Source organism: Takifugu flavidus, chromosome 3 (assembly GCF_003711565.1).
Source record: "Takifugu flavidus isolate HTHZ2018 chromosome 3, ASM371156v2, whole genome shotgun sequence".
Lineage (NCBI taxonomy): Eukaryota > Metazoa > Chordata > Actinopteri > Tetraodontiformes > Tetraodontidae > Takifugu > Takifugu flavidus.
This window is the reverse complement of record NC_079522.1, coordinates 12,829,065-13,110,041: the sequence shown is the minus strand read 5'-3', so window position 1 is coordinate 13,110,041 and position 280,977 is coordinate 12,829,065. Positions and strand designations below refer to the sequence as shown.

The window sequence follows — 280,977 nt, the reverse complement described above, 5'->3', positions numbered from 1 at the left end:
TGGCGTCAAACGTGCATCCCTGCCGGCCTTTACCATCACACAGCGACTCCCACTCTTCTCTCTCTTCTGTTCTCTTGGTCTAATTATTGGTAATTTTTATACCGGGCCGCCATTTCAACAAACTCCTCAACCTGGTTAACACTCTTGTCTCTCCGTTTCCCCACAAAATTAGTTTTTGCTTTTAAATGCTTCGGCAGCAGATACTTGAATCAATCTGCTAAAATCCTCTCTGTTCAGCCTGTGATTGCCTATTCAACTGAAACTAAGGTCGCGCGTGTGTGTTTGGAAATAGTAGTTTTTCTCTGCATGCTGGTCTGAAGGGCTTGTAGGCCTGCCAATGTACAGGCCCACCATCGCAGCCAAAATGTCCAAATATTTACTTTTATTTATTATGCACAACCACGTTTCCAAACAGTCAATACACGTTTCAATAAGGCTACGCTGCACGCCACGGCGTGGTCACAAACAATGGCTTCACCGCTACTGTGCTGATTAACCCACCTGACTCTATAGCAGCAGCCTGAACAGATACTGCCCCCTACTGGCACACATGTGCACAAAAACCACAGCTAGCGCTGGTGTTTGTAAGGACTAAAAGCCTCGGCACTGGAAATATGTCCAATATCTGAAAGACTGAGCACCCAAAATAATCAAATCTTGGATCTGTTGTTGAACTTTAAATATGGTTTGCTTTAACCTGCGGTAGTTTTCATATGTAAATCTATATTTTAATATTCCAGCCAGTCGTTTATGACCTCTGTGACTCCCATTGACTTTATAAATTGAAGTTTAAGGATGTTATAAATTAATAACTGCTGCACGCTTCATCCCGAACAGGCAGAGCTGGAAATGTCATTCTGACAAAGTGTTGCATCATGTAGCCGACCCAGGATAGAATAACACACCGCACACACTTTCACGGTCTTTAAAGCTCTCAGAGAGGAAACTGGAACCAAAGATGTGTGTGTGTGTGTGTGTGTGTGTGTGTGTGTGTGCGTGCAGGTACAAAGCACGTGCCTCTTGGACATAAATCTCAGCAAGTTTTTGGAGCAGAGAGCTTTATCTGTTGCAGTTCTGCTTAGAACAAAGAGCAATTGCACATCCCAGGGCCTTGGTTGTAACTCACTCTATGCTGTGGTGTATGTCCCTGAATCCTTTTTCCCTATTTTACATTATTGTGCCTCTGGCCTCTCTGTGACAATGGCTTTCACTTTTGGGCCCTTTCTTGGACTCTAGCTCCCGTGCACCATTGTCTCCTCCACCCTCTCTCAGCCTCTGCTGATCTGATGGAGTTTGTTTTTCCCTGTCTGACGTATGAGCCCCGTACGATTCTGTGCTCGGTGTCCATTCACTCACTGGTTGGCTTTATCGTGCAGATTCTTGCCTCATCTCTTTCTCTTCTCTTCGCTCTGTCTGAACTGGCTCTTTTGTGCCCCTTTTTGCCCACGGCTGCCTTAAGCATCGCTGTGCCTCCGTCTAATGAGGGCGGTCCATAGAGGAATGGAAACAAACCCAAAAGAAGCTGAATGCTCTGCAAAAAGGAAATGCTGATGGCACCAGTTGTAATTAAAGCCAGAGAGAAGTTGTCACAGCTAACGAGAGAAGAAGGGGGCGACTGATGTGTTGACCTTGAAGAAGAAATACTTCATTAATCCCACTTGGAGAAACTATTGGGCTTTTTTAACAGTCACATACAAGGAGCAAACAGGTTTTTATTATATGAACACAAATAAACAGAGAGGATTGGGAGGAGGTAGGCTGCCCCCAGACAGGTGCTCTGAGCATTTTGGAGGTTTCAGTGCCTCCTGGCATCTCTCCTGCTTCCAGAACACAAACCCACATCTGTAGTAACTGTGCAGGGTGAATATGCACTTAATAAAACAAAAGAAAGTTTTGGATGAAACATAATAGATCTAATCACTCTCCCTCCTCAGGTTAGGACTCCTTTTTCCTCATTAACCTTTTCCTCATATTGCTACCAAAGGTTTTCTTGCAGGTTTTGCTATATTTACTCCCACAGCCAGAATGACTCCACGGGCTTACAATGCTGTTTCCCTGAAAACTCCAATGCTCTGATGATGGGATGCTAAGATATAGAAGGACTCGATTCTAAATGTAGCGCTTCCAAATTAGAGTTCCTTAACACTCAGCTATTGGTGAAATAATGTGAAAATGCAGCATTTGTAAGCAAATAAAAGTTTTCCACACAGTCCTCAGTTCCACCTGGTACAGTACATGCGATACATGCGTTTTCCCTTCCTCACGACCTTTGCTGACCTTTGTTAAACTGTCCTTTAGTCCGTTGAACTGTCCTTTAGGCCTTTGATGGAAATCACCACCTCATAAGTGGATGTGTGCAGCTGAGACTGAGCTGTACTCACAGTCTAGGAGTGTGGCCTTTGGACGAAAAGACCTGTCCCAAATGACTTTACCCAGCACCCAGAGTGATTTGATGCTATTCTCAATGTCTTTGCCTATACCTCCGGCGCAGCTGCCTTGTTAAATTAACCATAATGACATTTAAAAGTCAACAGATGGAAAGGAAAATACATCTTAACCTCCTGTTTGCACTTTTCTTTCTTTGTAACAGACAGTGAAAAGACAAGAGCGCACGAGCTGTGAACATGGCAATGTTGTGTTTTATCATCATGTACTTCTCTGCTATATAGGCACACATAAAAATCACGATTCTTCCTTCATGGATACCTGTAGGTGTCTGAAACTCGTGTTCCCACTCATCCTTTCAAAAAACAAGTGCAAATCATTTTTTTTGCTTTGCGGAGCCAATTGATTTGTTTACTGTTATATGCCAGCAGAGCCACAAGGCAGTAGGAGGGTGCTGAACCACAAGCACCACGGGTAGGGGTTTGGTTTGTTTTTTTATGGATGGTGGGGGATATTTAAAATGTAAAGGAAGACGGAACTATAGTGCTACTGCAAATGCCCGCTCAGGTTCTGCCAGCTTCCCCCAGATGCTCATTTATGTTGTGAGCTAATGAGAGATTGATACGTTGTTTGTTTCACACAGGGCAAGGAATCGTCCAAATGAATGAAAGATGGATGGACAGGGCAAGAAGGTCACTGAGGAGGACAGGCGGGGGACCTGCGTCTGGAACTACAACAAATACAGACGAGACAGTTGAAATCAGTGAGCGAGTCTGGACAAGGTGGCAACCCGCTTTCCTCTGAAATGCCACGTTGGACCTGCAGATATTGATTTATGTTTCACCGCAACTTCACCGACTCCAGCAAAAACATGGCAAATTGCACAATATTTGACCCCAAACTAGTCAGGGAGGAGATTTCTGTCAACAAAACTCTTTTCAGACTTTTTTTCCCCTTTTGCATTTCACATTTAAACAAGTTACATTCTTTAGCTGTGGTTCAAATATATCTTTGGAGGCAAAAAGTGAAGATAGCGATCAATCATTTGCTTCCCCGAGCAGATTTCGAAACATTGCGTTCTCCTTTCTCCATGGCCGAGGCTGTCACGTCCTGGCAGATGACATTTGATATCACAGTTCTTTGCTAATTGAATTATTGCGACTGACATTGACAGTGTCAGAGGGAGGGAGAACATTTGAGAAGCCGGGCAGACATCTCTCCTCGGTGACCCACCGCAGAGCACTGCATGTCATTAAACTCTTACTGGCAGAAGCTAGCTTGTTAGAGGATAAAAATGTCAACAGCAGGCAAAGGACAATCAGTGTAAAAGTGTGACATACTTAGACGTGGAAGAGCGAGTTTACACATTCCTGGGTTGTCTGATATCTGCCTCTAATAGGCACAAATGCAAAGGTGAAGTCACCTTGCTATTCCTGCTGTGTACGTGTTGCTCCTCGCTGTTACTGTGTGTCTATCACAGGTCCTACAAGCAGGTTAGCAGACAGCTGTTCTATATGTGCTGGTACCATATGGCCAGAGTAGAATTTTGTTGTCTAGTTTTTTCCTCCTCTCCCCTCCCCTCCCCTCCCCTCCCCTCCCCTCCCCTCCTCTCCTCTCCTCTCCTCTCCTCTCCTCTCCTCTCCTCTCCTCTCCTCTCCTCTCCTCTCCTCTCCTCTCCTCTCCTCTCCTCTCCTCCTCCTCTCCTCTCCTCTCCTCTCCTCTCCTCTCCTCCCCTGACAAGCCAGCAATGTTTAGACAGATTTCACCAAGCACGCTCATTTATTAACTCTGTCTGTTGGAGATATGTGCACATATCTGACAGCATCACCACCTATACCCTCCCACACCTTCCTCCTCATCCGCAGGCTGAGCCAAGGAGAACATATGGAATGGGACTCCCTGCTTTCTATTAAATAGATGATTGTTCCTCATATCTGATTAATGATGGCGTGGCACAGAATAGAGAGGGAAATCAAAATGCTGCTTCGTAGCACGCATCCTTAGGGTTAGACTTTGGATTAGCAGACAGATATTTTCAAAGTAAATACAATCTATTGGGGCCAGCTTTGCCTTTCTTCTGCAAAGTTTTGTAGCGACAATCTAAGTTTGTGTTTGCAGCTAAGAGCTTTATGGTAATACAGAGACTGTGTATACTCATAGAATATGCAAGGCATCCATCCCTTCTTGAAAACTCTGAATTCCGACCTGTTTTACAGTATATTATCGATGCTTACTTTGTTGCCACACCGACTTCGCATCATTCAGTTTTAGTGAGACGTGGAGAAGCTTGTTTATAATATCTCTTGCTGTTTTTTCAATGCACTGAGCTGATAATTTTGTCAAGCGATTCAATGATGTTCAATCTGCTGTGATGCAACTAGAAACTATTAACGTACAGAGAAAATACTTCAAACTGTGTTTACACCCACAAGCCACATGTAGAAGCTGCATAATTTACTGCAGCCTTTAAATGAAGTGTAAACAAGCCAATCCAAGTCAAAGAGAGATAAATGTTGGAATCTCTTTAATGGCTCTCATTCAGTGAATGTTGCTTCACTCCAGCCAGCTGCAATCAGTGCCACAAATGCACGCACACACACATTTTCACCAAAGCACTCTTCTTTCTCATGCATTTAATCACCCGCCTGTTAGCAGCCAGCCTGGACCTTGTACTGCTGCTCATTGTGGCTCACTGATTTGAGTCTCATTTGATGTGAGGGGGCTTTAGCAAGGGATGACAATGCCAGTGATGGAAAGCAGCAGAGGATGTGTACAAAACAGTTTTGTAGTGTGCGCATGTGTTTAACACTGTAGAAAAATATGCTAATTCCCGTGCATGCCGTCCTGGGATTTTGCTAAAGGACAATGTTCTGTCCTTTAGCAAACTCTGAAGAGTGTGTGCGTGCGGGTGTGTGTGAGCAATGTGGTGATGCTGCGTGCAGAGCTGTTTTCATGTCACTCCACACTGATGCCTAACAAGATGCTCTTGGGAAAAAAAAATGCTGTAGGGAATACATTTGATTTGCAAATGTAGGGGGAAAAAGATGGAGTTCCATACATTTCCAGAGACCCACACGCCGGCAAACATGCATAAACACAGGTGTGCTTGTTCCCCTCAGGGACGATTTGCAGCAGACTAGATGCAGTGCACTGGTTGACTTCTAAGTTTTACAAAACGCTTCAAGGTAAAAACAAGCCCGTGTGCGCCAAGGTTGTCCCTTTTATCAATAGAGACCCTTGAAAATACTGGTAAAAATGCCTTTAGTACCATGAAATGGCTCTATTAAATTTCAGCCAAGCTGTTTGAACTAAGTAACCAGGCAGTGTTTACTGTTGAAGGTCTTCTACCTTGTGCAGGTATACACATTTTCTGTTTCCCTAAAGCTAAAAACTTATCAAATTGCTTGACTCTAGCAGCTGCTATGCGTGTGAACTGTACGTGTGTATTCTCCCCCTCTCCTGGGAACGAGCGCAGGTGTTTTCATTGATTCCTCTCTCGTTTCTCCTGACAAGGAAGTAACAGCCCTCCTGTCCAGAACAACGACGTCCAGCAGTCGCATCCAGGCCGATCCACCGGCAGATCCCACCATGGCCTTCTGTGTGGATACCACTTCCTGTGAGTATGTGGCTCTGTCGCCAGGCGGATCTGTCTTTCATGCAGCAACATTACAGCTAATCCCATCTGTTCTTTAAGATAATGATTTGACAGAAATGGGTTTGGAATACTAGATTGTTCATGGCCAGATAAGAGTGCCTCCATGGCAGGTTTTTAATGGGAAGTCAAAATCGGGTTCCCATTTGTGCGATAGCACTGAGGTGATGCTTCCAGTTTGTTTTCTAAGTGATCTAGATGGTAGAGATAAAGGTTATAGGGCAGGGTATACTTTTTAACTCCAGTCCAATAAACCCAGTAGTAATACTCTGACCTCTCTGGTGTATTGTATGTGCTTTAGGGCCTAATTGTATCGGAGCTTTTCTAAAGGTTGAAAGGAAATCATCTTTCTTAAGTGCAGCAGCAGCAAAAATGTTGCGTTAATTTGACCAGTCAAAGACAGATAATCCCGGAGCTGGTCGGTAATGCAGACTTAGAATTTGATTTGAAAGGAAAGCAAGGACAATCTATTGTGGCTTTTATGGCATTAAGCGTAACAGCATGTGTAGATAATGCACATGCTCACGGCACTATGCACGCACTGTGTATTTACAAGCTTTTGAAAGTCAAAATGGAAAATTATTAAAATCATTTAAGGGGGCAGAAGAAGCATTAAAGTGTCAAAAAATGAGGTTGCAAGCACACACACAGACAAACACTTCGTATGTGACTGTGTGCTGTCTCTTCTGTTACACATCTACATTTACCACTTCTTGCCAAACTGCTCTTGTTGCCCCAAGTGATCGACAGCCTCAGTCTTTGTTGACAAGCAAATGCTCCATAATCTACCGGGACACAGGACAGACACCACATTTGGGGGGGGGGCAGACGCTTTAACTGGATGCAAAGCTGTGGTCTAAATCTCCATGCTGCTGCTGTCTCCTTGTTTAATTGTTTCTTCTTATGTTCGATCAGAGTCACCACACACACATGCTTGTGAGGACAGCACAGGAACACTTTGGCTTTTATTCTGTAGAGCTTGTGTCTATATATTTTTTGCACGAGTTGGAGATTGTTTAAACTTCACAGATGCTCCCGCATTTTCCTTTAAAAGAGTTGATCCCACCAGTTGGATTTACCACAGGAAGCAGCTGGATTTTAGGATGACAGTGATGACTCTGTAATACCCTCTGAAAACTTTTGGGTTTCCACCCAAAAGTATCAGTGGCCTCCCCGGTATTATCAATGTGCGATTATTCTGCAACACAAGTGACTTTTAAGACCATTCCTATTTGCATAAATAGAAAATTGAAGTCGGGCCAAGATGTCTATTGATTGGAATCTGGCCAGGGGTGGCTCTGGGCGTGTCAACTCAATATCTGTACACAGTACAGGCTTGAGGGGTTCCTGAGGTCATTAACTTCCTGTTAAAGTTTGACCAGCCTTTACCTTGTCTTTTAAACACAGCTTATTTTATTGTGCTTTTTTGCTGTGAAAGAATGAGACTTGGAAACAGACACAGGCAAAACAACCTTACAAAAATGAAAATTATGACCATTTTTTCCCAGCGTTTACCTTGTTGTTCCTGCCAAAGCGCTTTTGGAAACCATGCACAGTATCGACTCTTGGCAAAAAAGATGCAAATTAAAGGCGTATGTATATTATCTATCTATCTATCTATCTATCTATCTATCTATCTATCTATCTATCTATCTATCTATCTATCTATCTATCTATCTATCTGTCTGTCTGTCTGTCTGTCTGTCTGTCTGTCTGTCTGTCTGTCTGTCGTCTGTCTGTCTGTCTGTCCGTCTGTCTGTCCGTCCGTCCCACCCTCTCTTCCTCCCTCTCATATATATATATATTTATATATATGTATGTATGTATGTATGTATGTATGTATGTATATGTATGTATGTATGTATGTATGTATGTATGTATGTATGTATGTATGTGTGTGTGTTTGTGTGTGTTCTAAAAATAAGCCACACTGTGTTATTGTGGATTTTCTCATTTTATTAAGTGCCTGATTATAAAACAGCATATCACCATTAGTGCAGGCGTGTGTGTGTCGAAAATTGCATTTGACCTCAGAATAGAAAGACCCTATCTTATTGACTGGAAATTAAACCGCATGGGAATGTATCCACATGGTTTTCTCACAGTGAAATATGCATTTGTATTGATCAGAACACCTCGTTCCAGAGCAGATGTTCTATCTAGACCGACTGATATAGAACCTGGGAATTGAGTTTGTATACTGGCAGTTTGCTTACACAAATTAAACTAATGGAATTCGGGGCTCTATTTACAGAAAGTTGCCGTGAGCTAAAACTCGTGGGACGTGGTCTCGGCTCCGAGTGTGTGTTCAGAACTTCATTGGGTATTCTAGAGGGGTATGTTTATTTTCCATGAGGAACAGGAAATCCATGTGCTCTTTCAGCGGGATTATCAGGTGAGAGCAGCTCCTCCACAAGTCTGATAACCACCTTTTTCTCTCGCCGATGCGCTGCCAGCTTTGCCTCGCGGGGTGGGCTGAACACCGAACACCAGGACGGTAAAACACACAAAGAATATGTTGAGCGCACAGATAAATTATTCCAGACTTTGTCAGGCCAGCTTCTCTCTTGTATTATCAAGTATGGAGGTAGGTTGAGAGTGAGTGGATGAAAAAGCCTCAGGCTGATCAGCCACAAACAGGTCACAGGTTTGAAAGAGGACCTTTGCTATTGCTTCAGGCCAACCAGCCTTCAAGAAGTAAGCACAATGAGGAAAGAAAGGAATAAATGCATCTAATAAAACACACGATCCCCCCAGGATGGGAGGCCGAGCTTTCAACACATTTTTCTGCTAAAACACTTACTGATAAGCATTGATCATTGAAGTAATTGAGCTCAGCATTCTGAGCATATGAAGCATTGTCAGCTGGGACTAATGGGTATATTAGTTTGACCCGGCCAAGTCAGTATTATTCCAATAATTTATTTTTATTGATTTTCTTTGGCATTTTCTGGAATAATGGTATTTATTTTCTGCTGAGAGGTTAATCTTTGGATCGATTGTAACTAACATGGAGTTATAATCAGCAGATTCTTTGTTTATCCCAGCATAGTGAAAGACCAAAGGTGATCTATTGGAACACTAGTGAGCTTCCTGGGAGTGAGACTCAACACCTTATGAATGATTCACTTAAGAATTCCCTAATTCAACATGAAGAGAATCTTCTTCCTTTTTTGTTTTTCCATCAAAAGGATCAATTTAATGCACATTTAAACACATTCAAAGATTCATTTACAGTTCTTTAGGATATTCCTGGATAATCTTTAGGGCTGGATCATTAAGCATTTGATGTTTAAAGTGCACCATAAATGAGGAGAGAATGTTGCTTTGCAAAATAGGTACTTTTCATGGTGAGTAAGTCTAATGTCTGGATGGGACTACACACATCCTAAATATCAGATCACTCGTCTTTGGGCTAAATTCATGTATTCTGACCCGGACGTAAGTGTGTACAAATCTGTATTTTTGTCACCTATGCGGGAGCCTTCACACTGGGCTATTGACTGGAGAACTTGCTGGTGTTTTCCAGCTCACACTGTGTCCCCGACGGCATCCATAAGACTGCCGTGACATAAGGTTAAGGGCATGTTGACTACCTCCAAACTAAAAAAAGACCACCCTCATCCACCTAGCCCCCCCCACCCCCACCCCCCAAGTCCATCCTATATTTTTTTTTAACCAAGGGGGACTTCTAAAATAAAATCAGCTGTCACTGGATGCCTGGGTCTCATTTAAGCTGCACTCTGCTGGAGCTGGTCTCCAGGCCACGCTGTCTGTCTCTGCCCCGGATTTGCTCATGTGAAGACCAGACACCAGATTAAATAGAATTCTCTCTGGATCCAAGGGACATTTTGCTTCTTTTGGATTATATTGTCACTTGTACAGCCTACACACTTACATAAGGTAAGTGATTTATGTGGACTATAGGCAGTTTAAGGCCGCATCTTGCATCAACATAAGCCTCAACGTCACCCCAGCGCTTCGAAAGTGTTTTTTTTGTGCTGAAGCGATAAGTGGAAGGAGCCAGATTAGGAACGGTAGATGGCAGTTTAGCCGGTAATGAATAGGGTTGATGTGCCTCGGCTGTGCATATATGACAGCCCTTTGAAGCAAAGCTGTAGTGTGCTGAAAGATCAGGTGCAAAAATAAAATGAGCCGTGACATTATAGTGCGTGTTTTGCCATTCCACTAGGATTTGTGCATTGTCATAAAACATGCATGAGCTCTTCCTGTTTCCTTTCAATTGACACAACCACCAGCAATCCGATCTAAAATAATCTCAAAGTATAGCAAATCAGGAGACAAAGCACTTAGCCTAGCATAACGAAGCGCCGGAGGGTAATCCAGTGTCAGTATAGCCTTACTTTGATAGATCTGACAGCTCAATTATCGTGGCCGTTTTGCTTTTGTCTGTCGGGAAGAAATTGCCCCGTATGGCTGACATTTCAATTAATGTAGCCCCATTTGGTGCCGCTGTCAAACCTTGCTAACCAAAAGCTTTGGTCGGTAAGTAATGAACAGAAAATTGGGTGTTAAAGGCTTGTGCTGAAAGAGGGTGTCACCTCTTTGATTATCAGATGGCCTTTGCCAGATACAGATTCTTGTGCATCCATTTAGCTTCGACCTGCAAAACTACACACTCACATTTGGAAATGACCCTTTCTGTTTTCATATTTGCCTGTGCGGTCTTTTGCCCCATCACCCTACTCCACCCCTCAGCCGCCATTTGCCAGATTTCTGATCATTTTGGGGCAGACAGCAGTGGGGAGGTGTCGATGGCCCTCGGCTTGGCTTCATATAGCCTCCGTGACAGGCACAGCAGCAGTAAAATGGCCTGCTCCCTTGACATCTTGCAGTTTCTTTTCTATCACCCCCCCAACCGGTTTCATCACGTGGTATTGAAGAGATATGGAGCTAAAAGGGAAAAAAAATATATCTCTAGGCGCTCCTGTTTGCACGCCATAAAGCTGAAAATAGGCTGTAATAATTATAATGTGGTATCAAACTATAGCACAGGCTCTGGCTTTGTTACGTTCTCACACAATGAAACCATTTCAACGTTATTGTTAATGCTGATTAAACATCTGCTGGTGTCACGATTTGATTACTGGCATCGTCTCAAATGGTCTCATTTAAAGTTATTCATTGATTCGCCTCTTCGTTTTTGTTTTGTCCTTCCCTTTATTTCTATCGCCCCGACTTCCAGTCCATAAATCTCCCTGACACGGGGGAACATGACTTGGCAGAGAGACCGAGCCGGTTTATAAAAAGGATGGCTTTATTTTTTCCTCCAGTCAGTCCGTGTTACCTCATCCGCGTGTCATGGCGGCGTTGCATATGACATGCCTCTCTCAGAAGTCAGAGATATCTAAAGTGTTGCCCTCATCACTCTCAGCCATTAAAGCCCCGACATGTCTGGCTCTGCAGAGCAGGACAACAGCATTTCTCTTGGGTGATATATGAGAGCATTATTGTGTTTCTGTCATCACAGTACACCGCAGCCTAAGGTATAGGATATCTGACCTGTATCGCTGGCCCATAATACAGTGGACAAAATTCAGTTTATTTTCAGATCCTGCTGTCTCCAGGACACTCTGCCTCTGCCTGAGGGGCTGGAGGTTAGTCTAACACGTCAGACATCGCACCGATCGAAAATTGGTGGGATTACAGACCACATCACACCAATGATTCAAATATAACTTCAAATTGTTAGAAAACAGACGGGTGTTTTGAGCCAGTGGAGCCATAGCTAAACTCTAAGTGGCCTCAGAAGTATGATGATGACGATGACCACCAATGCTTTTGCACCAAGGAAACGCTGACTGCACTTATATGTGTATTTACAAAGCAAATGCCATTATTTGAATCCACTCTAAAGTAGGAATTAAATTGACCCCCCAGCTCTATATCATACTAAATGTACATGACTCCGGGAAAAACACAACAATGAGTAGGATTTCAAAATGTCAAAAGGTCACAGTGTTAGCTCATAACAGCAGAAAATAATTTCTATTTAGGTTTCTCTTTCATCCCACGGTGTTGTTGCTCAGAGAGGGAAAACATGCCAGGAGCTGAAAGGTCCAGTGTGGGCGTGCGCTGAGCCTTAATGGATCCAGCTCTGTTTCTTAATCGTGCTTTGTAGTTCTGAAAAGTCAAATGCAAAATCAGTTTTCCCATTTAATTGGCTATCCGCGGGGATGTGCCGAGCAGCGAGAATCGCGAAATAGTGCCTGTTGATTGATGAGAGTGCAGCTTCGGTTTCATGTCGATACTCGTTACAGATCATTTGCTTCCAGCCATTCCTTAGCGATTGTGCCAACTGTGCACAGAACTATGCAGATATCTTTAATAAAGTCAGGCTGGGATTACAAGGACTTTGATCTGGGGGGAAAAAAATTAAACTGCAGCCTTCATATTTCAGACATGAAGGCACCATCTGGCATTTTCTGAATGAATATGGTGTCTGTTCATCATGATCATATTTCATTTAAGAAAACGTCAGAAAATCCATTTGGCTGAATCTGCCTAAAGCAGCTTGTTCGGGGGAGAAAACAACTTCCAAAAGCTAAAGGCTACGCGCTCACTAGCTATGATGCATCATAAGACCACTGACCCCTTAAAGGCTTATTTCTTATATTTGCAGCGGTCGGCAGCACAGGAAGATCAGGACGTCCCCAGGACTGGAGCGTTGACCACCAGCAGCCCGAGCCAGTGTCAGTGAGGGAGCGCTTGGCCATGTATCAGGCAGCAGTGAGCAAGAACGAGAGCAATAGTTCTACCTCTGCTACGGTGAGACGATGCTTCCACATGGTTTTGATGGGAGATGACATTTAAAGCGGGATGGTGGCCATTTGGGAAGTGCTTAGATTTAAAATATGGCATTAACAGTGTGGTGCTGCCAGTATTTATGATTTCATTTCTCCCTTCTAAACCTTTTCATTGTTTGGTTTTATCATCTCTCTATTTTGTTGTACAAGAAAACAGAAACAGTTCTATATCCCCGATGAGGCCATTTCCTCTGCACAACAAAAGCCAAAATCTGTTGGCTTCGATTCAGGTGGAAAAAAAGAAATATATCTGAATCCTTTTGATAGGTAACACTTGTAAAATAGTTTTAGCTTATTGCAACCATCGTCTGGGCAGAAGATTCATAATAGCATGTCCATGCCGTCACTATCAGAAGGTGTTATCATGAGAACATCCATGTATAAGTAGTCAGTGTATAAAAAGTGTCGACCTCCGAGCCCAAAGAAGTGGCACTACACAGACTATGGAAAGATGAGAGCTTGTGGGAATACGTAGATGAGTTGTTGCTTCAGAGCACGTCAGAGAGAGACAAGCACTTGACCAAAGGCCTTCACATTTACCTCTTTGAGCGACACACAACATCCACAGGCTTTTACACGGTATTCCACATTTTATTAAAAACAAAAATATGTGCACATAGATTTGTTAGCCAGACTCGGAGACCCAAGGCTTTAGTAGAATTTATGAGACCGAAGTTTATTTATCAACTCAGTAGTTCTACTCCAAAGCCCTGATTCTTTTCATGGAAATTATGCAGCTGCACCTATCAGCAAGTGAGTTTTATTCAGTTCTAAACCCTGATCTATGGTTGCATTGCATGATTAAAAACCTGAAGCCAGTTTAAGCCTAAAAATCTCAGCTTCATAGCTGTGGATGTGGGCAGTGACGAATAATAAATGTGGAACCCAAACGATACAGAAGAAATACAGACCTGATTAGAAATGCAAATATTCAGTAATGAATTAATAATATAATTACTAAAACAGATGAAAGTTTTTATTGTTGCAGCTGTTTCAGCTCAGTGCACTTTGGTAAAGCCTTGCCTTTGGCTCCTGGTTGCTTTACATAAATGGCTCAGTAACACATGCACACACACACACTTATGTCTGAAGTAACAACCACAGAACAAACCAGTCAGTCTTAGTGTTTTTATTAATAATTTTGTGGTGCAAAGTTGTCCCCTTGCTGCAGGAGCCAGACTACAAACATCCTTGGCCCTGGTGAGAGTGTGGATGCCTGGTCAAGCGGCTGACAGCTGAATGTTTCATAGGGAAAGGGAGGTTTCTGCAGTGGTAGCGGTCGTGTGGTGGTGATGGTGTGTGTGTGTGTGTGTGTGTGTGTGTGTGGGGGGGTGGCCAGAGGGAGTCAGCTTAGGAATCTTGTTTTTCCTCTGTGTATATTTGCAGCTGTCGTCTGTACGTCCATGCTGGAGTGAGAGTGCTTGGCGATAGCTGTAGTCTTGATGGCCATCGCTCGTCCCTCCTCCTTTCGTCCAGCCACATTCAGTTGAATTGCATATTTCCAAAAATCGGTGAATCTTAAATCAAGCATGTTTAGCTTTCAATGCAAACCCCAATGAGGTCCCTCCTGTCAAATGTAGTTGACAAATCAAATCAGCAGTGTGTAAACCTGAAGAGAAAAGAATCCCTCAGCTCTGTATTGATTGCAATTATTCTGCTGCCCATAGTCAAAGTACAAAGTACTATATGTTTGTATCCTTAAGCATTATTGAAAGACGTTGGTGTCATAGCGGGTGGATGTTGTAGGATGAATTATTACCTCATTAATAACATGACGGTCATCGACCTGAACTCCTCTGCAACACCTCACAAATTGTGCTGCATCAAAAATCATTTTTCAGTCTTGCAGACATACAGAATACTGTATAGGCTCCTGTATGTTTAACAAGGGAAGCAAGTAGAAATCCCAAAAGAAGATTACAGTATGAAATAGCATTAGTGGCTTTCATGGCAAGATCCCGCAGGATGAGTCCTGCATGCCTGAGGTGAATGCAGAAGGAATACTTCTGTTCTTATTTCTGCTTTTGTATTTCCCAGTTTTAAGCCATAAGTCCTGGTGCGGTTCAGCAAAATGCATCAGAAAGCTCTCTGTGGCAAATCTAAAGTGGCAAATCTGAAAGAATTCATTACCTATTGATGTTTTGCATTTTGTTCTTGGCCAACCGCAAAAAATAAATCTATCGGAACTGGGTGCCTGCCATGAAATGTCTTCCTGACATTCATACAAATAAGGTCCGTTGGTCTTTTTTCTCCTTAGATACATCGCGTTGACTTTTTAAAAAAAGCTATTATCTATTTATTACCTTCCCAATAACTAATACACCCAAAATACTTGATAAATAATTATGATGTAATCACAAATGTGCTTTTTTATGGAATTATGCTGTTTAAAGGATTTAAACATTAGCAATCAGTGTGAGCCAGACGATTAACTGAGGTCAGAGGTTTTGTGTTGGCAAATGTCATGTGATCTGTTCTCTGCTCGTAGATGATGGATGAGTCAGAGGCGTGTTCACTGCCTGGAGGCCTGGCTAGTGTGAAGAGACAGTTTGAAAACCAGGAGTTTGCCTCGTCCTCATCTCATTCCAGCGTCTCCCAGTTGCAATTCGAGCAGAGATCCTTCCAGGTGAGAACCACAGGGCCTCGCATCTGCTACAAAGTGATTTGAAAACGTCTTCCTCATCAGCAAATCTTTGACTTGAGGCATTCGCGTGGGTCAATCCAAAGAGGGCACGATGAATGTTGCACTGTCATCCAGAGCGTGAACAAAATGCCAGAATGAGTTAAGGGTCCAGGATGGGGCAGGGACTCAGCAACGGAAGGTCAGCGCTGGCCTGCCATGAATTCTTCGCCTCTGCTCATTCAGGCGGAGTGGATTCATTGGGTGCACAAGGGCCCTGCTGAATACTAAATTTTACATGGAGATTTGAGAGGGGAAGTTGATGTCACATCAGGTCCAGCAGTGCTGATTTTACATTAAAAAAGCTTATACATTATAAAATACGTTGCTCTGCTATAAAGACTGGACACTTACAGCCTGCTTCATATCTTTCATGATGGTGAGTATTGAAAAAGGCTCAGATATTACTGCATCCAATTTTGGGCTTTCTTTTTGGGCTGTTTTGTGTATAGCATTTTTGTCTTCAGCTCTGAAATTTTGGCTGGATCTCAGAATCAATATCGTAAACAGCAGCTCTGCCAGAAAGAGACATTTGTTTGGAAACATGTCAGGGTTTCATTTCACCCTTTGAGATAAGATTTTCTCACTGCCCACAATCATTTCTCTGTGTTCGACAGGAGAAGAGGAGCTCCTCTTCACAGGTGACGGTGAGAAGTTGTGCCAGAGATGCTGTCCCCACCACAGCGCTCTTTCACGACCAACAAGAGGTACCGGCTCTTCCAGTCACTGCGGGTCTTCATCAGTATGGTGTCATCTTGCTAATGAACGTCATCTCAAATCTCCAGTTTTCGTGCACATAATGTGCCCTATATAGGAAATTAGCCTCATGCTAGGTCTTAACTTTTGCACTGATTGAAAACAGTTGGAAACTGTACTGCAATTGCCAGTGAAATAATGGGTTTCTACTGTCTACTAACAGATGATCCAAGATGAACGAGTACATCATAACAATGTGGCCGCCACTTACGGGAACCATTGCAATGAAACAGGTGATTCTGCTCGTTCCTTTTATATTGTAATTTGCTCACTTTATCACAGTCCTCTTATGTTCTGTATATTAATGATTATTTTAACGACTGATGAATAAAGGATGAGCTATGGAAATGACTTCAGATGATTTCCTCTTCTATGCACAGTAACAGATCTAGTCAGGGAAATGTCAGGAAGGTAAAATCTCAGATAATGGAAAGTGGGCAATCACTGCTGCGTGGTTTGCGAAAATGAAAACTACTCAGATTTTTTTTTTTAATGAAATGATTTATTTCCCTCTGCAATCCCCCTGAGCTTCCTCACTGTGAATGACTTAATGAGGCAGCCTTGTTTTTGTGTCTAATTCAGTTATGCTCGTTGGAGGAGAGGACCTACCAAATGTCTCTGCTCAGGCTTTGAAGCAGCAATATGAGGAAGCTGCATCAGCCAAGGAAATCAAGGTAATAATGCTGTCTGGGAAACTAGATGCTAGTTTGGGTTTTTTAGATGGTGAGGACACATCATGATGTCATGATGCAAAATGCAAATGCAGCAGGTGGACCAAGAATAAACTGGTTTGGTTTTCCCAGGGTGAAAAAGAAAATGGCAGATTGAAACAGAACTCATATGTGCCAGACTGCTCTTAATGACAGCATCTGAGCTGGAATCTAACTTGTAATTAGAAAATCATCCTGGTTTGACAGAAAATGTGTTCATAATTATATAATTAACTTTGTTAATCCCCCCCATTTTATCAATGTGAAATTAACCTAAATTGCTTACAAACCTTAGGTTGATTTGGATTTCGACCAGTTTCAATGGGTTCCATTGAACACCTCAAAATCTTCAGTCACAAACTATGAAACTTCTGCTGCCTCAAAGACAACCATGGCCTCGTCATTTACTTCGGGATCAGCAGCGGCTCATGAAGAGGTAGAACATTTCCCACCCCCACCTGCACACGTATTGCAGGAGACTCTGCAATCCAGTGCTTCTAGGTCCCAGGAATCAGCCTCTCAGCACAGGCAAGCAATTAATAGGGAGCAGCACTTTAAAAGCAAGGGTAAGGCTGAACTAAAGCGCCTCTACAAACATATTCATCCAGAGGTCCGCAAGAATCTGGAAGCCGATTACCTGAGTGAGCTCGGCGAAGCAGAAATGGAATGCGAGGAAATGGGGGACGTTCAGCAGGCTTGTTACATGTTTGAAAACGATTGCAATAGTCCGTGTTCGAGTCCTGACAGAGACTCTGTGGAATGGGAGGAAATTCTCAAAGGTGAAGTTCAGTCTGTGCGCTGGATGTTTGAAAACAAGCCTCTGGATACAATCAAGGATGAAAGTCCAGATGAGAGCGAGGGGAAGAGCATTGCACATCAGGAAATCATCGCTGGTAAAGATGTGAAGTACACGGCTTGGATCTTTGAAACTCAGCCTATGGATGCCCTGGGGACGGACACGGCTGGCGAGGCCGAGGAGTCGCAAAAGTCAGCTGCTATGGCCAGAGGAGATGTGCGCACCGCAACGTGGCTTTTTGAGACACAGCCACTTGATTGTCTGAATAAGATCTATCATGAGGACGAGCAGGAAGCAGATGTTGTTGTCACCCGAGACATTGCCGGTGGAGATGTGAAGACCGCTAGATACCTCTTTGAAACCCAGCATCTGGATTCTTTAGGCAAAACTGAAACAATCAAGGAGAGCCACTTTCTGAACCTGAAGTCCGAGCTTGAGGAAATCAAGGGGGACGTGAAAACCACCACGCGCAAGTTTGAGACACAGCCAATGTGTGTGATCAGGGGTGACTCAGGAGAGATGTTGGAGGTCACCACTGTCCGCAGGGAAGAGACTGAGAAGGGAGACGTTAAGACATCGCGCTGGATGTTTGAAACACAGCCCCTTGATATGATAAACAAAGATCCTGCAAAGGTAAAACTTATATGTGGGATTTCAATGGAGGACAGCGTCGAATGTGGCGTAAACAGAGGTACGTGGCTTTTTGAGACAAAGACTCTTGACACGATCAATGATGAGGAGTGGGAGAGTTCCAGGAAACAGAAGGAAGAGATAATTGGTGCCGATGTGAAGAAGCACTGTCAGGTATTTGAGACGCAGCCTATGGATACTTTGAAGGACAATGCCAACGCGAGGCCTGTAACTACAGAGGAGATTGTAGGGGGCGATGTTCGATCAGCAAAACATTTGTTTGAATCTGCACCTGCGGAAAACCTGAAAGACCTTTTAGAAGTGGGAAAGCTCAAGAAAATGGTGACATCTGAAGAAGAAAAGGGTGATGTGAGGCATCAAAAATGGGTATTTGAAAGCCAGCCACTTGAGAATATACGGGAGGAGAAGAAAGAGATCATCAGGACTGTGAATGTCGAAGCTCTGGACAAAGGAGATGTGACCAATTATAAAGAAAGGTTTGAAAGTATGGATTTAAGCAAGTGCGAAGGAACACAAAGAATCCATGTTGAAGGTGTCACGAGTGGTTCTGTCAAATCCAACAGAGAGCTTTTTGAATCCACCCCGATGTACGCTATGCAAGACAGCTCTGGCCATTACCATGAGTTAAAGACAGTGAGGCGTGAGGAGATTGTGAAGGGAGATGTGCACAGTTGCAGATGGATGTTTGAAACTCGTCCCATTGATGAGTTTGATGAAAGCATCGATAAATTCCAAATCATAAAAGGAATATCTAAGCAGGAAGTCCAGTCGGGGGACGTCAAAACTGCAAAGTGGTTGTTTGAAACACAGCAGCTGGATGCTATTAAATATTTTAATAATTTTGAGGATGAAGAACATGAAATTAAGGAAGGCACTGAAATTGAGAAAGGGGATGTGAAGACTTGTAGGTGGCTATTTGAGACCCGCCCATTGGATGGGTTGTATGACAAGGTGGAAAAGAATGAGGCTGACATCGAGGAAGTGGCAAAAGGTGACGTCAAAACCTGCACCTGGCTCTTTGAGACGCAAACACTCGACAACATACGGGATCATACAGAGTCTGAGACCATCCTCAAAACCTGCACTGTAAAGGAGGAAGATATCCAAGGGAAAGATGTGAGACTGGCTCGCTTTCTGTTTGAGACAGAGAATCTTGAAAACATTACGGGCGAGGACAGCAGTTCCTTTAGGAAGGTTACGGAAATTAATATCCAGTCGGGCGACGTTTCTAGGATGAAGTACATCTTTGAGAATCGCTCCTCTGATATCATGAGCTCCACTTCTGAGGAAACGATGCAACGATTAAAGCTGCAGCAGGCGGAGGACATCCAGAGGGGAAACGTGGTCAACTGCACCTGGATGTTTGAGAATCAGCCAATGGATGAAATCCGGGAAGAGGCGAGGGATGTTCGCACCGTCACCGACGTACAGGGGGGCGACGTCGACAAAGGCCGCTTCATTTTTGAGACATATTCACTGGATCAGATTAAAGAGGAATCCTCTGATATGTCTAAACTCACCAGTATATTTAGGGATGAGAGAGAGAAAGGAGACGTGAAAAACTATACGATGATGTTTGAAAATCAGCCGCTGTATGCCATCAGGGACAAAGAAGGCCACTACCATGAAGTAACTACGGTTACCAAGGAGGAAATAATGAGAGGAGATGTGGTGGGGGCCCGGTGGCTGTTTGAGACCAAACCGCTGGATTCAATCAGAGATTCAGAGGAGGTTTATGTAATTAATTCTGTGACTGAGGAAGGCATAAATAAAGGAGACGTCAGCTCTGCAAGGTGGAAGTTTGAAACGCAACCACTCGACGAAATTACAGATGAAATCAAAGTCAGATCAAAAACGGTCGCAGACATCCAGGGTGGTGACGTGAAGTCCAGCAAAGAGCGTTTTGAGAGTGACGAAATGTCTCAAAAGTACATTAGAACTGTAAGTGTGAGCGAAATCCATAAAGGAGACGTAAGATCTGCCACTTGGATGTTTGAAACCCGCACAATTGACGAGATCCATGGCAAAGGAGTGGAGTATGATGGCATGGAGACAGTGACAAAAGAAGAGGTAATGAAAGGGGATGTCAAACAGTCTGTGTGGCTCTTTGAGAAGCAGCCCCTTGACAGTATCAAAGACAGTGATGGCACAGAAATCGTCGTCACAAAAGAGGAAATCCCACAGGCCGACGTCAAGACAACAACGTGGCTATTTGAAACTACTCCTTTCCACGATTTCAATGAGACCAAGGCGGAACAGAAAGAAATAATTGGCAAAAGCATCAAAGAGACACTTGAGGAGCTTTACTGTCAGAAAATGGTCGACTCACAGGGCATCCTAATTGAGGCCGATGAGATCGGCGATGTTCGCATGGCAAAGTATAAACTAATGAACCAGGAGGCTCCGCAAATCCAGAAAGAAGAGATTATTAGAGGAGATCTGAGCAACATAATGATGAACCTCCTGACCCGCAGGGAGATCTCTGAAAAGGGGATAACTATTGACAAGGAGGAGCGGGGGAACGTCAACAATACAGTGAAGCAACTTCTCAACCAGGAAAGGGGGATCAATATAGAGAAAGAGGAAATTATTGCCGGTGACATTCAAGAGGCCATAAGTAGTCTTCTCAGGAACGAGGGTTCCTCCAAGCATGGCATTTTAATTCAAGAGGATGAGAAAGGAGACGTTAAAATGACTGTCTATTCACTTTTAAATAAAGGAGAGACCACTTGCGTGGAAAAGGAGGATATCATTCACGGCAATGTCAGCAGAACACTGCACCGTCTGCTATCCAGCACAGCGGAAGATGAATGTAAAAAAATAAGGGTGGGAGACATGGAAAGGGGTAACGTCAGCTTTTATTCGACGTGCATTGAGTCTGGAGCTTTGGATTACTTGAAGCAGCTTCAGTGTGAACCCGATGAGTCCCAGGAAAAGGTGGAAAAGGAGTACATTATTGGCGGTGATATAGAAGGGACTAAAATATTGCTGCGGAAGAATCAGCAGGAGATTGGTCGCACCGTAGCAGAGGATGACATTGTTCCTGGTGATGTACACAACACTGTCAAAGTCTTTATAACTGAGCCTGCTGTTACCTACAAAAACTTAGAGAAACAGGATATTGTTAAAGGTGACCTATGTGCAGCCCTGGATTCACTGACCCAAGCTATCAACCAGAAAGTAGTAATAGAGAAAGAGCAGGTGGTGAAAGGAGACATACCGAGCACTTTGAAGTGTCTGGAAGAGGCTCAACATCAGGCCAAAGAAATGGAAAAGCCTGAAATTGTCAGGGGAGACATCAGAGGTGCTCTTCAGTCACTAGAGAAATCTGTGAGCAGCAGTGTGGAAGCTACTATTGAGGATTTAGTGGCAGGCGATGTCAAAGGGACACTGAAATCCCTTGAGGAGGCAAAGAAAGTTGTGAAAGAGGTTGAAAAAGAGGACATAGTCAAAGGTGATATCCTCACTGCCATGCAAAGTTTACATGAGCTATCTAGCGAGAAAAAGCTGTATCAACATCAAGTTAGCGAACAAGGGGATGTTAAAGGCACCATCCAGCTCCTGTTAGAACCAACCACAACAGACGGGGGGGAAACAACACAAGTGGAAAAAGAGGAAGTAGTTAAAGGCGATGTTCAAGGGGCCATAAAATGCCTAATGCAAAGAAAACAGCACTCAAATCCAAAACGCATGCATCCCCCAAAGAAAGCAAAAGTGCCTGTGAGAAATCCATCAACTGTAAAGCAAGTGGGGCATGAATACTTACATGAAGCAAAGAGTGAGAGTGTGGCAGGCAATCCAGCCCCCGCTGTGAAAAACCTTTCTCAGAGCAGTGAGTCACACGAGCACACGCAGAGGCACAACGAAAGGAAATCGGTGAAAACACAAGTAACAACCCAAGAGGATTGCGCTGTTACTATAGCCAAAGCACACAATACAACTGGGGTTTCACAAAAAAAGAGCATAAAAGAAGAGCAACTGAAAGCACCACCTCCACAGAAAATTCAAGTTGCTAAACGCATCGCGGGAAAAAATAAGCCAATTCCCATCCACGATCAAATGCAGTCTAAAAGCACTGATGGGAATTTGGTTCAAGAGGTTCAAAATACATCACAGATGAATATTTCAAACAAGCAAATATGCGAGACAAAGACAGTGAAGCAGGTGCAGACGACAGTGATTGAGAAAAGTGTCAGGCATAAGGAAAATGTCACAGTGTCAGAGCAAATGTCTCAAAAACACACAGAAAAGAAAGCTTTCACTGAAAAACAAAGTTTCAAAAATATGAAGAGCGAGTACCGTAATCTTGATATGATGAGGAAAGGTGTGATTACAAAGCCAAAGCCAGAGATTCATTTCCCCCCGCCTCCATCTTCACCACCTCCGCCCTCTGAGTCCGAGCTCTCCCTCCCTCCACCACCACCGCCCGTGCTCGAGAGCCCAACGTCCTCTCAGCCTTCTACTATGAGGCAGGACATCGACCTGCCCCCTCCGCCACCTCCTCTTCCCATGGAGGGTGAGGTAGAATTCTTCCCACCACCACCTCCTACACTGTCTGAAGATTTTCTCCCTCCGCCTCCCTCACAGCAAGAACTTAATGCAATGCCTCGACTCACTCCTACAAAGCCCGCCAGTAGGCCTTTATTCAAAGTGCCTCAACCACCGGAGACACAGAAGCAGCCTGTGCACTGCACACCCAAATGGCAGAGAAAGCAGCCAACTCCTGCACTGTCACAGCTCCGCTCTGATCAGGCATCTACCACATCAACAGTCTGCAAAAAGGAAACTAAAGTTGAAGAGAAAAAGGAGTCAGTACAGCAGATTGAAACCGTAAATCAAACCGAATCTGAGGTTGTGACGAAAAACACCCCAGTTGCAAAACCAGTGCAGGGGAAAAGCCCAAAACCTCCCAAAAAAGTATTTGTGCCTCCCATAAAACTTCCCCCAACTCCCGAACCGGTACCTGCATCAAAGCCGAGACCGTACGCGTGCAAATTTAAAACACCCCTCATGCTGGCAGAGGAAAGGTACCGCCAGCAGAAAATGGAGAAAGAAAAAACAGAAACAAGCACTGTCACAACTCCCATTTCCCCTCCAATTAATATACTTCCCTGCGCTGCAAGTGCTGATCTTTGTGCAGCACAGAACACAGAGAAAGATGTGGTCACTGAAGTGACAAAAGCTGCAATGGAAGAAACAAAAACAGTTTCCAGAGGGGCTATATCAGCTCAAGAAATGCTTACAAAGAAAGCTGCCTCCCAGATCCCTATGAGCAAGCCTTTAGCTCCACCGGCAAATAAGAAATCAGTCCCCGCATCTTCCAGTGTGTCTGTAGATAAAAAGCATATTTCAAGCGAGCAATCCTGTGAAAAAACGCTGACCTCAGCCGATGTTAAAAAGTGTCAGACTACACCAGAGAATCAGCCTGTGCTTTCCCCCCATTATGAGGTTTCAAACAACGATGTGCACTCCAGCTCAAGTGTTGTCACTTCCTCAGTCTCAGAACAGCAGCGGTTTATTAAGAAATCTAGCACCAAGTCCATCACTGCTGCACAGAGCACCGTCCTGGAAAATGGGCTGTTTCAGAGCCAGGCACAGAAATCTGAAGACACACAGAACACAAACCTGCCCCTCACACACCAGGGAAAAATCAGTTCCTCCCAGTTCCAACCCAGTAAAATTCCCAAAGTAACTCCAAGCTTTAAGGTCAAAACCTTCAAGGTGCCAACTGAAAAAAAGGAAGATAAATGTGGCATTTTGGGACAAAAGGAATCAATGAAGAGTTTAATACATTTACAGCAAGGGAAATGCAGTGTGACACAGAGAACTGACACAAAGGTGAATGTGGAGAACAGTCAGGCGACATCAGCGAGTGCCGAGTTGAAACCTGAAATGAAACTAAACAAGAAAAGTCAGATGACACTTCCCATAAAAGAAGCTGAGTTGGAACTTCACGTGAAAAAGGGAATGAAGGTGTCCAAGAATGAGACCAAGGCAAACCCGTCACCATCAGTTACCGCTTTAATGCCTAAGATGGCAAAGATAACAAATGCAGCAGCTCATCAAGGACACAGCCATGTATCTGTCTCTCACAGCCAGCAGAGCATGAAGACGGAACACAAGGAGGTGGCGGTGACTGAGAGAGTGGTGCAGCAGGAACATCAGCGGCAGGAAGCTGTGCAGATGCACACGCGGCAAATAACGCTACAAGCAGCAGAATCAAATAAAATGCAAATAAAGGCAGCAAAGTCCAAAGATGGGCCTAAGGAAATGTCTCTGAAAGGAAAGGGGAAAATTGTCCGTAAAGACAGGGTTAATTCAGAAGAAATCACAGATTTAGAGAAATATAACGTGATACAGAATCTGCTCAAACACATTGAAGAGCTCGAGGGCACGCCAGGCAAAGTAGACCCCAGCACTGTCATGATGATTATAACTCAAATCCCTGACTGGGTGATGGGCCTGGAGGAAAAAAAGAACTTAAGTGAAATTGCTAAAAAGCAAAGTAATAAAAAGCTGAAAGAAATGATGGGCTATGTGAAAAGAATCGTGCAGGCGAAGCTTCCAGTTTTAGCTGACAACCTGACGGCCATGGAAAATCAGGAAACGGAACAGGAAAAACCACTGCCACCCCCACCAGCTCCTCTAACCCTGGAAAAGAAAGTTCTCAGTGGAGCGACACTATCAAAGATCAGCATTGGATCCTCTAAAACTGAAATAAAGGTCTTGGAGGAGAAACAGTCCCTTCAGCAGTGCAGAGTGCACCAGCAGGCGGATCCAAGAGTGTCCTCCCCGTTAATGAGCATTCGCTCTCCGTCACCCACTTTTATCAGCATCGAGTCGAGGAAAGTGGACTCACCGGTCCGGGCGACTCCGCCACCCTACAAATCAGTTGGGACGCCTCCTCCTCGTAAATCATTCACGCCCACGCCCTCCTTCAGCAGAGCCACCCCTTCTCCCACCCTCAGCCGATCAGAGAAGCCGATGAAACCGAAAGATAGCGCTGCAAATGTTAGCCACGGTGTGACTCCTCCACCTCCCGTGGTGGTTCTGGAGCCTTTTGTAGCAGACACAGAGCAGTCAATGACATTCGGCCACAGGGAGACTCACGCAGAAGAAAATGAGCGAGAACGGACCGATGTTTCAGAAATGGTGGACTCCATGGCCACCGTGAAGGACAAAAAGTCTTTCTTTGAGGAGGCACACAAGGCTGAGGTCAACAAGGTGTACATCCGAAAGGACCCCATTGATATTCCCGAGCGTTTGGCGCCTGACATTGAGGAAGGAAATGTGCTGATAGACCTTCTAAAAGAGGACCTCCCCAGAGTTGACTTGTCTAAGCTAGTTAATCGATTTGAATCCCCACAGCCTCAAGTCTACACCAGAAAAGAGCCTATTGTGATTTCAGAGAGGCTGGGAAGTGACACAGAAGATGCAGAGACCAACCCGCAAACTCCCAGAACAGAAGACGTCCCGATGTTCACAGTTAAAGCAATAAAGGATGTGTTTGAGACGGGTGAGCACAGCTCCCAGGCAGCTAGAGACCTTAGAGAACAGATAGAGAGAAGAGAATCCGAGTCCGTATATTCCGAGCCGGCCGGTCACTCTGAAACAACAGCGGTCAACGAGCATTTCTGCAGCATCGACGATTTCGGAAACATCACGAGGGGGGCGAGGAATGCGGTGCATTCGGGGACCTCCCTGACCCACGTTAACCCTCCGTCCTATGCTGATGTGGTGAGGGGCAACGTGGAAGCCGTGCCTGCAGATGCCTCCACCGAGGAACTGTTGAGAAACTTCCAGCAGTCGTGGGCACAGAGCCAAGGAGTTTTCCAGAACCTAGGCTTCAGCGTGACGGAGCAGCGGACTTCACAGATCGTAACACATCAACAGGAGACTGTTGTGACGGGTAACCGAGCTGCACGGCATGAGGATACTAAACAGATGAGATGGTGTGTTTGACGTGCTTTGTGTATTTGAAGACACCAGCTGCCTCTTGTGGAAAGAAAAGCATTAACACTGTTTATTCATGTCCGGATACCTACAGTTGCACTAAACTGGCAATGATGTAACATGTTCATGGATTCTTGCTGTTTGTGTGATACTCATGCGGCGTGGCAAAAAGTTGAATGGCCCTGAATGTCAACAGACTGCTGACAGCTGTAGCTTAGCCAAAATGTTCTAATTTTTCTAGTGTCAGCCTGTAAATAATGTTGATGTTTTCGTTTGGTGTGTTGGTCTGTTGCTCCGCCCTCCACCAATCATCAAGTCAGTGGTGTCTCGGCATCCGGGTTGCCAGTTCACATGTGTTTGCAAACACAAATGAGATCACAAAGGACAAATGTCTGACGTTACGAGACCTAAAAGAGAAATTACCGGTAGTAGCAAATTGAGAAATAACAATGCTGACTTGTCGTTGCCATTTCAGATGTTTCCTTAAATCGCTGATACGATTGTTCCGAGTTTACACAGAAAGGTTTTTTCTATCACACACTGCATAACACGACTAATCTTTTGTGTTGTTAGTTGCGATTGGTCATCTTCTAATCAAGTTATCTGGAAGGAACCATGTGATTTTGAGTCTTAGACCAAATCTCAATTGTTCCAAGTAGCACTGTTCAGGGAATTTAGAAAGGATTTATTAGCCCGTTCCAGACCAGCAATGTAAATTGTGGCTTGCTATTTTTATCTTGCAGAAAATTCGAGTTCCAGAGTCCGAACTGTGCAGGGCATGTCGGAAGAGGGTCTACCCCATGGAGTCGCTGATTGCAGACAAACAAAGCTTCCATAAAAGCTGCTTCCGCTGCGAACACTGCAGAGGCAAGCTAAGGTGAAGCTTTACTGGTTTACAGAGCGTCAGCATTTTTTTTTCGCTTTTTCTTAGCACAAATTAAGCTTTTTTGTTTCCTTTTTTGAAACAGCCTTGGCAACTATGCCTCTCTCCATGGACGGATGTACTGCAAGCCACACTATAAGCAACTATTCAAGTCCAAAGGAAATTATGATGAAGCATTTGGACAGAAGCCACACAAAGAACAATGGGGTAATAAAAATTCATCTGAAAAGACACAAGTCAAATCATTTGAAAAGAAAGTCACAGATTCCAGTTATTCCAGTGTCGCTCGGAGTACATTACCATCTCCAGATAAGGACATAAACAAATGTGTGGATGACAACAGAAAGCCCTGTAGCAAGATTTCCATTGTGTGGCCTCCTCAGTCGGATTCCCCAAAGAAATCTTTCACTATCGAAGAGGAGCTGAAGGTGGTTAAGCCATCATGGCCCCCTAAAGAGGGCTTAGCCGACGAAAGCGAATCCCTAAACCAACCTGTGAAACCTCCAATAAAGGGTGCTGACATCCCTGTTGCACAAGCGCAAAACAGACTGCAGGAGGCTCATGAAGCACACCAGAATGCACGTTTAACAGAGACGGAGAGAAAACCTGAAGAGGTCAGCGGGGAGGCGGCAACTGTCACTCCGGAACCTGAGGAGTCACACAGCGGCGCTGAGGAGGGGACACAAGCTGGCCGTGAAATGGACTCTGACGTGCAGCCTGGAGTGAAAGAATGTACGAAAGATGAAGGAGAGGACAACGTAGGAAGGCTGGAAGAAGGAATAAATGGAGATGACAGGAAAATAGAGATTGCAGAAGATAAGAAGAGTCAAGAGAATGTTGATGAAGAAGGTAATGGTAGGGCAGACAAAGAGGAGGCGGTAAAGGTCACAATAAGAGACGATACAGAGCTGACAGAGAACCCAAATTCCAATAATAATAACAACAGTAATAATAAGGATGATGACAGTAATAATGGTTGGACCATGCATAGCAATCGAATCTGCTTAGGGTTTAGTAACGATGAGAGGAAGGAAAAGCAGCCCGTCGTCGTGACGCCCGCAGCAGCTCTCTCACCAGCTGCTCACAGTAACGAAACGAGAAGGATGCCAAGCGAAGTGCTGCCACTGACACAGAGTCATGATGCTTGCATGCCATCGGGTGCCAAATGTACAGAAGACACAGACTGCCGCTCAGACTGCCATTTCTTTCCAGCGATGGAAGAGGGAGCTTTCAGCTGTGAGGCAGGCGAGCCAAAGATCTGCACATCCAGCTTCCTCGAAGACGTTTTTGCAGGCTTGAGCACCAGCAGCTCCAGCCTGCTATCTGATCTGAAATCCGACATCTTCGGTCCATCTGCAGAGGAGACGCCTCGGGGGTCGGCGCTGGGTGACCTTTTCGATTTTGAGACAGTGGCGAGAGGAGGCAGCGTAAACGCTGGAGACGGAGCTTTTACGTGGGCAGATGACGAGGAGCTGACGGCAGAGGAGCAGATCAAGAGGAACAGATGCTACGATGATGACGACAGTGACCACAAATGAATTTATCCCATTTACATCATAATCAGCCAATACCTTCAGATCTATGTCCATGGAGAGACAAACTGCTCCGGTTGAACGTTTCTGCTATAATCAGTACGCATCGGTTTGATGTCTTTGAATGCACCTGGTGTGCAGAAATCTAGGAAATATTTTCAAACAACTCAGCTATGTGCTTTAACAGCCAATTTCTTTTCTTTCTTTGACTGAGCGGAAGCCAACTTTCTATTGTTTCCGGATAAAGAGGTTTCCCTCGTTCATTATCTCACTGCTGTGGTTGAAATAAAGCTTTTAAACATCACACAATATGACTTTTTAATCAGTAAGCAGGGTCTGTAATAGGACAGCCCAGCTGAGAGTTCTCGATCGCTGTATTGATCTCCTCTGAACGGCCGGTTGCAGGAGCAACATATTTTCTAATCAGAGTCTCTTTGTCACTTCTGACAAATTGTTTTTTTTTTCCCAGTTACAGTTCGACACTTACAATAATTGACTGCGAAGAGGCCATGCTGCCATGTTAATTACACCAGATACAACTAAGTGACGGGTCTTGCTGCATTTCGCTAATGCACCTTTTGTGGACAGCTCCGTCTTTCCTGGAGTGCCGTTGTGCATCTTTCTGTCACTGGCTTATTTTTCCTATGATGGTACATCTACATTGACAGTCCAAAGTGGTTGCAGTTTCTTTAATTTGTAATGGCTTTACCCACCAGTCACGCACTCAGACAGCTGCCGTTGAGGCTGCTTTTTGGCTCTCAAGACGTCCATAAAACATCACATCTACTACTGGCGTCCGTGACAGTTTTGTCAGGCTTCACTTCAACCAGCAGAACTGGGGAACTTCAGAACAAGTCAGTAGCTTCAGAAGACTATCGACTATTTGGACATGCTGCACACTAATAAGGAGTCTTTCAGGTAATTGTCTCCAAAATGGGTCAAAACAATGAAAAGCAGGTTTGCAAAATGAATACAGAATCTCTACAGTGACATTTGAAAGTCATTGAAAAATATTAAAATACTAAACTACACCACATTGTATATCCACACAATACTGTGTTTTACATTCTACTACTACTTGGAAAAAGATTATTTTTAGATGAATCCACTGATTAAATGATCTCCATAAAGATTAAAGAGCAATTAACTCAAATGTATTATCAAAGGAATTAACACAACTGTGAGAAAAACAAACAAATGTAAGTTTTTTCACCGGCGTCTCTCCCTATGGAAGCCCATTCCTGCCAGTAAACAAAAATAAACGTTTTTGAGATAAGTCATAATCATGAAATCATGAAATCATGACATTAAAAACTCACGATTAAGACATAAAAAAGTCATAATTATGAAACCAAACATTTTTTGATTATCAGTAAAGAAGCACAACAACTGGAGCACAGAAGCTCAAAACAGAGATGGATTGTAAATTTTCCACTTTATACATAACTTTACAAGCAATGAATAACTGGATCTGGTCATAAATTCCCATGCAATTATATTGAGCAAGAACTTCCTGGAAATGATTCTGAGAACAAAGAGGCTCAGCCGGAAAAATCAAACTGATTTGGCTGAAGCGGCAGCGTTCCTTGAACAGCAAAGTGAGATCTCTGCTCAGTACCGTGGTTCTAAGGTTTTAGGGTTTAAGGGTTTTAGGGTTCGAGTTAGGCGCGTTTACCACAGCTGTTGTTCAAATGAACCAAGGCCAGCCCATCAATGCACATGACTAGTTTAAACTTGACATTTGGCGTCACGATCAGTTGATGCAGTGCCATATTTTCCCAAAAAGAAGATTTTGCCTCAAGCTTGCAAAACAAGCAATGATCCAAAGATCTTGTTGGCTGTTTCATGGATGCTGTGAACACTGCCAGTGGGGCCCTGCCAGACTGAGACTTCATTTGGGAACAGAAAATGGCCATATGGCAGATGTCCGGCCTTATTTGCATTTGTCAGAGAATGAAACTGGATCAGAGACTGCAACCTTGGGTCCAAGGCCTGGAAACCATCACACCCAGAACTAGTGGACAGGACTAGGACGGGATTGTTACTTCTCACACAACTTTTTAGACAAGTCTTTAATCCTGTTTTTTTTTCTTCAGACAATACAGAGATGTTACACAAAAGCTGATTATTCCAGCGCAATAAGATTTTATTGCTGCTCACACACGTGCAGTGACATGTAAAACAGGACACTGTGAGTGTCCAGAACTACTGTTCCCTCATCAGTCTGAGCACATTCTATTTTCAGTTAAGTGATTACTCATCCAAACCCTCAGATGGGTGGATTTCATTCATCCCTGAGGCTGATGTTAACCTGCCGTCAGACTAGGTAATAAATTTGATCGTGTGGCAGGCACACATTCTAGATAAAGGTGAGTTATGCTAGTTTACCCATTGAACGGCAACATGAAAATATAGAAAAAGTGCACCAAAACATCAGTGACAGTAACTAAGGAGTAGCAAATGGTCATCAAGATGTTATTGTCAAATTAAATTAGAATGTTATGGTTTATGTAATCGCTCATCACATTCCACATTTTATACACTCTCACTAAAGTTCCTATTTGCCTCCTTGAAAGAACTTAATGAGGTCGCGCGAACAACCACAGAGTCCGTCACGTCCACAACTCAAGCTCATCTCACGGGCGACCCTCCATTTTGTACATAGTCTCATATCTGAAGGGAGGCAGAGGACCTTTGCGCCCTGTGGACCTGGACAAAGCTACCCTCTGTCTTGACGAATGTGTGTTCGTAGCCCGCCCATGTGAAAAAGACATGTTAGATATCTGTGCTGACTGAACGTAAAGGTTTAATCTGAATTTCCCAGATGACGTGCACGGTGTATAAACCTCTGTCTTAAACTAATAGAGCTGATGGCCACTGAGCTTTAAGAATACAGACTGGTGTTACCCTGCTGTGGCATTATTGCCTGACGCACCTCCTCCGGTGGCCATGAAATGCCTCGCTGCAGGATCGCCAGCTGGGCGCCACGATCCTAGACATTACCCCTTTAAATCCTTAATGTCCATGGTAGTCATTATATGATTAAACATGTTCTAAATAGTGTAAGTTAAGGGAAAATGTAAATACGTTGTGGACTGCTCAACATCTAACATCCAACATGTACACTTCTATTAAGTCAAGTGCTCACGAAAGGAGAATAAAAGGAACGGATTTTCTTTTCAATTCAATTTTAATGTCATTCAACCTCAAACCAGAACCAGCCTACACAGCAAACACTCAACCTGTTCGGAGCTCTTTTGCTATAAAAGCAATTATGGACCTGGAACAAGGACCTAGATTTTCTGCTTCGGTTATGTTACTCAACTCAAACTGAATATTGAGCATGTTAAATATCCAGTCGGGTCAGGAGGACGGAAAAAAAGAGCTACAGCCGGCTACACCCCACAGACCTCAAGACTCCCGACCAGAGGACAGAGGGTCACGTAGTGTGAACCGCACGGTGACCTGATGACTCTGAAAGTGCAGCGTGAACAAGAGCCAAGTGATCTTATGATCTTGCTGCTGTTGATTCACAGACAGCTTCAATCCCTCTTATGCCCTGTTCACAGTAGATGATTGTAGCCCAATAGGCCCAGCGCCAACTGGTTTTTGTTCTCCTCCCCCAGATCGGGGTGAGGCAGCCGTCAAGCTTGGCTTGGTAAGTCTGAACACCGCAAGGAGAACATTGTTCTTTCTGTGTGATGTTGCAATGCCACCATCTCCTAAGGCATCCATGTGAAGTCATGTTTCCTGTTCAGCATCGTTCTGTGTTGACCCTGGCATAAAGACTGGAATCACTTTCAAAGACTGCATTTACAAAATCTGTGGCGCCTCCAAAATGAATTACATCTAACTTGTCAACATCAATTCCATTCGCTGCAGTCGTGTCTGCGGGATGGAAGTGGAGATCAAACCGATCCAGCGACTCTTCTCTGTTGTTTCAAGTAAAATTGTAGCGGGGCAATTTTGTCTGTTTCTCTAACTCCCCAACTACGACACCATCTTCCAGTGGATGATGTGAAAAAATCTGTGGGAACTGGCTCATAATTTTGACTTTGTTTCACGTCATTGAGATTTCCTATATGGTAATTCCTGGTCCCCTGTGTCATAATTAGTACGTTTTATTTCAGCTTTTAAAAAAAAATCATATTTCCACTTTAGTATCTAGTATTAGTATTTTTTCTCGTTAACTAGCTTCCATCCACTTTCCCATCAGATCTGTTTCAGGTTAAATTTGTAATCTTGCCGTTTATGTTACTTTCGGCCGGATTCCATCAGATCCGCTCAACGCAGCTGCAGCCTCCTCGCCCTTCATTGGCTGCATCAGGGCGGCCGCTGATTGGTCGGAGCCTCTCCTCCGCCGGCAAAGCCCCGCCTCTTCCACGAGCGTGCGGCCAGACGCGGTGAGCGGCAGATGAGGGATGCGCGCGGGGCTGAGCGGAGCGGACTCAAACCGGCGACCGAAGGACAAGTCCGGGGACAAGTTTTGAGGACGGCGGCACGGATCGAGACTACGGTAGGTGCTGACAAATGCTGAAAACTGGCGTGCGCGTCGTCTGCGCGCATCCCAGACTGTCCGCAGGTTTTGTTTTTGTTTATGGGAGTAAAATTGTGACGCTTGAAGTGTATCATCTGCTCCTGTGCGAACTGAGTCCGGCCCTGTCGATGCTGATAAAGGTGGTGGATGTAGACAAGGAGGACCAAAACACCGCCTGAGCCCAACGGGGACAGGGGAAAACTTGCTATATTGATTTGCGTTTGAATTTTGTTGTTTGTCGCATGTTGTGGAGCCCCTGCTCGAGAGTTGAGCCTTGACTGACAGATGTGGGAGTATCATCTAAACGAGGAGCAGGATCTGTTTGATGGGGATTATTGCTTAAAGAGTGTGGTTTTAAAAAAAGGAGCAAATCCAGATTAACAGATGACAAGATTGTGTTTTTCATAAATCTGTGCACTTTGTGCCCTAATGTTTAAACACTGTTTATATGCCTGCTAATCTGACATGTAACAAGTGAAATCCGCTATCCCTGTTTGACTGTATGACGAGACGAGTGTCACCATGTTGCGCTTTATTGCCGTCACCGTGCTCCGTGGAAGGGAAAGTAAAGCAGAAAGGTGAGGATCTAAGCCTCACGGAGCTTGTTGTCAAAGGGTCACAACACAATTCACAGTGCGGTGTCTCTTCTGGCTGTGAACCGGGTCTGTAAGCCTTCAAAAATCCCTCTGAGTGATTTAGTTTGACAGTTGCTTTGAAGCACATGCCGGGATCTCAAAGTCATCTCCCACCTGCAGACCTGATCCTCTTTTTTGGAAGTACAATGGCTCATGAAGCTGTAGCGTCAATACTCCTCACAGTTTACTTTAAGGTCATATCGGCAAAGCATCTCGCAGCGCCACAGTCTTCTACTACCAGCAGCTCCGCCAAATTGGCTCATTTTAAGCATGTGTGCTGCGGCGCCTGAACCGGGTAGTGTGTGGGAATAAAAAAGGGATTGAGGGATTTTTCATTTAATTTCGGAAATGTCCCTCAGCACTGCATTCATCTCTCCTGTGATGAAAAAAAAATACTGTGGTTTAATCTCAATTAGGCTGTGACTTTATATAAAAATGGGCCACACATGGTCAAGCTCGGATGAACATGAGTCAGAGGAGGTTCTGGTCGCTGGGCTTGACAAAAAAAAGGCATTTTTGAATCCTGAGAGAGATAAATTAATTTTGGTTGCCTCTTTTTCTCTCAATAGAATGAATCATGTCCATTTTTCTGAATGCCACGGAAGTTATTTCCTGCCTCCAAAGTTCCAGCAAGCCTCCAAATGTAGAACCCCATCATCACTGCAGCTGTTATATTATGATGATCCAATAGCTCCTACAAAGAGTCCTGCAGAAGTTGCTCCGGCTGCTGGCGGACCACTCTGCGTCCTTAACTTGACTGCTTACTTCAGTGTGTTGAGGGGTGCACGTTATCAATATGCTGCGAGAGGGAGGGGGCGGGGCGTGCATCCAATCGAAGGTGGTTTCATCTCATTTAACCCTGGTGCTGGGCTTTAATGCGTGAAGCCATGTTGCCTGTCAGAGTTACTGGTCCTTTGAGAGTTATAGAATTGATCTTTTGGAATAAATAATTTGATGCCCTTCTCACTCACAGCGCAACATCGGAAATTGAAACCTTTTTTAGGGCTGAAATGAATCTGTGAGGAGCCCCAAGGCGAGACCAGCTTCTCTTAATTACATCATATTTTAGTCCTGGAAGTGATCGGAATTCGATTTACAGCGTGCTGCCGGATGAGATAAACTGCATGTGACAGTGATGAATGACGCCTGCACCGACCGCAATGGGGAAAAATGCGCATTACAGATCAGCTTATTAGGTCATTCACCCTTTTCATAGCTGACTTTCTCTCGATTGCAAATTCAGACCTTTTGAAAACCACTATTTAAACCATCTCTTGCTTTTTTTTGCTCCCACATCGGTGCCCTTGCTTCATTCTGAGCCATTCAGAATTCATTGCCTTTCTTTGGTATCAACACTCAACCGTCCTCAGACAAATCCATCAATAGCTTCCCAGGGACATCAGTTTCCCTGCAGAGTAAGAGGCAGAGGCCCAATCGCAGATACCGACATGTTTATGGGCTCATTGGAAAATGAGACACTGGCAGATGGTGATTGACATCACATCAGGCTCAAACGCTCTTGGTCCTCGTGGAAATATGCAGGAACGCTGAGGGAATTGAGATGCACAGGCGGATGTTCGTTGGTCTTGATGCGGCAGCATGTTTGACTAATTTAAAGGCATCCGGCTTCGCATATGTGATATAAAAAAAATCTCATTCTGACTGGTTTTCTTCTGATGAATGAAAGGTTCAACATTGTGCTGTAAAAACCGTAAAGCTTGACCGAAGCTAAATCCTTCAGGACAAAACCCGAGTGGATGTGACCTTTAACCTCGCCAACCGTGACTGTCAAAGGTATTGAGGAGGACTGTCTGCAGATTCTTCAGAAATATTAAAGCCTCTGCCCATCAGTCTGAATGTTCCCCTTTTGGTCGAAATGTAAGCTGAGCATCGCAGTGAACACACCACTATAATTAGGTTTTCACTGTCATAAAACCGTTTTTTAGCGATGGTTGATACCACTTTTATCAGACTTTTATCAGATTTTGTTTTCACTCTTGAGTACCCATGATACGGAGTGCTGATACCACAACACTCGCTTAGAGCTTAAAACAAAGGCAAAGATGTAAAATAATTAGTTTGCTTTTTATATTATCACGTCTTTTTGGGTTAAATGTTTGTGTTTTTTTTTTTTACATCTGTGTAGCGTTTTGACTGTAAAGGTTTTTGAGACTTAAATCATTAGCTGGCAACATCGGCGTGAGTCAACAAACATGTCGGACTCTTTGTCTAGAAGTGAGTTTAGTGCAGTGGTATTATGAGTGGAAATGAGAAATGAGAATTTTCCCTTAATAAGATAAAAACAAACCATTCGCAAAGCATCTTTGGCCTTAAGAGAGCTCCTCAGGGGAACAGCTGTTAAGAGGAGGGAGGAGGACTTTTAAGAAGCCTCAGAGTATCTTAAACAGAGAAGATGATGGAAAAAGAGAGCGTAACGAAGAGATATTCCCCATATATTAAACAACAACAGTGATTTAATAAGATCTACAAGCTCGTGCGGGGATAATGTTTGGTGGTCTGTTTGTTTTTTGTCTTTTTTGGTGAAAAGGGTCGGCGTAATAGGCAGCCTCGGCCTACACCTTTTCAATTAGCTCCGTTCCTCGTTGTTTTTTCGTTTATATTGATAGAAAATATCATCTGTTGGGGGGGTTAAATGCTAATCAAATAAACTAAACAATTTCCGCTCTCGCTTTGGATGGCAGCACATACCAGCACTTCTCACCCTCATCCCTTGTGCATAAAAGGAGAGGGAACGTCGCACTGATTTGTCAGGCGATGGGATCTAAACTCTGCCTCTTCCCTTGTGCTGTGATCTCCAGGACCTTTGTTATCCTCCATGAGCTGTGTCAGCAGCAGCACAGAACAAATTCAAGACTTTGTAGCAGCCATTCATAGCTTTCAGAAGACTGTGCCATACCCAGCAACGGAGTAAAACCACGCCTCCTCACTAAGATAAAAGTTCCATTGGCAGCTCCTAACCAATCAGGACATCTCTGGTGGTCTCTTAAATATCTAAGGGGGGAGTAAGAGTGCTTCTTTGATTTGAGAAAGTCGATAAAAAGCTTTTATACTTAAGTCTGAGAGTTAATCCTTGAAATTCTCAGCATGTAAGACTGAAATGGCATTCTGAAATGCTTGATAAATACGGCAGTAAAGTGACGGCAGTAAAGTGACGGCCCACTGTGGACCTTCATATACTGCACATGATTTTATGTTCCCACTGATTACTGGTGGGAGGAGGCTGTGACTCACAGAGTGTCTTGTTCCATGAGGTTTGGCGCCGCCGCGCAGCATTTTTCTCTGATTTGCCTCCTTCACAGAGGGCGCTCACTGGTCTCACATTGATGTGCTCCTTCTCTCCGTGTTTTTCAGCGCAGCTCTGCAGGGCTCTGCTGCATGAGCTTTGGAAAGCTTCACGGGCGGCCGCACGTTTCATCCAATGCGATCGTTTCTGTGAAAGCCGAAAGTTTGCTGGACCATTTGATAATCTCATTGTCCGCAGCTTCACCACATGTGTCTCCAGTTCTGCTTCCACAGGCACAGATGACCGATTCAGACGGATGAGCAGCCTGAGCGTCGAGCTCCCTATATTTAATGGCCAGCTCTACTTTGCTTTGGTAATTCACGCACACTACACACTTTGAGGTGTGATTTGCACCTGCCTCCATTTCCTGCCACCCATCTCCCTCCAGCTGTGGTTGGATGTAATGTTGCCATCCCATTACCAGCAGTAAGGGCTTTGCTGCATAAGTTGGCATGAAATGAATGCGGCACTGAGTGTTCTTGCCTTTGGTTTTCTTCTTTTCTTTAAATTGGGCTTTGACAATATGACAAGGTTTTGTGTACTTACTTCACCAGCGCCCCAAGACAACAACGCAACAATGATGGCTGATTTATTTAAAATTGATTAAAGGAATGATATCCACTCCTTCACTCATTTAACATGTGCCTCCAGAGCAAATACGGCAGCACTGCAAAATGAACTTGCAAATTCTCACTTCTTCTTTCCGGTGTCTCATAAATTGCGATCTGGGCCGCAGCGAAAAAGAAAGAAAATGTTTTGTGAAACAGTTCATCCTGATGTGTGGGTTAATGCATCTGCTCATCTCTTATAATATCATTTTGAACACGCTCTTATAGTCTGCGTGCACGCAAAAGCACGGCTTGAATTATACACATTTGTAAACACAGACCACATTAAAGTTTAATAATTCAAAACCACATGTCAAAACACTCCTAAGCCTTACTGGGCCGAACGGGGACGAGTCGAATCGCTTCTGGAAAAACTGTAAACAGTTCAAACCGACCGGGATGACAGAATATTCAAATGAGGTGCAAAACGATGGTTATTAACAAACTTAACGTTAGCAACAGTTGTGAATTAGCTACAGCAGCTAGCACTTTACAGCATTTTATTATCCCGTGAAATTCGGATGACGTGTAATAACACCAGCAATGAGCAGCTGTACAAACTTTTACAAAAACAATGGCAAATTAAGAGTAAATGCACACACATAAATCTTTACTGTTAATTGTCATGGCTTAGCAATCGGCTGGCCAGTATCCTTAACTGTTGAGTTCCCCGCTTTTTATTATTATTGTTGTTGTTGTTTTCAATACTGAAAATAGTCTGTGCAAGAAATGTGATGGCTTTTCAAAACGGTATCAGACTTCATTGCAAAAAAAAAAAGGGTCTTTAAAATTCTAATTTAAAGTCTGATTTCCTTCCACAGGAAGCTTTGTGTTGTGGGTACGATTGTGCCTTATCTCTGAAGCCACATGGGCACCTTGTCACTGTGATTTTGAGGCCGTGAGCTTCAAGTTGACGTATGCCATCCTGGCGAGCACATCTGGAAGCCCTTTGGCACATGTAACTAAATGATACCAAATCTCGTGCATCAGAGGGTTATTCTTAGAGAAAAGAAATACTATTTTGCATTGTGCTTTTCCTTTGTCACAACAGATATTGGAGGCTATGCATGTGCCCCCTCCATTTGCTAATCCTCTTTAAGGGCCTCACGTGTTTTCAGGCTGGTATTTATATCTATGTGTCTTATCGGGATGAGATGAATTAATCAAACACAGAACTGCAGTCGCACAGTTCTTTATGTCGCGCACGCTTCAGATAACTCGGGGTAGGGTGTCTCATTAAATGCAATTACTGAATTTGCACAAACATCATCAGATTGTTAATCCTAGGTTTATTATAAGCAGCATTACTTCAGGTGTGTTTGATACACCTGATGCATGTCTAAGTGACTTTATCTTTCGAGGGCTATATGTAAATTTGACATTTCCCTTTCAGAATGATGTCTGGCAAATTGATTTTGAGGGCAGGAAAATTAAATGCAGAGCAATCTTATCCCCTTCCCAGTTGGTCTTGTTAACCAGCTCTGCCCTCAGCAGAGGAATATGTTTACATCAGACTGACACATAATAAAGTTACCGGGCGAAGCTGGACCCAACAGGTGTTTCCAGTCAAGCAGCCAAAGACGCAGGATGTACGATGAGGTGAGAGGACAGCGAAAGGGATGTGGTAATCCCAGGGCTCTCAGAGAGGGGGTTTGATATTGAGTCACAAAGGTTATTTTTGACCTAACTCCCTTTATTGCTTATTTTATACACTCTAAAAAAAGACCGTGAAATGTACATAAAAACATTGTAAAATCCCTACAAAAAAATCTTGTAAACCCAAATACATATATTTTTTGTTTAAATCACTGTGAAATTTTGTAAACTATTAAACAGAATTTTTTGTTAGATTTACTACAACAATATGTGATTTAAATGGAATTTATTTGTTAAAATTACAAATATTGGTAAAAGAAACCGGGAAATACTGCAATACTCATAACAAAGCAACTTTGATAAATTGACGTGCAAATATTGCAAAAACTATTGTTTTAGTCTTTTTTTAAAAAAAAAAAATACAAAAACTATATGTTATTCCCTTCACAAGTTTGTTCTTTTATCAAAATTATTCCTTTTAACATTGATGAAATTATGTTAATTGAGGTCAACCAAATGTGATTTCACACAAAATTTCATTGTAACGTGAAACCGTTTACTGCCTATCTATTTATATTTTTTTAAAAATATAAACGTATAATGACATTGTTTTTAGTAGCCTATTGTACTGTTCAATCTTAACCCTTGCTTTATATATTTTTTGTCTTTAAATTTTAATGCATTACAGCCCATTATTATTATTGTTGTTATTATTATTAATAATACAATGATAATTATTAATATTATTGTATTTATTTATATAATAATTCAAATAGAAAGCCAGTACTGGTACAATATTCATAATACTCATAATGGGCAGTGCATCGTCATCACTGGCTAATCAACCTAACAGCGCCTCTCTCCAGAGGCTGATACCTGTGCAATAAAGCCGCCTCCTTCCGAGACTTATTTTTTTGAGTTTAAAATTGCGCGGGTTAAGCTCGTCTCTGATTGGATAATGATGGAAAGGCGCGAGCTCCTCGTTGACGGACACAACGGACACCACTCGCGAACGGGTCGGAACAGAGCAGAAATCGCAGAAATTTTTCATTTCAAAAGATTTTTACAAAAAATCGACACACTACATACAAGATTCTGCAGGGTCTATAGTGACTGCGCAATTGGAAAGTCTAAAGTTTGCACGGTAAGTTTTCTTACTTTCTTTGGGAGACCTAGCAAAAATGTGTGCTAATAGCAAATGGCTTAAGTTAGCAATTCTCCATATTTCAGTACATCAGTTCGTAATTATTAAGCAGAAAGAGACAGACAAACACTTGAAATTTTAAAAATGATCACCTGTGTCTTTTGTAAAAAGAAATTGGTTACGTTAAGATGCTATGTGCAACATTGCAGAGTGCATAGGAATGAGCCACGCTGTCTTTTCAAATGTGTTGGCGCCAACTGTAATAAAACCTTTACTACTTACTCGGCTTTCAAGGGCCATTTTTACCGTGTGCACAATATACTTGAGCCACAAGCTGTACCTGTTGTTGTGGATTTAAAATGTGCGGTTTCTTTGTGTGTCCGCCATTTTCAAACAGTGAAAGAGCTAGTGTCACACTTAAAGGATCACATTGGTGAAGGCAGGTCTGTGTCATGTCCAGTAAGTGGTTGTAAGCACGTTTTTACAAGAAAATCCACATTTACTTCTCACATGTGTAGGAATCATAAAGAATGGATTTGAAGAGAAAAAGGCTTCTCAACTGCTTGACCACAGTTTGTGTCCACAAGAGCAAGAGATTCCATCAGACTTATGCAAGGCTTCAGAGGATGCAGGGACAGCATAGTGGCTGCTCAGAAGATGTGAAGGAGATGCTGCTGCTTCTGCTCAGCTACTTTGATGAGAAGGAGGAGTCCATGTTCTTCCATGTAGATGATACATGTCTGGCAGAAGAGGTTGAGCTAGGGCAGGTGCCTCTGACACCCACTATTATTGTCTCTGGTAAGTCTCTTGCATATGTGTCTGAATTTGTTATGTGAGTGACTGAGCTATGACCACCACACACTTATTAATATAACCTGTTAAATTATAGGCCAGTCCTGCTATTCCTCAACAAGGTACATGCTGAGTCTGGATCGGAACCTTGTCAACACAAACATCTCTTCCTTCATTTCTGCATTGTGGCTAATGTTTGGGAGCTACTACTGTTTCAACATCCATTATCCATCTGAGCTGGCTTCTACACTGGAGTTTCTTCAAAGGTGAGTAAACATTTCCTGGGACCTGGAGTCCGGACTGCACCCAGAGCCAAGGCCAAGAGTCAGACCCAGACTAAGAGCCGTAATCACACCTGGTCTTGGTGTGGGTCTGATTCTCGGCCTTGGCTCTGGGTGCAGCATTGGTTTTGATATGACTTTGAGTCTTGGCTCGGACCCAGACTCAGACTGTTTGTTTATATATGGATGTGTGTATTCATTCATTCCTATAGTCTCCTTTTAACTCATTAAAATGCTTAATATGTTTTTATATGCTTTTATTCTACTGGTGTTTTTTCTTGATAAACCCAGAAAAAGGAACCAAAGTAGAGAATAAAAACTCAAAGCGTCGTCTCAACGTGAACCCTCGAGTTCTGACCCTGATACAGGATCTCGCTGATCATGAGTGGCGTGAAGGCTAAACAAGGACTCTGTGTTGACTCCTAGAGAAGAGGTGCTGTTAATTTTCACTTTGTTAAATGTACAACATGCAAGTTTTGTTTTAAAGGTGCATTTTGTAACTTTCTATGAAGAGGTTCTGCCACCTGCTTGTTGTCCTTGTTATCCAACAATGCTCCACAGTATTGTAAAAATCTTGTCTATCTTCAATTACTCAAATAGAATATGTTTTAGCAAAAAATAACACAGATAAAGTATGACCTGTAACTCTGTCTGTTCAGCAGTTAAAAAGAGCCAATGCTTGAAAGTTCTTTGTGTTGGGGTCCAGGGTTGTGTTGCTGGTTTCTTCCTGCAGTTGCTTGGAGGAGCCACTCATCAGCCACAGCTGGCGCCGCATGCAGACGCACCTGCGGGCTCTCTTCAATCTACCGTGCTATTTACCGTGCTATCTTCCCTGCTTGTTCGAGGTCTCCATGTCGTCTGCTGGACCTGTGAATGTGCAGAATCGGACTCCTGAGATTCCTGCAGTCCAGGAGGACTGCCTTTGTGTCTTGGTGAACGTTCGCAGGTCCAGCAGACGACATGGAGACCTCGAACAAGCAGGGAAGACGCAAGGGAAACAGGCAGAACAAAGCATCAAAGCCACAACACACAGGAGTTCTGTCCTTAAATGGCACGGTAGATTGAAGAGAGCCCGCAGGTGGGTCTGCCTGTGGCGCCAGCCGTGGCTGATGAGTGGCTCCTCCACGCCACTGCAGGAAGAAACCAGCAACACAACCCTGGACCCCAACGTCTTTGCATGCTCTATATTTTGAAAAAATGAATCTAATTGTTTGCAACTAATCACAATGGCTGTTCAATAAATTTCCTAAAAGTGATATTCTCTTGTCTTTTATCATGATGTATTTTTGCATTTTTTTGGTGTAGTTCTAATCATTTTAAACTGATTATTAAAACATACAACTACTGCATATAATGAGTAGCTTGTATGTAGAATATACAGAACAGCTCCATTTAACATGCAAAGTTTTATTGTTCTACCAGTTTAAATCGTTTTTTGCCTGGTAGTTCCACATTAATTTTACAATTTATTGACGCATAATAAGTAGTTACATGTAAAAAGTACAGGAAATGATCTATTTATATACAACAATGATCCATGAAATTGATAGATTTTTTTTGTAGAATTAACAGTTCAGCCTTGGCATTCACTGTAAAACCATTTACATATTTTCTTTGTAAATTTATCTACTGTCCTGTTGGTTTTTTTACAGGAATTCTCTGGTAACCCCAGCTGCCAGCGTTTTCCTGTAAAAACGACGGTCTTTTTCTAACAGTGTATTCACTGGGTTTACGTTTGGTCTGTGAAAACAACCCTCTTGTGTTTTATTGTATTTATCCAGACCAGCAGATATATAAAATGAAATTTTATGAGGGCTAAACTGGATAAAGCTCCAAGTGGATGCTGCTTTCATCACTTAGTTTGCATTTCCTCAGGACACATTATCTTCGTTCTTCAGTCGCAAAACACTGCCGAAAAATAGGAATTCTTTATAGTTCAGCAAATGCCGACCTGCTTATTATCCTGGAGTCCCTGGATGTCTAATGGCTGTTTTACTGCAGTGGGTCAGGAAATTTGCCCTTGATAGTTTGTAAATAACACACCTTTCTTCAACACGATGGATTGTTTTCTGCCCCATATTCAGGGGGCATTTAACTCCACTTTCAATTTTTGCAGAAATTGGGCAGTTTGGCAGGATCTGGAGACCATTTCACCCCATATTTTGACTAAATTGCTGTTGTATTGTGCCTCACCTTCTCCAGTTACTCCTGGTTTCTGGTGTCCTTGGTGATATTTGATTGTCATCAGATTATGCTGTTTAATCTGAACATAAGAATGTCAGCTCTTCCTGCTTGTAAGGTTGGTGTAGGTTTGGAAGCGTCACCTATTGTCTGTGCTCTTTTAGTTCAAATGGCTGCTCAAATCTCCCCTCCTCTCCTCTCCTCTCCTCTCCTCTCCTCTCCTCTCCTCTCCTCTCCACTCCCCTCCCTCTACCCACCCCCCCATCAGCAGGAGGGTCCCCCTACATGAGCCTGGTCCTGCTCAAGGTTTCTTCCTGTTAAAGGGGAGTTTTTCCTGCCACTGTTGCTTGTCTGGGGTCAGGCCCTGGGATTCTGGAAAGCGCCTTGAAACAATTTTGATTGTATAAGACGCTATATAAATAAAGATTGATTTGATTTGATTTGATTTGATTTGATTGATTTGATTTGATTTGATTTGATTGATTTGATTTGATTTGATTTGATTTGTGTCAGTTTCCTTCCATCGGACCTTCAATTTCTTGTAGGCACACTTAGAAAGCAAACCCCTGAAGTGCTTCAACAGCTCTTTTCTTCTTCCACGGCCACCACATCAAATTGATTTCCATCAAATTAAAAGCCTTCAGTTTTCCAAAACAGTCATACCTGCTTCTTGCAGCAGGCAATAAAACTGATTTGCACAGCCTGAAAATCTGTGAGAAATGCGGATTTCACAGCCCACTTCACCTACTCGGAGATCATCATCATCATCGTCTGACGCAGTCTGGCTTTTTCTTTTTTTACACTCTAAATATAGTCGAGATGATCAGCCAGTGATCCCAAGAAATTACAGTTAATTTGTCACAGACGACATTAGTGGGAAATGTTCATCCCAGTAGGTTTTCCTGCATGTTCTGTTGTCTTCCCGGGACAGACGTGTTCAGGGTGAAGCGTCACAGTGGGGTTGGTTTTAAGAGCAAAACCTTTCATTTCTGGTTAGGAGCCCTTTACTGTGGAGAGCCACTCTGCCATAAATGTCAGATTGGTAGATAGGCACAGTCATGGCTGATCTTCTTAAACCTTCACGCCTCTGGTCACAAGAAGAATATGCAATAGAAACTCCAAAAAGGCTTAAACATTAACATGAGAGGCTGGACTGCCAGACAAATATCTTTATATTTAAGTTTGTTTACTTAAGGGAGGCAAAACAATCGAGTTGGAGCATTTCCAAATGCACATTTAAGTTAAAACCCACCAGAGATGTGCGATCGCAGTGAGCCCTGTGTTGTTGAAATGGAGACAAATGGAAAACAATATCAGGAGTGCACCTGAGCACACGAGTGTTTTCCTTTTTTATTTATCACACCAGATGCAGTTTATTTCATTGTTTTGACTGTGTTCCCACAGGGGCAAAGAACACGCGGGATTTGTGTGGTATAATCCTTTCTTGGGGTGTGTTTATTCTCAGGCATTCAGGGCACATCTTTATTATATTTGCACTCCAGGCAAACAGTGCACGCTTATCCTTCCAGAAAAACCCACTCTGTGCACTGTGTGTATTTGAATATTGTATGTTGCAACGCATTAGCCACTGCACTTTGCATGGATGCTTTGTAACACGACTACGATAATGTGACAGTGATAAATGACTTGTGTGAAGCTGCACCACTAAAGATCCTTTTATCTGCTTAGATTGCTTCAGGAATGTCTGTCTTATCAAGTTGCCGTCACAGGAGAAAAAAAAAAAAAAGAAGACAGGAAACAGCGTAACACTAATGTGTGTTCTGCTGCTATGCTCACTGTGTCCTAATATGTGAGGCCTCATGTATTTCACATTGCGGTTGATTACATTTTCTGGATGGTTTTTCATATTTAATCAGCTGCAGGCACTGTGGGTTTTTACTCTCAGAAAGTGGGCATTAATATCCAATGTATTCACATCAGCGGCGTGCACTTTGTTTGCATTTCACTATTTTTTTTTATTTCATGCTTTTATAGACTAGATTTAGCTGTTTCATGTGCTCGCCTGAATATGAAATCTGCATGTAAAATGTTGGAGATTTTGCCTCAGTATTTAGACAGATCGGGTTGTTCTTTGGCCTGATAAGATGCAACTTTAGCCAGGTAAATATCATTGGACGGGATCATTTAATTTTCTTTTTAATTTCCAGTTAAGTCTGGATTGTAGCTTGGAAAATAGTCCCATGTCAAAATTAAGAAAAATAGTTTACTAATTTACTGTCAGGACTGTCTGAATTATGTGTCCTCTAGAGTTTGGAGTGGGGGTGCAGACAGAAGCTCTCTGCCACTGACTCCGAGGAAATGATGTGTTTACGAGCTCTGTGCTGTTTTCCCTTCTATCACCTCTCCCCGGGCTCTCTCTCCCCTTCAGCCTGGATATTTTTTCTGCGTGGCAGCTGTGCATGTGATTTTGATATTTTTCTTCCATTGCTTTCATGATCCATCTGACCTAAGGGGGGGGTGGAAATGTTGACTCAACCACGGACGCCTGGTGACCTTTCCATCAGGTGCCGCGCTGTGGGGCAAAGTTTGACGCAGAGCCGTTTAATCGGGTGCCGGCGTCTGTCAGGCATGGATTTGTTGCTTCTCCACTCTCGTCTAACATTGGATAAAAAAAGGGAATTGACGCTTGGATAAAGCAGGACAGCTTATGTTTGTCATCTGTCTGCTGCAGCTGTGACAGCCCTCCCATCCTGACTGTATTCAGTCGTGCTTAATGAACCAACGGATGATAGTCTCGCGTTGCTGTTTGTGGGATTGCCGCTCTGACTCCCCGCAGCCTCTGAGATGTGTTTGATGTGCTGTGACGCCTAAAGATGCAGCAACAGTCGTGCAGGTTCAAAGCCGAGCACACAGCTGTCCCCACGCATACCAAATAGGACGCAAAGAACTGTGCTGCAGCGGCGGGCTGCAGCTTTCGATGCCATTTGGTTCAACCCCCCGGATAAAAAGTGTGGCCGCTAATCTGTCATGTTAAATAAAGATTCATTGACTGTAGCGAGTTTCTAAATGTCAGATAATAAAACCATCAGTCAAGAAGCCACCGCATTCAAATCCGAGTTTCTGGTTAAATTTGGTCGGTGCGGCGCGATGATGCCTGTTGTTTATTATTATTCCTGTATTTTGCTCTTCCGGAAATTACACTGCGCTGAAATCAACAACTTGAAGAGAGAGAGCGAAAGCGTTAGGGCAGCGACTCCCAGCAGAATCAATGACAGAAATGACATTTACAACAAAATGAGAAAAATGTAGCAAGTGACATGTGACCTCTTCCTCATTAATAACAGTTGTGTCCGCCTGCTGCTGGGAAAAGGGAATCAGACTGGACAAGTGACTGGACAGGGAAAACTGTGGAGGTGATGCCCAGAAATACCGATATATATCATCTCGAATGTATGTACCATTTCCCAGGTTGTACATTCAGTAATGAGACGCACTATAAAACCAGTTAGCAACCCTAAGAAAATGGAAGAAGTGATTATCTACCTATTTATATTACCAACGACTTCAGTGACTCCAAGTGAAGCCATCTTATATATCATTCAGCCTGTGAATTCTATGCCATCCTATTAATTATTCATCCCTTTTTTCTGTTATTAATAGCTCGGGATGTTGTATTTTCAGTTGGATTTGTTCAGAGGTTGATTAGACTGTGAATGAAGCAAGAAAAAAGAAGCTATTAACTTTAGTGTGGATCCAGCAGGCGATCGTGCAGGGGTTTTAAATTACTGGTAACAGGACAGGAGATCTTGGTGGAGGTCTGGAAGTAACATGATCGTTCACAGCAGCTACATGTTAGACAGAGTCGTAAATATTATTATTACAAGAGCCGACTCTGCCATAATTCCTGACAAGTTGCCCGTATTTGTGGCTCTGTTTGGTAAACAGCCTGGCAGTCCGGGGCTGAATACTAAAATGAGACTTGTGAGGATGTAGAGGCTCTTTCCTGTCTCTCTGTTTCAAGCTTGGTTTTAAATGTGATTTCCAACTTTATCCTGGCCAGCTGAGAATAAAAAGCACCATTTTTATTCAAGCATCTGTATTCCTGTGCTAATAGCAACATATACGCATACATTATTCTCCCAGGGCAGAAAATCGTAGGCAGAAAAAAATCCTATTTGTTGCTTCTTTACCTCCTGAATAGGTCGATCTCTTTCTGTTCGACAGCAGGCTCACCCTCTCCAATCATATATGACATTATTGCTGTCTTCCATCACTGCATCCACACGAGAGGCCTGCGGATCATCTCGGTTTAGACTACAGGAAATGTGTGATGTAAACGCCAGATTGCGCTTCACCCCCTATTCCATCACTTTATGAAGCCCTATGATCTAATGAAGGAGAAAGGCACACGGACCTTGGAAATAAAGGCGACAGTTCCATGGATACAGAGAAGGAAATCAGGAGGCGGCTGTTTCAGCAATGCCAGACATCCATCTGTGCAAAAATACTCTTCCTCATTGCTCCTGCTGCACCCCACGCCGTCTCTGTGTTACCGTCGCCTCACTCAAGTTTATCATCTTCTGCTCTGCGTAGATCCCTTATTGCCTTTTCCACCCTCATCTGTCCGCCCGGCTGAAAAAGGCCTCCCAGGAAGAGATTAGCAATCCAATAACTGGTGGAGCATCCACCTCAGCAGCAGGTGCTCCCCAGAGTGAATGCTGATGAGAACAGGCAGAACTCCTTAATAACAGGCCAGCCGGTGTTTGCTAACAGCCGGCTGCCTCCCAAAAGCCTCGACCTGCCAGTGGTCCACACCTGCTGTCGACTTATAACCACTTTGAATGTCGGTGTCAAACTTTAACGCATGGGGTTTCCTGCGACTTTTGTGCTAACCAACCAATTAATCCTGACATTGAGACCAGTGAATGCAATTCTTGCTTAACCAGTGTTTATTCAGCATCCCAGTATAAAGATGATCCGCTGACACATTTTTTTCTCTCCATTTAAAAAGTTAAAAATAATGAAATGTGAATGCCAATTATGTAGGGAAGCTGCTCAGTAATTAGGTTGTGATAGTTACTTAGTGTTGTTCTGTGATTCTTTTATTGATGTGAATCTTAAAGCAGGCTTCTTGATTTCACACACAGGCCATAATCCCGTAAACAGATTGGGGCGTTAATCCCAGTTTTCTTATTCTTTTCATGGTGTATTTGTGGCATTCATTTGAGGTCAGTTCCAAACCCCATAATCTCATCTGCTTAATAATCTAGGTCATATTATTCGCAGCCACAAGATTTGGATTTAGATCAGACACACTGAGCTGCAAAACCAAATGAATGCAGCATCCTTAGCCTCAGATTAATCTGATACCATTTGATAAATGTTTATTATTGACTCTTTTATGACGAATGTTGAAGTTGTATAAAATGACTGACGATTGTGCAAAAAAATTACAGACGAATTGAGGGAGAAAATTGAAGAAGGCATCGTTTATTGTCAGCAGGACTGAGACATTTCATAATACCTGGATCATGGCCACAAACATCCCTGAAAAGACTATAGAAGTGCCGACTTAGTGGAGAGAGCGCGGCATTTTCTGTTGCACACAGGAAAGAGTAATTACGAGTCATCTGGCTTGTCCATAAATCCCTGCTGGCTTTGGGCTGCAGGCTGTGCTGTGAACGCTCTCCTGTTATCTGGATGTTATCTGTCATTTTTTCCCATTTTTCTCAGGCGTGTGTTTGTGATAAGGAGTCGCTTCATCAAGGGTTAGGCGCCGTGATTCAGCAGAAGGATTTCACTTTTTTTAACAAAATCACGACGGCTGAATCTCTCGGTTGTCTTTTAGATTACAAACGTCGCCGACAACAGAGATGTGGTCTTCAGATGTTGCAGCAATCATTCAGAATATCAGTTTCTGCTGTTTTCAGTCCAAACATCAACCAGGAAGCCAGGCAAGAACGAAGACTATCATAAAATCGCAGGTTGTTTTGCACCTCGTTGTTTCATGGAGAGGCGGGATAAGAAACCGGTAAATAGGAGGTGCAGGTGCAATAAAAGATCTTCGCTAATTGAGGGAAGCTCAGGAGCAGCACAGGTGCAAATATTGCAGCGGGTTCGCTGAATCCTCCTCTTCTCTGTACTCCCGTAATTGCTGTTAGCCTAATCTGTCCCCCCGGCTTTCCCGTCTGTGGGAAAAACCAAACAAACAACAAAAAAGCAGAGCTGCGCAGTCGTCTGGCACAAGGATTGGCATTCACCAGCCTTCACGATGAGGAACAAATGAAAATCGAATCACTACGCCGGGAATTTAATGGAAAAGATGAAACAGGATGGATGGGAGGATACAGCGCCGGCGCAGCTACAGGTGTCCTGGGAAGCAACGAGGATGCCAGTTTCAGACTTTGGCACTCGCAAGCTGCTGATGTTCCAACAAAAGATGGGCTCGTGTCAAAATTAAATGGACTGCTGGAAGATTGTGCGATGGTAATTGCAACAGACAAGGCCCCCCTCCTTCATCAACATCCACTGAGAGAATCCAGCCTGGAAGAGTTCACTTTCTTTACAATGTGTCATGAAAAAAGCCTGAGCTACTGAAAGACGGAAATCCTTTCTGCATTTTTCTGACATGAGAGAGAGGTTAGTTGGTTTGTAATTTGAGTTTTTTTTGTCTATCCTATAAAGCCCAGTCCAATTAACATCTTCATCTCAGTAAATATAGTCAATGTAGCCTCTTTGTCACCATTTAGTTTCCATATAACCAGTTAAATTTAGATTCTGGTTTGCACATCTGTTAGTGTGAGGCCAGTGATATAAGGTCTGTAGTGAGCCAGAAGCTTCACTCCAATCACATTCATCTCTGCAGTAGTTAGCTTGGATTAAGTAGCCAGCCTAGCATATGGCAGCCAGCTTTCCCCCAGCAGGAGTGCAACAGATGCTGTTCATAGACTGTTGGTTGATCATTTTGAATCAGAACACCAAATGCAGGTACAAATGCAGCTTCCGAAAAAGGCTCATGCGATGTAACTGGAGTCCTTCGTAATGTTCTTTCTGTGTATGAACATGAAAGAAAACAAGGTGTTTCCTTCAGGAACAGTAAATGGCCTCTTTTTCTGTGTGTTCCTCTTGAATTGACAACACATCATGCTTTTCAGGTTGTTGTTTTTTCTCATTCTCATCAGCTCCAATCACATAAGGCCTCAAGCTGTAGACATTGTCTTTTTTTTCCTCAGATAGCTTTTGAGGCTACATTTTGCTGTTTACGTTTATTTCAAAACAACTGCGCTATATTCTGCTAACATACCGCAACAGACCTATCCTCAGAACTCCCAGCCGTCATTCTTTGGGAGAACCCTGACAGCGAAGTGAAGCTGACAGAAGCAGCCTCCCTTCTGTGCGCTTTCGGATTATAGATTGGTCTTTTAATAATCAATGACAGCGTGCTTGTCAGAGCAGATTAGCGGGATAATCTTCGATGTGTGCCTCCATGATGCTCTTTACTGTACATCTCTCAGGAGCAATAAAAGGCCCAGATTAGAGCGTCTGCGGCCCATGGTTGCCACCATATTCTTCTTCGTTGAGTGGTTTTATTACGTGCCGTTCCATCCCATTGCTGTCAGGCTTTTGTTTTGGTGATTTTTAGATCTGAGGTTGATGTTTTCAAACTGATGTTATTAAAATAGGTTGTTTGACGGCCGGGCTCCCAAGGCTGCGTGGACTCCCGGCTGTAATGTACGTGACATAAAGACTAACGTTAACTTCCTCACCGCCCGGCATCTTCCCGTCAGAGTTTGACCCTCTTGTTCTCTCCTATTGGGCTGTTGGCGCGTAAGCATCATTCCTCCCATCCCTGGCTGATTTCCCAGCCTCGTTACAGCTCGATAGAGGTGAGGCAGCGAAAGCAGCGATGGATGATGAGCCGCACGCTGTGGGCAACAAGTGCATCTCAGTAATTACAAGAAACGGACAGCGCTCGAGCCTGGACATAGCTCTTCAGAGCCCACACTGCGTTACTTCACAGCTTATATTTAGACAAACGGTAGGAAGCGGCTCTTTATATGAGCAGCTCTCAGTGGGAGCCATTGTGTCAGGATCGGCAGCAGGGATTTAGAGGCTGAGGGCTTTTGAAATGTTATTTATTCATACGTTTATTTATTTATATCTGCTTCGCTCTAATGCTGTACTTACATCTCATAACCCAGTTTTCTAAGTGTGCATTTTACATGCTCGTTATGATAAGATATATAAAAAAACCTCTAAAGATTCTAATAGGATTGGTGGTGAGGTCCTCCCCTTCTGGATGCTTCTGGATGTTTCTTCATCAAATGCGCTGAAAAACATGGTTGGAGGTTGTTGAGGTTTTCTATAGAGTCCAAATGAAAGGCCATCATATGCTAATGATTATACAGGGGAGACTTTCTGGACAGTTTCCTCTGCATGCCTCCTGTCCCGGATGTGTAGATTCCAGGTGAAGCTCAGGAGCAGACTGGGACAGCTGGGAGTTCTTATTTATCTGATGCGGAGTTTTAAGAAAAGAGGATTCGAAGCAAATCTTGTCGCAGACGTCTCTGTCGACCTGCTGCGTCGCTGTCCGGCGATTTTTATAAGATAAATAAATAAAAATGTTGAACTAGTCTCAGTTAGCTTTTACAGCACAGCTGTAGTGAGGTTTCAAAGGGGTCATCAGATGAAAAAAGTGGCCCGATGAAAGACACTTGCACGCACGTTATTAATGTCACACATGACCACCGAAATACACAGCACAAAAATGCGCGTAGAATTGCAATCTTTGGTCATTTGATGAGATTCAAGTGTCTCATCCTCGCATCTCTTATGCCAATTAGAAACACAAAGAGGGAAAATTATCAAAAGCACCACTGGAAGTGCAATTTACGGTGAGGTGGGGGGAGGGCCTTCCTTTGCTCCTCTTTGAAAAATGAATGTCAATGGAACTTTGAAAGCAAAGGTTAAAACGGTGATTTGAATTCAGCCCACAGCTCCTCTAATTTATTCCCAAAGTGTTGCTCATTTATGGATCTACTCCATATTGAGGCCAGATTTCCATGGCGGAATGTCACGTGAAACGGCAGCGTGTCCAAGAGGAGACACTTAGCTCTTTGTCTTGGCGTTGCAGGCCAGGCTGTGACATGTTCACCCCCTGAAGTTGAATCTATGGCCTTTAATGTAAAAAAGGCTGACCCCCTGTCCAGGCTCTATTCATACACACACCATATTCTCTGGTGTGTGTTTGGTTTTGGGCTGATTGCGTTCATTACTCTCTGTCAGTGGGAAGATTTTGCATTGCGGTCTCTGTTTATCCGTTTAAACAGCAGTGCAGGGCATATTAGTGGAGTTTGTTTGTGACTTAATGGATTGTAAGGAAAGTCTTTAGCTCTAGTTTAAACCCCAATGAATATGCTTAATGTGCAGTATTGATCTTCTACCTTTTGGTATTAAAGTTTATAATAAACAATTGAACAACAGCAAGAAAAGTAAAAACTACTGAAAAAGTGAAAACAACCAGCCTATTTTTTTTTTTTACAAAAGCTGAGTTTTCAGCAGGTTAAACATGAGGAAGTAACGGTCTTTCTGCTCAAAGAAAGGATGTGGAGATGTTTTGGACCCTGCAGGAATCCCGAGACCCACAGGTTCTCCTCCGATGGTGTGTGCATCACCTCGTCTCCTGCTCAGCTTTTCTGTCTCTACCAGGAAAACGTGGAAACGCGTAGCCTGGCGCGTTTTGCAGCCCTGGAGAATGCTATCACGTCTCGTGGCGCTTATGACTCTCACGCTGATTAATGGCTGGAGGTGGAGGACCCATGTTGCTGCTTTGATGAGGCAATTTGTACAGTTCTGCAAGAAAACAATGGTAGTTCATTTTATTGCAACGCCTCTCCAGGGATATATCGGCACGGCAGCTTCATTCCACACTGAGTTTAGGCTGGTGATAAATCCAGACTCTGTTGCACCAGGGATGGGTGGCATCACGGCTCGTTCTTCAGTGGCACGTGTTGTTCGCGACTCCATTCAGATGTCTGAAGTCTGCGTCTTATTTTATAAATACAAAGTCTGAGACTGCTAATGCTGTTACTTTTCATATTCTCCCTCCGGGCGTGCAGAAAGAGAAAGCCAGCTTTGGATCATTTTATCACCCTGTTCCAAACACCACGCTCGAAGAACAGGACTGCAGCGATGCCTCTGAGCTGTGTGTTCAGCAGTGTGGGCTTGCAGCTCGGCACATGGCAGTAACAGAATAGCATGAATAGGCCGCATTCATGTGGATTTTGTTCTTTGTTCGACTCGGAGCCGGGTTCATGTAGGGCTGCCATTTACTGCTTTTCATACTCATTTGAAAATCTGGCTTTTGTTGGTCATATTTATGAGTCACATGGCGTAAAATATTACTGGACACGGTTAATCAAATGAACCGAATGAAGCCACAAGTGAAAAAGCTGGATGAATGGGTCCGTATGCGTTATCCTCATTTATTATTTCTATTAGTAACTTGGCAAACTGTGTCCATCAGGCTGGGTTTTACTGTTAGTGTCATTACAGTCATCATTATTTAGCTCCTAATGAGAGCAGTGGGACCCTTGGCATAACTCGGTGTCCAAGACACATTTTTCTAAATTGCTGCTTCGCAGTATTGAATTACCTACTCTAAAGTCAATGTGTGTGCTGAGTTTATATGTTGGCTGAGAGGACTTTCTTGGTAATACAAGCAAATCATGATTATTGAGTGTGTTTTCAGTCTTTCTTGCTTATTTTATTGAATTCACTGAAAGAAATAACAGGTGAATTGGTAATTATCCAGTTAATACACAGGTAACACAGGAAGTCAAGGATGTCCTCATGTCCTAAGAAGAAAAAGGCCTTTAGAAATAAAGACAGGGAGGAGATGAAAGAAGCGCAGAGGGAGGTGAAACGCTACTTGAAGGAGGCGAAGAACACCTACAGGAAGAAGGTGGAGAAGAAGCTGGCTGATAACAACATGCGGGACGTCTGGGAAGGTGTCAGGACCATCACTGATCACAAAGCCAAGACGGAAGGGGGAGGAGTGGAGAGGGCAAACGACCTGAACCAATTCTTCAACAGGTTCAGTCAGCCCACTCCACTCCAATCCTCTGCCCCCCTCCCCAGCAGCCCAGCTCCCCTCTACCAACCACAATTTCTCCCAACCCCACCTCCCCTCCTCCCTCCTCCACCTCCCCTCCCTCTACTGACCTCCCCCTCCCACCCTCCCACCTTCTACCACCCCCATCCCCCTGCTCTCACCATCCCCACATCCTCCCTGCTTCACGGCTGACCAGGTGAGGGGAGAACTGAGGAAGCTCCGGCCCCGAAAAGCAGCTGGACCGGATAGAGTCTGCCCCCGGCTCCTCCAGACCTGTGCTGCTGAACTCGGGGAGCCGCTACAACGGGTCTTCAACCTCAGCCTGGAGCTGGGGAAAGTGCCCACCTTATGGAAGACGTCCTGCATCATTCCAGTCCCCAAGAAGAACAGACCGAGTGAGCTGAACGACTTCCGGCCGGTGGCACTCACCTCACATCTGATGAAGACTCTGGAGCGGCTCTTCCTCAACCTCCTCAGGCCCCAGGTGCAGCACGCTGAGGACTCCTTACAGTTCGCCTACCGGGACAAGGTCGGTGTAGAGGACGCCATCATCTACCTGCTGCACCGAGTCCACTCGCATCTGGACAAGGGGAGTGGCACAGCGAGAATCCTCTTTTTGGATTTCTCGAGTGCCTTCAACACGATCCAGCCCCTTGTCCTACAGGACAAGCTTCTCCAGATGCGAGTGGACCCCTGCCTGGTTGCTTGGATCTCCAGCTACCTCACCGACAGGCCGCAGTTCGTCAGGATGAAGGACATCACGTCTGACACTGTGGTCAGCAGCATCGGTGCTCCACAGGGGACTGTGCTGTCCCCCATCCTCTTCACTCTGTACACCTCGGACTTCTGTTACAACTCCGAAATGTGTCACATCCAGAAGTTCGCAGATGACACAGCCATCGTTGGCTGTATCAGAGACAACGAAGAGGAGGAGTACCGGTGCCTGGTGAGGGACTTTGTTGCCTGGTGCCACAACAACGGTCTGCAGCTCAACACCTCCAAAACTAAAGAACTGGTCATTGACTTTGGGAGGGACCGACCGAGACCTAGACCAGTTCAGATAGGAACGGAGGAGGTGGAGGGCGTGCAGACCTACAAATATCTTGGGCTGTGGCTGGACAATAGGCTGGACTGGACAAGCAACACGAGGCAGCTGTAGAAGAAGACCCAGAGCAGGATGTACTTCCTGAGGAGACTCAGATCCTTCAACATCTGCAGGAAACTCCTCTGGATGTTCTATCAGTCTGTGGTCGCCAGCGTCCTGTCCTACGCTGTGGTGTGCTGGGGGGGGAGTGTGACAAAAGCAGACCTCTCCAGGCTGGAGAAGCTGATCAGGCGGGCCGGCTCGGTGGTGGGGATGAAGCTGGAACCTCTGGCGACAGTGGCAGAGAGGAGAACTATTGACAAGCTGCGGAGCATCATGGACAATGTCCGCCACCCTCTGCACACTGTCCTCCACACCCAGAGAAGCCTGATCAGCCAGAGGCTGCGCCTCCCCAAGTTCAGGGCCAACAGACTGGGGCACTCATTCATCCCCCGAGCCATCAGACTGTTCAACTCCTCACTGGGGGGGAGGAGGGCCAACAGAAGGACTGGAACAACACTGCAATAACATAATACTGGGACATCCATTCATTCATCCATCTATTCATTTATTTACATTTTTATAGTTTTATATTTAAATTCTATTTTTAATTTATTCTATTTTATTTCTTATTTTATTCTATTTTTATTATCTTTAATAGGTTTAATGGTGTGTAATGGTGGTGGGTAATTTTGTACAGTGCTGTATGTTTCTTTGGAGATGCTAATTTCCCTGATGGACACCCCTAAAGGAATCAATCAATCAATCAATCAATCAATCAATCAATCAATCAATCAATCAATCAATCAATCAATCAATCCCTAAGTAATTAGATATTAATCAATTAAAAGCAGTGATGCTGGTAGATGAAGAAGTCTTCAAGGTGTCTCCAGCCTGCCCGGGGCTGCAGCAGCAGTTTTGCCTCTTTGTGCTGAGTTTGCGTAGCAACTGGCTTTGTGTGTTCATTTTTCAAGTCGGCAGTCGCTGACAGTTTCAGCTGCTCAAGTTTTTTTAAGCTAACAAATGTGTCAGTGAGCACGAACACGTTAAGGTGTGGGTCAGGGCCATTATAGCATACATGTGCCGCATATATGGATGACTGCCCTGCGGCAATTATCTCAGCGTGCAGCAGGTCTGCTTAATAGAGTTTTTTTTTCCATACATGAGATTCACAGCCCTGCAGAGCTCTGATTATAGACAAGCCCTGTCCAGAGGAGTAAAATAAAGCAAGTAGTGACTGTGAAACTGAGAACTCAGCAGTGCCAGTAGCCCAGGTCTGGTTCCTGAGATTGTCTAGGACAATGTGTGGAAAAAGAACCCAGAATTTTTAGGAAACCCAAATACTGCCAGAAACCACACAGAGGCATCAAGAGAACTTGCAAAAAACTACACACCACATTTCCCAACTGCTCATTTGGAAAGTCATGTGAGAATTTAACATTTGTCTGAAAACCCAGGAAGAGCCTTGAGCAAAACAATGATTATTTTATTTCTGCAATAAATGATACGACCGTGATTATGTTTAACTGTAGGTTTTACAGAGACCAGCAAACAAAGCCTCAGGGCTGAAAATTACCCCTATGAAATGTTGAATGGAAGAAGCATGTGGAATGATAGGGGTTTTTTTTTCCGTCTTCCCAGTTCAACTTTAAAAGTGTGTGTAATCTTGAAAATGGGCCTGAAAGATTGTCAATCACATGCAATTCAGAGCACTTTGCTTTCACTTTGAGATGCGTCCATGCGTGTTATGGGGTAGCTGTATTGTACCCTACATAACATCGGGTATAAAAGTCTATGCGATCTATAAACGAAAGGCAAACTGTGAGTTTTGAAATAATTCTTCCAAAACTTCAAGTCAAGAAGTGGGGGAGATTGAAAAGAAAATAACAGTTGTAAATACAGAGATAGAAATTATTCTGTTTTGCTGGCCGCTCATGTTGGGTCGCTCCATGCATAAATGAATGCAGATCGCTGGGTGAAATCAGCACAGCTGAGAACGAGTAGCTCAGCGCTAGAAGATGGCACTAATCGGTCCCCTCGGCCTGTACAACTGTGCATGCAAAACCCCCTCAGATACACAAACAGCCATCCAAACATCGACTAACATTTCCTTATACAGTCCCTTCCCGCTTTGTGTTCCATGTCCACCGATTTCTAGGAGGGAGCACACGCTTCAGGTTATTATAGAGCACAGACACGGGATATTGTTGACAGGGTTGGCCTGCTGGTTTTCCCTGGCATTCACTGTGTCATCACTTGTAGGAACTGAAAGGTAAACGGATCCATTTCAGGGTGTCTTTTCCGCAGACTGAATCCTGTCGGTGCTGAAGAGAATGTAACCAATGACAACGAGGATGGGTGACAACCAGACACACTGACTCTCAGGATAGCGGGTAACATCAGAAGCTAATTAAGCTCTGACTTTTACAAACACAATTAACCCGCGATACAGTGATTTAGAAGAAAAATCTTGTAAACATTCTTTTAAAAAATGATGTCATTCGCTTTTCACCAGGAAAGATGCCAGGAAAGAAAACCAGTTTAAAAGCCCCTTGAGCGCTCATTTGAAAAGAAAGTTAACTCAAAGTCAGCGTCAAAATGTCACAATTTGTCCAGCTGTGCGGAATCCCCCAAGTGTTGACGGGCGGCAGCAGAGCTGTCTTTTGTCCTATTTGGAACGCTTCTTTCCGTTTTGGATTCGGTTGAGCTCAATTTGCCGTTAAGTGTTGTGAGTCGTGAAGAATCCTTCTGTTAAGCCTCTGTAGATAAAAAATATGTGCACTGTTGTTTGAGCGCCGCTGCACAGCTGGAAACATTTGTCAGTCGGGAGGTAAAATGCTAAAAAAGATGAGGAAGAGGGAATTTTTGAGTACCTCTCAACAAGTTTTGCATTAGATGATCATGGATGCTCTTGAATTGGGAGCCAGCGCTCATGCAGTGGCCAAGTACTCAGATTTTAAAATCACCCGCCCATTCCAACTCCTTGTTGCCAATTCCTCATATCCAGACTCTTCAGCCTCTCCACAGCTGCAGGAAACCGAGTCTTAATCACTGGCTGAGCTCTACCTTTTGGTAAAATTTACATGCAAAATCCGCCTGTGACTTTTCTCAAATATTTGCATAAGCCAAAAAAAAAACCAAAAAAAACTGTGCAAACAGCAAATAACCTCCACCTTTGATGCAGCACTGACACAGTGTAGTCAAACATCTGCAGCTTTCGAGGTTTTTAGCTGCCTTTATTGCAGCTTTTTAAAAAAGGAATTCTGTAAGAGTTCTGAGTAACATCTGAAGCTGGAACATAATTTACACAAAATCTGTGTCTAAGTCACGACACAAAAACCTCAAAAAATCCCATTTGGGTAAAAAAGAAATGCGGCATATTTGTTAAATACGAAGGTCAAATCAAACCCAAGGCAAGTTGCTCGCAAGAGGTGATAGTAATACAAGGACTTCAAATAAAAGATGGTTAGTTTTGATTATTTTTTTTAAACACAAATATGCAGCGGTGTCCCTAAAGCCAGTCTGGCCTGAAGGCAGCTGAGTGCAGGGCTGAACCAAATAGTCATGATATGAGTCTGTGTTGTTGATCATGTTGTTGATTGGTAACTGTCGTTACTGAATAGCGGTGCTGCATTAAATACAAATGTGAATTGGTTAAAACACATGTTACAGCACTGTGACACGTCCTCAAGTGACTTTGGGCACCAAATATCACATTGGTGTAGTTTGACATTTGCTTCTCAGACTTGTGTAACAGCAAAAGGTCATTCTGGAGAAGCCGTGTCCGATGGATAAACCGGCTCCTCTCGTCACCAATATGTTTAACTCCCACTCAGACAGTGGGAAATGAACACGGCACAAGTTTGGCTCTGTGGAAAAAAAAAAGCTTGTCATTTATTCTTCCGCACATGTAGATGAACATGCATAATGGATGATTCAAGATGATCAAACGACTCTGAGTGACACTTTAAAGGAGAGGATGAGGACTGATGACGTGCTTTCTTTCATTCACACCCGTTATTATCAGCTTTGCAAACCCCAAATCAGCCCAGAGGTAAATCGCCCTCACCTTCATGCGCTGCGTGTGTTTTGTTTAGAACCCACGATGTGTGCGCATATGTGTGTGTGTGTCTGTGTGTTTGTGTGTGCGTGTGTGAGTAATATTTGGCCTCTGGTCACTCGTCAGCCGTCGTTCTCATGAATACATATTTAGTTGTCATTGCAGCGTGCATCCGCCACCTGGATGGGGAATGCCTGGGTGGCATTTTGACATGCAGTTTGCAGCTGACAGCTTCAGAATAATCGCCTCCCGACTCCTGTGAAAATTCCTAATAAGCCGCTCGCTGGCTGTCGTTGTGGCTGAGCTGCCACTGCAGGAATTTCTCCGCTCATCTCCCTGTTCTTCATTTTCTCCTGAAATATCTGACAGCTGTTGTTCTTAATTTTCTCCCCAGCTAGTGCCCAACAAGGCAGATGGTGCAGCAATGGATGCCCCGAGCGCACTTTATCTCCGACATTAGCCTCACTGAAACAGGAAGCACGGAATATTCCTGCCCATTATGAGCCTTGGCCTGCCCACATCACACTGACCTCCCCCTCTTGTTGTCTTCTGTAGGTTTTGTCCACATTAGAATTATGGATTTCTGGCGATAATAACGCACCACACCAGTGTGAGCCATGCGATAGAAAGCTACGTAGTTTAGTTTCATGCACCCACAGAGGGTCGATGAATTGTCCATTTCTTTGCCTTTTACCATTTATCCATCCGTCTATTAAATAGTGTAGACGCCAGAAAGTGAGTTTGACACCGTATATTTAGTTGAACTGCTCACGTTAACGTTAACATTAACTAATTCTATTTATGTTGTTTATACATGTCTGGTGAATCGGTTCGTTCAACTGCTTTGAGTAATGAATACTTGTAGGTTAGTTTTCTGTGATAGGTTCATTAACTTTTTTCATCTGATTTGATTTGTTGTCATTTCAGACCACAATTGAACAAACCAGTCCCAACTGGGAACATGCATCTGCTGTACATCCACCTCCGACCACCTTGCCACACCAATTTAACCACTTTTGGGTGGCAACTTAGCCCCCTCTGTTTCGGTGCATGTGGCTGTCACACTGTGGGTCCTTCTGTGGAACTTGTGTGTACATTTTAAACAACCTCAGTCTGGATGGATGTAATGGGCTGAAAGCAGCTCACAGTGGATCTGATCGTACGTATTAACTTGAGTTCACCAGCACACAGCCAATTATTGGATGGGTCTAGAAGACATGGCTGTCTGTGCGCACATTCCAGCGTGCTCCTCTTCCTCAAGTGAAACAGGAAGAAAAGGCAGGCCAATTACCCTGAGCGATTTTTCTATTTGGACCCGGGGAGCAATCATAGCTTTCTTTTTCTTTCTTTTCCAGGGTGCTTTTGATAGTGTGGTGGTGTGGGCAGTTTTGTTTCTGTCAGCTTCCAAGTTTGGATTATTCCTTCTCACAGTAACTTTGTTTGCAGATCTGTCCTCCTTCAACCCCTCAAAGACAGCTTCTACATCTATGAGATACTTGTTTCCTCTCTGAATTCCTCATCACAGAGGGGTTAACGACAGCTGTAATCCCATTGATCCGGAAAACTGATCCCTCTTAATCCCATACTGTTAAAGTTGGCAAATGATGATGTGCAGCATGGCCGGCAGCTGCGGCTTTAAAATTTGTAGCCAACACGGCGAGGCTTCAGATGGCGTTCCACCTCAAAGCTATACTTCAGAGTCAGAGAAAGTCCTGGACGGCACACAAAAGACTCTTCTTTGTGAATCTGTGATTCGCTTCCTGCGGATGTTGGTGCATCTCTTTATTGCAGTGTTGTTGTCGACGCGGAGAACACAAGACCAAAGAGCATTTTCAGTTGGGCCTCGGGGAATGAGTCAGGCTGCCCTCATTCTCCTCCCTGTCTGCTTCCCGCTCAGTTTCTCACCTTTGCGTTGTGGTTTTTACACTTTGGCTCTCTGAAGTTCTGCTCCTGGGATGCCTTCGGTCTTCCTTGAGAACTCATCTGGCTCAAGCCAACACCCCATTAGGGGATCTAACAGGTTCTCAATTACTGTACTCAAATGCAGTGTAGTTTCTCTTCACTTGAAGACGCAAAGTGAAAACCACACTGTCAAAAAAAACATTCAAGGAGCCAATATTACAGTTGCAAAAGAGTTTTGACATGAAAATCTTCGCCGAGCTTTATTATCCACAATCTGTTTTCTGTGGATCGGCTTAACCGGGGGGGGCAGTGCCCTGTCATGGCCCGCGCTCGTCCTTGTCAGTTAATGATACTTGATGCAATGGCGTGGCTGCCAGTCTCAGTCAGCAGTTATGTCCAGGAGGGACTCTGGCAGCCTCCCTGGTTCAGGGTGCACTGGAGGCAACATCAGCAAGTTTGAGATGACACCAGACTGGCAGCTTCTGCCTCCTACACAACCTCACATTTGCAGAGACAGAAGGACATGAGAGATAAAAATAAGTCTTAAAACTTCATCTTATAGGTGTGTTTCATGCCATTATGTGTTGTAAAACAATTTTATTTTTCTAATTATTATTGACCACACATTTTGGGGCAAATTAGGGACAGTCTTACCTGACAAAATAGAATATGGTTGAGTTTGTTGCTTTCGTGCAATGTTCTGAGGCAAAGCAAGATGCTAACAACACATTTGTTAGTCTATTTTCAAGCCTGCAGAGCTGTTTGCTTCATTATTATTCCTTTGTTTAAAAGAAGTGTTATTTTCTAACATAAGCACTAGCTTATTTATTGTAAGCTCCTAGCTCAGTGAAGGACTTCAGCTTGATCCCGCAACAAGTTTAATCTATTATAATCGATCTCATTTACTGCTTTGTTACTTGCTTTACTGAAAATGTCTTAAGACTTTTTTACCCTAGAAAGAGAGTGCATTTATTCAGCTTCTGTACATCACATGAACAAGCTAACTGAATATACAACTTACTGCCATCTGAGTCCATTGCTGCTGCATCATTCACCTGTCGAGAGAAGCAGCAACACACACTCAGTGTTTGATAGAGGCGCAACACAAATTCAAACCCCTCCATTGCTTTGCTGAAGTAGGTGTGATGACGTTGGAAAAGGTGTGAACAAATCTCTTTTGTGCCAAAAGTGTTGCTGCTCAGAGGGTTCCTACGGCAACCATTGTTCGAGAAGGTTCACTTTCGGTTAACTTCCAGAAAACAGTGAGCAGATTAGACATGGGCACCTCGGTTCAATTGAATGAACTCAACCCATCTTGAATGTTATTTTCAAACAGTGCAAACCAACATGTTTGAGACTATTATGAGATTATATTGTTTATGACAGTATGTTCACTACAGTTGGAGGTACACGGGCGCTTCCACATCGAGGGGTGGCTAAAGCCAAATATAAATACTGCTAAATTTATGCTGTTAATATGCAAGAGTCACACTCCAAAATTATGCTGCAATGGCTGTTTCTAACCAAATGCTTTCTCTTTACACACAAAACATCGAGAAGAATTTGCAGGTTCTACTACTGGGACTACTTTCATGGCTTCATCTGCTGGCTGAGCGGAGAGTAAAAGGTTCTTTTTCTTTTCTTGCGTGATATTTTTCTAGACATAATCAGCCTTCAAACTTGGAAGAGGCCGTTCTTGTTATAAGAAAAGGAAAAAGTGCAATGGGCCATTGTTCCCATCCAAACTACATTTTCAAGGCACCTTTCTTGGAAAGTGTCTTGCTGCACACTATTTTTGTGACCCCTGTCAGTGACGCATTGTGTGCTAGTTTCTAGTCTCATTCAGAACACTTTTGTCCTTGCTTGCATCATTAACCTCCACCGTTTCACCCTGCGGCAACAAGGGATCCAATCAACTTGTGCGCTTTGTCAGCCCCCGCCATCTCCTTTCGTGTGAGACTGTGACACAAAGAAATTATCGCCCTGTGCATTCATCACAATTACTAGCACGGAGACTACAAATTTAATTGAATATGTAATAGCACGAGGGATTTAAGTCAGGCGCGGCTCATTGCGTTGCTGAAGCATGGGCCGGCCGCTGGATCTCTTCACGGGAAGATAACAAAAACTCGGCTGTAGAGAGCACACAAAGCCCACGGAGAGAGCTGCGAGACCAACTGTTCTCCTTCGCTGACACATTGCTGCATGATCCAAGAGTGATGATAGACAGGGAGGTCATAGTGCATGACGGTTATATCAAAGGGTCACACACCTCCCACAGGGTGTCAATGGGCTGTCCATGTCGGTGCCGATGGCTTAATAAATAAAAGTGCAGCAGATAAGAGCATTTAATGGGGAAGGCATGTCGATGTAGGGCAGCCTTGTTGATGCCCCCCATCACACTTTACCTCCTGAATTAGCTGTTCATGGTGAGGAATGAAACTTCAGTGCCCACAAATGGCTCCACTTTGAACAGAGAAAGCCATTTCTGATTCACTGGCGGCCACAGAGAGAAGGGATGGTGGCTGCTTGGCTGAGGCTAGACTTTGGGTGGTGGCGGCGTCCATCACAAAGCGTTAGGTGCAGGGATGAAAGGGCCAGGAGACACAGTCGGGTGCTATGAGGGACCAGAGCAGACAGACGGAGTCCTCTGAACCTTTGACAGCTCCTCAGCAGAAGGAGGATGATGGCAGGAAGAAAGGAGGTGGAGCAGAGGTGCCCAAGTGAGATCAAAGGCACACGCATCAAGGGCTTGTCTCCTCTTTTTTTTTCTTTCCCTTTGACAGGGCAGAGAGGTGCTGGACGGAGGGGGCTTGAGTGAATACTCAATGGCAGTGACATCTGCATGGTGAGCCTGTGGAGGACATCTTTGTCCAGCAGCACGCTGTCGTAGCATCACTTATGTTTGACGCACACTCATGCATCATGATGTTACATGCAGAGTGCAGATTTAGCACAACATGATTTATTCATGTATTCCAGTTAATTGTTCAGTAATGATGTTTTAGAGTTACAGCACATTAACTCACAATGTAAATTAAAGAATAGCTGGTCTAGAGCAGTTACAATGTTGGGCATGGCTGCATATGTAAATGTTTTAGAATGTAAGTGGTGGAAAATTCTGAGAGTGCACAACAACATAAATATCAAATGATTTTATTTAACACAAATCAATGTTAGCTTGGTAAATCCCCACAAATCTTAGGAAGCTTAACTTTAATCCTCCTTTTTCGGACTGCTAATTCTGCAGCCTATGTTTTGCTGCTTTAAAGAAGTACAACAGCTAATGTGGGCATAGTTTTCTACCTGAAATGACTATGGGATAAAAGAGGGCCTATGCATATGTGGCAAAATCATTTCTACAGCAATAGAAGGTTAATTTTTTTACATTTCACTGCTAGCATTTGTGTAATTAACCTTGAGCAGCTCGAGTACCGCATTTGTGCATTCCCCTGTCACAACAGGTCAGGCTCTGTTGGTCCCCCTTTGTCTGAACTAAAAGAAAGAACCTCTCTTGCAGCGACACACAGCCATCACATATTCCTTGATTGGCCCCGTGTGATCAGATCATTTCTTTAGTTTCCTAGAGAAGGAGAGTCGGCCAGACCTCATCCTGCTGAAGGCCAGCGCGTGTAGAGAAGAATGCAATGCTAAAAAAAAGGCCCTGAGAGTGTCTTACTCATTTCATATGATGGTGATGAACCAAGTGGCTCCAGACAAATGAGGAAGATATGACCCATTTCTCTCTGATGAGAGCAGCTGGCCTCTCAGCTCTGAGCTCAGGGGGAGGAAGGGAAACAAAAAGAGGGCGTGTTGCAGGCTCCATTTACACAATAACATTTTCAGAATTCGTTGTAAGACACTTCCTGTGCAGACGGCCATGCACCCAGGCCACCGATACAATGTATCACACATACCAGGCCAGTAGTTGGCAGGAATGAGACGGATAAACATGCTCTTATAAAGAAGAGAGGGATCACAAGAGTGCACATCTTCAAAACATCAGCAACAACAGCCAAAATGGAAGTGAAGTTTTGCATTTTTAAACAAAAACATTGTCGTGTAATTGAGGCTTTCGTCAAAAACCTTGGAGCTGTTAGCCTGTATTCTAACTGAATGATGGTCGTGTTTTGTGTCCCTGTAATAATAAGATGTTCTATTAGTGCCATCGAGGAAGGTTGAGTAGATATGCGTTTTGTTTAAATTCATTTCTCTATAATGTGAACCAGCAGGGACTCGATGAGAAGAGAAAAACACTCTTTCTGTCCTTGGCTGTAACAGGAGACATCTTAAAATGGAATTAAAAAAAACTCTTAATCAAAATGTTCACAGTTGTGCACATTTAAACGACACTTGATGGAACATCAGTTGGTTTAGTCGATGCCTTCCCTCCCCTAAACCAGCCTCTCTTTGTTCAACTCCCTTTTATTCATCACCACAATGACAGGTTAGGTTTTTTTACCAACCTAAGCTGACATTTGCCTTAACTGCACGGAAAACGAAATCTTTGAGGACTTAATTGATGGAAACTCGGATGGTAATGGGCCCCTAATTAGAGCTTTCATGAGGAATTGTGCACTGAAAAGGTCAAACACTTAAAGCTACAGTCATATCAGAAATGCACGGAAACAAGTGCACCGTGTGTTGTCTGCTCCGTGTGTAATTAGACTAATCAAGTTCCAGGTCATTTTGAATCAGATCTGGGTAGTTGAAATGAAATGTCAGAAGCATTTACAAACGTATAATTTGTGAGGGGATTATCTTGAAGTGTCTTGTTAAGGTGATGAAATGTAATTTATATGGGGAAAGTTACTCTGTTTCCTTATTCTTGGAATAACGGAAAAAAAATTAAAACCATGTACCTCTATTTCAGCAAACAGCAGAGCAAAAAAAATGACACCTGTGACATCATGTCAGACATATTATACGAAGAAGCCAGGAAAAGTAATCTTGCATGATTTAGCTCTTTGGATAGGTCTCCTCAACTGACCAAAATAAGGGAAACCTCACAACTACCAACCTGCTGTCATTTGAAACTGCTCCTTCATACTAAGAGTTATTATCTTATCCTCCGAAAAATGTTTCCAGAATTCTAGATATCACTCCACATCAGTCAGTTGGATGCTGAGATGAATTAAAGTTTCAACAGATGTGACAATTATGACTATAGTGTAAAGAGGTCCATTTTCTCCATTTTGGGGAAGGCATTTCCACGAAACTCCATTTCGGTCTCTTGCTTCATTTCACCATTGAACAGCAGCAGTTTATAGCTGAAATTGATGTTTGCTGTAATCACCCTGTCTCCATTTTAGATGGACTGAAATTTGAGAGGCAACTTATTCAGAAAGGTCAGAGAAAGCCTGCAGTACCAGCAGAGCTGGGGACTCAGCTAAAGCCTTTATCTTTCATCAAAATTCTACTCTAATGAGGCCAGTACACGCTGACCTGGGATTATGCTCCGATACAATTTAGGTTTGAAGCGAACAAAAATAAATGTGGAGTGCACATTTTACAATGATGACAATGATTTACAGCAGGTGGATGGAAAAAGAATAGATATTTAGGTGCAGAAATTAGTGTCTCTTTTTAGATGGCTTATTTTTGCAATTTACTTGTGATGCTAATCTAGAATTGATGAATTCCTTAGTAATCCAATTAGTTTAGAAAGGAAACATTCGAGGTCACATTTCCATAGTTCCCACAACGGGGCATCATATGAAGGTGTGGAAATCATAATGATAATATATCCATTTATGACTGGTTTTGTATTCTCCGCTAGCATATATCCTGGAACCAAAACAATTAAGTAATTCAGTAGATGTCTTACTTTAATTATTATCACCTCTTAAATTCGTATTTATAAACTGCTTTCGTGGGCTCTTAGGGTAATTTCTGAGATGTGCACTCATGGATGAATGATACGAGGAGTGCTCCGGTGGCAGGAAGGAAGATCACAGCTCATCACAATCTCAGAGATGGTTTCCACAACAGAGGAATTGAGTCAGGTTCTTTTCCCAAAGGGAAGAGAGATACAAACTCTAATGATTGTTGGCAGCACAAACCGAAGTTGGATTTTCTCTCCCTGTGTTATAGCCCATTGTTGAATAATTAAGATCCATTGTAATTTTTTGGCCACACGCTGTAATGATGGCAATAATTCATATTATGCTAATTAGCATGGTGACAGCGGTGGGTGGCCTAATGCATTCCAAAAGCAATGGGTTTTTATTTACTGGTGAAAAGACTCATGTTATCATGTAAATATGTGAGGAATTGTCTGAAATAGCACCGAGAAAGAATTGTGCCAAGGCCATTAAAACACGTTTGCGCTAATGAGTAATTCTCTGTATTCCTACGAGCTGATTGGTCCCCAGCTGCCTCCTTCCTCTGACTGAAAAGGTGCTGCCTGATACTGAATCCTTCAGAAACCTTTTTGGCATGTGGGCAGCTTGTTAATGGAGGGCTGTGATTACTCCGCTGAGCTGTCAACCTGACGCGTCTCCCCGTCGGTCAGGTAACTGACTCCCTGCCACGGCTGAGGCATGCCACTCAAAACGGGGGCTGGGAAGTACTTCCCAATTACCTGGCGCCCGCTGCTCTCTGTCTGAAAGCGAGAGGTGACAGGGCTCAATCCTGACCTGATGTGATGCTGCTGCTGTCTGTCTTCACCTGCGCAGCAGTTTGATAGTCACATCGTAATGGTCTGTATGTTTATTTGCTTTTCTCATTCCAGCTGGATTTTAAGGCTCAGGAAAGGCAGCACCAGTATTTTTTCAGGCTTTATTGGTCACCCAGGAGACCTTAGCTATTGGGCATTTATATTATGGTCTGAAGAGTACTTCAATAACTGGGGAAACAACCCAAGTGAGCTTTCAAAGTGAAATACATGATATGAAATGATATTAAAATAAATGGGGCTCCAACAGGATTTAAAAGTAATCAAACTCATAACGCAGCATTAGCCCAGTGTTTTGGTGCTTTGCTGACTGTCTGCTAAAATTTTGAATCCACTGAGGAATAATATAGATTCAAAAACACATTAATTTCTCATGTGATACTCACCACAGCCCACACACATTCTGGACATCACCGTCGTCGCCTTAATCCTCAGAGGGCATTTTGGACGGCTTTAAACAGGATCAGCAACACCATTAACTCGAATCAACGCATTTGGCTTTGTTTTTTCAGGGAACTAAACTAAAGGAAGTCCTGCCACATTGAGACCACGCGGCAGCCGTCTCAGTACTCCCACCGCACTCGACTATTCCCCACAGTTGTTAATGGTGCCAAGCCTCGGATGCTGAAATGAAACACTTTCTTTTGACATGATTTCTGTAGGTGTGTGTTTAATGACAACCTCCCGAGGTGAATGAAAACCTGAAAAGCTTCAGGAGCTGGATGCACGTGGGTGCAGCGGCTGTCGTATTACTCAACCAAAAAACTCAATTTGATGACTGACAATTTCATTTGACCTTTTTCGGGGTGTAAGTAGGTCTTGAATGATAAGTTCTCATAAAAGAGCGCACATCAATACACCCCCCCCCCCACCCACCCCCCACCTATTTGTTGCGGTTGTGTGCCGCAGCATACTGATCAGCCATTGGCTGATAACTCCTAAAGTCCCCTAGTAGTCTGCATCAGGAGCAATTTCAACCAAACAATCTGTGCCTATCTGTGTGTAATATCCTGTACAGGCATCTGGTCCTTTTTGTGATTCTGATTTATTATTTACATTTCTGACGGAATAGGTTCAACTTTCTGCTAAATTAGATACAGCTTAGAGCCTCTGGAAAGATGTTTATTGCATTTGAAATGTAAAATCCCATAAGGTGCCTCTTCCTTCTCTAATAACCTTTTTTTTTCTTTTTTTTCCCAGAGATAAGATGAAGTAAAGGAGCTCACATCGCCTTAGAGGGGAGCCAGCTGTATCAGGTATATTATGCTACACTTACCTCAGCTTCATGTCTGTTTCTCAAATAGCTGCTCAGTCATGGATGTAGTTTATTACTGGGTTTCAAATGGGCTTCATGATAGGCCATCGTGCTGGCCATGCATTGCACACAGCTTCCTCTGCTTAATAAAACAGGAACTGACACAGTATCCTTGAATATGTTAATGTTCCTGCCTCTGAGGTTCCTTCTTCACTGCTGCTGTTTAATGAAGCCGAGGTCTTATCACCCTTGCATGTGTCTTCTGGGTTGCCTTTGTCATCAAAGGGAATTGCTAAGTTAATAATTGAAGAGAAAATGTGGTGCATCCTGCTGCTTTATTACAGCTCCTTCACAAGCGTAGGGACATTTCGGATATGGCGTCAATTAAAGCTACTTTATATTTTAGTTCCTAACGATAACGATAACACGTGTACTGCTGTGGGTCTCGGCTTTATTCGTCGTCGATACCAAACCTTGGGCAAGGTTCGATATATGAAAAAATCCCCAGTTTGAGTAAAAATCCAATAGTTTACCGTTGCATATTTCGTCCTTTGCCAGGTAAATGACCTCTTATTTAACTGCCCCTTGCTTGTGATGGCATCACTATGACATCATCTTGATTCCTGCGGGCCAGATTTAGATGTAGAGTAAGCAGTCCTTTGAAGGTAGTCTGAATAATTGAAGGCACGCTGTGATTCCTCTGACATTTTCCTCCATTAGAGGTGGCATGATTTGGGATCTTTCCTTCTCCCCATCTTGTCAGCATCTTTGACAGCCTGCAGAGATATGGATGTGTATGGCAGGTGTTCCATACAAGCCACGCGTGCACGTTTCCTCTGCACCAAGAGCAGGAAGCATGTGAAAAGATCACCTCTCGTGCTGAGTAAATGGAGAAAAGGACATGGGTTCACCTCCTCTCACTATAATGTTTTTAGCAATTACTGCGCGTTGGCGAGTGCTTCCTAACTCCCACTCTCCTAATCACTGCTCTACATGCCAAATTATTACCAGCTATGTTCTGGGGCATAAAGAGAAAAAAAAATAGGTTTTGTATTTTTCAATGAGGACAGAGATGTATGAATACACTTGCTATAATAGAAATAGATGGGATTCTCAGTGAAGACCGACCCCCATCTTGTTTCAGTTTTCAGTCACTGATGTTTGTTACATCTCTGGCTTAAAAACGGCATCTGATCACAAAGTGGCTGATTCAGCTGCACAAGTGACCCTGTATCGACTCAGGCCTGTGTGGTTTGGGCAAAATATTTAGAAAAAAAGTGCTCGATGTGCTGTGGTTGGGCCGTCGCGTCTGTTTTGTTTGAGACAAACGCAATCCTGTCTCATTGTTTTAAATGTGGAGTGGGGGCTACGTCTTAGCAATGTTCATTTTTTGAGCTTGTCGCCAACATGTCGACCAACCACAATCTACGCAACTGGAGGATCTGCAAAAAGTGTAGAAACAACAATGAAGTCATTGATCAGATTTGGGAATTAAGACATCAAAGACATCAAATCACACAAATATCATTGAATGCGGAATATCAGCTGATCCAATATAGTCGATCAGATCAGTTTAGAAATCCACATTCGCGGTTATAAGGATTCTACTGCACTTTGTCACATTCATAAAATTCTCCTCCATAATTTCATTATCATGCTGATTATGGAGCCAGTTTAAATTCTAGTAATTCTGCAGACAGATTCATCTCTCAGGCAGTCGGAGTGTTGGTCTGTGAGGAGCTAATTGAATAATTTATCAAAATCCCCAAAGCCTTCATTGCTTCTCAAGCCCGATTTTGCCATTTTCTTCCCAATGAATACATTACACCAACGACTCGTACATCTTCCTTTATCTCCTTTCACCCCCAGAAAGATCATTGGAAGAGGTGCGACCTGGGTGCAGCTTCTCAGGTGTGTGGGGGAAAAGGCAGTGAGTGAACAGCAGGCTGGGCCCCAGCCAGCAGCGCTGAGCTATTTGACCACACAGCAAGATATCAGGAAACACCGCTTGATCCTTGATCTGGCTGGAAAGACGATTAAAGCGCCCGACCTGCCAACACTGGTTGTATCTCATTAGTAGACGTTACCGATCAATCACAGCTGAATTATTGTGGGTCATTAGGACTGTAAACCTTAAACACCAGCCTCGGGGGAGAATTTAGGTTGGCACAGCAGGCGGTAGAGAAGGTGATGAGCAGGAGAGGAAATGTGCATGCATCCTTCAGTCTGTATGAACTCCCCTTAATGACTCTGGTTGTCAGTGAAAAAGGTAATTTATCCCCGAAGGAGAGAAGAGCGGATCGTTTTCCCCCGTGAAACATCCCATATTTGAATGCATATTAGCTCCAGAATGGCAGCTGCTGTGCTTATGTGAAATTAGGTCTACTTGACCTGCTGGCAGATTTAGAGACAGCAGCAGAGATCGGCAGAGCCAAGCTGCACAATCTCCACGTCATGAGACGTTAAAGCTTACTTGGTGGTTATCTCCCTCGGTGCCTGGCATTTTTGGACATTATTCCAATTCAACAGGTCTATTTGTAAGCAATCAAAGAAGTGAGTCTTTAGCAGGCTTTCCAGCCATCACAGTTTGAAAGGGAAATCTCATCTCAGAAGATTACGGTAGTTTAAATTAGACTATGCGAGGGTTTCAACCGTTGAGCAGCAAGAATCTCTGATTTCATGTAAAACTCTCTCATGATTGCGAAGCCAGAAAACTAGATGAACCAGGGTTTATACCACTGATTTTTCATGGCGTCTCAGTGTTGAAATAAGTGTTCCAAAGGCTGAAGGTTATCCAGAACCTGCCACGTTCATGCTCCCCACTCCACGCCGTACCGGACTTCTGGTCGTGTCAAGCCTCGACAGGGGTGAAGAGTGAAAGCAAATGATGCCTTTCATGTTGTTGAGGATGGAGGGCACTGGCGCGTGGAGGCCGCTGTGCTAGCATCAGGTAAACTGCTGGTAGCCCCGTGTAACTTGTCTGAACGTTTGTTTAAAAAAAAAAAAAATAAAACAGCTTTATTTCAGAGCTCCTTCAGCCAGGAAATATAATGGCGCGATGAGAGCGTTAGAATATGCAGTGTTCTGACTTCAGCGTGAGAATAACTCATCAAGATAATGAAATACATCTTTCAGAACAATGTCCTCATACTAGGTTATAACGTTCTACTTTGGGCAAATATCAATCTTTAATCAACAAATTGAGGCACTTGTAAAAATGCTCGGTTTTGCACTTAATGTCTGTCTGATGGTGTTTGCCTCTTGGAGGAAGAAAAGCATTGGATAGAATTTAAATTTACAGCTTGAATAGAGAATAACACAAACACACATATTTGCACATTAATGCTGTCAAAACCCAAAAGCCCCACAACTCGTATGAAAGTGAAAACACACAGGATTGAATCTACATAAACTAAAATTGGAAAAAGACATTGCAACCACCCCGTGGTGGTCCTGACCATTCGAGCCAACCACACATTTGATGTTGTCAGCTTTTCAAGCTGCTTTTGTTTGGAAATGGCTGGATTGGATCTCGCTTGGAACCCACTACAGCGGGGGTTTGCTTTACTGCTAATTTACAGTTCTGGGCTGGCACGGGCTTGGCGAGTTGTCCATCAGCAGCACCATTTTTTGAACGGCATTTGCTTCACTGCTCCTCTCCAGCTTGTACGCAGTTTATGATCAATAGAACAGAGCAAAGCTTTTGTTGTTTCTCAGGGGTTTTTTTCTCCTTCTGTTGGCCTGAAGACAGCGATGTGTTCATGGACAGGCAATTCTCGCACCAATTGTCTGGGCATGTTTAGATGATGCAGAGGGAAAATTTGAAGTTCTTCTTCTGTGCCTCAGTAATTTGCATTTTAATTGTATCATCTCTTTCCGAGATGTCAGAGATTTCACTTTGTAATTCTTGAAAGGATTTCTTTGAATTTCCCTAAAAGTCTTTCTGCAAAGAAAACGGCTGCGGTCCCACCTGCGGTGGGATCGTTGCAATGGTGGTTTTTAGTGTGGGTAATCCTTTCCCGCAGTTTGTATCTGTTGCATCCCGTGTGCAGCGCCCGTTTGGACCCTCCCCGCCGTTGTATGTGGGGGGGCTCTAAATGAGCAGTAGCAAGCAGGCAAAAACTGTCCAATGAGGGTTTTTTTAAAAAACAAAGATATGTGCTGGAGCTGTAATTAAAGTATATTTTTGCTTCTATTGGGAAATAACTTTCAGTCCACTGCAGCTTTGTTCAATCTTCGGTGCCAATAGCAGCAGCTGCAGAGGGCAGAGAGGAGCATGTGTTTGCATGCTGATTTGGTAGTTTCTGTACAGTTTTTCTTAAGTTTGGTGCTTTTATAATGAGCAAGGAGATGCTTTCACTCTCGAAACCTGATGCAGGCTAAATCCCACCTTCTCCCACCTCTACTTTAACCTTTCCATGTCTGCTTCTCCTTAATACTGGCTACACTTGGAGGTGTTTTGTCTGTCTCTTTGAACGGTGCTGTTTGATGGTGAGCCAGGGCTTGTGGACTTTCCTCCTGCCCAAATCCTTTATTCATTTCCAGCCTTTTGTATATTCAGCGTGTGATTGCATATTTTCAGCCGCGTGTGACTTTGATAAAGCTAAACTCGGCGCAGATGAATAGGCCCTCCCTCTGCACACTCACAGCACACTTCATAAAGGGGACATTTATAGCCTGCAATGCTTTTGCTCTAACCTAGGGAATTTTCACAATAGTGTTTTGCCGCTGCATACAATTAACACTACTTTCAAAAGGCCTAACTTTGTGAGGCCATTAATCAAGTCTTGATCAACTAGGTTATTTTTCACCTTTTTTAGACGGAGCACCACTGAGAATTTTAAAAGCAAGTAGGTGAGGGGGAGACGATGAGGAGGGAATGAGAGAAAAGTGACAGGATAATCTTTTTTAATCATTTCATCCTAACCTTTTAACCCAGTGGGATTGTAACTCTACACATTCAAAGCCACAGTCTCACAAAGACATTTTTGCATTCATGTTCAGGTTTTCATTATTTTGCTGCTTTGACGGATCTTGAACAAACCAAAGATTTACTAACGAACTCCGCCACACTGCTGCTGCTGTCCGTCCCTGGTGGCTCCGTGTGTATCGCATCGTATGCTAAATACTTGAGTTAGTGGTATGTTATGAAAATGTGTTTATGTTAAAAAGGACTTTGTTCTGGCACATCTGTGGGATGCGGTAGCTTTCAGTCGAGATGGCATGGTGTGGCTTATAAAATCACACGATTTACTGGCATCCTTTCCTCTGAGCACCTGCAGCTCTGTTTCAGAACAGCGGGCGCTTATTTTGTTTTTGTGAGCAGGCAGATTAAAGAGGAGTTCAAGGTCCAATCAAAGTCCCAGTCCCCACCCCCACGGGACAGTGACGACTCCCCGCCACCTCTCCACCCCGACAAACTGTCTGCTTCCTGTCCTCCATTTTGACACTGCAAACAAAGCCTCTCTGACCTTGCTGAGGCTTGCAAATGTGCACCTAGTTGCTGTGCTCATGGCTCAAGGATGAGTGCCCACAGCTGATGGACCAGCTCTGCTGCTCACACACACACACACACACACACACACACACACAGTTTGGGTCCCTTCCTCCCCCACCTCCCATGATCACAGGGTCCAGCAGCAACCCAACCTCTAGACAGCCTCACTATTGAGTGCTCCCTTTACCCCTCCTCCCGCCTCCTCACCCATCACACCTTCAGCATAATAAGTAATTGCAGGCATCGCTGCATGGCAGCCACTGCGTCCCTCTCAATCATCAGTGCTGTAACCTTCCATCCCTCCCCGTGGTCTAGTTTGACCACCATTCGCTGTTTTGTTTATTTATGACCCCTGGCCCTTCGATGAAGGGAATTATGGACGAGATTACAAAGCCAAACGGGTTGACTCAGACCCCATTGTCATTACTCATGGCTTGTCCAGCAAGATTTGGAAGACGCTGACATGGAGAGAGAGCTTTTTGGACTGTTTGATCATCCGAGAAACCAATTCGGTATGCTCTTGCAGTCAAAGATGTTCGTGTTTCAAGGGACACCTGAAACGTGCTGTGCTGGGGGAGGTGGGGGTGGCTTCTGCTCCTGTAATTGAAGTGGAATTGACAATAGGGACTCTGGAGTTTGCAGTACCAGGAAGGGGGTTGGAGTTCAGGGACGAGTGAGGCATAGGGAGCACACAAGGTAATAGTCAATTGGTCAGTTTTGTATGTATGTCAGTTTTGCAACATCATTTTTTCTAAGTTTGGTTTCATTTTTAGAAAATGTCAGAGTCTGATTTTTAAGTCTAATTTTTAATCTCCTATTTCTCTCTTCTGTGTCCCCTGAGGGAACACCAACTTGGCTCACAAACAGATGACTAAAAAATGGGTTATTTGGATTAGAGGGGCTTAAATAGCATCAAACAAGTGATCAAAGTTTGCGATTCAGGCTGCAATTTTACCTTACCCTCTGTGAAAAGGTGACATTTTAGAAATACAGGTTCTCCACCTGACAAGGAGCACAGCTGAGCACAGCGGGGTGGCTGATTTTCACCTTAATACACACACAAGCACACACGTGAACTCAAACACTGACAAAATCAGCAGCACTCATTACCATAATGTAGGCTGTTGCTGTTGTAATGCAGATGAGCTGCAGTTCATGTTTATGATTGCAAACATGTTTTATGTGCATGAACTTAGAATCTCCCATCAATTTTGAATGCATGGGCCTGACGTGAATAATTCTGACAGCCCCAGGTCAGCTCTAACAATGCCCTGATGCTGGTCCACGGCACATTGGTTCACAGTGGTCTCTGGAACAAAAATCACCAGCCAAACTTTAACAACACGTTAATTTTGCCTTATAAACTTTGTCCGTCTGTTATTTACACCCCTTTTGATTTCCTGCTTTGGTTTGAAACGGCAAGGTTCTACGTGGGATGTTGAACATTCCCAGTTGAAACAGATCAGATAGACTCCGAATTGCTAAAGGTAGTGAGAAAGAGAATTTGTGTGTTTGTGTCCGTATGTGTGTGTCTGTGTGTTTGCGTGTGCGACTGCAGTGTGACAGCAGTGTTCTTTGCAGCAGGTGGGTGTTAGCAGTAGAGTAACAGATCATATCAAGGACTTTTTCATACTGCTAAATATTACACTGGGTTGTTCTTCTGTTCTACGGCTGGTGGATGGTTCTGTGCTGCCTCCTGATTTAGGTTACCCAGGGACCCTCTGCTGGAAGAACGCTCAAGGACATATTTTGATGTCACAGCACACAGGAGGAGCAGCTCGGCATCCTTTTTACTGTTCATGATTTTTACTGTTCTCACCATTTTTTGTCACTTTCACTTATTTTTTAATGCAAATAACGCTGCTGATGGTGGCAGATTTTTTTGTGCAAACTCTATAGAGGTGTGGGTGACCTTCAGATACAGTGAATAGCAGACCAAACAGCTAGAACTCCAACATTAGGCACATTCCCACCGCCAGAGTTCCTGGTATACTCCTCTCACTTTCCCCACCTGATGTTCGTGTCTCCTCGATGGGAGGACCCCTCTGTAACCTCAAGAGATTCAACATTCCAGATGTGCAAATTATCACATGCAATGTTACCTCTGTGTGTGGTGCCTACAGTCTGTCATCACGGTAGTTCAGAAAATTGTGCGTTATCTCGTATTTGTTCGAAAAATGTTCCACTAACTGATTGCTGACAGTGTGAAGTGGTCTTGCAGTTTCCCTAGTCAAACAGTAGTGTTTATACTCGGGCTTGTTCAGATTGTGCGGCGCTCTGAACTAGAAGTTCGATCTAGAAATCATAAGAGACACCATTGACGATGTCCCGCACCCATAAATAACTATGCTGACATGTGGTAGTTACCGTTGTGTCCAAGTTTGCATATTTCATATGTGTCAGGCCACTTGGACATGATTTATTTTATTTCTTGACAAGGCAATACCAAATAATTAAAAAAATTACTCACTCATTATCTTAATTAGATGACAGTAATGACACCCTGTTTCATGAGAAAAGAAATGCTTTATTATTATTTCTGCAGGATCACATCACACCATTGAACCTTAATTTAAACATAAAACACACATCAGAGACAGAAAGCTCATGCATGGTGCAAGTGTAGCCATAGTAACCAATGTCTAACTTGGCATTACATAGAGCAGGCAGGCAAACACAATACTTTTTAAAGCTTTCTCTTTAGACATGTTCAGCTATTTAGATGTAACAACCACTCAATTATAATGTGACAGAGCACCAAAAACCCACTAGAATGTCTTTAGGAGACTGCAGGCCTGAACAAACCTGCTGAAAGATATTTGGATGTAAATACACGCGTGATCATATTAGTGCCTTTTAAAGTGAAAAGGATTTTCTGCATCTTCTGTTTCAAATGTAATTAAATATTTCGCATGAATGCCACTCTGTTGATGTGCTGCATTTCTCCAAATATGAGCCCTTCATCTCCAAGAGTTATTGTGCATGAAATGAGAGGAGGGAGTAAAACAAGGGTGAGAAGAGAATATTAACTGCCCCACAGCGTAAGGACCTCCCTTCCTACACCGAAGTAATTTAACAGCGGCACCAGAGGACTCGCCACATTTGACATATAGCGCTTTACACAGGGGGTGACAAAATCTGCTTTGATAGGATGTTTCAAATGTTTTCCTGGGAGAAAGAAGCCTCAGCCTCTTGTGTTAATGAGCATGACTTTGGTTTCACCTCTTTTAGCTCCATGCACCATGACGTGCATGTAATTTCCTCCTATAATGTGCTACATGATGTTTGTCAGATTATCCTTTGCAGAAGTGTTTGGACTTGTGGGATCACAGGAGTTACTAATAGCACCCACTTTAACTCCAACGTGACGGTGTGGTGTGCTGCATCTCAGCGGGTCACCTGAAGCAGACACACACACCCACACACACACACGAGCCCACTAACCAGACTGTGTTTCATCAGCTTGGAAGCCATAAGATATCCACTGCATGTGTCGCTGTTGAATGTTTTTATAGCGTATTCAACACGATGCCTTCGTGTGTATTAAATAAGGCGCCTTCAGCAGCAGATTATGTGATTTGTTCAGGGGCTCTGTTGTGTTTGACTAGTTGCATTTTGATTAAAGCCTGACTTTTGTGAGGAATTACAAAACGTCACTGTAGAAACAGGTTCGAGCCAGTGGCGCAAATCACAAATATTCATGCACAAAGGGATAGAAGTTAGAGGTGGTCCTGCTGCTCGTGATTGATGCTCATGATTGCTGACGTTATAACAGATGCAATTAAAGTTGTTGTGAGGCTAAGAAAAGAAATCTGTCTGGAGTGGTGAAATGGTTTCTCCAATATTAAAGAATTAAACACAACACACAATCTTTTTTATTAATTTCACAACAAATGGGCGGTGGTTTCTCAGTCTGTTGGGAGCTGGGCTGAGAAGCAGAGGGTTCTCAGTTTGAGCCCCAGTACAGACAAACCTTGGAAGGTGTTCTGGTAGTGGGAGAGGTGCCAGAACACCTTCAGAGCACTGCCGAGGTACCCTTGAGCAAGGTACCGAACCCACAAATGCTCATATAGGGCTCTGTGATTAACTGGCCACTCATCCAGGGGTGGATGCTGCCTTCTCCCATTGTGTACCCTCCCTGTGACCCTGAAAGGGAAAAAATGGTGAAGAAAACGAGACTCCAAAAAATATATTGAAGCACTGTTTATGAAGCACTTATTAGCTTCAGCAGCTGTTGTGGTTAAAGTTATTACTTATTATTACATATACAGCCATCAACCATCTGCTGGCATACTGACAATGTTCCCTTGCAGATGGAATATGATATCCTGCCAACGTGACAGGCTGAATCTCTTTCTCCAATTCTCAACATGGATGCTACGAACATGGTGGAGAAAATTGGCCGGACTCTCGCTCATCCGTTGCAACAAAGAACTGCTAATCAGACCATGCCCGCAATCAATGATGAAGAGGGTGTGAAGACTACAGCCTCAAAATTAACTCTACATGTTCCATCTGCAGACCCAAGCATAGCTGATGCATTAGAGAAGCACTTGGGGGAAAGGGGGTGGGGAGTGGGTGGACTGGGGACCAAGGTAAACCATAAATTGTAAAAACAAGACTAAAAGACCTTGCTCAAAAAAAGAAGATTGTACTTATTGTAGGTACTTTGGATAAAAATGGGGATTATAATGTCCTTTGTTGTGGTCACTATTCACTGTGGCTCAGTAAGATCTACTAAGGTATTTTCTGCAAGTGCTTGGTTGATTTTCCGTTTCTTTTCGCCTCCAGTTTAGGGTCAGCGTTGTCATTCATGTGTTGTAACAAAGTACAGAAGGACACACTGGCTCCTTTCAGACATTCCACTCCTTTCTATGCTAAGCAACAATTTCTCTGTGATGCATTTCACAGCTGAAGACAAGTAACCAGTTGTCTGCCAAACTCTATGCTTCTTGTTTTATTCAGAGCAGAGTCGGCACACCTACACACTATATCCCGCAGGCTCCGTTTGCATCCATTAGCAGCAGCATTTATGCTGCACGTTTGCTTGTACGCATACGCTACTCCCAGACGGCATGCGTGCCCACGTGGTGCGTGCACACGAGAGCAAAGGAGGAACACTGATTTTAGTCTAACAATGGAGTTTAAGAGTGCAGCTGTCACTCCAGACCAGTACCGCATCTCAGTAGGAAGATTCATTTTAATTTTTCTACATCACTGTCGGAGACAGGAGGCTGTAAGAGGAGACAATTAGACCCATGAACTGTGTCACAGGGAACATTTAGGATTATTATGGACATCATTGGCTGATGGTCTGGTCTGGTAATGTGAGATTTATAGGAAAAATGCACATTTCCTGTTTCTGCCTTGCGTAACATACTGTGCAACTTCCATTAGGCCTAACGCAACATCACCTGTGAATCAGCAGCCTTCCTCTGGCAGCGGTCGCTTCAGCTGCAAGGTCATTTGATGTTCTCCTGTGTTACGCACACACACACACACACACACACACACACACACACACACACACCCATGTAGGTTGTGGCAGCAGCAGCTAGTGGGAACAAATTACAGAGGAACAGATGCAATTTTCTGTCATTTGTTGTTTTTTTGTGGCATGAAAGCGAAAAGCAATTTCTCGCCTTTCTTTAAACCTCAGAAAAGACCACTGTGGGCATTTAGGTAGAGATATTAAAAAAAATGTTTTGATGTTGAAATTGTTTTTTGCATGACCTCTATTTTTCATGCATAAAATGCCCTTTCTCCTACTTGGTTTTCTTAACACACGTGTTGTGCTGGCAGTGAGTGTGGCAGCTGAATGTGGTACCAACAGCCTCTCTTCTATTCCCTTTGATGTCACCGACATGTTGACGCAGGTACAAACCCGGATACGAAGCAACACGTTCAAAGAGCCGTGGAACACCTAGTGTAACATCTCAGAAGCTAATGATCCCCACACGCCGCAAAAGCAGCAGCAATTCTTCAATAATATCACCTTATATAGGTGATATTTTTTCATCCGCTATTTTGGGCAGGTGGAGGTCGGCGTGAGTTGGCAAAAAGTTGTCTGGTGGGTTTTAGTCGGGCGATGAGAAACTGCTCCTGAAATACATCCCAAAAAAGACACTAACACACACAAGCAGCGTTTCTATGGTAATTCTGGGAAGCATTTGGTGGATATAGTTTCAAACTGAAACCATTTTAGCTGTTGTTGCTCCAGCTCTGCAGCTGCTGTCTGTTTTTACATAAGTTCTTTGGAAAGATTAAAAGAGTTGACTTGCACTAGCTATAACAGTTTCCCTTCTATTAGATTTCAGTTATTGCTTTGTGGTCTCACTGGAGCTTCAGGTATCTTTTCAGTGCAGTTGTAAATCTCCAAGGCAAACACATACTCTACAGAGGCTGAAATGCTATCATCTCGCTGATGTCCACACAACACAACACAACACGAGGCCATTTTAAAGCAACACTTGGTTCAAAGAACACGTGCCGCGGCTAAAACACTTGCTGTGTTTTGTGCCTTCGAAAGATCAATACTAATTGGCCATTAGTGAGTTTAAGGTAAACGAAAATAATATCAGTTTCCCCGCACATGTGTATGCAGCTCTTTATTTCCACGTGCGGGTTCAAGGTCATTATTACACAGCAGGTTACTGTCACGGCCTCACGCTGTCCTGCTGCGGTGCCAGCAAGCTGCTCATTATGGTGTCTCTCATGAGACGCTGGCCCGGTACTGCTGCTCTTGGCTCCTGGGTTTTATCGAGTGCGTCAGACCAGGAGTCAGCAGAAGATGTCATTAACTTCAATATACTAATGAATTGGGCTCAAACAGCCATGCATAGAGGCATGTTTAGATGGTCTGTTCGTCCTCCGTCCTTTAAGACGTCAGTGATGAAGACTGCAGTCCGACCACACTCGTCTGCAGTATCTTTATTTACCCTGACAATTTTAATGAACATTAGTGAGAACACTCGTGTAAATGGTGTTAAAGAACTAGTCCAGGTCGTTCAATTAATTATCTGCAATTACATAATGGAAATCGCTTGCCGAGCCATGAGGATGTGACGCGTCTCCGAAGCAGTGCAACACTACAACCTTTTTGTGCCGGGTTGTGTTGACATCTCTCGCAAATGAAGCCACATTTACACGACAATGTTGTCACCAGAAACAGCAAAGTGTTTTTTGGGTTGTTTTTTTTTTCAAACGCTGTGTCTGCACGGAAAACGATGCGCGTTCACACGCTGTAGCGAGTCGTGCTGGAGGGAGACCTCTCATGAGGAAAAGAGGCGTGAAAGCAACCATTAACAGAATAGTTATTAATATAGGGATATGTTTAGCCAGCTTGCATGAACTGGCCATCAAAGCTTCATTGTTATTCTAGATAGAAATCAAATGAGCAACACCAAGTGCACAACTTAGTGATAGTCAAGCATTTTTGGGTTCGTGCACAGCTTTTATAGGACTTCAAGTACTGTTATTTGAAAAGACAGAGGCAATTAATAAAAAGTTTTAGATACCTTGGGACAAGAACCAGTATTCTTGAAAATAAAGAGTGATATTGATTGAATAGAGGCAGCAAACCTGTTTTTATTTCCCTCTGTATCTCTGCTACTGTAGCAGTAATAAAACAGAGCCGACATCCCTCGCTAACTACTCTGTCAAACCAGAAGTGAACTCTGACCTCCGGCGGTGTGGCTCACATGAATCTGCTACAGATTCGAGCTGGGTATCTGGCATTTCTTGAAAAATGTTTTGCAGTCTAGGTTTGGGCTGCTATAATGGAGAGATGCACAAAAAATGCGTACATTTGACAACATTGTTCCATATAAAGGTTTGGATAAATGGCAGAACTTGCATTAAGCTAACACTAACCATGGCTGGTAATGACAGTCAGGAAAGGTCTGAATAGCTTGGATGGAGGGAAAAAGTAGAGGAAGTGGAGTTAAAAACAATTATAAGTGCAGAAGTCCATCTGGCCAGCCTACACAGGCTACATTTGGTCACAAACTGGCCCCATTTGGGCATTTTGTATCTGGAAAAAATTACATTCAAAAATAACTACTGTACTGGATATGTACAACTCAGCAGTGTATTGGTCTGATTTTGTTTCCTTGTTGTTGTACTTGTCATTTTTAAATAAATGAAATATTTACCCAAAAGGAAGCTGTTAGAGAGAAAAACACAGCACTCTTTTCTCATCCTCTCATACTATTAACAATATTTCTATCATGTAATTAAACCTAATTGCACATTTGCAACTGTGCAGCTTGATGAGTGTAGGTAATTGGACCCACATTAGAGACCATAATTACCACTCCAGCCACAGGATAATGTGTTGTGCATCTACATTGTCACTCATTCTGGGCTACCAGAGTATTCATGGTGAATGTCCAGCACGCTGTTCTTCCTCACACGTGTGCACACGTGCCTGGATGCTTGTTTTTATGGTTGTGTGGTTCTGCTAATGTGCTGCATGACATCTTCATACCTTTACAGCTGAGTTGTTTGATTGCAAGTTTAGTCAGCGCTAACATTGAGGCCTGCAGATTAAGACGCAAACAGGCATTCGGTTTGTTTTTAAATCTGCACATTCATTTCATACCTCAGCACACATTGATCCCACTGTCTCCACGTGTAAAAGGACTTCTGCACTGCTGAAAGTGTTGGGGAGAAACAGCAGGAAGATAGAGGCGGCCTGCAGTGGGCTGCAGTGCTCAGACTCGTCTGCCTGGGGTCTGTGATAAGGCAAAGCTTGTGACTACACACTGTGAGCTGCGGCTGATGATAAATGGGTGTAGGTGGAATTCACTACACAGCAGCTATATCTACAAATTTCAGTCACTGTTTTAGATTTATTCACACTTCACACAGATTCTCTGTGTCTCTTCAGCTATGCACCAATGCTTCCTCTGCTGATAGGCTCTTTCTCTGCCACATTAATTCCTGGCGGTGCTAACACCTTGTTAGCTAGGTGAGGTCTGACTGTGTCTAATTGTTCTTGGCTCCAAAAAGTCCATCTTTATGTCACTGAGACAATCGATCGCTCCTTCATATGTTGCATTTTAAAGCAAGACCAAGTTGGCTTTCAGATAAAGCTCACAGCTTCCTTCGAATGTTTTTTTTTTCCATATTGCGTGACTGAAACGCTTGGCAATTTGGTCCTGATGATTTGCTGTTGCTTTGGGGAAATGACAGTTACTGACAATCGATACTGCTCTCGGCCCACAGATTTAAACACACCGCAGGGCTCAACTTAAGGTTTCTACTGCTTCCAAGTGTTAATTCCTTCAAGCAGAGGTTGTTTCTAACTGGCAAATTCTGTCATTAACACATTGTTGAGCTAATGCTGTATTTCATGGTGTCCAATGTGACCCGATTTTTGCTCCTGCTGTGGGACAGAAGTTCTTTATCTCATCTGCTGTATAAAAGTGTGTCTGATTACCTGAGACAGAATTGTTCACTTTCCTGAGGGGAGGTTATAAAAATAAGGATCACAACAACAAACAGGTGCTTTCTGCTTTGTGGTACCTTGAGCAAACTGTCACAGAATTAATATGTCTAATTCTAGTGTCTTAATACAGACATTATTATTTATAATACTCAGCAGAAATGTGCATCAAGCATAGTTTTCAGCAAAACCTAAATCTTTCATTTTCTGCTGTATAACATGCTCACCATTTGTTTATGGCCTGTCTGTCTTCTCCATTCTTTCACTGTCTTACAAGCATTCACGCCTCCACCGACCCAATTTCCACAGGGGGATCATTAAACTTTCATCTTATCTTAAATCAGAAAGCAAAGAAGGGAAGACAAGGAGGCCAAACAGCAGAAATGAGAGCCGGTGGTGGATGTCAGAAGTGTTAATCACACTCTGCTTGTTGTGGCTGCATGCATCATCAGACGCCACAAACAAGCTGTTTGACTGTTAAAATCAACCCCTCCAACAACGTGACCTCTGCTTCTGTGAATTCAGCCCTTTTTTTAACATGTAAATTTAATGTTTAATGTAAAATCTTGGACTTCACCACTGTATTTGTTTCTGTTTCTCTTTTGGTGCAATGTTGAAACACAATTGGTGTTTGCTGTATCCTAGTAAATCCAGGGTGTGTGTGTGTGTGCATGTGCACGTGCACGAGCCGCAGAGTGTGCAGAAGCAGGAATACAATTCTATAAATGCTGTTGGTAATCAAGGTGGACAAAGGGTGTTATTTATGGTCCTTAACTCCCAACACACTCACATGAAAATGAATCCACTGCTTTGCAACAAGCTGAAGCTGAAAATGCATCGTGGTGACACAAAATGGGGGGCGTGACCTCACTGCTGGGTTTCTCATACTTACCTTAAATTTAAGATAAGGACATGTGCATGTTTCAGATGGGTGATTCAGGCCAGCAGCTGCTCCCTCCCTCGTGAGAGATCTTATTGGATTACATGTTGTGCTGGGAGATATTGAGTGTCTGCTGCTGTTGCTCACTTACTCATCAGATTTGAGGGATGGGATCTTTTATTTCTCTCTGTAGAGTCGAATCTAATACATCAGAATCCAGACACTCTCTGAATAATTAAGAATACAGCACTTTCTGTTGTCATCCTACATCTTTTCCGCTGCCTTACATAACAGCAGTTACTTTTCTAACCTTTCTGCCCAACAGTGGGAAGATGGATGGATGCAGGTAGCTCTCTCAGGTGCAACATTTGACACGGGCCGATGGCGCTAAAAAAACAAGATAGACACTCCAGAACCGTCACCTTTAAACAAAGAGCGGGTCCTTAACTCCCGGCAGTAAAAGCCGGCAGTCAACACACGCGCACTTGTACCATCTGCCTCCTCCTCCAACGCGGATTCGCTCGTGAATCACATTAACTGCCAGAAGTCCCAGGTTTCAGTCTGCACTCGCAGCTACAGCTCACTCACACTGGAAAGAAATAAAGCTTTTCAACCAATGTTTTAGACCATTTTCCATATAAACTTCCCAAAGAAGGAATTCCTTCCGTATCCATGTTAAATTTATACTAAAAATGTAGCTTCGGTTTTTATTGTACACTCAACCAGGTCAGTATAAATATCTTTTTCTTTTACTGCAGTATAAAGTGAAACGCAATGTTCTCGCTGTGTCTCGGAACTTTTCCTCAAAATAGGAACCCTTTAAAAAAAATCCATTAAAATAAGAAATGGAAACATGGAGTGGCTGATGTTCAACGATGTGGACACTCTCATTTTCATTTTAATGCACATATACATGTAATTATAGCTGCCTGTCTTAACTTAGCATAAATGCTATTGCAAAGGTGAAAGTGCCTACATGAGAGGTGCAACTGTTTAGATTAATTACTCGTGTAATTATGAATGTTATTTTATTTTTTTATTTTTTTAAACCAAGAATCCATTGAAGACATTTCTTGACAGCGTGGACTGCTCTTCGCTCTGTGTGAAGTAGCCCTCTTTAAGCTCAGGGACATTCAGCTGGATTTCATTAGATTTTCATTATCACTAGAGGTGTCATTTTTATTTAATAAAATAGCAGTCACATTTAGCTCCCCTCTTCATTGCACTCGGATATACAGTAAATCCACCTTTGACTATATTTAAAGCCTGGCTGCAGATTCAAATGAATTCACTAATGCAAGTATCCACATCTTCTAGGCTGTATAGTGCCAAGAACAACCGTCAGTTAGCTATTTTGAAGCTAAAATCTAATAATTACATCCTGAAAAGTATGTTTTGTTTTGTCAGAACTGGCCTGTGGGATGTTCAGTCAGAACAGGGTGGTTGTGAAATGTGATTTGAGTTTCTAATTCATTTCTACCAAACCAGAGTACTAAATTAAATGATTCTCTTTTGTCTTTTCTTGACCGTCTTATCCCTTTTGGGGTGATGGGGGTGGAGTCTGTCCCAGCTGAATATGGATGTGAGCATTTAGGGGTTCAGCACCTGGTTCAAGGGTACCTCAGCCAGTACCATGAAGGTGTCCTGGCACCTCCCCCCTGCTACCGAGTTTGTGCGTGCCAGGGCTCGACAGAGAACCCTTCGCTTTTCAGCCCAGTCGCCTCCAATCAGACTGAGTTACCACCACCTTGAAGAACAACTTGTACCTGTTTAATCAAAGGTATTTTTGGAAGAAGGATCTGAATTTTGATGAAAGATTCTACAATACAAGGTGGGAAAGTGTTTGTGAGCAGATCATATTACGGACCCTTGGTTCTTTAGCGCCTTCGGTATTTAATGCACTCGTATCATGTGGAGACAATGAGGCGTCACTAATTTTTCCCGACTGTTTACGTGTTTCGGCTGTACTCTGGGCGCGTTCTGTGGAGGAAAAGCATCTGTTTTCATCATTTTGCTGCACGCAGACCCCTTCTTTTATTTGTGCTTTGGCTTTTTGTTGCATCTGTGATTAGTTGCAGGCAGAACCACATGATCAAAAACACTTGCATGAAACAGAAAAGTGATGCCAGTCATGTTGGTTGTTAAAACCGGGCGCTTGACAAAGCACTTACGCTGAGTGAAACTGGTGTTTATTTAGGAGTTATTGATTATGCCGCTTTTGTCTTGTTTTTTTGGTGAGCCAGTGTCTGCATGGTGGAAGAGGCAGAGTTTTGTCCACTTGTTTTCTTTGCTCTTGCTTTGCCTTTTCTGTGTTTATGCTATTAAAACCCTGGCAGACACCTCAGTCAGACAAAGTACCCGATCAAGGCTGGACCGGCCGTGCTTTCACATGGTCGCTTAGTCTCCAGGCTGGCATGCTGACAGCGCTTCGTCAAGAATTTGGAGAGAAAAGTGTTTTTTCAGACAGCCCCGTCTCCTGGATTCATCATGGAGTCAGTTGGGTTTTTTCGAGTATTCAATTAAACATCTCACTTAACTCCTTTTCCAAGGTGAGCTCCCCTTGAGCAGAAGTCAGAATAGTGTGCCATTTGTTGTCAGTTTTAACTGTTGTATTTACACGCTTACTTCTCTGAAGAGGCAAAAAATAAAAGACTATCATGTTGCTTTTTCATTTTTCAGCATCTTCCTAGGAAGGATCCGTTAGATGGCATACAACATTATACGTGTGCTTCCTGTACGAAGCACATTATCAGAAGTGCCGGTTGACTTTGAGATGGGGTCAGGATGGGATGCTGCCTGGATGATAAAGGTTTTGGGAAATTGGGCTGAGTCATTGCAGATAAGGAAAACTGAGAAATTAGTTTCGGGTCGATCCCATTCTGAGATCTAAAGACACTTCCTTATTAGCCACACTGAGCTAGGAAGAGAGAAAACTGAACAAAGGATTCCTCGAGCAGTAACAGTTGGAGTTGGTCTGTTTTGAGTCTGTCCCTCTTTCCATGGTTAGTTGTTTCAAAACCTTGTTTGAGTGTACACCGAGAAATGGTGGCCTATAGTCGCTGTCCTTGTTACCACAATTGTGCTTTTCATGCGTTCAAGAAATGCTTTAGAAGACTCTGAGTAAGTGCTCTCTTTTGACATGTTTTCCTTGCATCACTCCATCATCCTTCTCTGGCTGTCAATTACAGGACGCTAGTGCAATGCAACCCCCCCCCCCCCCACCCGCCACCCCCCTGCAGACGTGCGGGTCTAGAGTACAGTGACACAGTGACACGGGGGGGTTGTCATCTGAGTTCAGGCTCTGATCGATCCTTCCCAGAAGAAAGTAAGGCCATCCAGCAGCTAATCACACAGATGGATCTCCCATCTCAAAGCCGTCAGGAGCAGTGAGGCTGGCATTATATCACACCGTGCAAAGCACACACACACTCACACACACTCTTCTCTCACAGTCTCTGAATATTACTGTTGTTTTAGAGGGGAGGGTGAGCCTTTTCTCATCCCACATTTATCTTGCCTCATCCCTCACCGACGGTTTCCCCCTTTTCCATTCAAAACCTAAAGCAAGATTTTCAAAGGATTTTTGCACAAAAGTAAAATAATTTCTTTCCAGTCGGAATAAAGTCTCAGTCTGGAATCTAAAACAAAACAAGTCCCCTTCCTGCTTGGCTCATGATGCATACTTTGGAGCAGCTAATCTTGACTATTATCAAATTGACAGCTCCTGTTTCTTTTAAATCAATTAAAGAAGGAGAGGGAGCCCTCTTCCCCCAACACTGTGCAGTGTTTAACATGCGGGTGAGGACTCTGGCTAGATTCACTTCCCCAGAGCATCACTCCAACCCTCTCTGCTGCCTGACTCTTTAATCCTAATTAGAGAAACACTTTAAAGGAATGTAAAGTCAACTGATGGGTTTTTTTATATGCGAGGTATAAAACTTGAAGCCTCAGACATGGAGAGATAATTTTCTTGCTGTCATTGTTCCTGATCAAGCCCTTTAATCTAATGGTGGATTTATGACAGCCATTTTCTAAGGATAAGGTCATGGCAGTTACTGTATTTCTTTTTATTTTCCCATCCTAGAGCTTTTCTCCACACCTTCTTCTTTGTGTCCTCCTCAATGGACATTAGGTCCTTGGTAAAAAGCTGTGCCTGAGGTAAAAACATGTGAAAAGGGCTCATTAATGCGAGACCCAGGCACGGAGCCAGCAGCTGCACCAGTTGACCTTGTCCAGTTCTGCTCCAAAGACTTCAATCCTTCCTTCTCCTGCTGCTGCAGGAAATGTACTTTATAATTTATTGTGGTGTTTGGGTTCTTTAAATGACTCGAAGTTTCATCTGTGATACAGTTGTCATGGTAACGTGGTCAGCTGGACTGTATTATTGCATAGATTGTTGGGTTATGGAGGATGAATCTACATATGCACATAGTCTGTGATCTTAGAGCCTTTCTCGAGGCTGCTCACACACACACACACACACACACAAACACATAGTTTAAGGTTATTACCATCTCAGAGTCCTCCAGCCAATACGGTTGTGTTTTATTGAGGTGAAAGCTTCACTGTATTGCAGCTCTCACTCTTCTTCTCTCTCTCTGCTGTAAAGTAAATCATATATTACAGGTTGTCACTAGTGTATTTCTGTTTAAATAAGACTGTATTCATACTTTCCTTTCATTTGAGTGCGCACACAATGACAGACATGACTTATAAACTGCAAATGGTCTCATAGACACGCTGCAATCGTGTGTCACCCACGTGAAGCTGGAGTGCAGCGGGCCTGACGGGTGGAATCATTTATTTACTGAGGGCACGCTGGGTAGCGTGGCCTTTGACTGCACCTCATGCTGGCTGGAGATGGCAGCCTCACCTCAGAGGGCCCACAGGCAGCTGCGCGCATTCAGACCACAGGTTATCATGCATATCCACACGTACGCACGCACACTTAGGTGCTGGATGTGATTTATGCAGGATGGGGAGTTTAGTGTGCCGTCTGCATATGTGCATGCGTGTGTGGTGACAGGAGAGCACCTATTAATATTCTGGCGTACCTCTACCTCCCATGACATCACCTGGCTGCCCATCCTGACTTTTCTAGTGTAACTCCTTACTAACGTCTCTGAACAGCTGAGTGCATTTACTTGTAGCTACAAGTAATGATGAATCAATGACTCAAATAAGAGGAAAGGAATTGAGTTGCGTGTTTTATTTCAAATTGAAATGAAAATGTAACTGTCCAACCTTTGGCTGCGGTGCACAGCTATGAAAATCTTAAATCTGCTTAGAAACACACATCTAATAGCGTGGAAGGGTCTGATCCAAATATGGTGTGGCCCACTGACTGGCATATTTAGAGTGTGGATAATGTAGATAACTCACTGTGCTAAAACTTTGGATTCTTTTGTTTTAGCTGATGAAAACAGGCAAAACTCTAAATATCTCCTCTGTAATTCACAGATGAAAACATGTATGTTTTTTTTATTTCTTTTTGGGATTTGGAGTGGCTTTTAAAGTTTAGCTTCTGGTGTAATCTAAATATTTTATGGCTGTCAACTTAAAAATTCAGAATAAACAAGTTCAGTATAAAAAAAACCGGGATGTGACAGCGAGTTGTCCTCGATGTCAACATTAATTAGGCTGCCTCTAAAACTTCTCTGACGAGACAAAGGCTGACGGCAGCTCTCCAGTGAGGCTTTTACCCTCGGTGGTGTTTTCACCTCGATGTAGCTCACTTACGTCCAAACCACAAGGGATTTGAGGAAGATTTAGATTTGATATAAATGCCACAAGATGCATTTGAGTGAGCGGCTCAGAAGTAAAACGTCTCTGAATAATAACAGCCAGGCTTTATAAATGCTACAGGTGTCATTTCTCTAATATAGCCGTCAGTAACAGTGCAGGAGCTCTGACGGCCACGGATCTGAAATGTATTACTTCTTATAACAGTCTCATTCCTTGGAAAAGCTTAGATGGTTGAGCCTTTTGAAGAAAGCCAGTGACGGGAATGTATTGATTCATGAGGCAGTCATTATTATGCTATGAATAAAAGAACAGCTGCAGTTAATGGCCACATTACTGTTCCACAGGTAGTTTTCATCTGCTCTAGCAGCCTGGTGGTTAATCTGAAATCATCAAATTCATTGGAACGAAGGGGTGTCGCCGTCACATAAAAAGCTTCAGCGCCAGGATACGCACTCACACCAGTGCGCACGTCCTGGGACCCTGCTAATGTCCTTACTAACACAAGTTACATGTTAATTGCCTGTATCAAAATACCTTAAAAATATTTTTTTATACATATTTAACTGATTGCTTCATGATGTGGCTGTGTTACGATCCCAGTTATGTGGTTTAGTTTGCTTTTACTGTGCGCTCTGCGCACCTTTGCGCGTTTGGTTCCGTTTTGTCCCGCCCCCGTGTTTCACACGCCCTGGTTCACAATACCCTAGACTGGAACGTGACAGGCTGATCTCATTTTTCGCTGGAATCTCAGCTAAATCACATTTTTGCGTTAGTCTGTGTTTTAGTGTTGTGAAAGAGTGCTGAAGTGGCATGTCTTTGTGAACTCGTGCTCCAAGCAACAGTGGCAGGGCTGTGTGTGTGCAGCTGCCCCAGTGTGTTTGTGTGTTTGCATTTTTGTTCCACGTTCTGGCAGATACACTGACCCTGTCTGCACCAGAACTCCCAAAATGCATGATGACATAATTTCAGACACTATTGTTGGATACATAAATGGAAGATAATGCAACAGGGATAGCGCACACGCATGCACGAGTGTGCGTGTGCATGTGTGTGTGTGTGTGTGTGTGTGTGTGTGTGTGTGTGTGTGTGTGTGTGTAGCTGGACAACAAGGTACTTGCCACAGGACCCTTCATCTGGCATCATCTCTGCACAGCAGCATGTGTGTGTGTGTGTGTGTGTGTGTGTGTGTGTGTGTGTAGGCCATTTTATGTCGTCTCCACGTGTGAGATTAAAACAACTGTGTATGCTCTGGTGTGCAGCAACCAAGACAGATGCAGTTGTGTGCACGCCCCGTGGTGTAATGGGATGTTTTCTGCCTGTTCTCGCCGTCCACCAGCTCTGAGATGGTGTTTCTGATAACTCCTGATAGAGGCTGGAGCTCTGCAGAGGGGGCTAAGTGGAGTGGAGCACCACCACTGGGCAACGGCACAGCACATATGTTTAAACTAGCTGCTGCTTCTTCTCCTCCATCAGATCCCTCCAGGTGTTTTCCCAGCTAAATTAATTCTCGGTGAATAATGAGCATGTGTGGAAATGTGGCTGTGTGAAAGTCCGTGCTTTAATTAGTCAGATTGTATTAGAGCTCAACTTGGGAGTTTTTCTACTCAAAATGTGCGTGTGTGTGTGTGTGTGTTGAGCTGTGTGTTGTTACTAATTGATGCCTGCAGCTCAAAGGTCCCTTTGCTGAGCAGATGGCTGTTGTAACGCCGCCATGCCGTGATCCGTCATGACAAACAGGTCCTGAGAGATTCCTGCTGCGCATATGTGCGCCTATAGTTTGGTTCCAGCGTCTATCCATACTGTCCGCCGGAGAGTTGTGCATTTCTGCAACATGAGATGCTTTTAAAGAAGTGGGTTTTCAAGGTTAAATGAGCATTACTCATCACTGACACACGTGGATTTGGTTCAGAATGTAAACAATCTAGTATTTATTGGCAATGTCTTTTTCTTTCATTCCAAGCCACAAAAGAGCTTCCGAGTTTGAAGGTGTTTCTCAGTCTCTTGCCCCAAAGGCTGGGTGATTATCCTGAAAAAGGAGAGGGTGGCACATTTTTAACTTGATGCCAAGGCTAGTCCCTCATAGAGAGCACATTTTCTCCCAGTACTTACCGTCTGTCCCTATGAGGAGATAAAAAAAAGTAGTTTTGGTGATGCTTTCTGCTAATAAACACCAAAATGATTGCCAACAAGGAAATCTAAATATCACATGAAGAAATCTGATATACAGCCACATCTCTGCCAAGCTAAAGGGCATCAGGAAAAGAAAGACAAAAGTCCAGGAAGTAAAAAGAAGGATTGTGAGACAAAGAACAAAAGAAAACCTCCCCTGACACCAAGGTGCTGGCTGAACAAAAAAAATCTGGCTCGTGCACAGGACACTGCCGCACCCACCACACAGCTGATCAGCACCATGTCTGGCCTCGTCAACTGTGCCCATTAGTCTTGGAAGACAGCAGCAGCAGAGAACCTGTGTTTGGTTCCTTCAGTGCTCCCCAGGTGGGTGGAACTTTTCTGTACCCGCCTGTTCTGCCTATCACAACATTTAATACATCTGAGACCCTCCAAGCAGATCCAGGATGGCATGGCTGGTTAGGAAATAAGGTTTTCTTCTGTCATTCCAAATATTCTGATGCAAATCTGCTTTCTGCATCTCGGTTCATTGTTCCTGTGTCTCCTCCTGATGAAGCTGACAGCAGCTCCCAACGTTCTGTATTGAGACACAATCACAGCCTCCACAAATACCACCAGGGTAGTAAATGCTACTGCATGTGCTACTAGTTCTAATCTAATTTTCTCCTCCCAGTATTTGGCTCATCTGGGCAGAAAAGCCTCTTATTCCTTATTCATTAAGGTCGAGGTGCTAAATGGACAGTGCGTGTTGTTTTGCTCACTTTAAAGACACAACTAGTGCACGCCGTTAGCAGGTCAGCTTGCACATATTTGGGGGGCGAGGGTGATCTCAAGATTGCACGTTTTATTAAATAAAATACCTTCCTAAATTAGGTTCTAAATTGTCAAATGTTTGAGGTTAAGATGATTTTTAAAAAATGAATAATTCAGTGATGTTGAATATTAAAGGATAGAAAATAGAGCCAAATCTTGAAAATATAACTAACACTGAAGCACTTTAATTGAGCAGGGTTGTTAAACACTATAGATCTCTCAGCAGGAGAATGCTGAGTTCTGGTGTAAGCGGCTGTGTTGGTGATATTGATTAAGTCCAGCGGGTTGATGGATATGCTTCAGTGAGTGCGTAAATGGTTTAATACTTCAAAACGTGGATATTATTTTCCCTGCTTTCGGTATTTGTCAGACGCCAAGATTGACAGTCTGCAATCAGACACTTTTGTTCATGACCAGCTGTCTTAAAGGGATGAATGTACATTTTTATTGTTGTAAATGCTGTGTTGAGCAGGAGAGAATAGCATCAGGACTCAAAAGTCATGTCAAATCAGTCCCGGAAGTGCACATGCTCTCCTTTTCTCACAGAGTCCTGGAAGGTTTGTGCGTGAGGGAGACCACGTAAGTGTTTTTACGGTCTTTAGAAAACTCCCAGGTATGGGGTCCACTTACTGTGTGACATTTGCCGGTAAGCTGCATGTGAAGGCATTGTTTCAGCAGTCTGGAAAGCAACAAGGATTGTGATGAGGCTCTTAGCATTCTTTCAAGTCAGACTTTTCTTACTCAACAATGGGAAAGCAGTGCTTATATTTTTGCACCAAGAGTTTCTCGTGTGTGGGTGTGTGAGTGTGATGAAGACGGGAGTGTCTGTTCTGGGTAATGCAAACGTTAAAGAAAGCCCTGAGCCCTGTGCCCCGAACAACTGAGCTCTATTCAGTCAGATATGTGAGGGTTTTTACCACTGTCCCGGCCCGTAAGAATTGTCAGCCGCTGCTACGCTACGCTTCCCATTAGCTTGTGCACGTCTTCCCAGCTGCCGTTATGGCAAAATAGTTAAGTTTTGGTGCAGGTACACCTCAGTTTCCCCACTTTACCCACGCTTGAATGTTGATTCGCAGCAGTCACCCTGTAGGACAGTGAAAAGTATTACATGCATGAATCCAGTTGTCATTTTCAATTTATGGGGCAGTTTGATATTCAGAGCACAGGGCTGGTTGGCATCAGAAAGCCGGGTCTTTGAAACCTCTGAAGAGTGGGCCAGTGTTGTTTCTCATTAATGGACTTAGCACTGCATTACAGCCCAAATGCACTTGCTTTCATGCAGGTAGTCATTTTCAAAAGAAAACTCCTTCATTATGGAATGCAGCTGGGTTTCGGCATCAAACACCATGTCTTTGTTTTTTATTTTGCTCGCTTCATCGCCGAGGGCCCAGGCTCAGCGCAAACAGGCGTTGCTTTGTTTCTGAAGTTACGGAGACTAAATTGACTTTAAACTTTGGACGATCATTATGCCCTCCTCTGAGTCGAGCTGCCCAAGCGAGTTGAAACACAGAACATTGAAGGGATTTCCTGTAGGGGCTGTGGAGTTTGGTCTGAGGTGAAGCAATGGAAGCATCAGGCCTCTGTCTGGGAGCCAAATGTGTTGGCTGCTACTGATATTCCATTTCCTCTGTCACTCCTAAGCTGCTTTGCATTCACAGGCTTTGCTCTAAGCCCAGAGTGTCCACTCTGTGGCCCGTAAGGCTGAATACAAGGCCGGCTGTCCTGTTCCAGAACCATCATCGAGTCCTTTATTATCCAGGAAACAAAAGCATAACTTGTGTTGCACTGGGAGCATTCCATTCCTGATATTTTAATTGTGCCTCTGTCATATCAGATCGAGCCTAAACCAGATTTTCCTTTGCACATAAATCCCAATTAATTAATTAATTAATTAATTACTTCTTAATCTTCAGAGACCAACATCATGGGTTTTAGACTTGGCAGAACATTGGTGAAAAAAAGAGGATCAAACTATTTTTTTTTCAAAGATTTTATTTATTTAATGTGTGGCAGACAATCAGAAACCTCCTGCTGGGTTTATCGCACCTTAACAGCAGGACCTTGAGATAAGCTGTCGGCTTTGATGTGTCCAACCAGAAACAGTCAAGACACAGATGAACCTCTGGCTAAAAACTTTCAGCAGCATATTTACACCATCTTATCTCCAACTTTACAGCTTCATGCGCAGCTGAGACCACAGTGCAGCGGCTCACACCTGCAAGTGGCAGTTGAGTTTCAGGGACATCATTTCCTCTGGGGTATTTTAATCATTTATTCAAACATCAAAAAGCTTTCAGGAACCTCTTGATTGATCTTATTCACAGATTGTGCTTCACCTTTGGGGGCGGTTAGCACATCATCATGCTAGTGTGAGAAAAATCTTGACGCAGGTGGCATCCTTTCTGTCGAAACTCTGTAATATCGAAGCAGGCAGCAGGATGTGATTTATTAACCTACAGGTGTGCGTCTGTCAAAGTTTGTGCTTCAAACGCATCCTTGTCCAGCTACGGCAGACAACTGTGCGTAAAAGCTGCTTCATAGGTCGTTACCCACCGCCTCCAACACACGTTGAGTCACAGACACAACGTCATAAACTTGCCCCTTTCCTCCACAGGCCACCCCACTTGGCATTGCTTTCACGGCAGCCATCAATTAGGTCATGCAACAATCGACAAACCAGGAAGTCACACATCTGCGTAACTCTGTGGCGTTTCACAGAAGGTGATTCACACTTAATGTTCTTTGATTGCTGCAATTTATTTATTTATTTATTGCTCCCTGTGTCATCGATCAAAATGGCAGAATACGAACAGTACAAGAGATGCAACTAATCATTCTTAATGAGAAAATGCTTCCAGTAAGATTCAGTCAATATTGATATAGAGTGGTATTTGACACATCAGCATCTCTTCTCAAAAATCTCCTCTTCTTTTCCTTTCTTATTTTGTCTTCTTTGTGTGCACTGTTAACATTATTACCAAACATACAGTTTTACTGTATGATGAAATCTAGCAATACACTGTCAATATATGCACTCAGTTATCTGCTTGGCTGGTAACTGAGGTATTAGCTGGATTAAGTAATTGCTCACCTCTTTGGCATCATCAAAACCTCAGAAATCCCACGTTGGCTGTCTTCAGCATCACTGTCAGACATAAAAATTCAACAAATCAAGTCAATGTCTTGCAGTTCTATTCCAGTGAAGCTGTTGAGGCAGTGGATTTGATCAAATCCTGCAACTCCTATCTGCAGCTGGCTAAATAAATGTTTGATTACAGCGCAGACATGTTTCAGGGTCATCTCCCCCCGTACACACTGGTAATCTTAATGTCTTCGGTCGGCGTGAGGCCTAATGGAGCAGCAACAAAGGCAGCAGAGCTCCGTGTGAGGTACTAAATTGACTTCCCAGGGGAGCAACATTGAAATGACTTTAAGGCTCACAGCTGCCGTACAGCAACAGGTTTTCACAGCCTGTCAAGACAACCAGCCCCAGGTTTGCTGATTGTTAGTGCTAACAGTGCATTGATGCACCTTTGACCTGCTACTAATACAAATGCCACTTTGAGACAAACAAATAGACTGTGTGGTTTGGTAAATGTGAACCACCCGGAGCCAAAACGCCGTGTAAACATATACAGGTTCAGACAGCTTTACATTGAGTATGCAGATGTTCATTAGGATTCAGTTACCACAGTAACCACATCGGTTGGTTGGTGCAGGATTAACCTTGACAGATGTTCTATTTTTACTCATCATCTGTTGGTGCACCTTGCTGACTTGACAACAGGAGGCACCGAATGCAAGAAGAATGTATTTTACTCATCTGTAGGGGTTTTGTGCGTGGTTTTATAGAAAGACATGCTCTTGTTGAATCCAGCTGATGCTTCTACACAATTTGAGCATGAGATAAAGTTTTAAGGTCTTGGAAGGAAGCTATCTTCCTGTCTCTTTCTAGGGAGTCAGCACTAAATACTGGAGTGTGGAGCCTGTCTTAGGGTAACAGGCAGCACTAAAGTAGATCACTGACTAACTTGCACACTTGCATGTCTGTTACTATCCTGCATCTTGCATTCAGGCAGCAGTGATCACGACACCAGATGGTCTGTTTCACCGGCCGTAATTAGCAGGCCAGGCACACATTCAGCCGCACCACAGCAATTCAAAATCCCGATGTGATGCCCTGATGTTCTGTAGGAGGTGTATTTAGAAGTGGACATCTGGGAAGAGTTCATGTAATTCACAAGATGGCAGGAAATGATACAGCCATCTTTCAATTTACTCCGGGGGAAACTCAGGTCTCGGGATTCCATGAGGTCCATCAAGAAATGAGGATGCAGGTGATTGCTGGCTCCCACAAAATAACCCTACAGCGGTTACAGAAGCTCACGGTCGTGGCACAATCTCCTCGGGAGGTGAACACAAGCCAATCTGCAAACAGGAAGAGAGGAGCAAGGAGCAATTGAGGTCAAGAAAAAAGGGTAGAAAATGGCGATTTAATGGTTTCGTCAGAGCAGAGTCGGAGAACTGGAAGAGATTGAGTTACTGACAGTGATGGGAGGTCAGGGTGGTGGAACAGGTAAAGAGGGGGTAGCAGAAACCTGAAGTGTGTAGTTGCGCAGGACAACAAACCAACAACAAAAAAGGTCAGAAGGACAAGGAGTGAGACAAAGGATGATGATGAGGGAGGTAGCGAGATGTATAAAGATGGATCAAGAACACCATGAAGTAGAGAAAGGGAGAGTGATTGATGAGGAGGAGGTTTGGAAAAGCAGCCGTGATTAGATGGATTTTACACGACCCTGAGTCTGATGACTGTCTGACTGTCTTCTTCTAGAGGGAAAAAAAGACAAGAGGGGAGATGGTAGAAACCAGAGGACGAGCAAACAGAAGTTGCAGTCAAAGAGGAAAAAAAGAAACCTCTGGGGTCTGCTGAAAAACTGGCCTTATCTCCACTCTTCTGTTTCATTTAAAGCATCTTTGCACATTCCAGTATCGCTAATAGGATCTGTTGCACTTTCCTCTTCATCGTCAGTTATAAATGAGATTAAGAGGAGGGCCGCAGCTACAACTAAGGATTATGTCAGAGACGTCTGTAAAGAAGGATTAGTTCAAACATGCTGCGACTCTGCTATCCATCAGTGCTGTGAAATGCTTAAAACAAAGGGAGGATGCAGGGATGGTTCACAGCTTATTCGGAGTCTGAAGATCCGTGAGTGCATCTAATTAGAGCTCTGAAACTTCCACAGCCTTGCCTACCCGCTAATGATGCTAATCAGATAGTCAGATATAGAAAATCCACTTTTCCAGTTTGACATGGAGGTATGGAAAGGATGGGGAAAGCAGAGTGAGAGTGTTACACTTTCACCTTTCTCCTCCTCCTCCTCCTCATCTTCCTCCACTACTGAGGCTGCCTGAGTGCTTCTGTGAAAATAAGGAGATAAAGATCCTGCAACGGGTAGAGTTAGTGGTAGAGGCAGCAGCACTTTCCAGGGATGTTCACTTTGTTCCATTATTGAGCAAAACAAAGATGGAGTCGCTGGGGTCGCGGTGGGGCCCCCTCTGCCCCGCCAGTGAAGTAAAGATACGACCTCTACTGAAGAGCCTTCCTACTGTAGAAAAAAAAATTCAAAAAAATCCACATACTTTCTCAATAATGACAGGAGTTCCTACTTGTTTCATTTGTGATTTGCGCTGTCAGTAACCGTCGCATTGTTGTCTTCTTTTGCAGAGAGCTGAACGCCATCCTCCGCGCTGCGATGGAACACAGGACGGGCGAGAGGCGGAATCTCCGCAGGCCTCCTTTTTAATGACAACAGCGTTAGTAGCAACCCAAGACGTCCATCGTGGTGAAATTCATGTAAATGGTGTTGCGGAGGCAGCCGCACGCTGCACCGCCAAGTGTGAAGCAACAAATGGAGGCGTGGCCTCAATGTTTCCAACGCTACTGCCACTGGTGATGACAGCCAAGTGAACAGCAATGCCTTCTAAGGTCTCGTACTTATACTTGCTGACAGTGGTTTGCTGGGCCAGCGCTCTGTGGTACCTGAGTGTGTCCCGCTCCTCCACTGCATACACGAGCCAGCTGAGTATCCCGATACGCAAACTGCCCAAACCGAACAAGAACGCCACCTTCAGTAATATCCGCACGCGCTGCCTGAACCCACATGACTTTGGATACCTCATCAACGAGGCCAAAAAGTGCGAGGCGGAGCCGCCCTTTCTCGTCATCCTGATCAGCACCACACACAAGGAATTCGATGCCCGCCAGGCGATTCGCGAGACGTGGGGGGACGAGAGCACGTTTCAGGACGTCCGCGTGGTCACGCTGTTCTTGCTGGGCCGCAGCACAGACAATGTCCTCAACCAGATGCTGGAGCAGGAGAGTCAGATCTTTCATGACATCGTAGTGGAGGATTTTATTGACTCGTACCACAACCTGACGCTCAAGACTCTGATGGGCATGCGCTGGGTGGCTACGTTTTGCTCTAAGGCTCAGTATGTGCTAAAGACGGACAGCGACATCTATGTCAACATGGAAAACCTCATCTTTAACCTTTTGAAGCCCACCACCAAGCCCAGGAGGAGGTACTTCACCGGTTATGTCATCAATGGTGGGCCAATCAGAGACATGCGCAGCAAGTGGTACATGCCCAGAGATCTGTACCCAGAGAGCAAGTACCCGCCCTTTTGTTCCGGCACTGGTTATGTCTTCTCTGCAGACGTGGCGGAGCTTATATTTAATACATCCTTACACACCAGGCTGCTGCACCTGGAGGACGTGTATATGGGCGTGTGCCTTCGCAAGCTGGGCATCCACCCATTCCAGAACAGCGGATTCAACCACTGGAAGATGGCCTACAGCCTTTGTCGCTACCGGCGTGTGGTCACCGTCCACCAGATCTCCCCCGAGGAGATGCACCGCATCTGGAACGACATGACCAGCAAGAAACACCTTAAATGTTAGCTGACCTGTGAGCAGCAGCGCCAGTGAGAGAGTTACTGAGGATCGGCCTCTTATCCCCAGCTTGTGCATCCATGGCAAATTGTGGACAGGATGCAGCACCTGAAAGTGCTCAGCCACGAATGGATGTGCCACCAGTATTATCAAAGCAAGCTCAGAGAAAACGCGCCTGTGTACAGCTGAGACTCACGGGTCCGAATGAGAGCCAAATGTTCAGCCAATGCCAGCAGACTTTTTTATAGGAAACTATAAAGGATAACGATGTTCATCACTCAGTTCAAATGCATTTCCCATAACTGCTAGTTCACTACTCTCATCGCAGACATTCGCCTCTTTGATTGATGCAATCGAAAATAACGTTGTCATGCGTTTTCAGTTTAACTCTCTGAACACACTGTTAGTGTTGGATGGACCGGATGGACTGTGTGGCCCCCGTGACGTCACTGAGAGGAGCATGAAGACATTTCACAGACGTGTGTCCTTCTCAGAAAGGAAAACATGCCCATGAGTGGACGTGGTATTTTTGCTTCAGAGCCAGACGTATTTTCTTATATGTACCGGCTTGCGTAAGGTCTTTATGTTGTGCTTTGATAAAGATTACTCCACACTATCATCTGGACAGCGTGGAGATGCAGGCTGATGCTGCTTTCCCCCATGAATGTTGCTTCTGTTAATGTGTAACGTGCATTTACTTGTCTCAGACAGTGCTGCGAGTGTGCTGCAGACTATTATATTTTCTATTAGGAGAAGATGAAAAAGAACAGATGTGCTGTATCGGGGGGGTACATTTTGGAGTGCTGTTATCTTTTCATTTACTCGAGATCAAATAAACTGCTTTTATGAGTTGATACTGTTGTTCTAACAGAAAAATGCTGCGTTAATGCAATTCTGAGACATTCCCCTCTGAGGAGCTTTTTTTTGTAAGCATTGGTCGTATAAATGAAAGCACCATGTTCGGCGAGCAGCAGCTGTGCTCGGCTTGAAGTGGGCTCCACATTTGATTCTTTTCAGCAAAAGCGTTTGTGTGTACGTGGCAGATGAGCACCACCATGGTTAGACCACATGTAGCATCTCTGGAAGACTGTTAGCAACACCTTCTACAGAATTAAGAATCATTTGCTTGCTTGTGTGCTTCACAGGTTGACAGCGGATGTTTAATCAACAGATTAGTTGCTTTTACTGTCTCATCTACAAATGACAGACAGTTTTCTACTTTTATATCCATTGGCAGAAGGAGAGAGATCCAAACCCTTTTAGTTTTTTACAGTTGAGAAGACAGAAACTGTTTTGATGTCACAAATGCTAACCTTCTTTGCCAGTCTCGCAGGAGTATAAAGTGTCAAGATGGCTTCTGCAGTGATTAAGGGATATGTGAAGAGTCATTATAGAGATTTACTTTTCCATTTCATATCCAAAGACATGATTTACCTCGCTGCATCTGTTAACCCAGCTCCTGTGCAAACCTGCACATGCTGAGGATTTGTGCGGACTCTGTGTTCCAGAGATCATCATCTGCGTCATCATCATGATCATCGAGACGAGCTGCAGCGCTCCTGTGGGATTCGGTGCCGGAGAAAGAAAAAAATGTCCTCTGTTCTTCACTTGCAAAGATAAACATAAAAATGCGTTTAGCGCTCGTGGTGAGTCTGCCTCTTTCTGCTCTCCTTTCTTCTCTTTTCTTCCTCTTCAAGAAAAAATAAAACTAAAAATCTTGTGGGAGTTTGTTGGGCGAAAACATGGCATAGCTTTTTGAGATTCCTTAATCATAAAAAAATGTTCCCAGTTGGCAGCTTTACATCAAATACTCATGAGTTCTTTCTCCAGACTTCTTCCGCTGAATTATAATTGAAGCATTGGACCTGATGGATTGTTGAAAAGAGGAAAATATTCCAGCCCGATCGGCACAGTGTTATCTGCTAATGACTGTTGTTCCCCCTGAACAGTGAAGGCACCATCTACCCAACGCTAAACACGGCCAGCTTTTGTTACTCACGGAGCTGCTTTTGAATTCCACTGATGGCTCCCTATGGCACCTGCAGTTTGATGCAATATGCTGAGTAACAGAAACCCCACTCTGTAATTGGCCAAACGACCCAGCAGCGAGACGTTTAAAAGAGTGAAGCTCAGGGAAAATGAAACGTGAGTGATTGTTCCGAGGCCGGTGGTAAATGAACCCCATAAAGAGAGAGGAGGAGTGTCAGACCCTCGCATTTTACATGCATGAAATAAAAGAAATCAATCAGTTCATGGAGGAGACATGCGTGTGGAAGCACTTGATGGACAGGGAAGGCAGTGTCACGGCTCTAGGCGGCTTTATTGCTGCATCGTGCTCCTCCACAGAGCATCTGCATGCACAGATTCTCCTGCATTGTTTTTAAAAGTCGTCCTTCCTGGCCCTACAGTTAGCACGACCTCCCTCTGACCTGTCCTTTGAGGCAGAAAGGATGTTTACGAGGAAACCGCAGAGGAATAAATTGGTGGTGTGCAGTCAGCCATCTGTGCAACTGCAGTTTACACCGAGGTGAGAGGGAAGGGGGGAGTCACTGCTGTAGTCTTTGTCCTGTTCGTTCTGGGGGTAAAAATGACACCCGAAAAACGCCCCCCTCCCCAATAACAACCATTTCACAAACGAGTGACTTGGCTCTCAAGTGGTGCCAGATGTTCTTTTGTCACTTGATTGCTTTATGGGATGTTTGAAAAGGGCAACCTGTTCTTAAGCGGACTATCTATCACATGCTCTCCTTCAAAGGGGCGGGGGGGGTCTAAAAAATATATAAAGTTGTGGCGTAGCATTGGAGAACTTTTGAGGGAAAAAAAAGTCTGTTGGAAAACTAGTTGGAGGTTGGTGTTTTTATTTCTCTGTTTATTGCGGTTTCGTTTTCAGGTGATTTTTATGATATCAGGTGATTTTTTTTATCCTCAGCAGATCTCCCTGATATTTACTTGGTTTATTAGCGATCAAAGGTCAAAACTTGATGCCATTCAACAGTTTCAAAAAGGACAAAGCCCTGAAAATTCAGCTTCCAGTGAAAGTCAGTTTCAGTCAGGAGAAGACGAACGCTCCTCGGATTGGTTTTAAAATTCAAGAACAGCAGAAATCAATGGCTGCTGCAGACCCGTCACTTTTGTATAAACTCGTGTCTTTTGATTTATCGCCACGTCTCCCGATCGCTCACACACATGCACACGCACTGCTGATACGCAAGACAAACTTCGTATTATACAGATTTTGATATCCGTCCTTGCGGATGACTCATTCTGTGTCATCCTCAGCAGATGGATTGGGCAGAAATGTGGTAAATCCATCAGGATACCAGGCAGAAGCCTGACAGAGATAAGTGTGGCGGCCACTCTCAATTCCAACAGAATGAGAGATGAATTAACTGTTAATGCTGGTGACGGAAGCCGATCTTCCAGAACTGATGGAGGTGTGCCGCTCACCCTCACCTTCGGAGAGCAGCAGGCTTGAATCTATGACGGGCCGCAGGATGAGGAGGGATATTTGCACATTTCCAGGAAGACTCTCATAAATACCTGATGGACTTGTGGAAAAAGAAGATCAGGTGAAGGAGAAAGGCAACTTTTTGGGCTATTTTTAGCTGAATATCACTTTTCATCATTTACCAAATGTGAGCATTTCAGACAACTCTGGATCAGACCTAAAGCCTTTATTGAGCACTATTGTTTGCAAACCCGGCAGAGCATCAATAACTTAGCATCGCCGAAGAAGGTTTAGCATCTGTCTCACTATATTCATTGCCTGATAGTGATCTGCTTAGACATCACAGGACAGCAAGGAGCAGCAATACTGAAGCAGCAGTAACAATCAAGAGTGATCAGGTAAACAATAATGCCACCTGTCATCCTTTCATGATTCTAACTACTTATTTTCAACAAGTTATTTGTATTTCTTGTTGTATAGGAACTGGTCAATGAGGCGTTTATCTCTGACAGAAGAAGGGGCATGATTAGCTGTGGTTGTGGCTGTTTATTCTGCTCTTATTGTGATATCAAATCAATTTACACATTTTCACTGCAGGAACTTCAGGGTAATTTTACGGGGCTGAGGCCGTTGGTACATGTCTGTTCTGCAAGAACCTCCCTGGGACAACCATTTATGGGAACTTTATGGGGCCTAACCAAGTGCCCGCTCCAGGGTAGGCACTTAGATTGGCTTTCGAAATACTCTTGAGTGGTGCTTGAGGTTTACTCGGCGCCAGTTGGCTAAACTTAGAGCAGGATGTGATGCAGGACCCAGCAGAAGAATGTTAGCCTAGCAGACACAGCTTCTCCTCAGGTTCACAGCATCCACCACCATGGACACGAATGCACAATCCAGAAACACAGCGACCGCCTGTCTTGTTTCAGATTTAGGTATAAGTATCTCAACATTTGCTGTTTAATATTTAGTAACACCCTGATGTGTACACAGATACTTCTATCCAGAAGGCTTCTTCAGTTCTTGTAAGTGCACACTTCTCGGAGCTGTAGGAGATCATAACTACAACCACAAAATGAATCGAGCGATTCCTGTAATGTTCCTGCCCCCTGTATTTACCAGGGACTCCCGCAGTGGAAACGCGCCTCTTGTTGTCTTAATTAGACCTTCTGAGACCTGGAGCTACGTTAATTCCCAGTTAATTGCTTACTGTTGGTGTGCTGAAGCGCACCACGGAATACAAAAGCCTTTTTAAAAATTTCATTAAGGCCAAATTTCTTTCTCTTTCTCCAGTGTGAGGTCCTTTTTCAAATGGTCTCGTGACAAATCAAGATTTCCTCTCTGTTCTTTCAACACTACAGACATGTGCTTTGCATTATAGCCTGGTTGAATTTTGCATTCAGTTGCACTATTTTACACATTTTTATCTCAATTATAATGGACAGTATTTGTCTCATTCTAGTGATAGATTTTAAAATATAAACGTTCTGTTTTAAAGGTCCTGTTGTTGTTGTTGCTGTTAGTAGTGTGTGTTAAATATCCCAGTATAGCCAGTCCCTTCAACCACACTGTTAAACCATAACCAGTCCATTTAACCTTTACGTGCCCATTGAACCTCTGGGCCCCGCTCTAAGCTCAATGTACCAGTTAAAGTACAAATATTGATTTTAAAATCACCATGTTTTCCTGCTAAGCTAATTTCCCATGGCTGACAAGCAGGTGAAAGTAGAGGTAAATCCTTTTATTACGACTATTCTTTTTACCTCCACAGTCTTTGATTAAGCGCCGGTGTTTTCGCCGAGGGCCCGTGGAGACTTTGTTCCCTCGCCTCAGTTGTAATCAATCTCATTTAGAGCCACGAGCTCCTCTATCTTTAGCCGACCTGCAAATGTCCGAGCACAGACACACCAATACAGCCAACTCTTATTCTCTTCTTCCAGACAATACAAACCAAAGTTGAACCTCCGTCTAATCCTCTGCTGCTTCAATCCTGGCTGATTTCCGTGATGCCCGAGAAATCCTCAGCAGATGTCCGCCAGCTCGCTTGGCTGCCTCCACGCTGTTGACAGACAACGTGACTCTAAACATGAAAACGGCTCTATTTCGAGCGAGCTCTGCAGAGCTGGAACGCGCAAATTTCTAGGCACGGTTCGCTCGAGGAAGAAAACTTTGCAGACATTCGCTTGTTTGACATTTTTCACCAAACTTGTCAACAGGCAGCGCTTTGTGAGAACAGCATGGAGGCAAATGCAGACATTTGATGCCTGTCGTTGGTGAGCGCTTCCATCCAGAGGTGCATATATGCACTGTTTATGGATCGACATCAGAAAAAAGGGTTCCTGCTGATCTGGATTTTGCAGAATGTTATAATTGAAAGGGTTTGTTACCAGCTGGAACGCTGGTAGAATCGAGGCGTTGCTACATCTTATTTATTAGTTTCATTTGGGAGACAGAGCATCACTTAACAATCTTGATATTTTTCCAGGCTTGCATGTTTTTAAATGAAGCGACAGCTCCAATGTGGCGGCAGGTTCGGAAACAAAAGGAGCACTTTACTTTCAGGTGCTCTCCTCTGCTCTCTGAAGGATAATCGCCGGTGAAATTAAGTGAAGGCGGCCCTGTCGTCAGTGGGGAACTGTGGAGGATGCTGCTGCTGCGGGGCTGATGGGAGATAATCGCAGGACACAATCACAGTCCCCAGGAGCTTCCCTTTACCGTTACAATAACCGTAACCTGGTCTGGAAAAGGGAGCCAAGTCAAACGGGATCACAAACAATTCGTTATTTGGGTCCGTGTGAACAAACACGCACACACAATGACAGTAACGTCCTTAAAGTGTGTGAATTTTGTCACTGTCACCTCATAGGTGTGCTCCGGGGTGCAGTCTTGGCTCCAGCACATGTAAGGAGCACACAGTCACCCAATCATGACAAATCCCTCTTACCACCGGTTACAGCTCAGATGAGAGAGGAGGGGACTCGACAACACACAGCCAGGTGACCGACGGGCCTCTCATACCGCTGAGATGATTTATTTGGCATTTATTTGACTCAGGTCGAGCCAGAAAACACCTTTCTCACAATTCTTTATGTGTGGCAGCTCAGCTCAGAGCTTTGATGCTTTGATGTTGCTGTATTCACGTTCAGCATATTCCGAGTGTCCTTGCACACGCTGAGGTCTAATCACACGTGCAAGTAAATGCAGCCAGCAGGGTTGAGGCACCCCCCACACCCACACACACATGCACACACACACACACACACACACACACACACACAAAGGTGCATACTGTCACTACTATGCGGGCAGTCTCACAGTACTTCATCAGCAGGTCATGAATATAATGATTACAATGTGAATATATTTATAACCTATTTTGAAGCTAATTTGTCAAAAGAAAAGCCTTCCATATCTTTTACAGTGTATATTACTACTGTTTCTACACATTTAGAGGGGACGTATTATAGATATCCCCCCAGGTCCCCCTGCTTTGTTGCTATAATGTTGCTCCATCAGGTCTCCAAGGAAGCTCAGTAGTGTCTTTATCTGGAGATTGATGTGCTATGATGTAGAATTTAAAGGATTAAAGACTGTAGCAAACAAAAAGATCCCCCCCCCCCCGAAAATTGGATTTCTCTTAAAACAGCTGGGCACAGGAGAGGGAGCTGTGTTGTTTAAACTGTGGAAAACAAATCACCCATTAGTCAGAGAGGCTAGGTTGCGTTGCTGCATTGGATTGTGGGCTGCTGGGGGACGCCTGTCAGATGAAATATTGCCTCTGCTGATGGATTCCTCTCTGTGGGGCTGTTGGTCGTTGGAGCAAAATGATGCATCTAAAGAGAAGATCTCACAAGAGGGCCGTGTTTGCTTTTCTGTTTGGGAGAAATCACTTTAAAAATCTCTTTGGTCTTCTTGGTTTTACTTTATTTTTATGTCCTGTTTGTGGAATAAAAGGCCACAGATATTCCTGTATGCTGGAGTATTAGTGGCTACCGTCTCAGCTCATTTAAAGACTTAAATCCGTTTTTAGCTTAGCAGGATTTCAAATTTGTTCCATGCAGCTTTTTCAGCTAACAATCACCGCAAGGTCAATCATCGCCTCGTTTGCTGAAAGGCCATTTGCTAATCCTGCTAATGGGTTTGAATCGGGTTGAGAATTTGCTCTGAGACAGAGGAATGCTAATGTTATCTCAGGTTATTCCAAGGGGATTGAACACGGGGCTCGTTCAGGAGGCTCAAATAAGGAATCACGTGAGGGCGTTTGGAAGATGTTTGCTCTTAGGAATTGCATTCACAATGAGCACCAAGTGGTGACATCGCTTATGCCAGACAGCTTTATACATCCCTGTGGGGACATTTTGTTATCACATGTGGTCAGGAGAGCAAAGACCCCCTGAAGTGCTTGTACCCTGGTATATAGATTCTGCTCCGTATCGCCCTGCTTTACTGATTAATTCCCAGATTAATTGCAGGCTCCACAGCAGTTGCTCCACTCCAGGGTTATAAAACTGCAGTACATGGGTGGCCCGGCATCAGTCCGGCCGTGGATCCAGACTCATCTGCATGTTTATGGAAGAGCAGGCTTGCATCTGTCGCCAGAAAGCAGAGCTACATTTGATTTGAGCAAACAGCTGCGAATGGTTCAGGCACGCTCTGCAAATTATATTCATAAATTCTGAATGGCACCTTCAGAGGTCCACTTCTTTGACCTGAAATAAAAGAATAAAACAGCAGGCTCATCATGCAAAGCAGAGACTTTGATTCTAACACACATCCCTGTTATAATGGTAGTACTGATGGTGGCAAAGGTCTCCCACACTGTAAACACGGTTTTACTTAAAGCCTCCACTTTTATGAAGTAAAAGCCTTAATCATCATGCTTTGATAATATATATATTTACACAAGGTCAGCCTTCAGCCTTAGCATCTACCATCCTTTAATAAGGCTTGTGATTTATTTTGGATCTGCCTGCTGTAATATAAAAATTACCCAGTATTTGCTGGGAGGAAAACTGTAACCAAACAGAATCACTTGTATTGAAGAGCGATGTAGCGTTTATTCACCTGTTCCAATGTAGTTGAGTTCACGGTCAGAAGTTAAAGGAGACACATTATGCCTCTTTAACCCAAGTTAACACCTCGCCTTGATGTCTAAATGAAATGCTTTGGTTGTTACGTAACAGTCCGGTGGAAATTCACACAGAGCAGTTTGAGACACATTTTCGTACTCCAGCAGCTTGTTAAACGTTGAGTTTTACATCATATATTTCCTTTAAATTGACTCTGATGACTGTGGTGCGTCTGTGCTGAATGATATGTATAGTGCCTCTAGGGTATCATAATGGTAGTGTATCAACGACACCAAAAGTTCCTGGATCTCTTTTCTTATGTGCAGTTGTGTATCTTGAAAAACAGTGAGCAATCAAATGTTTGTTATAAATAAATTAAGGATATTGTCTCTATAATTTAGATTGTTTCAGGCCGCCACTTGGCTTATGATGTCGATGCAGGTTTCCATTTCGGACGCTAGCTGTTTAGCTAACATTTGAACAACTAGCAAAACATTTCATTTAGACAATTAAATAAAATTCAACGGATTAGGAGACCGCCACCGAAGCCATCCACCCAAGAGCTGACAGAATGCCTCCATGTAGATGCAAACACAAGCCCTGGAGCAACAACCCTGCTACCCTGAAGCTAACACCAGGGTCCCCACCAAGGCAAGTAGCCCAAACCCAGCCTGTCATATTAATCTAGACCACTGATATAATTTTTTTTTTTTTTAAACTTAAGTTAATTTAGTGAATTAACACACTCCTTATGTAAAGAAAGATTAATAATAAGTTAAACATGTTAAATGAACACGCATTACAAACGCAATTTGATAAATCTACAAGCAAAAGGGTCTTTATGTACTCAGGGCATTTAAAGAGAATACATGGATACACGTCTTAAGTGTGGTTTCTCTTGTGTGAGTTATACGTTTATGGATTTCACTGGTCGTGTAAAGGTTTTTCACATCCTGGTGGTTGTTGGTTTTATGTGGAGGTACCGCCTGCAAGATGGTGTCCATGAGGAGTCTGAGGGCTTTGTTCCTCCATCTGTTTCTTGAGAAAACGTCTGCAGTTGGATGACAGCGAGCAGCCGACGACCTTACTGTCATGGAGAGTGGAATATGATGCGGCCTGTCAGGACGCTCTCAGTGATGCTCAGCAGGAGACGGTGAGGTTCCACTCAGGGATTTTCATTCACTTAGTCCTCCTAAAGAAGTGCCTCATCTTCTTTCCCAGGTGTTCGGTGTTAAAAACCTTGGCGAAACAAATTTGCTGGAATTTGACGCTGCCGATCAGCAGGGGAGCTGCGGGTGTGCAGCAGAGGAAACAAACTGTCTCGGCTCACTTGCTGTTCTGACTTTGCTCTGGAAGATGTTTTATTTTCCGGAACAGTGACAAATATAACAGTGTGCAAGTGCACCCTGCAGGAGGAACACTGGGAGATCAAAACGTTCTTTTGTTTGTTTGGTTTGCTGGATTCTCCACGATCATAAAACACACGAGGTGATCCGGCCACTGATCTGAGATCTGGGTAATTAGGATTTGGTTTTTCATTGGGTGGGGGGTAAATCAGGAGGCCAGACCTCATTCTACATTAATACCTACACTCACTGGCCACTTTATCACAGCTGTAACCCAACGCTTTTAGGCATGTAGACGTGGTCAAAACAACTTGCTGAACTTCAAACTGAGCGTGAGAATGGGGAAGAAAAGATGATTTAATGACTTTGAAGGTCGCCTGGTGGTTGGGCTGGTCTGAGGATTTCAGAATCTGCTGATCTACCCACCCACAACCCTCTCTGGGGTTTACAGAGAACTATCCCAAAAAGAGGAAATATCTAGTGAGCAACAGTTGTGCGGACGAAAATATCTTGCTGATGTGAGAGGTCAGAGGAGATGTGAGGGGTCAGAGAATATGTGAGAGGTCAGAGGAGATGTGAGAGGTCAGAGGAGATGTGAGGGGTCAGAGGAGATGTGAGAGGTCAGAGGAGATGTGAGGGGTCAGAGAATATGTGAGAGGTCAAAGGAGATGTGAGAGGTCAGAGGAGATGTGAGGGGTCAGAGGAGATGTGAGATGTCAGAGGAGATGTGAGATGTCAGAGGAGATGTGAGAGGTCAGAGGAGATGTGAGATGTCAGAGGAGATGTGAGATGTCAGAGGAGATGTGAGAGGTCAGAGGAGATGTGAGATGTCAGAGGAGATGTGAGGGGTCAGAGGAGATGTGAGGGGTCAGAGGAGATGTGAGGGGTCAGAGAAGATGTGAGAGGTCAGAGGAGATGTGAGAGGTCAGAGGAGATGTGAGGGGTCAGAGAAGATGTGAGAGGTCAGAGGTCAGAGGAGAACGGGCCGACTGGTTCCAGATGATAGAAAGACAACAGTAACTTTAATAGAAGCTTCACCAGCAATCTGGTGGCCGTTGAGTGTATACATAACCAGTAAATCATCTTCTGCAGATGGTTATATCTATTGATGGTTATATCTAGTCTGATGATTAAGATGGTTTTATTCATAGTAGTAGTATCATTATTACAGGATCCTGTTCTCATTAATCCTCTAGCTGCCTTATGAGTCTCAGTTATTTTGAAGCTTGGACTCAATCCCCCAGCTCACTAAAGCCAGTTATTGATAGAGGTGAGGAAAAACCAGCGGTCCCGTATAGAAGAACTCAGGACAGAAGGACACTGAAGCACCAGGCTCCAGACAGGAATCTTCTGAATCTTAGTTAATAATTGTCAACAACATGGTAACACTAATTATCAAATGCCACCCAAAGTATGTGAGTAATTCTATGCAGTAATTACCACTATATTACATGTTTTCATATTGTTCTTGTAAATAGGACATCATTTTGTAGTTCAGTTCAGGTTGCCTGCAGTGGGTCGAGACGCTGTGATGTCACCCTGCTCGCATAAACGATGTAGCTAGTACTGGGCAGCCACAACAGAGTGTGGATCAAAGCTAAACCAATTTGCCCTTCCAAATCTTGCTATATCACACACGACAGAACTTCGCTGCTTTGTGGAAATGCGGTTTTATCCCGCGATCATGCCAAAACACACTGAGCAGGGTGCGGCTCTTCCCCGCTAAACAGAGGCGACACTCTGCCTCTGTGTCTTTTCCCATCACTCAGAATTGCTTTGACATTACATCCCACAAAGTTAAACGGCGTCCTTTCCGTGAAAGAATTGGCAGGAAAAGTCTTAAACTATGCTGCGTCTGAGGAATGCTAATTTACCTGGAGACAGAGTCTGGAGATTTCTTGATTAAAGACTCGATTTCCCAGAGGTCAGTGGGGTGTGATCGCACATTACCGCTAACTGATGGAGTGTTTCGGACATCTGCACGATGGCGGTTCGCCTGTCACAAGCATTAATACAGAATCGAGCATCTCCCAGAGATCGAACATCCCTCCCAGAGGATGCATGCAGTTGTGTTGGACTGCTTATTCACTGTTTACTTTATGTAGTTCCAGGAACAGAAGGTGAGGCCTGCATCAAAGTCCTGAAAGGCTGCCAAGCTGAATTATCTTCATGGACCAGGAACTCTTTCCATGCATTATCCCAACATGTGTCCCATTTGTCCAGCAGGATTTGCTGTGCTCATTACTATCACATACTGCATGTCACTGACTGCCTGGTCCCACTGTAATGAAGTGAGACGAAGGGTTTGGGGGTCTCTCTGCGCCAAACATAAGCCAGAGGGATAATTATATCACTCACTGCCGGGGCCTCGGAAAGGTCGTTAAAGAGTGCAGGAAACATTTTGGGATTTTTCAAGGTAATCAGAATGTGAGCCAAATCCCTGTGTGCACATTTACACTGAAAACACAATTTAAATCCAAATTTGAGTCTGATTTGGATCGTGAAGCTAATGGACACTAAAGTACCACAGGAGAGTCTTTTCCATTAAGGCAATTAGGTTATAGCTTGAATCATCACACTTAATATAATACATGGTCAAAAACCCCACATTTTTAGCAGCAGCCCGCAAAACTAGTGAGCTATAATCACTGATTAGCACCTTAAAGCTCCACTACCCTGTGCATATAATCATCTTTATGCCTGATGTTGCAGCATGTTTGCACAAAAACAACCTCCAGTTACCGTTTGTGGAGTCTAATGGGAGCTTCCTAGAGCCTGATGGCAGCTGCCTCAACACAGACGTTTTGATAGTGGCATTTATTCTGCACGACGAAAACCCAAAAAAACCCACATTGCATTGTGATAAACCTGTCAAACAAACAGAAATACAATGAAACAATTGAAGTCAATCATCTGGCAGCACAGGCTTTGCATCAAGGAAAAAATTAAAAATGTGTCATTTTTGCTAAGAGGTAGATGAGAGGAGAAATGCCCTTATTGATCTATGTAAAATTATATAAGTATGTACAATATATTTACACACATAGATACTGTATACCTGGCGCTGGTTACTGGATCATCTCAGAATTTTGCTGTTATTAAACACTGCTCATTTGTGGAGTGGAAACTCGCAGTATCAGAACATAATTGTCATTGAGTGGCATGAAGTTTTTCATTAAACACCATCATTCTTTGAAAGCAAGAATCTATTATTATATTTATAGACAATTCTTACCACTTTAAGCTACCTTGCGTCTCAGAGAAAGGTCAACACACTGCCATGGCGTGAACGTTATCAAACACGCAGACACAGGCGGCCCCAGTGTCTTTAAATCTCATTGACCGCTGCCTCGCTCTGCATCCTCACACCACACCTGTTTCCCAGCTTCTGTGTTTCTCCAGCGATTAGCTGACTGGTGCTCCCGTGGTGACCAGCTTGTAGTAGGCCCCCTGCAGGTCCATGAGCTGGTCGTGTGTTCCCTTCTCTATCACGATGCCCCTGGACATGACAGCGATGATGTTGGAGTTCTGAATAGTGGACAGGCGGTGGGCGATCACGATGCAGGTGCGTCCCTCCCTGGCTTTGTCCAAGGCCTCTTGCACTGTCTGTCAACACACATAGACAGGCAGGAGGTTTCATCACTTCCCCCAGAGAGGTGTTACAATTTTATAGCAATCTCACGGTCGTGCATTAATTACTATGCTTGAAATGCCTCAGAGGACCAGCCCGCTGCTGAGCATTCTTTGAGCTCAGCATGGTTCAGCCCTTTTATACCCGAAGCTCACTGCAGACACAGATGATATTCATCTTCAAGAGGCTCTACTGGAGGGTTGCTGTGAACTGTCAGGCGGTGAAAAGGATGATGCATGGTAATGATTTTAAGGATGATGATAAAATAATACACCTCTCCTGTACTGTCTGTGCCCGGTGAGCGTCGGGAACAGATGTGGTTTTTGGGTGCAGGAACACGACGGCCCATTTACTCAAGCGTACCTTCTCGCTCTCGGTGTCCAGAGCAGAGGTGGCCTCGTCCAGCAGCAGGATCTTGGGGTCACGGATGATCGCCCTGGCGATGGCAATGCGTTGCTTCTGGCCACGGGAGAGCTGTGAACCCTGGGCGCCCACGTTGGTGTCGTATTTCTGCGCCAGCAGGAAAGAACGTGCGTTTAATTGGATCTTGGATTTAGAATTCTGCCTTGCCTTCTCTGGTTTTGGCTCCTTCCATGAAATGTGTGCCCCTACCTCGGGAAGGGACATGACAAAGGCGTGAAGCTGGGCTTTCTTAGCAGCGGTGACGACCTCATCCATGCTGATGTCCCGCGAGTTGTCGCCGTACTTGATGTTCTCCGCGATGCTGCAGTCGAACAAGATGGGCTCCTGGGACACAATGCCAATCTTGGAGCGCAGGAAGGGCACGTTGACACGAGCCGAGTCATGGCCATCAATCAACTGCAAAGAGCAATTGATTTTACCATTAGTAAAGAGCAGTGAGATAATCAATGAATGGCAGTACAATCCACTTAATGAGCTATCATAATACCATCTCTGCTATGGTGTCTCTCCCAGCTATGCAGTGGTGATCATGTCTTTTTTTTTTAATGTCAGAGAATCGGGGCTACGCTTTTGCAAACCACTTCCAACTCAATTAAGGCCATCTGAATCTTGGCAGCCACTCCTCCCTGGCAGATAGACTAGCCTCCATCCCGGGCAGAGTGCCCCATTTTTGAAAATAAAACAAAAAGTCAGCATAAATGTCTGATTGATGAATGGACTGGAGCCATTTAAGAGTCGGATATACTTAAACCATCAGCTTTGCTAAAGTTCTTCCAGGAGGGGCTTTGACTTTCTGGCAAATTTCACGTTGCCACGTGAGTGACCAGCAGCTGACTCCCCCCAGAGTGTAAATACTAAGCAGACTAAAAAATATGACTTATTCATTCCTGAGTAAGAATAGCTGTTATTTTGATAAAGGTCAGATTTAAATGTGAGATTTGGATCCTTTTAAAGTCAAACCTCTCATTTGCAGTTTAACATAAATTAGCATGATTCCTGTTGTTGGGCTTGTTTTTGTTTCCTGACTATGACAGTGACATTTTTGCCTGTTTTTGATCAACGGAAAAATAAACCTCACAAAACCAGAACGACACGTGAGCTCAAAGACTGCGGAGATCTGTCATGTAGCGCGTGTGCTCATCAACCTGATTTTCTAATTAGAGCATTTGTAATTAGTCGAATTAAATATTTAATGGTCGCTATTCAAGGAATTCATGGAGAGAGGGACGTTTTGCAACCATTTTAAAGTTTACAATCATTTTACCATGGTAATAAGTGCTATTAAAAGCAGTTATTGGTACTCTGAGCACTCCATGTGTGTTACACAGGTGTGATCCTCACCACTCTGCCATGGTCGGGATCATAAAACCGCTCCAGCAGCTGCACACTGGTGCTTTTCCCACAGCCGCTGCTGCCAACGAAGGCCAGTGTCTGGCCAGGTTTTACCGACACGTTCAGCCCATTCAGGACTTGGATATCGGGCCTGGTGGGGTACGTGAACTTGCAGTCAATGAAGTCAATGTTTCCCTGGAAATTATCCTGGATAAAGATCAAGGGGAAGAAAAAGGTTTATGTTAATGACTTGGCTCATGTCCATGAGAGACGTGGTAGATCCCAGGATATTTGCTTAGAATAAGTGTTTCACTGATCAATCACAGAGGAATTATTCTGTGAGTTCCTTCTCATTAGTTTCTTTCTTTTTTAGGCATAATAAGTAAGAAAATCATAATCCTCCTTTCCTACCACATCTTTCATGACTAATGTAAAATGAATGGCCTCTGCAATGAATAAATAATAAATCAGGCTTTTATTCCAGATTCCTGATCAGAACCTTCTACGCGTGGTGTCTAACGTGAAGCTGAACAGCAAAACTTGCTCTGCAGCAGAAGTGCTCATACCCATTTTTCTCCCTTCTCACTGTAGACACTGATTTGAGGGACTCTGTCCAGCAGCTGGAAGAAGCGGGCTGCTGAGATCTTGGCTTTGGCGTAGTCAGGTGTGTACGAGGAAGCTTTCCCGAGGGCCGTGCCACTAGTGACGATGGCTGAGATGACCCTGCCAAAAAAGAAAGGTAATGCGACCGTGGCAGCGCTGAGGCCTCCTTCTCTCCCCAAGAATTATCCAAAGTTTCACTCGTCTCACTTTAAATGTAATAATTTGCCAGGACTACAAGCCCCTCTTTCAAAATGCTGTTTTAACACTATTATTCATGCAAACCAATTCATATTACTATATTTAATTACCCATTTGCAACCTTTTTTAGATCTATTCAGTCAAATACTTTATGCAAGTAAGTCTTCCTGAGGGGTGAATAAAATGTTGAATAAAATATATCTAATTAGTCAAAAAGGGTCGATAAAAAAGAATGTTTAAAAAGGAAAGGATCATGTCACCTGAACACCAAGCTGAAGTGGAGCCCCTCCTGCCGCACTAAGTAACCTCCAAACCTGTAGGAGGCAGAGTTGGTCAGGAAGACGATGCACTGGGCGAAACCGTAGCAGGCGCCGTACACATTGGCCTTCTTCAGGGCGGCTTGATAAGGAGCGTCAAGCTGCGCTTCGTATATGTCTACAAAGTTCTTTTCCTTGCCCAGTCCTGCAATGGTGCGGATGTTGTTGAGGGCTTCTCCTGAAATCTGCAAAGGTCATTTTCATTTCACTAAAATGCTACTTTCAAAGGAAATTTGCTGTTTATCTTTCATAAAGAGATTGTGTTGGTCAGTGCTTTCAGCAGATAATTCAGCTCTTCTACTTGATCAAGATCAAGGTGAAAATAGAATTTGAAGTTATTGAATACCCTTCCGGCAGCTTCCATGGCCTGCTTGTCCTGCTTCGCAAACCCTGTCAGCATTTTAGCCTGAAACCCCCCCGACAGAGCAAGGAATGGCAGGAAACAGAGAATGAGCAGCGTTAGCTTCCAGCTGAAGTAGAAGCTCATGAGGACAGCAACTCCGATGTTGGTCAGAGAGTTGACGATCATGCCGATCTGGGATCCCGTGGCCTTCACAGATAAAAGGTGGAAAACATTAAAGATGTAATATAATGGTCATATATTAAATAATGTCTGACGCGCTGGCTGTTTATGTGGAAAAGAATCCTAATCACACGTTTGACATTGGGCAAAAGGTCCAAATGTATTTATAAAATCGAAAAAAGGTCTTAATCCAGAACTCACTCCTTGAACCTGCGACGCATCGGTGGCCAGACGTGTGGTCAGAGCTCCAGGGCTGTTCCTGTGATCATCAAACCAGCCAATCTCCTGGCCCAGCATGGCTTGGAAACCAAGCCGCCGTAACCTACGGGTAAGCAGCTCCCCAGATTTGGAGAAGGCATAGCCCTGCGTACACACACACACACACACACACACACACACACACACACACACACACACACACACACACACACACACACAGAGGCATTTTTACAGCGTGGTAAGAATAAAGCAATCAGGTAATCCTAATTAATCCAATTATATTAATAATTTTAACCCATGCAGTCAGAACTAAAGGTTCATTTGCAGAACAGCTTCTCTGCAGGGTAAAGAAAAATATTTTTCATCTTCAGAATGTGTTCATTTGACAAAATGAAGAGGGTCTCTTGTGACTTTCCCTTATCCTTGAACACTGGCAGGGGGTATATGGGACGAGTGCTGAAGCCATCGCTCCTGTTAAAGCAGACTCTACCTGCAGCATCTGGGTGAAGAAAGAGACCACACCAACCATGACGAAGAACAGGCAGACGCCATCAATCTCCCGCCTCTGAACCACGGGGTCGGTTATCGAGAAGGTCTGCAAACACACAGAGTTATGCAGAACACATTTTGTACAGTGCTTTAGGCCCATTTGTGTACATTTACAGCAGGGTGAGAAAAGCCGGTGTCATTTTGCTCCGAGTGTTTTCACATTTGTGTTGTCGTTCAGAAAAACATGCTTAAAACTAGCGTAGGTATTTACACCAAGGTGCCTTTGAAGATGGGCAGCATATGATGATCATACAGACCCAGACAGGGTCCAGGGTTTGAAAAACAACCAAAATCCAAACGTACTGTCGAGACGCATGTGTCTGTAGTCTCAACTCTTGTGTGTATTCATCCTTGAATCAGTCGAGGGTTAACCCCTCTGTTGGACACTAAACTTGATGTTCTTTTTAAATCAGCCAGATATTCTGTATTTCTGTATTTTAAACTGTACCGCCAAGATTTGACTGAACAGCAGAGAGTAGACAGGGTTGACCCCTCCATTTATGGCAGCCCCAAAGGATCCAAAAAGCATATACGGCCACTCGGGTGAGTTGTACTTCAGGATCCTTGCAACCGGAGCAGACTCCATGAGCTCTTCTTCTTCCTCCTCTGGGATGGAGTTCTAGGCAAGTGCACATCAGGAGGCATGTGTTGGAGAAACTTTTATCCATTTTTTTTAATCCAACCGTCATTAATGTATATAAAAATGTTACACACCTTGGATTTTTCCTCCTGAGACCCAAAGTAGGCTTGGCCGCCTACCTGACTGGTCACAGGAACAGCAGAGCCAGGCATCAGATTAGAGAGCTGAGACCGGGAACGCTGACGAATAGAGGCTCTACAAAACATTTGAAAAGCTTTTTAATCTTGTGTTATCTGGTTCTGTTGCTTTCGTGCACGCAGTCATTCTAAGTGATAAGTGATTTTTCAGTGGCTTTCACTAAAGGCATTGGCTGGGTGCTGATGTTGGCGGTAATAGCGGACCTTGAGCTTCTCTCGCCCCATTTCCAGGAGCTCTGGGTGATGGTGATGATGTAAAAGGATAATTAAGTAAATGAAGGCTTCTGCCTGGGAAAACAACTGTGGGAGGTAATATACAGTTTCTTTTGGATGTACAGTCAGGAAAGCAGAGATTCATTCAATACAAAGATGTTCATGTAGGTTCTCATTCATCCAGATCATGTTAATCTGTGAAGATCAAGCAAAAGGTCAGCTGGACTGATGCGGCATCACAGGGGAGGGATGAGGGACATTCAACCCTTTCATTCTGCTGTAGCTTAAATAGTTGCACGTTGCAACATGTTGCAGTTGCTTTCAGCCATCCAGTTGACCCTCTGCTCGACCTGCACAATTATATATAAATTGAAGGCAGTGGCTGACTAATGTTCTGGTGTAATACCTTAAACTCGCACGGTAACTGCCTGCTCTGGATAGCCTCTCTGGGAGCTCCTCTTCTTTATCAGCCACTAATCCAAGAGATAAAATCAGCGGTCTCGCGCGATCTCAGTTTGTGCACCAGTCATCTAACAACAAAGATTTAGTGGAAGAAAATAGACTCTGCCCAAAATCTCGGCCTACTTTGTCGAGCTTTCTCGTTCAGAGCCTTGTCTCCTTGGCTCTGCAAGGTCACCAGGGTGAAGTAGACGCCCTTCCTCTCCAGCAGTTCGTTGTGCTTCCCTCGCTCCACAGCTCGGCCGTGCTCAAAACCCACAATCACGTCTGCATTCTTTATGGTGGACAGTCGGTGAGCGATAGATATGGTGGTGCGACCCATGCGTACCTGCCATGACAAGGAACAACATTCCATTCTTTGGTTTGTACTTTTAGGATGTTTTCTGGTTTAAGAAAAGGCCCCTCAAAACAATCGTCTTTACTGTGAAATGATCAGTGAATTTCAGGTTGAGGCTAATTGGATTGCTGCTGCTTTTATTAGAACACAATTATGAAGACCTGGCTAGATTGATGTTACTCTCACTGTGTGTGGTAGATTCAGTCTTCCACTTTTCAGGTGGGTAACACAATAACAACCAGATTTGGCAGCAGATAGATATGAAAACATGATTATCCTTAGATAAGGATTTTATCAGAGGGACGTTATAATCCTCCAACACCGCTTTAGTCAGTCTCTGCTGGAGGATGCCTTGACAATATTTCAAAGAGAAGAAGGGGGGCTTTTAGTTTCCATGGTCACACTTTGCACTACTCAGACATGAACCTTATATGAACCTTATATGAACCAGACCTTATATATATATATATATATATATATATATATAACATTTTGATTTCTGGTCATGTTAAGATGTGGATTTGCGCATTGGCTCAAAATTTTGTTGCCAGACGACACAAAAACTGTAAACATCAAACCCGGGGATGAAAACTGGACCTCAGCTGACTCACTTTATCCAGAGCTTCTTGAACTATAGCCTCGCTCTCGTTGTCAAGGGCAGACGTTGCCATGTCCAGCAGCAGGATCCGGGGATTCCTGACCAGAGCACGAGCGATGGCGATGCGTTGCTTCTGACCACCGCTCATCTGACCTCCACCCTCCCCGACCAAGGTGTCGAATTTCTGTCAAATTCCAAAAGATTCAAATCCATCAGGCTAGCGGTGACGACAGAATCAAAAATGCTCCATGTTGCACTTCTAAGTCCCGAAACTGCAACCTGTGGCAGGTCCATGATGAATTTGTAGGCATTGGCCTCCTTGGCTGCGCTGATAATGTCCTCCGTGGAGACTCCAGGTCGGCCGTAGCGTATGTTCTCAGCAATGGTGGTGGCAAACAGCACAGGCTCCTGCTCCACGATGCCAATCAGTGAGCGCAGCCATTGGATGTTCAGCCCTCTGATGTCATGACCATCCAGGGTCACCTGAAATGGAGGTCATTGCCTGAAATGGATTTTGCTCCAGCTAATGGATGATGCTATTAAAGTCGACTTTTTTGCAACAATGAAATAATGGTGTGACTGTCTTCCTTCATTCCGGCATAACCTTCACTGGGCTCTAAGGGGCTTTTTTCTGTTCTCTTTTTCTCAGGTAGGAGCTGAGAGGAGGGAATTAGAGGGTAGAAAGTCCTCTAGTTTCAGATAAACTGAAAAATGAGCCTGTTAGACCCGTGTCTGCGTAAATGAGATTATCATGGACTTTTGGAATCCCAGGGAGGTGGTTGTTTTGGAAAATGAGTGTAAGGAGATGGCAGATACAGCATTTTCCCATACCATTCCCTCTTGAGGGTCGTAGAAGCGCTGAATGAGCTGCACAGATGTACTCTTGCCTGCTCCACTTGAGCCGACAAAGGCTGTTGTCTCTCCTGACTTTACTGCAACACTGAGCTGATCCAGGATCTGAGGAGAATACCAGTACAAAGGTGACTCCCGCAACACAATTTTTCAACCATGGATCCTCCTATACGGTACCTTGACTTCAGGCCTGGATGGATAGTTAAAGGTCACATTGTGAAACTCAATGTCTCCTTTGACCCTGTCCAACTTATATCCAGCTTCAGACAGACAGTCAATCTGGGGCTCCTGTCGGCGGCATTTAAAAATCAGACAAGAATTGAAAATGCGAGTACATTTGAAATATGCCAACAGAAATGGCCTCACTCTATCAATAGTCTCAAAGATGATGGTAGCAGCTCCACGGCCTGCAGCAAATGCCTCCAGACACGGCGAGGCCTGCCCCAAATTCATGGCTGCTATTAAAACTCCAAAGAAGACCTAGATGAAAGAGGTCAGTGTGTTATTATTATAGCAGCAAAAAGTGCTTCAATCCCTCAAAATACTCCGATAAATGATTTGATAAAACCTTTCAAATAGTAGCACTGTTACGTTAGGGAGTTTCGGTTGGAGCGATACCTGCAGTAACGTTCCTGGTGTGTACTCTTTAGTGTCTACCACCAGAGTGGATCCATACCAGAAGGCCAGACCGTAGCACAGGAAGATGATGAGCCAGATGTATCCAGTGAAAAAGCCCATGATGAGACCTTTTCTGATGCCCCAGCGTTGTGCTGAGGTCAGGTTCCTGTCGTACCTGGGGAGGCGGGTGTCGGGGTTCAATGGAGCCGCATTGATGTTGGGTTGAGTCACCAACCTTCTCCTGAAAGATTCTACCTGTTGACTTCTTTCTTCTCTCCGCCGAAGGCAGCAACAGTCCGGATGGATGAGAGAACCTCATCGGCTACAGCTCCAGCTTTTGCATAGGCCTGCAGCTCCATGCCCGTTAGCTTAGCCACAAACTAGATCAAATCCAAGTTTGACAAAGAAGACAACAACATCAAGATGGCGATGAAGGAAAAGTAGATGCACACAAAATCCAGCCTCACCAGAGCCATGAGACCAGTCCCGACCCCAATGAGTGGACTTGCTGCGACAATGACGAGTGTTAACTTCCATCCTTTCACAAAGCCAATGCAGAAACCACACACAAAGGTCGTGAAGCGCTGCAAAAAAATGGCAACTTGATCCGCGATGGCATCATTGATCTTGTTGATATCACTGTAAAATGGAGACAGACGCTGTTAACACACCCACCAATTTCTTCACCATTTGGCCTGCTTGCCAGAAGCAGAGTCATCATTTTCGGACTCACTCTGACATACGGGTGTTAAGCTCGCCAACGGAGGTGCAGTCGAACCAGCCGATCTCCATCCTCATCACTTTCCTGAAGTACATTTGCCTGATGAGCTGAATCTGTTTGGCAGCAGCCGTCACCCACAGAGAGATCTGTTGGATATGAAACAGCTTTGCCAACCAATCACGGGGACTAAAGTCGGGATTTCCAGCACATCAGAAGTCACTGTCAGAAACGGAATTACCTGAAAGTACCCCAACAAAAACACTGCTGCTCCAATTCCGACGTAATAGAAAGCAAATTGCGTCATTTCATATTCGATGTCGAGGATGCTGTAGGGTAACAGGTTAGAGTGAATAACACCAACAGGAAGTACCCAACCACAGGGCCTTACGTGTTACTCATGACCCACGTACCCACAGGACCTCTGCTCCAGCGGGACCAGCATCTCTAAGGTCGAATTGTTTGCGAAAAACCAGTTTGATTGATTCAGGGGTTGGGTCAACCCAGCTGTGTAGTTCTTTTTCCACTGGATGGTGTTGTTCACGCACTCCTTCCTGTCGTCCCGGAGCTCATTCAGCTCGATGTCATACTCGATGAAGGTGTCCGTGAGCAGGCCGAATACCAGCAGCATCAGCGGTTGGGCAGAGCCGTGCAGCACAGCGCACAGGCATCCTGTCGCCATCATCAGCACCTCCTTGCATGTGGCAAAACGGAACTGCAAGACCAAAGCACGTCAGCGCTGCAACCCCCAAATGATGAGGCGGAATAAAATGGAAAACAGTTTTTTTTACCAGCTGAAAGAACCCAACCCGGATCGCCGGTTGTGCTTCTTTTCCCTGGCTTCTGTTTGGTAAAGAGGGCCCGTCAGCGATAATGAGCTTAAAGGTTTCCAAAACGTCTTTATCACAATTGTTTACTCACTTCTCATTGTTCTGAGAAGCCGTCATGGTCCTGTGTGAGGGAAATGATAAAACAGTGAGAGCTGACCTAACAAACAACACTAACACTAACACTAAATCATGACGATTCATATGAGTCTGCGTGGGTTTATAAAAAAGGTAGGTCACATCTGAGGTAGTTAATGCACATTTATCCTGTTAGTCAGGAAATATTCAAATAAAGCAAAATGAATCGCTAGAATTCAAAGACAGAAGAAGCAGAACTTGGTTTTATGTTCTGTTGACTGTGGAACAGAAATGAGTACACGTGCATGTGCACTGTGTACACCTGAAAGCAAATGCATGTGGCGGAGGTCCTTGAACTCCACAGAGATAACTGACTTTCTCCATTTATTGTGAAGGCACGTGCAGCTTTTCTCTTTATTTTGAATAATTCAGCTCTCTGGGTGCTGCACTCTGCAGCTTCATCACGAAACCATGCAGAGATGTTAAAGCCCCACTGATCGGACAGCCGCAGCTCACCGGCGCTGGTGGAAGAACATTTATTGAAAGCAGAGTTTTGTAAAATAATCCATACTTACAAGTAGGAGCCTGCTGTTTCTGCAACATAAAAATAAGGAAGGGGGGGTCAACAAATGTCGTCTTCCTTTCCCCTTTTCTCCAAATTACACCCCCACTTCAAAGTGAGGAAAAATCCTTCATTATTGGATAAAGTCTCAATTTTCCCATTTAAAACACAAAGTTTGTAACCATTGACTGTATGCATGTGTGTGTGTGTGTGTGTGTGTGTGTGTGTGTGTCTCGTGGCCGGAGCAGGCAGTATCCTGGCATGTGTAACCCTGCCAAGTAATGCTTCTGTATTGTTAAAATTTGCTTTGTTATTGTATTTATATCTTGTATTTCCGGTACTGCAGATTAGCTTTAACCCATAATCTGAGACAGTGGATCAACTGGCAACATATATGTTTGAGCTGTACTCTGTCCCTTTTTTCAGTACAGTTTAAAAAATCGAGCATTAAAAAAATGAACAATCAAATCTGTATGCAAATTCCATCAAAAACAGTCTTTTCACTGGGGATCGCTGCACAGCATCAATACTTTACCTTCTCCTGAAAGGTCATAGCTCTGGTTTTCTTGTCCCAGATGTTTAATGCTTTCCAATCTCACTGATCCTCTCGGCATGTTGACTCATCCAGGAAAATCAACCTGAAAGCGTGTTACAGATGTCCAAAACCAGAATAATTAGTATTTCTAAATTTAAACCCCACTTGGCAGCACATTCATTTCCCTGACATTTATCTGCTTTGGCTGTCGGGGGGACATTTTAAAACGCCAGTCGTGACATGACATGTTTTGTGTGGAAATAACACTTACGGTAAAGTTTAAGAAACAGAGGTGTGTGGGGGAATCTGCCAGCTGTAGGTCCAGTATGCTCACATCCAGATGTTGTGCCCCCAGCCAGTTGTCGTGGTGGTGGCAGCCGGTCTCTTGTGTGCGGGACACACTGTCTTCTGCTGCAGAGATTCACGTGCTCTTATTGAACAGACTCGGGCTCTGCTGGAACTCAGGGTCAGAGTATTTAGTTGGAGGGTAAGTGTCCTGCCGGTTCATGACCCCCTGAGGGCAAACATTACACTGTGTGAAGCCAAATGAGATCCTTTCTGGGTTTGAAAGCACTAAATCCTCTTTTTGAATGAAGAATTTCTGGGGGTTTTTAAATATAGCGATGCAATCTTCTCCCCTTAGCAAGGTTTCAGAACAGGTTGCTGTATTTTCGGTCTGGTCTTGTGTTTGTACGCCCAATATTTCTCCACAGTGATGAAAGATCTTTGCTCTCATGTGCAGCTAAACACATCTGCCGTTTGTTCTGGTGGTCTTTATAGAATGAAGGCGTGTATTCCTGTGTGAATCTGCCGGTATTTGAACACTTCAGGACTGTGACCTCATCAGGGAGTTTTTCAAAGATGGGCCAGGCTTGCGAACAAACTTGATTTCTGTCTTTGAGTTTGAAGGAAGTCCTTGAAATAAATCCATGAGGACACACAAGGTGATCCACACTGGAAGCTGTCAAATCAACAGCCTTTCAATGATTTTTAGAAACATTGTATAATCCTCAAATGCGCCGTCAACTTGGCCAAACTGGTCATTTGGTAACAGCAGATGAGAGTTTTCGATGATTTCAGTCTGTATGTACAAGCGCCACTCGAAGGCTATGAACCATATGCCAATCTGCTCCCAGAGGAAGACTTCTATGAGGTTTAAATTTGACAGTCTTGTCTGGTTGTTTGTTTACTTGATGCAGACAACACTCAGTTATTATCCCAGCTTGGCTGCCAGCCAGGCATGGAATACCAAACCAGAGGCAGTCTAATTGAAGCAGTTCCAACACGGACAAAACGTTGTCTGGAACTGAATGGACAGTAGGATGGATTTGAAGGACTCTGACTCTTCATAAAGACTGCAGAGATTAATGGGACTGAATTAACTTTAAGGAGAGTTTTGGCTTCAATTCTTACATCGTAATCACTTTTAAATCCAAGCAAGATGAAGTTTCACATAAAACCGTAATAGATGTTAATGTATAAAGCTAATTGCAGAACAATTTAAAGTTTAAATGGAGAAAAACTTTTGATTTGCAGTACAACTACGTGTATTCTGTAGCATCAGTTGTTACTACTCCAGATTAGAGAGGAGTAGATTCAAAGGTGTTTGCACTTGAGGTTATTGCCCCTTCAGGTTTGACTTCCTGGTCAGTTTTATACTGTACCTGTCACCTTATCTAATAGCTTTTAATCAGAGTCTGACTGTTACACGCACACACACACACACACACACACACATACACACGCGTATACACACACGTATGCACATTTGCACAAAACCGATTCATCTGTAAATCTAACCCAAATGTAATGTTGAAGATCAAGGTCTTCTGATATAAATGTCCTTAAAATGCATATTTACAAATTTAAAAAGTTACAATCAAAATTGTTTCAAGGCGCTTTCCAGAATCCCAGGGCCTGACCCCAGACAAGCAACAGTGGCAAGGAAAAACTCCTCTTTAACAGGAAGAAACCTTGAGCAGGACCAGAAACCTTGAGCAGGACCAGGTGTGTGTGTTTATGTGTGTGTGTGTGTGGTGTGTGTGGTGTGTGTGTTGTGTGTGTGTGTGTTGTGTGGTGTGTGTGTGTGTGTGTGTGTGTGTGCATGCGGTCATTCACAGCTGCTTTCAATGCGGTCAGGAAACTATTGTATCAATAATTCCCTTTTTTGGATGAATTTCTTTTGAAATTAAAATTAATTTTATTACTTCTGTTGGTGCGTTATTTATTCTAATATTATAGTCACTAATAACTCAAAAACAATTGTTTAAATGTGCAGGAATTGTAATATCATGAAGAGAATTGCTCTGCGATTGATGGCAGCGTCATGGTGAAAAGCACTACTGCCACCTTGTGGTGAAAATAGTTAACAAACACAGATGGAAAAATCGACATAAAAAGGGAAGCGCCTAAGGTAGGAATTTAATGGCAACTGTAAAAGTGTAAAATAAGTCACAACCAATTACAGGTTAATACAATAGAGATAATGATATCCATAATAACAATAGTGCATTTACCCTGACACAGAATTTGTCTTTAGAGCTTTGGACAACTCTGTGTGACCATACTCAACGATCCGTATGTCTTGAAATGCTTGCTCTGACAATCGTATATTTAAATTTCATGATCCAGTTTATATATCTGCTTGAAATTGTACTGTCCCGCCTTATACTATTGAAGGCAATTTGCAACTGTTTTTATGTCGTCAACATATTTATAATCGATGTCAGCACTATATTTAGTCAGATAATGTCGTTTTTAGTGGTATTTGTATGCGCCGTTTTCGTGTCTGCTGAGGCTATTCCATAACGCGCCGACAGGCGGCACTAAAGGCCTTCTTCAGACTCCTGGGAGTGTTGGTGTGCAGGACTTTACTTTATGCAGAACATCTGTTATTCAGTCAAAGCTTGAAGGAACAACTCGATTCATTCCAAGCAGACATTTGCGACGAAGGTAAGACTTTTTTTAAAAATGATAATCACTATAGTAGTCAGTTAGATGGTGAAATAAGATAAGATAAGATACTTTTTATTGTCAGTTCACTCCATATTTTGAACATACAGATTAACTGAAATACTCTCTCTCTAGTTTATCATGCTGTAAAGTAATGAGGCAAAAACGGATAAATAAGGTGCCAAAAACACGAATGTACATATAGTGCAATACAATGAAGTTGGGCAGGTCGCTCGAGTAATACAGTCAGGTTCCTTGTTTTTCCCTCTTTGTGCCAATTTCAAGGGTTTGTGGAGTGGTCGCTCTTCAAGTCCAGATGTTTAAGGGGGGAAGGGCACATGTGGGAGGGGGACAGGGGTGCAATTGCATTTCAGCAGAGTTAAGGTCCTGGGGCAGGGGGCAGGAGGTGGGGGAGGTAGTGGATAGAGTTCAGCATTCTGACAGCCTGGCGGATAAAGCTGTTTGACAGTCTGGTGGAGCGAGCCTGAAGGCTTCAGAACCTTCTCCCTGAAGGCAGGAGGCTGGAGTCGGGGTGTGAGGGGTGGGCGTTATCCTCAACAATGTTAACTGATAATTGTCAGAGTAAAGACCCTCTTTAGAAGCCATGTCACGTTTGAGTTGCTTAATGTCTTCAATACTAAACCTGAAATGCTTCCAACATGTCAAGATCTTGAATCATCAACTTTACAATCACAATTACAATTACAGTTACAATTTCCTTTTTTAATTTTAAACTTTTTTGTTAATCAAAGATTTGTGTCGTTACATGTATGTTGCATTTTGACTGTAATAAAGTCCTCAAATAAAAATAAAATGGTAGTTGGTCAGAGCAGAGCTAATATAGGGAGTGAGATTTTATTTTTATTTTTTTTTAAAAAGGGAAAAACGAGCCAAAATTATCTTAATTAAAATTATTTGATGCCTCCCAGTCTTTCAGTATTATGGTATATGTTGCTTGGGGACTCCTCAATAAAGCAGTTCTTCGTGCAGACGACAACTTATAACCAAAATTTGCGTGCACCAGGGCTGCCCAAGCCCAGTCTTCGAGGGCCGCAGTCCAGCCAGTGTTTCTGTCCAAATACTGGAGACAACTCTTTCACCTGCGGGATCAGCGGGAGATTATTGTCTGGCAGGACACTGTAGTATATACATCATACCAGTAGGTGGCGGCAAAGAGTCGGTCTTGCATAAACGTATTGTTGACGAGCAACAATGCAAAGCTTTACAGTGGATTGATGATGAGATGGAGTTTATGCGCAACCCCAAAAACGGATCCGCCATTGTGAGCTCTCCTACTGAATGTTCTACACACACCCACTAGCTGCCTTCATGGCTGATTCAAGAGTCTAGTGGCTGAGGCTGACTCATATTTGAGCCCTGAAGGCAGCCAAAAGGAGGATTAAAAACACATTATGAAATTGCCTGCAAGGTTCGAAGGCTAACAATCACCCTCGCAGTTGATGTTGTCAAGCAGCTAAACTAAACAGCTCCTTTACTAAAAATACTCACAAGTATACTAATTATGTCCTCTTCTCGAGACCTAAAAGTGCAGCTGGGTGTAATTTCAAAATCATCCGCTTTCATCCAATTGTTACGTCAATGGGGTTAAGAAGTAAGGGTCAGACCAAAATTAGTTCAAGTTCAGGGCATTCCAAGTACTGTTGTATTATGTCTATGTAACAATTCCACCAGTTTCCCCTATTAAATCCAATTTTTGGTTTGATGTAAAGAATTCACTTTTAACAGCAGAGTCATGCATGTGGCTGCATGTGAGTGACTAAGTGTTTACACCTCACAGCATTGCGTCACGCCAGTTCACACTCCTCTCAGTTTAACCGTGCTTGCTTTACACCAGTCATGTACCTGTACCTCCTGGGCCTGCTGCTTTTCTACTACCTGTACCGATGGATCAGGGAGCTGCCCAGAGTCCCCGACAAGGGCAGCAAGTATGTGTACATCACCGGCTGCGACTCTGGCTTTGGCAACCTCCTGGCTCGTCATCTGGACAAGCAGGGATTCAGGGTGATCGCCTCCTGCTTCACCGAAAAGGGGGAAGAAGACCTGAAGAAGTCCTGCTCCGGTAACCTGATTACAACACACCTAGACGTCAGGTCGAAGGAGAGCGTTGCCAAAGTTGCAGCAATGATCAAGGACAAAGTGGGGCAGCGGGGTGAGTGCGGTTACAACTGAATTTTAGTTTTGTACTTTTATAGTTTAACAACCGCAACAAAAATATAACCAAACTCTTAGATGAGGTGATAAAGCTGAAACCTGAGTTAAAACTGCACACACACATGCACACACACACACACACACATTAGCGGTACTCCTGCAAGGTCTCCTACACCTCGAAACAAAGAGAACCGGTTTGTCCTGTAACCAGAGTAGCTAATGATCGTTGTCTTCAGGAAATAAAACAACAAGGATTTTCCAGCAATGCTCTAAATTAGCTCATTCATTCATCCCAAACAATGCAGAGGGGTGCGGGAGCTGAGCTCTGGGGTCAATAGGATCATTTTATACATGAATATGCTTTTCAAACATTGATGCTTGTGCATAGAGATGAACTTGGTATCCCTCAGGTAACATTGATGTTTGTCGGGGAAACGTGTCGAACTTGAATTTTGTTTCCTCTTTATAGAACATCTCTGTGTGTGTCTGTGTGTGTTTGTTAATAATAGTTGGTGGTAACACTTCCATTGCTTTTAGTTTCTTTTAGAAAATGATTTAACCTTATAAATAAAAAAAACCTCCATCCCAGCAACAATGCCAGGTGTCTTCAGATGACTGGTGTTGAATTCAGTCACAGTTTGAATTCTTTACAAATTGAAGACTTACAAATGGCATCATGTCCTCTGTGTGATCCCCACAGGTTTATGGGCTGTGGTGAACAACGCAGGCGTGTCCGTTCCATCAGGCCCCTGTGACTGGCTCACCATTGACGACTACAAATCCATGCTGGAAGTGAACCTAAATGGCGTGATCTCAGTGACCCTGAGCGTCCTGCCGCTCATCAAGAAGGCCAGAGGAAGGGTGGTCAACGTGGCCAGTGTAGCAGGGAGGGTCAGTATCAGTGGAGGCCCCTACTGCGTCTCCAAGTTTGGCGTCGAGGCTTTCAACGACAGTCTCAGGTGAAGCATCCTTGAAAGACCAACAAGCGTGCAAATGCTCAATGGGAGTTTTCAAGACTACGATGTTAATCATCAGGTTGAACATGGCGCCGTTTGGTGTGAAAGTCATCTGCATTGAGCCCGGCTTCTTCAAGACAAACATGTCTGACCCTGAACTGCTTAACAACAATTTTAAGCGGCTGTGGGAGAAGTTACCTCAGGAGGTTAAGGACCAGTATGGACCAGACTTCTTACCAAAGTGTGAGTTTGAATAACCATTTTGTGCTTTTCTATATACTTCTATTGATTTGTTTGCTGTTTTTGTTTCTAGTGATGAAGGTCATATCTTGTACTATTCCTAATAAAGTTGACGGAGACCTCATGAAGGTGGTCAGCTGTATGGACCATGCTGTAGCCGCAGTCCAGCCCCGTACCCGCTATTCCACAGGCTGGGACGCCAAGTTTTTTTGGCTGCCATTGTCGTACATGCCAACCTGTGTTGGGGATCACATCATCGGGAAGATGGCCATTCCCATTCCCAAGCAGGTGCCACCCTCTCTTTGATTACCCACAGCTAGCATCTCATGCACCGGTCAAACACAGTCATGTAGTAGGTTGATGTGTGGTTGTAAACACAAGTCCTGTCAGAGCTCCGCGTGCAGATAGACAAACAAAATAGACGGGTAAGAAAAACTGTGTTCCTAATGGGAGCATGATGTGCTCTTTAGGCACTGTAGCCAAATTACACACCCAAGTTGTTGACTAGGAGACATTTCTGACAGGACTTATGAGACAATTTCAAGTGGTGAGTTCTTTTTTTATTATACTGGTTGTGATTTTTGTTTCAGGCATTTATTGCAGTTTAGTATCATTTTCTGTGATCTTTGTACAGTGAATGGTTCTGTATCTGCACTCGCTTAATTTTTTTGGCCTGATCAGATGTTGTTTTCCTTCAAAGTTATTTAGCTTCATTCCTTAACACTGAATAAACTGAAGGTTTGTGACTCCCACACCTCGGACTACTTGCATGTAAAGGGCAGTAAAACTAACGCAACATATAAAAAAATTAAAAAAAAAACATAAAAAAAGGTATGCGACTAATTTCAAGCCTTAGTCTCACATTACACATCTGATTTTGTTGGTTTCATTTTATTTAGGTCAATTCTGAACTAAGATAAAACCTGAACCAGTGAGTCTGAATTTAAGAGAAGGGAAGGAAATTAAGCTGCTGCCACCTTGTGGCAGAAAATGAAATGTTTTAAATGCCCCGACACACCGGACAAATAAAGTTTGGTTCTCGTACTTCTTTTTTATTTGTGCTTTATTTTTCCATCTGCCCGTTTTAGAAATAGTTTACCTTCTCTGCGAGAGTGCCAGGGAATTAACTTTCTTATTTAATGCATAGGGAATTAATTTATACTGAAATTAAATTTAAAAAGAAATGTCTTTAAGATAAGTTTATATAATATGTGTATTGAAAGCCATCTAATTCCGTGCTCAGGACCTGTTCAGCGTTTATGGCTTATTGAACTTCAGCTTTTTAACAACTTTGGCGGCCGCTCGGTGAAATTTAAACAGAACTTTTCAAGATAGCAGAAACTATAGTGAGCGAATTAATTGGTGTTCGTTTGCTAACGAGCGCGAGACACCGACCCGTTCCAGCTGTGTGGTCGATGACGTCACCCGAGGTGGCGCTTTGACTCCCGAGGCCACGCCCACGACCGAAACGTCTGGCAGCGTCACCGGATTCATGTTCGCCCCCCGAACTGTGGGTGGGAGGTTTCCTTCCACAGGCCGCGACATTTTATCCCACGCCTACTCTTATCAACCGTTTCAGACCGTCGATAAAGTCGTTTGCAGCAGGTTTGTTGTGGTCATTACAGTATTAAAGGGGAACTCTTGGTTTGCTCGGACACAAAGTGAGTGGTTAATCGTTTGCGAATACTTATTACTTACTGTATAATACTTATTAATACTGTATTATTGGTTGCAGTCAGGAAACCGTCAAAGCGTTTAAAGTGCTATTTTTTTCTGCTGATACCAGAGCAACACTTAAATCTGCAAACCCTAGGAAGAAATGTTTGACCTCCTAACCTAATGTTCCGTTTCCTGCATATTCAGCATGTTGTAGTCCATGGATCATTAAACAGTTTACTGATACTTTGTAAATAAATAACTACAATTGTATTATTTGGCTTGATCTGAAATTTAAAGTAAATAGGGTACCATATGGTATCCAAAGTTCACTGTGTTGCGTCACACCATCATATAACTCCTCTCAGTTTAACTGTGCTTGCTTTACACCAGCCATGTACCTGTACCTCCTGGGCCTGCTGCTTTTCTACTACCTGTACCGATGGATCAGGGAGCTGCCCAGAGTCCCCGACAAGGGCAGCAAGTATGTGTACATCACCGGCTGCGACTCTGGCTTTGGCAACCTCCTGGCTCGTCATCTGGACAAGCAGGGATTCAGGGTGATCGCCTCCTGCTTCACCGAAAAGGGGGAAGAAGACCTGAAGAAGTCCTGCTCCGGTAACCTGATTACAACACACCTAGACGTCAGGTCGAAGGAGAGCGTTGCCAAAGTTGCAGCAATGATCAAGGACAAAGTGGGGCAGCGGGGTGAGTGCACGCTGCTGCCTTAACTTCTATTTCAGGCTGAAACATCAACACCAGCTTGACTGTATTAAGTGCGGCGTGACATTCTTTGAATTTTTGTAGCATTAACCCTGAAAAATGAGCCGCTGGTGGCTATTGTGAGAGCTGTACAGTTGCCGAGATTGGGATTTTAGGTAACTCTGTGATCCTCGCAGGCTTATGGGCTGTGGTGAACAACGCAGGCGTGTCCGTTCCATCTGCCCCCTGTGACTGGCTCACCATCGATGACTACGAATCCATGCTGCAAGTCAATTTGAACGGCGTAATCGCCGTGACCCTGAGCGTCCTGCCGCTCATCAAGAAGGCCAGAGGAAGGGTGGTCAACGTGGCCAGTGTGTTTGGGAGGGTCGCGGCCACAGGAGGTCCCTACATTGTCTCCAAGTACGGCGTGGAGGGTTTCAATGACAGTCTCAGGTGAAACATTAACTCAGTGACTCATTTATGTGTTCACAAAGTTAGCAAAGAGTTAATACCTTGCACACAAGCACTTACGATGTCCTTTTAGGTTAAATATGGCACCCTTTGGTGTCAAGGTCCTCTGCATTGAGCCAGGCTTCTTCAAGACCAATGTGACTGATGTTGCCATCATCGGCAAAAGTGCCAAATCTGTGTGGGACAGATTACCCCAGGATGTCAAGGACGACTATGGACCGGAATATTTACAGAAGGGTGAGTCTCAATCATCTGTTTTTTCTGTGTATATATAACATACATAATTTAAGTGTGTTGCATTATATAGATATGCTACTCAATTTTATTTCTCCCTCCTAGTATTGGATATATTGCCAAAAAAGCTGGGTGCCTTGATCGACGGAGATCTGATGAAGGTGGTCAGCTGCATGGAACACGCAGTGGCTGCTGTCCGGCCCCGGAGCCGCTACTCGCCAGGCTGGGATGCCAAGTTATTCTGGCTTCCACTGTCCTACATGCCATCGTGTGTCACTGATTACATTTTAAACAGAGAAGCTATTCCTATTAGCAAGCAATAAATAGATCTTTGCATATCTGTTTCTAAATGCTGCAAATTCCTCAGAAAACCATGAATGGAACTGAACTTTGAACTCATTTTCAAGAGAAAAAAAAGCATTATTTCTGAAGTAAATTTTCCCCTTTCCCCCAGTACTCTGTATATTCTGGCATTCTGCTTGGCAAGTTTTTTTTCTTTGCTGACCTTAACTGGGCACATTTTCATGTTATCTGCAGAGAGATAGCGTCGAGTGACCTCAAACTTTGACAGGTGTGCGTGCACAGTTGAAGGGCAATAGAAGATGGTCTGCTCCCAGCTATTATTTAACCTGCTTTGTGTTAACTGGAGTTTTGGCAAACACAACTATATCGGTTGCATAAACTATAATCCAAACACACTAATTAGACAGTTTTCTTCCACTTCAGGGATAAAATATTTACATGTGTATGAAGCCACTGCAGCAGATTAAACTGTATGTGTGACAAACAACCTCTGGACCTAAATAACTAATCTGCATGGTCATGAAAAAAATGTATGTTCCCTGGAAGTTCACCGATGCACAGAAAAAAATAGGGAGTGGGTTGATAACAGGTAATCTGTTTGTCTGTACTCTCACCCTTTGATGGTAGCAAATATTTCACACTAGAAGTACAACACAATAAATGGAACATGTGTTTCCAGCTGCTCATGGGTCCCCTCGGAGGAATAAAACTGGTTTTGTCAGTACAGCACTTTGTTTTTTGTTCCAGGACAAAGCATTTGTGGACATTTTTGTCCAATGAGCTCCTCTCCTGTACGGCCCCCGGTAATTCTGAGCTGGGGCTGCATGTGTTTAGTTTTCCTGAACCTTTAACCTTGCTTTTCCCTCCAGTCAGTGTACTTTTCTTTCATTCCAGATTTTTAAAAAAAATACAAATATAACTTCAGGAAAAACAGGTCTACAGTATAAATTAGAATACAAGGACACATTTAGCTTATTATACCTGGCCGATATTCCCTCTCAGCAGTTATTGGTGTAGAACCTGACAACACTAGAAATGAAGTAACTGCCTCTTAGTTGTTGTAGATATAAATGAGTTTCAAACACCTCTCTGTTTGTCCACCCTTTATTTCAGTATAACAAACTCAATTAGAAGTCATCAAGACTCTGGAACGCCACTTGGTGGTAAGTGGCACGAGTCAAGCACTTTCATGACCCCAAACAAGATATTGTACTACAATTATTCAGCCACTGAAAAGCAATAATGGCGAGATGTTGTGTAAAGACAGTGTTTTATTCCTTTCATTGGAAACATTAAATAGAACTTTCTTTCAGGATGACAAGACAGGTACATTTGCATTTTGACATGTTTTACAAACCAAGTGCTCCTAACCACTGGACCCCAATCATTTTGTTCTCTCATCTCCTCAAAACAATTTGGATATTTATGACTGCTCCTCAGCCAACTTCTTGGCCTTCTGAACAACTTCCTCGATGGGGCCAACCATGTAGAAGGCCTGCTCTGGCAGGGCATCGTACTCGCCTGTTGGTGGGAATTTAACAAAGAGGTTAAGCCAATGCAATTGGCCTTAGTAACCACATTTATTAAATCATAGATCAGAAGTGTCACCACACTTACCTCCAAGGATGCTCTGGAAGCCCTTGATGGTTTCCTTCAGGGGCACCAGTTTACCCAAATGGCCAGTGAAGACCTCAGCAACCTGGAAGGGCTGGGACAGGAAACGCTGGATCTTGCGAGCACGGGCCACAGTAAGTTTGTCCTCCTCAGACAACTCATCCATACCCAGAATAGCAATGATATCCTGCAGGGACTTGTAGTCCTGTGCATAAGATGAGGAACAGATTATTTATAAAAATCCAAAGGTTGGTAAATGCTAGAAAAAGGAACAAGTCTCCAACCTGAAGGATTTTCTGCACACCACGGGCAACGTCATAATGCTCAGATCCGACAATGTTGGGGTCCATGATACGGGAGGTGGAGTCCAGAGGGTCGACGGCAGGGTAAATACCCAGCTCAGCGATGGCACGCGACAACACAGTGGTAGCGTCCAAGTGAGCAAAGGTGGTGGCGGGGGCAGGGTCAGTCAAGTCATCAGCTGGCACATAAATAGCCTGAAAGAAAGTTTCAAGACCCTCAAAGTTAGTTTAAGGGTTGAACAGAGCTTCAGATCTTGCTCCATATGCCAGTTACCTGCACAGATGTGATTGAGCCCTTCTTGGTGGTGGTAATTCTCTCCTGCATGGTACCCATGTCAGTGGCCAAAGTGGGCTGATAACCCACAGCAGAGGGGATACGACCCAGCAGGGCAGACACCTGAGAATCGACAGCACGGTCAGTAAAATCTGCTAATATGCTTTCAAACGGCAAACTCCTTATGCGCACCTCAGAACCAGCTTGTGTGAATCTGAAGATGTTGTCAATGAAGAGCAGCACATCCTGACCCTCCTGATCACGGAAGTACTCTGCTACAGTCAGTCCAGTCAGAGCCACTCTGGCACGGGCACCGGGGGGCTCGTTCATCTGTCCGTACACCAGGGCGACCTAGCAGCAGCAATCAGCAACATGCTATGTTAGCTAACCTCAGGTCCCCCAAAATTTCTTCAAAGAAAATAATTTCACCTTGGAGGTTGTGTCCTTCAGGTTGATGACACCAGACTCAATCATTTCATGGTACAAGTCATTTCCCTCGCGGGTACGCTCCCCCACACCGGCAAACACGGAGTAACCACCATGGGCCTTGGCCACGTTGTTGATCAGCTCCATAATCAACACAGTCTTGCCTACACCGGCACCGCCAAACAGACCTGTGACAACAAGAGGGCAGGATTACATGGAGAAAACCACAGGTTTCAGACTATCCAATCAAATCGAAAATACCAAGCAAATCCATGAAATTTTGATACTAACCGATCTTTCCTCCCTTGGCATAGGGGGCCAGCAGGTCCACCACTTTAATGCCAGTTACCAGAATCTCCTGCTCAACGCTCATGTCGGTGAATTCAGGAGCCTCAGCGTGGATTGGGGCAGTTCTGGTGAAGTGAAGTTTTAATAAATAAATAAATAAATAAATAAATAAAAATAAAAAATCCAAAGGTTGGTAAATGCTAGAAAAAGGAACAAGTCTCCAACCTGAAGGATTTTCTGCACACCACGGGCAACGTCATAATGCTCAGATCCGACAATGTTGGGGTCCATGATACGGGAGGTGGAGTCCAGAGGGTCGACGGCAGGGTAAATACCCAGCTCAGCGATGGCACGCGACAACACAGTGGTAGCGTCCAAGTGAGCGAAGGTGGTGGCGGGGGCAGGGTCAGTCAAGTCATCAGCTGGCACATAAATAGCCTGAAAGAAAGTTTCAAGACCCTCAAAGTTAGTTTAAGGGTTGAACAGAGCTGGGGATCTTGCGCCATATGCCAGTTACCTGCACAGATGTGATTGAGCCCTTCTTGGTGGTGGTAATTCTCTCCTGCATGGTACCCATGTCAGTGGCCAAAGTGGGCTGATAACCCACAGCAGAGGGGATACGACCCAGCAGGGCAGACACCTGAGAATCGACAGCACGGTCAGTAAAATCTGCTAATATGCTTTCAAACGGCAACTGCAAACTCCTTATGCGCACCTCAGAACCAGCTTGTGTGAATCTGAAGATGTTGTCAATGAAGAGCAGCACATCCTGACCCTCCTGATCACGGAAGTACTCTGCTACAGTCAGTCCAGTCAGAGCCACTCTGGCACGGGCACCGGGGGGCTCGTTCATCTGTCCGTACACCAGGGCGACCTAGCAGCAGCAATCAGCAACATGCTATGTTAGCTAACCTCAGGTCCCTCAAAATTTCTTCAAAGAAAATAATTTCACCTTGGAGGTTGTGTCCTTCAGGTTGATGACACCAGACTCAATCATTTCATGGTACAAGTCATTTCCCTCGCGGGTACGCTCCCCCACACCGGCAAACACGGAGTAACCACCATGGGCCTTGGCCACGTTGTTGATCAGCTCCATAATCAACACAGTCTTGCCTACACCGGCACCGCCAAACAGACCTGTGACAACAAGAGGGCAGGATTACATGGAGAAAACCACAGGTTTCAGACTATCCAATCAAATCGAAAATACCAAGCAAATCCATGAAATTTTGATACTAACCGATCTTTCCTCCCTTGGCATAGGGGGCCAGCAGGTCCACCACTTTAATGCCAGTTACCAGAATCTCCTGCTCAACGCTCATGTCGGTGAATTCAGGAGCCTCAGCGTGGATTGGGGCAGTTCTGGTGAAGTGAAGTTTTAATAAATAAATAAATAAATAAATAAATAAAAATCACACCCAATTTAAAGCATCTGAAGAATCTTTGAGAAATGTTTTACCCCAAAATAAAACTTACTGTTTGGTGGAGATGGGACCCCTCTCATCAATGGGCTCACCGATGACATTCATAATCCTGCCCAAGGTCTCTGGGCCGACTGGAATTCTGATGGGGGCACCGGTGTCCAGAACCTTCTGCCCACGCACCAGACCTTCAGTACCATCCATAGCAATAGTGCGCACAGTGTTTTCCCCTGCACAGTTGATCATTATGTTAGTAAATGCACAAATGGTTAAAACCGTTTTAATATGATAATTCCAGGGTCTCACCAAGATGCTGAGCCACCTCCAAAACCAGCCTAGAATCACGGCCGGCCACCTCCAGGGCGTTGAGGATGGGTGGGAGGCCTTCATCGAACTGGACGTCGACGACGGCACCGATGACAGCAACAATACGGCCATTGGCGATGGCAGCAGCGGCTGCAGGTGCGACATAGTCTCTGCCTGTAAAATAATGCAAACGATTGTGCATTAGGTGCAGCGATAGTGTTGAGAAAACATTTAATTCCCTCCCTTCAAACGTCCATTTACTGAAAACAACCGGATACGGGGAGTAACGAGGGCACGACTGACCACTGTTTCAATGTCAACCAACAGCTGAAGGCCAAAATACAAAGCTGCATGTACTTTCAATTATTGTTCAACGTTTGCAATAATCACGATTACTTGAAAATCAGTTGATATAATTGCTCAACTGTCCAACAAGACGCAGAGTGGTTAAGGTTAACGCGGACAGTGACAGATGAATGAAATGCTAATGTTGCTAAGCCCGTTAAAGGTAATCGCAGGGTTTCAGCAAGAGGATTTCATTTACAACGCTGGATTTAATGTCTCTGTACTATAAATACGATTTACATTATGCATCGGCATTCCTCCCAAACTGTTACATTTTGCTTATCTTTCAGCCAGACATTTCGGCAGCGCAGCTTGTGTAGCTAATTTGGTAGCATCCGCTGTCACACCGCCGCATGTCATTACACAAAGGTCATTGCTTGTATCTCGTCAAAAATAGAGCCGTGCCATTGATTTTATAATAACATCAGTCAAGTACAAGCAAACATGCACACGGCTGTTCGTGCAACACGTTAGAAGGACTCTACGAGTTTGAATTTCCGATTTTAATGGTGAGGCCTTCTACTGCGCACGGCTGAGCCAGCGTGTAGCTAGCAACAGCTAACATTAGCAGCGGTCCTGTCCTCTGACAGACATCCCACCTGCAGTCTTACGATTTCAGATAACGAAGTTAAGCATGCATGACATACGTGAAAGAACGGATGGAGATCCGACAAGGGCCTTCAGGGGCTGAACCCCAGGCTTCAGAGCCTGTAGAGCCCCGGTGCAGCAGCGTCCCACAGCTCCCAACATTGTCAAAATGGCTGAAGGTGGAAAGAGACAGACGAACTTGCGGCTTTATAATGAATAACTGGCGAGGCCAACTGCGCATGTGCGTGACGTTAACAGTTTGTACTGCGCATGCGCCGAACGTACTCATTTGACATTGTGTCCTCTACGGTGCCTGTTTTAAAGTATCTGTGGCTCCATTGACATGTCCGACAAACGGTTACATTTGAGCCATACTGCCCACAATTCATAAATGTATACAGAGAAAAATATTTGGAATACATTTAATTATACTTAAGGTGGAATGGAAAAAGTTTTGTATTGCATTGCTAGAATTGTTGTTCATGACATTTTTCCCCCTGTCTGCACTGTCTACAGAAAACAAATACAAAAACGTTCACAAAGACTGCAGCTAAAAAATAGCTAGAAAAAGTGTTTTCCAGATTCAATAAACACAGATAATGCATCTAAATATATAGCTTCATTTACACGCATTGTCAGTTGACGTCAGTGTATCCAAATACTTCAAATTAAAATGCAATTGGCTAAATTTTTACCAACTACATTAAAATTTTAACCAACTACATTAAATCAGTATTAATCACAATTAAGTTACAACACAACAAACTACTGGCTAACTGATAAATGCATAGCAGGAAGTTGTAATAATTTTGTGTGTGACTGTGTGTGTTGATGCGTGGAAACACAGCTACATTGATCATAAAAATAATACCGTTGTTACACAGCCCCATTCACACGCTATTCTTTTCCTGATACAGGGCAGCAACTGAGATGTGTGTGTGAACACAAGTTTGCAATTAAAAGCTGTCACCTCCGGGTGATTGGAAACATACGCCACGTTCAAATATATGGATTATTCAACCTACTTGTATATACTTAAAAAAAAATCATACTTGCAGTTCATTTAGTAGTGCACAGTATATATATAAAATCAAAATACTGTACATCATTTGAAGACTTGGGCCGCAAGAAGTTACAATAAAGTTCACTAGAGGGCGCTGTTGTACAGAGGAGAAAATCGTGTGACAGCTGTTGCGGGTCTGTGTGCGTGTCTTTCGCTGTAATTCAGCCTCAGTTCAGATCGGTGGTGTGTGATATCGTTACTTCTGCCAGCGAGGTCATGTTTTTACCTGCCTGTTGGTTTGTTCAGAATACTGGAAGGAATTCAGTGGTGTGAGGAAGGAAATAACCCAAGAAACGGCCCATTAAATGTGTAGAACTGGATAAAACGGAAGGACTTAAATGTAAGGCTGTTGACCTTTGGCTGAAATATGTTCTTAGATGGCCGCTATTGTAATTGTTTCTGGTGTCACATACCACCCATCCATGCAGCCCAAGTCATTGTGCATTACCGTGCACATCTAAATGTAAAGTCTGTTGAATGACAACTGAGGGTCCCTTGTGTAGGCTGTAGAGGTCTCTATCACTGGATTATTACACTTACATGTTGGAGTTGGCAAAGTCTGTCAACACCTCGAGACACTTGATGCCATTTATTGATTTTTTTCTTCAGGAAATCGAGCTCAGAAATCCTGGCAGCCCTGACTAGTGCCTTTTCCTGCGTGTTTGGGAGGTTGTGGCTTTTGTTTCGGCAACTTCATGATGAGGCTTTCCAGCAGACCAGGCGATGCAGGAAGGAACATGTTCCTCAGCAGCACCCGATGCTGCAGATGCCAGCGAGCTTTCCACTGGCGTCATCTGTCATTAGAGAAGCCTGGCGAGCTGTATCACAGAGTAATCTTTTGAACCTTCGCTGTGCTTGAAAACACAACAGTAACCTTTGCAAATGCTAACAATTCCAAATAAATGCCACGCCTGTGCATAATCCCACTAATCACATATTTTGACAGGTGAATATTTCCAGCATGCTCAGTGTGAGACTTGTTTTTATTCAAGGTGCCCAAAAGGTGAAGAAACTGAGGTCATGATGCTTGAGACAAATGCAGCACTCAACCTGAATTCAAAATTGATGTTTGCATCCACTTATAGGTGACGTCCTCAGAGGGCAAAGCCTAATCATGTCAGAGATCTCCTGACATTTTGTGTTGCTCACTACAAAGCTGACCTCTGCAGGTCAAGCAGCCATTGAATGTACAATTCCATCTAGCACTGGTAGATTCAGCTCATCAGCAAACACCTGAAGAGGATCACACCTTTTTCACATCAGGGGAAGTCACAGTTTCATGTAGAAGGACTGTTCAAGCAAAAGTCACAGCAATGATGCACCACAGGCGTAAGTGGTGGCTTTCTACTATGTCCCAAAATAAAGTGTCAATCTTGCTTTATTCACCCACAGCACACACTATTTTCTCAGTAAATTAAACAGGAAGTAGAGGTGCCGTGTCCTGTATTTTACTAATGTGATTTGTGTGTGTGCGTCTGTGTCCCCTGTGCTTCTCCTGTCAAGACAATATTTAATTATATATAAACTCAAGGAATGAGCATCAACTATTTAGTTTCCACAAACTGCTCCTATTTGGAGCACAGTTCTGTAACTGGAACGTAAAAATATGTAGTTCCAGCTTCCTTTCTAGCGCTATAAGGCGCATCACATTTTTTTAAGTGTGCTGTATCCCGGTTTTAAACATTCTGTCCATTGTGTGATTAAACAAGTGATGAGGTTATCGTGCTTTCTGTTAAATGTGAAAGCATGCATATTCAGGCCCGACTCTGCGTGCGTGGGTGTGGGTGTGTGTGTGTGAGTGAGTGAGTGTTATTAATGGATTGTGTTTACTGGATGTATATTACCAATTTTAATGCTCTTTTGACAACATAAATTACCCATATGCTACACATGACATTTGTTTTTCAGCCCGGAAAAACAGTGTTTACCATGTTTGCTGAAGGAAAGACTAATCAAGGCTTTCTCTGTGTTTTAACATGACATTCATTGTGCACGGATTTTGCGGGTTATGTCGCCTGCAGGTATGAAGTTCTTTCTGAATAACTACAAGGGTGAGGCCTCTAGTTGTTCAAAAGGAAAGAATGTAGCAGGTTTTCAGGGATATTCCATGACCACACGGGACCGTCAGGACTATGCAGCGTGGTAAATAAGCAACCTTCAGCGTTCTTCTTCTGCTAGTTGAGCAGAATTTGAAATAAAGATCAAACTTAATAGCACAATAAGTAACATCCCCTCCTGAGTTAAAATGTCAGTCATTGTAGCAAAAAGTTGGAGAAGGCACTTGCTGTTGTGTCACCCCTCCCATGTTCGCCCCAAATGGGAGTGAATTTTTAAAAAGGGGCTGAGCCTTTCTTCACTTATTGAGAGTTCAGAATGGCCTAATTTCTTGTCCTTTCTTGAGAGCTGGACTATGGATTTATGTTTGATTTGCAGATGCCAGCCCTCATTTTGATGCTCAGGTCATGGGACCGTGCCGTCTCTGAATGACGAGCCTCTTTTAAACGTGCCTGGGGAGTTTTGTAGAGCTGCACACTTACTGGAGCTCTAGAGAGATAAGTCAGCAACTCTGTAAGTCACGCACGTGTCAGTCAGGCCAACACAATCATGTTAAGGCTTGTTTTGTCAATGTGACTTTTTTTTTTATTAGAAATTTAAATGTGAGGGCCCGTCTGGATTTTTTTTTATCCATCTGCCTTCTTCTCTCAGGTAAGCCATGGTCCCATCTCTGCAGTGGCTCCTGCTTCTGTGGGGACTTCGAGGTCTTTGGGCACAGGAGTTTGGAGAAGAACATGAGGAGAGGATCAGGAAGAGGAACAGACAGCTGCCATCCAATGCCATTGCACAAAATGGCAAATGTAAGTTGAAACAGTTGTATTATCGGAGATGTGGGCAAGAATACGTAAGATTGTAGACATTTTTCATAACTTTGGCTATTATACACGAAAGTGTATGAAACTCAACATGTAGTGGAGGATGCAGTCCTCTTGGATTGATCATACAGGACCTCGGCTATCCGTCTCCATCACTCCTGTGGTGTTACCTGAATATTTAATTCACACAGCGTCTGGCATCCTCGGGCACATTCTGTCTGTAAAGATTAATGAGCTCTTTCTAGAGACCGTGCCAGATCTGTGACATCCTTCCACTGCTGAGATTTGACCCAGCGAGTTAAGTTTATCTCCTCTAAAATGAAGAACTACATCAGGTTTGTTAAAGTGATCGGGAAAAGAAATCTCACACCTTCGCCAGCCTGGGCAGTCGGTAAACGCTGAATTATTTATCTTGATTGAAAAAGACAAATGAATGCATGCCCACGGTGAGAATCCATAACGCTACTGGCTTGGTGGTTTGGCTTGTCACAGGTTTGTTGTGAAGCCAAAACCACTGTAATTGAAAATGTCAGAGTTTAAACATTAACAGAAGTCTGCGCACCGGAGGAGATTAATGTTACTATTTGTATGCTGCTCGTCAATATGAAGCAATGATCACCAGTTTACCCCCCGATCCAGTCCAGTTTTAGTAATGCTGTTACTACTTGTGTAGCGGCATTGAGAACTTCAGGCAAACAGTAGTTTATTTCTCACTTTGTTAAATTCTTCCAGTGTTTGGGGCAGAAGATTGCAGTTTGGAGTTGGCCTTTTTGATTGACAGCTCGGAGAGCGCCAAGGACAACCATGCTCAGGAGAAACGCTTTGCCACCGACGTGATGGACCGGCTGCAGGGCCTCCGGCTGCAAACGGGCCGGGGGCTCGTCTCCCGCGCCGCCCTCCTTCAGTACAGCAGCCATGTCATCATAGAGCAGACCTTCAACCAGTGGAAGGGCGCTGATGATTTCAAAGCACGGATTGCCCCCATGGTCTATATTGGCCATGGCACCTACACAACCTACGCCATCACCAACCTCACCCGTATCTACCTGGAGGAGTCGCCTCTCAGCAGCATCAAGGTCGCCATTCTGCTCTTTGATGGTGTCTCGCACCCAAGGAACCCAGATATATTTTCCGCTGTTGCTAATGCCAAAAACCAAGGTGTCCGATTCTTCGCCATCGGCATCACTCCCGAAGCCAACGAGCCTGGAAATATAGCTCAGCTGCGGCTGATTGCTAGCTCCCCTGCTTCCCACTACCTTCACAACCTGCAGGACGAAGGAATCGTGGAAAAAGTCATCAAGGAGATTGTGAGTTTAAAAAAAAACAGCCACATTTATGATAAATCTGCTGGAGCTGTAACGCTGCTGTCTTTGACACCTCCTGCTACAATCATTTCTTCCCTTGGTCAACTTCTTACACCTGCTACTGCTGCCATAGCAACAACTCCACTGCCGTCTCTAAACCAGAAAGCAGGTTTAGATATCTGAAAACGTGAAGCTTTATATGTCTGAAGATTTCTTGAAAAGCCGCACCACCAGACAGTAAAACTGTCTTTAAGTGGGAAGATATCGGCTACAGAAAGAGCAGGAAGACAGTAAAAACAGACATGCACGCTACGTCAGTCAACCAGAACTACTGTTGACACAGGTGATACGTATCCATAAGGGGACATTTCATTTTATAACTGACGGACTGCTGCAGCCTGCACTCCACAGACATGTTGTGTTTTTAATCCTGCATGTGTGTGTGTCATGAGCAGCTGCAAAAATAGCCTCTTCCTGAGCTGTACTGTAGGTTTGTCTGTGCAATCAGTGGAGTTCTAAACATTCCTCATTTTGCACAGAAGGTGCTTTACTTTATGGAACTGTGCTAACATATGGGAAGAGCGGGATATGAGACTGCTCGTGTCACAACTCGGGTATTTTTGGATGGTTCCAGTGTTTCAGACTCTGTTCTCACTGTGGGTGTGGGGCATTTGCAGCATAGGAAATAAATTTGCCGACATTCTGATATTCTTGTGCCTCCTCTTCCACAGACAGCAGCGGCGGATGAAGGGGTGAGTCTCCAAACTACTCTTTTTTCCATATTTTTTGACTCATGCCCCTTTTGTTGTCATCTCACTTTGACTCTTTCTGTCTTTGAAGTGTCCTTTAGCCCAGACCAAATGTGGTTGTGATAAAGGAGAAAAGGGCCCTATTGGGCCTCCTGTAAGTATTCCAATGTTGAACTATAGAATTATTCTTTTTATATGCTAAATGTCCTTTCAGCAATACTAGCATGGTTACATCCTTTTAATCTCCAGTCATCTGTAGAATAGTGGTTAGGAGTTAAGTGGCTGTGGGGGCAATTGTGTGGTTTTCCTGTTGTTTCCCTGCAGCAGCATGAATAAAGAGAGTGAGACCCTTAGATCCCTCAATAAGTCAACAGAAAACAGGCCTAAAAAGTTAGTAGAGCCACATGAGTGGATAAGATCTTGTGTTTTTGACAGTATCATGATCGGAATGCTGCTTTTCTTACACGGAAAAAGACAGGCACAATTAGACAAAACACCTTGGCTTTGATGTATTTCCTACAGGATGAAAAGTGAGTAATTACCCCGTTAAACCAAATGCTATGAACAAAAGCTGTTTCACATAACAAGTGGCAGGCACAGACTGTTGAGAGCAGGCAGGGACAAACAGATGGGGAAATACTTGAAAGATATAAACATGCACATTTTGAAAGCACTTGCATTAAAAACAGAGCGGGAATGTTCATTGAAGCCCTCACACACACACAGAGATGATTTGACTTAAAATCCCCAATGACTTACATTAAGAATTCAAACACAGAGCTTTCTTGAGGCTACGCAGGTCATTGCAAACTTGTACGATGGCTTTGCAGAACATATTGATGGAAGTTTTACTGGCAAGGATTGTCTGTGTAGATTCTCAAGGATTAAAAATAAATCCTAAATGTCCAGCTGCACTGTTAATTTCCAGCTGCTGAACATCTGAGAGTTCCTCCCACATGGTGGAATAAGAACAATAAAAAAGAGGGGATATTTTCGCCTTTTTAAAGACTTGGATGAGGTGATTGATACCAATCTCACATCTGTGGACAATCAGTCGACTAGCTTATCTTAGCATGACGTACTGCAAAGATTGAAAGAACAATTGCTCTAGCGGCACTTCAAAGAGTAACCTTTATGATTAAAACTGGGCTCATTCATTGGTTGTCTGTTGGGTCAATACATCGATCCCACTTTCTTCCTGCACAGCACATATTTATGTTGTTAAATAACTGGAAAGAGGTTAAACGGCATATCCTGAGCTAACTAAATCTGCCTCCCAGTACCTCAAACATTCTATAATGAACACATTTCAGCACACGTTTCATGTGAGTGAATCTATAAGACTCTGATCTGGTGCCAGCAGACAATTAGCTTAGCATAATAAACATGGGAAACAGTTAACCCTCTCTGTTTGAAGGTCATGAAATCAGGGTATTATCATATCAAAGACCAATTAATTACCATTTTGTTTTGTCAGACAGCTTCCTTTTTTCTGTGCCGCTTTAACGTATAGCCACACATTAATGAGAACAAATACCTGCAGTTAAATCTGTCTCTTCTTTTCTGTCTTCTGCTGATCAGTTTTCTCTACAAAAGTGTTCATCATTATACTTAAGTGGCGGCATATTGGATTTGTAGAAAGTTTATTCATTTCTATTTTTAGTTATTGTTGGAATTGTGAATCATTTGATTTCGTCACAACAAATCTGAGCTAATTTTAGTTTAAAATCCTGTCATTGATTTATTTGAAGTATGCAAGTTCTCATTGTTTTAGTTAGACTTGCACATCTTGTGAGAGCAGGACATGTTCAATTCAGTATCTGTTAGCATCCTGCTGCATGTTGTTGAGCCCTGCTGGCTCTTCTGTAGCTCAACTTGTTGCATGCATCAATGATTTCGTGCGGACGATCCATTAATCTCACAAAGCCTTTCCCTAAAGCTCAGGAGAAAAGACTCACTGTCTCCTCACTCTCTTTTCCTACCTAATGTGGTGTCTTTGACTTTTCTACAGGGCAAGAAGGGGCGAGCGGGAGAAGATGGAAGCCCCGGTCTGAAAGGACAGAAGGTGATTTCTGCTGAAACCTCCTAACTCCAAATTCTACCATTCAAATTTAAAGTGGCTTTTGCTGACAAGAAATATATCTATCCATATTTTTTTCATAGGGCGAAGTGGGAGTGAGCGGCCAACCAGGTCGTGATGGAGCAGAGGTGAGCTGAGGGCCTCTGAGGGTGGCCGAGGTCAAACCTGACAAGCATGAAAAGAATCAAACCTTGTTAATATCTTGAGGTGCCTTCTGCATTAACAAGTCTTTCGTTCACTCAGGGGAAATCGGGATACAACGGAGAGAAGGTAGTGTTTATATTTTATTAATGTTCCTCCTGTTTGCCAAAACCTTTTCACATCTCTCAAAATCAGACGTATGTGCACGAGGGTTAGACTGTCCTGGAAATGGAACATGCTGAGCAAATTGGTGCACGTGTTTCAGCAGTTTGTGTCAACTTTTCTTTTGAGATTTCATGAAAATTTCTTTTTCTGAGTCTGTTCCAAGAAAATCTGTTCCTCAGGAAGGGGATGATCATTTTAACTGCGCAATTCTAAAGATTAATGACATGGTAAGGTGGCACGGATGCTTTGTTCTCTTACAGGGAGAGAGAGGGGAGTGTGGAACACCTGGAATTAAAGGAGACAGAGTAAGTTGCTATTTCAAGTATTTTACAGACTTGAAACAGTTGTGTTTTCCCTGACAATAAAATGTACTCTCTATTAGATGAAGAAGAATTTTATTTGCATTTTAGGGCCCTGAAGGTCCTTTTGGTCCAAGCGGAAATCGTGGACTTCAGGTAAACTCCCACTCCTTTGTTGCCACTGAGACACCAATGGTACATATAAAACAAAACAGTTTAATGATTAATGTATATTTAAAAGAGAGCACTTTTTATGCGTCTCTGAAGGTCCGGCTTTGTTTTCCATGTGTTTCTCCATCAATAACGCTGTTTTGCACACATGTGACACTCATTTACAATTCAGGGTTTACCTGGCCCAGCTGGTGATATCGGACCTGAGGGTCCAATGGGTAGAAAGGTACGTATAGTTCTCTTCTTTCTCTGTCCTACATCAACTCAGGCTCTTCACTATGGTTCCTGTTTTGGTGGATACATATATTGGAATTCATTTTGTAGTCTTTTTCTCCAAAGACAGATGTGTGCATTAAAGAAATCAGTCAATTTAAGTTGTGTTTCGTTTAGATAAAGTTTATTTTATATCCATCTTTTCAGATCCATCAAAACACCTATAATGTATATAAGATTCAACCATAAAAGCAATAATGGTATAACAAGCAGCACAAACGCATGAGGTGACAGAGATCACGCTATCGTCAGCCTGTTTTTCCTTTTCTGCATTAAACAGCTCCTAATTCAGCCACAAGCTCTCGCTCCTCATCAGGGGCTCCCTCCTTAATTATTTTGCTTATTCTGGAAGAATGTTCTTGTTGATTGTCTGGCTGTCGCCCCACATCACCTGAATAGCAGACTAATGTCTGGCTTCAGACTTTGCTCCAACCTGCCTGTATGGGCAAGAAAGAAGGGATGGTGGGGGGGGTGCCGGTATGTACCTTGGAAATTTTTCACGCCCTCCTCATGCCTTTACCATCCCCTGCTGCTGAAAAATATGAAAGTGATTTACAGCCTCCAAGAGAATAATTGCTTTTTTACTAATAAAATCCTGACTGAGGGCATGCAGGTATCCCATAGTGTGTATTTACGAACACTTTAAATGCAGTTAAATAATACATATTGTGAAAACACGTGTTTAAATGTGATCTGGGAGGGACTCCACCATAAACTTCATTGGGAGACATATGCAGCATATACTGATGTCTGCAGTAAAACAGATGGTTTAAACTCGGTGTGTTTGTTTTATAGGGAGAAAGGGGACTTCCTGGGCCACCTGGAATTCAAGGAGAAACAGGAATTGGCCTTCCAGGGCCCAAGGTAGCGCTTGTCACCATGGAAAGAGAAGTCACCAAAATATATGTGCATCACCTTGTCCCTGAACTCATTCCTCTGTCCCATTCGACAGGGTAATGTTGGCATTCAGGGGCAGCTGGGGCCGCCGGGCCCTCAGGGAATTGGCGAGCCAGGACCTCCAGTAAGAAACATCACGCACAACTGATGAGATCAGAAGAATGTAGCCCATGTTGAACTTTGCATTTAGCTTTTACTTAACACCTTACAGTTTTGTTTCTAGATTATGGATGTCTGCTTGTAATAGAGTTTTTAAACTACTAAATAAATCGGTCCAACATAATGAAGAGCGCTTGCGCCAGAACCTTACTGAGGCCAAGCCAATCTGATCGGCCTCGGCAGGCCTGCTAAGCTTTAACGGCTGTCAAAAGGGTTTGGTTTAGAGGAGTTGTTTTTCCTTTTAGATAGAGTTTTCATTCATTTGATTATATTCAGGGACCTCAGGGGCCACAGGGTATCCAAGGAGAGAGAGGACAAATGGGAGAAGGTCTGCCAGGACCAAAGGTGAGTTAGATGTTTTTATGTCTGCACCTCTGTAGGTAAACATGTTTACCTGAACTGGCTGAAATCTATAAATTAACCAGATGTCTGTCTACTGACCTGTACTTAAACCAACTCTGGACTTCAAACATAATGACAGGAAATGGACAACATATATGCTTTAAAGACACACGATAAGGCAAAGCATAGGTGCAATAAAACTGCATGCAGCATTTCAGCATGGCTCTTTTTCCGTCATAATGTGATCGGGCCCACTGATTGTGCTCGATAGCAGACACGAGGCTGCAGAGATAAAGCAGGAAAACAGGCAGGAGTATGACGGAGTAAGTGATTCACAGAGGAAGGGGAAAATGAATGTGTCCTGGCATCTGTCCCTGCTTCGGAAGTACAGACACATGTAGAAAAACACATCCACGCTGTAGGTGGACACAAGAGGTTCATTCATTTCTCCTCCACACAGAGGTTCTGCGGCCAGATGTGAGGTGTGTGCTGGAGAAGGAGCTGCTGACAGGAGGGAACTGGGGCTTCTCCACATCAGCACCCATGCACTTGGTGTTATTGTGGCTTCATGGCCTCCTTGCAAATTGCAGTTTTTGTTGCTTTGATAAATCCCAACAGGTAGCGGAGCGTTTTCCAGCAGGACGTGTCGTCACCATAATTTATCTGAGGATCACACTCTTCCTGGGTCGTCTGATTTATTACCTCATCCACATTCTGAGATAACAGCTACCTCTTTTAACTCCAGAGCAAGAGGAGGTGTATTTTCCAGCAACGGAGATTGGCCTCAGGGGGTGCTACTTTTCGTTTTCCTTGCTAGATTTGACCACAAACTTGCAGATGGTGTTCCTGTTCTTATGCGTTCCTCACCTGACGGGTCTGGACATGCTTGTGATTCACAGAAGCAGCAACATTACCTTTTTTCCCCCCATATCATTATCACCTCGGCGTTGGTGCCAAGACTGAGAGATCACCGAGGGGAATGCAAATCATAGCGGGGCACTATCTGGTGTTGCCCCTCGCATGACACCAGAAACGAGGGAGCTGTGCTGCACTCCGTTCCATTGTTCTTTTGCTCAGTAGTGATGGAGTGCAGACCCTTGCCCTTCCAGTAGTGACCCAAACTGTTGGGGTGATAACTGGTGCTTTTTCCTGTTTTCTGACACACCAAGTATGTAACTATGAACATGCTTCAGGCTTTCACCTCAGCCAGGGATGAGTGGGTGTCCCTCTAAAGACCACAGAGCAGGTGGTGTGATTTAACCTGCAAGTGTGACACAAAAAAATAATCATCTGAGGTGATTAGCTGATTTTTGAAAGCACCAGATTAATATATCATAAAAGTATTAGAAGATTGCGAGAAACATCGTTATGGAAAACATGTCATACATCAACCAGCTCATTCTTTGCACTATCATGAAGCATAAACTGGTTTTCTGGGCTCTGGGTGCTGATGATAGTGGTTGTGTTTCCAAATTTAAAAAATTAAGTTACCTGCCAAATTGCGGGTCCCTGTGAGTTGAGGCATTATGCTGAGGTAAAGTTTCCCACACGCTCCTGTATGCTTCAGCAGTCACAGAATTGATTTATCATTCTTATTATTATTCACTACAGTGCCAACTGCTGCTCACTATTGAGCAGAATGTAAACGATAGTAGAATCCAAATATAAATCATTACTTTTTCCATACAGTGGAAGAATGTTATAAAATGTATTACCTTATTGTTTTTAACTTCATTTTTTTCCCTCCCATCCCCCATGTCAGCACACAAAACGTAATATTTTTTGTCCATCTTTTCAGGGAGAACGAGGTTTAGACGGGCCGCGTGGGGCCAGAGGACAGCCAGGTATTGGAATCAAAGGAGACAAGGTAGAGTGCAGAGGTTATGGATAAAAGGGTTGGTGCAAATGTTTAAATGTAGACATGAAGATAAAGCCTCAGTGCTGCTGTGAGGAAAGGCCAGGCGCTTCCACTGAAGGCATTCAGTGTAGTATTTTATAGGAGGTTGCAGTCTGCAGCTGATGAGTCAAGGTTAGACCTTGGATATTGTAGGAGAGCAGATACAGTTTTAAAATGAAGAATGGAGGAATGTTAGTTCTGCACTGGCACTTCATCTTCCTGCAGCTGCCTGCAGATTAATCTGCAACCATTTCCAGTCTGCCAGTTCTCAGATATTACAGGAGGTTCCAAAACTTGGGATATTTCACATTTCAAAATATGCCTACAAAATATACTTTTCCGCCACCGTGGCCTATTAAACATTTGTCTCTAAAGTAAATGTTACATGCAAGAGATTAAAAAACAGACTCATTTGTGATGCTTCATCTGCTGTCAGTGATCATTTATGATGCTTGTTGTCATGACCTTCTCTTTTCCTGCAGGGGGATTTTGGCCCTCCAGGTTTTCCAGGTCCCACTGGCCTCCCAGGAGCAGGCATTCAGGGCGAGAAGGCAAGTGCTTTAATAGAATGACTTAAAGGTCCAGAATCCTCTGCTGTACACCTGTCAACTCATTAAAATATAAAGAGACAAGCAGGAAGATTCCATAACAACTGCACATTCTCAGCTTTGAAAATGAGTAAATATCCACCTGATGCCTTTAATGAGTTAATTCCTAAGTTTGTACTAAATTTCCATCTCCCTCAACTCTCTATTTTGTGCTAATGTTAGAGTAGAAGAGTAGAATTGCTGTAGGTCAACAACAGAACCCATCTCCTAATGTTGTAATTGGGCATGTTTGAGAGTTTCAGTGGTTATTGCTGGTGTTCCATTGTTTACAGAAAAATCCCACAAGCACACAGACTTTTCATCGATAACTAGTTATTTATTTTATAGTGAAACCGCCTGTTTTTGCAGGGCATAGTAGGACCCAGGGGGCCACCGGGGAGCAGGGGCCAACCAGGAGAGGGGCTGCCTGGACCCAAGGTTTCTGCATCCACTCACAAGTGCTGACAAATGACAAACAATCAACATGAGTGTCCTGATGAATTCATGCTGTTTTATTTTTCAGGGAGACCAAGGTTTGCCAGGAGAGACTGGAGCCACAGGAGAGAGGGGGGCCGGAGATCCTGGACCTAAAGTAAGTCATAGCTCACAACAGCACCAAGAGTGTTCAGATTTTACAAATGTCACAGAGCCTTGGATCTGTCCTCAGGGCGATCCTGGAGCAACGGGAATGTCCGGTCTGCCGGGCCTGCCTGGTGAGGACGGAGCTCCTGGGCAAAAGGTGCGTTCAAGACCACTCACTCCAATATGCTGCTGCTAAATGTAATAATGTGGATGTGGATGTTTGGCTCTTTAGGGCGAAACAGGCTCTTCAGGTCCCAGGGGGTTGGAGGGGGTCCCTGGAATTGGTATCCAGGGTGAAAAGGTAAATAAAAAGCTGCATCCTGGTACGGATAAAAACTGGAGGGGTTGAACTGTGTCTGAGTTGATTACTGCTGACTGTATGTGATCCTTCAGGGTGACCAAGGACAAAGAGGAATGCGAGGCCTGACTGGTCCAATTGGTATTACTGGCCCATCCGGACCAAAGGTGGAGTCATTCAACTGTAGTTTACTGAGTGTTTTTGCATTGAGAATAATAAAGCAGCTTAAATAAAAAACTGGATTTTTTTACTCCCATTGTCATCAGGGTGAACCAGGAGCACCAGGCAGGGTTGGTTCACCTGGACCACCAGGCCGCTTCATCGCAGGACCCAAGGTAACCGGTCCTGTTCATTCCACATTCTAAAGTTTAGGCAGGATAAACTCACTGGGTGGTCTGCGATGGGAATCCTTTTTTCTCAAGAGAAGACATTTTCAGTTGTAGATGTGATAAAAACTTGTTCACATATTCAAGGGTGATGTTGGCCCATCTGGTCTTCCTGGTCCAGTCGGTGAGACTGGCTATGGACTTCCTGGCCCAAAGGTGTGTGGTGCCCTTTTTTTATTTCTGGCCCAAATCTCTCAGATATTTCCCTGAAGATCAGTGCCATGATGTTTCTGTTTTTAGTTCCAATGATCAACTAGCTTGTTTGCAGGGTGATCGTGGAGAATCAGGCCCCGCAGGTCCGGCAGGTCTGAAAGGTGACGGCTTCCTTGGCCCCATGGTGAGGAAGAGATGTAGACAGTGACACATGTGCCTCAATATACTGTACACATTTGCACATTAAGCCATTTTTATATTTATCATCAAAGCCTATGTCTTCAAAAACTGAAACTCTTCCAATGAGGAGGAAAGCAATTTCTTGGTCTGGCCTTGTAAATCCCTCTAATTCTGTACAGATATTTCACCTGTTGAATGCTTTCTTTATTGATTTTAAACATTAAACAGCGTAATTCTTCCTTGTCTTGACCTCTTTAGGGTCCTCCTGGTCTGCCGGGACTTCCAGGAGAACCCGGCCTTGAGGGTGTGGGATTTCCTGGGCCAAAAGTGAGAATCAAGATCTCAGCCTTTAACTGTACAAATGTGGGATAAAATGTAACGTTTGATGGTGCAAATATTTACTACCAAACTGTCCTTATTTGATCTGGATTGTTTAGTGTAATCATCCAGAAATCGCACAACATCTTGCATGCAGGCACCAAACCAAGTATCACTTTGTGGTGAAACATTTATTCCGTTGTTTGAGGAAACTGACAACAGAAAACAACTGTATTTGGAGGACAAGCCATCCAGTAAATTGACTGATTGGAAACGCTGTCAGCTCACAATCTTTTTTTCCTTGGTTGCAGGGGGATGTCGGGTCTCGGGGATTGCCTGGTCTACCAGGACCTCCAGGTGAAGGCTTACAAGGACCACTGGTATTTGGCACCATTCACCTTGACAAATCACAGCACTTTGAAGTCAAACACCTAAATACACTGTCACCCATTTATTGGGCTCAATGTTTATACGTGCTGCGTCTGAACGACCCACAGATTGCTCAGAACATCCTAAAATGGAGTGACTGGAATCCAAATGCAACTTTTTTAGTAAGACTTGTTCGGCTTGTTTAAGAGAGAGACAATCTATTTACGGTCCCTGCCACAGACGCCCCGCTGTCTCTATTTACACTTCGATTTGTCACGATTTTCCTGGCAGCGCTCTGATGCGCTGGCAGAAGGTGGGAATCTCAGCGGACATTTGTGTCTGATGAGAAGCAATCGGCCTAACAAGCTGAACCAAAGACCCACATGTCGTCTAAAATGACATCCAGATTCCTAGAAGCCTTCAGATTAGAGTTCATCGGGTTGAGGTGTCGCCACAGTTGCACGGCAACAGGTGAGATGTAAGAGACGCTGCCAGCTGAGAGAAGATGAGGACATGGACCAGGTTTACAGAATTCAAACTCCATCTATGTTAAGAGGAAATTGCTGGCAGACATTCAGAACTCACTGTCCTAAAACATAATCATCATCATCATCAGCACACACACACACACACACACACACACACACACACACACACACACACACACACACACACAGACAGACACACAGAAATCTGACATTAAGTAAAGACTGCTAATGCTAGTAAATCAAGCACAACAAACATGATGTCAAGACACAGTTTATTCCAGTGTGATGTGTGTGCGTGTGTGTGCGTGCGTGCGTGCACTCCGCAGGGTATTACCGGCAGGCCTGGTCCTCCAGGGCCAGTGGGGCCACCAGGAAAAGGACTTCAGGGATCAAAGGTATGCCCCATTTCTTTTCCCTAATAGGCAATAACCATCTTTTACCCTTTGTGGACACACAGGACATCTATTGCATGCGTTTGTTTCAGGGTGAACAAGGACCACAGGGGGTTCTGGGGCCACGAGGATTACCTGGAGAAGGTTTTCCTGGACCTAAAGTGAGTCAGCACAGGGTTTCAGACACTGTTTTTGTTTTTATGTATTGATATGCACACATATTTGCTGTGTGGCAGGGTGATCGTGGGTTGGCAGGGGAGAGGGGGATTAAAGGCTTCAAAGGAGGTATGGGAGACCCCGGAAGTCCAGGACAGCCTGTGAGTCCATCAGTGTCACCAAAATTAAACTCATTTCATCATTTCATCTCTGGTTAAATAATCACTCTAATGTATTAGGGTCGACCTGGTGTCAAAGGTGAAGCAGGCATCACAGTGAGTTTTCTCTCTCCGAAGTGCTGAAAGATGTAGAATTCAGTTTGGTTATAAAAAATTAACACACACACAAACACATGCCTGAAGCCACAGGGATATTAAAACAGAAAAGATGCAAACACTGATTCTGATATTTGAACTTGTGTTTTGCTCATGAGTTTTTTTTCCTGTGCTTACGGATTTTGGTGTATTTTTTTCCAGAGAGAGGACATCATTCGAATGATCAAAGAGATCTGTGGTAATGCCTGCTCTGATCTTATTCCACTTTATTGTCTTAATCAGAAAATTAAACTGTGATGTCAGTTTTCGCTCTTATCTGTGAATCATCAGGCTCATATTCCACAAAGTGGAACTCATCAAACAGACATTTCCGGAATGATCTAATGTATTGATGTATTGTGATTCCAGGATGTGGGATCAAGTGCAAAGAGAGGCCAATGGAGCTGGTGTTTGTCATTGACAGCTCGGAGAGTGTGGGACCGGAAAACTATGAGATCATCAAGGACTTTGTTAACGCTCTAGTGGACCGGGTCACTGTGGGACGCAACGCCACCAGGATTGGTTTGGTGTTATACAGCCTTGAAGTGAAGCTCGTCTTCAACTTGGCCCGCTATTCCAACAAGCAGGACATCAAGCAGGCTATCAGGAGCATCCCCTACATGGGAGAGGGAACCTATACTGGCACTGCCATCCGGAAAGCCACCCAGGAGGCTTTCTACAGCGCACGTCTGGGAGTTAGCAAGGTGGCCATCGTGATCACAGACGGCCAGACAGACAAGCGAGAGCCAGTGAAGCTCGACATAGCTGTGAGAGAGGCTCACGCAGCCAACATCGAAATGTTCGCCCTGGGAATCGTGAACACCTCGGATGCTACACAGGCTGAGTTCATGAGAGAGCTGAATCTGATCGCCTCTGACCCAGATGAGGAACACATGTTCCTGATCGATGACTTCAACACGCTGCCAGGTTGGAGACACAGAGCTGCATGAGTCTTTTTCTTTGCTTATTTGACAAAACACAGCCAGTACTGACAGGTTAATGTTAATAGTTAGCATAGTATGTGTTAGGCAAAGAATATACATCAATTTTTAGTTAAATGATGCTATAGTCTGTTGCAGCAGCTTTTAGCTGATAGTAGAGGAATGCTAAACTGCTACTGCGAACAAGCACACTTTTCCCCTATCGACTGTTTGAATGTGCTAAACCCAGTGAATACAATCATTAAACAATCTAAAATAATTTGCGTCTCACACATTTTCACGGGTGTTTAATCTGTTCGAAAGGATGAGTAAAAATATCTGTGTGAAGGAGAACAGACTCCGAAAGCAAGTTGTTCATTCTTTTCTATGCTGTCTCAGCTCTGGAGTCCAAGCTGGTCAGCCAGTTCTGTGAGGATGAGAACGGTGCCCTGATATATAACCGGGTAGCCAATGGCCACAACAGCTATGGAAACAACGGCTACAACAGCAACGACAACAGAAATGGCAACTACGCCATTGGTGGATATGGATACCGCCCTGTGACTGAGCAGCACATCTCGGGTGATGGTCAGATCAGCATTAATTCTGGCTCCAGCAGTCACAGCAACAGAGGCCAGATAGAGACGATTCTGCACAGCAAAGGCTCCAGCACCGCACACGTAGAACCTGCTATTTCACAATATTTTAAAAGTAAACCCTCAATCTGAAGAGGTGAAATGATTGGTTTTCTTGTAGGAGGGAGGGCAGCGTGTTTACACCGAGACCACAAACTGGGGGACAGAGCGTGGTGACACATTTAATCGCCACACCTCCGACACCAAACCAGATCACTCTTCAGCAACAGAAGACCCCTCCTCATCATCTTCATCCTCCTCTAAAGATAAAAGCCCATCATCTGCAGGCGTATCTGTGCAGCATGTATCGAAACCGCGGCCTGTTCTTCCCAAAGGTACCTGAATACTGACAGTGTTGGAGTCGACACATGCAGACACACGCAGCTATAATGGGAGTATTTATGTCACAGACAGCAGGCGTCCACAACACGACAATTACCGAAACCACTGTCATCACTAGAAAGTCAAGTTAAATAAGTGAGGTTATTTATGGTTAAAACCCATGGTGTACCACAGACCACGACTTAAGTAGACCAAGTTGTGTGTTTTCAAGGCATGTCATGATTCATTTTTTTATTTTATGATTGCACAATGATTTTAGTAATTTTTCTCTGTTCAAGATGATAAATCTGATGATTTTAAGCAGGCGGACTTGGCGGTAAGGTCCTTACTCTGGTGTTGCAGTAGGTGCGTTAGGATTGACAGGCACAGCAATGAGGTCATGTACGTGTGAAGCAGGAGGGCCAATTATTTTTGATGCAGCATGGATGTGTTTGTAGAATCTGATTCCTGTGAAGCTCAGACACTCTGAGGTGGGATTAGCACTGTCAAAGGTTGATCGCGGTTTCTGCATTTCTTTGTTATCTGACTTTATTTCCTTTCATCATCTGACATCTTTCCCCCTCCAGAGCCAGTGGCAGCAGACCCTCTTTGTGGTTTACCTTTTGACCTCGGCCCATGTCGGAACTATGAAATCCACTGGTACTATGACAGGCAGGCAAATGCCTGTGCGAAATTCTGGTACGGAGGCTGCGAAGGCAACAAAAACCGCTTTAACACGGAGGAGGAGTGTAAGAGAACGTGTGTGAAGAGCATTTCAGCAGGTACACTCTCAGTATTCAGTGCTGAAATCTCAAAAATGCTGTTGAATTCACTTCATCATTTGCTTTTTATTCTAGGGGTTTGAAAGAAAGCATCTGCTGGAGGAGGATGGGCAGCTAATATCAGCCATTTTTCCAGGAAAGTTTCACATTAAGTTTCTGCCTCACACACCCGTGTGTGGATGTAAACATGTACATAGTTCACTGACTGACTTTGTGCTTCCTCCTGTAAGGTTTATTGTAACATGATGTCAGGCCTGTTGCTTTGAGAAATACCTTCATTTTTATTTTATTTCCTTTGGATGTCCAGTAAAAACTGTAGTGCCTTGTAAAGTGTGCAGCCATCAGCCAGTTTCTCAACAACACACAGGAGACATTATTTGCCGACCCAAAAGGGTCATTATCACTGGAGCCAGTAACACACAGGAAGAGAGCACAAATAAGGTTTGTCAGCAGTTAAATCATTTAGCTAATGTCATGCTTGGTTTATATCAAAGAATGGTGCATAGATACGTTTGTGGCATATTCTGATGCATTTCTAAATCACTTTTTTCCTCCCTGAGTCCAAATATGATGTTTTTTGTTGTCTTTTTTTGTCATTAACGTCATTGTTTCAATAGAAATGTCAAAACTGACACATAACCACACACTGACCCCTACTGGTATGTAAAAGAACATAATTTATCGCCATTGTTCAGCAACCAGACACCTAATCTTCTTCCCAAAATGTCCGGGGGGCATCAAGCCATACTGTATCTGTTTATGTTTTTGGGGAGATTTTTTTCCTTTTGATGTCAGATATTTTGTAATAAATCTGATTTAAACTATAACATTGGGTAAATGATATTAAATGGTAAAGATCTGGTGAGAAGAAGGAGAACTGGAAAGGTGTCTTTTGAAATCACTGTGGAAAATATAGCATGAACTATAGCCATTCAAAATGTGCCAGTAAACTATAGTTTTGTAAGTTTTGTATTCAATAATTCAGTGTGAAAATGTAATGAGTAGCTTAAATAACACTGGTGACATGAACAACTCTAACTGGAGGATGTTGCTGTGTTTGAGAGTTTGATAATTCATTCCAGAAATTTCACCTCAATTCCAATATTATCATAAAAAAAAACCATTTGCGCCAGCACAGCATATTTCAGTCCCCTTTCTCCTTCACCTCCTGTGGATTTTGGAGTCCCTTCTTCTGCTTAAATTACATGTTAGACGCTCTTCGACAAGTGGCAGAGTCTGATCTATCTTTAGCGCTGCCCACGGGAGGAACATTACCTAACTACAGACACCCCTCACGCTTTTTCAGGCCACAGAAACACCACCTCACAATGTACGGCCATATTTCTCCCCTGACATGCTGGCGCTGGCCTTGTTTTGTCGCACTCTGTCCCTGAATCACGACTTTTACACATTTTAAAACAACATTTCTGGCATCTTTAAAACTCCCCTCGCGTCCCCTCCAATGGGGGGGGGGGGGGGGGGGGGGGCAGCAGAACACTGTTAATTGGTGGACAGCCATTGAGTGTTGGTCTCACCTGTCTGTGCACACAGCTGCTGCACCCCAACCTGTCTGACCCATTTCTAGCTGAAAGTCTTTGTGTCCCTCGGTCTCAGTTAAATAACAACACGCTGCCATTACATCAAGATTTCAATTCACAAGTCGACTCTGCTTCATCCGCTGAAAATTGCTGTTTCTATTATGTTCCAGGCAATATTTCACACGAAGGCACTCTGAAAGTCGAATCACTGAGGAGACAGTCATGCTTTGTTGCCTTTTTAGCCCTTTGTAGGTAACAGATCCGACAGCATTCACGCGGATAAGCGATGGCTCTAAATTGTCCCACTGCTGGCCTCGTGACACTTTTGGAGCTGAATCATGGTGGCGTATCTGCAGCCAGTTGCTTCTTTCAGTTGACAGCAGCTGCTCCAGTCAAGGCCTGTGCTGTGATTCAACCAGAGCAGGCAGTAAGGGGGGGCTATATTTAGCGTGGGGGTGGGATTAAATTGCAGGGTCTTCACATTGGGAACTTTTCTGCTGCCCTGCCTTTCCCAGCCACGTCCAACTGCCAAAAGGACCAGCGGCCGCCATCTCTGCCCTTTCTCCACAGATCCCCTCATTCATCCACTGTTTCCCCTCCTGACTCGCCATGGACGCCAACGCCATCAAGGAGGAGCTGCGCCTGTTTCAAAGTACCCTGCTCCAGGATGGGCTGAAGGAGCTGCTGAATGAGAACAAGTTGGTGGACTGCACGCTGAAGGTGGGCGACCGCAGCTTCCCCTGCCACCGGCTCATCATGGCTGCCTGCAGTCCGTACTTCAGGGAGATCTTCTTCACGGAGGATGGGAAGGAAGTGGAAAACACCAAGGAGGTGGTCTTGGAGGATGTCAATCCTGCCATCCTGAACATGATCATTAAATACCTCTACTCGGCTGAGATTGACCTGACAGATGACAACGTCCAGGATATAATAGCCCTTGCAAACAGATTCCAGATCCCCTCCGTCTTCACCGTCTGCGTCAACTACCTGCAGAAGAAGCTGTCCCTGGGCAACTGCATGGCCATTTTCAGACTGGGCCTGGTGCTCAATTGTCCACGGCTCGCCGTAGCAGCACGCAACTACATCGCTGACCGTTTTGAGCTCCTCCACAAAGATGACGAATTCCTCAAGCTTGCCCCCCATGAACTGTTCGCTGTCATCGGCGGAGACTCGCTGAATGTGGAGAAAGAGGAGCTGGTGTTCGAGGCAGTCATGGCCTGGGTCCGCCACGACAAGGAGCGCATCAAGGTCCTAAAGGACGCTTTCAACTGCATCCGCTTCCGCCTGTTGCCGGAGAAGTACTTCAAAGACAGCGTGGAGACGAATGAGACCATCAAATCCAACCCAGAGCTCCAGAAGATGATCCAGGTCGTCAGGGATGCCTTCAAGGGGAAACTTCCAGAGAAAACAAAGAAGGAAGGGGCGGAGGGGGAAGCCGAGGATGGCGAAAGCCCATTCCCTGGCTTTCTGAATGACAGTCGCAGACACGGCATGTTCACGCGTAGATTCATGCTGTTGATCAATGACACAGCAGCGGTGGCGTATGACGTCGGTGAAAACGAGTGCTTCCTGGCGGCCATGTCGGAGCAAGTGCCTCGAAACCACGTCAGCCTGGTTTCACAGAGAAACCAGCTCTTCATCATTGGAGGATTATTTGTGGATGAGGAGAACAAAGACGTTCCCCTGCAGTGTTACGTCTATGTGGTAACTTTTTTATTAAGTCTTTGCTGCTGCCTTTAAGTGCAATTGTCAGTCATTTGCTCTTCACCAATGTCAAAGCTTTTCAGCATCATCATAAAGCACAGTATATACAGTAGATCTACATTTACTAAGGCCTAGCTAAAAAAAACCTTTTTCATTATTAACAATAAATGCACATAACTAATAATACTTTTATGGTTGTTTTAAACAGTCTCAGCAGCTTTATGTTCAAATGATTTTTGATGGAGACATGCTAGCAATTGACATTAATTGCTATAATATATAAGGTCCAGAGACTTGAAATGTGAGTATCTCTTAAAGTATTTATTTAACTATAGCTAATTAGCCTGTAGAAGTTAGCATCAGATCTTCCCTCTATTATAGATTTAAAGTTTTTGAAGCAAAAATGGGTCTAAAGAAGGATAAATGGAAAAGTAATTAAAATGTTAGAGCATAAAACAATTAAAAAAACAATACCTTTTATTTCTGTATACTCCCACGATCGATGAATAGATTTTGTCTCCCATGTTGCACATCAGAGCCAGACACAGACACTTTCACGGTTACAAAGGATATATTTTTTTACCCCATAATCAATATGATGAGTCATTCTCTTTGTTTTATGAAAAACTGAGCTAATGTCTGCTGAGAGGCTGCTTCTCTACTTTTGTTTAAAAAGTTTTGATGCACGCCATGTTCGCAGCTGGATCCACTCACGTCTGACTGGGTGGCGCTGCCGCCCATGCCTTCCCCGAGATGCCTCTTCAGCATGGGAGAGAGTGAGAACCTGCTGTTCGCCGTGGCTGGAAAAGACCTGCAGACCGGCGAATCTCTGGATACCGTCATGTGCTACGATGTCGAGTCAGTGTTGCCATCTGTTCTTTTGCCCCAGGCCTGTTTAGTTAGCCATTTTATTAAAAGAAATTGTGTAATTGTTCATCATGTACATTCAGAAAGTTGAAATGGAGCGAGACCAAAAAGCTTCCTCTGAAGATCCACGGCCATGCTGTCGTCTCCCACAAAGGGCTCGTCTACTGCATCGGTGGAAAGACAGATGACAAGTGAGTCAATGTGTGTGTGGGTGTGCGTGTGTGTGGGTGGGTGTGTGTGTGTGTGTGTGTGACCTTGGGGTGAGACCTGCAGCTGCCAGAGGTCTATCATCAGAGACTGCAGGCCTGCAGCTTTTGTGGCAGCTCTTCAGACACTCTGTCTCCCTTCATCTCCACAGCAAAGCCCTCAATAAAATGTTTGCCTACAACCACAAACAGTCCGAGTGGAGGGAGATGGCGGCCATGAAAACGCCCAGATCCATGTTTGGAGCCGTCATCCACAACGGCAAGATCGTAGTGGCAGGTGGAGTCAATGAGGAAGGCCTCACTGCTTCTTGTGAAGCCTACGACTTTGCCTCAAACAAGTACGACCGCGTCCATGTTTAGAGACAGGAAAAAAGCTGTAGAACCTGGAACATCTGTCCGTGTCTCCTCAGGTGGGAGCCGTTCACAGATTTTCCACAGGAGAGGAGCTCTATCAACCTGATGAGCACCGATGGCTCCCTCTATGCTGTCGGGGGCTTTGCAATGGTTCAGATGGAGAACAAAGAGGTGGCCCCTTCAGAGGTCACTGACGTTTGGCAGTAAGTCCCCCCGAAAACGGCTTTTCAGGGGTTAGTGCGATTGGTTCCCTGATGTGACGTTGCTCTGTCCTGACAGGTACGAGGAGAATAAGAAACAATGGAGCGGGATGCTGAGGGAACTGCGTTACGCTGCAGGCGCCTCCTGCGTGTCCATGCGTCTCAATGCTGCAAGGATGCCCAAACTGTAGCCTACTGTAGCACAGCCCCTGACATACATATTCTCTCTCTCTCTGTCTCACACACACACACACACACACACACACACACACACACACACACACACACACACAAACAATGCGGTAAAGTAGTATTTGAACGTTTCTTTTCAAGGGTAACTTTTACCATAACCACTTCCTCCTCTTTAAGGATGAAGCAAAAATACCAAGATTTAAGCTGATGTTTGAAACTGTGTTAACAACATTTATAGCTCCTCTTTTGTAAAATAAACATTTGTTAACATTCGCTTCTTTCAGTTATTTCCATTGTCTGGGAGCTAAAGTGAGATTTCATTTGCTACATTGACAAACAAAGAGCAGCTGAGAGGGTTAGGGTTAGATTTGGGGGAACTTTGGACTGTGAACACGGAAGTTTTGGTTCTTTCCTGGATGTTCTGAAATTTGTGCTCTCTCCAACAAAATCTTCAACATGATTGAATTTAATATTCAAGCTCATTAGTTTTGATGCTCAGAAGATCTATTTCTACTAAAGTCTAATTGCTCCTAGGACAGTCAATATCTTTCTCAGTACTAGAATGACATTATATATTAAATGAGAATGAAAACAAAATATTATGTTTGAAAAATCTTGTTCTTCTAAAATCCTGAAGAAAACAGCTAAAAGTCTACTTAAATACACTTGATATAAACTTATAAACTTCTTAAGCACTTGAGTGTATTTTTCCTGACGGGATCCAACTCTGGTGTATTTTGCTGGACTTTTTTTCCTGCTTTGTTTGAAACCTGATCCTTGAGGAAGAGAGTGTTCGTTGAGCTTTATCGTTTCCAGCCCGCCACCAGGAAGTGATCCTCAGCAGTGTCTTCAAATAATAATTTAAAAAAAAGTTTCACAGGTCAGGTTGTGAAAGACTGGAAGCGAAAGAGAGGGAGTGGTGGGAGGAGTGACAGAGGCACTGGCATGAAGACAGAGATGAGACACTGGACGCTGCAGCGCTAACAGGTGCACAAGAAGTGAGTAGAAAAGGCTTTTCTCAACCTTCACGTCTCTTTTTTCCTTTCGTCTTATTTTCACCAGAGAACCAGCTGAGCTCTGTTGTGTCTGAAAAACAACTTGGACTTGTCTTGACATCCCAATCAGGACTTTCTTTCCATTTCTCTCCAAATTTTCACTTTGGTCAGTTCGTATTGAGCTCTTCCCTTCATTTCAGTCTTTCCGATTGTGAAAATTGAAATTCCCCTTCTGATGAGTTTAATGATGTTTTGAGTGGAAACACAGTGAAAGAGGAGGTTAAATCTGTGAGGTTGTTCTTCCTGTCTGTGTGCGCTCATACAGGAAAGTGATGTTTGCCAATGACGACAGTCGACTCGGGACAGCGTTAACTGTTGTGTTTACATGTTCATGTGCTAGTGTTTGAATGCAGGCAGTATAGCTTCCCATGGGAAGGGAAGGGAAGGGAGATTCTCCAGTTTTGAAATTGATCTGACAGATGTGTCTTTCAGCAGGACGCCACTATGTTTGATGATCGCAACTGCACCGGTGTGGTCCTGTTCATGAAAAATGTTTACCTACCGGTCACCTATGGAATCATTCTTGTCGTGGGTCTGCTGGGAAACCTGACCTCCATCAGTATTTACCTGATGAAGCTGCGCCCTTGGAAGAGCAGCAGCATCATCATGGTCAACCTGGCAGTGACTGACCTCCTCTACGTCCTCAGCATGCCCTTTCTCATCTACTACTACAGCACACAGGAAATGTGGGAACTTGGAGATTTCATGTGCCGCTTTGTGCGCTTCAGCTTTCATTTCCACCTGTACGGGAGCATCCTCTTCCTCACCTGCTTTGCGGTGTTCCGCTACGTGGTGGTGATCAAACCCTTGCTGGCGGCACGGGTGCAGGAGAGCATTTGGGGAATAACAGCATGCGCAGTGGTTTGGCTCATCGCCGCCGCTGAGATCGGTCCTATGTTGGGGATGATATCCTTGCAAGAGGAAGAGAACCAGACCCGATGCTTGGACTTTGCTAGCACCATCCCCGTGGACGTGGTGAGGTGGTACAGTTGGCTGCTGGCCGTGCTCGGATTCCTCCTCCCTCTGGTGGTGGTCTACATGTGCTATATCAGTGTGGTTAAACAGCTAGCCAAGGGGCCCAACACCAAAAGCCCTTCTCGGATTCGAGCCCGCCGTGTTACCATGCTGATCCTGGTGGTTTTCGTGCTCTGCTTCATGCCTTATCACATTTTGCGTGTGTTGAGGATAGAAGCTCGAAAGATGGAAATGAGCCCATGCATGGACAACATTGTGCACGCTGCATATATTTTCTCCAGGCCTCTTGCTGGACTCAACACTTTTTTTAACCTGGCTTTGTACACCCTCTCAGGGGACAAGTTCAGGGTGGCGTTCCTCAACATCGTGTGCAGGGAGAGATGGCAGAGAAAAAACAGGTCTCTGATGCATGTCAACATTATCAGCAAAATGGGCAGTGACGCACCAGCTTCGTGACTGATGTTTACTTTCCTTTGACTCTGGACAAAAGACTTTACAAAACGTCGGTTTCGGTTTCCCGCTGGGAAAACACTTCTTTTGTAGCATATACATTTTATTTGTGTTTTGGTATTTGAATTTGTGTTGATGTTTGTCGGTCATTAAATGTGTGTTGATGTGTGTGTGTGTGTGGTGGGGGGGGGGGGGGGGGTTGCGTGTGTTTGAGTGTGTGTAAAGTTAATCTTTGTCCATGGTACCTTTTCCTCCTTTGGTAAAAAAAAAAATCGACAAATTTACAAGGTCAGTGATTGTTGTGTTTGCTTTGGAGCCATGTTTGATTTTCTGAGTTTATCCAGTATGTTTGTATTTTTACAGGTTTATAATAAGTAACAAATTACTTTTTTTTTAGGAACAATGGAGATACTGTTTGAATGAAAATGTGGATGCTCATGAATAATCCTAGTGTGTTTTTCTTTCATTATTTAGTGCTGATTACCTGAATACAAGTGGATACAAATATTAATTTTTCAATGTGAAATGTATAGACTGTATGAAAACAGATATAGTTTGGGGTTTGTTGTGTGTGTGTGTGTGTGGTGTGTGGGGGGGGGGGGGGGGGGGGGGGGGTTGTTTTTGTTTTTACATGTGGCTCAAATTGTGCTTTGTCATTTCCAGACTATCCAACCTTTTGTTTTGCTAAAGATGACTAATAAACGGCTCTTGGTGCATGTATCTGCAGAGCAATTAACATAACTGCACACAAACACTTTTTCATCAGCAGGAAAAACACATTTAGTACCTTAAACTTGTACAGAAAGCATACTTGTACTTGTAGAACTTTTATATATTTAACACTGTAGTGCCCACTTTAGGTCTCGATTTACTGTGTATTGATTTAATAACTACTTAGATTGACCTGCATATAATAACACTTTTCTGAAATATGTTTATCCAGCGTTTACATGACATTTTAAATGGATCTTTGGCTGTTTAGCCACCTGCCGCCTGTCAAACGCAGGTTTCAGATGCAACGTAATTAAACGTGACGTCGTAATTATTTGATAAACTCATCAGCCGATAAGTTCCCTAAACACGTTTTACAGATTCCTATATAACTTTTGAGCTTGTTATAAACGGAAATAATAAATAATAAGAAACGACGCTGACGTGACAGTTAAACTAACTAGTGGGGGTAACGAAACGGTTTATGTCAAGGAAAGGAGACAATGATTGATCGTAAAGGGAAACCCTGGATAACTTCTAAAAGGTGAGTGCAGATATTAGTTTGTGTATCTATTGTGTGGTTTCCACCATTTCTTGTCTGGTGGACATGATCACTGACAATGTTCCAGCATAAACTGTCCGAAAAAAAAATCATTCTGGATTTTGTCAGAATGTTAAAGACTAAATAAATTAGGAATTATGATAAGTCCGAATTTGGTATATAGTAGGAAGGATTTTTTTCTTCCAAACCCGTTTATTTGAAATTCACTAGTGTTGGTAATGTAAGATTTTAAGTTAGAGAGAGAGAAATCTGCGTTTTGTTCCATTTGGTTCGGTCAGCCGTCGAAATGAACTGATTTTACGGCCGACACCACCTCCTGGAGTCAGTGATCTGTGAGAAATGGTGGATGTGAGCACTCAGCTGTGCACCCTGTGCAGATGCATTCACCTCCCCCATTAAAGACAAGGCAGAGTTGATAACACAAAACACCAAATGGTTGAGCTCTTTGGAGATGCAGTAAAATGCTTCACCGCTTTTCTTCCTTCATGTTGTCGCGATTTTTCATTTGTGGGTTTCTGAGCACTAAGGTCCAACATTCATTTATGAAATAATTCTGTAACTGAATTGCATAATCATAAAACATATTAATAATTTTAAAAAATAATTAATTTTAAAAAAAACTATAAATCGATTTTTAAATGATACAAGGCAGAATGTCTGACACCAAAAAGGAGCTTCTTGCCTCAGTACTTGACAGGATAGGGTAAATAAATACATAAAATTTACCAGGAACCACATCAGAGATCTCTGTCCAGAAGAGCGCAGTCCTGGGATCAGCTAAGATCCTGCGTAGAACCCTCAGACTCCCAGGCGTCTGGTAGAGGACCCAGGTCTGGCGGAGGCACCATCCAGGAGGGCGAGGAAGAGATTTTTATTTTTTTAAATCTCACTGCATGTGGTTTTGTCATTAAAGATCCACGTATACATTCTCAGTCAACAGAGGGAAATCCTGGGGCGATTAGGAGAGCTGTTAGGTTGTTTGTATGATGATTGTTTGGAATCATCATATGTCCTTCTATCACAGTTCAGATAAGAATACAAAGGGCGGCGAGTTCATTCAAAAAGCAAAACCAAGCTTAAGTTGTCGGCCAACGTTCTGCGTGCTTTTGTACGCAGATGTGCGAACTCGCCCATCCCCGTTATCACTGGCTTGTGCAAGTCTAATCGTTTGCTGTTGCATGCTGTGCAGGCAGGATGGAGACTGTTCCGGAGGGATAATTTTGTTCATAGCTGTTGTCGTCTTTTCCTGTGGCTCCTGACTGATCTGTCGCTCGCTTATTTTTAGTCTCATGAACAAAATGAATATGTGATGCATTGGGAAAGTGCTTATTACAGCCACGGGCTTTCAGTATAAAGCAATCATCTTCATAGCTAATGTCTGTGTGGTCGGTTGTGTTTAGAAATACTATGAAGAAGATTGTTTTTCTGCCGGGGTGAGAAGACAAAGGCGGTCCAATTGAGTAATGTGTGTTACTGTACAATGTTGGAGGAAAAAAGCATGCAACATACCACAGTGGTTATAGGTTCTGTTGGGCCAACGTGCTGGTCAATTGAACCTAAAGTGATCAATCGAGGACAAAGATCCTATGATCAATGAGTTAATTGTGTAAATATGAATGTTGAAGATGGCACACCACAAGAAGATTTCAGATTTTTATGGCAAGAACAAACTGTGACCAAGACGGAACCCGTGTGAGAACACGAGCGGCAGAGACGGTCTAGAAAGCAAATTAAATTACCGGGTGCTGCATATTTTTATTGAACACATTTCCTGCGAAAAATTGCCTTGATTGTTTCTTCGTACTGCATCTTAATAAGTCAGATAGAAATAAAACACACTGCAGAGTGTCGCCAAGTTTGCGCTTTCTTATGCTATTCTTATGAAGCCACAGAGTCACTACAAGATTTCACAGATCAACACGGCGCTAGATCACAAACATGACACGTATAGTCCTCCACTTCATTCGCCATTTCACCAAAAAACTGGCCTTCTGTCTGAAGCACCATGTATAAACTTGTGTGTGTGTGTGTGTGTGTGTGTGTGTGTGGTGTGTGTGTGTGTGTGTGTGTGTGTGTGTGCGTATTCCAGTGCTTTAATAACAATCAAAGCAAAAGTACTCATGAATAAATAGAGATCACAACTGCGGTGCCAAAAATATCCGTAGGAAATAAAAAGAAAATAATATGAAGTGTTGCCAGGACAATTACATCCATCATAAATATTAAGACACTGTTTGGTTGGTCCAACAAAGCTTGAGGACGACAGCGGACTTTGGCAGATTGACAGCAGAGGGAGAGCAGACGTGACGAAGGGAGGAGAGTAAAGCTCAGAGAACCAGCCATGGGCCACTGCGTGTTCTCCCCTCACCATCGCACCACCTGGCTGCTGTAGTCCTCTGTAGTGGTCACCACCTCTCCTGCCTTCGCCTCCCCTCCCTGCTCTTCCTCCTCTCCTCCCCCCAGTCTCAGCAGCTGAGCCAGATAGGTCCTGTGCAGCTGCTGCTTCTCTTTCCTCTCCCGCAACCTCCTCACACGCTCCTCCTGGCGTATCTTCTGCCGGTTGTACTGGTAGCGCCGCAGGAAAAGCTCCTTGGCATAGTCGTAGAGCTCCACGTCGAGGGCGTTCAGCCCCTCGATGCGCCGCCGCACCTTTTCGCTGATGCCCACGCTGGCGGCGCGCGTGCTGTTGATCTGCGTGAAGGGCCGTATGAAGTGCAGGCCCAGCGTCCGCTCAAACAGGTACTGCGTCTTGCGCTGGAACTCCGTCAGGCCGTAGAAGGCCATGTTACGCAGGTTGGCCTTGGCGCTGGCGAGCAGCACGCGGCCTCGCTCCAACTCGCTAATAGACGACATGTTGTAGCAACCCACCAAGCTGAGGTCGGCCAGCATGCGGACCTGGCGGTTGTTGGCCAGGTTCGACGGGCAGTTCATGAAGTCTGCCAGGGGCACACCCGTCCAGTCCTCCCCGCTGTAGCAGGACGGCAGCTCGTCCTGCGTGGGCGGCCTGCCGTCGCACATGTGGAGGGCTGTTTTCCACGTGGCCCCTCGCTGCACGTGCTTCCATTCACTGAGGTAGCGGGACACAGGGTCACGTAGCATGGTGATGTAGTAGAAATTCCTGCAGAGACACACGGGAACACGTGAGGTGTTAGGCCAGCTCAGAAACTTCATTTGATAATGTCAAGTTAATCATTAGGATAATTATCAGGATGAAGGTACCCCCCCCCCCACACACACACACACACACACACAGGGTTAAAACGCCCCCGTTTTCAGTGTTACATTCGTCAAAAGCTCATGTCAGAAGTTATCCAGGTATTTGTTATTTTGGCTGTAAAAAATTAGGATTTTACCTTATAAAAAATGTCTATTTCAACCCTGATGTGAAAGTTCACAGATGACAATCGTGAGGCATGGTTTGAAGCGAGTGAAGGAGGATGAAAGCAGACATCAGATTTCTTCCAGGTAAAGAAATATGAGCAAAAAAAAATACCAGTGCTAGAAAACCTTAATCACACCAGTGTGACTCCAGCACCTTTCATGGTTCTGGATCATTCCACTCTTTCTAAAAAGCTTTCAGCCGATAAATGCTACCTCTCCTTTTTATCTCCTGGGTTCAGAGATGACCAGCGTAGTATTGAGGTGAGGTGACTGGTGGAGGCAGTGCTGGGTGGACGTCAGCCATTTCAAAAAAGTTTTTCTAAAGGAATACGGTGTACATTGAGAGGAAAAAAGAAATTGAAAACATCTTGTGCTCAAAGAACACCGTAACCTCCCCGAACTCACCTCACCATCAGCGAGGGAAACCAAATCGAAAGTCCAAAGAAGCTTAACATGAAAGGTTTTTCATTCCTCACATCTTTCAGTTTACCATCTGGGAGATTTCAATCAACACGTAAAGAAAGAATTCACATTCAAGGACATTTCTTGGCGACGTTTGCCGATAAACTGTTTTAGTGACATTTTCATCCAGTTTCAAGTTGAATTCTGTTCTTAAGGACTTTTTTGAGGGGCCCTAAGTAATGAATTCAGCCCACAGGAAGAAAACTGGGATTCCTGAGATGGATGGAGTTAAAAATCAGATCCCGATCACCTACTTACAACAAGATCCATCAAATATGAAGCCAGCCCAATTTAGATCATGTCACTTTACCCTGTTTATTATCAACATTCAGAATTTACGCCGCTGGCGCCGTTAAAAATACCCACTTTGATAAATATCTATAGAGAAAGACTGAAATGTTTTCAATGCTCATTTATAAGGGGATCAATATCAGGGCTGCAACTGCTAATAAATATCTTCATTGCTGATTCATTTCCACCCGGTTTTCTTCATTAATCAGTCATTTACTTCTGTATCGATGATGGAAAACAGATCCAACCGTAGATGTTTACGTGCTCCTGCAATGATCTCCATGATTTATTCATATGTTGATGATTACAAATCATGTTGTGTAGTTGATTAAAAAGTAAGGAATTAAAATTTCCAGAAGGTTTTGGGTTCAGTACCAGGCTTGGTGCCTTTCTGTGTGTCGTTTTCCTGAGGCACAGGTTAGGCAGCTTGACTAGCATCGTCTGTATAGAATTCATATGGAGTAGAATCCCTTTGAGGGTCATCTGAGCTCAACTTGCCTCTGAGGTTAACAGTAGAAAAGTGGGGAATTAAATGTGTTTACATCACCACTGACTCCAGACCTGCTGTGCAATTCTGATGTGACAACACATCTACATCAAATCACTCTTTATCCATGGGTGGTACAATAAATTTAGCTCCGCTCTTTGTGTAATGAAAAGAACTGATTATGGTAACAAATTAAGGAAAAATGAAAACCGGTATAGTTTGAAATCGTATTTGATCACCTCTGCTCGGTATCATAATGCAGAAATATTGCCGTTATTAATAACTGCATCCTTATGAGGAAATAGAGCCTTGATGGAGATGTTGTTTCTGTTGCATATTGCAAAACATGCTGTCCAATCTGTAGCAGAAATGTCAGATTCTAAGATTATAATTAGATAATAATAATTATAATAATAATTATTATAATTATTATAAGATTCATTTAACCAACACACATCCACGTATTTTGTCCAACGCACAGCAGAAGTCATGTTAACACCGGTGCTTATGAAATTAAAAATCTGGTTAATCGGGAGGTTGTTTTAACTAGGGAATGAGCGTACAGACCAACATCCTTAAAAGGTTTCCAGTTTAGCAATTATTAGTAGATGGCAGATATCAGTCATCTGTGGTTAATGGTGGAGTGCCGTAACGATATCATGGTAGAGCACACCCACAGACAGACACCACCCAAAGATAATGGCTGTCCACAGTGGAAACTAAGTGAATTACCCAGCTCTCCACGATGGGGGCTGACAGGCAGCAGCAGATAGATGGACACGCACAAAATGGTCCGTGTGGTCGTTCCTGGAAAAGAGCTCAGTTGTTTCTGCACCTCTCATCTATCTCTGCAGCTAACCGCGAGACAGCTGGATCAATACGTGTCCGTGCAACCCCACCTTTCTGCTTCTGTGCTTCCGTCATGACCTATTGACAAAGAGCAGCAAATGTCAGAGCTCTCCTCTCACTCTTGGCAGCGACAGGAACAGGGTCAGATTATGAAGGGAAAGAATAATTACGAGTTGAAAGGACGGGGAGACGTTGTGCAGGAGCCACTGTGATCCAACGCTCTGCTAATGTACCTGCAGAGTGTCTTGGCTGAGATTGTCCACCCTTATTCTGCCTCCTCTGGGATGATGACAACACTTGTATTGATTTTGGACAAAAGTTCAAATGACACATATGGCAATGGAACATCGGAAACACGCTATTGTTCCTCTGTATGAGCGCCATCGGGGTCTTGATGTGGCTCTGCGGTTGACCTTTTCTCATGTTGATCAGTGTTTGATTTCTCAGATCGGCCACAGTGAGAATGCGACGCTGTAGCTATCAGCTTTTTTTCCCAGGCATTGAAATGAAGGCGCGCGGTCTGGTGTCGCTGAATAATTCATGAAACATTCGACTGGCGCTTCGCATTTGAGCCTTTATTTTTTAAATAATGAACTCACTACCGTCCGCGCTTCGGTATAGACATGTGGCGCACGTGTGAGCATGACTGGTCGTTTATAGAGTTAAAACAGCTCGTCTTGTTTTGCCACAGATCAATCTCACCCGTTCCTGCCCTTCCTGCCGCTGGTCGACTTTGTCCAAACAGCAAACCAGCAAACATTATTGATCTGCATGGCTCTCCCTTATTGTCTCACGCGCTCTCACTCTCTAAATCAACATCAAAAAGCTACAGAGGAAACTTGCTGTGAAAATCGATATCTGCCTTGTTAATTCACTCAGTAGCATCAAGGACACAGTCATCTGATGATAAAACCTGTGATGGAAATGTTTTAAAGACTGTAAATGCATCGCATCGCTGTATGTTGAGGCGTTTCTGAGGGATGGTTTCAAAGCTCTGGCTTGGTCTGCGAGACCGTCAGAGGAGTATCACTTTCCTACCGTGAGCCGTGTTGGGAGGGAAAAAAGGGAACCTAAAAACAAGCACGGGACGGCACATCAATTTGACACTGAAGCCGGGGTGTTGATAAAGCACACAGTTGGAGCGAATCCATTTAAAAGGTGTTTCTGTGCCCACGAGGGATCCCTCAGCCACAGGTACCAAGTGTAAATGAAGCACTTTGGTGAGGGGGGTGGGGGGTACGCTGGTTAAATCCTTGTCACCACTTGATTTGACCATTTAATTTGCTAAAGAATGTTTAAATGTAGCATTATGATGAAGAGCAGAAGGACCAGATGGAAACAAATCAATCCTGAAATTATTCCAATTACAGTTCAAGTTTTACGGGCCTCAGCTAATGGAAAAGAAAAAGAAAAGAAAGTCTGAGCATTTTTAAAGCACATTAATTATTAGCTTAGAGTGTCATATTTAATATAAGTTTTCATCTTAAACCTTTTTAGCTGTGAAACCAGGCCAACAGCATGAAACCAGAAATTCAAAGAAGTCAAAATTGGACAATAAAAAGAGCTGATGTCAGCAGCTCATCATCACAGAATGGAGGTGGTCACAGTTCTCATCAGGCTTCAGACTAGGAGGTCAAGAGGGATCCATTTTCCCTGATCTGAATCTCCTGCTCTGCACTTACTTAATCTTTTCCTGGCAATTACAGGAAAAATGATCCCTGATCCCATCTGCACACAACGGGATCACGGCAGGTCCGCGTGCACACATAAACCCTCCATCTGCCTTGAATGACCCGCCAATGGTACACTTGCTCAAACTGTAACCCAGTTGTGGGGAAACACCAGTGTGCAGCCCGTTACTTGATACTTGAGTGGGGAGGGAAATGACGAGCAAAGAGACCGATGCCGGAGTCTGATCTTCCTTAGTCGAGATGGAGGTGATGCTATTTTAGGGTGATGAAAGGGAAAGCCTCAGGGATGCTCGTGTGGAAACAAGAACGCTTCCATTGAGGACAAGGTGTCTAACAAACAAAGGTGTGAAGATGTTTGCTGAGCTGCAGCCAGCATAACATGAGAGGAATGATGTAGATGATTCCAGGGATCAACACATTTGTACTAAAGAAATTCTCCTGGGAACGGAGTGACATATTTGTTTTCAGCTCATTTGGTTTTAACCTGGTGTGTGCGGCTGCAGTGTCTTAGCCTCAACCTTTGCTTGACATCTTAATCTTTGCCTGGACGGGATAAATGGAGGTGTATATAGTCGGCAAAGGTCACCTCTCTACTCCAAACCCTGCTGAGGAATGTCTGAAAAGCAGTATTCTGACACTAAATTTCTCACAAAGATGTCATTGCACAGAAAAATGAGAAAAGGAGAGGGGAAAACAGCTTTGATTACCTGCTGACTGCAGCCCGTTTCATGTATGGGACATAACGATACGGCCCAAAAGAATCACCATCTCTGGTTTTGTTTTGGGTTTTTTTAAAGGCCGGTTTAGGGATAAATCTAGATGTCTGGATTAAACCCTCCCCCACATTCTTATTCCTTGCCTTGCTAACCTGTATTCATCTAATCTCTCTATAGACTGTAGAGATTATCACAATCCTTGGAATATTTTAGAGTTGTAACAAGAATATGAGGTTGCTATGATAATGCGCAGTGGTTTTAGTAAACTTGAATTGCTGAATCAATGCTTCATTTATGAACTGAGGAGTAGATGTAGACTTCATTTAACGTGTGTCTCATTTCTCCCGTGTGTGGAGATTTAAACTGGCGCCGTTCTGTCGTGTGTGTCGCATGTGTGCGAGGTCACGCTCTCTATGGCAGGGCAGACTGAGACATAAAATATCGTATGCATATTCAGCCAAACGTGGCACAGCATGTGAAGCCACATGATGCAACACACATCTCTGAATCAGCAGCGCTGAGGTCTGAAAATCATTACACGATACATTAAATGCTGCCGACCTCAGTTAAGTAAGAATCATCCCAGCCGAGACGTCAAAATCAACATCAGACTCTGGAAGAGGATCTCCCTCGAGACCAATACATCCATCAGCAGCCAGAAATAAAACTGATGTCAAGTGCTGTGCATATAGCTTTCCACCTACAAGATATGACGAATCCGAACATGCGCACCCGTCGCTGAAATTGCCGCAGGTACATCCTCCAGTGTAACATTTATTGCTTCAGTTTCTTCAATGTATGCAACTTTCATACCCACCAGGAAATGCTGAAGAAGGCTTTTTTTGTTTGTAATTGAGAATATATTTCCCCGCGAGTTCATGTCCTTGTGAGACGGAGGGAAAATCCTTCTTTGCAAAGTTGCAGATTCATTTAAACTCCTCACATGTCAGCTGGGAACAGCCTAAATGATTTATGGCCACAGGAAGTTGCGTTGTTTTTACAACCAGTTTTCAGAACAATGCTTGCTCGCCAGCAGCTTACAATATCTCTATATATCTCTATAAATAAGCTCAGAGAGTCACATTACAATCAAAAGTACTGCTGACAGAAAAAGGGCAGAATTACCCCTAAAACACCTCTGTGTGGGGTCTTCAAACCAACTCACCATAACTGCAACTGAAATTTGATACAAAGCAGTACAACCAGACGTAAATTCTGAATTTAAATTGCTCAAATGTTAAGCATTTAGCATTAATCATGATGGTGGCTTACTGGAATGTTGTCTCTGTCATAGTCGGCCCCTCCCAAATTTCTCTATATCTGAATTCCTTTTTGTGTAATTATCACCCACAAGAAAAAATAAAAATGTGGCCAAATTACCAGCTAAAGTCGTCTTTATTGCCCAGGATAAATCTGGCTAATTAAGCTGAGGCTGAGCTGCAGGTTAGCCAGCCTGCTTTCTTTGCTCTAATCTGAAATAATGAGGTCAGTAACAAGGTTACGCTCTCTGCCTGCGCGGTGTGAGGCCGGCTGTGTCGGACCAATGCTACGGCATGGCAATCGAAGGTTTGACGTCTGGCCTTACAGCAATTCTGCAGCCCGCTGCGATGTGAATGCTGTGAACCCCTGCTGTGAGCAAAGCCCCGCAGGTACCTGTAACCAGTGCCGAGCCATCAAAACCACTCGAACTGGCCGCATGTTTCCCTCAGGAGAGATGGCATATGAGAGGAATTTGGCAGACCTGAGGGTAAAAAGGTAGTGGGGGAAAAGAAACAGCAAGAGGCAAGTCAAAAAAAGACAAACATAAATGTGCTAACTTTTTTTATCTAAATATAGGGATTTGGGCAAATGGGATTTCTGAAAAAAGGGTGTCAAATGGTTAATCATCTGCTTTTACACTGCTTTGGATGTGTTTCACGTGGGCATTTTAGCAAACAAAAACTGGTTTTTGACATTTTTCTGGGTGGTTTTAAAAGCTGTTTTTAAGATCATTAAGGTCACGTGCTATCATCTTATTCTCTACAAAGAGATTATTCTCTTGCTCTTCAAAAAAGTAAACTGAATTCTTTACACCCTGAATGAATTAGACTTAAGGAAAGAAAAAGACGATCAGACTGGGGAACAATTAAAATGACTCTCATTATGAGCTGATTAATTCCCACATGAAAGTTAGGAAGAGTAGCGAATGTTCCTTATTTTCAATGTTGCATTTTGTAATATACAATCTAAAGACATTTATACTTGTATAGTAAATTCTAAACTGTGTATCTAGCTAGCTGTTCAGCAGTCAGTACTGCTATATGCGCTGCCCCCTTGTGGTTAGACTCACATTCACAGTTTTCAGGTTACAACTTGTTTTGATTCTCACACTGACCCATAACATGAAATTAGAATTATTATGCCTGCATGTCCAAACTTAAAATCTACAGCCTTTTAAGGAAAACAAGATCAGTTTCAGACATTACGGGATGAGACTCATTTGCCTCTTTAATGTGGCTGTAGTTGGTACTTAAGCACCTTTGTTTAAATTTTTACAATTTAGTTATAAAGCAAATTATATGAAGGAAAAAAATTAACAATTACTCAAAATAATTTAAATATAGTTGTTTAGAGTTTGATTTTTTGAGCAATTGATTTATTTAATTTGCAATTCATTTGTTCAAATTTTTCCATCTCAAATTTTAAGAGGCTGATTTTCTAGTTTTAACTAAGATTTGAGTAAATACTCTCTTGGGATCATTAAACATGTAACACTTAACATTACGCAGTGTGAGATCTCAGCGATGGAAGGAGCGTAAAGAGGTACGAGTGCCGTTTGCCTGCTTCGGTTGGTGCCTGTGGCTCGTTTGAGCGGGCAGCCACCCTTAAAGAGGTGTAATCCAGTTACAGTTGAACCAAATATTTAAAGAGCTCGAGCATTTTTCAGTATTCTCAGGGATTACCTTTAGATCCAAGCTCAAAGTACACCATAAAGCAACGGGGATTGGTTTGAAAATAATAGATGGAGAGATGGGGCAGAAATAGGGATGAAGCAGAGTTATAGGACGGGGAAGGAAGGGGGGGGGGGGGGGGTTAAATGTCAAAGAGGAGCAGAAAATGCTTTTGTGCAAACCCAAACACACGAGCCGAGCACTAATGCACGGACATGTCTCAGTTTCTTGTTGCCGTGTCTGCGTGCGTGGCGTAACCCATGATGGAGCGGCTACTTCACCTAAAGTGACGGGACAAAAGCCTCTCAGATCTGATAAAAATCTGTGGTAACAGTGAGCAGAGCGTTCTTTACTTAGCATTTTCTCAAATATGACAAGGAAACTATGGCGGGGGGGGGTTCCTATTTTGAAATGACGGTCACTTGTAAAACCCTCGGTGACAGGAAAATGTCATGCTACAGATTTGCGAAATAAGTTGTGATCCACTCCATCAAATTCAGCGGTATAATCAGTTATGACTCACGGTGCGCTGGGTTTCGACCTGATGCCTCTCGCAGAATCTCACACACAAATCTGCAAAAATGTGCAATGCAAATATGTGTCATTTAACACCTCCGTCGCACGTCTGAATCCCAGCGAGGCGCTCAGGAGCGGCTCTGACCTCTGACCTCTGAGTCAGTCATCTGTCAGCTCTTCCTCTGAACACAGAAAATCTTTACTTGGTGGGCGAAAAATGTTCACGTCTGTGAAAAATGAACCGGGCGCGGCGTCGATGTTAATCGGCCCTGATTTTCCACTGGTTATTATAGTGACTTGACAAGTGTTGAATGGTGTTGCTGACTGGCTCATAGTGCTGATACAGCTCCAGGCGTCTCTTCTAAACAAATTAAGCACGTTAAATTAAGTCTGATGGCCGCTACAGAAGACAGCTAATGGATCGGAAGAATTCTGGAAGCCGCTGTTTGTCCTTGTCAAGACCCCTAAACTGCTCCCTGTGACATATGGAGATTTGCTCTCTTGACCAAATTTAAGAGGGATCGGCTTCGACACGCAGGCGTCACACCTCAGAAGACCCTACCCTACTTAAGTGATTTACTGTGTTAAGCTTAGCTGTGTCTGCTCTGTAGTTACAGCAAATGTAACAGGCGTGATGGGTTCGACGGTCCGCTGATAGCACGTTGTGTCAGATTAACTCGGCTGTATTTACATGCCAGTTGGCGCGTGTGACCCAAAAGATGACATGGCACCGCAGCCTACAATCCTAAAAAAGATCAAATTACCCAAGAGGACTTATTAACATGCATGAAAACCATAAAAATACGCTCTGAAAATACATTTTCTATAACTCTCTCTGTTTGATATACTGCTCTAGTGGAAATTGTTATTGCCTGTAATGCACATTATTACAGCCATAAGGAGTGCAAAGGCTGCAAAATTTCTGTATTTTTTTTATTTTACAATCTACTACCAGCAGTCTCAAAATGCCAAGTTCATCCCAGAATGATGTCCAGTTACCATAGGAACCAGTCCTGGTTCTCATACAATTAGCGCTTCCCCTTTTTCTTGGGAATCTGCATCTGCTTCAGAAAATGTCTGGCTCAATACTCCAGAAACCCACTTGCCACTGTGCAGAGCAGCGGGCTATTTTTAAACAAAAGTCAGACTATGACAAAGGGTGTAAAACTCCAGATGCAGTCGGGGGCCAGAGTGGGGTCTGAAAGATCCCTGTCGCTTAAATGAGGCGGGGGAGGAGTAATTTTCCCAGTAATCGCCAAAAATGAACCACCTTTCCTTTTGCGTGCTCTCACGTCTGTTGTGATTGACCGTCAGGTTCAGGCTCAGGGGTTTGATGCTGCCTCCAAACTGACCTTTTGCTCTTGGGCGCGCTCTTCTTGTCCCTCTTGTTCATCACCACAGGGACACAGCTCGTCAGCTCGGTCCAGTCTGCGTGCAAGCCGCAGCTCCAGCCGGTGGAGAAGCGCGAGAAGAGCCACGACTCGGCTCTGCCGGGCCGGTGACAGGTGCACTTCCGCTGGCCCGGCAGGCAGTCGCAGGGCTGCTCCAGCTGGATGTTTTTCACCAGGTGCCGACCGAACGTCGTCCCGCCTGTCTTCTGGATGTGGAGGAACACCATCACGTCGTCTCCACGGATGTTGAAGTCGACGTACCTGTCCAGGTCGCGCTCCGAGAAGTTAAATCTAGATGTGATTTTGGAGGGGACGTCGTCGTCCGGCTCCGGGTCGGTGTAAACTAACTCAAATCCCGACGAGTACCGCGTGTAGAGCCCCTTCTCGTCACTTGTGAAGTAGCAGGTGTTGCTGTCCGCCGGGCACACATACTGGTAGCCGACCATCAAGAAAAGCACCGCCGCGATGGGGATGAAGATGAGTCTGTTGAACTTCTCCTCCATAGTGGAACAGTAAATCACGCCGTCGTGATGCCCAAGTCTTCCTCGCCGCGTCTCATCGTTTCAGTGCAGCTTCGTGCGGCGCTTATCTCAGTTAGACCCCGGAGTTTAAAACGCACTTTACAAATAGGAGCATGCCACGCACGTCCTGGGCAAGAAATGGCGAACTTACCAAAGTGAAAGCTGTCACACTAAACACGCTTGTATTTATTGGAATGTGGCGCTCTGGCTTTAAGTCTGCGCACATCACCGCCGGAGATGCGTTCAGGCTCGGCTGTCCTGCCAACTGCTGCTGGGTACCCGCGCCAGGAGCGCTGGAGACAAGCGGCGTGTTCACCCTGACCGTTTCCGGTTTACTCTTTCAAAATAAGAGAACCGGGCACCGTGACGTTTAACGTCATTGGATTAGCTTTTCATTTAGTTGGTTTTAACAATGATGGTCTGTTTTTTTTTCTTTGCCCGACCCTAAAAATACATATGCATCCAGAAAATATATTGTATAATGTCTGGTTAAAAATAATCAAGTATATCTCTTTAGGTTTAGCACCGTGTCCGCATTTTGCAGTCTCCGCTTCAGCAACCTCTACTTTTAAAAGCAAAGAATCCGATTCCGGGTGTGTTTTGTCTCACTTAACTCTACATCTGTGGGAGTCATCTGTCCCGTCTGCCGAGTCCGTGACGCAACACCATTAATCACAGGCATATTTTGAATGGTCTCTAGACCCAGTGCTAATGGAAATAATGTAGAAAATGTAAATTCTAGTGCTTTTACACCACATTCAAGCTCCAAATATTGTGTCTATGGTTGTCTTATAAACCAGTATTTGCATTTAATGGGCTATTATAATATAGAAATATGTAGTATTATCAGTTTTGTCTAAATGTAATTTTTTAAATTATTATATTGCTCCCTTAAAAAACTACTTTTAAGAGAATGAAGGTGTTGAGGTGCGGTAAATGTCAAAAACAATACATTTTAGGCTGAAATGACTTCATTTTTAATAAAATATTGACAGTGCAGAAAGTGTATATGCTCCTTGGGTGAGAGGCATGATTTCACGGCTATGGAGTGATTCCAACACGTCATATTGATTTGGGAAGGGTTGTGCCACGTGAACGTGCTCTGTTTCGTCTTTTTTCTTTACGCACGTCATGAGTTGAATTTACATGAGTGTACAGCCTCGTGCAGTGTTGAAACAGAGGCAGTTTAGCTCTCAGTAATGGGCTCTCTTTAAGCTGCACTGATCAGAAGCTTTTGTTGTTTTCCCTTAAATGCTTTCCATCAAAGGATTTAACCATGATGCACTTTGGTTTGTATTCAAGTCAATCCTCTTTCTGTAGAGAATGCTCTTTGCCCTCTTTCTTTTGCCTTAATCTCAGTGGGACTTTTGTCAGCGAGTTGCCTCTCATTGTGTCCCAGAGAAGCTACAGGGAAGCCGGAATGTGGATTTACATCTATCCTGGAAGGATGCGAAATATCTGCTTCCTGAAGTTCATGAAAAAGGAATCGTTCTGATCCTCTGCTTTGGCGATGGTACCAAGCCAGATGAGCACAATTTCTATCTGATATGACCTCATTTGGATACAAATCTCTCTTAAAAAAAAAATAAATCAGAGTACGGTTCCTCATTTTGCCGAGTATGCATTAATGTTTTGTCTAGTAAAGTGAGACTGGTGGTATTCCGGATGTGCAGTGGGATATTTACAAAATCCCAGACACCCACCAACCCTGCAATGTGAGAAATAACCCTGAGAATTATACCAGTCGTGACCATCCACCTTCTTTTCCAGGATCTCTGCTGCAAAGAAGTTGTTTACAGCAAACAGATCAACAGCACCACGGATATGCACAAGCTCTCCTCCACCTTTAAACCCCTTCTTAAGCCACCCACAGCTGTCACTTTTGCCTAGGTCTTCACAGACAAAGTTTTAGCTATCAACTGCTATCTTTGAGAAGCCCACAAGCCCAACATGCAGCCATCCTACTGCTTGCTCTCAGCCTCACTCCCCACCTTCTCCACCTCTGAGTGAGGTATCTAAACTTTTGACACACAGCCATCCAACTACAATGCTCACTGGAGCCCACCTACATGTAGACAATACCATCACCCCGGGGATCATTTACATGATCAACTTTTCTCTCTCCAGCGGCACCTTCAATCCACATTCCAAGAGGCACAGGTGACGCCTCTGCTCAAGAAACATATCTGAATGGATGCCGAACCAGCAATCCATCAAAATTGCTCCTTCTCTCTTGCTCCTAGCAAGATTGTTTGTAATCTTGGTGTTTTCTCATTATGTAGCCTCAGTCTCATGGTCTTGCCGCTTTGCCTTATTCAACACCAGAAAAATCAGGCTATCCCAGCATTCCACCCGGCTACTGGTACACGGTGACCTCCTGCATCGACTGATGCAATGTCCTTCTAACGGGTGCACTGATGTGTGTGGTGAAGCTGCTTCAGACGCTCCAGAATGTGTTGGCGTGTCTGGTCTTTCACCAACCAAAGCAGGCCCATGTTACCCCACTGCTGATAGAGCTCCACTGGCTCCCTGTAGCTGCCCACATTAGGTTCAGGTCACTTCTACTGACCCACAGAGTCCTAACAGGACCTAACCCAAACCCTAACCCTAACCTCTTACTTTAACAATCTTGTTCGAGCCTATGACCATCCATTTGCAAAGCTGTCTGTAGAGGTAATTCATTGACTATTCACATACCCTGTTTCCCAGAGGTGGAACGACATCCTGAGCTCTCAGAGTGGGCGCAACCCCCTCTTCCTTCACAACGGTCCTGAAGACACAGGAGCACCTGCTCTCCTAACAGCACTTATCTTCCTCCTGCCATCTCTACTCACATCCACTCTCCTTGTCTCCTGTTTGTATCCCTCTTCACTCCCTCTCCATAGAGCTGCTCTGTTTGTTGATAGCAGCACTTATTCTATAGTCTCGGACTGCAACGTAATATTTTATTCTCATTAGTCACAATTGCATAGTGGCTTGATTGTATCTCTTACTTTAAGTTACTTTGGACAGAAGTACTATTAAATGACTAAAAGCCAAATGATACAATTTTTAAAAAACAACAACAACAACAACAGAATATAAAACTGTTGTGGGAGAAAGATGAATGCATTTTAGCAAAAAGGTTAAAGTTGTTAAAAGCTGCTGTAACGTATGAGGAAAGTTGTATGCAAATTATTAAAAAATCCTATTCTCATCACAAACACATTAGAATATGTGGTGTGATGGGGTAATTCCACTGTGGGGTAATATCACTCTTTCTGTCGTATTTACGTCAAAAAGTATATTAATGCTAAGTTTAATTCAAATATATTTTCTTCGGTGGTAGTAAAAGTACAGTTTATTTGTGATGAGCTTTTATAGCTAATTTCTGAATAAGAAATCCATTTCAAAAGCAATAAATCCTAACCCGTGTAGCCAAATGCTTGTCAGAGACAAACCACAATATAACATGACCCATCTAATGCCTAATTCTAAATTGCATCACTGCCATAGTTACAACGGCAAATGTTTGTTTTGTTCATCTGAAATTAAAAGCTCATGAACTTTTGAGTTCTCTGCACCAAAGTTCAAAACCACCTACACCTCATTAGAGCAAAAAACAACACTTTGTTATTTGGATGTCACTGAAAACAGGATTTCAGACATTCGATGTGCCATTGGGAGACAATGCTAATACGCCAACAGCTGTTCATAACGGTTGTGTGAATTCCTACAGTAGTCTTGAAGCATTTAGCTGGCCAAAATGTCTGTGTTGAACAAATTAAAGCAGACGCCGACATCCTCTAAGATTTAGGCCTTCTCTGATGCTTCTTGCTGACCTTCATCTGATATCTGTGCACGTTAAACAGCAACATCCAGGCTGTCAGTCCTCTTTTGCTTTGTTGCTAAAAATGGACCGCCTTTAGGATTGTCCATTTTTCGATTCTAAGCGTTATTATTAGATGTGTTCAACCTTCTTTGTTTTTGTTTTTTTTAAATGACTGTTTGGGCCATTTGCCGCCGCTACATGTTGTGTCTGACAGTCTACTCTTCCCCACAGGGATCCACCCTCAGCAAGAGCACCATGCCAGCCTTTGCTGGACTTCCACCACAGTCTCATCCAAAACCTTTAATCAGAAAGGACACCCTCCCTTCCCTGTCCTACATGAACAGCAAGGCAGTTGGTCCATGCTGGGTGTCTCGGCAGCTTGACAGAAAGCAGTCCAGAGTGGGCTGCTACCAGCTGTGTGGCCATAAATTCTGCATTTTCAGGCAGGTAACTCAAGCTTTGGGGACGTGATGTCTCCTGCCAGATCCAGAAACAGCCTGACTGCTTTTATTATCAGCACTAATAGACTTCTCAGAACAGCATGTCTCTTTCTCTCAAATTTACAGCCGTTTAACTTGTTAAGGGTTCATGTTGCATGTTGCACAGGACCCTAAAAGTCTTCAGTGGAATTTGTGCATGTTGGATTTGATAAATTAATTACATTAATATACTATTATTTTAGTTAGTATAGTGCACACATGCAAATATGCATTACTGAGAGGAGCTAGATTTAGTTCAAATCATATTCTTCGGCACCTATCACCTATCGCATCTGTAAATGCTTCAGAACATCTGCAGTTCTGGACCACATAAGGTAATTGTGTTTAACAACCCTTAATCTAGCAACCCTCTCCGACAACTGTTTTACCAGAGCAGTGGTCTATTATTAATTCAACTGAGTGGTTTGTTTCCTTCCATAACAGTAAAATTACAGATATTACTGGGTCTCATGAACCTTTTATCTTTTCCTGAAAGAGTTTTCGCAGCAACTAGTGCCTGCTCCTTTTTCGCTTTGATACCGTTTCTAGGTGTCAGAGGTTGAACTTTATTTAAAGGGAAAAAAGACTCATTGGGATGAAGGAATTTGTGCAGGTCGTATTCATTAATGTTATGGGAGAGACAATATTTAATACACAAAGTGACGACGGTATCAGTTTTTTCTTGACTTATGAAAAATGTAATTGGAGAGTACCACAGCAGCACGAAGGCTTTCTGCATTTCAGATAAAACTCTGCAGTCTGCAACTGTTTTTACTCTCACAGATACTTTTTACTCAATTTAAAGTGCAATGCAGTTGACTTGAGTTCAGTTTAGGTTAACTGAGCAAATTAGCAACAAATACTAGTTGCACATGTTGGGAAATAAAAAGATTTTTTTAAAAAAAAAAAATAGATTGTGCAGAGCGGTGACATGCTGTTGGACATGTGTGATTCTAGTGAGTTTCACATTGACTCTGGCAGTTAATGGTCCATCCTGCTGTTAATGTCCATGCCAAGATGGGCATATCTTTGAGATGAGGCAACGGCCCAGTGGGCCACTTGCCCAGTACTTCAGGCAATCAACAGCTGACCGTGTTATACTGCAGTATTGCTCAAGCGTGCACAGCACATTCGAGACTTGTGTGGGCTGGAAGCTCTCCCGGTCTAAAGTCTCGTCTGTGCTCCAATTTTCAACATTAGTTTAAATGTCAGCTACTTTGCAGCAGCGTTTTTCATGGAATTGGCTGTGGAAATGAAGTCATTAATGCCTCTGCTCACCCCTGGTCATAATTTAATTGAATTTATTTGATGAAATATAAAGTTCCTCAACCTTTAGCAGGTTAGAATTAAAATGCGGCAGCACTGTGATGGTGGGGTGAGCTGAGTTAAAGCAAGGCATTTTTTTTAAAAAAGGCTGTTCGAAGAGGCTTCAAAGGGATAGTTTATTGGTAAAATACAGACACAGTGAGGGAAGCAGAAGCTTGTAAGGGGGATCCCTTGGAGCCTGGTTACAGCAAGCTGCTTAGGTGACTGCTTATACAATCAAACTTCAGAGCATTAAATATTCAAGGAGTCCGGGCAGAAATGGATTATTCTTTTCTGAGTAAACATGGATGGAAAATGAGCATGTGGCAAAAGACTCAGGATGGCAATGACGCCCACTTACCAATGGATATGCAAAAAAAAAATCCAAAATGTTGTGTTGATGTGAGGCATTTGTTGTGTCTCCACCTCCATTGGTGGCCGTTTCCAAGGAATCTCGTCAACAATGGGTCAGAGTTCGTGATGAACCCATTCAGAGCTTCATGCAACTCCTTGTCTATCCACCCTGCTTGGTTTTCTCGCAGGGCACAGCTGTATTGCCAGATGTCTCATCGACAAGTACATAAACTGGGACAGGGGACATTTTTTAAAAGATGACATTAAAATGGCAAAATTTCAGATTCACGTGTTAAAACTATTCTGAGTGTATTCCTAACTACCTTCTGGCAGCATATTTTAAATGGAAGACTGTTTCCCCCAGATTGTTTCCATCTCAGCACCCATTCTGAAACATTGACCTTTATTTACCTGTTAAATATTCATGTTGTTTTGTTGCTGAGGTCCCTTTAGGATAAAGCCTCATCAACAAGAGACATTTAGCACAGTATTACTGAAAAGAGGATTTTATTTTAATAGGACAGGGTCCTTTAATGCACGTCGTGATACATCGGTAAGGTGTGTTTTGCTGGCATCTGCTTAGACTCAGAATCCCAGAAAATTGGCGCCACCCACTCATGGAGCTCGGGATGCACCATCTTGTCGCTGGCTATTTAAAATGCATTCTGTGGTTTTCTTCTAAAGATAAAAGCAACCCTAATGTACAATCTAAGAAGATTGTCCTGTAAGCCCATAAGATCGTAGCTGATCAAAAAGAGATGAGACCCCTTCAGACCAAGCTTAACGTTAGCCCTCGGACTGGTGCGAGAACAGAGCTCTGGCTATTCTCTCCGGATCTGTGTGGCCGAGCCCCCCTCCTGGCATTTAAAACACGTGTCTGCAAAAGCATCATTGGTCCTTTTCTCCCTCCATCGGGCCTCGGGAGAGAATCTTTGAGCATCTCTAAATGTCACGTTAAGTGCTTCTCTTGTCCCGTGCTGACACAGGAACAGGGTGCGATCTGAATGCAAAGAAGGCCCGTACTGGAACGCCATTGCTCAGAGTGAGCCCCCCTCTTTTGCTCGCTCACCCTCATTTGTTGCAACTGTCAAACGAAACATCTCGTCCCTAATAGGGCTACCCAGAGGGATGGCCGAGGCATGCACTAATGGCCAGAGTGAAATGATTGCTGCTGCAGACATTAAGAGTTTATATTAACATTGCAGCCATTTTAATTCAAATGAAAACGCACCCCCACCCCCACTTCAGTGGAAAGATTTTGTCGATCCTCTAACCCATCTGGTTTCAGTCTCAAACATTTCTTTATTTTATGCAGGAGAGTTTAAACGCTGAACTGAATAATGACAGAATATGTTGAGCATTTGACTTAGATGCATATTTGCATCCAAAGGTGGCGTCTCCTTCGCCTCAGGTCTCGGTGCCCAGCCATGTCTCAGCTTGCCTCAGCTTGTTTATGTGTGTGGGTGTGTGTGTAAGTGTGTTGTTTGCATGTGTGTGTGTGTGTCCTTTTCTTGATTCTCTTGTTCTCTTTGCTGTTTTTATCCTTTGTGAGGCACTTTGTGCTACCTAGCATATGAAAAGTGCCATATAAATAAAGATTGAATTGAGAATTGAATTGAATTTGTCAACAATAATGTCGACAGATATTTGTGTAAAATGCTAAACTAAACTAATACTTTTACTGGTAGAATTTCTACATATCCCTTTACGACTTTTTGTGCTCTTCTGAAAGCCAGTATAATTGGATGCTGCATGAGAGAAATCAGCAGAGCAGTGCTATATAAATTATGACCCATTTAAATGCTAATGTCACAACAAGGTGCTGTTTTAACAAGCCAGCGATGAGCCTGGGCAAGTGTGAGCAACAAATTAGATTCCTGCTCATTAGTTTGCTGTTAATAGCAATTTCCAGGGTGCCGTGGTGGTCATTGTTCAAACAGAGTCAGATGGAAGTTGGGAAAATCTAATTATTTATTCGTGTTCTTGTGAGTACACCTTTAATACAACAACCTGTGTTGTGTGTATGGATTCGAAAAAGAATCAATCATGAATCAGTCCTGGCCTGTCTGATTAATACATTTATTTAATTACAAAAAAAGACAGGCCCACTCTATACATAAAATGTAAACACAAATTTGAATGAAAAGGACCAGAGAGAAAAAACATATATTTCATTTTCTTCCTCTTTTTATTAGAAATTTATGCTTTTCACATTGCGTCTCAGTTTAAATAAATTTGCCATTATTTTAACCTGTCACAGACCATTATCTTAATTTGGCTGTTTCACATTCATTTAATATGTTTTTTTTATAAATATGTTATTTCTTGATTCTTTTCTTTGTTGAGATTGTTCCATAACTTTACACCTTTCACTACGGTGCTCTGTTCTATCACTTTGGTTCTAAATCTAGGTTCTCTAAAGACTTATTTACTCGTTTTTCAAACTGTAATGGGTCGGAGGGATCTCTATGGTGACCATTACTGATGCTGTTGAAAGTTCTGTAAATTAAATCAAAGTACTTGAGAACACTAACCTGCTGGCTCAAACCTTGCACAGTTTGACAGTGCTCTAGTAAGTGATTGTATAGATCCTTGCAGTACAGTTCCTAACCATGGGCACAGTCATCACGCCTTACTGTGGTTGGGCTTTCCATCCTCATTACAAGGGTTCCCACAAAGGCTCCGCTGCTGCTGCTGAGACTACTTTGCCCTTTAGAGCCCGAGCCTCCTTGCTCAGTGGGAGGACAAGAAAGAATCATTGCAATGCTCATCATTTGTCTGTTATATATAATTCTTTAATGCAGGTGCACTTTGTGACCTGAGAAACATTCATAGGGGACAATGAAAGGAAACAGTGGGATGTTTCTCTCTTTCTCTCCTCTCCACCACAGTGCTCTTTCATCGCTCCTTCCCACAAGACTGATTCACTGCTCCTGACCCCTGCAGCTGCCATGTTGAAAATAGACAACAAAGTGTCTGGGATGAAAACCGATGGCCAGTTGTAGGCTGGAGCTGCTGCACGGCATTAAGTTGGTCAGACAGCCTCGAGTGTTCTTGCTGAGCTGACACTTCCATTTGTCTGGAGTCAAAGAGGAGTTGACTAGTACGTGCTAACAAACACAGGCCATAGTTATGAAAGCTATACATTTCTGACAACTTAACAAATTGACTTGAAATAATCATTAATTAAATCTGTTCTATAAATTCCTTTCATTTACATTACATATCAGTGGCAAGTCTTTGAATGCATCATAATCATGTTAATTCAACAATCTATTTTTAGAAGTGGATACAGGTAGCAATAGCTTGGCTGTGCAGCATCGTTAGCAGAGTGGACTGACAAAATTGAATGGTTTGTCTCAAAAGTATTACAACCACATGTGAGATTTGCCCTCTTGTACTTGAGCACTCGTACTGCTGAGCTGCATCTGTTTTCCAATGCCGTGATAGATGATGCTTCTGCCCTCAGATGCTAGTCTATTTAAGCACTGTACTGCACTATACAGTATGCAGAGTAGTCTAAATCTACAGCATCCTTTGCAAGAAATTCCTTCATGAATAAAGATGTCCCACCATCTTTCCCATTATTTATAGTCCTTGTATGGCCCCGAATGTTAGAAGCGGAACTCATGGGGGATCGGGAAGTGAAGCCACTCTTGCCTATAGTGGAAAAGATATACCACCTCACTCCCTCTGAGAACTTGGTGCAGGAAATGAACTCATAAATCAAGCAGCAAATTGAGTGCAGGGCTGTGCTTACTCATCTCCAGAGGTCTGCTGCTCTTCCTCCACACACCTCTGCTCCTGTTTTGCTGCATGACTAATTTGGCGCCATAACTTTTCTAAATCTTCCACAGTTGTAAACTTATCAGGCTGTCTTGGATTTTATTTTTGGTTGTAAGAAGAAGAGGGAATTGAACCTGGATTTTTATCTGTACAGGTGCACCCTAGCATCTTGTCCTACAGCTGAACTTCATCTCCTCATTGTGATGCTGCTGGTGAGAGCTGCTTGTCTTTAGCTGCACACAGTCTTCTCTGCCTGCCTCAGGCCATACTGACAGTCACAGGCCCTGTCTGGGGGAATTAAAATGTCTATTTATCAGGACTTAACTGCAGCTATCAAGGGAAATGACCTGGGAAATGGGGCAATGTTTACCTCTTCTGGCGATGGGACTCTGATTGAGAGTTCAGCAGGCTGAGATGGGGCAGTGCTGCTTATTTTTTGCAGCATGTGTAATTTTGAAAGCAGCGTCAAACCCGTTTGCACTTGCTCCTTCCCATTTTATTCACGTTCTATGCCTGGATACTCCTGAAGCTTTCTTAATTGTCTGCTGAAAAGATCTCGAAAATTAAATCCAAGACCGGATGGTGAAAACAATCACTGATTTGCAATTGTGTGCGTTTTAAACGCTGTGTTTTCATCTCCTCTTCGTCTTCACAGCAACAGTGGACAGAGGTTGACGACATCGCCTCGCCGCCATTAACAGATGAGCGAGTTTAGGTCTCTACTGTCCTCTACTGGTAAAATAATGAAAATATTTTGCTTATGAAGGAGCTTTTTAATCTTCCTTTGTGGTATGTAAACCTAATAACCTAATTGAAGACTTCAAACATCTGAGATTGAAATTAAGCGTCACCATGATAGAATTTCGTATTTAAAATGCATTCTTCATTTAATCAGATATATTTCAAATCTTTCTAAATAACCTTTGACATAAATGTGGGGAAAATAAATATATACGTATCACGAAAGTTTTTCCATCTAAATATAACAATTTTGTAGAGAAAAAAAGACAAGAAAAGAAAAGTTGGTAAAAATATATATCATGTCTCTGGCCTATAAATTGGTAACGGAAGTTAGCCGGGATCTCCTACAAATTAAGATTCAATCGTGACGATATTCTTTGTCGACTAATGGCACAAACTGATACGATACTTGGTACATCTTCTTCCAAAGAGTTAAAACAGCTGTTCTCGGATACCAAGGGCAACTGCGGTTTGGTAAAGACTCCAATTGGAAAGTAGGTGGTTGTTTTACACTGAAATTACCGGAAGTTGTTTCTTAAGTGTGGCTAGCTTCTTTGACACGGGATTTAGGAATGTGGAGACCAGCAGCTACATCCCCCTCAAATCGCCTGGGGTGTCGTCGTGAAGAAACTTTTTCAACCCCTCCAGATTTGTTTTTTCAACGCTTGTTTTGCAGCTTCTTCAAAATCGTTACACGCCGAGGAATTCCAGAGTTTAAACCGGTGGTCGGTGCTGATGTACAGTACTATTTTACATCATTTTAATATCTTACGTAGATTGAAAACTGAAGGTTAGCAAAGTTAGCCTTGGAAAACTTTGAAATCGGGCAGCCCAAAGGTTAGGTCATTGGGGAGAAGCTTCATATTTTTACTGTTACTGGATCAACAGATGCCCGGACAAGTTTAAACATGCGACTTTTACTCAGATGGAGGTCTGGAGACTTGTTAAAAAATCGCCTTGAAGTGAGCAGATTCGTCACCGTGATGAACAGACGAGCGCTGCGCTGTTTAGCCGCTTAGACGCCGTCGTTTTGTGGAGGTTTGAGCCGCCTTACATTCGAAGTGTGTCTGCAAAAAAAAAAGAAGCTTTAAGTGGTCTTTTCAAATCTGTTCCCACAGGACAGGACACTTCCTTTCCATCGTGTAGGGCAACATTTGCTGATTGCCCGCCGTGTTGTGATAACAGTGCCGTCCTCAGGGACTCTCGTCTCCGTCTCCGTGGTTACGTGGCGGACGCCCAGCCTTGTCATTGTTGCGCGGTGCCTCAGCTAGCTGCACAGGGGGGTGGAACCAGGAGAGCAGCTGCCCTTCTTCTGGAAAAGGCATCATTTGAAGATGGTAAGGAGACCAGGGCTGCTGCAGCGCTGCGACATCGTCTTGAGTAGGTGGCTGAATCGGCAGTGGTGGAATCTGTATTACCTGTCTAATCCAGCTGCTGTCCTGTGTGTGTCGTCCAGCCTCCACTGATGCTCGTGTAGATTTTCACAGAGCCTTAACTTAACATCTCTTCCTTCCAGCCATTTCACAACGGCGTTTACTACCCCTATTCCAGTGACGGCCAGGGTACCCATTCATCGGCAGGGATCCCGTCCCTTCTGAATTCACCGCTGAGCCAACACTCCGGGAATGGTCAGTCCGTTTCTGCACCCGGCATGACTCCCTCCAGCGGAATCTCTGCCGGCCTTCCTTTCAGGTTCCGTCCACGCAGGGAGAAAGTGGACTGGCGGCGGATCCATGCTGTTGACATCGACCACGTCGTGAGCCAGCTGGATGTAGACGTCCTCCAAGAGCACATCAACACGGTCACTTTCTGCAGCCTGGACGCGGAGCAATGCCAGCGATGCCAGAGCCCCGTGGACTTGACTTTGATGAAGCTCTTTCGCCTGGCCCAGTTGTCGGTAGAATGGCTCCTCCATTGTCAGGACTTTCTCACCCTCAATCTGCGAGCGGCAGAAGAAAGGCTGACAGCTGCTGATGTGGAGCGCGAGAAGCTGCTGGCTGAACAGCAGAAACAGAAGGAGAAGATGAAGGCTATGACCACGGAGCTCAAGCAGAGGAGGAAAATTATTAAAACCCAGCAGTCTCTGTTTTCGCCACATCTCACCAGCAGCCAGAAGGTAGAGTTCTGCTCAGTACCCTCTCTCGTGGCACGCCGGTTACATTTGCATGTAGTATGTATAAAGCAGACCGCTAGTTCTAGAACCCGACCCCCTTTTGCTCCTACTCGGGAGGCCCCTGCTCTGTTATTGTTCCCAAAATCCATTCACAACCACGGGGTTCATGCATTTCATATAAAGAGAGGGTTGGGGTGGGGGGGGGGGGTCATTTAATGCTTTAAGCAGAGCTCGGAAAGCTAATTTATGTGCACTTCATGGACCAAACTATGTATGAATATGGTGTTTTGTTGTAAATAGAATGAGCTTTATTTTCAGGCAGTAAGAAGAGGATTTAAAGCTGTAAAACAGATGACATCATTTGGTGGCAATTAGGCTTTTAAATCCTCTTACAAAAGGATAGAAGGGGCTGATTTGCTTGTCACTGTCTCCCCCACCCTCAAAACCTGCATCATCTTGTTATCCCTACCTAACGTCGCTACTTTTTGACATTACAGTTTTATTTGTTTTATTTGGTATTTTTTACTCAATACAACCCATCTGTCACATGGTTTACTTCCTACTAGGGATATTTATAGCACAAATCCAAAATCAAACATCTCTTGGTGCCGCTGCTGCCTCGCTGTTGCCTAGGCAACAGTTCTAAAGTGTCGTAGCAGCATGTGGTTGCTAGGTGTACAGGACAAGCTCAACTAACAGTGGTGGCTCAATTATTGATAGAGAGACCATGTGTTTGTGTCTTTAGGGAGCTTTGGCTTTTGTCCCTTGGTTGTACATGTTGATAAATATACTTCTCTATCTAAAAACCAATACAATTTTATTTCACACCTTAATCTAATTCCAAAGATTCACTCTTTACAGCGGCTCATCTTTCTGAGGGCCTTGTTTTACTACCATCTGGTATGAAGTAGCAGATACACTGACTAAATGGTCGAGACACTAAAACAATGAGAATTAATCAGGTGGAGAAATTGAGTAGAAAGGAAACTGAAAACCAGAACTGTGAACTTCTTTGGATGTTTCTGAGTTTTGTGATTAATTTCCTTAATGAAAAATGCTCCAAATTCTGAATGATTTCATTTTTCCCCATTTAGTGTCCGTGCTGCGATAAATCCTTCCTCAATGCCTTCTACCTCCAGAGTCACATGCAGCGGCGTCACCCTGATGAGTATGAGACCCGTAAGTCGCAGAATTGTGCTGATTTGAGATTGGTGACATGCTAGAACAATACACTAGCAATGAAAGAACCAAATTTCCCTTTTGTTCTGAACTCAACACAGAACTGCGTTCAGACGGTGATAAAAGAGGTCAGATTGAAAGCCTCAAACAGGAGATCAACAGTCTGAAGGAGCAAATTCATCAGCAGCAACAGGAACTGCATACCAAAACTGTTCAGGTCAGAACACCAGGCTGTTACACTTTGACTAATCATTTGAGCTATAATATCAATGGAATTGTTTTTGTGTGTGTTGGGAACCCAGGAAAAGGAGCAGCAGTCCTTGCAAAAAGAACTTCTGAGAGAACTGGAACGTTTCAAGGCTGAGGAGATGGCACGCATGGAAAGAAAGATAGAAGACAGCAGAGACCACATGCGCAGAGAAATGGAAATTCTTTACACGCGAAACATTCATGCTCTCAATGTAAAAAAGAGTTGCGATCCTCTTCATCGGCCTTATTTCCACCGCATTGTTGCGGATATCATTTGTAGCACATTTCCTCTTCCATCTTTATTTTCATACACAGGAAGCAAATCTGAATCTCTCAGCCAAGAATGAAAAATCCGCCAGCCCTGTTCAGTCACAAGCAGAGAGAGACCTGGACAACTACAAGGAGTTGCAGTTACAAGCCATTCAGAAGCTCGAACAACAAATGAAGAAACAGGTCAGTATTGACCATCACTCTTTTCAGAATAAATTCATTAAGTGACCTAACCTTGATGAATAATCTCCTGTTTTAGGACAGAAAATGGGAATCCAGGTTACAAGACATTAAAGGTCAACACGAGTCTGAAAAGAATGAGGTAGAGTTGGCCTTCAAATCACCCGTAAGCAACAGATTTTGACACGAGCTGGTTTGAAAATGATTTCCTCCTCATCGTTTTAAAGCTGCTGAGAGAGCTGAGCAGGACGCAGTCATCTGTGAGCGACCACCAGGAGCAGAGCCAGAGGCTGCAGCAGGAGATGACCAAGCGGCTCCAGGAGAAGGAGCAAACCATCAAGGCTCAACGAGAGCAGGTTAGTGCGGAGCCACGCTCACACAGCTCTCAGCCTCGCACGGTTATGATAAGAGAGGAAGGGAGACGGAAGGTCAGCTCTTGTTCAGGATATCCTGTATTAGCCGCATGAGCTCAGATCTGTGTTACTGTACACTTCACAGGACCAGTAGTCAGTCATTCAGTCAGTGAAATCTAGCACGAGGTTTTTTGCTATTTATGTATGATCATGAGAGTTTTTATACAGCTGTCTTTTATACTCTACAGATCAGAACCCTGACTTCGAATTCACCTGCCAAAGTAGTGGAAGTACCAGGTATTGGCTGCTTTTTCAGTTGCTTATTAATCAGCAATTTAAATGTTAAGCAGAGAAAATGGACTTGCGTAATCATCATGCGTATCCCCTCTCCAGTCATTGTCAGCGCACCGGCCCCACAGCCAAAACCAAAGAAGGTTGTGCTCGGTAAGTCAGTGGAAGCTTTGTTAATAAAGAAAATAGCATTAAAAATGCACTGTTACTCCAAGAAACACTGTGCATGTGGGATTTAAATAATCCTCCTCCTGCAAACCCTTCCATTGACATTCACCTTGTATGCTGTACTACTAGAGGAACCAGTCTGTACTCTTAAACTGGAACCTATACAGGAACTGTCAGAAGAGGAGAAAGGTAAAACAGCTAGTGAGACAGATCCAATTTACCGCATGCTGTCTGCATGGATGCATCAGTCCGTTGTGGGCAGCCTTTTCCTTCAAGTCATTTGACCCAGTAACATTTTCAAAATGCCACGACAACCAGAAAAGACGGTGTCCTCCTGCCCAAATACCATCCCCGGCGGATTCCTGGGGTTAGAATTAGCACTGTGGTCACCAGCATTGTGACCCTCCGCCTGGTGGTGGGGAAATGAATGCTAGGACTAAAATACATTTCCACATACTAAAGACGATGAGGTAGAATTGCATCTACGTTCAGTCAAGGCCACACATTGATTGATTGATTGATTGATTGATTTCAATGAACAGAATTCATTTATTTGTAGGTTTAAACAATGGCTGTCGGAAATGTTTGTGCTGAGGCTGAACCAGTTTGAGTGCCCTCAGCTTTTTGAAAGATGACTAGTTCAAGAGAGCTTAAAGGAAAACAGGTCCACAAGACTGACTTCTCTGTGACATCCCTCACGTCAACATTACAGGGTTTTTCGTACATCCGTTATCTTGTCAAGTCTTTGTGACAGCTTAAATAAGTTCTCCTCTTCTGCCTGCTCGCCACAGCCATACTGTTGCTCATGCATGGAGCCTGCAGTGAATATAAGCAAAGACCCGAACCTCTGGTTTTTTATCCTCTTTTCCTTGTTTCTGGAGTTTTGTTATTCTTCACTGATATTTGTGTTAACAGAATCCAGCAGTTTAGCCGAGAAGAAGCCAACCGAGTATAAGCCCGCGCCAGCACCAAAGAAGAAGCACACAGCAAACCCTGCTGTCCAGAAACACAGCAGCAGCAGCATCAAGAAGGATGTTCGGCCAGAAATCGAACAGGCTCTTGTAGTAAAGCTGGAGAGCATGGGAGTCAAGCCTGTAAGTTCAGTCCTAAAACTGTGGAAGGCCCAGAAATAATATATCATATCAATAATAAATCTAAATGGGGTTTTACGTTGCAAGCATTGCCTCTAATTCTTTCTCTCTGATTCTCAGAGCCAGAGGGGTCTGAAAAATAAAGAGCTGGATTCCATCCTGGCCAGGATGCGTTCAGAGCAGGAAAGCTTCAGGAAGAGAAACCCGGACTACTGGCACATCCGGGAGGAGATGATCGGCAACGTGGAGCAGGAACTCCAGACTCGGACGGGTGGCAGATCCAGACAGAAGGTTTCAGGTGAGTGTAAGCATCATGTCAAAGGCAGACATCCTCCGAAGCCTGTTTTGATTGATGGAAAGGAGAGAATTTGCTACAATGTGAGGCTGTTTGTAGTTTATTTAAATTTGGGCTTGTGTTGGTTGGTTCACCCATTTAAAAGTAACTTTTTAGGTTCTTCTCCAAAGCCAGCCTTGACATTTCACAAAACGTATCTTACTCCGGACTGAGTCACGGTAATTTGCCTTCTGTGTTTAATTCATCCCTTTATGTCTGTGTGCAGTTGTGCAGATCCGACCTCGATCCAGTAGTCTTCCCTCCAGAACCACCCAAGTGACGTCTGGACCTGCCACCAAAGAGTCCCAGACTCCTCAGCCGGCACCAAGGAACAAAACCCCAGCCCAGCCCAAGACTTCCACACCCATTGCCAAGACGTTGGTGACAAACTTCCTATCCAAGTAAAAACAAAACCATAGATGTCTATTTCAGTAGCTCCTCGTAGCTTTCTACACACACCACATCACCCAATGAAAGTACGTGAACTGCGTAGACAAAGGGCTCCCTTTTCTATTAATGATTATATTATCTTGAAGTGCTGTAACTTCTTTTTATAGGACCCCTCCATTCAGTTCAGATGAGGAATCGGAAGAAGAGGCAGAAATGGAAGAGGAACCACAAAAGCTCCACAAGGGGAAATCACAGCAGCCCAGTCTGAACCAGGGTGTCCCGGTCCAGCTGAAATATGGCAAAGCCACCCCAGTGCTGGCCAGGCAGGCTGCTGTCAGCCACTCATTTTCCACCAGCCCCCAGCAGAGCAGAGCGTTGGACGCTCGCCTCACCAAGACAGTGGTCACACAGTTAGCAAGCGACGATGAAGAGGAGGACTGGTCCGACGTCAGCGAGCTGGAGCAGGTCGACTCCAGACAATTCCAAAGCAGTAAAGACCAGAACGGGAATGTGGAAAATAGACCCTTTGGGAAAGGTAAATTCTACACAAAATTATTTTAAAAAATCGTTTTTTGCTCTGAACATATCATCTGTGCATTTTAATGGATTCTGGGGGCAGAATTTGTTCCCATATTTATCACTTCTCCATATTTCTTATGTATTTTTATGGAACCAATCTACTTTAAGTTTCTAATGGCTCAGACTGTACTAAAAGAAATTGCACTGGAAGACCTGAGATTTAATCCTTAATGCAACGCTTCACAAATACAAGAGGTGTCCAAAACCTTTTTCCCACCTTTTTATCTTTGTGTTCCAAAGAATACACACATTCCAGTAAGGTTTAAAAATGCACGTACATTCAAATATTCTATTCTGTCTGTTTTAATTTTTAGAAAACAAAATCAATGATTTGGCCAGAAAAATGGAAAAGCAGTTTGCGGAAAGATCAGTGAGGAAACCAGCAGGGGGCGTCAGCATCTTACCACAGAGGAACGATGAAGTGCAGAAACTGACGGTGAGACCATGGAGAATGATTCATATTGGTCAAATTCCGCTAATGTGGAAAGCAGGGTTTGAAATTTCCCCGGGCTTCCATTGGCATCGAGAAGAGATGAGTGAATTTTAGTTTGGGGTGAACTGTTTCTTTAACTGTGCTCATTCTGCCTGCGAGGACAGTTCACAGACCTCGAAGACAGCAGCGACTCCATGGTGTCGTCCTTGGAAGAGAAACGCGTCGTTTCTAAACTGGCTCCTGGCCCCGGCCCAATGAAGAAAAGCCTGGACTCGCACAGCACCAGCGTTTGGGGGTCCTCTACTGGAAAGGGGCCCAAATCAGGTCATTTCCTTATATTTATATGCATTGTTTCCTGTTGACCAGTCGCGTCTTTAAATATTCCCGAAACTAAAGTGTCATGATGATGGAATCCCTAACGTAACCGGAGCCGTCACGTGTCCTGCAGGTCTGACAGAAGCTGGAACTGGAAGCACACTGAAGAGCAGCCTCTGCTCCTTCAGCGACTTCAGCGACTCTGAGGACGAGCAGTGAACCCTGATGCATCATTCAGCTGTGTTTTGCTCTCATACATACACAAAACTATATCTTAAATTCAGCAATAGTCAAATCCAGCAGGTGCAGTACACCAGGTAGCTTATGTGCCAAATACCTGTTTGCCTTCAACGTCTTCGGAATTGAGATTCTATTTTTCTATATTCAATGAACTGTAACCCAGACTCACTACAGCTGCATCGTAGCTTGTGTAAACCTTTTGTATGGAACACTGAAAGTGTGGTTATCTGTAAATTGTAATGAACTTTGTATAGATGTATTTATAGATGTATCAATAAAACATTTTGGAAAGAGGTTCTTTATTTAAATATGAAATATAGAAATGCCGTAAAGTACTTAAGTAGACTAAATTTAATTGCTTAAAATGACTTCAGGTATTAATTTTTGTGTCACCAAATGTTTATTATGTTTAATATAAAACATTCACAAAGACTTGTTTTATTTTTTAGAATAGTAGTCATGGAGGAGCCCATTTATGTCCAGTTCCACCCCTGAAATTCCCTCAAAGATCAGTGGAACACCCTGAGATAATGCTAATTCAGGCTGTTAGTGGCATGAACCAACAGGTTTCACTGGCCACGAACCTATTAGCTGACATGCTGTAAGTGTAGTAAATGTAATTATATTACGAGAATAAGACTAAAGACCACTAATTAAAAGGTCTGATTGAAGGACATGGCTTATGAGACTTATTAGAAGAAACTTCTGACATGAATGAGATTGCAAAAACGGAAAGTGGCAAAAACAAAATGTACTGTGACAAAATCCAGAGCCAATTTCCAGAACCACCTCCTGTACTGTACGCTGCTTTAAAATCCTGTCCGTGCATTTGGTCCTCGGATCATCTAGTCTATGCGTTATACAAAGCTGTCCCTGCCGAACGTTTGGTTGGTCCTTGTTGCTCTGGTGGTTCGGCTCTTCCTTCCCTCGTAAAAGAGCGGCGGCCCCAGGGTCACCCTGGAGGACGTGGCTGGCAGCATGTAGGTCCGCCTGGTCCGGGCGGTGGCGTAGGTGGCTGGTCTCCGAGGTAGAGAGCTGTATCAGAGACAAACAACACATCAGAAAAACATGCGCAGCCCAAATGAAATGCCAAGAGATGCTCCATCCACCTGGATTTTAAGCCTTCTTTTCCTGAGAAGTAAGCCAGCACCATCCCTCCAGAGATGAGGAGGAGGGAGCCTCCCCAGCCAACAAACACCGCAGCTCCAAGCTCAAATCTGCGCAGGTACGGGCTCAAATTCTTACACAGACACGCTCGAAAACGAATTGCACCGCGTCCAATACTTACTTTTGTGCCCTGAAATTGGGATCCACAAATTCACTTATCACCCTGTTGGCCCACCATGAATAGGTGATCATTCCGCAGAATCCTGGGGGAAGGACGCGCACACATCCAGAACGCTGACACAATAACACTGGATCCATTTGAGATCAGTCTTACCTGAAGCCAGATAAGTTACGGCCCCTGCAAATGTCACCCTGGAGTTGGCGAGCTCTGATCCACCTATTTTAGTGCACTTCATCCCGATGAGTGCCAGGACGCCGCCAAAGAAACCGGTGATGACGGCGCAGATGGCGAGTGCTCGGCAGGCGTGTAAAAATACTGGGAAAAAGCCAATCCCATACTTCCATAAACAAAGCTCTGATGGATGGTGGACCTTAGAACTTAAAACTTGGAGGATTTGATGATATTGCCCTGTCTCCTACCTGGCAAGGCCAACATGGAAGGGTAATCCTTGCAGTCAGACACCCCCGTGGTATCTGAGATGCAGTCTCTCCACAGGTTGGAGTAGTAGTTGGAGGTGGTCAGGACGATGCTCCCCACCTCGGAGAACGTCCAGTACTCGGTGGGAAGAGTGGAACACACTAGGATCCAGCCACACAGACAGGACACAAAGCAGCCAATCTCCATGTACATCACCACCGTCCGGTACTTCATGGTGAGGACTGTTCCTCCACCGCCACTCAGTCAGGATCTGAGCACCTGCCTGCCTGCCTGCCTGTCTGTCTGCCTGTCTGCCTGCCTGCCTGCTGTGGGAAACTGCCACATTCCCCCTCTATTCGTAATCCTGAGGTTTGTCCTCTGTCTCAGCTTTCAGCTGATTTTTGCCCAGTAAGCATCTTTAATCTTCCCAGCAATCAGACAGAGAGGACTTTACATCGCATTAAAAGCATATTATTCCACATAAAATGACTAATTATAGTATATTTCTGTAAATAAGCATAAAAAAGCCTGATTCTTAACAATTTTTTTGTTCAGGTCATATTACAGGTAACAGATTTGAAAGCAACCACCAAAGGCTACAATGTGGATGTTACGTATGAAACCTTTGGTCCTGTGGATGGGTGGTCCCATTCTATACCTGAGGAAATCAGAGTTCAACTTGGCTGCTTTTTTGTTTTTCCTCACCATAGTTACCACACATTACCTCATTATTGATTGATCTGTGTTGTTGTGTAAGAAAAGCACCAACCCTTCTGTTTACGTGTAAACAGTGAGCTGCCCCGTCTGATAGACCTGCATGTGGGAGAGGCACAAAAACACATGAGGGGGGGTGAAAAGCAAGAAGAACCAGCAGGAAGTTGTTCTAAAAAGACGCTTGCACCTCAAAATAAATGCTAAAACCAACCTCAGCGCCGAGCAGATGGATGACGCATGCTTTCATTGATAAGATGTCCACACACCCCTGACCCCGCCCACGTGTGTGCATGCCAGCGCCACTCCAGAGCCCGCTGGCTGTCTGGGTGTGAACCGGTGAAACACAGGGGTCATTAACTCATTAATGTATGGTTCAATTCACCGTCAAAGGAAACGAGTGGAGTAGTTTGATTACTTTATTCTATGAGCTTCTGTTAACCAACAGTAATTCATTTTAAACCTTGGGAGAAAATACTGACGTCTCTATCAGCACATACCTCCAGTGTCCCAGTATGCAGAGCAACAGGCCAAGGAGCTGAGTCAACCTCCCCCACATTGCTGCAGTCTGGTAAATCCAGCAGAAAAGCCTTCAAATCCCAGATGAGATGCTTTTGGTGTCTTTCAGTGTTGTGCGAACACGTTTCCCAGTCCCACCGAACTGCAGAGGCGCCTCACAGCAAGTGTTCATGTGGAGCTTCAGTGTTTACTGTCAACCAAGTGTGAATGACCCAGTGGAGTTTTAATTGTTGTCTAAAACGCTGCACAAAGTTAGCTGGCTGTGGAAAGTGCAGTAGGAAATAACGTTGAGATGTTTAGTTTCAAACCTTTATTTATTAAAACCAACCAAACAAAACCCTTTGTTCCCTTCCTCCATGCAAAACTAAACCAGAGAAGGTAAAAATAGGCAAATAACAGTTGTCCAAGTCAAAACTGTGTCACTGAATTACACATACAAACACGTCATATCAATCAGAACTTCTGATCACAGTTCAGTATTCGTCTCACATGCTTCTGTTGCCGAGGCCGACTCAGATATATGAATTTATTATGAACGGCATGCTCTCAGTCTTGGAACTGCCTGACAGCGACGACACCGTCCTGCTGCTGCTCTGGGACGTGGACAGAGTGGACGTGCTGGACTCCGACCCTGACGTTGATCTATCTGAGGTCCGTCCAGTTTTCGAGGAGCGGCCCGACCTCGCCGAGCGTCCCGATGCTGACGTCCTCTCAGATCTCGAGGAAATGTCGGACACATCTGAAATGTCCAAGTTGGAGGACAGTTCAGAAATGGAAGACACTTTAGTCTTGGAGGTGATCTTGGATGCTGTGGTCAGAGCTGTGGTGGACTTGTTTTTCTCTGGGTCTGGTAGCTTCTGGATTTTGATAATCCTGGAGATGGAGAGAGGCACGTCAAAGATGGTGAAGCAAACAAAGCTGCTTTAATAGTCTCGCTCCATTAAGTGTTGAGATGTCTCCAGGATTCCTGTCCCTGGTGCTCCAACTGATTTGGCCTTTTTCTGGCTTTACATTTCCCTCCCTGTAAAAACAAATGACTCACATTTCCTTTCGACCACAGAGGGGTGTACACACCGACCACAGGTAGAAGAAACCACCAGTCATGTGAAAGGCTGAGCCCACCCAGCCGAGGAAGAGCGGCGTGCCCAGGTCAAACCTGTGGGTGTTCCAGCAGTTGCACAGTTGACCCCCAAGTCACTTTTTTAAGGCACAAATGTAAATTTAGGTTAGGTTACTCACTTCAGCCCATCAAAGCTAGGACTGAAGTATTCTGCTGAGACATGATGGGCATAGACAGCATAACCAGAAGCAGCCAGCAAGCCTGATGAGAAACAACACAAGGAAAAACAACCATACACGCATAAATTGACACAACTCATAAACATTAAGCCATAAAGCCAGTGGTGACTGCTGATGCTGACAGTTCTGTTGAAGGAGACATTACCACTGGCTATGTGGCAGCACCCCCCAGCGTAGACCTTCTTGTGTTTCGATCGATCCTTCCCCCCGATGAAGGTGCACTCCATCCCCAGCAAACTGAGCACGAAGCCCAGCATACCCAGAGAAAGAGCTGACATCAGGAGCCCACGCACAATCTGGATGGAGCCTGGAGTCACATGGACGGTCAGGTTGATGAGAGTGCAGGTGTCAGAGGAGGTCTTGAGCTTGCTCAGTGGTGGAGTTACCTACCCTGCACAGACCACAGCACTGGGAAGTCATAGCAGTTGCTCACAGCAGTTGAGTCTGTAAAACAGGATCTCCACAGGCTGGACCAGTACCAGGCCACCTTGATGATCGAGGAGCCTCCCATACCCCCGATGGAGCTTATTTTCCATCCTTCCATGGCCATAGTGCAGGCAATAAAAATCCATCCCAGAACAGTCATCAAGAACCCCCAAATCTGGACGACCCGAATCTTCATCTTGTTGGGGTGTCGTCAGCGTTTTGGATTTTCTTAGCTTTCATCCACAATAATCAGAGTCACGCGATGTTTGCATCCTGAGCTGGAACTATTCCTTCTCACCTGAATTCAAACAGATGTCAGAGTGGCCTCCACAGAAAAGCTGAACAAATCTGGAGATGTGCCTTAGTTTGCCAGATAGTATCACGCACATGTGGGTGAGAGACAGCCTCCTTTTCAGTTCCCATGGATTGCAGCTGAGTGTGCTAACCTGAGCTTTTGTCTCAAATGACAGTTTCACTCCCTTGTTGGTGTATTCTGGTGTGTAGACACAGTTGAAGAGGAAAATACACAACCATTTCCATACACATATATGATTGTCCAAACCGTCAATAAAATATTGTATCCTATGAAGCGATCTTTGGCATTTTCGTCCCTTATTGATACATCAATTTATTTAATTTGAAATTATAAAAGTTTTTTTTAGTATTCCCCTATTGTTTTTAAAGATTAAAAATTCCATCAGGAAAATGTTTAAAAAACAAACAAACAAAAAAACCTAAAATACAATCAAAATAAAAAATGAATCGTATTTTAGGTTTTTATCAACCCGACTTCGATCAATAGCGACATTCTTATGTTTGCCACTAGATGTCGCTAAAGCACCGCTGGTTCGGGTGTACGTGCACAACCCGGAAGTTTTTGTCTGTCACGTGACTACTTGTGCCGCATTTGAGCGCTTGGTGTGTATCCAAGAACGAAGTCACTGTTCAGCACTCAGGAGCATTTCTGTTATTATTGGCGTATTTTGTATTGTTTATTAATGTAATGTGGCAAGGTTTTTTTCCTGCGAACAAAGGCCTGTTTTCCTGTTAGCCTCAGACAGCGACAGACACACGGACATGTCGGGCTTCAGCGCCGAGCTAATAGACTACCTGGAGGGCAGGATAACTTTTGAGGAGTTTGACAAACGCAGAGATGAGCGGAAAACCAAGGTAAAATGGCAAAATTAACTTTACCTCTCAGTCAATATCAAGAAGCTAGGTAACGTTGCAATATACCGTTCCTTTTATGTATATATGTTGTCTTGAATATCCCAGGAGTCTGAGGTTTTATCTGAAGATGATGGTGCTCAACCCTCCACCTCGGCACCTGTCACGCTGACTCAAGGTAACATCAGAAACCTTGTTCACTAAAGTCATTTTTATGGCTCAATGCAATAGAAAAATAATCTTGAATCACCAAATGCAGTTAGGGTTTACTCTATTATATAGCCTGCTAATCTGACAATATAAACTTGGTCTTGTTTAATGAGATTAATCAAATATCTGCAGGAGAAAATGTACATCTTTATGAGAAAAATGCAATTGCACTGTGTGAAACTGAGAAATGAACCCAGTGATTTACATTTTAGTTGAATTTCTCTTCCTCAGAAGAGGGTGTGAGCCCGGTAGTTCAGTTGGCCTTTGCCTCAATGTTGGGGGAAATGCAAGAACCACCGTCCTCAGAGGCGGAGGAGGATGAAGAGGAAGAAGAGGACACCTTAAGCTATGTTGATGATGAAGATGATGAGGACTATAAGGTGAATGTAGCAGAAGAGAAGAAATTGGAGCTGGAAGAGGAAGTAAAAAAGAAAACACGGGGGAGAAAAGGAGGGAGAAGACGGAGAAAAAAGAAAGAAGAGGAAGATTATGATGACTATGATGAGGAGGATGGCCCTTCAGCGGGGGACGTGTTCGCACTGGAGATGAAGCTGAACCGAGAAAACAAGAAGATGATGAAGGTAAGGAAAGAGAGATCACTTTCCTTAGACATAGTTTCCTTTTCTAAAACGTCCATTAGCTCCCGATATTTTGTTTGTGTTCAGGAGCGGCGCCATCGCAGCAAATTACCACGAGCTTTGAGGGGCTTAATGGGGGAAGCTAACATCCGATATGCTCGAGGAGAGAAAGAGGACGCCATCATGATGTGTATGGAGATCATCAGACAGGGTAGGAAAGTTTGTGTGTGTTTGTAGAACAGGAGCTGCTATGATGCTACATTTTAATGCCAATATTACTGTCAAAGGAATATTCATATGTTTGTCTTTCAGCTCCTCTGGCGTTTGAGCCATTCTCTACATTGGCTATGATTTACGAGGACGACGAAGACGCAGACAAAGCGCTGCAGTTTGGGTTGATCGCTGCCCACCTCAACCCCTCCGACTCTGAAGAGTGGATCAGGCTGGCAGAAATGTCTCTGGAGCAGGACAACATCCGTCAGGCTATTTTGTGCTACACAAAAGGTCCATGTTCGAGTTGAGCCTAAAATGAAATTGACAGCCTATTTAAACTTGATAGTTCTTTTTCCAGCATTTCTTTTTCTCTATTTCAGCCATCAAGTACGACCCCACCAACGTACGCTACCTGTGGGAACGCTCCAACCTCCATATGCGTCTGGGTGAGCAGAAACAATGCATGGACGGCTACCGCAAGATCCTGTCCCTGCTGCCAATGGAGGAGGGAGAACACTTCATGCAGCTCTCCAAGGATATGGCCAAGTACGGGACTCGCACTCCGACAGCAATCTCAGAGCACACGTAACATATCAAGTGCTCTCTTTGTCCTTTAGGAGTTATTATGAGAGTAATGACCTGGCGGCAGCTCTGGGTATCATAGAAGAAGCTCTGGACAGACACCCTGAGCTTGTGAGTGATGACTTTGTCAACATGGCAGCAGAGCTCAATATCGCCAGCCATCACTACAGCAAGGCTTTACAGGTACAAGTTCACGTGTGTGACCAGCACAGCAGCCCCAATAAAACCGGACACGACAAACCTGTGTGCTCAACCTGTGTTTCCAAGGTTTTGGTCAAGTTTGCTGGTATAGTTTTGATCACTGATGAGTCCAGAATGGACGTCACGACACCAGCCGGTGATGGGGAGGTGTCGGAGCAGCCATGTGAGGTGCAGGAGAGCAGTGAAGAGAACACAAAGTCCCAAACTGTGACAGCAGAAGAAGCAGCAGCAGAGAATAACGGTAGGTTAAAATTGATAAGACAGGTCAGTGCCTTTTTAAATTTACATGTTAAAGTGTTGCTTTATTTCACTGATGGTAACTGGTGGTGCTGCAGGCTTGCAAACTACCGTTAAATGACATATTTGCCAATTTAACTTAGACATTTAGGAAGGTTATATGATGTTAAAATACTGGCTATTTTAAAGAACACTGCAGCATGGTAGCCTACATCAGTACATGGTACTCTTTTTCCAAGATCATTGATATCAAACATAAAAATATATCTGTTATTAAACCCGTCATGAAAAGACAAACTCCTGGAGGATATGCTGGTCTCCTAAAATGTGGTTGTAAAATTCACTGAGTAGCAAAATAAGGTATAGATAACTTGCTTGAGAGACAGATTGAAGGCGATCTCATTTATTGATTAACATCTTATAATAATAATAATGACGCACTAGTCATTGCTGAAAAGGTTGCCTGCTAAGAACATTCATGTCTTAGTGAATTTTCTCACATTTGGTACACTCTGTTCCCCCTGAAAAGGAAGCCAAAAGCTGCTCTATGATTTATTTATTTTTTACTAAATGATAGTCACACTGGTTGTTTATGTGTGTTTCCAGGCAAAATCAAGGATGTCCAGGTACCAGAGAGCATTCCAGTGGATCTGAAGGCTAAGCTTATAGTCTGTCTGATTCATCTGCATGTCAGCACACCCCTGGAGGTGGGCAAAACTAATATTTTCATTGTAATGACTGTGCTTTTCCCCATTGAGAACTTTTAAAGCTGGAACATGATCATTTAAATGGTATGTACCTATACACCTACAGAGGTTAGTGACATCACTAATGGAACAGAGTCCAGAGGAGATTGGTGATTTATATCTGGATGTAGCAGAAGCCTACCTGGATAAGGGCGAATACGCGTCTGCGCTGCCTCTGCTGTCTGTGCTTGTCGTCTCAGATAAGTACAACTTGGCTGTTGTTTGGCTTCGACATTCAGGTAGGACAATTCTGACACGCAGTCGTCAAAAATATCTGTTATTTATATTTGTTAAGGTGCGATTGTAAGTTCAAACTGTGAATTATTTTACATAATCGTCTTTCATTAGAGTGTCTAAAGGCACTGGGCCAAATGGAGATGGCAGCAGAAAGCTACACTAAAGTAGTGCAGATGGCCCCCCTCCACCTGGAGGCCCGGCTGTCCCTGGCCACCCTGCAGCAGCAGCTGGGCCGACCAGAGCACGCCCTCAAAGCTCTGGAGTCCATGTATGACAGTGAAACGCTTGCACGGGACTCGTCCGCAGCACAAAAGGTGAAGATGTGCATTTTGGCAACTCATTTTCTATTTCTTGGTCGCTTTTTCCCAAGGTTTTACCAACTTTGCACCAGGTCTCACGCATCAGTCATATGTGTCATAGTAATAACGTAAAGCAGATGAACCATCTTTCCCCGAATCATTTAGAGCAGGGGTGCTCACACTTCAGCATGAGAGCCACTTATGAAATGACCAAGTCAAAATGATTAACCCATTATATTTATTAAGAAAACTATTGAGGATTCTTACAATTTATGTTGATGTACATCGCATAACCACATATGTTGCACAACACAACATAATTAACATAATTACATTTTTTGCCATTGTGAAACACAGCTGGGACTTTAGGTCCTTTCTCTTTCTCAGCTTGCTTTGCGTGGGAATTCAGTGTTGTATTTTCCATGAACAGTCCGACAATGCCGCTCCTTGTTTCCCTTCTTCGGTATTGCGATGGTTGACAGATGAGGCAAACCCACTTTGAAAATGTCATCGTGAAAAGAAAAGCACTCTTCTCGTTCCGTGTGAAAGTGATGAGTTTTATTCTTCTTACTTGGTCCAGCTCCCCCCACTCATTTAATACGCTTTCTTATGTTTAAGAAAAAAAAACTAAAGCGAAAAATTAGCGGTAATAAACTGACTAGCTTGTTAGCTTTGCTGCACTTAGAGCTGTTGTTTGTGCATGCACAGTGACCAAAGCGTCAAAAAAATTCAGATGTCACCTAGGCAACCGGCTGGTCGATCGTGATCGACGTATTGAGCACCCCTGATTTAGACCTTCGATGCGCTCCTCTTCATGTATTCCCTCCTGACTCCATGAATGATTCTAGGAATTAAAGCTCCTGCTGCATCGCTCCACTTTGCTGAAGACTCAGGGACAAAAACAGGATTACCTGGATGCTATGATCTCCATGATCTCCATGCTTCTTAAGGTGATGCATACAGACACAGATACATTCATACATAGATTCAGAAGAAGAAACATTTGTATTTATACGTCCATCTGCGCTCGTTTTAGGTGGCCATGCAGCGGGCTAAGGTGTGCGTGCGCTCTGTAATTGTGTCGGGTGAGAGTCACCTTCGGTTGGTGAAGGTTAAAGAATTGGAACCAGAAATTGCGGACCATGAAGCTGCCTACCTGGATAACACTGGTACGATATACATGCACAGGCAGGTGTCCACAGAAGGACTGACTGGCGTCCGCGATGCCATGACTTGTAAAAGCAAATTACGTTCAAATTTCATTCATTGATTCTGTGCAGGCAAAACCAATGTTCTGTCCAGAGAGGACTGGTGGCAGCTGCTGGTCAGCTGCGTGCTGACGTTATGCGAGGTGAAGCGCTATGAGGAGGCTGAGCTGATGGTGGAGTCAGCCATGGAGTTCTACTCCTTCTACGACAACAAGCCGCTGAGGAGGGAACTAGAGTTTTTCGGCCTGTCGGCCACCATCCTCGATCGCAACCATTACAACGCCTACAACTACATCAGGTAGACTCACATCACAACACAACCTTTTTGGATGATTGATGTGACGCACGTCAATTTGCTTCTCTGTCCAACAGGTTGATGCTGATGGAAAATGTTGATCCACCACAGCTATGGAATATTTTCAACCAGGTGTGTGAGATTATGTTGCCATGGAACCACATTTACGCAGGGCAGTACACGAGCGCTCTTTTATTTTCTTCCTTCCTCCCCAGCTGACGATAACCTCCCAGCACCAGCGGCATCATCGCTTCTGTCTGAGGTTGCTGTTGAAACATCCCGACAGCCACGCTTTGTGCGTCCTCTGCGGACACAACGCCATGGTGTCGGGGAGCTTTAAACATGCTTTAGGTAGTAAACAGAACCTCTGATCGTCCGACTGTTTGCAAGGCTAATTTGCATTGCTCTGACGACACAGTTTCAACAGTGTGATACAGTTTGAAAATCCTTTTGTTATTCCTCCTCAGGCCAGTATGTCCAGGCTTTCCAGACTCACCCTGATAATCCCCTGTACAGCCTGTGTGTGGGTCTCACCTTCTTCCACATGGCATCTCAGAAGTTTGTTGCCAAACGACACGCACTGGTTCTGCAGGTAAAAAGCTTAGGTGCCATTGGTATTTGCTTTAGGATTACAAGGAAGAGCAGCCACCTGATTAATAGCATGGTGCTTTCAGGGCTTCTCCTTTCTGTGGAGGTACTTGGAGCTGCGTGGCGAGTGCCAGGAGAGCATGTACAATCTAGGCAGAGCCCTACACCAGCTGGGCCTCACACATTTGGCCATCCATTACTACCAGAAGGCACTTGCACTGCCTGTGCAGAATTTGGAGGTATGTTTGATGTACTGTACATGCAACACACACAGAGATATACAGTAAATGAAATGTCCCACCTCTCTGACAGGGCATGCCTGACGATCAGGTGGACTTGAGGAGAGAGATTGCCTTCAATCTGTCTCTCATTTACCAGACCAGCGGGAACACGGAGATGGCCCGGCAGCTCATTAACACCTACTGTATTATTTGAAAGTACCCATGAATTCACCAATTCATGAGTTTGAGGTCAGGATTCTCAGCGTTTTGGGTTTATGTATAATTATTGTCAGTATTTGTATATATGCACACGTACCGTGATTATGGGAATATTTTGAGATAATAAAAGTATATTGACTTTTGTCAGCTTCAAAATTTTGATTTTTATTTTTTTTAATGTCATGAGACACAAAGATGAGTGTCACCAGATGATTCCTTTTGTTGCAGGGATTAAGTCAGGAGATTATTTACCAAATCATTCCTTTTCTCTTAGACCATCTGCTCCCACAGTGTTTCCTTCCTGGGTTTCTGTCGTCCATCTAGCCTGGAGCCAGGGGGCGGACTGGCCCGCTGGTAGAAAACTGCTCTAGAATGATTTAAACAGCAATAATGCTTATAAACTCAATGTTTTGAGACCAAAAAACACACAATGCTTTGCCCCCGCATGTGCAAAAAATTAATCGCGCTTGTATATTTACCTTACAAAATAATTGCTGTGGAGAGGAAACAGAGTACACAATTCCTTAAAATTTAAGAAATTGTTTTTCTTTAAGCACTTGGTAGCCCATTCTCCATTAAAACAAAAAACAAAACACCTCCCTTATAGGAAAATATTTGCTTCAATGGCCCTTTTTATTATCGTTCATGTTGAGGATAATTAAGCAAGCCAAAAATGTTACATTTTATGGTGCATGGAAAATAAATGCATCGTTTAAAAATTATATTTGAAAAAAAACTTCCCGGAACAACCCTGATTATGCGACCTCCTGGAGGCCCGCGAACCTCAGGTTGCGCATCCTTGATCCAAACCGAGGGAGGTGGTGACGATCCGCTTATTTTGATACCGAGTTCGGCTAAGATGGACTCCCACTCTCCCAACACGGGGGTTTAGAAAGTTCTCCGCCTGCTGCTTCGACCTCTACCTGTTGTAGGAACCGAAATGCAGTCCAGGCCATGTCGCTCCGGCGCGGAGCGTCGACGGAAGGGGGAGAAAGTGTGAACGGAGGAGGCGGATGTGGAGAAGTGGTCCAGTCGAATTAATAAGAGATGAACGCGTCTTTCTGCGTCGAAACTGCGGATCCATTTGGACACAACCATGGCTGTCAACCGCGAATTGGTGTGAATTGAAACCTCCCGAGTGAGGTTTTGCTTCCCCCGGAGGCTGGAGCTACCGACAGACCGCGACGCTGCACCCGGGCTGTGAAACGCCGGAATCCGCACAGACGCTGGTGTGTGGCGGCGGTTCTGTGGCGGTGCCGGGGTCCAGGGTCCACGGTCCCTGGTCCACGGTCCATGGTCAGACGACGTCTTCGTGGGTTTCTTTGCTCATGCACATGGCCGTGTGACCATTTCCCCCCACCCAAGCAAAGGTAAATAACGCTTTTTGTTTCTGCTGCTGTGTTGTCGGGAACGGGGCGATTCCTTTCATTGCGGTCCATTTTCAGTCATCGGTCTCTTTAAAAATATTTTCATGCCATTATTTTGTAAAAGCCGCCTCTGTTTGCTATTGTGAGATGAATTCATGCTTCGACTGGCTTTACTCGCAGCAACAGTGACAAACACAGGCCCGACTACAAAAACAGCCCCAATAATCCCCGACCCGAAGGCCCTTTTTAATAATAAAAAGGAAAGACAGCTTGTGATTTTAACTACACACTGACAGTGGCAGCCGGGGGGGGGGGTGTCCCTAAATCAACCCAGAGCAGGTGGAATGGCCTAAACAGCTCATCACCACAATAAAAGGACGGCTCCTTTCCCATTACGCCTCCATGCAGAATTACTATCCATGACTGGGGTAAATAACAATGTGGGCTGAGGTTGCATTTGTCAGGGACCTGGCATGTGGTTTCTCCCCATTGTGTCCGACTGCGATGTGTGGATGCAGCAGGATGCGGTCCACTTCCACACTTAGTCACACTTCGGCTGGAGACCCTGGTGGCTGATGGAGATGAAGATGCAAAGCTCTCTCGTCAGGAGCCGCGGTCTTCCTGCGTGTTGTCACGGTCTGCTCAAGTTAAAATCTATTTTTGGAAACTGAAGCATATTGACTGGAGATGTGAGACCACAGTCTTTGGTTTCTTGAGCTGGTTGTTTTTAGTGGACTGAACCAGCTGGAGATTTAATGTGTCTTCGTGTCCTTTCCTGAGTTGTTTCTTTTGTTGTTGGACGGATTTTGAAATGACAAACTAGAGGGACTGGCTGGGGTTTTTGGTGAAGGCTGTTTTGAACTGGGGCGGCCGTTGAAAGGCAATCTTTGCGAGATCAATAAGACAGCAGCCAACATGAGCCAAAATTATTATATAACGGCGTATTGTTGGATGGTGCTCGCCACAGTGTATGGGATGTCCACTCACCGGCCACTTTATTAGGTACATCTTGTCATGTTCCAGAAAATAGTTTGACATGATTTGAGCTTTATGACATGGTGCATTATCCTGCTGGTAGTATCCATCAGAAGATGGTTATAAGGAGATGAGCAACAATGCTCAGGTGGGCTAAGGTGTTTAAAAAAATGCTCAATTGGGATTAAAGGGCCCAAGATGTGCATGGATCCATGTTTCATGTTGTTTAGTCCAAATTCTGACCCGACCACGATGTTGCAGCTGAAATTGAGACTTGTCAGACTCTCGTGTTCTTAGCTGAGGGGTGTGGTTCTGCTGCTGTAGCCCATCTTGTTCAAGGTTCCACGTGTTGTGCGTTCATTGGTTGTAACAAGTGGATATTCAAGTTACTGTTGTCTTTCTATCATCTGGAACCAGTCTGCCCATTCTCCTCTGACCTCTCACATCAACAAGGCATTTTTCTTCAAACCCTAGAGATGGCTGTGGGAGTCGATCCCAGTAGATCAGCAGATTCTGAAATCCTCAGACCAGCCCAACCACCAGGCGACCTTCAAAGTCATTAAATCATCTTTTCTTCCCCATTCTCATGCTCAGTTTGAAGTTCAGCAACTTGTTTTGACCACGTCTACATGCCTAAAAGTGTTGGTTTGCAGCCCTGTGATTGGCTGATTAGCTATCCTCAAGGTCATTTCGCTAAAATGTTGGTTTCCAGATGATAATATGCCTGACGTGTCAATCTATCTATGACTCCTACCTGATCTATACTTTCACACAGCCATACTACCCTGACCAGCAGCTCTCCTTGGGTCGCAGAGCTGTGAAGGCCCTGCCAGGTCTGTCACATTATATTTAACACTTTGCACTGAGCAACGTTAGAAACACAAGAGTGCACTGACACAAAAACCATGCAAACTGGCACAGAGGAATGTGATGTGTGTGTGCTGGGGACAGGAAGCTGTCGCCTCTGATGGGACTGCCTCATTGTTCTCCACTGAAGCCGGAGCTATTTCAGGCCTGTGTGTGTGTGTGTGTGTGTGTGTGTGTGTGTGTGTGTGTGTGTGTGTGTGTGTGTGTGTGGTGTGTGTGTGTGTGTGGTGTGTGTGTGTGTGTGTGTGTGTGTGTGTGTGTTAGCACTCCTATCTCTGGACTCTTTTCCTTTAGTTCATAGTTATAAATTGATATCAGTAGAGCTCAGATTTGCTGCCATGTCACATATCACCCAGTCGGAGGCAGAATCAGCTTATATGTATTTCCTTCTTCTGCCCCGTGGGTCTTTTCCATTGGAACGCCATGATTTTATTTAGGCAAAGAGGACAGAATTCTGGCATCTCTACTGGGGACTGGGCCTGGTCTCTTTGATTTAATTAGCCTGGAAGTTCTTGACATTCAAAACTTTTTTTTAGCTTTTTCATGCTCGCATGATGGAGCTGGACAAATTTCAAACAGCCAAACTCTGATTTAAAGAGACATTGATGCAGTCGGTGTGTCCTGTTCTGCCCACCAATAAACATATTTATTGCCAAGAAATTACTTGAGATTTCATGTGGAGTCTGCTCATCATTCCTCTCCTCAGGTGTAGGATGCTCGGCATGCATGCGTGTGTGTGTGTGTGTGTGTGGTGTGTGTGTGTGTGTGGTGCATCATCACTGGTTAAGTGTTGATGTCGGACCGTGGGTCTGTTTTTCTGCGATGTGTATATATTTAGTCACCAGTTATAAATAACCCACAGGCTTCAAGCTGCTCTTTGAGGAAACTTGGAACTGGGTTTATTCCACATAACCTCATACAGAAGGTTTTTGAACTGGCTAGATTTTTATCAGTGTACACTGTAATGTTTGTCATTAATGAGGGTATACTTTGTGGAATTATGTGCAGCGTTGTCATTTTTGTTTATCGATCCTGAAATTGCGGGTCATCTGGTTTTGTTGCTTTACCCCATTACCCCTTAACGTTAAAGAGGCACACATCAGAGTTTTTACTGTTGCGTCTCAGTAGCATGCTTTGCAATCTTTTCTGTTGTTGTTTTTTACTTCATATAGACATTAGCTGGTAAAGCTGGAACAAGCAAACAATGTGAAGCTCAAAACTGTGGTGAACACACCCAAACTGTTAATCAGCCAAAAATAGTTTGCTTTTCCAGTACGTTCATTGATGTGTACCCTTATTTTCCTCATTTTTATAGATTTCTCTATGACACAGTGTTCTAGTTTACCAAATACTTCCTGTTTTTGAAGCACTTTATGACTTCGCAGCAGCTTACTGAAAACATTACGGCTTCTGATCTGACGAGGCCGAACTGATGACCACACATGCACTTAGTCCTAAAGGAGGGGAGGGGGGCAGTGGTGATGAGTCAGCTCCATCTGTGCACCTACTACATGTTCTCTGTGTATTTGGGTGTGCATAGACCCTAGTATGCTAGAACACCAATGATCTATAGGTTTATAGTCCTTATCCATCCAGTGTGTTGTAAAGGTTTTTGTGTATTTGTATTAAATGTGTCTGTATTAAATTACAGTTGGTGATTTCTATTTTGATACAGGTCAGTCTTCATCAGTTTGCGTTAATGGCTCGTGGCGCTAATTAGCCTCAGCCTCAGCCTTTGTCTCAGATGTATCTATTGATGTTAGAGTGCTCTATATGATTTTCAATGCTAAGCTACCTCTTCAGCCCTACTCGTATTACGCTCCTCCCCCCAGAAAAGAGATGCTGTTTTGAATTAATAAGTGTACACAATTGTGACATTCTTGCTTGTTTCTTATTGTAATTGGATCAATGCAAACATGGCAGAATTTAACCTTTACTAGCTTCAATCTTGGGTTGCTACGGTGATTAAAAGCGTTGCCTGGCACAGGGTGACACTTTGACAAGTTTATTGTTCAGCCGTTAGCCTGGCTTAACATGCATGGCTAATGTGGAATGCTTCTTTTTTTATATACCAGAGGTCAAAGGGTGGGTATGTGGCGAGGAGAGAGGGGTGGGAATGGGTAAGGAATATGGAAGTATTAATAGCTCGACCTTTAAGTGTGACCTCCACTGTCAAAACTGTGAACTGAAATTTAGGTGTTGTGCAATACAGAGATGATCACTGAGAGCTCCCAGCACATTAGAAGAGAGTTCTGTGGATGCACACGAGTGTTTGGAATAACATTCTAACGTTCCAGCCTGGGAGGATAAGAAACGAGCTTTGTAATAACGCAGTAGTTGGATCAGAAAATTAGAAATACCCTGGGAGGCACAAGGGATTTTAGGTTTCACAATTATAAACACAATAATAAAAAGAGAATAGAACGCATGTGCTGCTAAATGTTAGCAGTAATGCCATTTAAAACAGCCAGTAAACTGCTGGGAAGGGTTGGGCCCTCTGACCTTTACACAGCAGTCTGTTTAGATGAAAATTGTTTGACAGCTGGATGAAAATGTAGTTCCAGTAGATGTGCTCCAGCTGTGGGATTGAAACCGTGTGCCTCCGCGCTGGATTAGGGGCGACTGTAAATCTCCCCCCACTGCATTCTCTGTTTAATCCTGAAGCCGGATCAAGGACGCCTGTATCCAAACAGCTTCACGTGCTCGTGTGTCTACTTCTGATTAGTTTTATGAAAACAAAGGCTGGTGTTGTGCTCATACAGCAGAGGTTTGAGGTCCTGCTGCTCTGAGGATTTTATTTGTTTTCAGTGGTTTTGGATTGTGAGCAAACTGTAATTGTTAGCAAAGGCACAAGAATTTGTGTGAGGGGTTCTGATGTGGCTGGCCTGAAACTGTGCTTCTGCCCCAGCGCAGATGTTTGGGCAAGTTAATTTCCATGTAAATAAACTAAATATCAACCATATCATCACAAACTGCCTCGCAGTTATTTTGATCCTCTGAGGGCGCCACATGTTCCCGGTGTTCGTGCGGTTCAGGTTGGATCATTTCAACACCTGCGGCTCTGAGCGGTTGTGACACAGTAAAGCAAGAATAGCCTCTTTACGCCAGACTTTATCGCACAGCGTCAGTGTTGAACCGTGGGCCAAGCCCTACTGCTGCTCCAGTATCTGATGGACATCCTACTGTAACACATAAATGTTTCAGGTGTGTGTTGGAAAATCAGGAGCAGGCCATTTTGCTGCTATTAACTCTGGGAAAACAGCATCCAGATGTGATCAGTTACTGGTAAATCAGGAAGGAACTGTAATAACCTGAGAGGTTTTGCTGTTTATGGCTACGTGACTCCAGTTAATGCATTGGCCGTTTGTCATGTTCCTCTCATTCCAATGAGCCAATCACGCAGCTCGTTTATTGGTGATGAGGATGTGGTGAAGGAAGTATTTTTATCAATGGACCAAGATTATTCTTGCAATAAGTGAGAGAGCAGGTGGGGCTTAACGTGGAATCACAGATGTGGGACTGCTTAATCACCTGTCACCACGGCAACCAAATAACACGTGACCAGGAGAGACAGAGACACTTGAAGAACAAAGTGCTTGTGTATTCTTTCTAAAAGGGAGCTTGTTAACAGCGAGTTGTTCCTGTTTGAGACGTGTGCAACGTTTTGCTTTGGCTTCTGTATATCTAAAATTCTATGCTACTCAACAGCATTTGTTATTCACTTAGATTACATTGTTCTGCCAAATACCTGAACTCCCAACAATATCAAACTGCACATTTAGGATAAACGTTTTAAATTTACCATCTTTTTATCTGGGAAAAAAAAGAGAATTCTCCCTGTTGCATTGACAATATGACCCCACAGTTGACCATCACCCCCCTTTCTGGTCCTCCTATTTGTCCTGACACCTCCCTGATGTCATCTTTCTATCTTTCTCTTGCTCCTGCAGGTCTCCACACTCCCTTCACACCCCGTCATCACCCCCTCCTCCCCAGGAGACCAGCAGAAGAATTCCTGGATCGCCTTCCACCCCGTCCCATCTCCCACCCTCATTTCTGCCCTCAGAGCGGACACGTGCGTCAGCGTCGGGGTGTTGGAGCAGCACGCCGCTCTGCCGTTGACAAAATGAAATGCTCTCCTGGAGTTTCCAGACTAAGTTCACCACAGTGACATTCGCAGCAGGAAATGTGGTAAATGGCTGCTCAAAGCAAGAGAAAATGCCAAATGGAGGAGTTAAAGACTCGCCCTGCTTGGTAATGATGTGAACAATTCACCTGTGGAAGCAGGAAAGTCAGAGGTGCCTTGCACGAGGGAACGCAGGGCAGTTTTCTTCATATTTCCATTCATTCACTTTGTTCTTTCGTGTTGGCGTGATTCGGTAACAGGCCGGCGCCTGTGCCACCTTCGATTCCACTTCCTGAAACCCCTTTCTTTCTTTTGTGTCACCCACCTAGCCTCCACCATTCGCCCCTCCCTCACAACGGCCGTCCTCCCCCCTCGTCCCCGTCCCCAGTCATCCTCCCTCTCCACAACTGCTTCCTCTGCCCCCGCCTCTCCTCGCCACCACCCTCCTCATCATCAACACCATCATCACCCTCAGCACCTGCACCACAGCTACCAAACCCTCTCATCCTCCCCGCCTCGCCCTCAGTCCCCTCCAATGTCCATGTTTTCTTCAATGGCGATGGCCACCGCTGCCGCCGTCCCGTCTTCATCACCATCCACATCAACTGGAAATGGCAGCGCCCGAGACCACCTCCTGGCAGTGCGCCGGCGCACCCCACACGCCCGGCCATATACGATTGGCCCTGAAAACCTCCGCAGCCTGTCTGTTCAGGCTGAGGTTGGACCCTCAGACTCCATATCCTCTGCCACTATGTCATCAGGGGACCAGCCAGAAGCAGCAGGGGTGGGTCTCCAGCGGGCTAACAGTGACACAGACCTGGTGACATCAGACAGCCGCTCTTCACTCACAGCGTCTACGTACCAGCTGACGCTGGGCCATGGCCACCTGGTCATCTTCTGGGACATCAAGGAGGAAGTGGACGCAACAGACTGGATTGGCCTGTACCACATCGGTGAGCAATTGCACTCTGTGTCCGGAGATTAATCTCATAAGGCTGTTAACAGCAAAAATCATTTCCCAATGATACCGTTTTTTATGGATGAAGTGGCAGGATATTTAATTATTCTGCTGATGTCTGCTCTGTGTCTTTTCATTGTTAATGTGAACGTTTTAGGTATCATCATCATCATCCGTGCCTCGTAGAAGCTGCCATTGTGGCTGGTTCCATGTTGTCTATAAACTAAGCTGAATCAATAATTGGATATCGTATTTTGATTCTACTGCATCAGGATTCTGGCACGTTTGCAGACCCTTAGTTTCTAAATGGTCTCTGTGTCTATCACTGCTTGCTCATTGACATCATTTCCTCTCTTTTTCCAATCCCACCCGTCCCACCCCATCCTTTGCCTTTTCCTGCCGGTCATGCTCCGTTCTCTGTGGTATAATAACATTTGCTGTAGGCTGTGATATGATAGCAGTACTGAAGAGGCTGTGACTTGAAATTCCTTTCAAGGTTAGAGCATTACATCAGCCTCACTGCTGCTGTAATAACCGGCTAATGGATGGCGTGTGGTGGTGTTTCTGTGAACAGACGAGAGAAAGGGAGTAGGTTATCCTAAAGAGAATGTGGTGCTGACACAGCATGAATTGCATTTAAGAGCAGGGCACTCACGTTCTCACAGGCAAACAGGGGCATTATCTCAATTGTAGCCCTTTTTTGTGAATTACACGAGTTGCAGTGTGGCTTTGTTCCGATGTTTTCCAAAGTTAATTTTCTTTACCACCTGGTGCACAGTTGTGATGGTGTCTGCGGACAATTCGTTACCCAGACAGGGAGACAGAAAAAAGGCAGTGAAAACAAATCCTTCCATCCTCTCTTCAGCTCTCTGTAGTATTGACCCACAGTTGGGAGGATTTCTGGCAGGGCTCTCCCCAGGGCCTTGAGTTGTTTCCAGGCTGGCTGCCTACTGTGCTTCCCCTGGAGCCACAGTAGCCCCATAACTTGCCCCTGCTGTCTGACCTGTGTGTGTCACACCTCTGTGGCAGACTGTTTGGATGACTGCGTGGCTCCCGGGTCAGATGAGTATTCGTGGTTGTTTGAGGGATGGTTATTTGCTGTCAGCAACAATGCCTTTTGGGATATTGATGGTGGACCGATGTGATGCGAGGGGACCTTCTGTATGCGTGCCTGGCCGAGGGACTTGGGCATTGATCGATCAGAACGGTGACCATTTGTCACAAGATGGGCACATAAATGTTTGGAGGAGGAGCGGACAGGGATTTGATTCATGGCTTGAGGGCAGTTCCCTTGAGGTCATCTCCATCACACTGATTTGTTAGAGCAGTGTTCCCTTCTGCTGTGAAATCCAGACATGCTGTTGGTCAAATAAAGAAAATGTTAAATGGTTGTGTTCTTTTGGGATTGTATGGTGGCCGGAAAAGAAACTCTTTCCTCAAATTGAAATTTTCCGCACACCAGAAGGACGAAAGGGATTTAGTCTAATTTCTTATCATGAATATTTAAAGGAAATGGAGACATTTCTTCTTCTTTGATCTTCTTTATCATCAGAAAATGCGCTTCTCTTGTGGGTGTTTGGTCAGGTTAATTCTCTGTTAACTTTGCTGGAGTAATGATTGATGGGGAGGTGTTGTTTGTGTTTTCAGTCATTACTATTGATTGAAAACAGTGTTCAAATATAACAACGCATACGTGATATGAAGAACACCCTGTCATAACTTTGTTTCATGCATGTCCAAACTTAAATTGAATGGCAGAATCTTCTTCGCTGTAGTGTGTAAATGATCCCTTGCTTAATCGACGACAAGCGAGATGAACACAAACATGTTCCACAGATGAGACGTGCGTGGCCAACATGTGGGACTCCAAGAACCGTGGTGTGAACGGCACACAGAGGGGGCAGATTGTGTGGAGGCTGGAGCCAGAACCCTACTTCATGGAGTGTGAGTGGACTGAATTTCGGTTTGAGTATCTGAGCCACGGAGCACTGATATTTGCTCATGTGCTGTCCACAGCGGAGACCAAGATCTGCTTTAAATACTATCACGGAATAAGCGGAGCTTTAAGAGCAACGACACCTTGCATTACTGTCAAGAACCCGGGAGTTCCGGTACGTACAAGCACTGCCTCACAAAATTCAAATCCCTCAGGCTCCTCTTCATTCGGCTGTTTCCTCATCAGGTGGGAACTGAGGGCCAATTGGGGAACCAGTCTGTAAATGAACCCTGTCGGAAACTGGTCAGCTTTACGTTGTCCGGTGAGAGGAACGAGGTGGTGGAATCCCGCGTTAAATACACGAACATGTTTCCTGATGATGTTTTTAAAACTCCAGATATACAAGCAGTGGGTCTGAAGAAGGGGATGTTCTTCAATCCTGACCCCTACTTAAAGATGTCCATACACCCTGGGAAGAGGACCGGCCTCCCGAAGTTCACCCACCACGGACAGGAGAGACGCACCTCTATCATTGCTAACACTATCAGCCCCGTGTGGCAAGGAGAGGTCAGCAAAACTGCTCAGAAGTCTGCGCCCACACTTTTAATTCACTTTCTTTTGAATTTTCCTGTCATCAGTCCCTGAGCATGAAACTGTAGGGGGCAGCGTGGCACATTGATGAAAGGGCACCATGTGAAGAAGAAAATGCAGAGTTTAGTGCCACAAGGCTGCACAGCAGCATGAGTCTTTGAAATGTTCTTATTTTCATTAAGTCAGCTTTAAATTTATCATTCTGAAGTTGAATGTAACCAGGGTAAAGGTGAGCAGTGACATGAACAGGTGAGGGCTTCCACACCCCCGAATGTGACTGAATTGAGGGAGAGTCTCTAAATATATAAAATTTGTACTTGAAATATTTGACCATGTTTTTTTCTCAAGTTTAAAAAATAGCTAGTAAAACAATACTTATGCGTTTTAATGTAGATTTTCATGCTTGAAAACGACCTCCAAATAAAACCAACACAAATGTGAACATTTAATGAATCTCTCTTGACTCATAGAAATACACCTTTGTGGCTCTGATGACCGATGTGCTGGAGATCGAGGTAAAGGACAAGTTTGCCAAGAGTCGACCAATCATAAAGAGGTTTCTGGGCCAGCTGATTATTCCCGTGCAGAGGCTTCTAGAAGGTCCAACAGCTGAGTGAGTCCACACACACGGTCCCTCTGGGTACACGAATTTGTACACTTTATTACCTTTAACAAGCATTCAATGAGGGACGTACGTTTGACCTTAAGCGCCAGAATTGATTCAGCATGGTTGACACAGATGTAGTCGATATGCACCAATCACCTGGCTGTTTCCTCATTGATTTGTGACTTAGGGCATCCTGTTCTAAAGGAGCCCCGATTGTGTGGGGCAGAACAGTGTTTTAGGTAATTTTTTACTGAAAACACTTTACATGACTCGGAGGCACAGCAGTTTCAAATGTGTGTGTTTAGTGATCAGGTGATCAGCTACAGCCTGTGTCGTCGTCTCCCCACGGATCATGTGAGCGGGCAGCTGCTGTTCAGAGTGGATATCACCTCCACTGGGCAAGAAGGTATGTGCATTAGCTTCAGTCCTCGGCTCCAAACAGTGATTTAAAAATCAGAGTTTCTAGTTTACCAAGTAGTTCTTTTACAACCTAAACATGGACACCAAAAAAGTCATGAGTATTCAGGACTGTAATATTTTAACTTGCGTGATGTGTTTTTAATTAATCTCGTGTGATTATGGATGGCAGCACTATTATCCAGGATACTGATATCTTAGCTTTAGTTAAGAACAATTGTATTAGATTCAAAGGTTTTAAGCTGTGATTTTTGTTTTTAAATGAGTGTAAAATACTTGCAACAATTCCCTCGTTTCCTTTAATATGAAATCAGTTGAGTCTTTCTCTGCTGTAATATGTTGTGACAGGTCAGTGCTTTGCTGGTTTCCTTTAAGGCTGTATTTAATTAAACACAAATACACATTCCTGCTGTTGTTTTTAAGCTCTTAATATTGAAATATTTCCTGAACAATGTAATTTAGGACAGAAGACATTACGGTAGTTTATTTGTCGTCTTTGTCAGAAGCTTCCCCAGATGCTGTAAGCACAACCTTGGGCGGAACAGTGAGCGGGGACCCAGGCAGTCCCTCTGACGATGAAGACCTCCCTCATCCAGCCTCATCCATGCGTGTCACCTGTGGAGCCTCCCCTACCGGCTCAGATGAAGGCTCTCTGATAGTCAATGGTGCTTGTTACTATGAAGATGACAGCGTTTGGGGAGAACCTGGCCAGATGGGAGTAGAGAATCTACTTCCTGTGGTTCTGAGCAGCCACACCCACAGACAGGTGTCCCTCAATGACTACCTGGATGCCCTTGAGGTAGCCAGGAATTCTGGAGATCGACCTATGACTGGCCCTTTGCCAAAACTGCGTTCCAGCTTCCCGACGGACACGCGGCTTAACGCCATGCTGCACATAGACTCTGATGAGGACGAGGAGACAGCAGGGCAACACAGGGAGCCGTCCCAGGAAGCAAGGACTCGGCTGGGTGCCGATTCCTCGAGTCAGTCGGCAACAACCGAAACTCGGTTGTGGGAGCAGGGTTTCAATTTAGAGCCACAGGGGCAGACTAGTGCTCTGGCTACAGCGGACATGTCCTCCCCTCCTGGTCCCCAACCTGGAAATGGACCTGCTGAAGCTGAAACAGGGGGATCAACTGTGCAAACCAGAGAGGCTTCCCAACTCCCAGCAGAAGCTTCTGCTGCCCTCAGCCTTTCTCATGCACCTGAGGCTGCTGCTGCTGCTCCAGAGGTTAGGAATTCTGTGGAGGAATGTAGTGGTCAGGAGCAACAAAGCAGGACGAGCACTAGCCAGGAAGCATTTGGCTCATCTTCGTTTGGTTTCCTCCCACCCATTCAGGTGAGCTTCATCAAGGTTCAGTCTGACTGGGAGAGTTTTCATTATTTTCAGTGATTTGACACAATTGATATGGACTTTTGTCTGTTTAATATAGGACTCACTTTAGATGTCTCATTAAGGTTATTTCTAAATAATGCCTCAAAAGTATTTTTATGGGGCTGTCAAAATTCATTTTGTCTTATTTTTTTTCTGTCAGGAGGTACAGATGACTAAAGCAGTGGCCCCAAAGGCAGAGGAAGAAGGGGTGGAGTCATCAAGCAGTGAAGCTAATGGCCCAGTAGGGGGAGCTACTTGTGCCAGCATCACAGAAGGAGAGGGGACCTCTGAAGTTGGTAAGTCAATCATGCTGTCCTCCCAACACACATGCAGTTGGCAATTGATTCAAGAAAATAACTTGGTTTAGGGGCAGGAGCCAGCAGTGGTGATAGGCATGAGGAGGAAGTGGAAGTGTGGAAGAGAAGGCAGTCCCTGCAGGCCTCAGGAGGAGTGGCCCAAACACAGGACGGGGCACATGGGGCAACAGGTAAGATGGAGAAATATTTATGCTTTTTTTCCCCCCTGATCTCTTTTGCCAGTAAAAATGATATATTTTGTTTCTGTCTGGATGCAGGCACCACAGCTCAGGTCAGCAGTCACCAGCCTGTTCGTCCCCTGTCTTCAGTGCGCCATGACATCACTCGCTACCAGAGAGTGGATGAACCACTGCCACCTAGTATGTGTGTAGTGCTTTAAATTAATGTAGCATAATAAAGTGCAACTGCACATGAAAACACAGCTAAAATGAGATTTTGGTGGGGGGGGGGGTGGTTCAACATCTGGATTAAATCTTGTCCATAAGACTATTCTTGGTCCTCCTGACAGAGTTGTAATAATGATTCTGGCATAAAACAAAGGCGAGGATGGACAAAAAGCCTGAATAGAGTATTTGTTTTGATGTACTAATGTTGCGTTTGTGATGCTAATCTGTGTGTCAGACTGGGAGGCTCGTATCGACAGCCATGGCCGAATATTTTACGTGGACCATGTGAACAGAACCACAACCTGGCAGCGTCCTACTGCTCCTCCAGCCCTTCAGACCCTCCAGAGGTCCAACTCCATACAGCAGATGGAGCAGTTGAATCGCAGGTCAGGTGCACCATCACTGCAGAGGAAATGACCTCAGCTGTCACCTAAATAATCAACACCAACATGCTTGTTGCTATAGATACCAGAGTATTCGCAGGACGATAACTAGTGACAGCAGACCAGAGGAACAGCCAGCCAATGAGCTGCCTCTGGATGAGACTGATATGCAACCCTCCATCCCAGGTATTTCTTCTCCCAGCTTCTTTGTGCACTTCAAGGCCACAGAGGTTTGATCTGTCACTTGCCGGTGTCCCACAGAGCTGCGGAGGGACAACAGTGTGGCTCAGGCCAGCTCGCGTTCTCGCCTCGCTCTGCTGCTACAGTCCCCCAGCGCCAAGTTCCTCACCAGCCCCGACTTCTTCACTGTGCTGCATTCCAACCCTGTACGGATACTTTCTTTTTCTCTGGTTTCTGCTGATTCTCTTATGTCACATTGCTTGTTTATAGAAGTCAGAAGAAAATAGGTTTTTTGTCACTAACTCGAAGACAAACAGCATGTGCATGGTAATGGCGATAAACCGCAGTTAAAACTCAGTTTTAAGACGTTTCTTTTCCGTGTTGATGTACTTTCTTCTCTGTATATTAACTTCTCTTTGCTGCCTCTGCTTTTCTCCCTGTCTTAATATCTTGGCTCTCAGGGTGCCTACCGTTTGTTCACCACCAACACTTGTCTGAAACATATGATCAGCAAGGTCCGTCGAGATGCTCACCATTTCGAGCGCTACCAGCACAACAGGGACCTGGTGGCCTTCCTCAACATGTTTGCCAACAAACAGCTGGAGCTTCCCAGAGGCTGGGAGATGAAACACGACCACACCGGCAAGGTGGGGCTGTTATCCTGAGCGTGAACGGGTTCAGGAGCTGATGAGGGCCGAAATACTGTCGTGTAGTTTTAGTAGTGTTTACACACCAAAACACAGGGGAAAAAAATAGTTTAAACTGCTTTAAAATATTTCCAAAATTCCCGGTCTGCTTTGTTCGCTTGCAGCCTTTCTTCGTGGACCATAACTGCCGCGCCACCACGTTCATCGACCCCAGATTACCTCTCCAGAGCGTGCGCCCCCCGAGCCTCTTGGCTCACCACCAACACCTGACACGTCAACGCAGCCACAGTGCTGGGGAGGTCAGCCCCCGACGCCTGGTGAGATTCACATTTGACTCTTAACAAACCAGTGACCAATCAAAGTTTTGCAGACACGGATCATCTTGTTTCTGTCGACTAAATTTCGTATTTATCTGTCTCTGAAGGGCAACGAGGACCATCGTCACACAGGCCCACCTGTCGTCCCGCGACCTTCCAGCACATTCACCTCTGCCAGCAGGGGGCACCAAGAAGTCGTACCAGTAGGTCAGTATTGGTTGTACAGGTGCTCTGCACACAGCCCTTCCAGCACCTATTTAAACGCCTCTGTGCTCCTAGCTTACAACGACAAGATTGTGGCGTTTCTTCGACAGCCAAACATCTTTGAGATTTTGCAGGAGAGGCAGCCTGAATTGACCCGAAATCATTCACTCAGGTGTGGTGGGGAATTTATTGACTGCTGCAATTAGATGCGATGCCACAGTCAGTAACTCTTCTGTGACAATAGGGAGAAAGTGCAGATGATCCGCACAGAAGGAGGGTCGGGGTTGGCCAGGCTGTCGGGTGATGCTGACCTGGTCATGTTGCTGAGGTGAGCCTTTCCCTTCCATCCTTCCTTCTGTCTCTGCTAAGATGAAGGGCCTCTATTTGCTGTCTACACTTTGTGTCCTCTCCAGTCTGTTTGAAGATGAAGTAATGTCCTACGTGCCTCCGCATGCCTTACTTCACCCCAGCTACTGTCAATCGCCCCGGGGATCACCTGTCTCCTCCCCACAAAACTCACCTGGTAGGAGAGGCAATCGCATACACACAATATGTGTTTAATGTTGCTCTGAAAACTGACATTGAAACAGCTTGGACTCTTCTTTTTTCAATATAATTATTATTTATATCATGCTTACAAACTCACATTCAACTGCAAATTTGTCTTACAGTACTCATAATTTTAATACTAATAATTAAAAAATGAATTAAAAAAACAACAAAGAATACAAAGTTCCTTTTGGTCTAACTATGGTTTGGGTTTCTGCAGGCTTCATTTAGAGTTGTAGATTAGAGCCCATACATGGATAAAGTTTTTCCCTTTTTTTATTGTACTCCATTGCTGTTCTTCCCATCTTCAGATAGTATTTTATTACATTTTTTGCAAAGTAAAATATTCTTGAGCAACTGGACAACAAAATGTCTTTGTACGTTCTTTGTAAAGTCTTGAGCATTATGCTTCCCCTAATGTGAACTATTGTGTTGTGTGTATTTCATTACTAAGGAAACTACCTTTTTCCTGTCTGCAGGTACACAGAGAGCTAATGCCAGAGCACCAGCACCCTATAAAAGAGACTTTGAGGCCAAACTGCGTAACTTCTACAGGAAACTGGAAACAAAGGGCTACGGCCAAGGACCAGGGAAGCTGAAGTGGGTGGAATATGTCTGAGGAGAGGTTCAATTCTGGTCTGATTTGGTGTTGACAAGGTCCTTCTGTGCTCGTCCCAGGTTGATCATCCGTCGTGACCACCTACTGGAAGACGCTTTCAACCAGATCATGTGCTACTCGCGTAAAGACCTGCAGAGAAGCAAGCTTTACGTCAGCTTTGTGGGAGAAGAAGGGTGAGCAGCCATTGATTTTTAGGGTCGTGACCCAGACGAGTTAGAAATGCACCATCTGTTCATATCCAACCACCTGACCTTACCTGCACCACTCATTCTGATACATGTATGAGATACTAATGTATTGCTGAGGACTGGTAGGATCACTCCACATTTTCTTAGTTTGGAATTCTGACAGTTAATTGCATGTTGCAAGTGGGAATTTCAGGAGTGACAGATTACCTGGTGTAATAATGCCATTGTCATATTTGCATGTGTTACAGGTTGGACTACAGTGGGCCTTCCAGAGAGTTCTTTTTCCTGGTTTCCAGGGAGCTGTTCAACCCTTATTATGGTCTGTTTGAGTACTCTGCTAATGACACCTACACGGTCCAGATCAGCCCCATGTCGGCCTTTGTGGACAATCACCACGAGTGGTAAGAGCCCAAGCTGAAGCTCAGAATCCCTGCGTACGCTGATTGCTCTCACAGGTGAACGCCTCACCTTTCAGGTTCCGGTTTAGTGGTCGTATTCTGGGTTTGGCTCTGATCCACCAGTACCTGCTGGACGCCTTCTTCACCAGACCTTTCTATAAAGGACTCTTGCGCATGTATGTACAGTGTTGCAACACAAAATTTCAACTCGCTTCAGTGGATCCAGCATAAATGAACAAGGATTCCTTTCCTCCTGCAGCCCCTGTGATCTGAGTGACCTGGAGTATCTGGATGAAGAGTTTCATCAGTCTCTGCAGTGGATGAAGGACAACGACATAGAGGACATGCTGGACCTCACCTTCACTGTCAACGAGGAAGTGTTTGGACAGGTTGGCGTGTTTCTTCAAGTTTTGTTATTGTAGCCAAGTGAAGAAGACTCTAAAATTGCATATGTTTCTTCATTAGATCACAGAAAGGGAGCTGAAGCCTGGGGGAGCCAATATCGCTGTCTCGGAGAAGAACAAGAAGGAATACATTGAGCGGATGGTGAAGTGGCGGATAGAAAGGGGAGTGGTTCAGCAGACCGAGAGCTTGGTTCGAGGCTTCTATGAGGTATTCTTCTGGAATTCTTGTGTTACACTCAGGTCAGGCAGTCTTCAGAGGACATGAGGATTTGTGGGTGTGTTCCAGGTGGTGGACGCCAGGTTGGTGTCGGTATTTGACGGCAGGGAGCTGGAGCTGGTCATCGCAGGCACAGCCGAGATCGACCTGTCGGACTGGAGGCACAACACGGAGTATAGAGGAGGTATGGAAGACTGTTCTGACTGTAGATTTTCCTGGGTTTTCCATCTGACATGGAGTTGATTGGGGGGGGGGGTAATCAAAGTGCTTGTTTGGCCACCCTGATCACCTGCTTTGTGATTAAATCCTTCCAGCCATTTCAAGTTAGAACATTGCTCAGCAATATTTGATTTGGCAGTAACAGAGGAATGCAACAGGGTATATTCAGACCCTCTTAAATGTTTCAATAACTCTTATGGTGAAGCCTCCTGTCAAATAATTCACTTTTCCCCATTAATTTACACTCAGTATTTCAGTTTATACAGTTTTGAATGTGATTTATTGCTACTTCAATGCAGGGTATGTTCTTGGGTTACACCTGCCCCTGGTGGTTGTCAGATCTTTATTCCTGAAGTGAACTTTATTTTAAATAGTGATAGCTAACATTTTGATGTCACTGAAATCAAACTTTTGTAAAGTTAGAATGTTTTATAGCAGTACATTACTGTAATTCAACTATTCACTGTATTTAAGGAGCTAAAGCTAACTGAGGATGATTGGACATGACAAAATATCTCACACCTCAATCTTACATTGTCTCCCACTAGTTTTTATTTTGGTCTAAAATCTAAAAATTAAGATACAGAAGTAATGAACTATGTCAGGGATGGACAAATGAAGCTTTAACTACTTGGCCCCGTTTTGAAAATGGGTCCATTACTTGAAGCTTCAGTTATGGCGACCTCTCCTGGAGAAAAGCGAGCATTGAATAAGACTAGTTGGTGAACGGGAGTCACCTACCTTTTTGTTCGCACTGAATTTCATCATTTGTGGGCATGTAAATGTTAAGTAGAAAGTGCTGGACAGCTATGGCAGAGATTGGGTGTGTTTGTAACAAAGGGGTGATTATTCTTACGAACAAATTTGTTCTTAAGTCCCATTTACGAACATTTTACGAAGATTGTGGCATTCACCAATTTCTTCTTATCCTGGATTTATGCCTAGGTAAGAACAAATCCTACGAACACTCAGGAGTACTTACGCACATTTCAGTGCCGACATGTTGGCATGGTTGTGTTTTCTTCTCTTGGGCAGTTCAATAAAATTCAATATTACAATGATAATTCTGTCATATTTATTTTCTGTTTTTGGTGATTTACGGAGAATTTTAAAATTACGTAAATGTGCCAATGACTTAACTTTAATCAACCAAATGGGAAACCATGCCAAAACTGTCTTTTTATTTGATTTTCTCTTGATTTATTTTATTAGGGGATCGAGGATATGCCCTGGTTGTTGACACCACTGACCAACCCTCAGACTCCACAGGAGTTTTATTCAATCAGATGCATGCGCGCAGTCGCTCCACCATTGAACGCACCATCAGCATGTTAAAGGGGCGCTGGATGTGTTTGGACACAGAGCCACAACCCCGTGAGGATGTGCGTCCTGACGCAATGATGGGGCCAGACTGCAGGCACGCGGTTCACGTTCGAGCGCGATTAATTGCCCGTTTGTGAATAAAATGCATTATTGTCACAATGTCAGTCCAACAGTCTTGATTCACTTCAAAAAGAAAAAATAAGAGACCGATTTCAGAGCACACGTTTATTTTTTTTCTACATTCTCGTTGATTTCTTTAAGCGTGTTGGCTATAGTCATCAGGGTTGAGGCAATTTTATCAAGCGTTAGCCATCCTTTCTTGATTGTTCAACACGGCGTCAGAAATCAGGCGTGGAGAGGCAAGCTTTGGGCATTTGGCTGCTTTTTGCTCTGTCTTCAGGGTCCTGCTGCAGTTCCTTTTATGGGCATTAGTGGGCGGTGACTTATGCTAATCGTATGTTAATTAGACTCACCTGGCACGCGCTCTCAACTCGAACAGATGGCATTCATCAATCTAAGAACACAGCTGCGAACAATTCTGGGGCTTACGAACGCGTTGATGAATCCGACGTAGGGTTTTCTTAAGAAACTTCTTAAGAACAACTTAAAGAATCTAAGAAGATTCTTAACATATTGGTGAATGAGGCCCAATGGGGTTTTTTCCCCACAGTATTTGGATTTAACCAGGTTTTTTTTTTGCTCACAATTTCACATTTGGGGAATATTGTGGTTAAGCCAGTAGGCTCGTGGCTCCTCTGCTCTGGCCAGTGGTGGGTCTGGCCAGTGTATGGCTCCACCTCTACAGTAGCACCTCTTCCTGCATCTGACGTCTCAGTCCAGCATTTTCCAAAGGTTAATGTAAAGACAAAGGTGACATTTGACCTGTACTGTGGAATTGTTTTTCAATTTTATGTAGATCTGGATTAAGATAGCCAGAAGTTGCTTTTGGTAGTGCTGGTCTGTCACCAGGGTGTCGATCTGGAGGTCAGGGGGCTAAAAACAGGAATGCTGAGCCTGTGATCAAGATGGTTGAATCCCAGAGTTAAATCTGTGTCAGGCGATGCTCAATGCTGTTTTGTGTTTAGGTTACCATGACAACCACATTGTGATCCGGTGGTTCTGGGCAGCGGTGGAGAGGTTCAACAATGAGCAGAGACTGAGGCTGCTTCAGGTAGGAAACAGGTTATTGAAACGGTTGACTCAGGATTTCAGCTGCAGTATCTCAGTCGTCCTCTTTGTTCCACAGTTTGTGACCGGGACATCCAGTATTCCATACGAAGGCTTTGCTGCTTTGCGTGGCAGCAACGGACCTCGTCGGTTCTGTGTGGAGAAGTGGGGGAAGGTGACTTCACTGCCAAGGTAAGCTTCAGGTCGGACTCCAGCAGGTTCAGTGACACAGGAGAGGGAAGGTAGGTGGTGCAGGCCGGTGCATGCACTATACCTGCACTGCAACTTGTGATGGCAGGTCTCTTCCTCATGTCTGGTCCTGATGAACCCCAGCTCCTCTAACAGGTGGCAGGTGACCTGTAGCAGCTTTCACCTGGGATTAGTTTCCCCAGTGAAAGCATCTAAGGTCTAACTGGTAGGACAGACCCACCTGCAGGATCGTGGGCCTTGGCGGAGCGGGTCACTGACATCTGCTGGGAACCGTTACCTTACCTGCCACAGAGGACTGAGTTCATCAGGACCGTCGCTGGGCTGACAGTCCTCCAACTAGAGAAAACCAAGAAACTACTTAAATACCACATCTGAAGACATCAGGCCATATTACATGAGCAGTACAAAGTGAAACATTACACTTTTAATAAAGCAATTTCAACTACCAAGCTTATCGTATTCTTTTCATCTTGAAGCGTTACAAGAGACATGTTCAGATAAAGAACTTTAAACATTTTTGGCATCTGGACATATCCTGAATTAGAATTCTTTAACATCTTTAAATTAACTCTGCAACAGAAAATGAAACTATTTTACTATTAACATTCCATGACTATGATCAGCCCCTTCAGGTTACAGCAGTCCTCTTAAACAGTTGAAGTCAACTTTTAGAGTGGATGGGACACAAATCACATCAGTTTTTACTTCCTACTTGTCTTAAGTGAGACAAGTACTGCCTTTCTTTCCCTCGTGGTTTTATTACCAAGTCCTGAAATCTTTAGTTTAATATACAATTGGATAAAAAGGTGAGAAATAAGTTGTGATAGTAAAAAAGTCCACACACACAGTGGTGTATACAGGCAAGCTACTGAAACATTCCCAACTGCCCTCACTGTAATAATCTACTAGAGCGCATCTGATTAAAAGCTGTATAATCTAATTTTAGAAAGAAAATCAATTTTATACTTATACAAGCAGCACCTGCCTATAAACTGCATTGAAACATAGGTCGCAGAAGAACTCAGACTTCTGCCAGCTTATTCTGCAGTTTGACTGCAGAAAGAGCCACTTTATTAAACACTGAACGGACGACATGTCAACAAAGGGAGGTCTTCAATCACACACATAACCTGGCTTATGGTGTGAGGGTGCAAACAGTAATTAAAACAGGAATTAAATACAACAACCAGAACACTAACATTGAAAGTTGCAAAAGATAACATTTACAACGAACAAAAACAGGGTTAACACCAACCTGAACCCACGGACACACTGCCACAAAGCATGCTGGGAAATTCTCACACTGACCCTCCCCAACATGCTACACTACCTTTGCTTTTCTTTTCAAACGGTGCCTGTGACGGGGCAGTAACACAGCACCAACAGGGCTGGTTAAAAAAACATACCGGTAAAAGTCACCGAGAGCCGTCTTCATCTTCCTCCTGAGTACTGAAACCATGGAAGTCTTCCTCCTCGGTGTCGGATTGGAATAGCGTCAGAAATCCTGCTTTTATTACCTCTGAAAGCTTTTTTGTCTTTTTACATTGCTCCCGTTCTTGCCGCTGCCGTTTCCAGCGTCTCACCATCGATTCATTAATGTTAAGTTTACGTGCAGCAGCTGTTTCCTTCTTTATCGGCCAGCTCGTTTGCTTTTAACTTGAAAGCTGCGTCATACGCATTTCTTCTTGCATTTTCCATGATGAGGGTCTGTTTATGCTAATTTTATTCGTACACAAAGCCCGAAGTTGCATGAAACTTGCGTCTTCCTCGACACATATATTCACACATATATAGCAGGTGATCAGGGTGGCCTTTTCTGCTCGAGCGCCCCTAGCGGCCGAAAGAAAATACATAAAAAAGCCGCACCGTAGAATAAGCCGCAGTGTTTAAAGTGTAGGGAAAAAGTAGCGGCTTATAGTCTGGAAATTGGATGTGGTAGTTCCCTTTGTCACCACCAGTGGCGGAATGCTGTCAATTGCCCAACAAGTCCTTATCTCGGTGATCTGAGGATCAGAGAAAAGTAATAAAAATTAGAAACAAACAGAATGTTCTTCTCAGTCCAACCAGCTGAACTTCCTGTTGTCCCTGCAGAGCTCACACCTGTTTTAACCGCCTGGACCTGCCACCTTACCCATCCTTCTCAATGCTGTACGAGAAGATGCTGACTGCTGTGGAGGAGACCAGCACCTTTGGACTGGAGTAAGACGCCCAACACTATAAAGGACTGGCGACGACGAGGGATGATCCCGTTCAAAACGCTGGATTCCCGTTTATTTATTAACAGATTTAATTTTATAACGGAGGCCGAGACCTCTGGAACTACAAAGCTGCACCGAGGTAAAGTGTCATTTGTGTTGCACCTGCATGTCAGTGGCACCTGCGCAGTAACTCACGCTTTCACGCTCCCGTGATGTGAGAACTGAGGACCTCACACTGCCTTTGGAACCAGACCTGCCACGTTTGTCGATGCAGATCTCTTCCATCACTTTTCTTTAAGAAGAAGCAACTCACTGCCTTCTCCTACAGTGGAACTGGCCTTTTTTATGCTACTCTGGATGGACCGCAGAGGATTTTCTGCCCAACTATAGCTTTAGCGAAGCCCTCATTGAAGCGCAGCACCCCCTCGTGGCCTCCTGTGGTGCTGCGTTACAGAAAGGAACATTTGGTGGAGTTTTACAGTAAATGTTGACACATCCGATAGGAAATGTAATCAGTGGTTTCACCTTCAAGAAAGGGATTTTCTAATATTGTGGCAGTGGCTGATTGTGATATGAATGTAACTCATTTTTATAGAAAAAAAAAAAACCTGGGGATTTTGTACCAGATTTCAATCAACTGGCAAACAGAATATTTATTCACTGCTGGTCTCACATTGATGAGTAAATTAAGTTGGAATTGTCTTTGATTGTATTTGGTTGAGCTGAATCTGGATTTCATACAGGTCTATTTTCTGAAATTGTTAACTGGTCAGCTTCAGAAAAAAATGACATCCTGTCGTTTTCATGTCAACACACCAGAGGCAGATCTGACAACGTTTACAGGAGTCTAACAAAAGGCTGAAAATGAAGAAAATACTTTGGTAATACTCACCTATTCCTGGAGCATCTTCTACAGGCAGACTCGCACCGCCGTCATTTTGGAAGATTGTAGCTACAGATGATCTCCGTCTGTGTCCTGCGTTGTCGAGTTGGCCTCTAAACTACCACATTAGCAACTTTCTAAATAACACCAGATGCATCCCAACACGTTCTAGACGACGAAAATGTACAGAAATTAGAATGAAATCACAAAGCCGTGTGGTCCATTTCTGAAGTGTTCAGACGTTGACCTTGAAGAGCAGCTCCAATTCTGCTCTCTTTATTTGGGAACTTTCATAAAGCAGAACTGTCTTCCAATAGAACAAGGTCAAAGTTCAAGGGCTGCAGCACAATAAACACCTCCAACACCGAGCCTCAAACCACACATTTACAGCACACAACCACATTTTTACAGCTGGAATTATATTAGATTCTGCCTCGAGTGGCCGTTGGCTCATGGTGCAACATGAGAAGCATATTTAGAGGGGTGCAATCATCTCAATATCAATGCCAATGTGGACTCTAGCGGTTATACTCATTTTTGTTCATCGTCTGCATGCTAGCAATTACAAATGATCACTAAACACAAAGTATAATAGACGTGTTAGTGCTACGGTTATAACAAATCATCGTCACCCTGACCATTTCCTCTAAAGGGAAGGAAAAAAGAAGATATTTTGAGTTATAATATGACTTCCGGGTCTCTAGTCACATGTCTGGTGAGGCAGGAGCCCAACAGGACTGCTGCCACCTCAACCAGCCACTTCTCATCCAGCCAAAACATCCAGATTTAGAACACAGCGAGACTCTAGCATCTACTGAACCCACAGCACCACCTCGTTCTCCATCGCTACAGTAAAATCATGCAGTGTTCCAGCTGAAAAGCTGCACTGACAGAATTCTGGTTGCTGCCTCTGGACTCTGCCCCATTTTCCTCCCCCCTGACCACAGACTTCAGACCCATTTATGCAGGAATCAGTTTCTTAAAAAAAGCCTCCTGATACCGTATGTATTACCCTGGATGTTGTGCACTTTTCCATTCCTGTAAACTAATGTTTCTTCACAGCACTTCACCTCATTTTGCATTTGGTTCTTTTGTATTGACTGATTCTGTTCATCTTGGGCTTGTTTCATGTACCTCACATGGACAGATCAAACTGACTTACGGCAAAATACAATCCAACAGAAGAACTCGAATGTTTAGCAAGAACAAAAAAAAAAAAGTTTGCAGTTCTTTTCTATTGTGGAGCTGATTTTAGTAACACTCTTCACACACATTCCCTCCTGCATTACGAATGTAAACGCCTTCAAACACAAGCTGCAGGCCTAAACACCAAAAAGACCCCCGCTCAGGCTCATTTCATTTCCAAATTTAATCTGGAGTTATCATTACTTTAATTTATAGAATACCCAAGGGGTCATTGTTACTGTTTTTATGAAATTTAAACATTTTCTTGTGGCTGATTTTAATCCTGTTTCATTCTTGGTACAAAGTAGCTTCTGTTAAACCAAAGTTCACCCAGATCGCAACAAATCGCTGTTAAACTGTGCATGGCATTAAAAATCAGGGAGGATGCTAGAAAACAGCTATTTTACATGACTGACAATAACTTCAGTGACTTTCTGGGCCCGTTTTCTCAGGTTACAGATGTGCGTTGCTGTTTGACCACAAGAACAATTCACGATGCAAATTCCAGTATGTTTCCTGATCCTGGTTGAACCAAAGCTGGAGCCTGAGTGGTCTGCTCACACAACCCGCCACACACAGGACACTCCACCTCACTTTAAAATGAATGTTTGTCAGCACTTGTGTACTAAAATAAAACTTCATCTCAAAAGTCACCTTCTCTGCAAGTTTTTCTTACCCAAACCATGTTAAATCAGGAATAACCACAGAAAAGAAACCCAAGATGCTAAAGAAAACTATCCATTCTGAGCGTAAATATTCGATGTTTAATAAACGACTGGACTAACTTTGACTGAGCGAGCTTCAGCTTTTAAGGTCTCAACGAAAACATGACTACCAATTAATATAGGATCGTTTTAATTTAGAAAAAAAAAAAAAGTACCGAAACCAGAAAACAAGCCACCATCCAACAGCGCTGCACGCTATCAGGGAAAGCCACTGAATCGCAGCAGGAAAGGCGGATATACTCACTTTTTGAAGCCAAGACAAAGTTCATCCAACGGCTTTTTGGGATTTTCTTCAGCAATCTTGTGAACTTTAATTTTCAGGCTGTAGGAGTTCGTTTCCCCTCTCGGACGTTTCAGCCTAATTGTCCCTAAATGAGGATCACCTGTGAACACCTGCGGACTTCCGGCTGGGGGCGGTTTTCTTCTTCTTCTGTTGCTTCGCGGCGGTTGCAGCATGCATTTGGGCGCATTACCGCCACCTAGTGTTTAGGAGTGTGGCTCCAGAAGCGAGTAGCAATAAATAATTAAATAAATCCAACAAAAAGACAAACACCCCACTCACTCTTACGAATTTCAAAATAATTTTAATGCCCTCACTTCCTGTCCAATATACTGAATTTTATTTTACTTTGCGCTTTAATATCGCTTTCACTTCTTTCCAAAAGATGGTAAAAATTTAATGTGATGGTTATTTTCAAAAGGCAGACCTGCGTTCCAATCATTAATTTCGTGTTCCTTGGGTAAATCTAAAATATAACCGCCGCGGAGACATTCCACGCAATAGTCTTCATTATGGGGACACCTGGGGACCGGTGTTGTAGTGAAGGCGGATCCAGCTCCAAAATCAGGACTTCTGCTGACACGTTTAATGCCGTCAAAAGGTGCCTCGCAATATACATATGAAGTCGCATTAAATGGCTTCAGCTCTCACTTGCATCCATAACGTCCGACCCTGGAAGCTTTAGTTATTTTAATGTTTCTACCCGGCCAGCAGGGGGCACTCATACAGTTTCACAGAGGAATCGTACGACACGCCTGTTTCATTCTTTTAGACAAAATCATTTCAAGTACATGCGTCATGAAGGTCATATCTTTATTTAATGGTAATTCAGTAACATTGCAAAGATAGGCAGGATTAAAATAGCAGTTGTAAAAAAGTGGCTAAACTGACAGAGCATCATGTAACCTTTTCAACCTTACAAGATTATCAGTGATTTTCAGGCAGTGCATCGAGAGCTTCACAGTGCTTCTTCCACAGGCTAACATTTGCTCATCATCCTGAATGCTAGCATCAGTGAGGTCCTTGAGGAGAAAAAAATATGGCTTCGAAACAGAAGCATGTCTGCGACATTTAAAAACTACATTTGATTCACTAATCCTCGTTTCATTAGTCCCAATTTGTTTTGTGATTCTCCAAGGATGCATCCGTTAGTCTTTCGACCAACATTTTCAGATTTATATGCAGCGGTCTGAGGTTGCTGCCCACATAACAAAATAATTACAGCCTATTCAAGCCAAGTCGATCGACAATTAGGGCCTCGACCAAGAAAGCAACGCCATTACACATGCGATGTCTTCTTACCCATCCTCTCTTGTAATTTAACACTGATTTGTTCTGCTAGCAGCATGTATTTGTGCGGGGCTGAACTAACCTGATTAGCAACGAACAAAATATATGCCAGAATTAGGTGTAGAACTGCCGATACATTTCCTGCCTCACAGGGGAAACACTTTCAGTTGTTAATGTTGCACATTCCAACACATCTGCAGGTTTTTACAATTTTCTCTCCAGCGGCAACAAAGACAACTGTGGTGTTGTGAGATCAACACCCAATTTTGGGAGCAATTTGAAAGTCAATAAACTGGTGATCAAATGGAAACTCAATGCTCTGCCATTTCTGTCTTGTCTTGTTGCCAGACAACCCTTAAACCAGGCCGTCGATTTTCAAGATTTAGCTTGAAGCACCTAAATGCAAATATCAGATATTTGTAAGTCTTCAACACAAACCTTTGGATGTCTATTAAAAAACCCCGAAACATTCTAGATCTTCTATAAATGTTAAATAAAGAAGCATGTGACGTAACATATTGTCATGAAAAAGTGACTCCAATCCGAATGTGGAAGCAACAGTTAACACAACAGTCAGAACAGCAATTGATCTACACTTCACACACATTATTCTGATGCATATTTTCCTACACACACCTTACACTGTATTAATCAAAGACATAATTTACAGGCAACAGACCTTAAAACAGTGTTTCAGTTGTACTTTCTTTCAGTATGCTATTTAGCCCATCTGTTTGTTTTTTCTATTTTACTGACGACACACTCTTGGTTGTTAAAGCTATAATTCAGCTTCAGCAAATTACAGACAACGCTTGTTTTGCTACACGACATCCAAAACACAAACCAAAACTGGAATCAAACCCGGAAAAACCCCGTCAGAGGTCATGACAGCAACGACACGGTGGGTCCAGATGCGACGCAAGCTTCGACTTCACTACACGTCCACCACAGAACATATGCAAATGTGCAGCTGTCACATTAAACAGCAGAGCTGGCGAACTGCAGCCGAGCGAGTGGAGAACCAGCGCGTACCAAGACGTAAAGCGGACAAACACACGCGTAGCACCATCGCAGAAAAATTAAAAAAAAAACAAAACAGTCGGTCAAAGTTATGACTAAATGACTCAATACAAAATCAATCTCCTGTTATTTCTACACCAGAAACAAACCAAATACCTTCCCAGGAGGATGCTGCATTCAAGTCATGTGGGAAGAATCAGCATTCAAATCTGTTGCAGTGGTTGTGTAAGAGGACTTTATCTGCACTTGAAAAGCTTCCTTGCACAAAACACACAGACTTAGTCAAAGCGCATTTGATTCAAAATGTCAGTACAATCCAAAGATCCAGAAGTACTTATTGTGACAGCAATGTGGTCAACATGTTTTACCGATTACAAATGAATGCTTCGTCTCCAAACTGGCCATTTTTTCTCTCTCTTTGACACTCTTCCCTTTCCCATGGGACTTGAATGCAGCATTTGACACTATGTTTTCTCACTCCATCATATGAAATGCTCATCTATAGGAAATTTCTGCCCCCTCAGGTGCATTTCCAAAGTCCTCAAACCTTCTCCAAAGCTCTAAGAGCATATCTAGCTCTTGGCCAATGGCTTCAGGACAAATGGTGACAGCCGCCACACTGTGTTCCCTGCTTTGTCATCATTCACTGCTCAATCCTGGGCGTGTAATCGGGGCGACGCGTTTGAATGATCTTCGGCCGCGGGGCGCGAGCCTTGTCGTCTTGGTCACTGTCGCTGGGGACCGGGTTGCCGACCTGCTCATCCTCGCAGACATGCACGACCACGCTAGGGGTGGTGGGGGTGGCGGTATGAAGTTCATACTTCTCCCCTATGAATCACAGAAGAATCGAGCTTTCAGGCAACCGCCACATTTACACGCTCACAACATATTGACAAAAAAAGCCTGGTCAGTAATGAATGTGTCCCTGCTGTTAGGCAGCAGCATACATTTTGATGCAACTACAGGTCTGGTCAAGCCCGACATGTTAGCTCAGGCCCAACAACATACCTGGTCCTAGCTTGGAGATGGCACACAGCAGGTCATAGTTGATGACTGGGGTGGCATCCTGAGATTGTTCCCAGCCCACTGGAGGGGACGCAGGGGGCGAGATCAGGAACTGCTTCTCTGGCTTTGGGGGCTCAAGCCGAGGACTCCCTATGTGGACAGACTGCAGACAGGGAAGGCAAAAATGAGTTTGACGGGCGGACGAGTGGCAAATGAGACCGTCGGGGGGAAAAACAATACAGAAATGCCACGATCTGCAACTTAAGGACCCATGCTAGCCAAAACTAAGAAGTGATGCTGGAACAGTCACTGTGTTTCTTCCCCGGATCACACTTCATTGTCTGGCAGAGCGTTACAGAGGTTATACAATAATTAAGGTGTTATTGAAAAGTGGGCAAACAAATCTGATGTTTCTCCATGTAAATCCCACACAAGGCTCTATTTTTCTGACGCCTAAATAAAGCTCCTGAAGAGAGTAAAGCGCCTGATTGAAATGAGACAGAGATTTTGTAGGTCCATCGTGCAACTTCAAAGACATCACCTGGGCAAAGTACAGCCTCATCTCTTTGCCGCTGAAGTCGGTCTTGTGGAGCCGTAGCCTCGCTTCAGCTGCAGCCAGCGCGTCACTGAAGCTGATGCGAACACGCCGGAAAGACTTGAAGTACTGGAACTGCACCTCTGGGTCGAACGATCGGAACAAGGCTTCGAAACCTGCCTGGTGGGACAAGAGCGAGAAAAATACAGAGTCAATTCACGACAATTTGAATCAATTAGAATCGAGTTATCATAAAAGCTAAAGCAAGAAGCAGCTGTGACAGAAACGCGGCCAAAAATAAGGTGACACTGAAGCGAGTGTATGCTGGACTCGGGCAGCTGGGGCCTCAATTTTAGATGAAACATCACGGTCACAGATGCTAATTTAAAAGATGAAAGACAGACGACCTTGGCTGTGACATCCACAAGGACACAGAGACAATGATGCAGATGGCCACACGTTAATAATCTGTTTAACCTCTGGCCTTGCAACTTCGAATCATTACAACGTCAGCAAATCCTCCGTGACTGCTTAGGTCAATGTGTTAGAGTTGATTCAGCCCCTATTAGCCAAGAAATGATATTAACTTTGAAAGGAGCATTCAAAGACTGTTAAACATAATTGTGGGAGAGTGAACCACGAAGGCAGATCCTGAAGAGACCGATTATGTCACCGTGCGAGTTAATTGCATGATTGCCCCTCTTCAAAGATGACGGAAATGGAAAGATGGAAAAAGACGGAAAGATTTTCCACTGGTCCCGACCAATTCAAGAGAATAATCCGTGTTCTGTCGAGAGGATCGGGTTACATCAAACACGCCGTCGCAGTCATCAGAGTTTAAATACTCGGGTTAAAAATAGCATTTCACAAGTCCTCCCTGCCTCCTGCATTGAGCAGTTGGTGCGACGCACATGCCGGTCTGTGCCGCAGCACAAGGCACATCCCTGCTGACGCTGCCCTGCCGTGGTGAGTTTTAAAGGACAGAGGACACTTTAGGTGGGCTTGGAGTGGATTCGCACACAAAAACAGGAAACGCATTGATCTCTCCCTTCCTGTTTATGTGGCACTCGATTCTCTCCACTTTTTCTGTTGGGCAGCTACCGGTGGCGATTCTGTGAATCTTGTGGTATGAAAACATGTTGGTTCAAATGGCAACCGTGTTAAAATGGTACAGGGAACGTGCAACGTATGTTATTTTGATGCATGTTCTCAAATCCAGATGGGATCGTGCTCACACACATTACTGGCGTTTGCAGCCTTTTTATTCCAGCCTCCAAACCCCTGACTCTCAGACACCATGTGCCTCCTTTAGAGAACATCTTTGGTCATCTCAAAAGCCCAGCAGTGATATTATAAACCCAATTACATCACTATGACATCACATTTGGGTCATTTTCTCACTGGTGATTGTTGTCTCACAGCCTCGCTGGCTAATCTATTCCGTGCTGAAAAGATACTGAAAATATTTCATCTACATATCTGCAATCTGCTGCAGCACATGAATACAGAACACCTTTGCATGTACAGACAGTTTAGTCTATTTTTGATGCCAGGCAACACTAAAGACAAAGAACAAAAGTCACAGCTGAGTGGTGTGTTCCAAACACTGGTTGGAGCCGACCGGTCTTACCTGAGCCTCCGGGTGGTTGAACACTTCCTGGTTTGTCACAGAGGCTACAAGGCAAAAATGGTTACACTTGGTCGTCTTGATGTGCATGATGTGTGAGCCGGGCAGCCGGAACCTCTTCCACTTGATGGCTGAAGCGAGGCCGCAGTGGGACAATGAAACCCCCCTCAGCGCAGACGAAGACGTTGACGGTGGTGGTGATGGTGAGGATGACGACGATGAAGAGGAAGGGGGAAATCGGGGGGAACGGGGGAGCGTTGCTTTCCCCAGCGTGACACACAAAAAGAGGTAATGGAAGCTCCTCAACAGGAAATAGGTCAGTATTCCCAGGGTGCACGGATCTTCTTTTGTCTTCACCCTGAGAGTCCAAAGTGTTGCAGCATTCTTCTGTTCAACTCAAAGCCTCCGAGCCCACATCCCAAGGTTAGCTACTCTGGATTTCAGAAGCACTGCGGCTTCAACACTCTTCCTCCTGCTGCAGTTAGCAGACTGAGGGAATTTTCCAGAGATTTGGGTGTGGAGAGCTGGAAATGTCATTCAGCCTGTTTTAAGCTCGCTCCGGATCCCCTCTCTCCTCCTTCTGCTCCACAGGCGCTTTAAATGAGCCTCCGCCATCCAATGACGCATGACCCACTATCCCCTCCCTCTCATGGGCTCATTCATTCACTGCAAACCAATCGACTCATGGAAGTGGGAGGGACCTGGCTTCTACGTTGCTGCTCTCCTGACAGATGCAGCAATGCTGACTAACCACGCAGAAATAGGGACACTGTGCACGGAGAGAAATACGGGACAGACGACGGCAGATGCCCCGAGAAAACGGACAATCAAGCCACGTTCTGATGCTTCACGCCCAGGCATAAAATGCTTTGCATTGTGAAACCTGTGCGATAAATAGATCTTTTTCCACCTTCATTTCACACACACACGCACAGCACAGACACACGCCTGTGACAGGGAATGTAGAAGACGCCGAGTCAAAGGACAGCTGCAGACAAAAAGGGAGATATGAGGGAGGCAAGAATAGAAAAAGCAGAGAGAGAGACTGGTGGGAGGAGGAGGAGGGGAAAGGTAGTGCTCATGGAAAGTATGCAGTTTGATAACATGCTTTTAGGAGGTATAAATAGAAGAGTTTGAAGTGGGCTGGGAGGATGCAGAGCGTTCTGCAAGGAAAATCATAGCTCGACTATGGACCACTCACTATAATCTGCACCTGTGTGTTGTATCGAAAAATCAATAAGTTCCACACATTCAACATCTCCTGGAGCGAAACTGAAAAGGGAACAAAACACTCAATAAAAACTATTCTCTGCTTGATTACTAATAGCCATGTAACAGTGGGGGGGGGGGGGGTCTTTTGGGGGGCTGTTGTGCAAAAGAAAGACTGGAAATGTCACTTTTCTGCCCCTTTATGGAATCAGAAAAGCAACAGGACCGATCAATGACCTGATTTGCTCTGTGTACCGGTCGTAAAAAATCCACACAGACGTCACAGTGGATAATGTCGCGACACCTGTGTCACGGTTTCCTGCTCGACTGACCCGTTTCCCAGTAAACACTTGACTTATCACAGCAGGAAAAGAACTGGATTTTGCAATCAATAACGATTTTGTTTTCCTCAAACCACGAAGTGAGTCATGACAATGTGAGTGCAGACAACAGACAGCACTTTAAAAATATGGCTAACCCCTCGGGTTTACCCTGGAACTGAAAGGCTGCTGGATTATTATTTACACACCGTGTACATGCACGTATATGCCCATTCAAGACGATCACACTATGAATGGACCAACTAAGCCTAACCCTGACCCGAACCCATTCAGAACCGAGGTGGGAGAGCACACTATCTCGGCACTGACATCTGGCTGCTGGTCCGGTTGGAACCGTGGTGGTGAGAGCCTTATTTCTGCCCTTCATTCTGAAGGTGTTAATGCAGGCTGACATGACTAACAGCATATGCTGCGTGTGTTAAGGATGGAAAAAGCCTGCGTGGAAAATGAACTGGGATGAAGCGTCTGAGGCTTCTGACAGTGGAGCTGACACTCTGGTGTTAAGCGTTGTTTGTTGATGTTAAACATTACCGTGTGAACATGTGTGTAGGTGCTAATCATCTCCAGAGCTCAGCCTCTCCCCACTGTGAGCGTGTGCCATTTTTTCCGCTCTCCTGTTTTTGTTTAATCTTCCCATTTTTTCCATTCCCTCACTGTACAGACTGGCTGGCAACACACACCGACAACTGACAGCTTTTGATTATTATTCAACTAATGTGTGTGTGAGCCAAAGCCAGTCAAATATTTACGGCTCATTTTACGGCTTAAACTTGACAGTAAAAAGGCCTGTTATTTCCTCACTATATTTTAGACACCGCCAGGAACTCAGTTGCGTAATTTAATGAGATGTTTTTATTTCCTAACTTTTCCAGTTTCCTCCTTCAACACCTTCTGATAATTATCTTATACAGATAAAACACAGTCTCAATATTTTAGTTTTATTCATATAAGACAGAGAATTACAAATGAGAAGGATTGATTTTTTGCATTAAATACAATTTAAAAAAAACAACAACAACTCTCAAATCGGAATCGTCCTGTGATTTGACTTGAGTCAGACAGGTTTCAATTTCCAGAACCCGGACTCCAGTGACAGGCAGTCATTGTTGGCTCAAACTAAATTCCACACCAGAACAACTAAAAGATGATTAAGCAGTGACACACTTCTTCCTTTTCCAACTCTTTCTGGAGACGGAGATCTCTGAAACAATATTTTAGGGTCAAAATTCAATTGAAAGGAACAAGTCAGCTTTTTTCCATGTGACACTCTGACTAAGAGCATGTTGAGCAAAACAAAGCTACTCAGATTTTCCACTTGCCCTGAACATGTTTGTCTGCGGGCAGGTTCAGAGGAGCTCTTCTTCTCCATCTATTCATCCATGTCTAACCTGCTTATCCTCTTGTGTAAGAAAAAGCACACACAGAAACCATAATCAGTTAATTACTCTCATTTTTCCCCTTATCTCAAGGACCCCTCCCTCCAGTCCTGGCCCTTTGGAAAAATCCACCGAGACTTTCAAAGTCGTTTTTATTCTTTGAAGGACCTAAATGTGTTCTTCCATACCATTTATTAATGCCCCTATTGGCCTGGTTTCTGCTCCAGTCGGGCTAAACAACTTTTTGTACAAGTGGAAAACAGATTCCATTCACCCACAGACCAGATCATATCCTCAGAAATGTATTAAAGAGACAATAAAAGCATAGCCACAATTACCGGTACAGGAAATTGTTACTTGTTATTGGCTGTGCACTAAGTAAGTTACACAACAGATATTCCATGGCTCATGATGCTCTTTTTCCCCAACAAAGGCACATTTAGGTAAGAAAAGGAGGTTAAAATTAACACAGACTGTATGCAGAAGACATCAGTTTTAACTGGATACAGTAAAAGCCATCATTTAATAAAGGATTCTGGATACAATAAGGCTGTCAAGGAGTGAAACTTTAAATTTGACAAACACAGTAATGTCATGATCTCAAACAATTATGTTATGGTTTAAAAATATTAAATCACAACCGTTGGGAGGATGAATGTAACCCAAAATTGCAATTATTCAGGATTACTGTGAAGCTTTTTTAAATGTAGGCCAACCTGAGGCTTACCTCAAAATAAGAATTCTACTTCAAGCACATTGACTCCACTAACTCACATTAGAACATTCAGAAGAACTGATGATACACGCACGCCCTCGGGGGAACGTTATTCCACACACATTTACTGACCGTGACGGCAGACACCCATAGGAAAACGAGCGGGATTATGGATAAACACAATGGGGGAAAGTCATCAAATGCCCTTTGCCTGTGTCATTTGTTGTTCATTTTCCACAACGTTAGCACCTACACCGTGCCAAACCTTACACAACTGCCTGGGCGTGTATGTGACGGGTAACTGAGCCCGTGTTTTTGAGGACCTGGTCGAATTTGCAAGCACAACTGTGTTTGGACAGGACAGGGATGCTATCCAGTATCTGCAGAATTCCCCCCCCCCTCCCCAGTTTCACAGTGAGCATGATGGCTGCTCAGAGTATAAAATAACAACAAAAACCCTCCATAAGTACATTAGATTTGAAGACAAAAGCATCTACAATCTGTGGTGTATAATTTCCTGATTGTAACTATTCATGTTGTCCTATTAGATATTAAAACATAACAAATATTTTCTTGAAACGAAAAACTACCCTTCGAGCACTGACAGATTTAAGAATAAGTTTAGGTCTGTGCTGTCCAGCAAGTATAAAATAACATTTAATGGGGATGGAGACAAGTTTACGAGCCCTCCACAGACAGGTGCTTCTAACTTTTCCCAAGCCCGTAAATCCTGATGAGATAGTGATGGTGAAGTTAAAACAGCTTGCCATTGCAGTCACTTGTGTTGTCATGGAACAGAGCTCCCCCATCCAGGGTGCGAGGTCAACTATTTCAAAAGAGCTGATCTCATCACTTCAGTGAGTCACGGTGTCCTTTATATTCCATTCAGAGACTTAAAATGCACCGATGCCACTCTGTGAAGGGAAATTACTTCAACAAAACCATTCTTGCACCAGAATCCATTAAATTCAAATGGCGCGATCAGGTTTCCAAAACGTGATGCAAACCTGTTAGATGGCACATCAATGCACGTTGCATATTTATTTTCAGATGCAGCTCCTAATTCCTGGTGAACGACTGCAGCATCACAGTGTATCCAACATGATGATTATAAATGATCACAGGGTCTCACATCAATAGATCTGGGTTGGTGCTACTATGAGTAGAAACTCTTTCAACCTGTGAGACGGATGTCATTGTCGACATTAACCCCTCAGGATAACATTAATGGTCATGAATAAGTGTGTCCTTGTGTTGTCAACTCAGCCATAAGAATTCCTTTACTCGTATCTCCATCTAGTGGTCCGAGTCCCACATATATACAGCTGTAATCCTACAGGCGTCTGGGCTGGATCTAATGCACGAAACCTCCTTAAAAACCCGCCGATCACACCAGCGAGGCCAGATTTTACATGACATTGTGACACATCTGGTTAAAAATCGGAGTTCTCCAGATCGACGAGCGACCAACAGGCAAAAAGAAACGACGCAGAATAAAAAGAAAGCATTCGGAAAAGCTTCTTACCTTTATACTGCCTTCATTGAATAAATCCTCCGGGACTTTGTAGGCTATTAGAGCGTTGGGTAGATCAGTAAACTGGACATCGACTGTCGCCTCTCCGTCTCCGCAATTCTCTACCTGCTGCATCACGACTTGGGAGTATCACAATTATCTTGTGGAGACACATGAACCAAAATTAGCAAAGCACGACTCCATCAACATCAACAAAAAGGGCTTTCTAATGCTCACAACCCATTTTAAATGCGCGTCTTGCATACACCAATTATTGTATTGTGACTATAATACCTACCAATAAAAACGTGAGTGATTTTTCATGTCAATGCAGCGCTTTTGTTGTTGGGTTTCTAGTAACAGCCGGTAGAAGTACAGCAGCCCCCGAGCGTAGCTAACGCAACAACGTTCAGGTGGCTAGCAGGACAATGCTAATGTAGTCCGAGATTAAACTGAGAAAGAACAAGTTGAAACAAAATATTCCGCGTGTTAATTTGGTATCCTGAGTTGTCATGAACAAAATCTGGACAATAAGAACTAATTTAATTTTAATTAGAGAAAAACCCCGATAAATTAACTAGCATGACGCAGCGAATACAGGAAGTGACGCAATGGAATAGACAAAATAGACAAGCGCTTCCGGTTTACGACATTTTCTCAGTTGTTCTTGCGGGTCCCCTCCAGTATTCTGCAAGACTACTGTTATGGTCGTAATAAAGAGCGCTTTTTTTTTGCATTTTTAATAGTTGCAGAATCACATTTTGTGACACAGAAAATAGAAAAATGTATATAATAAAAAACGTCTGTTAACAAACGTTTGATAAAAGCACAATCAATTTACATTCATCCACTACATATTAATTCAATTGAGAGTTTCAAAGTGATGAATGTTTAAAATTTCTATTTTACTTCTCTGTCCTGATGAAATGGTTTGTAATTGCTGTTTAATTAATCAAAGCTGAGAATGCATAATAAATGCAGCAGATGACAAAATGATATATAGTGTGTCTGTTTTAAAGCGTTAGACTCAGAATATTATGCTCATGGGGCACCGGTCCCTTGGTGGCAGGGCAATAAGCTTCTAGTCATGTGGAGATCAGCCGCCATTTAATCCCTTGGGAGCCAGAGAATGAGGGAGAGGGAGAGAGCGAGAGAGTGTGTTTTTTGGTTTTTAATTCTTCTTAAGGTGCAGTTCTGACTCAAGAGCCCTATAGCCACAACCAGAGAGCAGAAAGAAAGTATCCCCTCAACCTGTCTATCTTTGGATATCTCAGGATCAAGATTTTTATTTTTTTATTTTCATTTGGATTTTTCCTTGACCATTAAGTGCAAAGTATTGTATACATTTTTGATGTCACTTCATTAGCAGTTTGGAAACTGTAAAATATTTTTTACTCGTGACATATAACATTTATTTTCTTTCTTAAAAAAATTGGGCTGGAACATTGGAAATATTAATTGCTCTGGATTATCCTTGCTTTCTTTTTCTGGAACCTTGGCAAAAGGAAAGTAGTGCTTTTGGAATATATTTGACACATAGCTAAATTTATTTCCCTTGTACCTCAACAACCAGACCGTCAACTAATTTCTGAGTGCCATAGTTTTTCTCAAATTGCTCCAATGGCTCAGTCAGACAGTTCAAATACAGACCTGTCAAACGGTGCCATTGTGCACAGCCCTGTTGGGGTTTGTCCAGATCTGGATACCCAAAGAGGAGGGGAGGATGAGCACAGAAAAGAAGAAGATGATGAAGTGGAGCTTGCTGAAGAGGTAGGAGAGGATGTTTTAATGATGGCGGGAGATGGAGAAGAAGTTGGTGAAAACACAGAGCAGAATGCACCAGAGGAAGGCGTGATTATCCAAATGCTCCCTCAATCAAATGGAGTACAACCTGAAGAAAACAGAGGGGTTGAAAATTTGAAAGAAAACTGTGAGGAACAACTTGGAGAAAAAGACAGACAAAAGACAGATGAAGAAACAAGTGAGGACAAAGGGGGGAGTAAGGCAGAAGAAGAGTCAAATGATAGGCATACCATGATCAAAAACTCATGTGATTTACTCACAGTAATCGGTGGGAAACAACAAGAGCAGTTACTGGACAAATGTGAGGACAGCAAAGAAGACAGAGAAGATGGAGACAAACAGGATGTGACAGAAAGTTTAGAAAAAGATGTAAGAGATGAAAGGGTTTGTGAAGAAAATGGAGGAGGTGAAAATTTGAAAGAAACCTCTGGGGGAGAGGAAGAACCTGATGATGACGACAACCAAAACATAGATGAAGAGATAAATCGTGAAGAGAGTGAGAGTAAGACACAAGAAGAGTCAAATGATAGGCATACAATAATAGAAAATCAATGTGATTTAAAGAGGGTACTTGATGGGGAGGGACAACAGCATTTATTAGGCGACAACAACAAACATACAGAGCATGAAGCCAACAAACAAGATGTGGCAGAAATTTTGGAAACGCAGATAAGAGAGGAAGCAATTGGTGAAGTTGTCTTCAAACAACAGGAACTTGTGTCCTGCATAGATGATGCAGAGCACGTTCAGGATCCAACTGAGGTGCAGCAGCTGGTAGAGTGGACAGGGTTGTCTGTCAGCGACACTTACAAAGAAGAAATTGGTCACACTGAAGGTGACGGTGCAGAAATTTGTGAGCCCCCACTAACAGTTGTGACCTCAGACACAAGTGAGATGAATAAACAACTGGATGAGGAAGATAATGCAAGTCAACCCTCTACAGATGGTGATGGTGGTACACCCTTTGATACAGCTGGGGAACTGCCAGACAATCAGATCTGCCAAATAACCAATGACAGTGAATTGACTGATGAGAATGACAACTCCAGCAAACAGCATGTTGAATTTCTGGATTACACAGAAAAGCGTGTTACAGATGTAGCAGGTAAAGAGATTATAAAGGATGCCACGCCTGTTTTAGATGATGTTCTAGAGGCAGAGAGTGAGCAAAATAAAGAGGAAGAGCAACCGCTGCTGAATGTTGTCTGCTCTGAACAGTCTCAGACAGAAATAACGGGAGAGGAAACACCGTCATCGGTGATTAACAAGATATTCCAGGAAGAAAATCTGCAATTCGGGAGTTGTCAAATGGTGAAGGAAGAGCAGAATATGACAGAGGAGGGTGATACCAGTGATGATGTTGTTAGAGAGTCCTTGTGTGAGGAAGAGAAGGGAGACGATGACCATAAAGAGGTCGAACAAGAAAACAAATTTGAAGATGAGGCCCAGATGGAGCTTCCAGATCCAGTCTTAGAGGAGGGACCTTCAGACAGACAGCAAGCTGCAGATATGGACCAGTCCAGGCAGGCCTTGGAGGAAGCAGGTAAAGGTGAACCCAGCAGTCCTGGAATCGAGGACCCATTCAAGGAGAAACGGTGCACAACAGAGGAGAAAAGTGAATTACAGGGCCATCCTTTGACAACCCAGAGTGATGAAGGGATGGAGTTGAAAGGAAACATGACGGAGCAGCTAAAAGAGGAAGCATTTCCTAAAGAGAGTAAAGGAGAAGACACAGATGCTTCGATGGCAGAGATGGATATGGCGAATGAGCCTGTGACTGTTTTGGATGATGAGTTTGATGAGCTGGAGGCCCCTCGTACAGAAATAGGTGAGCAGACGCCTGCTTCACTTACAGCCGACAACATCGTGGAAACAACGGAGGTTGGAGTCCACCGTGATAAGGAAAATAAGGACACTGGACATCAGGAGCGGAATGAAGAGACACATAACACTGGAAAAGAAGAGATTCAAGCAAATGAGAAGCCCAGAGATGATGAAAGACATTTTCAATCGAGTTTTACTGACAGAGTGAAAGAATTGAAACAAGCGATGGAGTGTGAGATGTTGAATGTTGACCCTCAGCCACCAAAGAAAGAAGACTGGAGGTCAGGAAGAGTCCCACCACACAGGAGAAAAGATGACGACTGGATTAAAAAAGAACCTGAGGACGTAAAAGAACCGGAGACACAAGAATGGAGGAAAGAACTAAAGCCAGTGAGGAAAGACATCTGGGAACCTGAGATGGGACACAAGGAGACATCTCCAGAGAAGAAAAGTCTGCCAAAGAAGGAGGACTGGATAAAGGAGCTGAAGTCTGTATTCAAAGATGAATCCTTGCCCAGAAAGAGAGACGATCAAGTGAAGAAAAAGCGTGTGGTGCTTTTGGAAGATGGGCATTCTTATTTCCCTCAGTGGGAGGACAGGGATGAAAACAGACAGGAGGTGACACTGATCTCCCATAAGAAGATGGACAGCCCCTCACCTCCTGTGCAGGACAGCTCAGAAAGCCAAGACCAGGCCTATGAAATTTCACTCTATGTCAAGGTAAAAATGATTAACAAGGAAAAAGAAATGCATGTGCTGTCTATACAAATCCTCAAAATCAACGTTTACGGGTATAATTGTAGCTATAGGGATGCCGCATGAGGACTAATTTAGCTTAAAAAACTTTAACTGGAAAACAGTGGTGAGATGGCCACTACGGCAAAGCGAAATCGTGGTGAAATTAGTAAAACAAGAAGCCCTTCCCTTCTGCAGGAATCCATATGTAGCTAGCTGGCTAAAGCTATTTACCTAGTTGCTGCTGGCAGGCTTGAATGTGACATAGAAAAATGGATCGAGGAGAAATTTATGGGTTAATTTCTGTATAAACAATTAATGCTACAGGTAGTTATGGGGTCAGGCACCATCAGAATTGTTCATTATACTGTAGAATCTGAATACTGCTGAATTGTTTTTGTACATGGTCATCATTGCATGAAAGATATGCACACTCATTCCGATGTTCTGTCATTTTGTTCATTGTCATATGTGTATTATGTTGTATCATCGGTTGATACGACTGACCGGCTTTATTTTGATACCATTATTGTAGGTGGTGAATCCTACTTTCCCCCCCTTTATTTCAAACCTGTTGGCGTGATGTGGTTATCTTCTTGGGTATCCTGGCCGTCCCTGTTGGCACTTATTCTTGTGTGTTTGTGTGTGCGATAGCAGCTGAGAAGGAAACCTCGGGTTGACCTTATTACCTTATCCAGTTAAGACGGTGATATCCTAATCCATCAGGCCTGTCAGCCAGAATCACACAGTGCAGGCCATCCAAAAGGTTGTGAAAGAAAGACACGTTAATTTTACTACACGTGTCCACATACTTTAATACCAAATCAATCATAATGTTCACCTACGTGCACCTTAAAACATCAGATATGTTGAGTCCCAGCTATACATTCCAGAGCGAGGCCAGAATAAAAACAGGGCAGGCCTTCTGACGGCAAGTTTAACGCAGGTCAAAAATGCATTAATATCCAAGAACCCCCCCCCCCTCACATGCCAACAACAAGTCTGTTCTCTGTGGGAGCTCACAGTCAAACAATGGCTTCCATTGTGAGGAACTGTGTTGGCAGCACAGAACAGAGTCAATATTATATAAAAGTTCCACCATCCTGCTTTTCCAACATCCCAACAACCTTGACGACTGGATTTTAAAAAAGTTTAAAAAAGTGATCAAAACAGACAGATGTACCTGTTCCTCCTAATTAACCAACAATCACTCTTTCGGTCTGCCAGTGATAACGGTGTAATGCTACTGATTCCAGTACAGCATGTGGGGTTAATCTCTACATTCTCACCCTGTTAAGCTGATTAGCCTCCTGTTTGGGGCTGAAAGTGGGCACAAGGTTGCTGCGAACAGCAGAGACTCCCCTCGAATCAAAATATCGCTTGTAAATTATGTTTAATGTCATGGAAATGTCAGCTCCTCATTCACACGTCGTGGACCAGACGAGTGTGAGAAGAAAAGAGGTGAAAACAAGAATGACATTTTACTGGTCGCTGGCGTGAAAGCCGGCTTTTCAGTCCCCCACCGAGGACAGATTTAACTGCTGCCCACCCCTTTCTAAAATAAGAAAACGTCCTTTTCACTGCATCTTAACTTGTCAATTGATGGTACAGGAGTCAAAAAAGTGCAGAAGGTTTCGTTTATACAATATTAATAATAAGATTATTTTGCTTCTAGCTGAGCTCAAACTTTCCTCTGAGAGCAGGACTGTGTCCGGGGGAGACGCTCACATACCAGAGGAAGCACACGGAAAAAAGAAAAGACAAAAATGCGGCGCGAGGAGCAGGCGGACGGACAAACGGTCCATTGCTTGTCAGGCATCTATATTTAGTGGAGGATAAACGATTGCGGATTAAATAAACATAATAGACTTTATTTTTTGGTTTCAAGCTTAAGAGGCCAAGAGGATTTTGGGCTGCCACAAAACATTTTTCTACGTAATTGAGCATCATGTCTCTTTATGACATTGCAGTTCAAAAACTGGGCTTCCCTACAATTGAGCTGTTTGTAAAGGTAGGCCTGTGAGCGTCGTTAAGCCTCATCGTAATTGTCTTTACTTACACAGTGTGTATGTGTGTAGGCGGGCAGCGATGGAGAAAGCATCGGCAACTGCCCTTTCTCTCAAAGGCTCTTTATGATCCTCTGGCTCAAAGGCGTCATCTTCAACGTCACCACTGTTGACCTAAAGAGGTGAGACTGCAGCCTGTGTGATGTGCACATATCCAACAGATTGACACTGTCAGCTATCGTTAATGGGAAAGCAGAGTCAACAGAGATGTGGTCATGTAAACAAAGAACAACAAAGGCTTATTACCGAAGCTTGATAAGTGATTGGGTGATAAACAGGCTGATTTAATTTACATCCTTATTGCAGTCATTTTGTTTTGCGTTGTCAGGAAGCCAGCTGACCTTCAGGACCTGGCTCCGGGAACCCACCCTCCATTTGTCACCTTTAACGGCGAGGTAAAGGTGGACGTGAACAAGATCGAGGAATTCCTGGAGGAGAAACTAACCCCGCCACGGTACACACAAATCCAAATGAGGGGGACGGAGGCGAGCGATGTTTTCAGGTAACCTCCCTTGTGTGTCTTTGACACCAGTTACCCCAGACTGGCCCCCAAACATCCTGAAGCCAACACAGCAGGCATAGATGTGTTCGCCAAATTCTCAGCTTACATCAAAAACCAGCGGCAAGACACCAACGACGGTAGGAGTAACCAAGATACCATTTTCAAGGCCGATCATTTGGATAACTGTCCCCAGTCCTTTAATAAGTGACCTGGGTGCATCGATCGTTTAAGCTTGTTTGTCGTATCCCCGTTGTGTGATCAACCTGTTACACAACAGAGAAACAGTCAGGACTCGAGCTGCATGGCAGAATCAGTTGAGATGAAGACAGGTAGTCTTGCCTCTTATTTCCTTCTCCCTTTGTTGCACTTTGACCTCTGACGTTTTTATGGGATTTGATTTACAATCAACGGCCAACTGAGGGGTACACACTGTCCGATGGCAAAACAATTGATATGGTTTGATTTCCTGCAAACATCTTGCATGTTTAGTATGTGTCCTGCGTGACATTTATCCTGCGTGAGTATCTAACTGTTTGGCCCTTTTTTCTGTCTTTAACTCCATCTACAGCTTTAGAGAAAGCCTTGCTCAAGTCTCTCCGCCGCCTGGATGAATTCCTGAGGACTCCCCTGTCCGAGGAGATCGATGCGGATGCCTCAGGAGACCTGCCCGAGTCCTCCAGAAACTTCCTCGATGGCTCTGAGCTAACTCTGGCTGACTGTAACCTGCTACCCAAATTACATATTCTTAAGGTAAAGTGCGCCCACGTGGTATGAACCATGTTTGCGTTGCCCTGATTATAATTGCTGTTGAGGGCTCAGTTCTTATTTCTGTTTGCAGGTGGTTGCCAAGAAATACCGCGGCTTTGAGATTCCATTGGAGATGACGGGCGTGTGGCGATATTTAAACTGTGCCTGCCAGCGGGAGGAGTTCACTAACACCTGTCCCGCTGAGAAGGAAATCCTATTTGCATACCTGGACGTGGCAAAACGAATCAGATAAGAGGGGAAGCAAAAACAGCGCACGGTAGATCAGCGAGGTAAAAAGAGAGATTCGAAAATGATTGGAAATGATGATGAACAAACTTGTTAAAAACAATTATTGTGTGCATGTGTGCTCTCACAGGTTGGGTTGCACCATTTAAAAAAAAAATTATCAAATGAGAATCACAAAACAAGTTACTTTTTTCACCTTTTCGACAATGGCAGAGCCACAGTTACTGCAGATGTAAGGATTTTGACAATTAATGAGTCGTATAAGTCAGTACACATGTTATGGATTGGCTGTAGCTGCCCTAATTTATGAGAACAAATAGTTCTACGAAGGAATTAGTTATGCGGTGAAACACACTAACACTAGCAACCTTAATCATGGTAAAACTTTGTAAAATACAGATGATATAATGAATGAATTAAGATGAAGCCAAAGCTGGGAGCTTGTTAGCTTAGCTCAACATAAAGACTGCAAATAAAGGGAAACTCCAATCATGACTGGTTATTAGGACTTATGGTACTAGTAATTATTCCATCAACACTATTAATACTGAGGGTTTCATATTCAGGCCATTTGTTTTCACCCTTTTTCCACTCCCTATGCTGCTAAGCTAATTTAATTGTCTTTTCTAGGTCTTTATTTTTGTGATTTTTTAAAAGAATAATTATAACCACAAAGAAATGCAGAATTTAACATCTATTGTTTCATATTCAGTGTAGATCAGTTACATAGACTTGTTTTAACATTCTTGTCACTCTTTATGCTGCTAAAATAAGCTGAGCTAATTATCTTCTCTAGGTTTATATTTGTGTGATTTTTATATTTATAATATAATTGTAACCACAAATTTTGACTCGGTATTGTCTCTTGATGCTAGGAATCAATAGTGCTTAATATGTGATTGTAGCCTTTTCTATTTTTACATTTTCTGAATGTTAATTCTCCTCATTTTGTACTGATAAAATGATCTTGCATGTTTCTACAGGTCAGTTTGGTTTTACAGATGATAGTGATGATGCTCATACGTTACCATTATGCATTATTCACAGTGAAGCAGCTACATCCTCAGTGCATCAAAAGTCATAAATTTACAATATCTTAAACAATAATTCCAAACATCTCTTCTTAAAGAGTGCCTGGTAGTATTACTCCATGACAGATGATTTGGGTGGGGCTTTTCTTTTGGTTTGTTTGTGATTATATTTAGCTCTTTAAGATTGTTTATCTCTCAAAAACTCATTTTAGGCCATATTAGGCAGAACAAATGAATGCAGCTCAATATAATTTGGTCAGATTATTGAAGTGGTGAGTTTTAGACTGAAAAACGTTAACAGCCATTGCATGGTGTATTACAGATGATGTTTGGACCCAACCACTTCTGACACCAGCCTATTGTATTCTGGCCTTATGATCTCTGTCTGTGGAGAGTTTTATTAAACTGATTTTATCGCCATGTGGGCTTTCTCTCTGCCCGCTGTTGTCATTTAATGAAAAGTGTGAGTCATTTTCGTTCATGGATGCGCCATGCGGTTCAGTTTAGTGTGGTGTTTCAGCCTGTCCAAAGGAAATTCGCTGATAACAGAGAATAGTCCTCTGGAGTTATCGCTGCCACTGCCTTGAATCAGCACTTTTTCAAAATGGAGCTCCACTCAGTGGCAACAGAAGGCAACCTCAGCCCGACCTGCAGCACATTGAAAGGCTGCAACCACAAGGGGAGCAATTACTCCCACATTCACTTCACACACGCCCCAAACCCATGGAGACACGTCATTGACACATTTATCCTGGATTTATTACGTTACCTGTGGAGGTATTCCACTTTTGAGTGAAATCAAATGTGCTAGCTCCCTGCTTAAAGGATTGTGTTGTGTGCTATAGCCAGATAACGCGCTGACGCATGTGCAGACACACACTGCCATCACCTGGGTGACAGTGATGGTGACCTCTGGGTAAGCCCTCTGAATGTAATCGCCTACAGTTTACACACTCTGACAGCAAACACACACATACACACACAGTAGGAGAGAGACAGAGCGAGAAGGAGAGAGAGGGAGAGAGCGCTCAAGGACCATGGAAACATCCAGACAAAGAATGCAAGATTTCAAAATAGTACAGAGTTTTTCTTAGCTTCTAAAATGAAGTTTGGAAGATAAACTGATGGCCTGAGGTTCATTAATCCAGTTCTCATTCAGGCTGTTGCACCTACCGATAATCTGGATAATTTTTTTGAAATATTTCTCTTATCTGGGTGTTCAAATAAGACGTTTCAGCCTATATCACTGTAGTCCAAGGAGTGGACTTTTGTGCACTTCAGAGCCCTGCTCCTCTAACTCCGCGTGAGTATTGGTCTTTCTGCACAATGAAAAATTAAAAAGAAAACTGTATAAAAAAATAAAAATATCAATCTTTATTATCAGTTTTTTTTTTTTTTTTTTTTTTTGCCATGCTAGGAATCAACTTTATTTTAAAGTGGGCACACACAACCGAAAACTCTGTGTGTCTGTCTGATATGGAGAATAAAAGGTTAAGGAGCGTGATTGTCCGTGTGGGCACACGTTGTCATCTCCGGATGGTCAGTCTTGTTATTTATATAGTGAATAAAAAGGTCCGAGTCGAGGCTGGCGCCAGTGTCAGGGGTGTGTGTGTGGGGGGTGGGAGAGGATGGATGGGAGAGCGCAGCAGAATGGCTGATAAAGAGGGAGATGATAAAGCTAGTTTTAGGCAGTATGATGCTGTTATTCAGGGTTTAACGGCTTAACTTGCAATTAACGGCAAACATGAAAGACAGCTGAGCTCATCAGTAACAGGACACAGCAGGAGATAAAGTGCTCAGTTCGTGGTGTGTGTGTGTGTGTGTGTGTGTGTGTGTGTGTGTGTGATGTTGGTGCTGCTTATGGTGTGAAAAGATCTTGAAAACAGCTGCTTGACTTATGTCTGAGTTGACTTATGTCTGGGTGGAGGGCGATGAAGAAAAGGGTGGAGCTGTTTTTCTCAGAGATGATCAGTTTTGGGAGCAGTACTTCCAGAAGCAAACTGTGGGAGAAACAGGAAGAAAAACTCGTCACAAAACAGGCCAACACGGAGATGAAGGTGAAATGTAATTAATTCCCAGTTCCAATCATTCTTTTCCTCCCATATTTGTTCTAATCAACAGCACATTAATGCTCTGTCCTCACCTGCTATCATTGAAACTGATAATAAAAAAACTACAGGTCTTTGTTCTCACCTCGTTTGGTCTTCTTGCTTTGGGACTTTTTAAGATTTTGACCGGTTACATCTGCAGTGCTGTCCCCTGCTGCGGGGGCCAGAGTGGTGGGCTTCACCCCACCGGTAGCAGCAGGACTCTGAGCAAAATACAAAGAAGATATTACATTTAAAAAAAAAAAAAAAGATTTCTTTGAAGTACGTTTAACAGGATGCAGTCTTTGGTGAACTTACTGCTTTATTCTTTCTTCCTGAATTCCTGCCGCTAGCTGTAATAAGACAGAGGCGTTAGTGGAGAACCGGTGAAGTGGCACCGACCCGGAGTTGTGGTGAGTTACCTCGCGACATGACGGTGATGCGCGAGCTCAGCGTGCTGTTGACAGCCCTCTGCAGCTCCTCCAAGGCTGCGATCATCTTCAGCATCTGCGCTCGTTTCCCCAGACCGGCGGAGTCAGGGTGGCTCCTCGCAGAGCTCGTTCCTGCGGCCCATCTGCCCACGGACGCCGTGGTCCCGTCCGCTGCCGGGCTGCTGCTCAGAAGCCACTTCTTCAGGTACAGGCTTGGATTTTGTGCTGCCGACACAGCGGGGGAGGCCGGGGAATGACTGAGAGGGGGGTGAGGTTTCAGAAATCCTGCAATAAAGAAAATCCAGCAGCTTGATGAGCATGTAGGCCTGGCTGATGGATCATGCAAAGGGGTGCTGACGTAAACGAGTCCCTTTTGAGTTACACACATTCAAAGTTTCAGCGTGAGAAAGACGTCCCCTCGTAAACATACATTTTGACTGGTTGCTATGGAGTCGCTATGGCACGTTCAGCTGTGACATGGGTTTTAGAATGATGTGTGTGCATTTTGACGCCTGACAGTTTCACACAGACAGCAGATGTGTGTATGTGATGTCATTTAGTGACGTCTTTTTATGACGTTTGCAACAGAATTTGCAGCTTCCATGTTGATCTGGGACAATTAACTAGATTAAGAATCATTGTTAAAATAAATATAAAATATTGAGCCGAGTCTTACACTAATAGAACACTTTAAAAGGTATGGGATGTTTAACTACTCTAGATTAGATGCTTAAATACAACATCAAACAACTGCTCCAACTGACTGAGATTAAGTTTCTGTCATTAAAATAAATTTAGGAATTCACGATCACATAGTTTATATTTCTACAGCCTATATTTCTCCCAGAGCTCACCTCTCTCGGTCGGTGCTGCCTCCACTCCTGTCCGGAGAATCAGGAGCATCACGGCCACCTTCACAGGCAAGTTGTGAAACATTCTGATCAATTGTTTGAAACTAAAAAGATATTTAAGACCAACAGCGGTTTGACTATCTATCTGAAGATTTGTTGGGGTTTCTTTCTTCTTCCCGCAGCGTCTCAGTGGGTTTTTAAGCTCCCCTCATCCTTCTGACGTCCTGATGTTGGAGATGCTGTGGATGTTGCGGGCATTAGATATTTTTAAAGTTGACGTTCTGGTCTGAAATCAGATCGATCTCGTTCTCTTACGGCGTCTTCAGATTAAAGGTTCCGTTGTTTCCAAAATAATGGAAACTCCTCCGATGTGAGAGGTCAAGTTGGTTCTCAGCTTTTATCCTCTTTTTCAACCAGAGGCTGGTATTCGTCTACCTCAGCTCCACTCCAAACATTTACGGTTAAATAAATTTTTTATATAAAAAAAAATCTAAATAACAGAATTCTCTCTTTTCCAAGGATGCGCCTCTTGAAGAAGGCTTGTCGTTTTCAGGCTGGTTTCTGATACACTTGACCAATATTGGCCTTTTTAAGGACCAGTTGGCCCTGACTTACTTACTGATGACCCACTGTCCGCCAATCACACCCTTTAGTCCCGCCTCCTCCTTTTGGATGGATCGCTGACATTTGGGGAGTTTGGCGGCGGTCTTTGTGTATTTGGAGTCAAAGCTATCTTTTTTTGTGAATGATGTGTATGTGTTTAGGATTGTATTCAACATGTGGGTGTGTGATGTGTGTGTGTTGCTGGCTGTATAAGCAGTGATAAGCTAGTTCTTAATATGTTTGCTCAGGGGCCACAGAAAGAGAAAAGCCCTGTGACGCAGGAGGGCCTGGAGCCGCGCTGACTGCACACACACTCGCACATAGACACAAAGCTTGCAAATACAACATTCAAACACAGAAAACGACATGGCAAACTCCTTCACACACACACACACACACACACACACACACACACACACACACACACACACGGTCTCTGGATCAGTTTAAACTCAGAGGAACTTGGTGGGATGCACATCAAAGGGCGCAGAGAAGCTGAGAAGTCATGTCAAGAAGACAAAGGGCTGGATTTTTTTCTTAACCTTCTTTTGTTCTGTATTAAAATAAAAAGCCTGCAGACAGGAAGTTGACAACGTGACGACTCCCCTAGGACATAAAATAGAGACGAGAATTAAAGCTGAATGAACATTGGAGTCAGTGCGAAGGAGAGACATACTGAACTCTGTAAAGAGTAAGGGTGATATGAGGTGTGTGTGTGTGTGTGTGTGTGTGCACGCGTGTGTGTGCCAGTTGCTGGGCGAAGAGAATTTAGCTTTAGAACATCCATTCAGTCATTATTGCTCCTTCTTCCTTCATTGCTTTGACATTAATACACTGTGTGTGTGTGTGTGTGTGTGTGTGTGTGTGTACTTGTTTGTTCGGGACGGGTAATCCTCATGGGAACCAAAAACACAAGAAAATATAAGTTCTTAATTCCTAATTAGAGTCTATACATTAGGAAGGCTTACATTTGGATATTTGACACTAAGAACTTGAGTCAATACAAAGTCCTCACAAAGATAGCTTCACAAATGTGTGTACATTAAGGAAGAGTGACAGAAAGTAAATGAGTTTTCAGGAAAAATATGCGTGTTTTTTTCATTCTAGCAAATCTGTTGTAATTATTCTAGAATCAGCCTGCCTGCCTTGTAAAACACCATTTTAGCAGTATTATGGGGTTTTCATCATTAAGGGAATTCGGGTAGCATTTTTAATATCAAATATTGCATCACACTGTAGGTAAAATCCATGATCCAATTTCAAAAATGTCTCAAGATAAAGACTGGTGGCTGGAAAAGTATCATTACAGCACCAAGTTTTGATTTTTGACGATGCAGATGTGTGTTTTGTTTGCAGGGGCCAGAATAGACAACTCTATGACGCTTCCCACGTGATGCAGATGGAGTTTACTCACCTCAAAGGACCTGGGAGCTGACGTCAGCTCGGCTTATTTATTCAAAGGTTTGGCTTCTCAGCATTGTCAAGATTTTTATCCAGAGGTCTTATAGGCAGGTAAAACACTAAATAAATCAGGCTGTTTTGTATGAGTAAAATCCCTGTCAATATATTTTGATCATATATTTTTAAAAACAACACAAAAGTCAACTTTTAACGCCAAATTGTTGATTATTATTGATATGGTTATGAAAGTGTTTCATTTAATAGAAAAACGCGGGATGTTAATGCCGCCAATATTCTAAAGAAATTGATCTTTCTGTCTGTCTTCCAGTTTTTAAGCGCACTTCTCTAAATTCGCCGCTAGACGGCAGACTTTCCCCACAGTTGGGCACAGAGGAGCGAAGACCAGGCGCTTCATGACCATGAAGATCTTCCCAACGTGCTCTCTAGTTATATCTTACATTCGGATTCATTCATTCAAATAATTTGAAATATTGTTAAAAATCTAATCTCAGAAAATATTGCTTTTCAAAAGTAAAATATTTTGAGATGGAGATTAGTTTCCAATCTCGTTTTATCCGAGCAAGCAATGAAAAATAAAGCGATTAAGATTTAATCTTAGTTCTTCTGAATGCAGCACAAAAGGTCTGTCTTTTTAAAGCCACCGGAAAAAGCTTGTTACCAGATTAAACATAATTTGATGGTAAATATGGGACCCTGCACCCTCCTGCCAATTCAAACATTGAAATTAGAATATGAGCTTTTATTTCAGGGGATATATGTCATATGCTGTGAGAAATGATGTTGCGGATTATAAAATACTGCAGGCATGATTTCAATTAAGTATAACTGCAAATTGTGTCTGGCATTTGTTTTGTATCCAGTTTAGCATGCAAAAACAGATGCAAGTTAAAAGAAAAAAAAACAGTATGTTTTTTCCCATTGATGTATATTTTGTTTCATGGGATTATACAGAGCAATCCAGACTCTGGGATTATATTTTACTAATGATAAAAAATATACATGAATGTATAGTTTAATAATCAGCATTTTACCTTTTAAAAAAAAAAAAAATCAGGTATCATACACTTAGTTCTTATTATAAATCTATTAGAAAATTATTAATTGTTGCAATAGTTCAATTCTGAGATAATGATTGGATAAAAATATAATTATACTGTGCACGTTTTTGTTTGATGAGGATCTAAGAATGAAAAAATCTGCCTAACTAATTCTGATAATATCAATGATCATATAAACCTTTTTTTATTACTGCTCTTATGAAATATGTTCACCTTCAGAAGTGCTTTGTAGGCATATAAAATTCTAAATGTGTATTTCATGTAGCTTCTAAATATATTAATTAAGTAATATCAGTCAAAATCACCTTCAAATGAACTTTTAAAGAAAAAGAGACACATATATAAATAGAGAACAACTCATTTCACATTCACAATGTTGTAATTTGACGCTAAATAATGGAGCCCGGTTAAATGGGATGAAAAGAAGGTGAGAAAAAGAGGAGGAGGTAGGAGGACTGAGGGAGAGAAAGGAAATCAAAATACGGTGGGCTGAGTGACAGAGAGGAAGAGGAGAGCACCCATGGGAAGGTGATGTGAGAGAGAAGAAGGTCAGAGACGTGGAGGAAGAAGAGGGAGAAAGGCTGATGGAGAAATGGTCAGAGAGACGGAGAGTGTGTGGATGGAGAGAGGCTATGTGTGTAACTGTGTGTTTATGAGTGAGCGGGAGAGAAAGAGAGTGATTTGTTTTCAGTGAAAGGTGAGGCCACTTAGCTGAGGCGTAGAGCTACAGCGGAATCTATTACCGTGTGTCAAAGGAAACACGAGAAGGGCACGACCTGTGCGCGTGTGTGTGTGTGTGTGTGTGTGTGTGTGTGATGGAGACATTCTGTGATTAATCCACTAGACTGCCTGCTGTGCATAGGCCTATGTGTGTGTTTGTCGCTTCGCATGACTGATGTTATGACTATGTTGCATTTTGTGTCATAAAAGCATTTGGATTGATGGAAACTGAAGAAAAGCTCGTGTGTAAGTGTGTGTGTGTGTGTGTGTGTGTGTGTTCCATGTTCATGATGTCATTCCTTTCATAGAAATCAGATTGTTGTGTGCTGAATAGTCCACATGGCGCCATCTTGCCATGTCAGGGCAGAATATTATTATTATTATCATAATTTTATGATAATAATAATAATAATAAAGCTTTTACCGAGTTTGATTATTCTTCGGTACTTTTGTCCTTCACATTCAGCTGAACATTACTAAGATATGACAGGGCAGCCACGCTGTGGCCTTACAACTCCTAAAAGGAAAGGCACTTTTGAGAGGGTTCCAACAGTGAGGAGATTCATTAACATACATGATAAATTTTAAATCCTAATTTAGAAAACAGGTGGACAAAGAGAGAGAGAGAGAGAGAGAGAGAGAGAGAGAGAGAGAGAGAGACAGAGAGAGAGAGCGAGAGAGAGAGAGAGAGAGCGCACATGGATCCTGTGGCTCACCAGAGGCCAGTGTGGTTCACTTGGGGAAGGACCAGTCCAACCACACACTCGCTCTCTGTGTCTCCATGTGTGCCACAGCCACAGGCTCCTGCCCAGCTTTTCTCAGTATTAAGTTTTATTATTTCTCAGTATTATTGCTGCCACGGGCCTGAATAGTGCTGAGACGTTCACTACAGCAGGAAAACTGGAACATGCTAGTTCAGGCAGCCCCTAAACCTTGACCCTCAATATTCGGCTGGCATCAGAGAGAAACTCAAAAGATTTGCCACCTCACCTTTGCGTGACCCCCTCACCTGTGACCAACTGGCCTTTGAAGACTCTACAGGGGAGGCACCTCCTGGCATTGTTACAGCCCCAAACATCACACCCGAGATAAGGTGGTGATTCAGGGAGCGGCTGGGACACTCCTGAGGGCCATGTTAATATCTGAGTGTGTGTGGCTGATCTGCACCAGCATATGGCCAGTCACCACTCTATTGGGTTTGGAACAAAACATGAAAAAAGAGTGTGTGTGAGTGTGTGTGTGGGGAGGGAGGCGATGCGTAGATGGATGTGAAAACGAGTGAGCGGACTGACAGTCCCGGGAGCGATTGATCCTCTTCTTGACTCCCTCCATTCCATCCTGCTCTCCATCGGCAGAAGACAGATAGTGTTGAGGTGGCCTGTATTGGATTTATGAGTTAATGGCCTTGCCAGGATGAGACAGATGGAGAAATAAGGAAGAGGAGAAAGAGAGAGGGAGGGTAGAAGGCGAGCCAGAGATTATCTGTGAGGAGGGACAGGACAGAGGACAAGTGGAGGGGGTGAAAGAAATGTCAGAGACGAGAAGAAAACCGGTTCTGCAGTTTGCTCTTGAGCTGTTTTTACTTCTTCAACATCAAAACCATTTAAATACAGTGACAAAGCGCTCCGTTTTCCTAACAGAGTCTCACCAACAGACTCGGGACTTTAATGAACATGGATGTGAACACAGCAGGAAGCAGCAAAAGAAGTTGGGAGGAACAAACAGCAGGGAGGGGCCCTGAGCCCATAATGGCATTTGGTCCAAGGTCGTGACTCTTCCTCTGCAGGGAGTGATGAGAATTGTAATCTATATCATTTACTGTGTGTACATATGTGCTTGTGTGTGTGTGCACGTGTGCAAGTGCGTGCGCGTGGGGATGGGGGTTGGAAGGGCCACAGACTGTAATGATAATAAATATGATTATTAATAACATTAAAGTGAAGTATGTTTACCCCGGAGAGATGAAGCACTATAGCTGCGTCCTCCTCAAATCAGCCCATCTGTCAGAGTCCTGCCATTAAAACCAGTACACCCCAAACCCCCCCCCCCCCCCGCTTTGCTCGCTTCAACATTAATTTTGCAATTTCTTTCGAGAGCACAGATAACAAGTTATATGGTTTTACGATGTCACCTTAATCTGAGGCCGTGTACAAATGTTGGGTTTGAAGGTGCGGCTCTCAGGTCGGCCCAGGAGACTCCAAAGGAGGCCAAACTACTAGGTCACCTTGAGAAAAATCTCTGTTTTCAAGGTAAAAAAATGTCCGAATCGATTGCTTGCTTTCGGGGGTAAATCACACCTTCAGTAAAAGGTTAAAAGATGACAGCGAGGGCTTCCACCGTCCGCCCCAGATGAGCCCTTACACTCATCTCCGTCTTCAATTCTCATCCATCCATCCCCCCGCTCATGTCTTTTTTTGTCATCTGCAGAGGAAAATTAAAAATGTAGATATAATCGCAGCGGGTTTGTAATGTGATCAGGGTGACAGGGGATCAATGAGACCGCCACACACACACATACGCGTCACAACTACTGATGCATGTCATGGAAGCAAAGTATGGTAGGATGACATGAAAAAGAGGGGTGGGGGTGAACACAGCACTGTTGCTTTAACATGAGGAGCACTTCCACTGCAGGAGTTCCTGGTTCCTACCAGGGGCAGGAACCATACAGGAACCGTAGAGGAACCGTTCCTCTCACTTGGCCCTCTCCATGGGGTAGGACCCATCGGTGACGTCATGAGTTTCGATCACTTCAGAATCGTTGTTCAACAGTTTTGACCGTGACATCACCGGGGCGAGCCGCCAATGAGGAAGGAGGTAAACCCGGAATAATAGTCTACTCTAAGACAATATGATTCCCTCCAGCTCCACGAAGTGTCGTTGTGGACTTTTGACATGTGACATGTTTGACTGCTCCGATCTTTTACTGGGTCTGTGAAAATGTCAGGGTGTTACTGAATATTAAACAGCACGTTTTGATACTTTTAAAGTATAAAACATGACAGGCCGTTTGTGTGCTCGTGTACCTGGTGGAAGCTAAGAAGCAGAGGAGAAGCTGTGTCTGCTAGGCTAACGCTCCGCTTCTGCTGGGTCCTGCGTCACATTGTTCTCTGGGTTTTGCCAACTGCCACTAAGAAAACCTCCAGCCCCACCCAGGAGTTGTTTTTTTTTGGGAAGGATCTAATTGCCTACCCCAGACTGCCCCGTAACATTACCCTGAATTTTCTGCAGTGGAAACGCGCCTTTTGTGTCCCCACGAATGGGGTAAAAAGATGATTGTGGCTCCTTGTGCAAATGGAGGGAGCAATTGTGAGCTTTTAGCATGGCAGAAATAGCAACTAGGGCAATAATATTTTTGCAGTTACGATGTTCAAGATTTATGATGGAGATACAGTAATGAACTGTTCCTGAAACTGCAGAGACTTTAAGCTTTGAACTCCAACCTAATACATTTAACACAAACAGCGTCCCTGATCTGGATCTAATCACTCTTTAATCATTAACATCCCATTATCGCAGACACACACCTGCATGCAAAGCACACACACACACACACACACACACACGATTGTACGGGCACATCTGATCGTGCAAATGAAGGATAAATGAAATATTGACCCCGAGGATTCATGCATAGTCGACACTTTGTGTGAGCGAAGCATGAATTAGATATGCTAATGCAGCTGAGCAGGCTGTCAATAAAGCTATGATGATGATGATAATGATGATGACAGCAAAAAGAGCTAAAAAAAATCACAGATTTACATCAGCCACAAATATATATACACTTTTTACAGTCATAACCATATTAACAAGCTATAATTATATGTTATTTTCAACTACATGTGGTGGTTGTGTTTTGGCCTGGAATCGTCAATGTCTGAATGTGCACGTATGAGTGTGTGTGTGTGTGTGTGTGTGTGTGTGAAGCGGCTGAAATTTTTGTGGGTTGTATAAATTGTCCACTGACTGACCACTGTGGTCAGACGCGGTGGTCAGCTTAAGTGCCCCCCCTCCCCCAACACCCACATACACCCACACATCTTCATTAACAAAGAAACATTTCTATTGATCCGGTCTGCAAGCTCCTGTTACGGCAAAGAAATATGTATTGGGAACTCTAACTGGGTTACCTACACACTAGCTTACCATCACACACACACACACACACGCACACACAAACACACACACACACACACACACACACACACACACACACATACAAAACCACACACAGAAACTTTACTCTACATGCATTCACTTATACTTCAAACATGTAAACACTCTCTGGTTTTTCTTTCGCGCGCGCACACACACACACACACACACACACTTGCAGGGATGACATAAAACACACATGCAGGGTGACTGGTCAGTGCTAAGCAAGTTATGGTTAGTGAATTAGTATTGACCAACTGCTTACAGCATAATCTGTGGCTGCAGTTTACCGCTGGTGTCAGAACCGCTAAAACGTGTGCATGTGTGTGTGTGTGAGAGAGAGAGTGAGTAAGAGAGATCCTTTAGCATCATAACTGTCACTGAGGAGGTTCTCCACAGACCTAATGCAGCCATCACTCATGCGCTGGACATTATAATAACTTCTACTTTGATGAAGAACTTTTGTGCCTTTATTATCTGAGCTGGGTCTGTGTATAATTATCAGATTGCTGAAATAAAAAAGTAACCAAAATAACCATTTTTTTCAGGCTGACTATAGTATTAGGTTGAATTTATTGCCTCTGGACAAGGTAGGTTGAGGGTTAATGAGAAATGTATATATTTAATTAAAATCGGCTATTGCTATAAATATAGTAACTAGTTTAAATTATTGACTTGATGCTACAATAATAAGATAAACTTACTCATGTCAAAATTATACCACTCCAGGGATATAAAACACTTCCAATATCTTCATATTTGTTACCAAATGTGGAGAAGCTAATATTCTAACCTTAAAGGCATGGTCATGTATAACACTCAACATTAGCTGCTCTTAATCTTTTATGTATCCCACACACACATGAGCATTTCCTTCAAACGCAAGATCCTCCAGAGGTTTCAACCCTTGTGATGTCGTTACTTAAAAAATGCAGTTTATTCTCCAGTAGCAGTACTTTTTTGATCACATTAGCTTAATGTCTGAGAAGTGAAATGTAACATGAAACTCAGTATATTTCTCTGTGACAGATCGCCAGCGCCGGACCTCTGCAGACATCAGTCAGGGCTGGCACTGCTTCAAAACCTCAAACTGTGACACATGTCAACCACAATCTTACACACAATCCACCCTACCAACGCACACACACACAAACACACACACACACACTGGAGTTCCACGTCTATAGCAATAATACATCAGATTTACCTTCATTGGAGCAGAACTAAAATCAAACCAACCCCCCTCAGCCCACCCACCTCACCCGGTCATTCCAGGCCAAATCCAATCACAGCTCGATACTTGCCGTGATTGATTGGCTTCCAATCCAATTGAATTTCTCTCAGATGGAGATGAGAAGAGGAGAGGCTGCCTTGCTCAAAGCCATTAGGCATTGGCATTGGCAGGAGGGCTGAAGGGTGGGGGGGGTGGACAAAATGGGGAGACAGAAGAGAGATGGCAAGAGAAGAGAAGTAATTGAGGGAGATTGAGGGTGTGCGAGATAGAAAAAGACTGAAGGAGAAAGAGAGAGAACGGGGACTGTCCAAATGTTTGCCAGCTCCCATTTAAACAGGGGAGTGGAAAGTGTGTGTGTGTGTGTGTGTGTGTGTGTGTGTGTTGTGTGTGTGTGTGTGTGTGTGTGTCTGCCAGCTCCCATTTTAATTGCCTTGTCAGAAGTTGACTGTAACTGTAAACTACTAAAGTGCTTGCAGACACCAGGGAGGAAAAATAAAATGTCTCATATTTCTCTGTCTGGCTGCTCTTTGTGAAGCAGCAGGGCTCTGATAAACCAGTCAGACCTTTCTTTTTTTTAAAAAAAAAGAGGTCAGAATAGCATTTGATTACATGTGCTGCAATAACGAATCAATACATCAGATGAAATGTTATAATTCTGGACAAAAAGAAGAGTATGTATCAAAAGTGACGTTTCAAAAGAAAATCACTGTAGTTCAGATTCAGACAATAACCACCTTCACATTTACACATGGATACAGAACATTTACCTTTGGTCACAGTGGGAGTATTTACTAATACAGTGAATAATGAAATACTGTTAACTATTAGAGTATAGTGGTGACTGACGTTTGAAAGCTGGCCATGATCAGATGGAACACGTGGTGTCTCATTACAAGATATGTTGTTGTGAGGTTGTGTAAGAACCAACCGAATAATAACGTGCTGGAGTAAAACCAAAAACCTACGGTGATCTCAAATGTATGTGGTAACTGTTACGCATCATACGTGCGCACACGCACAGAGACACTCGGAACAAGGGTTTGGGCTGATAATGAGGAAGATCTGACATCTCATTGGGAAGTGATGTTTATTTCTCTGCCTCTTCCTCCCACAATTCCCCCTAACCACAACTCCCTGTGTCCTGACCAAGAGAGGGAGAGCGAAAGACAGAGAGGCCTAGTGAAGAAAATGGAGAGGTGAAGAAAGAGGGAGCAACCCACAGACCACATAATGGTTGCGGCATCAGTTATATGGCTAATACACACACTGAGACAGAGCCTTCAGTTTGAATGTGGTGTGTGTGTGTGTGTGTGTGTGTGTGTGGTCAGCTTGCCTTCAGCCAACTGTAATCAGAGATGAAATAAAATTAAGATACGTATTTTCTGGAATTCTTCTTCTCTTTACTTTGACTTATTCAAAATGTTGGTTTTTAATTTTACCTGAAAGGTGCTGTGCTGCAGTTAGCACTGTCCACAAACAACGAGAGGGTGATGGGGTCCAACGTTTCTGTCTGGAGTTTCTGCATGTCCTCCAAGTGTCTGTCTGGGTTCTCATCCCCCCGTTCACCTCAATATTAAACTGAGGTTACATCATTTAACAGTGAAATGAATTTCTTCATTTTGATCTTTTGTTTTGCTTTAATTGCACCTATTAAATCTTTAATGCTGCAACATGTGGTTCATATACTTAAGGATTATGAAGCTAAATATAGACAGAAGGCTCTGCCCATCTTCTTATACCTATCCAATGAATAGCAATGTGTGCCTTTGAAGCAGCAACCAGGCCAAACAATGTTACCATATAACACCAAATAGCTACATACAACCACGTACAATCTGAGAGATTAAAAAAGGGTTTGGAGGCCTTTGAGGCCCTGTTTAAAGACTTTAGGAACCAACGCAAGTTTGTCCTCTTTGGCTTTGACCCAAGTTGATTGAATGGATTTTTTGGAGTAAGGTCACGTCCACCCCAGCCTTGTGACATTCAGACAACTTTGGCAGATTTATTCTTGCTTGAAACAGGTGTTTCCGCACAGGACAGTGATGATAACGCTGCCAGGTATCTCAGCACAGCTCTTACAACACCTGCTATTATCTCTCTCTGTCCGTGCCCCCACTCGGCGCCCTCAGTTGTAAAGATTAGGCGCTTCTCTTCAAAGTCAACAGGTTTGAAGTCCAGATCGCAGACTGGTTAACAAGACCGAGCTGAGACGTCGGCACGCATTCCTCTTCATCCTGATTTGCACACAGCCAGCGTGTGAAGGTGAGTAATCCAGAGTCTGGGTTTCATTTCAAATTCCACAAAAGTAAATTATGTTACAATAATTAATATGTAAGTAATGCGCTTTTTTAAAATAAAGTTTTAGACTATATTGTACAAACTGTCCTAAAGAGGAAGTTCCTTTAAAAGCCATTTTTACACAATTCTCACATTATAATCCTGTGAAGTGTCATTTTGTTCTAATAAGAGAAAAGTTATTGATTGAACCTGCTGTTAACCGTGTTTGAGTGTAAACAGATGAGCGGCCCTGCAGTCTGTGAGCGGCTCACACTGATACAGTCGTGTGTTTTTGCTGCTTCAAGATGTTCCAAGGTGTTAATGCAGTCAACTTGATCTCAATCCAATAGTGTGTAGAGATTGTTGAAAGGCCCGATGCTGAACACTGAACCCTCCCTCACTGTAATCTGCCTGCAATTAACAGGCCTCTGTCTGGGCCACTCGATACACATTTAATGGAGCGACATTGCTTCAGATTTGGTGCAAAGTATTTATCTTTTTTCAAGCGGGCAAATGCATTTAACAAATATGAAAGAAGGAATGGATGTTATCACTTCTGGACAGTCCGCAGCACTAGGCTGACTTATGAAGTTCCAGGAGAAAGGAAATATTTAATAGCATTTATGGAGGAAAGTGGAAGAAACAGGAGCTGTATTCATGCGCTGTATTTACTGTAATTGCTCGTGCGTCATTTTCAGAAACAAAGAGTCATTCAATTCTAACTCTTTCTCCTCTTATTTCTCCTCTTTCACCCATTTCTCTGACCCTTTCTCTCCACCTCTGTCTCTATCTTCAGGTGTTATGTGTCCATTTCAAGCGGAGGGCAATTAGGCCCTCAGTCTCATTAATAATACATTCCTAAGCTTGTTAATTATTTACTTTAATTGATGATTTAAGTTTCCTTCCTTCAACACAAACAGCCACTAGGGGAGACACACACACACACACACGCACACACACACACACACACCACACACACACACACACACGCACACACATGCAAAAAGGTCGCATTTGTTTCTCCTTTTGTGTTCTAATCCATCTCTGTGGTTGTGTGTGTGTGTGTGTGTGTGTGTATGTGTGTGTGTGTGTGTGTGTGTGTGTGTGTTTGTGTGTGAATGGACCAAGTCTGTGTTTGTATTCGTAGACGGCGAATTGCATTGCGATGATCGATACAGTTGATTGACTGTAAATGAAAAGAGTGCAGCTACTAAAACTCCCGTTTTTGAGCTTTGTTAATGAGGCGACGGGAATATCAGCGTTCCAGCTACAGGAAGGAGCTCAGGTTTAGTTATTACAACAAAGTCACAGGCTGATCGGGCTGCTCAGTCCATTGACAGGTGACCTATTGAAAGATATGAAATTTACCGTAAAAGACAAAAACGCCCCCCCCCCCCCCAATATCCACCCTCTCGGGTACGGCCTCTTTAGGTCAGACCTTGTTAGTTATTGGAAAGCTTAACGTTTTATTTTAGTGGTCTTTTACTAGGATCATTGAGGTTGGATAGACATGCTTTCCATCTGCACTCACATTTTCTGAAAACTTATTAAAGTTTAATAGATAAAAGGGAGAAACATGAGCCCATTATCATAATACACTTGTGAGATGGCAAATTTCCCAGCTGTGCCCTGTTAGGGGTGTGTGTCGTGTCCTGCAGAATAAGCTGCTGGCTTTCCCTTCCTCTCTTCTCTCTGTGGCTCTTTACATGTCCTTATCAAGAGGAAACCTTGGACTTTACCTCGACTTTCAGACCTAAATTTTTATCAGTAACACACAGAACTTGTGTAACATAATGCATGTTGGTCTATATTCTCTTCCCTATGTTCCTCTTTCATTTACTCTAACAGCATTGTGGTGGTATACTTTATAGATTAGACTATTTTTTAAAAATCAAATTTAATCACTTCTTTCTGTTTGTACTTGCAGGCTGGACGTCTCTGAGAACTGTGCAGCTGGTCGGACTTTGTGTCAGGCGGCAAATGGCTGGAAAGTCAGACTGTTATCGTAAACGATTGTGATGCGTCGCTGTCAGTAACAAGGATTCATCCTGTTGTAATGCTGCAGGCTGACAGGAAATCACTGTTACTGCGGGCGAGTGTCTCCCAAACACACACCCACACACCCGCCGACTGTTGTCAGTGTTTTACCACCTGGGCTGCACTCTCCACTATTTATGATTAAACGTTGTGCTGCCACTCACATATAAGATTTTGTCTTTCTTTATTTGAGCCTATCACACCAAATGTGTGTTTAGAATTGGAACCTTTTAGATCCATGAATGTTTTGTGTACGTGAAAGGAAAATATTGATTATATATAGAAACTCTAAACTACACTAGTGATGTAGATGTGATGGGAAACGTTGAAAAGAAGTGTTGGGACATAACTGGATTAGCTTTGTTGTTATAGACAAACTGCAAAACTATATTGCTATGCTCACAGGGACACACTGAACAAAGAAATGCTTCTCTCATATAGGAAGTGAAGGATTGGAAACTAATTAACTTCAATTATACTTTAAAGTCTCCTATCGGAGTCCAAGTTCTGTTGACTGTCTGGTTAAAATGAATCTCCCAGCAAACACCCTCCTCTCGGTGCACACTAGTTTGGTTTCGCCCGGATAATTCACAGACAGGGCTGGTATGTGTGTGTGTGTGTGTGTTTATTTACCTGCCACACAGTACTATTTATTCCACACTCACTCCAGGGAATCGGTGTTTCACACAAGCGTGTGCACAAAATGAAATAATGACAACACACACAAACACACACAAATACACAGTTTGGTTTTTAAGATATATATGCACACATTGTTAAAAGCACAATAAACCCTCCCTCTCACATACACATGCAGAGATGCACTCAGACCCCGTGAGGCCTCCCGTTAACTCATGGTTAGACGTTTGGTCGTGACACGCCAGTGTAAAGGCGGCCCAGCGGAACCGATTATGTGCAAACACAAACAAATAACATCAGCCAGATGCCAAAACAGCATTTGGGGAACTGAACGGCAGCAAGAGGAGAAACTCCAGGAGAAGCTTTGCCCAGGTCCGAAAAATCAAACAAAGTGACAGAGAGAAAGAACTCTTTTTGTGAACTGTGTTCTAATTAAATGGATATGCGGAGACGGTAACAGGTCATAACTGAGTGGAGACCAAAGGTATACAATTCAGGGATGTGCATAAACTGCAAAGACATGTCATTTTTTTGTAACATTCAGAAGCAGTTGAAGGGAAAATCCAGGAAGGAAAAAGGGGTGTTTACCTAATTAGGGATATATGGCTTGACTAAATGCCAGTATGTAAGTTCAGAGGTCCACAGTTCACATGGACAAATATTGTTACACTTGTGTTGTAATACTCACCAGGGAGTGGCTGAATAAACAAGCTTTGAGCACTAAGCAATGTGGTATCACAGAAGTCCAGAAACGAGTGGCCCTGGAGATCGGTGTGGGCCCTCTCTGTCTCTTAAAGATTTCTGCTCACATTTCCCTCCAGCTGAACCTGATATTATCATACAACAATCTGTTCCCAACGGAGCCCTTTCCTTTAAACAAGCCCCAATAACAGTAATGCTTCAACTCCAAATAAAGGTTTGTTTTTTTTGTCTCTTTTACATTAAAAATATGTTTGATCAACTGACTCATATAAAGTATGACAGATAAAATATCATTAAAATGATTACAAGGTTTAGGAAAACAGTTCAATAGCACCGTACTGCTGATGGGTGCAGAGAGGGAAGATTAACAGGTAGAAATTTGAGAAGCGTGCAATTCAGCTGGAAGGACAAAGGCATATTTCATGGACACAGATGGAGGAAACATCCTCCAGGAATTGAAAAATGGAAAAGACTTGGAAAAAAAACATTTCCAGTGTATTTCTCTGAAAAAGGCTCACTGTAAGTTCTAATTTTATAAAAGATGTTTGAGGGGCAGGGGGACTCTGCTGCTCGCTGTCATTCCTGCCCTCTCTGGGCAAGCACGTGCGCACTCCTGATGTCTTTACCATGATGTGAAAGTGGAGGAGAGGCTCCACTCTCTCCGTGACTGAAAGTGTGCCGTTGTCCAACAGAATGATTGGAAGTGACTGTGTTGTTTTCTGCAAATGGACATAATCACAGTGCTTCACCAATCACAGAGTGAAAACTGCATCATTTAAAATGATCCTAATGCATCACAAGTCCACTGAAAGCACATTATGAGTGAGTTATAATTAAAACAACAACGACGGCATAAATGCACCATGAGCCAAGTCGAGTCACTCTTCCGCTCTCTTTTCTTTGTGCTATTTTCCACGGAATGACAGAAACAAAGATTAAAGCAGAGCAACATAAAACAACAAACAAAAAAATAAAATCCAGGTTAACGGGGCTGTGCAGAGTTTAATGAAATTAGAACCAGTTCATCAATCTGCCCTCCTCAGGTGAATCCAGGTCATGTGATCAACACAGTGGAGTAAAAGGGGAGACGATACTTCCTGGCGATCATATCATCGAGGCGAGCCGCTATAATTAGACCTATCAGAGGAAGCCTTTGCTTGACCAGATCCATACTCTCAACTGAGCAGATTAGTCATTTTAAAGACAGGAGTCAGCAGCCCAGGACAGCTGAGGGAATGAGCTGAGACAATAAGAGCTTTACATCTTCCCTGTATTATATTGGAATTAGAATAATGTCTCAAACTCATGCTATTTACCAAAGTGCATCTTTTTCATTTTCGAAATAACCTCGTAACCTCATAAAAATGGAATGTATGATTTCCCTCTTTGTTTCTTTAGACAGTTTTTCCAACAAATGCACAGGAGATAAATTACAGCCTAAATACTGTGGGCACTGTTTTAAGGGGCCTGTTCTGGAAAATAAATAAAAAAATTTAAAAAAAATTGGAAAAAGTGAGTATAGTATGAGTATATATACTCAAAGTATAAATACATTTAAAACACAAGCAGAAAATGTCGAGGGAAAAAAACTGTAGGCATGATAAAGGGAAAATAGAAGAAGAGGAGAGTAATTCCCTCTCACACTGACATCAGACTCTATACTGGGCTTTGGTAAACTGGACTTTAATTACAGCAGTGAAGTGATACTTGATCCAAACAGATCAGGTCACATTTCAGGGGGAGGAGGGGGAAGGGGGGGTCCACAGAGTGGAGAAAAAGTGGGAAAACTGAGGTATGAATTTTAAAAATAGAGGAGAAAGACCCTGGACTCAGAGCTGGAGGGGTGGCAAAAGGGGCTGGGGTGTCAGGGGAGAGGAAGAAAGACAAAACCCCAGAAACAAGGGGCAAAGCTGATGAGAAAGGAGGTGAGAACAGGCTGGAGAGAGGCAACAGGACATTTTAGCAACGTCCTCTACTTCCAGTAATGCAGCATATTACCAGTGCTGCATCATCCACTTTCATCTCCTTCCTTCACCGATGGAAAAACGGATGGAACGATGATCTGATGTGAAATTAGTGGCCGGCAAAAGCCTGAAAATTTAGTAATGAGCTACACACACACAGTTGTTGGAGAGGATAGAGGGAGAAAGCAGAACTGATCAGAGATTGCTTAGGAAGAAAGGAGGAACATGCGTGAGAGTGATGAGTGATTGATGGTTCAGCAGAGTGCAGTAGTTCGTATTAAAGTCTCCGGTTCACATGGTGCCAGTACCACAGGCAGCCTGGGAGAACTGTGGCGCTGCAACAACCCTTCTCTGTTCAGCTAACAACTACGGTCTCCACTTAAAGTCGTTTCTCTACTTAAACCTGTATTTTTTTTAATTTTTCTTTTACCTCTCAGATATTGGTTTAAGGGTCCTCTGATATAGAACTTTAAGATTATTTTAACATTTTTAAAAATATATATTTTAGTATATTTTATAGAAATTTGGGCATCTATGAGTGAGGATCCCCTCTTTGTCTTTAGTGGGAAATGTGCAATTATGGCTGTGTACATCCAGTGGGGGGGTTGGTAGTCCGATGACCTCTTGGCTCCCTGATGTCACCACGTGAGTGAGTGTGTTCTTTTTTTGTAAGATGGTGGCCATCTCTTGGGTGTTGCTTTTGTTCACCAGAACGAGAGAGGATCCAAGTTTTACCTGTCTCCTCTTCAGTATCTCGTTTTAGTCCTTTCAAGAGCTTTACAGGCCCACTCGTCGACAATGCCTGGCTGGTCTATTCTGCTTCTTACTTATCATACTAAAAGAAGCACATGCATCCCCCCAGAGCACTTACAGGTTCTCACTCACACAAGGCAACAGGCCTTCAGAGCCTGTTTTTCTATCTCCTAATGCTACATAGTGCTACTTGAACAATACTCAGGAAAACAGCTCAGGATAGAGTTTGAAGTTAAAAAACACACATCTGCAAACATAGAGGGAGTTTCAGATGCTACATGCAAATTATTCTTGTTTAATTAAGAACTTGTGTCCGTGGGAGAAGTGCAGTTTTCTTTTGTAATGTAATCTGGCCCAATGTTGTAAAATTACATAGACATAAAATGCCTAAAATCGAATTTTATGAATGACTTCCAAAATAATTAAATATGCATTTGTGTGATTCTATGAACCTAAAATGAAATTTTAGGGAAAAGTACCATATCAAAATATGGCAATTAGGTGTTCCAAGCAAGACGGGTGGTGAGAGAACCTGAATTTTGAATGTGGGAGGTAGTTTGAGAGGTGGGGGCCACCCCATGGTGGTCAAGCAAGCAGGTAGGAGGGTGACTTGGGTGGAAGAGGAGGAGCTGAGACTACCGGTGGGTATTTTGTCACGATGGAGATACTGAGGACCTCAACTGATGATTTGAAAGTGGAGAAACTATTAAATCTGACAAATGTGTTTGTCTGTGCTGCATTTTATTTGCTAAGCAACAGAATGCAGCAAGCAAGTTTCTGAAAAAAGCACAGGAGTCATGTTGTAGACACGGCAATAAACACACAAAAAATATTTATGGAATTTTTCTTACTTGAATTCTGCATACAGGACCTATAAATACAGTGGGACCCCTACTTACGAATTTAATTCATTCCAGAAGTTGCTTCGTAACCTGAAAATTACGTAAGTAGAGACGTGTTTTCCATGTAAATGCCCTAATCCTTTCCAAGCCCCCCAAAAATTTGGACATAATTTTTTTTATAAATCATAGAAACGCATCAAAACATGTAAAAAATACATGTTACAATTAGATTACCGCACAATAAATGTAGGAATTCAGTGCAAGGCTTCTCCAGGAACAAAATGAACTTTATTACAGGCTAATCTTACATTAGCCGTCATTACTAGCAACGAACATAAACACTTATTCTAGCCAATATTAATTAAAAAAAGCCATTGACAGGCCTTTCTTTAGAATTGGTGAAAGTACTGTTGCAACTCTGCAACACTGGGATTTAAAGGGTTCAATCAGTCCCACGACGTCTCCTTTTTTCTTTTTATGTCCCTGGTGATCTCATTTGGTCCAATTCTTTTTTATGAAAGTCTGTGCGCCTGTGTAAATATTTTTTACACCTTGCCTGGAAAAACTAAAGTACAGTACACCTAAACACTACTGCAACTCCTACTAAACGCTCCCTTTTAATGTTTCTCCTCACCAGGTGGAAAAGTCATTGAAAGACGATCATGGCCCAGGCTAACAGGAACGTACGCTCATTTCTGAGCAACCAGACATGAACAAAATCCAACGCCACTGTCAGAGTTTGCTGAAGCTGGCATCTTCTTCTCCGTTCTATCACCCCTCTCTATCTCTCACGCCCTCCTCCACTGTCCCTCTGTTTGTGTCCTTTGCCC

At 43.7% G+C, this 280,977-nt stretch overlaps 19 protein-coding genes and 3 long non-coding RNA genes across 40 annotated transcripts in view; 13 read left to right on the top strand and 9 right to left on the bottom strand.

Annotated features, from left to right (window-relative positions):
• The window catches only part of xirp2a (xin actin binding repeat containing 2a), a 35,063-nt gene extending 7,505 nt beyond the window's left edge, over positions 1-27,558 (top strand). Inside the window, exons 2-10 of one of the 2 annotated variants that reach the window (XM_057027579.1) lie at positions 5,899-6,001; positions 12,681-12,826; positions 15,353-15,490; positions 16,162-16,251; positions 16,464-16,533; positions 16,883-16,974; positions 17,306-26,366; positions 27,154-27,287; positions 27,379-27,558. In XM_057027579.1, coding sequence (XP_056883559.1) covers positions 5,899-6,001; positions 12,681-12,826; positions 15,353-15,490; positions 16,162-16,251; positions 16,464-16,533; positions 16,883-16,974; positions 17,306-26,366; positions 27,154-27,248 — 9,795 coding nt within the window. In that variant the 3' untranslated portion in view covers positions 27,249-27,287; positions 27,379-27,558. Of the gene's footprint in view, positions 1-5,898; positions 6,002-9,773; positions 9,941-12,680; positions 12,827-15,352; positions 15,491-16,161; positions 16,252-16,463; positions 16,534-16,882; positions 16,975-17,305; positions 26,367-27,153; positions 27,288-27,378 lie in introns of those variants that run through there. The other variant, XM_057027580.1, reaches the window with a different exon arrangement.
• A 5,659-nt stretch (positions 27,559-33,217) lies between these two features.
• Positions 33,218-103,072, top strand: LOC130522782 (beta-1,3-galactosyltransferase 1-like). Of its 7 annotated transcripts, XM_057027498.1 has the most exons (5): positions 33,218-33,341; positions 69,900-69,955; positions 87,340-87,559; positions 97,082-97,188; positions 100,196-103,072. In XM_057027498.1, the coding sequence occupies exon 5, from the start codon at positions 100,445-100,447 to the stop codon at positions 101,429-101,431; it is 987 nt and encodes a 328-aa protein (XP_056883478.1). In that variant the 5' UTR covers positions 33,218-33,341; positions 69,900-69,955; positions 87,340-87,559; positions 97,082-97,188; positions 100,196-100,444; the 3' UTR covers positions 101,432-103,072. The 7 variants fall into 7 exon arrangements, with proteins under 7 accessions (XP_056883478.1, XP_056883476.1, XP_056883480.1 ...); XM_057027496.1 differs by lacking the exon at positions 87,340-87,559; XM_057027500.1 differs by lacking the exons at positions 87,340-87,559; positions 97,082-97,188 and adding an exon at positions 71,824-71,865.
• Positions 103,073-114,080: 11,008 nt separating this feature from the next.
• LOC130523008 (bile salt export pump-like) lies at positions 114,081-126,079 on the bottom strand. The gene is made up of 29 exons (XM_057027937.1): positions 125,923-126,079; positions 125,652-125,754; positions 125,130-125,148; positions 124,571-124,600; positions 124,441-124,492; positions 124,063-124,364; positions 123,891-123,978; positions 123,665-123,798; positions 123,399-123,570; positions 123,187-123,311; positions 122,932-123,106; positions 122,680-122,793; positions 122,491-122,601; positions 122,293-122,418; positions 121,741-121,944; positions 121,475-121,645; positions 120,653-120,854; positions 120,474-120,540; positions 119,792-119,912; positions 119,526-119,696; positions 119,019-119,123; positions 118,511-118,672; positions 118,133-118,336; positions 117,730-117,971; positions 117,235-117,391; positions 116,678-116,875; positions 115,526-115,732; positions 115,277-115,423; positions 114,081-114,888 (listed from the first exon to the last, which is right to left on the bottom strand). The coding sequence occupies exons 2-29, from the start codon at positions 125,728-125,730 to the stop codon at positions 114,688-114,690; spliced, it is 4,086 nt and encodes a 1,361-aa protein (XP_056883917.1). The 5' UTR covers positions 125,731-125,754; positions 125,923-126,079; the 3' UTR covers positions 114,081-114,687.
• Positions 126,080-128,045: 1,966 nt separating this feature from the next.
• On the top strand, positions 128,046-133,014 carry LOC130522561 (retinol dehydrogenase 7-like). Of its 2 annotated transcripts, none has more exons than XM_057027074.1 (6): positions 128,046-128,064; positions 128,471-128,603; positions 130,459-130,773; positions 131,476-131,734; positions 131,811-131,974; positions 132,081-133,014. In XM_057027074.1, exons 3-6 carry the CDS (start codon positions 130,461-130,463, stop codon positions 132,275-132,277), a joined length of 933 nt encoding a protein of 310 aa, XP_056883054.1. In that variant the 5' UTR covers positions 128,046-128,064; positions 128,471-128,603; positions 130,459-130,460; the 3' UTR covers positions 132,278-133,014. The 2 variants fall into 2 exon arrangements, with proteins under 2 accessions (XP_056883054.1, XP_056883053.1); XM_057027073.1 differs by having other exon boundaries at positions 132,045-133,014.
• Positions 133,015-133,448: 434 nt separating this feature from the next.
• LOC130522560 (retinol dehydrogenase 7-like) lies at positions 133,449-136,069 on the top strand. Of its 2 annotated transcripts, none has more exons than XM_057027071.1 (5): positions 133,449-133,632; positions 134,021-134,335; positions 134,527-134,785; positions 134,877-135,040; positions 135,143-136,069. In XM_057027071.1, the coding sequence occupies exons 1-5, from the start codon at positions 133,464-133,466 to the stop codon at positions 135,358-135,360; spliced, it is 1,125 nt and encodes a 374-aa protein (XP_056883051.1). In that variant the 5' UTR covers positions 133,449-133,463; the 3' UTR covers positions 135,361-136,069. The 2 variants fall into 2 exon arrangements, with proteins under 2 accessions (XP_056883051.1, XP_056883052.1); XM_057027072.1 differs by having other exon boundaries at positions 133,522-133,576.
• Positions 136,070-136,763: 694 nt separating this feature from the next.
• Positions 136,764-138,329, bottom strand: LOC130523436 (ATP synthase subunit beta, mitochondrial). Its single transcript, XM_057028747.1, has 7 exons — positions 138,248-138,329; positions 137,960-138,144; positions 137,723-137,881; positions 137,531-137,653; positions 137,239-137,451; positions 136,958-137,159; positions 136,764-136,861 (listed from the first exon to the last, which is right to left on the bottom strand). The coding sequence occupies exons 1-7, from the start codon at positions 138,327-138,329 to the stop codon at positions 136,764-136,766; spliced, it is 1,062 nt and encodes a 353-aa protein (XP_056884727.1).
• Positions 138,330-138,370: 41 nt separating this feature from the next.
• On the bottom strand, positions 138,371-141,152 carry LOC130522559 (ATP synthase subunit beta, mitochondrial-like). Its single transcript, XM_057027070.1, has 8 exons — positions 140,964-141,152; positions 139,972-140,145; positions 139,721-139,895; positions 139,485-139,606; positions 139,197-139,381; positions 138,960-139,118; positions 138,762-138,884; positions 138,371-138,682 (listed from the first exon to the last, which is right to left on the bottom strand). Exons 1-8 carry the CDS (start codon positions 141,064-141,066, stop codon positions 138,386-138,388), a joined length of 1,338 nt encoding a protein of 445 aa, XP_056883050.1. The 5' UTR covers positions 141,067-141,152; the 3' UTR covers positions 138,371-138,385.
• A 3,157-nt stretch (positions 141,153-144,309) lies between these two features.
• LOC130522882 (collagen alpha-1(XXVIII) chain-like) lies at positions 144,310-161,066 on the top strand. The gene is made up of 36 exons (XM_057027685.1): positions 144,310-144,535; positions 144,674-144,822; positions 145,570-146,144; positions 146,873-146,893; positions 146,982-147,044; positions 148,902-148,955; positions 149,054-149,098; positions 149,214-149,240; positions 149,537-149,581; positions 149,687-149,731; positions 149,919-149,972; positions 150,815-150,883; positions 150,972-151,040; positions 151,352-151,420; positions 153,216-153,284; positions 153,797-153,865; positions 154,271-154,339; positions 154,425-154,493; positions 154,569-154,640; positions 154,716-154,784; positions 154,877-154,948; positions 155,048-155,116; positions 155,255-155,323; positions 155,436-155,504; positions 155,759-155,827; positions 156,130-156,198; positions 157,002-157,070; positions 157,160-157,228; positions 157,304-157,384; positions 157,463-157,498; positions 157,700-157,736; positions 157,907-158,464; positions 158,857-159,137; positions 159,214-159,427; positions 160,001-160,195; positions 160,271-161,066. The coding sequence occupies exons 2-36, from the start codon at positions 144,681-144,683 to the stop codon at positions 160,276-160,278; spliced, it is 3,660 nt and encodes a 1,219-aa protein (XP_056883665.1). The 5' UTR covers positions 144,310-144,535; positions 144,674-144,680; the 3' UTR covers positions 160,279-161,066.
• A 1,160-nt stretch (positions 161,067-162,226) lies between these two features.
• LOC130522883 (kelch-like protein 41b) lies at positions 162,227-165,529 on the top strand. The gene is made up of 6 exons (XM_057027686.1): positions 162,227-163,437; positions 164,138-164,295; positions 164,388-164,495; positions 164,663-164,848; positions 164,921-165,067; positions 165,144-165,529. Exons 1-6 carry the CDS (start codon positions 162,343-162,345, stop codon positions 165,253-165,255), a joined length of 1,806 nt encoding a protein of 601 aa, XP_056883666.1. The 5' UTR covers positions 162,227-162,342; the 3' UTR covers positions 165,256-165,529.
• Positions 165,530-166,031: 502 nt separating this feature from the next.
• On the top strand, positions 166,032-168,310 carry LOC130522884 (2-oxoglutarate receptor 1-like). 2 transcript variants are annotated; one of them, XM_057027687.1, is made up of 2 exons: positions 166,032-166,254; positions 166,744-168,310. In XM_057027687.1, exon 2 carries the CDS (start codon positions 166,756-166,758, stop codon positions 167,740-167,742), a length of 987 nt encoding a protein of 328 aa, XP_056883667.1. In that variant the 5' UTR covers positions 166,032-166,254; positions 166,744-166,755; the 3' UTR covers positions 167,743-168,310. The 2 variants fall into 2 exon arrangements, with proteins under 2 accessions (XP_056883667.1, XP_056883668.1); XM_057027688.1 differs by having other exon boundaries at positions 166,033-166,254; positions 166,747-168,310.
• A 2,434-nt stretch (positions 168,311-170,744) lies between these two features.
• LOC130523040 (heparan-sulfate 6-O-sulfotransferase 3-B-like) lies at positions 170,745-182,536 on the bottom strand. The gene is made up of 2 exons (XM_057027983.1): positions 181,685-182,536; positions 170,745-172,127 (listed from the first exon to the last, which is right to left on the bottom strand). The coding sequence occupies exons 1-2, from the start codon at positions 182,224-182,226 to the stop codon at positions 171,374-171,376; spliced, it is 1,296 nt and encodes a 431-aa protein (XP_056883963.1). The 5' UTR covers positions 182,227-182,536; the 3' UTR covers positions 170,745-171,373.
• A 10,742-nt stretch (positions 182,537-193,278) lies between these two features.
• Positions 193,279-201,199, top strand: dzip1 (DAZ interacting zinc finger protein 1). 3 transcript variants are annotated; one of them, XM_057027502.1, is made up of 19 exons: positions 193,279-193,758; positions 193,839-194,057; positions 194,237-194,836; positions 195,928-196,012; positions 196,114-196,229; positions 196,315-196,473; positions 196,577-196,714; positions 196,791-196,853; positions 196,939-197,067; positions 197,313-197,361; positions 197,458-197,508; positions 197,653-197,712; positions 198,439-198,617; positions 198,735-198,912; positions 199,175-199,349; positions 199,506-199,873; positions 200,232-200,353; positions 200,515-200,674; positions 200,799-201,199. In XM_057027502.1, exons 2-19 carry the CDS (start codon positions 194,055-194,057, stop codon positions 200,882-200,884), a joined length of 2,721 nt encoding a protein of 906 aa, XP_056883482.1. In that variant the 5' UTR covers positions 193,279-193,758; positions 193,839-194,054; the 3' UTR covers positions 200,885-201,199. The 3 variants fall into 3 exon arrangements, with proteins under 3 accessions (XP_056883482.1, XP_056883485.1, XP_056883484.1); XM_057027505.1 differs by having other exon boundaries at positions 193,839-194,100; XM_057027504.1 differs by lacking the exon at positions 197,653-197,712.
• An 83-nt stretch (positions 201,200-201,282) lies between these two features.
• cldn10d (claudin 10d) lies at positions 201,283-203,967 on the bottom strand. The gene is made up of 7 exons (XM_057027508.1): positions 203,822-203,967; positions 203,536-203,646; positions 202,613-203,423; positions 202,347-202,508; positions 202,194-202,275; positions 202,015-202,122; positions 201,283-201,940 (listed from the first exon to the last, which is right to left on the bottom strand). Exons 3-7 carry the CDS (start codon positions 202,842-202,844, stop codon positions 201,763-201,765), a joined length of 762 nt encoding a protein of 253 aa, XP_056883488.1. The 5' UTR covers positions 202,845-203,423; positions 203,536-203,646; positions 203,822-203,967; the 3' UTR covers positions 201,283-201,762.
• A 168-nt stretch (positions 203,968-204,135) lies between these two features.
• Positions 204,136-205,929, bottom strand: cldn10e (claudin 10e). Of its 2 annotated transcripts, XM_057027507.1 has the most exons (5): positions 205,530-205,915; positions 205,285-205,446; positions 205,080-205,161; positions 204,883-204,996; positions 204,136-204,713 (listed from the first exon to the last, which is right to left on the bottom strand). In XM_057027507.1, exons 1-5 carry the CDS (start codon positions 205,759-205,761, stop codon positions 204,353-204,355), a joined length of 951 nt encoding a protein of 316 aa, XP_056883487.1. In that variant the 5' UTR covers positions 205,762-205,915; the 3' UTR covers positions 204,136-204,352. The 2 variants fall into 2 exon arrangements, with proteins under 2 accessions (XP_056883487.1, XP_056883486.1); XM_057027506.1 differs by having other exon boundaries at positions 205,080-205,446; positions 205,530-205,929.
• Positions 205,930-206,434: 505 nt separating this feature from the next.
• On the top strand, positions 206,435-212,722 carry gtf3c3 (general transcription factor IIIC, polypeptide 3). The gene is made up of 19 exons (XM_057028794.1): positions 206,435-206,735; positions 206,841-206,910; positions 207,174-207,523; positions 207,608-207,731; positions 207,833-208,024; positions 208,114-208,279; positions 208,351-208,498; positions 208,583-208,757; positions 209,360-209,460; positions 209,567-209,738; positions 209,848-210,050; positions 210,884-210,985; positions 211,072-211,204; positions 211,316-211,541; positions 211,616-211,670; positions 211,754-211,889; positions 212,006-212,130; positions 212,213-212,365; positions 212,439-212,722. Exons 1-19 carry the CDS (start codon positions 206,643-206,645, stop codon positions 212,559-212,561), a joined length of 2,847 nt encoding a protein of 948 aa, XP_056884774.1. The 5' UTR covers positions 206,435-206,642; the 3' UTR covers positions 212,562-212,722.
• Positions 212,723-213,237: 515 nt separating this feature from the next.
• On the top strand, positions 213,238-238,432 carry LOC130523444 (E3 ubiquitin-protein ligase HECW2-like). 2 transcript variants are annotated; one of them, XM_057028790.1, is made up of 31 exons: positions 213,238-213,936; positions 219,726-220,029; positions 220,231-220,854; positions 222,696-222,803; positions 222,876-222,970; positions 223,042-223,117; positions 223,193-223,362; positions 223,857-223,999; positions 224,299-224,399; positions 224,914-225,749; positions 225,946-226,081; positions 226,153-226,461; positions 226,724-226,874; positions 226,954-227,057; positions 227,133-227,257; positions 227,513-227,698; positions 227,863-228,015; positions 228,123-228,222; positions 228,295-228,391; positions 228,464-228,547; positions 228,633-228,742; positions 229,248-229,368; positions 229,447-229,560; positions 229,824-229,976; positions 230,051-230,149; positions 230,233-230,362; positions 230,439-230,585; positions 230,664-230,778; positions 233,222-233,307; positions 233,383-233,495; positions 235,605-238,432. In XM_057028790.1, the coding sequence occupies exons 3-31, from the start codon at positions 220,437-220,439 to the stop codon at positions 235,714-235,716; spliced, it is 4,692 nt and encodes a 1,563-aa protein (XP_056884770.1). In that variant the 5' UTR covers positions 213,238-213,936; positions 219,726-220,029; positions 220,231-220,436; the 3' UTR covers positions 235,717-238,432. The 2 variants fall into 2 exon arrangements, with proteins under 2 accessions (XP_056884770.1, XP_056884769.1); XM_057028789.1 differs by having other exon boundaries at positions 219,726-220,854.
• Positions 231,343-236,745, bottom strand: LOC130523449 (uncharacterized). Its single transcript, XR_008949887.1, has 4 exons — positions 236,604-236,745; positions 233,578-235,516; positions 233,227-233,456; positions 231,343-233,150 (listed from the first exon to the last, which is right to left on the bottom strand). It is a non-coding gene; the product is annotated as an uncharacterized LOC130523449 (long non-coding RNA).
• Positions 238,433-239,580: 1,148 nt separating the features above from the next.
• On the bottom strand, positions 239,581-250,012 carry LOC130523447 (calcipressin-1-like). 2 transcript variants are annotated; one of them, XM_057028795.1, is made up of 5 exons: positions 249,714-250,012; positions 249,428-249,575; positions 242,641-242,814; positions 242,103-242,262; positions 239,581-241,922 (listed from the first exon to the last, which is right to left on the bottom strand). In XM_057028795.1, exons 2-5 carry the CDS (start codon positions 249,548-249,550, stop codon positions 241,738-241,740), a joined length of 642 nt encoding a protein of 213 aa, XP_056884775.1. In that variant the 5' UTR covers positions 249,551-249,575; positions 249,714-250,012; the 3' UTR covers positions 239,581-241,737. The 2 variants fall into 2 exon arrangements, with proteins under 2 accessions (XP_056884775.1, XP_056884777.1); XM_057028797.1 differs by lacking the exons at positions 249,428-249,575; positions 249,714-250,012 and adding an exon at positions 244,265-245,516.
• A 543-nt stretch (positions 250,013-250,555) lies between these two features.
• On the top strand, positions 250,556-258,789 carry LOC130523445 (chloride intracellular channel protein 4). Of its 3 annotated transcripts, XM_057028792.1 has the most exons (7): positions 250,556-253,762; positions 255,856-255,965; positions 256,172-256,297; positions 256,376-256,482; positions 256,914-257,095; positions 257,184-257,382; positions 258,692-258,789. In XM_057028792.1, the coding sequence occupies exons 1-6, from the start codon at positions 251,036-251,038 to the stop codon at positions 257,343-257,345; spliced, it is 3,414 nt and encodes a 1,137-aa protein (XP_056884772.1). In that variant the 5' UTR covers positions 250,556-251,035; the 3' UTR covers positions 257,346-257,382; positions 258,692-258,789. The 3 variants fall into 3 exon arrangements, with proteins under 3 accessions (XP_056884772.1, XP_056884771.1, XP_056884773.1); XM_057028791.1 differs by having other exon boundaries at positions 257,184-258,789; XM_057028793.1 differs by lacking the exon at positions 250,556-253,762 and adding an exon at positions 255,317-255,788 and having other exon boundaries at positions 257,184-258,789.
• Positions 258,790-259,728: 939 nt separating this feature from the next.
• urp2 (urotensin II-related peptide) lies at positions 259,729-262,694 on the bottom strand. Of its 2 annotated transcripts, XM_057028799.1 has the most exons (5): positions 261,742-262,694; positions 260,879-261,172; positions 260,775-260,809; positions 260,563-260,680; positions 259,729-260,369 (listed from the first exon to the last, which is right to left on the bottom strand). In XM_057028799.1, exons 1-5 carry the CDS (start codon positions 261,821-261,823, stop codon positions 260,338-260,340), a joined length of 561 nt encoding a protein of 186 aa, XP_056884779.1. In that variant the 5' UTR covers positions 261,824-262,694; the 3' UTR covers positions 259,729-260,337. The 2 variants fall into 2 exon arrangements, with proteins under 2 accessions (XP_056884779.1, XP_056884778.1); XM_057028798.1 differs by having other exon boundaries at positions 260,879-262,688.
• On the top strand, positions 260,961-264,209 carry LOC130523450 (uncharacterized). Its single transcript, XR_008949888.1, has 3 exons — positions 260,961-261,092; positions 263,698-263,802; positions 264,071-264,209. It is a non-coding gene; the product is annotated as an uncharacterized LOC130523450 (long non-coding RNA).
• Positions 264,210-273,057: 8,848 nt separating this feature from the next.
• On the top strand, positions 273,058-275,417 carry LOC130522934 (uncharacterized). The gene is made up of 2 exons (XR_008949741.1): positions 273,058-273,195; positions 275,138-275,417. It is a non-coding gene; the product is annotated as an uncharacterized LOC130522934 (long non-coding RNA).
• Positions 275,418-280,977: the final 5,560 nt, after the last annotated feature.

Excerpts from the sequence above, each read along its gene's own strand:
- LOC130522782 (XM_057027495.1), top strand. The coding sequence starts at position 100,445 with ATGCCTTCTAAGGTCTCGTACTTATACTTGCTGACAGTGGTTTGCTGG.
- LOC130523008 (XM_057027937.1), bottom strand. The coding sequence starts at position 125,730 with ATGCCGAGAGGATCAGTGAGATTGGAAAGCATTAAACATCTGGGACAA. Across the intron at positions 118,673-119,018 it reads TCTTCACCCAGATGCTGCAG|GGCTATGCCTTCTCCAAATC; the intron begins GTAGAGTCTGCT and ends GTGTGTACGCAG. Across the intron at positions 114,889-115,276 it reads TGGACACCGAGAGCGAGAAG|ACAGTGCAAGAGGCCTTGGA; the intron begins GTACGCTTGAGT and ends GTGTGTTGACAG.
- LOC130522561 (XM_057027073.1), top strand. The coding sequence starts at position 130,461 with ATGTACCTGTACCTCCTGGGCCTGCTGCTTTTCTACTACCTGTACCGA. Across the intron at positions 130,774-131,475 it reads GGACAAAGTGGGGCAGCGGG|GTTTATGGGCTGTGGTGAAC; the intron begins GTGAGTGCGGTT and ends TGATCCCCACAG. Across the intron at positions 131,975-132,044 it reads ACCAGACTTCTTACCAAAGT|TGATGAAGGTCATATCTTGT; the intron begins GTGAGTTTGAAT and ends TTTTGTTTCTAG.
- LOC130522560 (XM_057027071.1), top strand. The coding sequence starts at position 133,464 with ATGTTCGCCCCCCGAACTGTGGGTGGGAGGTTTCCTTCCACAGGCCGC. Across the intron at positions 134,786-134,876 it reads GGTTTCAATGACAGTCTCAG|GTTAAATATGGCACCCTTTG; the intron begins GTGAAACATTAA and ends ATGTCCTTTTAG. Across the intron at positions 135,041-135,142 it reads ACCGGAATATTTACAGAAGG|TATTGGATATATTGCCAAAA; the intron begins GTGAGTCTCAAT and ends TCTCCCTCCTAG.
- LOC130523436 (XM_057028747.1), bottom strand. The coding sequence starts at position 138,329 with ATGAGCGTTGAGCAGGAGATTCTGGTAACTGGCATTAAAGTGGTGGAC. Across the intron at positions 138,145-138,247 it reads TGCCAAGGGAGGAAAGATCG|GTCTGTTTGGCGGTGCCGGT; the intron begins GTTAGTATCAAA and ends TTGTTGTCACAG. Across the intron at positions 137,160-137,238 it reads GTGTGCAGAAAATCCTTCAG|GACTACAAGTCCCTGCAGGA; the intron begins GTTGGAGACTTG and ends TCTTATGCACAG.
- LOC130522559 (XM_057027070.1), bottom strand. The coding sequence starts at position 141,066 with ATGTTGGGAGCTGTGGGACGCTGCTGCACCGGGGCTCTACAGGCTCTG. Across the intron at positions 139,896-139,971 it reads GGAGGTGGCTCAGCATCTTG|GGGAAAACACTGTGCGCACT; the intron begins GTGAGACCCTGG and ends TCAACTGTGCAG. Across the intron at positions 138,683-138,761 it reads GCTCAATCACATCTGTGCAG|GCTATTTATGTGCCAGCTGA; the intron begins GTAACTGGCATA and ends ACTTTCTTTCAG.
- LOC130522882 (XM_057027685.1), top strand. The coding sequence starts at position 144,681 with ATGGTCCCATCTCTGCAGTGGCTCCTGCTTCTGTGGGGACTTCGAGGT. Across the intron at positions 154,785-154,876 it reads TTGGTATCCAGGGTGAAAAG|GGTGACCAAGGACAAAGAGG; the intron begins GTAAATAAAAAG and ends GTGATCCTTCAG. Across the intron at positions 155,828-156,129 it reads TGGGATTTCCTGGGCCAAAA|GGGGATGTCGGGTCTCGGGG; the intron begins GTGAGAATCAAG and ends CCTTGGTTGCAG.
- LOC130522883 (XM_057027686.1), top strand. The coding sequence starts at position 162,343 with ATGGACGCCAACGCCATCAAGGAGGAGCTGCGCCTGTTTCAAAGTACC. Across the intron at positions 163,438-164,137 it reads TGCAGTGTTACGTCTATGTG|CTGGATCCACTCACGTCTGA; the intron begins GTAACTTTTTTA and ends CCATGTTCGCAG. Across the intron at positions 164,296-164,387 it reads GTCATGTGCTACGATGTCGA|AAAGTTGAAATGGAGCGAGA; the intron begins GTCAGTGTTGCC and ends ATGTACATTCAG.
- LOC130522884 (XM_057027687.1), top strand. The coding sequence starts at position 166,756 with ATGTTTGATGATCGCAACTGCACCGGTGTGGTCCTGTTCATGAAAAAT.
- LOC130523040 (XM_057027983.1), bottom strand. The coding sequence starts at position 182,226 with ATGGAGGAGAAGTTCAACAGACTCATCTTCATCCCCATCGCGGCGGTG. Across the intron at positions 172,128-181,684 it reads AGCGCGCCCAAGAGCAAAAG|GAATTTCTACTACATCACCA; the intron begins GTCAGTTTGGAG and ends GTGTCTCTGCAG.
- dzip1 (XM_057027502.1), top strand. Across the intron at positions 196,715-196,790 it reads AACAACAAATGAAGAAACAG|GACAGAAAATGGGAATCCAG; the intron begins GTCAGTATTGAC and ends CTCCTGTTTTAG. Across the intron at positions 199,350-199,505 it reads GTGACAAACTTCCTATCCAA|GACCCCTCCATTCAGTTCAG; the intron begins GTAAAAACAAAA and ends TTCTTTTTATAG.
- cldn10d (XM_057027508.1), bottom strand. The coding sequence starts at position 202,844 with ATGAAGTACCGGACGGTGGTGATGTACATGGAGATTGGCTGCTTTGTG. Across the intron at positions 202,509-202,612 it reads TTCCATGTTGGCCTTGCCAG|TATTTTTACACGCCTGCCGA; the intron begins GTAGGAGACAGG and ends GCTTTTTCCCAG. Across the intron at positions 202,123-202,193 it reads CCCAATTTCAGGGCACAAAA|ATTTGAGCTTGGAGCTGCGG; the intron begins GTAAGTATTGGA and ends GTACCTGCGCAG.
- cldn10e (XM_057027506.1), bottom strand. The coding sequence starts at position 205,761 with ATGAAGATTCGGGTCGTCCAGATTTGGGGGTTCTTGATGACTGTTCTG. Across the intron at positions 204,997-205,079 it reads CCTAGCTTTGATGGGCTGAA|GTTTGACCTGGGCACGCCGC; the intron begins GTGAGTAACCTA and ends GAACACCCACAG. Across the intron at positions 204,714-204,882 it reads CTCTGTGGTCGAAAGGAAAT|GATTATCAAAATCCAGAAGC; the intron begins GTGAGTCATTTG and ends CTCCATCTCCAG.
- gtf3c3 (XM_057028794.1), top strand. The coding sequence starts at position 206,643 with ATGTCGGGCTTCAGCGCCGAGCTAATAGACTACCTGGAGGGCAGGATA. Across the intron at positions 208,025-208,113 it reads TATTTTGTGCTACACAAAAG|CCATCAAGTACGACCCCACC; the intron begins GTCCATGTTCGA and ends TCTCTATTTCAG. Across the intron at positions 211,205-211,315 it reads TGCCTACCTGGATAACACTG|GCAAAACCAATGTTCTGTCC; the intron begins GTACGATATACA and ends GATTCTGTGCAG.
- LOC130523444 (XM_057028790.1), top strand. The coding sequence starts at position 220,437 with ATGTCCATGTTTTCTTCAATGGCGATGGCCACCGCTGCCGCCGTCCCG. Across the intron at positions 228,392-228,463 it reads ACCCGAAATCATTCACTCAG|GGAGAAAGTGCAGATGATCC; the intron begins GTGTGGTGGGGA and ends CTGTGACAATAG. Across the intron at positions 229,369-229,446 it reads CAAGGACCAGGGAAGCTGAA|GTTGATCATCCGTCGTGACC; the intron begins GTGGGTGGAATA and ends TGCTCGTCCCAG.
- LOC130523447 (XM_057028795.1), bottom strand. The coding sequence starts at position 249,550 with ATGCAGCAGGTAGAGAATTGCGGAGACGGAGAGGCGACAGTCGATGTC. Across the intron at positions 242,815-249,427 it reads TCAATGAAGGCAGTATAAAG|GCAGGTTTCGAAGCCTTGTT; the intron begins GTAAGAAGCTTT and ends TTGTCCCACCAG. Across the intron at positions 242,263-242,640 it reads TGAGGCTGTACTTTGCCCAG|TCTGTCCACATAGGGAGTCC; the intron begins GTGATGTCTTTG and ends CCCTGTCTGCAG.
- LOC130523445 (XM_057028792.1), top strand. The coding sequence starts at position 251,036 with ATGGCTCAGTCAGACAGTTCAAATACAGACCTGTCAAACGGTGCCATT. Across the intron at positions 255,966-256,171 it reads ACCACTGTTGACCTAAAGAG|GAAGCCAGCTGACCTTCAGG; the intron begins GTGAGACTGCAG and ends TTGCGTTGTCAG. Across the intron at positions 256,298-256,375 it reads GAGAAACTAACCCCGCCACG|TTACCCCAGACTGGCCCCCA; the intron begins GTACACACAAAT and ends CTTTGACACCAG.
- urp2 (XM_057028798.1), bottom strand. The coding sequence starts at position 261,275 with ATGTGTGTAACTCAAAAGGGACTCGTTTACGTCAGCACCCCTTTGCAT. Across the intron at positions 260,810-260,878 it reads CATCACCGTCATGTCGCGAG|CTAGCGGCAGGAATTCAGGA; the intron begins GTAACTCACCAC and ends GTCTTATTACAG. Across the intron at positions 260,370-260,562 it reads AAGCAAGAAGACCAAACGAG|TTTGCTTCTGGAAGTACTGC; the intron begins GTGAGAACAAAG and ends TTTCTCCCACAG.